Here is a 288,358-nt window from a genome sequence, read left to right as displayed (position 1 = left end):
AAAATTCTGAAATGCCAGCCAGCAATTCATTTTGGAGCTATAATTTCTGCCTGTGTTTTTTGGTTTTTAAAAAAAATCTTAATGGCCATTGGCATAAACATAGTGAGCATTTCTGCACCATAAGCAGTTGTAATTCTTCTGCCAATGATAGAGCTTCCAAAGGTTCACCCCCCCTATTGATGGCAACCCCAATTCTCAGTACCCTCGCCAAACTACAGCTCCCAGGATTTTGGGAGAGCCAGGACATTTAAATTGGTGTAAAACCAATATAAACATACACCTCCAGGCACTGGCAGAGGAAGAGGGAGCGGGGGAGAGCGCACTGCCCCTGGCACCATGATCCCGGTGGGGTGCCATCGCAGCTGGCTCCCCCCCCCCACACGCTGGGCGCCAGGCCCCTGCAGGTGGTGCACCACGCCCCCAGGACGCACACCTGCCACGCCTACGCCTGCTCTCCACCCCCAGTGCCGGAGCATGAAGCTCCCCCACTGCCTCCAGGGGGTGAAGTCAAACCACTGCGTTTTCAGCACTGAAGTGTCCTCCTTGGGGTGCAAGCCTGGGCAGTGTGTAGAGAGGTCCTAGGCTGCCCAGACGACAAGACCCCTCTCTCAGTCTCACTTATGTGGTCCAAAGCAAAGCAGAGCAATACGTTTGGCACCAGCTTGGCTGCAGGAGTTGACAGAAGGAGGCGTACAAGGCACCATCCAACCGTCTTGGGGACTCTACTCTGGATTTGTGTAAGGTTTACTCCTCAGCCTTTTCTTCTCCTAAATATATCCTGCAAGGCAGCAGAGGGTTAGTATAAGAGTTTTCCTTCTCCTAGACGGGCCACCTTCTCAGATGGACGAGTCCCACCTGTCCCTCATTTTCCTCTACGGCACATTCAGAAACCAAATTCTTGACCTTTGGGCCCACTATTAGTCTTGTCTGCTCAATCCGTCAGAGCCTGTCTTTGCATGCAAGGGAAGTGCCTGACTCACCAAGGGTTTGAGACCCATTGGCTACCCTTCACCTGCCAATCGAAGTTGTTTCCCAGGTTGTGGCCACTGTGGCATGCTGAAAGCTTCTAGGAGCCACAGGTCAGAGCTGAGTGCAGGGTGGGGACCAAAGGTGGACAAACTACCCCAGAAGCAGTGTGACATGTTCCCCACCAGAGGTACTACCCCTCCCCTAACACCCTACACACTCCCAAAACGAAGAGGCTTGCTGCAGTTTTGGTGCTGCTGCAATTTGTTCGTGCCAGCTGTTTTGAAAACAATTGCCTGTGTGCATAAGCAACCTCCGTCTTGAATTTTCTCAGAGAGAAGAGTCACTTGGTAGTGATGAATAATTCAAGCCACTCTACTACCAACCAACTTTGATAAGTATAACCCAGTGTCAGCCAGACCACTAAGGACTGATCTGGAATGTCAGCACCTAGTGGAATTCACTCGTTTTTATGCTGAAGCATTTGCTTGAACAAAACATTCCCCTGCTTGAGTTAACCAGTGTGTATGCTAGACGGAAATGCTAGACAACAAAAATTAGATTCTTGATGGAGTCCCCAGGAAGGGAGAAAAAGGGTACCAAAGCCCTTTGGATGTAGAGGGATGAGAGAGCAGCAGTGAACCAAGTTAAGCCTGCAGCCTCTACACTTGTTGGATTGCGAACAAGGGTCAGGGGGATGATCCCCCCCCCCTATTGTTAGCTTTAGAACATCATCTCAGGGTTGCCACCTTTTAACTTGGCAAATTATCATGCACTTCAGCAATGGAGCAAAATAGTGGGACATAAACAGACTCAGTTGATAATGCTGAATGAAATCTACCATTGATCTGACCTGCTATAAAGCAGCTTTAGAGGTTCCAGTTCCCTACTTCTTTCTCTCCGCAGAACCCTTTCTTATTTGGGTTCCCAATCAAGAGGAGACATGTGTGCTCACCCACACAGGCTTACAATCCAATCCCCCTTAATATCTTTGCACCAAACAGAGAAAGGTTGGGAGTGGCAGGGACACTGGGACATGCCCTCACGTGTCCCTGCCAAATAGGGGTTTTGAATTCAATGGTTCGGGTCCTTCTCCTGGTCTGGAGGGTGGGACCTGAAACAATGGATTCAAGTTATGAGAAACATCAGGAAGAACTTTCTGACAGTAAGAGCTGTTCAACAGTGGAACGGTCTCCCTCGGAGGTTGTGGACTCTCCATCTTTGGAGGTTTTTATGCAGAGATTGGATGCCCATCTGTCTTGCATGCTTCAGTTGAGATTCCTGCATTGCAGGAGTTTGGACTAAAGGACCATCGAGGTCTCTTCCAACTCTACCATGCTATGATTCTATGATTCCATTAGTGGTGCACACCTGTGCTCTGTTATGTGCAGTTGGAGCCAATAATTAGAGGTCCTTAGACCAGTCCCCTGAATTACACAGTTTGACCCACAGCGCAAAGCTCAACCCCCCCCCCCCGCCCCCAAAAAACTTCCCAATGTGCACCTGCACATCTGTGTTTCATTTGAAAGCCCTTTCTGTCAAACCTTCATTTTTCACTGGGGTGGAGAGGTTGTTTATGATAGCGCTCCATTTCCCCCTTCCTTTGCAGGGGCTCCTTTTAAATTTGCCCTCAGTTATATGTGGTCAGAAAGCACAAATAGAAAATGTTGCAGGAGCCATAGGTTATGGTGATTATTCATTAGTATTTTGCCATACATTAAGTACCCATCTGTGTCCTTTCCGCATTAATAGAAATCAACCAAAGGTACAGACCCACCCCCAAATCAATCCAAATCACATCCTTAATTTTTTTAAAAAGCACAAGACAGAGGTTTCCATGTAAGTATCATAACTTTATTTAATGTGATGGTGTGCTACATGCCACTGGTCAGGGGGTGTACAATAAAAATTGAGAGGTACTTAAGTCACATGCACTATATTGGCTTTTGTGCAATATGCAGCTGTGTACAATATGTAATTTAAATTAGTTATAATTGCCCTGGAAGTGGGTGGTGTTGGAAAGTAAAAAGAAGCTGTTTTGAAGTTGCTTGGTTAATGATCAAGCGTTACATAATTTTTATGTCTTTGCTTAGTTAGTCTCACTGCCCTTATCCCAGGGGTCTGCAAACTTTTTCAGCAGGGGGCTGGGCCTCTGTCCCTCAGACCTTGTGGGAGGCCAGACTATATTTTGGGGGGGAAATGAACAATTTTCGCCCACCCGCAGAGGCCTAAAGATGCTTTGCTTTACCTGTCCCAGTTGTCATTCCAATAGCTACAATTGGGCTTCTCCAGCCAGCCAGGCACCGTGGCGGGGTAGGAGGCTGTGCTGGCCGGCGAAGACAGAAGCAGTAGCCCCGGCAGAGGAGCCATGGATGGAGGTAGGGGAACTGGGGCGTCGTCGGAGCTTTTACCCACCACCTGCTGCTGCCCAAGAGGCACCACAGAGAAGAAGACGGAGCCGCCTGCCAACCCACAAGTGGCGGCCGCGGCTGCTAAGTTGTGGGTGAACATATCAGATGACACAGCGATTCTTCAAACAGCTCTTGTTTATTCACAGGCCAGAACAGAACTGATCTGAAGGGTTCAGCCAACCTGCTTATATAGAGCTCCACTACAATGCAACAGTAACAACTTTCTGTAACTATCCAATCACTGAACGTCACTTTCAATCCCTTATTTGCATATGTGGACCTGAGTGAAAACTATCTACAGTATCCCCCTGCTGGCCCAGGGTGAGAACTTCAGTACAAAACAGCGGCCACTGCAATAACCTACCTGAATGTCATGGGAGGAATGCAGGAGGGAGGCAGGCAGGCGGCAGTGGCGAAGAAAGCGTACAAGGAAGCGGCGCACGATTGCCAGGGTTCAAGCCTTTGTTTGCTATAGAATTGTGGATGAAAATATTATGGTTGCAATGAGGAGTAATAAGTGTAATACCTCTACATATCCAACTAATAAGTAAAGAGCTACTGAAAGATTTTTCTTGCATTGGTTTTACAGTAAAACACTAATTAGGAGACCATTTACGGAAATATTTTCTATTTGCACCCATGTCTTTATTTTACTGTCTAAACTAATAAATATTAAATGATGAAGCTGGTTGGTCTCGCTGAAAGTCTGGAATCCCTCACCCACCTTTTTCCATTTGTATGTAAAGTAAGTTCATTTTCAGTATTGACTTTTCCCCATTAAAAATAAAATGGTCCAATTCTCTTTGCCAAATTTTAAATTGTTTGTTGGAGATCCATCCTGTGTGAAAAAGAAAAGTTAACTTAGGCAACGTGTTCATTTTTACAGCAGCTATATGCACTGTTAAAGGCAGCTGCAATTTCCTTCAGCAATTGAGATCAGACCTTATCATGTTCCAAGCGTGTCTATAATTTGCAAGGAATAAATTATTTATGGTCCTTTCACTTTCACTTTTTAATTTTATCTTTTGAAAAAAGCAAGCTTTAGAAATTTGATGTGGTTAATTCCTACAAATTTCATGCACCTATGTGAAGAAACAAAGAATTATGACCTTCTTGGTTTCCCAGTGCAAGTCAATGGAAGGATCAAATATTTGGATTTCCAAATATTCACTGGGATTTTCTAGGCTGGAATCAGATCAGGTCTGAATTGATCCAAACTGAATTGGGGCCTGATCCAAAACACCAAATTGGGGGACGGGGGACTTACACAGCCCTAAAATTTGTATACTCCCAATTGTATCAGTTGCAAAGTAGCAAACTAGAATAGGTATGGTTTATGAAAATATGGCGCAATTTCATTCTCCTATTTACCCATGTAGCCTCTCTTTAGAAAATGGTCAACTGTACTGATTTGTGAGAATAGCTCATGGAGCCCATGCGATGAGAAGGTTGTGGAGAAAAGGTAGAAACAAACACTTTTGTATCTGCTATCAAGCATTTGAGTTCAAATTGTACTAAATTAGCTTCAGCAACATGGGCTTATTTATGGGAAGAAAATTCACATGCAAAATTTTCAAGATGAGTCAGTCAATTAAAAAAAATATCTCTAGGGTAACTAAGTATTACATGAATAAGAACTATGGGGAAAGACCTATGGAGTAACTGTCTCTGCATATGTTTCTCAGTAAAGCTGGAAAAGTGTATGTATATCCAGAGAATGTGAGTGGTCTGTGTGTGTGTGTGTGTGTGTGTGTGTGTGTGTGTGTTTATATCAAGACACTCAGACCTATCTAAGGCCCAAACGCGAACTGATGTTAATTGTGTGTAGATACAATTAATATGCATGTTTTAAAATATATAATTAGCAGTTGCAGTGCCAGCCAAGCATCAAAGAGACTTCAGAGTGTGGGGAGGGAAAGCAGTCCTTTCCCCCACACAGCCGACCCTACAAAAATGTTCCCAAACTGCTATAGTGAGGCTTCCCTCCCAATGCAAAAAAAGAGCAGCCAGTGAGGGGTTTCCAGCAAGTAACTGGTGTGGGCTCCCTAACAGGGGACATACCTGGATGGGGGCCTTTGAGCTGCTTCCCGCCCCCTCCCTGCCATCAAAAGAAAAGTTGCCAGCAATGTAAGATATAGTTTGACCCCAGTTTTTGGTGATGGATGAGCCAACAGTGGGACGAAAGGGAGACAAAGGTAGCAAACGAGAGAAGCAGAGACACAGAGGCAGCGTAAGGGGGAGCAGATGTCATGAGAGATGAATGCAAGTAGATGCAGCTATAAATGCAGAGAGGTAGGTACAACTATGTAGTTGCAGTAGCAGAAGCCACTACAACATCCCGATAACACAACACGGCTGCCCGTCCTCTCCTCCCCCTGTGGGGTCCTCTGCACCACACAAAGTAGCTCATGGTGGTTGGGAGAATCTCCCTGAACAGGACAGAGTGGGAGGACTGGGGAAGTCACTCCATCAGGCAAGCAATAATGGTTGCACTGAAAGAGCGATTTCCTCACTACTTTGAATTTCAGCCCTAGATTTTTTCCAAAGAATCCAGGGACACTTTTTTTAAAAAAGAGGGGGGGAAAGTTGTTATTTTTTTTAAAATTAAGAAGTACAGTGGTACCTCGGGTTAAGAACTTAATTCGTTCTGGAGGTCCGTTCTTAACCTGAAGCACCACTTTAGCTAATGGGGCCTCCTGCTGCTGCTGCCCAGCCAGAGCACGATTTCTGTTCTCATCCTGAAGCAAAGTTCTTAACCTGAAGCACTATTTCTGGGTTAGCGGAGTCTGTAGCCTGAAGCATATGTAACCTGAAGCGTCTGTAACCCGAGGTACCACTGTAATGTGTTCTCTTCTGTGGTCTCCTCTGTTGTGCAGCCTTCCTCAGGGCCCCTGCCTGCTCTCTTGGAGCACTAGCCACCGTGGAGTAGACTTGGATCGGGCCTGGGCTCGGCCACATGTCCTTGCCCTCCCGGTGCTCTCCTACCTCTCCTCCTCAGCAGCGGCACGGCAAAGTCGGGGCTCCCTCTTTTTTCTCTTTCCTCTTTCTCTCTCTTCCTTCTCCTTCTCCTCTCCTCCTTCTCCCTGCGTCGGCTCCAGGGTTTTTCCTGGCCCCAGAGTGCTGCTGGGTGGCTGGGTGCTCTCACTCCTGGCTCTATTTGGGTCATGGGGGGGTGTCAGCGGTTCCCCCAGTTGACGCACCAGACGTCCCGGGTTTCCCCTCTGCAGTGGCAGCGGCAGTCTCAGCAGCCCAGAGCCAGCCTCGTAGCACAGTTGACTCTGGGTGGCTTCAGGTGCTGCTCGCTGCTGTGGCGCCCACCATTTTGCCTCACCGAAAGTCCCCACATGATGCGTCTTGTGCCGTTGAACCAATCATGCAACATTCATTCCCTACTGATAAATCTACAACACTTAAAATATAAATCCGGGGACATTAAATGAAATCCGAGGACATTCTGGGGACGGATTTTGTCCAGGGACAGACTTGTAAATCTGGGGACTGTCCCCGGGAAACAGGGACGTCTGGTAACCATACCCTAGAAGTTTAGTCAGTTGCCAAATTGTATTCATTGAGCCTAACCTAGCAAAAAGAAGAGTGTCTGTCGAAGCACTCAAGAAAGTATAACCAATAAGCCAAACTATACATAGTGCTCTGAGTGATGCAGCCCATTCGAGAGAAACTAAGCAAACATGATATTTGTGATGTTTGGCGCAGAGTAAGAATTTGTGGGTCTGTAATTCCTTCTGCTCCTCTGCCTTCCAGGATGATTTATAAACCTTTCTACTCGTCAGTAGTTAACTGAAAGAATCCAGTTAGTTCTTGATGGTGGCAGGAGTAATTAAAAGTGTGATCAAATTCAGTGAAACAAACACACACATACACACACCAAACAAAAAAGGTCAGCCTCTTTAATAATGTCCCCTATGTACTTTCCTAGCAGGGAGTTTTTTGCTAATCTAATACCTGTTAATTCTCTTTCTAATTAGGACTATGACTCACCAGAGGCTGTTTTATACTTAATTTGTTGGGGTTTTATTATATGGCTCAACAGCCAGCCAGCCATTGTGTTCCTCATGTGATCGTGGCTAAGATCGTTCAGGCATTACTCGCACACTGAAGCCCTTAGAGAGAACGTGCCACTACAATTTGTGAGTCACCCGTTCCTGCTCTGCCTCGGCCTTGTCATGTGTGTGCCTGTCAGGATTCATCTCCATCTCCATTACCCCTGGGGCAAAAAGTCATATTTTGTTTCTGCTCACTTGTCTGATTTTTCGCAGATCTTATTCCCATCTTCAGAACCTTAAGCAAGTGCCATCTTCTGAGGATTTAAGGTGGAAATATAAAGTGCTGCCCAAATTTATCTCAAAACATCTCTTTGTACATAGGGATTATCCTTCATTTAACAGTTCCATGTTTTTGATTCAGAACAATGGTCAACGATAACCTAAGCCAAATACATGTAACTGTAATATCTGTTTCTTTTTTTTCTTCAGTTCATAACTGAAGCTCCTGCAATGAAGATGACTATAAGGAATCATAGGCGAGTGTCCAGTTTAGTTTTGAGGTGTATGTGGTAGCGGGATCAACAGTAATGCCATACTTTTCACCAACTGATGGAAAATGAGATTATGCATCAATTTTCCACTTTATTGTTGTTGTTTTTTGTTTAGTCGTGTCCAACTCTTCGTGACCCCCTGGACCAGAGCACGCCAGGGACTTCTGTCTTCCACTGCCTCCCACAGTTTGGTCAGACTCATGTTTGTAGCTTCGAGAACACTGTCCAACCATCTCGTCCTCTGTTGTCCCCTTCTCCGTGTGCCCTCCATCTTTCCCAACATCAGGGTCTTTTCCAGGGAGTCTTCTCTTCTCATGAGGTGGCCAAAATATTGGAGCCTCAGCTTCAGGATGTGTCCTTCCAGTGAGCACTCAGGGCTGATTTCCTTAAGAATGGATAGGTTTGATCTTCTTGCAGTCCATGGGACTCTCAAAAGTCTTCTCCAGCACCATAATTCAAAAGCATCAATTCTTCGGCAATCAGCCTTCTTTATGGTCCAGCTCTCACTTCCATACATCACTACCGGGAAAACCATAGCTTTAACTATACGAACCTTTGTTGGCAAGGTGATGTCTCTGCTTTTTAAGATGCTGTCTAGGTTTGTCGTTGCTTTTCTCCCAAGAAGCAGGCGTCTTTTAATGTCATGACTGCTGTCACCATCTGCCGTGATTTCCACTTTATACCTCCTCCCAATTTAGTCTTTAGAAAGTGTGTCAATCAACCTAGATCCAGTTTCATCACTTTCAAAGAAACCTAAACACCTTTCACGTGTAGCCCAAGTGGTGTGGCAGCTGACTCCTTATGGTGAAATTCTGCACATCTGCAAGCTTTCTGTGTGTGCATGGTTGGCATCCGTCTATCTCAGGAGACAATGGGGGAGTGTGCCTTCTGGGGTAAGGTCAAACCATTGAAGAGTTACAGCGTCTGCTGTGGCTGTAGAGACCGATAGGGGAGAGACGTGTTTTGTGGCTACATCAATGGGACTGGTATGCTGGCCTTATCCACAGGATCAACTCCTTTTCAGATACCCACATCAGTGCACCATTCTCCCACAGTCTAAAGGCATGGGAGATCATGCCACAAGGAAGCAGGATGAGGCCAGTTTACAGAAATCACAGGGTAAAACTGTTTTTGTAGCACAGATTGCAGGCAGTGCACTGTGGTGAACCATCTTCAGCTCCAACATTACTTGTTTTGGAGGAGGCGAACTCACCCACCTAAAGTGTTTTGTTTTCTTTAATTTAGGTTCAAAACTCTTACATATTTATCTAATCCTTTTGTCACTGCCAACCTCCATCTAAATACCATTTCAATTATAATATATGTGTCAGTTATAATACCAACCAGTAGCTATGGATAAATGTGGTACAAAACAGCACAGGGTTCACTTTAAAGTAAAACACAAATATACATTTTATTCTATAACTGAGAATGGTTACGTTCTAAACGGTTTCTTTAAGAAAACAGCTGATCCTGTGAGTAAGGCCTTTCCCACACGAGCCTACCCGGCTACTTTGGTTGGCAGAATTGGCACAACGATAGGTGCTGCATAATACCCATTCCAAATTTGCAAGACCTCAATCGTTTAGTGCGGCAGTTCCTACACTTCGGAACTCCCTGCCTGTTGAGATCAAGGAGACTGCTTCACTGGCTCTTACTTAAAACATTCTTGTTTAGACAAGCCTACCCAGATACTAAAATAGATTAAAATTGCCTCAACTTTCTAAGTATTTCAGCTTTTATATGTTTTAAAGTAGGGTTGTGAATCTTTCTTGATTATATCGTTGACTCTTTTTGTAAACCACTTTGAGATATTTTTTTTTACAATCAAGTGGTGTGTAAGTTTCATTAAATAAATAATGAAGCCAAAATCACACACCCATTTGCCTCATTAAATTCAACAAGCACCACTACACCGTCAGAGTTTAACCCCCCTCCTCCTCCCTGTCCTTCAGTGATTATTAAACATGTTGTTGTTGTTTAGTCGTTTAGTCGTGTCCGACTCTTCGTGACCCCCTGGACCAGAGCACGCCAGGCACTCCTGTCTACCACCGCCTCCCGCAGTGGATTATTAAGCATACCTTTTAAAATTATCTACTTTTTACTAGCCAGTTGGCGTATATGGTGTGTTGGGGGAGGAGTAGTACCTATGCTGCCTTGCGGGATATCTTTAGGAGAAGAAAAGGCCCAGGAGTAAACACTAAGAGGTCAGCAAACTTTTTCAGCAGGGGGCCGGTCCACTGTCCCTCAGACCTTGTTGAGGGCTGAACTAATTCCTATGCCCCACAAATAACCCAGAGATGCATTTTAATAAAAGCACACATTCTACTCATGTAAAAACAGCAGGCAGGCCCCACAAATAACCCAGAGGTGCATTTGAAATAAAAGGATACATTCTACTCATGTAAAACACACTGATTTCCAGACCGTCCATGGGCTGGATTTAGAAAGCGATTGGGCCGGATCTGGCCCCCGGGCCTTAGTTTCCCTACCCATGCACACCATCATCATAAACTTTACTGCACTAGCCAAAGGCCATGGCAAAGGGACAAAGGGAACAAAAAGAAAAGCAACAATAACCATAAAAACATCAGGCCTTGCTAATACAACAAACCACGGTCACATCTCCTAGAAGTTATTTGTTGCATACGATAGAATAGCAGGGGGTTCTCAGGTAGAATGTGCCAGCTTAAATGTCCGAATCACCTTTGCAACTGACCACCATTTTATCTAGTTCTTTTCTCCTGACGATCTTAGCTGCCAACGCATATAGTGCTACTTTATAAGTTACGAAGTCATCAGTCTCACTCAGCAGCCATTTCACCCTTTCCACCCTGTTCAAGTGTGTTCCATTCATGAGCAGGGGTTTTATAAAGTAAAGCCAACCTAGCAGTTCGAAAGCACGTCAAAGTGCAAGTAGATAAATAGGTACCACTCCAGTGGGAAGGTAAACGGCGTTTCTGTGTGCTGCTCTGGTTCGCCAGAAGCGGCTTAGTCATGCTGGCCACATGACCTGGAAGCTGTACGCCAGCTCCCTCAGTCAATAAAGCGAGATGAGCACCGCAACCCTAGAATCGGCCACGACTGGACCTAATGGTCAGGGGTCCCTTTACCTTTACCTGCAGCCAAGCTGGTGCCAAATGTACTGCTCTGCTTTCCTTTGGACCACATCTGTGAGGCTGAGAGAGGGGTCTTGTCACCTGGGCAGCCCAGGACCTCCAGGCCACTTCAGGGCTACTAACACAACAGTTTGACATCACACACATCCCGGTACACTCCATCGTCTCTTGAGACAGGTAGATGCCAGTAACAACAATATTGGCCAAATGCTGGGAAAAGCACCAATGTTTGCCCTTTGCTTAAAGTTGCTGATGTAAGTTAGATTGTCTCATTGCCTCTCCATCGCCTGCCACTGACTGCTTTGGCTTTCTCCATCGCTTGACAAAGAGAAGTGATCACTCCCATTTGCTCTCACAACAGTTGATTGGCGGCGGCTGCCTGACTGAAAACATCTGTCAAAACAAAAAAATTTTTTTCTTTCCAGTAGCACCTTAAAGACCAACTAAGTTAGTTCTTGGTATGAGCTTTCGTGTGCATGCACACGAAAGCTCATACCAAGAACTAACTTAGTTGGTCTTTAAGGTGCTACTGGAAAGAAAAAAAATTTTTTGTTTTGACTATGGCAGACCAACACGGCTACCTTTCTGTAACTGAAAACATCTGGTAACTTCCATGATGGATCCTGCAAGCAGCTGCAGCCTCACCAGCCAATGACTCAACACCACTAGGGGTAGCACTAGAGGAAATTGCAGGCAGCAAGCAGGTGAGTGTTCACTGATCGCCGGTTGAGCTCTGAACATGGAAGCAAACAGCAGCAGAAGCTGCTGTAGAAACAATGTGAAATGGGGAGGGAAGGAACTGGATTCATAAATATCTAAAACTAGCTGCGGGGCACCCAGGCTACACCAGGAACAATGCAGAAGGTGAAAAACCACAGGGATTTTTTTAAAAAAAGCCCTTAAAATGATGTCATTGACAAATATTGTGGGGGGGGGAGTTCCTGCAGACCACAGGAAGGAGGACTTCTGGGGGGAGGCTGTATGACCCACATAGTAGCTACCCCTGCTTTACAGGTAGATTCTAAAGATTCAGGAACCAGCAGACTGGTCGGCCACCTTAACCATTTTAGTACGTCTAATGGAAATGTGTACAGGCAGGGGTACCTTTACCTTGAGCGAGATGAGCACACAACCCTACGGACACGACTGGCCCGTACGGGCAGGGGTACCTTTACCTTAATGGAAATGTATGAGTATGTTGTAATCCCAGAAACCTAAACATGTCTTACCTAGAAAAAGAATTTCAGACTCCCCACTAGAGAGGACATAATGGCATAATTTGTGAATGGCTATTTTTCAGAAAACTAGATGCCTCTTCAGACTTTTAGCAGTTACAGGTCACAGAGGGCAACCCCAAACTTTGTCCATGTAAAACTCCCTTTGGGAGGTATCACTTTATGTCTTGCATCCCAAGAGCATCAGCCTCCCCTGTCTGAATCATGTATACAAGCACAATGATGAAGGGATGCATCAATGGACAAAAGTAATGTTTGGGGTTCTGCCTGAGCTAAATGTGGCCTAAGGATTTGGGAAGGTGTTAAGAAACGACAAGAGCTACAAATTTAAGGAAGGAAACCGTGCGTTCGGGGTGACTGAACTGACATTTCTGAGAGATGTGATCTCTGCTGTGAAAGGTTGCAAGTATTGAAATGATGTCCCAGCCCAGTCCAAGCAACTCTTGGGGATGGCTGATTATGTAAGGAAATTCATACCAAGCCTGTCATCCAGCACATAAATGGAGCTGGGAAGCACAGCAGACCAAGGTGTGGACTGTGTTGATTACGATTACCTTGTTAAAATTCTACCGTAGGCTGCTTAAAATTTCTTTAGAGGCTTTACAGAACCCTTCTCTAACCTGGTGCCCTCCAAGGCCTCACGTTATTCCTGCCCATTGACTATGCCGGCTGGCAATGATGGGAACTGCAGTTCAAAATATATGGAGGGCACCAGGTTGGGGAACACTGGCTCATAGCCTGGATTTGGTGCAGTGATTCTACAGAACTGTGGTCATCCCCGAAAAGCAGTGGCACACTGACAGAGGCACTGAAAGTGAAAAGGAGCCTCTTTGCCTGTCAGATAAATGACTTTATTCTGGGATCCAATGGATGATGATCAAGCGCCCAAAATACGAATTGGTCGTGTCTTGCATGCTGGGTAAATACATATGTGCTCATCCATGGTGGAGGGGCTGCCCATAAGTGCACCCTCCCTTTGTTGCAACCAGAAGGGACTTGTGCAGGCATAAGTAAATCATGCAGTAGAAACAATAAATTAGCCAAAGGTAGCCCAATATTTGTCTCCATCCATACAGACCCTGCTAGATGTTAAGAGTAGCAGCCTCAGGAGTGCAGAGAATGGCAGTTCAGGAGAGGCCTTTTTCTGTGTCGGCACTTACTGTAAATTGGGGGACTCACTCCCCACTGAGGGGCACCTAGAATCTTGGTTGTGGATCTTCTAGGGTATCCTCCTTGCTTTTGACAATTCAAGTATTTTTCTGGGATTCACATCTCTGTTTTGTTTAACTTATACTGTGCTTTTTTGGAATTGTTCTTGTTTTTAGTTTTATGATTATATTGAAACTTTATGGTGAAGGGCAGGGTAAGAATTTTTTTATTAAAAAAACAAAAATGTGTTCTGAAACATGAGGTACGGCTGCTGGTTAGTGCATAAGGTAAAAGGTAAAGGTACCCCTGCCCGTACGGGCCAGTCTTGCCAGACTCTAGGGTTGTGCGCTCATCTCACTCTAGAGGCCGGGAGCCAGCGCTGTCCGCAGACACTTCCGGGTCACGTGGCCAGCGTGACAAGCTGCATCTGGCGAGCCAGCGCAGCACACGGAAACGCCGTTTACCTTCCCGCTGGTAAGCGGTCCCTATTTATCTACTTGCACCCAGGGGTGCTTTCGAACTGCTAGGTTGGCAGGCGCTGGGACCGAACGACGGGAGCGCACCCCGCCACGGGGATTCGAACCGCCGACCTGACGATCGGCAAGTCCTAGGCGCTGAGGTTTTACCCACAGCGCCACCTGCGTCCCTTTAGTGCATATGTGTGTGCATATGTTAGTGCATATGTGTGGGTTAAAGAAGGTGCGAGAGTTTGCTAGGCTTTGTAGACAGATTAACAAAACAATACTTTCCCTGCCCGTAGGCCTGCAATCTAACAGTCATGATTCAGAAAGAAAAAGTTAGGTACCTATTTTTGAGGAAGCTCATCTTAATATACAGTACATATTAAATAGCTAATTGTTCATTTTTTGATGACAGCTAGAGTCACAGGGATTTGTTTTTGAAGAGATCTGAATAGAGCCAATATTTCTTTTTGGTCTTCCAAAGTTTAGGAACTCACTTTATTAGAAAAGTTTACCGACAAACTATGCATTTCCAGGGTACAGTGCCTGTTGTTGTTGTTAGGCCAATAAAAAAAAAAAACTAAATAGAAGTATACAGGAAAACAAGTAAATCTGGCCACTACTGTTTCATAAATTTGCATTTCATGCCCAGGACAGAATAGCTGTTGAGACAGAAGGTTCTGGGAGACGAGGAACCAAATTGCCTGCCTTCTCCTCCTCAGAGGTTTCTTCAGTCCCAATTTCTGGCCTGTCCAACTTGCCTTCTGGTCAGCATGAGGGAGAAACCGTGTGGGGACAGCATGTGCACTCTGGTGTCTCAACGTCCATCCTTAGGTGATACACACGGATTCTTTGGTTGGTGGAAAACAGGAATAAAAAGAACTAGGCCGTCTTTATTTTAACAAGGCTGGAGGTTAATTTTAGTGGTGCACTGAATTAAAGGGAGCCAAATTTGGCGAATTCTTCTTATCTAACAGCTGGAAGCCATGTTCCCTTGGAGATTAAAGTTCTTCCGTAGAAGAACCACATCCTTGAATCTAAGATTGCATAAACTCAGTAGAGTAGAGCATGAGACTCTTGATCTCAGAGTCGTGGATTGAGCCCCACGTTGGGCAAAAGATTCTTGCATTGCGCAGGTTGAACTTGATTAACCCTTGTGATCCCTCCCAACTCTACAATTCTATGATGTTATGAAACTGGTGTGCAGGTTTTCGAGTGCTTCAGAATTCTTCATCAGGCCAGGCGACAAAACATTTGCTGGCAGGAGAAGGGGAAAGACCAGTTGTTGATGAAGCCACGGAGTCTGCTCTTGAGGGCCGCAGCCTGAAATGAAAAAGAGAATGTCTGAAGCTTGGGTTTTCTGAAAGTAGCATTAAAATTTTGCATAAAAAATGTAAAAAATACAGGATAAATATTTGATGCCAGTGAATCTAGGATGCTTTCAGTTATGAACCAATGGTTTAGAAGAAATTCTAACACAAAAAAACACAGAGTTTGAACTTCATAGTAAAGCCTCATAGGAAAATGACTGTTTCTTCAGATACTGTTAAGCTTGATAGGCACAAAGTACTGAGAGGTACTCTGAGGAAAGCTGGCCTCAGAAAACTTGGAAGCCTTGACTGTAACTAAGGCTGTGTACCCAATCCTGTTTACTCTCTGGCTCCAGCGTGCTCCTGGAGTGTGTTACTCAGAGTAGTCCCACGGAAGTTAATGGTCTTAACCTGGTCATGTTCATTCATTTCATTGGGCCCAATCCAAGTAAAACTTGGTTGAAGACCACCCCAAAATCTGAAGGCAGCCCTCTTTAGGGAAGCTTTTAATATTTAACAGACTACTGTATTTTAATACTTTGCTGGAAGCCGCCCAAAGTGGCTGGGGAAAAACCATATTGTCAGAAAAGCATTGTTTAATGTCTGGATAAGATATAAGGACTTACTTGAAAATAAAACCCCAAGGTGGTTGTCACCAATGGAAGCGAAGGCTCAGAAAAAGCTCAATATGGAGGCCAAATGGCCGAAATATTGGGAAATATTGGAACAAGGAGACAAATTGAAATTGCAGAGTTTTGAGAAATTAAAAGATAAAGTGCGAGACTGGCTTCATTATTATCAAATAAGAGAGGCCTATAATTTGGATTAAAAAATTGGCTTCCAGGTGGAAAAATCAAAATTGGAAACAGAACTGTTAGAGCCCAAAACTAAGATACTTTCAAGAATGTATAACTTGCTGTTAAAATGGAATACGCAGGATGAAACGGTTAAATCTGCTATGATTAAATGGGCACAAGATATTGGTCGTAACATTATGTTTGCTGACTGGGAACAGTTGTGGACCACCGGTATGAAATTTACGGCATGTAATGCCTTAAGAGAGAATATTATGAAAATGATATACAGGTGGTACATGACACCAGTCAAGCTGGCAAAAATATATCATTTGCCCGATAATAAATGTTGGAAATGTAAAGAAAATGAAGGTACATTCTTTCACCTTTGGTGGACGTGCCCAAAGATTAAGGCTTTCTGGGAGATGATATATAATGAAATGAAAAAGGTATTTAAATATACCTTCCTGAAGAAACCAGAGGCCTTTCTCCTGGGCATAGTCGGCCAATTGGTGCCAAAGAAGGATAGAACTTTCTTCATGTATGCAACAACAGCAGCAAGAATACTCATTGCAAAGTATTGGAAGACACAAGATTTACCCACCCTGGAAGAGTGGCAGATGAAGGTGACGGATTATATGGAATTGGCGGAAATGACTGGCAGAATCCGAGACCTGGGAGAAGAGTTGGTGGAAGAAGACTGGAAGAAATTTAAATACTATCTTCAGAAATACTGTAAAATTAATGAATGTTAAAATGATGTTGGATTGAAAATAAGTGGCATTAGCAACAAAGTTAATAAGAATATGCAAAAATGAATTGATAATGGATGAAAATATAGACTTATAATATGTTAAGATACAGAGTTAAGATAAACGAAAGAGGGTAAGGATTTGCTGATTTGATTATTTAAATGGGAATACAAAAAGGGGAGGTGTGAGGAGGCCAAGAAAATAAGCTAATGAGTTCAAAGTTACAAAAAACGGATTTGTTTTTAATTCTTTGTTAACTATTTGTCTTTTGTATTTTGTATTTTTATTCCTCTTTTTTTGTTTTTTTATGTATTTTTTATGTTCTCTTTTTTGTATCTTTTTCTTTTTATATGACCTTTTTTCATTTTGTAAACTTATGTTTTTGCAAAACTTCAATAAATATCTTTTTTAAAAAAAACAAAGTGGCTGGGGAAACCCAGCCAGATGGGTGGGGGGGGTTATAAATAAATTATTATTATTATTATTATTATTATTATTATTATTATTATTAATTATTGGTGTGCATAACTAGCAGTCCTTCATCTAAAGCTGAATTTCCTCTTTTCCTGGGCAGCTGTGTTTATAGAATAGGCATTCACAACTGGCAGAGGCTTGATAACTTGCAGTTTTTTCAAGCCTCACTCGGGCAGTTAACCAATGTGGTGGCTCACATGATGGAGTGCTCCCTCATGAGAAAATAATCCCTAGACATAGACAACTAACATTTTAATTCTCTATGTACAATGAATTTGAGGTGGGGGGGGGGTTTCAATGCTTTTTTTCAGCAGGAACTTGCAGGAACTGAGCTCTGGCACCTCTCAGTTCAGGCGCCATTGCCATTATTAGAGAACAATGGAGGTGCTCATGGTGAGCTCTGGAACTTCTTTTTCTAGAAAAATAGCACTGGGGGTGTATGTACATTAATCCTGTAAACCTCCACTGCAGCCCTAATACATGTTTACCACTAGGTTTATTTAAGCTCTGGCAAAGCATACGGCATAGTGCAAGTTGATTGGTTTTCACATGTTGCCATACAATGCACCATCATCATGTCTTTGGAAGATTCAAAGTACCCATTATAGAGTATCTCTGCAACAACAGTAGTGCTATTCTTGTAGCAGAGATCCCATTCACTCCCTGCCCACCAGCAAGAATACAGTGGTACCTCGGGTTAAGAACTTAATTCGTTCTGGAGGTCCGTTCTTAGTTACCACTTTAGCTAATGGGGCCTCCTGCTGCCGCCTCACGATTTCTGTTCTCATCCTGAAGCAAAGTTCTTAACCCGAGGTACTATTTCTGGGTTAGCAGAGACTGTAACCTGAAGCATCTGTAACCTGAAGCGTCTGTAACCTGAGGTACCACTGTAGTGTCTATTTCCACAACCTGAAGAAGATAGAAAACATAGGTCCTAATCCTTGGGAATATCCATTTCCTACATCCCTCAATTAGGAGAACTGTCTATTTATTTCTAGCCTCTGCTTCCTGTTTCTTACCAAATTACTGACCCATAATATTACTTCTCTTATTCCATGACTGCTAAGCTTCCTCAGAGGTCGTTGTTAAATACTTTTTGAAAGTCTACGTATGCAATGTCAACTGGCTCACCTCTGTCTATATGCTTGTTGACACTCTCAGAGGAGTCCAAAAGGTTAGTGAGACGGGACTTATCCTTCCAGAAGCCAGGCTGCTTCTGCTTCAGCAAGACTTGTCTTTCTGCATGTGTGGTAATTCCATCTTTAATAATGCTTTTCCACTCAGCATAATGCCTTCTACTCATTACGAAACCATTACAGTGGTGTCTCGGGTTAAGTACTAAATTCGTTCCAGAGGTCTGTTCTTAACCTGAAACTGTTCTTAAACTGAAGCACCACTTTAGCTAATGGGGCCTCCTGCTGCCGCCGCGCCGCTGGAGCCCGATTTCTGTTCTTATCCTGAAGCAAAGTTCTTAACCTGAAGCACTATTTCTGGGTTAGCGGAGTCTGTAACCTGAAGCGTATGTAACCTGAAGCGTATGTAACCCAAGGTACCACTGTATTAGACATTAAAAGTGTTAAGTTGTGGGTGAACATATCAGATGACACAGCGATTCTTCAAACAGATCTTTATTTGTTAGCTGGAACAGAACTGAACAGCAAACAGCTCAACCGGCCTGCTTTTATAGGCAGCCGGCTGTCAACATTGTAGCAACAACAACACAGGGTTTCCCGCCTAAAATGACTGACATGGACCTGAGTGAAAACTATATACACGATACTCCTGGTGGCCAGGGTGAGGACTTCAATACATAACAAAAACATTTCCACTGAGTGTGGAATATGGAATCAGACCAACTAGCTGAGTGTGCCTCTGGCAGACAGCATTTTCTCATACAGAGAGGGGTGTTTCCCAAATCTGCTATCTGAGATATTATTATTTAGGTGGTCACTATTGCAGTACACTTTTGAGGTTTTGGTTTACACCATGGGTAGGCAAACTAAGGCCCGGGGGCCAGATACGGCCCAATCACCTTCTAAATCCGGCCCACGGACGGTCTGGGAATCAGCGTGTTTTTACATGAGTAGAATGTGTCCTTTTATTTAAAATGCATCTCTGGGTTATTTGTGGGGCATAGGAACTCGTTCATTTCCCCCCAAAAAATATAGTCCGGCCCACCCCATGGTCTGAGGGACAGTGGAAAAGCTGAAAAAGTCTGCTGACCCCTGATTTACACTTTTCTTTAGCAGATATTATTTTTCTGGTTATTTTAGTATGTGGGGCTTTTGTAAGTGTTCTCTTTCATTGGGAAGAGCTGTGACCCTTTTAAAATAATAATTGGGGGGCCATTTGCTTAGTATCTGAGCTGCGTCTCATGCCCTGTTTGTCATTTTGCACCACTTAGAACAAATCCCAGCTGGCGAGAATCCTAGTCCTGTGGACTGTGAGTCATGGATATTAAATAACCATCATATGAGCTGCTGTGTGCGGCTGGGGGTGGAGGGGCTGGAGAAAGGTATGTCACTGTAGTGTTGTACAGTATCTTATCACAGAACAGCTTGTAGAGAACAGATAATTAACATAAAGGCACAGCTCAGGTTTATTTTAGGCACAGCACGGAACAAGGATGCTTGGAACTGCCGAGAGAAACCAGTCTTAGTTTGGAGGAAAATTAGGGTATGCGGTCTCCCCAATGATCCGTGTGGCCATTTTCAATTTAACAAGCCGGGGCGTCATGCCCAAGAAATCTCTCTACAATAGCGGATATTTTACTGAGGACGGAATAAGCTAGTTTTCATGAGAGTGGCATTTTCTGAATGATGTTTGCATGTTGTTTTTAACAGCCTGAGTAGCTTGCTATTGCGCAGGATGTGTTGGACTATTGCACTTCACTTTCCCCCATGGAAATAGCTACACTGCACACCATCAAGTTATTGTATTTTATTCCTCATTTTGTGCGGTTTTGCAAGAAATTGGGAGTTTTTCTTTTCACTGTTGTAAGGCAGGGATAAGGGGAACTTGATCTGATCAATGGGCTGGATCCTTGCCTACTCAACCCTCATGGGTCAAGCTTGACAAGGCCACCCACCTGTAGATCATCTGGAGTCGCAGTGGTGTCACTAGAGCCTGATTTGGCTTGCAAGGGTCTTCAGAGTGTTCTACATGGCCCAACCATCTGCTGATGGTCAGGTCCTGCGATGCCCCTTGCTTCAGAAGACTTGACAGTTCAGAAGACTTGACAGTCATGCAGAGCAACACTTTGCAGGGTGCTTTGGGGTAAGCTGATCAACAGTGCCTGCAAGCCCCTTTCAGTCCTTATCTGCCCTGCACTTGGTGTGATATAACTCAGCAGGTACAGGTTATGTGATCCAGCTTGGCCGAAATAACCCTGTGGGCCAAATGGAGAGGCTCCGTAGGCCTAATCAGGCTCATGGGCTGCAGGAGAAGCCCCTCCCGCAGCTGGTGCCTCTCAAAAGCAGGCTTCTTCCCCTTGCTTGCTGATGGGAAGAAAGAAGCCTGGTTTTTGCAGGCACCAGGTATGCGAGGAGTTCTCCTTGGTGCTGCAGATGCTCCCTAAGCAAAGCCAGCCCTCACTGCTCATCCGCTAATAGATGGTGGAGGCAGATACCTTGCTCCAAACAAAGGAACAATTCAGAGCTCACTTTAAGCTCCCGATAGTTCCTTTGAAGCTATGTCTGTACCTGCCCCACACCTAAAGTCCTGTGGGTGGGGGGCATGGTTTGGAGGATTGGCCTCATGGGCAAAATTGATTTTTAGGTTGGGCTTTTTTGATAATTACATATATGCTGATTAGTCCCAATTTATCAGACTTAAGTTCAGGGCTTTTTTCAGCCAAAACACACCAGAACTCAGTTCCAACACCTCTCAGGTGGGCACCATTGCCATTATAAGAGAACAAGGGAGGCATTCGTGGCACCTCTTTTTCTATAAAAATACACTGGAAATGTTTCTATCCATTCCACCTTTCCCCTGAGGTTCTCAAGGTACCATTCATGGGTCTTCTTTTCCCCATGTTATTCTCACAAGAACACCATAAAGTGGCTTAAGCTGAGAAAGAGGGGACGTGCCCAAACCACACATCATGTTTCATAGAACCAAGTGGTGTTTTTAACCCTGGTCCCTCAGATCCTATTCCATTTAATATACAGGTAACTTGCATTTTTCGCAAGGGTTCAGTGGCAGGGGTTGTCTTGCCAAAGGCAAGGTGGTCCTTTTAAACTGAGATTCAGAAGCAATACAAAATACACAAGTGTGTGAGAAGATTAAATATTTTATTCTAAATCAGCAAGCAATGTATACGTACCAAGCAAGCCCTGCAATCTGCCACTTGGAAGCCCTCAAGAAGCGGCGAAATGACTCCCCCAGGTAGCCTCAGTTTGCAGGGCCCTGCGGCCCATCAGTCCATGCACAAGCTTAAAAGAAACTCTGCCCAAACCGTCCAATTCTGTAGACAACCTGTGTGGCTTCCAAGACTGGCTACATGTAGATCATCCACCAGCCACCCCCTCCCAATGCCTCACTTTCTCAAAACAATGTCCAGCATCAAAGAAGGTACCCAGCATTATCCTCCACAACTGAATAAGGCAGCTGGATGGGGGGGCTTCAGCAGGACATTAAAGACTGTTATCACATCATCAAAAAACTTAAGAAGAGCGAGGGAGGGGGAAGGAACAGAGGCAGGAAGGGTAACCGTGTCAGATCACTCGCTCCTCCATACGTTTTTGTCTTCCTGATGCATTTCCACACATATACACAGGTCCACACATATATGCAAAAACATGTAAAGCCGGGAACTCCCAGAACTGGCTCCCCTGCAAGGTGGAGAGCTGCTTACTGGGCTTGGGGAAGGTGGTGTGGGGGCTCTGCCAGGGGCCACAGTCCTCCCGCCGCCTTTCCAAAACCTAGTAAGCACTTGCCCAACTTTGGGAAGGAGGCCTGAGGGCTCCTAGGACTCTGCCAGAGCAGGGCAGGTTGACTTCTTCCATTTTCCACTTTCAAAAATGAGTGGTGCTGAAAAGTCGTAACATGACAGGAATTCAAAAGATATTTTGGTTAAATCGAAATAATTTAGTTTCGCTTGGTAAGTAAAATGTGTGTAGAGTTGCATAGAAATAGTTAAAAATGATTGCCAAGTCCTTGCAGTTATACTATTATGTTGTTATTTCTTATTATTATTTAGCATTACCTAACATTTTCAGAAGGGATGCGGGTGGCGCTGTGGGTTAAGTCTAGGACTTGCCGATCAGAAGGTCGGTGGTTCGAATCCCCGCGACGGGGTGAGCTCCCGTTGCTCAGTCCCTGCTCCTGCCAACCTAGCAGTTCGAAAGCACGTCAAAGTGCAAGTAGATAAATAGGTACCGCTCCGGCGGGAAGGTAAACGCCGTTTCCATGCGCTGCTCTGCTTTCGCCAGAAGCAGCCTTGTCATGCTGGCCACATGACCCGGAAGCTGTACGCCGGCTCCCTCGGCCAATAAAGTGAGATGAGCGCCACAACCCCAGAGTCGGCCACGACTGGACCTAATGGTCAAGGGTCCCTTTACCCTTTACCTTTTAACATTTTCAGAAGGTAAAATTAAAATTCTTGTTTTTTCAACAGCAGCTCAGTACTTCTTCACAGTGGCGTAGCGTGGGGGGGTGCAGGGGGGGCCGGCCGCACCGGGTGCAACATCTGGGGGTTAGGGTTAGGGGGCGCAAATCCACGGGTTAGGGGGCGCAAATTACTTGCCTTGCCCCGGGTGCTGACAACCCACGCTACACCACTGCTTCTTCATAAAATGTAGACTTACCAAGCTAAATGTTGTCCAATCACAAAAATAATAGCACCCAAAAACATATTTTTAAGACCACCCCCCTCACTGAAAAGAATTGCAGAAATTAATTATCACCTCCTAAATGACACGCCCTACTGCCAGAGCCCTCGTATCTTCTTCCAAAAGCTAAAGCCAGGTAAGCCCAGCTTTGCACAGGTGGGGGAGTCAATGAATGGTGGGTGGGTTTCCTCCCCTCTCTGTTTATTTGTTTATTTCTCCTTCCCACAACACAAAGCTGTGATCACAGAAGTAAAACAACAAAACAAGCGAGTTACCTGCACCTACACCTCATATTCTAGAAGGAAAAGGTAGAATTGAATAAGCTGGGAGAGGGAATAATTTTCTCTGGTGACCCTTGCCAGCAGTCCCTGTGGCACCTTTAAGGCCAACTAATTCAGGCTTCATGCTTATCAGGCGGCAATCCCCATTGAATTCAGCTAAATTCTATTTTTAAGTAGTGTATGCCACAGGGCCAACCCAATACATGTTGGCACCTGAGGAAAACTACAGAATGGCATTCCCACTCCCCACTAGGGAAAAAGATCTAAATCAGGAAAGGGGTGGGGTGGGGGTGGAATAAAGTTCTACATCTTCTGCCCCTGTGGATCCTGCCACCTTGTCTCCTGGGTGGCCCAGCCCTGTTGTGCAATGATCCCGTAATAGAAATTGTGACAGCAAGGGCACATTCTGAACCAAGGTAAGGCACCCTGGGGTTAAGTATTTCTAAGACTGCAGTGCTTAAGTGTCTACTGTTCCTTTGCAAAGGAGGAAGATAAGAAGGGAACGAGAAGCAACTGTGACAGCAGGGACCCATTTGAACCAAAGTAAGACTGTATTCAAATCTAAGTTAGATGCTAAGTATTTGTCAAAGTGCAATGCTTAAGTGTTCACAGTAACTTTACAAGGGAGGAGGATGAGGAGAAAGCCAAAACAACTTGGTTGACTCTCCGTGACCTCTTTGGCCGTGCCAGGTCTGGCAGCCACCAGCCATCACTGCATATAAAAACCGTTAGGAGAATTATAAGGTCCAAAGTATAAAATAAATGAATAAATGTACCAGGCAAACACATACATAAATATATAAACCACATGTCTGAAACAGTACAGGAAGAAAAGTTCTGAAACCATTTTGTCTCTCCCAAATTGACCTCAAATATTCCTCTGCAGTTTGGATGGAAATGGGAAAACCTGCCTTAAGGGCACATTTAAGATATGAATAGGGTGAGCCTGTGACCTGGACTCAACAATTAAGTATTTATCATCACAAAAGAATAGCCAGACTCTCCAGATAAACCCATCAACAGGTTTCCTGCCAGACAGAATTCTGCTGTAGACCACCCCTTCTGTGATGTATGTATGATGAATTGGGGGGTGGTCTTGGGCTGCAGGGTGGCAATTTCAAAAAGTCTATATAAGGCCGTGCGCACCGTTGTTCTGGGTTCCTCCACCCTCATGCATGTGGTGAGTGAGGACCCTGTTGCAACAGTTAATAAAGATCAGGCTTACTAGCTGCTTTGCTTCTCAATAGTCTCTGGTTGGTCTCTGATTTTCTCCTACCAACAGAGAACCTACAAAAGGACTCTGTATGGGCTCTTGGGTACCCCATAAGGGAAAAGGAGCAGTTATTTTCTTATAACAAAACACTTGGTTATTTTGCAGGGCTAACTTGACCCACACTTTCTCAACCATAGCCCCGCTCCCTACAGTATGGGTGTGACTTTTATCTGCATCAGCATTGACAAAGTAATTTTTAAAATGTTTTTCAAATGCATAAAACATGTATGAAATGGTCAGAGGCAGTAATGTTTCTGAATACCAATTGCTGGAAACTGCAGGAGGGGAGGCTGGGGCATCTGGTCCATCAGGCTCTTCTTAAAACCTTAAAATGTGAGTTGGAAAGATTATGAATTCCTCTCTTTGAGGCTACCTTTTGTTTCTGGATTGACAAGCTACAGCCACACAAAAATCCTGGATACCTGAATTGTTTTCTACAGGACAGCAATCACTTTTCCATCAGGGAAGACCAGCAGAAAAAGCTTAAAAACAAATCAGGAATGTCCTTCTCTAGAACTTAGAAAATGGGTGTTTTCCCTCTTGCCTTTTCTTTGTCTAACATTTGGCTAGAACTGTTTTCCATAGTGTTAATCATTGCTATGACTTCATTCATTGATTGAAAACATGGAAAGGTGAGAGCAGGCTAGTTTCCAACAAAACAAATGGGAATAGGACCTGCACATTTTGTCTCCTATCTCAGATTCTACAAGTGCTATGGGTTTTTTAAAAAAGAAAAGAAAGGAAGCTGGGAATCTTGAGATAGTGGCTCACCCAGTGCTGCAACTGCCCCCCTTGCCCTGTTCCAAGCTTGTGGGCACCATCATTCTTCTGACTTCTGTTTTCTCTTAATATTCTAATTCAAACTATCTATTGTTGCTTTTACACATGAAAATACTGCATATTGGTGCATGCCACCCAAATCTCTGAATGGTGCAAGATTGCAGAGGTTCCAGGCATTTACCCAGGGTTTGTGCTTTCAGGAGGGACACGGGTGGCGCTGTGGGTTAAACCACAGAGCCTAGGACTTGCCAATCAGAAGGTCGGCGGTTCGAATCCCCGTGACAGGGTGAGCTCCCGTTGCTTGGTCCCTGCTCCTGCCAACCTAGCAGTTCGTCAAAGTGCAAGTAGATAAGTAGGTACCACTCCTGCGGGAAGGTAAACGGTGTTTCCGTGCGCTGCTCTGGTTCACCAGAAGCGGCTTAGTCCTACTGGCTTAGTCCTACTGGCCACATGACCCGGAAGCTGTACGCCGGCTCTCTTGGCCAATAAAGCGAGATGAGCGCCGCAACCCCAGAGTCGGTCACGACTGGACCTAATGGTCAGGGGTCCCTTTACCTTTACCTTGTGCTGTCGGGAATGAGACACAGTGGGGTGACTTTATGATATATGGTTTATTTACACATATATATATACAACCTGAGCCTAGGATGGAGGTGTTCACGGCATTAACACAACAATAAGTCCTTTCTTCCCACATAGCTGCAACCTTGGATTCAAGCAGAAATTAAGCATTGCCATTTCTTTCTCCAGCTTGCTGCTTTACTTCTAAGTCGCATCACTGTCTTTTTCTGGCTACCAGTCAGTTGAGGGAAGGGGCTCCACACATCTGCAATCTCACACAGATCCACTTTCCTTTGTTTCACTTAATGGCCCATCGCCCAGGCGATCACCTGGATATTCTGCTCATTGTACTTCAGGCTCCAGCTTCCAGGACACTGATCTTAGGGTGTTAGAAAGTGCTCCCTTGATGTCTGGGCTTGGGTTCTTCCTCACAAGTCTGGCCCAGCTACTGCCCAGCAAATCCAGGGTTAAATTTATTAAAGTATTCAGTTTAAATTCAGATAAGCAGAAATTACAGATAAGCACTGGGGTTGTGCTGTAATAAAGAGGGTCAGTCTTTTTGCATCTGAAAAAGAAAATGATGCCAGACTAGATGCAAATTAGTCTCATTAGTCAACCAAAAAATAAAAAGATGATAAAGAAGCTGTTAAATGAAGACCTAACACGGGAAATGTAACCTTAAAAAAACCACAGAAAAATCTGGATAATTCCATAAGCAGGGAGGGTCATAGTGAGCTGCCAAGGGAGGCTACTGAATTACCTTTACTGCAGTTATTTAAGTCACCCATCTGGTAAGGGTAACATGAGGATAAAAAGGGCTTTGTTATGAATGGAAATGAACTGATCTAACTTACTTGTGGACCTTCCTACACCAAATGGTCTTTTGGGTTCAAATGCCTTGCACAAATTCAGTTATTTTTCACAACACTCATCTCTGCAATCACAAGGTAATGGTTTTGCTTGGAATAAGCCTATATCAGGCACCCATACAGATGGAGATACACTCACTAAAGAGGCAGAGAAAAGGGTCCTCCCCTTCTCAGCATGAGCTTGGGCCCTGCGTTTCTGTTGTGCTGAGGCAGCAGGAGACAAAGGGTTGATGTAGACAACCTTAGGAAGCCAGGGAGACTTGGGCAATGGTGGCAACTGGAGCAAGAAGAATGTGGGACACAGGCGCTCCTGATCGAAGCTGCAAAACCAACTGCCTGTGCCAGGAAGAAATTGCTTAAAGAGGCTGCCATGAGCTATAGGAGCCAGTTAAAAGAAGACCAAAATGCTTCTCTTGCTCCGCCTTGCCTCTTACCTGTTGTTGGCATCTGTCTGTCTCGAGAGGCAATGGAGCACGCCTCTGGGGCTGAAGTTAAACCACTGGAGAATCACAGCCCCTGCTGTGGCTGCAGAGACCGGCAACTTATAACTGCTGACTCCCGTGTTGTTTTTGCTGCATTAGCAACACCAGTGTGGTGTAGTGGTTAAGAGTGGTGGACTCATAATCTGGTGAACCGGGTTCGATTCCCCGCTCCTCCACATGCAGCTGCTGGGTGACCTTGGGCTAATTCCTGGGTCCTGCTTTACTGCGCTTGGTTGGCAGGCCTGTTGAGTCACACGCCGCACTGCTTTTGCAGGATACAGATCCTTCTGTAACTCTGCAGGTGGCGAGATTTCTGAATGCGGTTATCTCACACTCAAAAACCACCAAAAACCAACAACAACATCAAAACTAATCGAACTGTTATGATGAGAGTGCATGTCGGAGTTCGTCTTCAGTTTTCCTTTTCTGTGATCTGTCCCTTGGAGCTCTCCTGGCCCCAAGCTGTCACTTGGCTCTGCTCAATGACCCACCCTTGCATCGTGGTGTTCACCTCCTGTTGTCGGATATATCTGTTTTTATGTCCCTGTGTTTTTATGTTTGTACATATTTTATGGGCTAATAGCCGTAAATAAATAAATTGTAAATTGTAAATTGACCTTGGGCTAGTCACACTTCTCTGAAGTCTCTCAGCCCCACTCACCTCACAGAGTGTTTGTTGTGGGGGAGGAAGGGAAGGAGAATGTTAGCCGCTTTGAGACTCCTGAGGGGGAGTGAAAGGCGGGATATCAAATCCAAACTCTTCTTCTTCAAAGTGGCCTGGGCAGTGTGTATGGACATCCTGGGCTGCCCTGCCCCGGTATTCAAAAAGTGTCCTTATTATAATACAAATAAGGAATATTTCTGTCTGGAATGAATAAGGTCGCGCTCACCTGCAGAAAGGATGGTGGGATCTGAACTCAGTGCTCTTTTCCAGAGCCAAGAGAGCTTTTGTGGGAGCTGAAAATGTTGCATTGCAGAGCACTGAAAGCCCATTAGTATTGCAAGGGTCAGGTGGGGTCAGCAAAACCCATCTTGCTGCAAATGTGGTACTGTCTACAACATGCTTGGTTTTATACTCCAGGGTACCAGTCCAATCAGCAGATTTGTAACTGAACAGATTATTACGATGAAGCCACACAACTCCAGGCATCTCTCCTCCAAAGAAAACTCACCATGTGAAGGTTGTGCAGAATTTATTGCCGCTTTGGAAAAGGTAGAAACAAAACAATAAGAGGTTTTTTAAAAAAATTAAAAACTCCTGCCATATATTGCAAGGGGGGAAAGCAAACATTACCATTCGTTTTTCCCATAAACGCTACATAATGTAAGGGATGCAATCCTTAATTTTTTTGAGGAGGGACGGGGGCAATCCTCAGCTATTCATGCAAGTTTAGTAGCCCACTACCCATATGTTCAGGGACGCGGGTGGCACTGTGGTCTAAACCACAGAGCCTAGGGCTTGCCGATCGGAAGGTCGGTGGTTCGAATCCCCGCGATGGGGGGAGCTCCTGTTGTTCAGTCCCTGCTCCTGCCCACCTAGCAGTTCAAAAGCACATCAAAATGCAAGTAGATAAATAGGTACCGCTCCGTTGGGAAGGTAAACGCCGTTTCTATGTGCTGCTCTGGTTCGCCAGAAGTGGCTTAGTCATGCTGGCCACATGACCCGGAAGCTGTCTGCGGACAAACGCCGGCTCCCTCGGCCTATAGAGCAAGATGAGCGTGCAACCCGAGTCGTCCGCAACTGAACCTAATGGTCAGGGGTACCTTTACCTTACCCATATGTTCAAATATAAATGCCAATTCTTGACATCCTGTCCCACACTTTCAAAATCTCATCACACTCTGCATAACCAACAGACTGAAGCCAAGACAGGGCTGTACAGTTAGAGGCAAACTCCCTTCTCCATGGCTGGGATCTTAAGGGATAGGTTTAGCCCTCACCTCATCAGGTCTATGGTGCACCTTCCTTGGTCCTCCCATATAAGAGAAGAGCTGCCTGTTTACTCCTGTGGAGAAAAGTTAAAAGATGTGCTTCAGGGTGTGTTTGTGGGGAAGGGAAAACTAAATGGTTCTTTGCCCTGCTGATCCAGGCCATGTGGGCAGGATTGTACAGCAAGGCACACCCTCCACCTCCGAGGGCCTTGCAGAACACAAGCCCTCTCACCGCACATGAATACACATCAGCCATCTAGCATTTTTCCAGCATCCAAACCCCACCACCATGAAAAGCAAATCACAGAACTCTGCACAATACTTAGCTCATTAATCTAATCTTCTGCCCTCCCTTCCCATCAAGGGCACAATGAGAGGGGAACGCAGCTAAAGAGGCTCCATGTTTTCTCTGAATACTATCCTGTGATTTCGAATACTTTGTGCTAAATCTTGCTTACCATAATTGCATGAATAGCTACAATGAAATCAAGAGGCATAGTTGCATTGTGGTTTCATGTGGGTCAAACCCCTTTGAGAATAGCATTATTTGCTCTGTTTTAACAGTTCCTGGGCAACAGTGCAGAGGCTGAGGAGGCATGAGAAAATCACAGCAAATAAGAAAAATGTACTCAACCATACAATATTGCACAACAGAGATATAGTTTCAAGAAATGGGATGCTTTATTGCCTTCCTTATTTTAACACATTCACTTGTGCCTAGAAGTTGCGGGGTTTATCCATAAAATTTAAAGCAAAATAGGAAGCCTTGCCCCACAATGCGGCAGAAAGTAGGGTAAAAAAGATTTCCAAACTAATTTCCTTCTGCTTCCTCTGCTAGCATTGTTGAACTGTACCATGGTATTTTTTAAGGGACGCGGGTGGTACCGTGGTCTAAACTACAGAGCCAAGGGCTTGCCGATCGGAAGGTTGGTGGTTCAAATCCCTGCGACGGAGTGAGCTCCCTGCACGGTCCCTGCTCCTCCCCACCTAGCAGTTTGAAAGCAGCGGGAAGGTAAACGGTGTTTCCGTGCGCTGCTCTGGTTCGCCAGAAGCGGCTTAGTCATCCTGGCCACATGACCTGGAAGCTGTCTGCGGACAAACACCAGCTCCCTCGGCCAGTAAAGCGAGATGAGCGCGCAACCCCAGAGTTGTCCGTGACTGGACCTAACGGTCAGGGGTACCTTTACCATGGTATTTTATTCTTACATTCACCCTAAAATGAGTGGTGAGAGGTTCCAGGAAGTTCCAGCATGATCACTGGAGGCTAATGGGGGTTTCTGCAGTACAAGGTTTTGCTTAGTCCTGGATTTTCACAGAAGGCAGAGTCAGGCCCCTGTCTCTTTCAGATCCCGTTCCAACCTTGCCAGTCTATGGTTCTCTTTCACACTATAGGCACCACCTCTAGCCAGGGGAGGGGAGAAGCGAGACATGCTCCCTTCCAGAGGGATCTCCAGCCATTAGCTCTTTTGGGGCATCTTTTTAGCTATGCAAAGGCCCGTACTCCCAGGCAAGAGCCATCTCTTGGACTCAACTTGTCCAATTAGTCAGATCCCTTTATCAGTCTCTTTTTCTACAGCTGTGACATCATAGGGCTGGAGGGGACCCCAAGAGTCATTTAGTCATAACTACGATATGATGGCTACCTAGGTGCGTAATAAGAAAAAACCTATCCGAAATAGTTGCAGGTGCCTGCCTGTACCTTGGTAAAATTATAACTACAGTGATACCTCTGGATGTGAACGGGATCTGTTCCGGAGCCCCATTCGCATCCTGAGTAGAACGTAACACGCAACTGAGCGTCTGCGCATCTGCGCGTGCATGGGTCGCATTTTGCCGCTTCCGCGCATGCGTGTGATGTCATTTTGAGCGTCTGCGCATGCGCAAGCGGCGAAACCCGGAAGTAACGCATTCTGTTACTTCCGGGTCGCTGCAGAGAGTAACCTGAAAACGCTCAACCTGAAGCATATTTAACCCGAGGTATGACTGTATTAAAAACTAGCTCAGATTCTTGTGCTGCATTTTTTTTTTTAAAAAAAAGTCTCCCCCACCTCCTTCCAACTTGTTATTTGGAGGGTATTTCTTTGCAAAGTCTTTGCCCCTCTTCTGTGCAACTAGATGACAAAAAGAGAAGAAGCTAAAATAAGGAATGACACGTTGACCCTCCCACTCCAGAACTTTAAGGCAGAAGGGGGATTTTATTTCTTCCTAGAGGGTCCAACCCATTTTCCTTGATCCATACAAGTTAATGGGCACATGTGTTGACATTTCTCTCCTGGGGGTGGAAACAGAATCCAGTGCACTGGGATTCCATAATGGACTCTCCCAGTCCACACTGCCTGGGACAAATGTACAAATTGGATCAATGGAACCCACACAAGGCCAGATTCCTTGAACTGTGCCAGCATTTACCTCAGAGGTGCCACTCTTCTGAGTTTACAAAGGTACATCGAGATGCATGGGTGAGTGGCAAGCTAATGTGGCTTCTACACCACATGCATTGAAAGGAACATAGCAATGGCCCATGTTGATGGGGCTTGATGACACACCATCACTCTCAGGGAGATTTGACGGGGGGGGGATATGGCTGACCCCCGCCCCAAACGTCATAATGTACAGCCACCTCATAAAGTGGTACGAGTTGTAAATACTACTTTTAAAAAATAAAATCTCCCCTGTCCAATTCCATCCTGTTTTTCCATGAACTGTGCAGTGCAGGCAGTCTATTCAGCAGCCTTGTAGTTGTCCTAATAACCTGTGAACCTTCCTGAATATGGAGGGTAATCCATTAAATGTAGTTCAAGAAGGCCTCTTTTCTTGATTTCATCCCTTGAACCGTTTCCATGGAATACTCTCCATATTCAGAAAATTTTACAGGTTGCCAAACTGTCAGCTAATGCTGTAATGAATGGTTCTAATTACATTCAAGTAGCAGAGAGCATTGCCATTTTAATCAAATCTGATCCTAGCGAGCTATTTGGCAGAAGCACAAGAGAGAGCCCAAAGAAAGCACAGCCAAACTGTGAGTAACCTTTTTATTCTAAATTCTGCCTGTCAACAGACTGAATACTCAACAGCTTCGAGAAGGCTTGGTTTTGTTTTTGAAGTAAATTCTGTGGCTTCACCATAAAATTACCCTAAACTGCTCAAAAAAACTCAAATATTAAAGATTAACTGGCTAGGCCATTGCATCACAGAATCAGTCAGAACACTAATCTATCTTGTGTTGTGTCTTTCCTTAAGGTAGCTTGCCAAAATTTGTTCGGCTTGCGTACGGGGCAGGTCTGCTTTGCCCCATCAAGCCCAATGGAGCCCACCAGCTGCCCGTTGCAGCCAGTTACGGGTTTCTTAAATTGTATGCCTTTGCTGTCAGTGGCTATAAAAAGATAGCATAAATCAATCTTCTCACAAAAGGTAATTCTGGTGCATCATTTCCGCAGGCAGACAACAGTAGCAACATTCTTGTGGGTGGCCAGCTAATTACTTCTGAAAGCTTCCAAGAAAGAGGAACATGTTGACAATGACTGCTTTTTGTTCTCTGTTGTATTCAGTTCTCAGTATACGCAAATACTTAGATGGGGTGGTATCCAATGAAGTAGTTCTGGCTGTGTGGCGGAACCTCTGCTCCTTCTCTTCTCCTCATAAGCCCCCTAAATATGTTGTGGGTTTCTCCCCACACCAGAGCAGAACTGGGGAGGGCATGGGGGCCAAATGAGGAGAGGAAAGGATAGGAGAGGGCAATTGTTTTGGGAAAATTTCTGTTGAATCCTGTTAACTTTGAGTTTTGAGACATTAGCAGTACCTAGTCCTTAACAGCACCCCGTAGTTCAGGGGAAAGGGGGCAGGGCAAAGTTGGAAGAGGGCAGTAAGAATATGACGGGAAGTCACCATAAAGCTCTCTTTGATAAATATAGGTGCACTCAGTGGTGCAGAGTGACTTCCATCAGCTTCGGCTGGTGGTCCAGTAGCACCCCATCTGAACAGGGATGTCCTAACATCTGTGGCCTGTGCTCTGGTAACCTCTAGGTTAGATAACTACAATAGGTTATGTGTGGGGCTGCCTCTGAAGACAGTTTGGAAACATCAACAGCTGAGTTGCTCAGTTGGCCAAGACAAGTTGGGCATATAGCGCCGATCCTGGCCACATGGCACTGGCTGCCAATTAGTTTTAGGACCCAATTCAAAGTACTGGTCTAACCTATAAAGCCTTACATGACTGAGGACCTGAATACAGTGGTACCTCGGGTTACATATGCTTCAGGTTACATACGCTTCAGGTTACACACTCCACTAACCCAGAAATAGTGCTTCAGGTTAAGAACTTTGCTTCAGGATAAGAACAGAAATCGTGCTCCGGCGGCGCGGCGGCAGCAGGAGGCCCCATTAGCTAAAGGGGTGCTTCAGGTTAAGAACAGTTTCAGGTTAAGAACAGACCTCCGGAACGACTTAAGTACTTAACCTGAGGTACCACTGTACCTTAAGGACCACCTCTCCCCATACAATCCCATAGCTCAGTGCATGAGACTTCTAATCTCAGGGTCCTAGATCTGAGCCCCAGGTTGGGCAAAAGATTCCTGCCTTGCAGGGGGTTGGACTAGATGACCCTCGTGCTCCCTTCCATCTCTACAATTCCATGACCCTGCGCTTGTCCTGCAAACCCCTTCTCTGCGTCCCCCTCCCCGCATGCCCCCCCCAGGCACCTGCCACACACGCTGCTCCGCTAGAGTCCCTAAGACAGCCTCCTTCCAACAACTCCTGCAGCCAAACTGATGCCAAGCGTATTGCTCTGCTTTCCTTTGGACCAAGTCTTGTCATCTGGGCAGCCCAGGACCTCCATTCATTCTGCCCAGGCTTGTACTCTGGAAAGGTCCCTTTGGTGTTGCTGATGCAGCAAAACCAATGTGGGAGGCAGATGTTACAAGTCACTGGCCTCTGCATCCACATCAGGCCCTGTGATTCCCCAGCGGTTTGGCTTCACCCCTCAAGACAGACGGATGCCAACAAGAGGGGGGGAAGAGTGTCGACAGCGATACTGTCGCTGTCAGTCAAAGTAGGACTATTTTCTAGTATTTGAATTCAGTTTGTTCCAATTCAGAGCTAAAAAAAATTATTTTCCCTGGGAAAGGAGAAGGGCAAGGAGAAAACCACTTGCATCCGTGCTTTCTGAGCAAGCGGAAGTGTGGACAAGCCCATAGTAAACTGCCTTATAGCAGGCCATCCAATGTATCCACACCAGTGCTATTTTTCTAGAAAAAGAGGTGCTGGAACACATCATCAAGGCCTCCCTTGTTCTCTTATAAGGACAATGGAGCCCAGCTGAAAGGTGCCAGAACTGGTAAGTTCCATCTGAAAAAAGCCCTGATCCATTCAGCCCTGTAATATCTACTTCTACTCTGACTCTTTGGGGACGCAGGCAGAGGTCTTTTCTAGCCCTTCTACATCTTCTTGAACCTTTAAAAAAAAAATGAGATGGCTAGGTTTGAACCTGAAACCTTTGCAAACAAACACATGTTCTCATTCACTGAGCTACACTTACAACAGATGTGTATTCAAGCATGAGAAGAAAGAAGCAGGACAATGGGTGCTAATCTTATTCACTCACTCACCACAGTGAGTCAAGTTTGTACATGTAGTCTTCACAAACTGCTGCAATTCTGTCCCCTCTCCTGTGCATCCCCCATGCCAGTAATTGCCAGTATATGCATAAATGGAAAAGGTTTGTGTTATGTACTGAGTTGAATAGGATCCAAAATGCAGCAGTCTGATTGGTCCTAGAACAATGCAGCAGTATGATTGGTCTGCAGGAGCCACCCAATCCAGCTCCAGATTCAAGTGAATCCACAACCTGATTGGCCTACAGGAGAATTCAGCCCATTGTGTAAATAATGTATATAAAGCAGATACTTGAGGGGACATTCATTCCTCCTCACCACTATGAGCTGAATAAGGAGCATGAAATCCACTCTAGACTCAGATTATATTTCAGTTAGTGTGCCCCAAAATACAACTGGGAGAGCTGTCACCTTTGAGAAGCCGTAGCATCGTGGCTGAACCGATGTTTTGTTTTGGAATAAGACACTTTCAAGTGTCATGTGCCAGTGCCAGCACATGTGCGTAGTTCCACCTCAATTATAGCAAAATCTGCAGGGGGGGTGTGTTCTGTAATTATTTTTAGGGCGGGTAATATCTAACTGTTTGTTCGCCAAAGTGTCGAGAGTCTTCTGAAACTGAAGATTTTGGAGCAGCAATTTATGAGAGGTCAAATTGAAGCATATATCAGGAAGCTACCACTGCACTTGCAGAAATAAATAATCACATATTTATTTACTGAATAACCAACAACAAATTTTTGACAGCGTGCTGGCATACATCTGTGAAAAGCTTTCCCTAGAAATGCAGGTTACCATTATTAGATACATCGGAAAATATTTAATTCTATGGAATGTTTTTATGCAAATGACATATTAACGTGCGTAAAGATTGACTGTATTGTACCATATTAGGGAGCAACTTCACAGCTGACAAATATCTAATTTTAAGACAGCTGTTCGATAAAATAAGGATGAGTTGCATATGTGAAATGCAGGTTTGCCTAGGTGCAAGGGAGTGCGTGTGCTCTGAAATGCATTGTTTGCAAGCTGTTAGAGCAGCGGTTCTCAACCTGTGGGTCCCCAGATGTTGCTGGACTACAACTCCCATCATCCCTGAGCTCTGGCCTTGCTAGCTAGGGGTGATGGGAGTTGTAGCTCAACAACATCTGGGGACCCACAGGTTGAGAAAGGCTGTGTTAGAGGCTTTTCAACACAAAATGCAAAGCAATACCCTTAACCAGATGTGCTGTTTAACTTCTTTGCTACCATATTTGTAGGCCAGAGGGCAGGTCCTTCACATCAAGTCAACATGGTCCCTCCCAGCCCCTCTCTATGATTGGGTGGGAAGGAGTAATGTGATCTCACAAGGTTCCAGTTTCTGGAGCCCCAATGGCATTACTCTGTCTTCATGGGACAAAGGCTATGGAACATTAGCTTTTTTATTACCGTGTTAACATGAATAGTCCCTAAGGAACAAGAATTGATTTATTAGCCAAAAAACATGGCTATGAAATAGTAGCAGAATTCAGAAAACCAAAGTTCTGCAGAAGGCCCACCTAAATAAAATCATCTTCAAAGCCTGCCGAAAACCAAGCAACTCTTTTTGGAGTCTGCTCCAAATTCTGGACATTGCAGCCTAAAAGTCCTATCCTAGGTAGCTACTTACCATATATCAAACTATATGGCTGTTGAGGTTATAATGAGAGGCAGATGTGTGAATACACATCCAGATTCCTGAAAGGCTGAATGACAGTAATGAAATTACACCAGAGTACAATTTGAAAGGTAGGATGCCACCTAGCTAAGGGCCTTTTGTATTCAGGGAATACTTGCCTCCAGCCAAGTATTTTCAAATAATAGGCAGCCAGTGGGAAAACCTATCTGGACACAGGCTGCCTCAGCACAAGGTTTATACGGGCCTCAGACAGGAGAAGCAGCTGAAGAATTATGGACGGCATGGGAAGGTTGCAGGTATCAAAATATGAGAAAAGTCCATCTGGCAAAACAGTGCAAGAGTTTGGTTCTTAAAGGTGGGTTGCAGGATATACCAGCAAAAGAGACAGTAACATATTTAGGGGTTGTAATAAAAAAATTTGGGAACAACGGAGCTTGATTAAATTGTCAACAGTGATGAAGAATGGAATTAATTATCCAGAAGAATTAAATAAATGGAGTCAATTCACAGCATATGTAAAAAGAGAAGTGGGTTTTTCAGATATTGGTGTGAACAACTTCAAAAATTAATATTTTTAAAATGGTAATAGAATGAAATGTATGTGAGATTAACTTGTTCCATTATAAAATGACATTTTTGTCCTCTTTTATTATTGTATATTATAGTGTGTGTGTGTGTGTGTGTGTATACACATATATACATATACATATATATATATTTGTTAATGAAGTGTGGGTCTTAATACAGAAAAACATTATTTTATTTTTTATTATAACCACATATGCTCCAACATTTCTCTGATGAAAATAGAGACTTCCCATTCCATAATGATAATTTTACTATTTATACCCCACCCATCTGACAGGGTTGACCCAGCCACTCTGGGCAGCTTCCAACATATATTAAAACATAATAAAACATTAAACATTAAAAAAGCCACTTCCCTATACAGGATTGCTTTCAGACGGCTCGAGGGTCCCCTCCATCCCCTCCAATATTTCTCCAATGAAAATAGGGACATCCTAAGGAAAAGTGGGACATTCCGGGATCAAATCATAAACTGGGACTGTTTCTCTAAATCAGGGACATCCCTGGAAAATAAGGACACTAGGCGGGTCTGTAACTAAAGGACCCATCTTTTAACAGAGCCTGCCAGATAATCACAAGGTAAAAGCGCAAACATTTCCTGTGCTAGAATTGATCAAACTCAAAGCAAATATTCCAGTACCTTTGCTTCATTCCTGCTTCATCTGCTGCAACTCATCTGCTCACAACGGTTGACCTACAAAGACACTGAATTGGTAAGACCAATTTTATTCCACAATGCAGAGGCAACAGAAGAAGCCAGCTTAATTGGGAAGCTGCCTTCACTGTGGAAGTTTCAGGGCAAAACATGAGGAAAAAATAGTATCAAATAGGAGCTCATAACAGAACTAGATTTGCAAAATCATTCTGGGACACCAAATAACCACTGCTATTCTTCAGAATCTTGCATATATGTTTTTAGCAGCAGCCCCACAAACAGAGCAGAAATCCTTTTTGTTTTACTCCCCGACAGGCAGCCCTGTCAGTCCGTCCCTGAGTGACCATTTTATGTCTTACATGGTTACAGCAGTTAGTAACCTGCTTATTCAATAGTAAATGAGGCGCAGACTACAGCATGGCATCTAAATACTTGGATACAAATCGGTGCCAGTTTCCATTGTGGTATTTAACAACAAAAAAGCTGTTGTTCTTCACCATGTTTCCACCAAACGATTTTGTCTATATAGTGCTCCAAATATCTGACAAAAAGCTGACTTAGAGATTTTTAAAAATACCCTCTCCCACCCTGGTTTCAGATGGCCAGGATATGTTTCCTGAAATCCTAAAGAATCTCAAGGATTTAATTTTAGCCTGATAATATCTACTTTGGTGTAGCAGGTGGAGATAAGTTTGATATAAAGTTCCTATAGGTCATCAGTGAATGCAACACAAACGTGGAACCTGACATCTGAATTTGAAGTCTTGACATGATTAGACATAAGTTTTGTGGTTTGATGGGACTAACAGGGACACAATGTTTTGAATGAAAGTAAGGGGTGGGGGAACATCTTGGGATGTGCTTGAATACTTTGTACACAATCTTAATAAAAAAAAAGTCTGTTTTCCACAATTCAGGTGCATTCAGCTTGATCACGTGGAAGGTACATTTTGGGATATGTGGGGGTGGGGAGAGATGGGATGTAAATAGCTGTTCTCTGGTAAAGATCAGAATTTGGTTGTAATCCAGACTGTGGGAGGATAAAAATAGTATAAATGGGTCAATCCAAGAGAGGCCAGTTTATCCTTCTCCCCTCACAGGAGGCCCCATTGGTTTATCCCATTGGTCTAATCAAGAGATGGCTGATGGCTCTTCGACACCTACTCTGCTGTAACTACTACTACTGATGTTAAGATTACTTCGGCTGAGAATGTGCTCATCTTTCTGTTCTGTTTTGTATCAAATCTATCCTGTCATGTTAAAAGCCAGCTGTGTTGAAACCCACTGTTGCATGGCTTTATAGGTCCTTGGGAAGCCCTGGAAACACCCATTCCCCAATGTCCAGGGTCTTTCCTGTGAGTCCTGACTGGAGAAGACATTCATTGGCAACTGGCAAATAATTTAATTGATTTGACCAAAATCAGGGACCTGTTAAGAAGGTCCAGCCCCAAACTGAGGCGGACCTACCTACATTTTTAGTCCTTTATTTTTAGTTTATTTTTATTTTTAGTTTGACCAGCAGGCGACTGGGTGGTGCAGTGCTATGTGAGCAGAAGGATATCTGTGTTTTCCTGAAAAGGATGAGAGCACAGTGTGCAGCAGCTATCCAAAAGGCAAAATCCATGCTCGAAATCATTAGGAAAGGAAAATAAAATTGTCAATATCATAATGCTGCTGTACAAATTTATGATGTGACCACATACGGAATTCTGTGTACAGTTATGGTCACTTTGCCTCAAAAAGGATGTTGTAGAGTTGGAAAAGGTTTAGAAAAGGGAAACTAAAAAAATAAAGGGAGGTTTTGTTTTGCTTTTAGTCCATGGGAGTCTTGGTTTTAATAAAAGCCTAAATTTCATTGTATTTTATATGTTAATACATTGCTGTATGGCATATCTGAGGAAAAATAAGAACCCAATGAAAACTGAGCATTTTTGGTTCGTGCTGTTTTTTTCCTGGTATGCCAAAACATGTGAAACTTTCAGAATATAAAAATACAGGGTGCCAGATGTTAAAATGTGCTAATCTTTTATGAAGTGTTCATTTTCTGCCAGTAATCTAAAAACTTAAAATGAGTATGGTTATATTTAGCAGTGTTGGGATGTTTTAGCTGTGTTGGTCCCAGAGAAGAGACAAACAACTTCTGTTGCTGAGCTGCTACGAGATCTTCTTAGATCAAATGTTCTTTATTCGTTGCTCCCAGAAAATAAAAGGCACTACTCCATGGCTTGAATTATTTGCTTGCTTCCCAAAAGGATCAAAACCGCTCAACAGAATCCTGTGCATTTATTTATTTATTTATTTTGTTAGGGTGACCCATTCCTTCCATCAGGGGTGCAGACAAGAGAGTGCAGGTGGCACAGCTCAGAGAGGCTAAGCCATGGCCAAAGATTGTGCTCACATATAATGGGGAAAGGGTTGAACGCAGATAGATTCATCTGCTGAAAATTCTGTCAGCAGCACAGCTGTCCAACATATCAGATAGATTCCCATTATGAAAGGACTCGTAGACTTCAAGCTTCAACACAACTTTTATTTAAGCACATAAATGAGCAACAAGCAATCAAAAGTCATGTGACCATAAGGGATCCCAAGGGCTCAGAATACCCCCTCATAAGGGGGGGGGATGCAGGATCTTTTTCTAAATGTTGATATGGGGTGGGGGGTTCCCTAGGGAGGCAGGGTATAAATATTCTCACATACACCCCACCCTCCAAGCAGCAAGAGCTTTCAAGTGCATTCCTAAGGTTTGGTTTCCTTGGAATGAGATCCACGGGAGACATATGACATTTCTATGATAAAATATTGATTTATTATTTACAGTGGTACCTCAGTTTACAAACTTAATCCATTCCAGAAGTCCATTCTTAAACCAAAACCGTTCTTAAACTGAGGCACACTTTCCCCTATGAGGCCTCCCGCCACCGGTGCTCTTCCACCATTCGGATCTGTTCTCAGACCAAGGTAAATTTCTCAAACCAAGACACTACTTCCAGTTTTGCAGAGTTTGTAAACCAAATCATTCTTAAACCGGACTATTCTTAAACCAAGGAACCACTGTACATGTATAAGCAGGTTCAGCATAAGGTGAAAAGGCTCACAGAAATAGCATCCCAACTAATCTTACTGTAGACAATTCAACAATTTTGAATTCATGCAGAGAGCAAATCTGGCCTCTGTGTTTTTCCAGCACCAGCCACAGGAGAAGACTGGCTGAGTAATTCTCATTTATGCTGATCTTCAACCAGTGAAAGGAGGAGGGAAGCTGAACCCTGATTCCCAAATGGTTCTCTCCTCCCGCTTTGGCCAATCCATTCAGTGATACCTCCTTAGCAATAGCCAGGTTGTTGACCATTCTTCCAGAGCCACCTATATCGTCTAATACCAGTGTACTAGAAGAAGCAAAGATCACCAGTGTTGAAGCAATGATTCTTCAACATCGTTCGTTGGACTGGTCATGTTGTACGAATGCCTGATTATCATCTTCCAAAGCAACTACTCTATTCTGAACTTAGAAATGGAAAGCGTAATGCTGGTGGTCAACAAAAGCAGTTTAAAGACAAATCTTTAAAAATGTAGTATAAACACCAACAATTGAGAAACACTTGCCTGCAAGCGCTGCAATTGGAGAACAGCCTTTACCAAAGGTGTCATGGGCTTTGAAGACACTCAAACTCAGGACGCAAGGGAGAAACATGCTAAGAGGAAGGCACGCTTGGCAAATCCACACTGTGGTCAACTCCCACCTGGAAACCAATGTCCCCACTATGGAAGGACATGTGGCTCCAGAATTTGTCTCCACAGTCACTTACAGACTCATTGTTAAAACCGTGTTTATGGAAGACTCGGCTATGAGTGATCGCCAAAGAAGAAGACTCTTCCTCCAAGACTCTTAGCCTCTTAGACACTTTTGGCTAAAGATGTCAAAACTGAATTTGAATATATGAAGAATTACTCAGTTTGATTTATGAAAATTAAATTCAACCATTAAAAAACTGTTTGTTTGTGGAAATTACCATTCATTAAAAAAAACACCAGCATTGGAACATAACAGGAGTCATTACAAACTGGCAACAGTGATCAGGAAAACACCTGGGGAGAGAAGTAGGTTTTCAGTAAGTGACAGGATCACACCACCCTTGAGGCCTGCTGTATTGCAGAGGGTAGCTTATTCCATAACACAAGTACAAATCAACTAGTAAATTTGTGCCTGGGCTGTGCCATTCCAGACTGAAAGTAGGAGAAACACCAAGCTTGAATAAATTTCTATAAAAAGTACTCTGTACGGACAACCCCAGATGTCTGGGTAAAGAATTCAAACCTTGCCTTCTACTAGTTTTGGGTGTGCAAAGATTTATTTTCCTCTTGGGAAGCATTCAACTGTTTGAAGCTGTGCAATCCAGGAACCATTTTGCCAGCTCATCAGCTATTTATGTGAACAAGACAAAAAAAATGCAATCTTGTTTGGAAAAGTAGTTGGTATAATCGAATGTTCCATCATTGGTGGTTTTATGGACTGCTGCCATAGATACAGTTGCCCGAGCATTGCCAAAACTGTATTGAAACCTGCGCTGGTTGTTCTTATTGTAGGAAATGCCTTGGGTGTTTCAGTCGTTGAGGTTAACAAAATGGAAATCTTATTGAGTTATCTAAGATAATTGGCATGTTTTCAAGTACTAGCTCTGTTACAAGCACAGCAGATTTAAAGAGATAGAATTTATGGCTCTAGAAAAACAAAAGCTCTTTTGAAATGTTTGCAAAACTGAAGTGACTAATTAGCTGGTGGTCCTTTTTATTTAGCCGGGGTTATTTTAATGAAACTTATTTACTATAGGAGAACCTTTGTTCACCAAAACTTTAATTTAACTGGGCTTGGGGAGGATCTATAGAGACCGATAACCAAAGCATTTGAACTATTTTCAGAGAAGTTGAACATTGCCCTTGACCTGTGGCTGAGTATGGTCAGCTACACATTTAGCTATAGATTGTTTCCTTCTTAATACTACTCACCCCTGATGTGACTTGTGAAATTCTCCATGGCTTCAATTTCTAATGTAAACTAATATCTAGCTATTGAAACTGTTGGAAGCTTTCACGACAAGCAGAACCCATTTCCCTTAATTATTGAATATTTAAGGTGTATTCTCTAGGAGTCGGCTTGGAGAGAGTATATGCTCTATTAATGGAGGTTTATAGAGGCTTTTACCATTCCTATGGTAACCCAGTAGAAAGGCTGTTACCATGGGGACCAACCAAGCCTATATAAACCTTCAGTCTTCATTAGAGTATCTCTGAGAGTGAATGCTTTAACAGTTAGCATTCTGGAATGGCTAACAATAATCTCTGCTTTTGGGGAGAAACGATTCTCTCTTCCTGCTGGAGATGGATTTAACTTACCAGCTTTCCAAAGATAAAATCTTCTGCCATCTTTTTTTTTTTTTTTTTTTTATAATATATTTATTGAAGTTTTCAAATAAAGCATATATTAGATAAGCACAACTTATCATTGTCCATTTAACATCTCTCAATTGTTACATGGGACTCCCCCACACCTCCCGCATACACTTACATCATTATTAAATTAATTTCAAACAAATTATCATTTAACTCATCTTAATTAATAATCTTAATTTGGTTTGACATATAATTCAGCCTTAAATCTAATTTAATGGTAGACAATTGTCTGCACTGGCATCCAATTCAACACTCAACCAAATTACAATATTTTTGTAAATAAATCTTAAATTTCCTCCAGTCTTCTTCCATCCTTTCTTCTCCCTGGTCTCGAATTCTGCCGGTCATCTCGGCTAATTGCATATAGTCCATCAGTTGCATCTGCCATTCTTCCACAGTGGGTAGCTCCTGAGTTTTCCAATTCTTGGCAATTAATATTCTTGCTGCTGTTGTTGCGTACAAAAAGAATGTTCTGTCCTTTTTTAACACACTCTGGCCGACAATACCCAGGAGAAAGGCCTCTGGTTTCTTAGTAAAGGTGTATTTAAACACCTTTTTTAATTCATTATATATCTTCTCCCAAAAGGCCTTCACTCTAGGGCAGGTCCACCAGAGGTGAAAAAATGTTCCTTCATTTTCCTTACATTTCCAACATTTGCTATCAGACGAATGGTATATTTTAGCCAGTTTAACAGGGGTCATGTACCATCTATACATCATTTTCATCACATTTTCCTTCAACGCATTACATGCAGTGAAGTTCAGCCCAGAGGTCCACAACCTTTCCCAATCTTCAAACATAATATTATACCCAATATCCTGCGCCCATTTTATCATTGTTGATTTTACCATTTCGTCATGTGTGTTCCATTTCAGCAGCAAGTTATACATTCTTGAAAGTACCTTAGTCTTAGGTTCTAACAGTTCAGTTTCTAACTTTGACTTTTCCACTTGGAATCCTAACTTTTTGTCATTTTTAAACACTTCTTTAATCTGAGCATAGTGTAACCAGTCTCGCACTTTGTCTCTCATCTTTTCTAAACTCTGCAATTTCCAGTTGTCACCATCCTTTTCTATTATCTCCCAATATTTTGGCCAGTTGGCCTCCATATTGGCTCTTTTCCGAGCCTTAGCCTCCAGGGGTGACAGCCACCTCGGAGTTTTATTCTCCAGTAAGTCTTTATATTTTGTCCAGACATTAAAAACTGATTTTCTGACAATATGGTTCTTGAAGGCCTTATTTATCTTAGCTTTATCATACCATAAATATGCATGCCATCCAAACGCATTATTAAAACCTTCCAAATCCAAGACATCCGTATCTTCAAGAAGTAACCAATCTTTCAACCAGCAGAAAGCTGCAGCTTCATAATACAACTTTAAATCTGGCAGGGCAAAGCCCCCTCTTTCTTTCGCATCTGTTAATATTTTAAATTTGATTCTGGGCTTTTTGCCCTGCCAGACAAATTTAGAAATATCTTTCTGCCACTTCCGGAAACACTCTGTCTTGTCTACAATCTGCAGTGTCTGAAACAAAAATAACATTTTTGGCAATACATTCATCTTGATGGCAGCTATTCGGCCTAACAAAGAAAGTTTTAGTCTTGACCAACTATCCAAGTCTCTCTTAATCTCTGACCAACATTTTTCATAATTATCTTTAAATAAACTCAGATTTTTTGCTGTTATGTTTACCCCTAGGTATTTAACTTTTTTAACCACATTTAGTTCTGTCTCTTTCTGAAGCTGTTCCAACTCAATATCTGTCATGTTTTTCCCCAAAACTTTAGTTTTTTGCTTATTTAACTTAAATCCTGCCACTCGACCGAAGTTTTGAATCAGTTGTAGAACTCTTTTCAAACTAGACTCCGGCTCCTGTAATGTCAAAACTAGGTCATCTGCAAAAGCTTTAAGTTTATATTGTTTCGCTCCGACCTGAATCCCTTCCACCAACCGGTCCCCCCTAATCATATTCAGGAGCACTTCCAGAACCGAAATAAACAGTAATGGGGAAATCGGGCAGCCTTGTCGTGTACCTTTTTCAATTTTAAACTCTTCTGTAACCACATTGTTAACTATCAGTTTAGCCTTTTGTTCTGAATATATTGCCTCAATCCCGTTCTCAAACCCCCGTCCCACTCCCATTTCTTTTAAATTCCCCTTCATAAATTTCCATGATATGTTGTCAAAGGCTTTCTCCGCGTCTATAAAAATTAAAACTGCTTTAGTGTTTATGTTTGTTTGTAAAAGTTCCAATATGTCTATGATGTTCCTTGTGTTAGTAAACATATGTCTGCCCGGGAGAAAGCCTGCCTGGTCTTTATGGATTATCTCACTTAAAACTTTCTTAAATCTTCGTGCCAAAACATCTGCAAATATTTTGTAATCCACATTTAAAAGGGAGATGGGACGGTAATTCTTGAGTTGTGTCTTTTCAGTTTCTGACTTTGGAATCAATGTGATAAATGCTTCTTTCCACGATTCAGGCGCCTTCTTCCCCTCCATTATTTCATTACTGACCTCCAACAAAGGTTGTATCAAATAATCCTTCAATGTCTTATAGTAGTTAGAGGTCAGTCCATCTGGCCCTGGTGATTTGCCCTGTTTCAGACTCAGGATGGCCTGTTCAATCTCTTGTCGTGTTATTTTGCCATTTAAAATTGTTCTATTTTCTTCTGACAGCTTTGCTAATCCATTTCTCTCCAAAAATTGTGTAATCTCTATTTCATCTTGTGGCCCTTGAGTATATAACTTTTTAAAATACCTCTGGAAGCACTTTCTAATCTCTCCCGGGTTCTGAATGTTCCTTCCTTCAACCTCTAAGTTTGTTACTGTATTTAATCTTTGTCTCCTTTTCAACTGCCAAGCTAGCAGTTTCCCACATTTATTTGCCGATTCAAAAGTTTTTTGTTTCATTGTTTTAATCTTCCATTCTATTTCCTGATTTATCAGCTTGGAATATTGCGCCTGATAAAGTTTAATTTCTCTCAGAATCGGTTGGGACTTCGGGTTAGATCTTAACTTCTTCTCCAACTCTTTGATACTTTCCAGAATTTTATCTTTCTTTTCATTTTGCAGTCTTTTCTTTAAGGAATTCTGTTGAATCAAGAACCCTCTCATCACAGCTTTACTTGCATCCCAGATAGTTCTTTTTTCCACCGTAGTGTTCAAATTAATCTCAAAATAATCCTTTAAGGTTTTTTGGGCCTTCTTTACAATTCTTTGGTCTCTAAACAGGCCATCATTCATCTTCCATCTAAAGGAGCCGATTGGGATCAATGTCATATCCATTCTCAAGGCGTTATGGTCGGAGCATGTTTTGGGGCAGATTTCCACCTTCCTCACCTTAGGTGCCAGACTTCTAGTTATCCATATTTGGTCGATTCGTGTCCAAGTCAGTTGAGCTTCAGAAAAGAATGTTCCTTCTCTTCCCAGGGGGTTTCTAACTCTCCAGATGTCAACCCAGTCCATATTGTCAGTCATTTCAAAAAAGGTCTTAGGTAGTCTTCCCTCTTTAGTAATGTTCTGGTTCTGTGACTTATCCATATTTGTTGATACGACCCCGTTCATGTCCCCCATCATGATGACGTTGTTGTAATCCAGATAATCCAGCATGGTCTCGTGCAACTTCTTATAAAAATCCGATTTTCCTTCATTTGGAGCATAAATTCCTAATATCAAAATTTTTTCTCCTTGATACTGTACTTCTATTGCGAGGATTCTTCCACTTTCATCTTTAAAGAGAAATTTTGGTGAAAGGCTCTCTTTTGCATAGATCACTACACCTCTCTTTTTAACTGTATCCGATGATATAAATTCTTGACCAAGCCTTTTATTTATTAACACCTTTCTATGGAGCCTAATCACATGTGTTTCTTGTAAGCATATAATGTCCAATTGTTCCTTTTTTAAAATATGAAAAATTTTAGACCTTTTTTCGGGACTGTTACAGCCATTTATGTTCCAGCTCAAAAGCTGCAGAGACATCCTGGATAGGTCTGGTTATTCTTTCTGGGGTGGTACCTTGTTCTCCGGTCCTTGAGGATCCGAGGGGGCGGGCTCCTCTGGAAGTTCTGGCGCTGGCAATCCAAGTCCTTTGTGGAGGTCTTCTCCGTGTGCTCCCAAAAACTTGTCTCTATCTTCCACTGTTTTGATTTTGATCTTTCTCCCTCTGTAGGTAAAGGATAATCCTTGTGGAAACTCCCACCTGAAGATAATTGCGTTGCTTCTCAACAGTCTTGCCAATTCCGTGTAGTTAGATCTAAGGTCCAGCAACTGCTTAGGAATGTCCTTGTAGATTTCAATTCTCTTGCCCAAAATGTCTAGTGACTTTTCGTAGTGCAGGCCCAAAATCTTGTCCCTTTCCTCCTTTGATCTCAGTGTTATCAAACAATCTCTGGGCTTCTCTGTCCTTCTGACTCTGCCAAGCCTGAAAGCAGATACAATTTTAAAGTCTTTTTCCTCTAACTTCCAAAACTTGGCAAATTCCTTAGTTAGAAATTCAATAAAATTATCTTCTTCCACCTCTGGTATTGACCGTATCCTCAAGTTGGTCTCCCTGTTTCGCAGTTCTGTCATCAAAAAGTAAATCTGATGTTCTCCAACTTGTTTGCTGAGTGGTTTTACTTCTTTCTCAAGTTCTTCCAATCTTTGACTAGTATCTTCAGCCAGTTTACGATTTTCACCTACAGCCTCCTTTAATTCTCCAATAGACTGGGCATTCTGTGCAACTTGTCCAGTCAGCTTATTCAAGCTTTCTGTGTTCTGTTCAATTTTAGCTGTATGCAAATCAGCCTTCTTGTCCAGAGCCTCCAGTTTCTCCAAAATTTTCTCCAAGACAGAGCTACTTGTCCCTGAAGCCATATCTCCCAGGTGCAGCTCCTCTGTCTCACCCTCCCCTGCCTGTATTAGGGAGGCCGCCTCTATGTCTGGAGGCAAAGTGGAAGGCAAGGCCGGCACAGAAGATCTACGCTGTGAGGCTGCAGATAAAGTTAGAGTTGTTTGTTTAGTCCTTCCTCTTCTCCTTGCGCCACTCATTCCAAAGTTATCTGTAATCCAAGGTCAATCCAAGTTGTTCCCATGAGAAAGCAGAGTCCCAGATACAATAGTCAAACAGAGGCCGGGAAAGGGAAAGTAAAACAAAGTCACTGCTGTAAGTCCAAAATCCTCTAGAGGGAGCTTAATACGTCTTCAGGGAAAAGATCAAATCCAAGTTAAACTTATAAATTTAAATCCATGTCCATCGCCTCCACAATGTATTATTTTTAGCAGAGTAAAACTTAAAGCGAAACAGTGTTTCTTACAGTGCCTTGACTGCAACAGTTTCAAAGTATCCAGTTCCAACTCAGAATGTTTCAAAACCTGAATTCAATGTATCCAAAGTTGCAAACTGGTGCTCATCCAGGCAGCTCCAGCACCAGAGATTCTTATTTATTTTATAATCCACTGATGCCACAGAAGAAGGATATCAATGCACCCCGAATATAACCAGCAAAAGTCAATAGCTCAAAGTCTTTCACTCAGAAAACTGCTTTAACAGGGTGCCAGCATTTAGTTAACGCATAACTTTTTGTCTCCACTCCTCCTGCTCTTTGCTTAAAGTTCAGTATAGCGGGAGATGGGCTTCCTGCTTATCCTCACTCCGTTTTCAGCCAGATTTCAACTTTTTTAAAAAAGTTTTAAAAGTTTCATAAAGTTCTCAAAAAGTTTCAGAAAGTTGACAAAAGTTTCAAAAAGTTTTCAGTGTCCAAATTTACTCACGGGTTGTAGTTTCCAAAGTTCAGAAAAGTTGCAGGAAGAAAGGACAGCGCTGACCGGCAACAGCAACGCGGCTTCACTTCGCTGTTTGCGCAACGACCCACAGCGCCGCTACCCCCTCCGCGATCCGGAGCCCCTTACGGGGTCCCTTCAGCGTTTTGGGGGCTGCTTCTGGCGCCCGCCGGGTCCCGAGACCACAGGCTTCTGCCACCTGTGGTTTTCCTGAATGGGTCTCCGCTTCGCCGTAGCGGACGACCCGTTTACAGCGGAGCTCCCTTCTCCTTACTCGGAGAAGGCAGCCATTACCGGTCGCGCCGCCTCCGGAAGTCAATCTTCTGCCATCTTCATGCCAATTGTCCTAGAATGCAACTTCCAAAATTGCTGGATGCTGTAGGCCACATTACCACTGGCAAAATATGTTGCCCCTAAGCTACCCAAATGTTTCAAATAGATTCTGAATGTGAGGCCATTGACCAAAACATGTCCCTTTAAGATACAGGGCACTTCTAGGCTATCACTGTTTGCACATGGGATTCACACACATACTGGAAAATTCAGGTTCTGCCATTTAAATTGATTTGGAGCTCTTAAGCAACAAAAACCCTAGCCCCCAAATTTGACTTTTTTCTTTTTAGTAAGAAAAGTGATAGGGGGAAATGCACTGGAAATTTTGTTGTTGTTGTTGTTGTTGTTGTTGTTTAGTCGTTTAGTCGTGTCCGACTCTTCGTGACCCCCTGGACCAGAGCACGCCAGGCACTCCTGTCTTCCACTGCCTCCCGCAGCTTGGTCAAACTCATGCTGGTAGCTTCAAGAACACTGTCCAACCATCTCATCCTCGGTCGTCCCCTTCTCCTTGTGCCCTCCATCTTTCCCAACATCAGGGTCTTTTCCAGGGAGTCTTCTCTTCTCATGAGGTGGCCAAAGTATTGGAGCCTCAGCTTCAGGATCTGTCCTTCCAGTGAGCACTCAGGGCTGATTTCCTTCAGAATGGATAGGTTTGATCTTCTTGCAGTCCATGGGACTCTCAAGAGTCTCCTCCAGCACCATAATTCAAAAGCATCAATTCTTCGGCGATCAGCCTTCTTGATGGTCCAGCTCTCACTTCCATACATCACTAACTGGAAATTTACCTCCCCTCAAACAAATCAGAATGAATGCTGAATAAACACATCACCTGGAAGCAACCAAAGTAATAATATCTTCTTTCCAATGGGTTAGTCTTGGTTCCTGGTAAAGATTTGCCTTTGTATTGTTCCTTATTTGTGTTTTGGAGAGGCTTGGGGGGGGGTGCCTTGTAAAAAATGTGTTAGTGCTTAAAACGTTTATTTCACTCCTTAGCCCCTGCTCCCAAAACTTCAGCATATGCATGAAAGCTGTCATGCTTCAGGATTCAGACCACAGATAGATCCTGCATGCACATGACTACTAGGAATGAGCAAATCGGTCCATTCTGGTGTCTCTGAGTCTCATTTTCCCAATATTGAGTTTACTTCTCCACATTTTCACAGATGTTTGTCTGCTTTTTTTTTTCAAGTCCTCATGCAAATTAAAGCGCATTTCAGTATAAGTGACATTATCTGTTGCTACTGATCTCAGTGAGAAACTTTTGATACGCCCTTTGAGAAGCCCTTGCCATCTTTTTCACAACCTGTGTTTTACACACATCTGTTACTGTTTTGGGGAGCTAAAATGATGGCTTTGCTTTACGCTTTAAACAAGTTAATTCTTAAGTTGTTGTTTTTTTCTTGGCTTGGCTGGTGGTGCTAAAAATTAGCAGGGAAGAGTGCATAAGCTAATCTCCTAGCACACATCATTTTGAGTTTATGGATGGTTGAGATATATGGCCTGGAAGCATCTGGTGAAGGAGGAGTGGAACTAGTTCTGTGTTCTTACTTTTCTGGGTGAAGACATTTGTATTTCAAGATGATTCAATTAGGATGTCAGCAAAAATCTTTAATCTCATTAAGCAAAAGCCCCTTCGCTTCTTATTGGCTGCCTATTGGCAGTCTCTAAAGAAATGCCTTCTTCCCATCTTACTCTGCTGCAAGGGATATGTCAGAACAAATCTTGCAGTAACAAGTTGCATTAACTGCTTGATGTGGGCCTTCACATGAACGTCGAGTGGAGTTCTTTAATTAGTGTTTGAGACATGAAGTGATACAGTTCTCTTCAAAAACGATTATGCTTTGTTGACCTTTTAACATAAAACTCAAAAAAAAACCCCCAAACCTGTATCACTGGAAGCATCACCAAATCAATCACAGAAATATGCTCTGATCCGGCTAAGGGGACCCACACCAGTCTTCTGTGCACATGGCACTTGCTGGGGGCACAAGGGGGGTGGGCATGCAACTGCACATCCAACTGGTAAGGGTACTGTCTCTCCATGCTGTATTCCTGTGGACAGCATATGCATTCTGGTGTGCATCCCAGATTCCCAGCCCATGTTCTTCCATGCAAGTTGATGTGCCACCCCACTCATGTTCTTGTTCAATTAGTGTCACACTGAAGCCTTGTTTATGTGTAACCGATTGAACTGGGACTACAGAATGCTGAAAAGCATTTGCAGATAAATAGATAGATAGGATATTGCTCATGTCTTCTTTAAAAATTGTAACTCATTATTAACAAACAAACAAAAACCGCCTGGCAGTGCTCAGCAAATTGGCTCTTCATTATACAGACTATAGCATTTGAATAATTAAGACACTTCTGGACCAGCAGAAATAAGGTAAAAGAGAAAGTGCTTAACCCTAAATAAACAAAGGATTAAAATATTGGCTTATTAATATTTTTCATATTTTATTTTCAATTTAACAATTTAACATCCAAATTACTGTACTTACCGTATTTTTCGCTCTCTAGGACGCACTTTTTCCCCTCCAAAAATTAAGGGGAAATGTGTGTGCGTCCTATGGAGCAGATGCAGGCTCCTTGGCTTCAGCGAAAGCAACGCCTCCGGAGCGCAGCGGGAGCACTCCCTCCGCGCTCCAGAGGCTACGCGTTGCTTTCGCTGAAGCCTGGAGAGCAAGAGGGGTCGGTGCGCACCAATCCCTCTTGCTCTCCAGGCTTCAGGGATAGCCGCCTGAAGCCTTTGGAGTGTAGCGGGAAGTCGCACTGCGCTCCGAAGGCTTCGGGTTCCTTTTGCTGAAGCCAGAAGAGCAAGACTCTCCTGGCTTCAGCGAAAGGAACCCAAAGCCTTTGGAGCGCAGCGCAAGGTCCCGCTGTGCTCCAAAGGCTTCAGGTGGCTATCTTGTTCTCCCCCTCTAAAACAAGGTGCGTCCTATGGTCGGGTGCGTCCTATAGAGCAAAAAATATGGTACATTCATCCTTTCTAGACTTCCCCTCACCCCACCCCTGGTTTCCAGTTTCTCCCCTCTATTACATTACACATCTTTAGTTTTCCATGGCTTATTAATATTAATACAAACAAGTACTGTATTGCACATTGTACATATATATATATAGTAGCACATGCATCAAGCCTCATGTGTTACTATATACATTACATGATAGGCATACAATGTGCAGTGCTTGTTTGTATCCATATCAATAAGCCAATAATTCTCTGATAACAACAAGGATGAGAATAGCAATATCCCGGAGAAACGGTAATCTCCCTAAAACTGATCACTGGCTAAGAAAAGTGTGGGACATTGTGATGTAGGACTTTGCCTTAGTCCCTGTGTGGTTCAAGCTTTCTATAAGTGACTTGGACAAAGGGGTAGAGTGGCTGCTTATCAAATTTTCAGATGACCCAAATAGATAGCTAGTACCATGGTAGAACCAACACTCAAAATTATCTTGACAAGTTAGGACACTGAGTAAAACCCAACAAGCTGAAATTCAGCAGAGATAAATGAGAAGTCCTGTATGTATGTACAAGCAAAGTATAGGATGAGACCAGGCTTAGGAGCTGTGCATATGAAAATTGCTGTCCTATTGCTGTCCTAGCGATCATAAATACCAGTGAGAACCAGCAGGACTTTGCAAGAGGAGCCCATCTGTCAGGATACTTAGTCTAAGCTTGGGGGTAGGTACCCTACCCCCACCACAAGCCAGGATCAAATTCAGGGTACCCCCGTAAAGGGGTCCAGGGGCTGGCTTCTGTCTGAAAGCCTAGATGGGAGCCAAATAAGTAGCTATCTTATCTTTAAAAGACATCTGAAGGCAGCCCTGTTTAGGGAAGTTTTTAACATTTAATGCTGTACTGTTTTTAACACTCGATTGGAAGCCGCCCAGAGTGGCTGGGGAAACTCAGCCAGATGGGCGGGTTATAAATAAATAAATTAATAATAATAATAATAATAATAATAATAATAATAATAATTATCATCATCATTATTATTACGGGCCATAGAACCCCACAAGTGGCAGCCTGGCAGGATAGCCCTATAGATCTGTGTCTTGGGGGGAGTGTCCTTAACCCCCAGGATCAACCCTGACAGAGTATCAGCCAGCAACTGGGTTGGTTGATTCAGGGTACATACCCTGTTCCTGTGCCAAAGCCTACTTACATCTGTAATCAATAAAAAGTTGTGGCCATTTCGATCCAAAGACAGTGTCTTGACTTTCTTTGCTGCTCCTGCCACAGCTGCCTCCCAGTGGGGGGGCCTGCAAATACCAGTGAGAACCAGTATGGCTTTGGGAGGGCAGTCCATTTTTCAGTTCTCTCTCAGCACCACAAACCTTTTTATTTGTAAAGTGCTCTTCATCGTGGGAATGATCTTCTTCATCAAAATTTGCATACTGCCCTATGCCCATAGATCTCAGGGCAGTTTGCAACATAAAATCACAATATATGAAAACCAGAAAATATGTAATAAAAACAAAAGCATCAAGTCATATTTCAACATATAATAGGAATTACAATGCGAAGCAGCAACTACAATCATACCTGTTGCTCAGGCAAGGTTCCAGAATTTAAGTATTTGAAGGAAAGCCTCAGGACTGTACACATGACATGGAGGGGGAAAATGTACTACAAGACAGTTGGCAAATAAATGAATTTCCTTATCCTACATGTCCTAAATTCAAAATTGATTGGAGGAATTATGACAATTAAACATATGAACACAAATAGCTATGTGGATTCTAACCCACGTACTTGAGAGTAAGCCCCACGTAATTCAATAGGGCTGACACTGGGTAGCCCTATTGGCTAGGCCTGTGCTTTATGAGAATCTAGGGACAAGGATTTGGGGAAGGTACAATTTGCACCATAAGGCCGGTACAGTATTCAATAAAGCTGGCCAGCACTCTGAGGTTTGTGTAAATCACCCCACCCCATTCTGGCCACCAGAGCAGTCTTCTGATGAATGGGGGGGGGGGGAATAAATCATAGAATCATAGAATCATAGAATCATAGAGTTGGAAGAGACAACAAGGGCCATCGAGTCCAACCCCCTGCCAAGCAGGAAACACCATCAGAGCACTCCTGACATATGGTTGTCAAGCCTCTGCTTAAAGACCTCCAAAGAAGGAGACTCCACCACACTCCTTGGCAGCAAATTCCACTGTCAAACAGCTCTTACTGTCAGGAAGTTCTTCCTAATGTTTAGGTGGAATCTTCTTTCTTGTCGTTTGGATCCATTGCTCCGTGTCCGCTTCTCTGGAGCAGCAGAAAACAACCTTTCTCCCTCCTCTATGTGACATCCTTTTATATATTTGAACATGGCTATCATATCACCCCTTAACCTCCTCTTCTCCAGGCTAAACAGGCTAAATCCTCCTCCTCAGCTGATTTGCATGGATCAGCTGATAGGGAGGCTGTTGTGTACCACTTTGGGGCAAACTCACTGCTGAGATGCAGCCCCTGGAAGGTTGCAAATGGTGAATGCAGCTCCCAAGCCACCCCTGATCTAGATGGTCAGGCTGCCTTACTGTCTCCACATATTTATTATTTGTTTGTTTGTTTGTTTATTATTTGTTTGTTTCCCCTGATGGGACTCAAGTCAGCTTATTGATAAAGGTAAGAATCACGGGTGGCGCTGTGGTGTAAACCACAGAGCCTAGGGCTTGCCGATCAGAAGGTCGGCAGTTCGAATCCCTGCTATGGGGTGAGCTCCTGTTGCTCGGTCCCTGCTCCTGCCAACCTAGCAGTTTGAAAGCATGTCGAAGTGCAAGTAGATCAATAGGTACCACTCCGGCGGGAAGGTAAACGGCGTTTCTGTGCGCTGCTCTGGTTCGCCAGAAGCGGTTTAGTCATGCTGGCCACATGACCCGGGAAAACTGGCTGCAGACAAACGTCGGCTCCCTTGGCCAGTAAAGCGAGATGAGCGCCGCAACCCCAAAGTCATTCGTGACTGGACTTACTGTCAGGGGTCCTTTACCTTTACCTTTAAGAATCTCTACAGACAGACAAATCAATTATTAAAATACAATTAAACATCAATGGATTATATGTATATGTATATGTTTAAAACATACAAATAATTGTAATTAAACCAGCACAGCACCAGCCCTTTTATGAAAAGCAGTCAGATTCCAAATGCCTATTGAAACAGAGAGCTGACCTTTGATACCTGGTAGTCTGCCTGATCCCTTAATATTATGCAAATACAGAGGGCGTATCTCTCCCCCCCCCCTCATTATTACTCATTTTAGCAGGCTGTCAAATCATTAAGGGTTGTTGCTTTTTAAACCTACTAACTGTGTTGCTGACTAATTTTGATGCATTATATTTTTTATGGGCGTAGTGTTATGTTTGTGAAAAGAGAACTGCCAAAGAGCATTTCCTAATGGGCACTGAGAGGTAAAAAGTGCTTGATTAAACGAGTATTAATAGTTTTTGATGGCTGGGGTCTACTAGTTACTGCACACAGCATTCCTATTGGGGTGGAACTGGAGGGAACCAGCTCCCGCTTGGTTATCTCCCGCTTGGACTACTGCAATGCACTCTACGTGGGGCTACCTTTGAAGGTGACCCGGAAACTACAACTAATCCAGAATGCGGCAGCTAGACTGGTGACTGGGGGCGGCCGCCGAGACCATATAACACCGGTCTTGAAAGACCTACATTGGCTCCCAGTACGTTTCCCAGCACAATTCAAAGTGTTGGCGCTGACCTTTAAAGCCCTAAACGGCCTCGGCCCAGTATACCTGAAGGAGCGTCTCCACCCCCATCATTCTGCCCGGACGCTGAGGTCCAGCGCTGAGGGCCTTCTGGCGGTTCCCTCATTGCGAGAAGCAAAGCTACAGGGAAACAGGCAGAGGGCCTTCTCGGTAGTGGCGCCCGCCCTGTGGAACGCCCTTCCAGCAGATGTCAAAGCGATAAACAACTACCTGACATTCAGAAGACATCTTAAGGCAGCCCTGTTCAGGGAAGTTTTTAACGTGTGATATTTTATTGTATTTTTGGTTTTTATGGAAGCCGCCCAGAGTGGCTGGGGAGGCCCAGCCAGATGGGCGGGGTATAAATAATAAATTATTATTATTATTATTACTAGCAATTTGAATGCAGCCAGGAAAGGAGATGGGAGGTCAGAGTTTTGTCGCTAGCTGCAACCAAAATATTCAAGGGATTTGTTTTGTATACTTTTTGCTGGGGGGGGGGGCCTCCGATGCTGCTGTAAATAATAGTGTTATCCATCTGGGGGGGTATGCCTGCTCCAGCTTCACCATGACCCACCTGTAAATTTAAAAACAAACAGATTTTACTGTAACTACAACAAACCACTATAAAGACTCCAGTACTTCCCTCACAGAGAAATAATGGATACTCCCCAGACTTCCCATAGAAGGGTTGGAGACTGTTTTTCTTTAAGCTGCAGGGCCACATTCCCTTATACAGTGGTACCTCAGGTGAAGTACTTACCGTATTTTTCGTCCTATAGGGCGCACTGGCCCATAGGACGCACCTTGTTTTTGGGGGGGGAAATGAATAAAAAAAATTTATTTCCCCTCCCAGCCGCGGGGCTGGGGCAGGGGAAGCCTGAGCTTCCCCCGACCCCAACCCCCAGAACAGGCTGCTATCCGCAAGCCTTGTGAGCCCGGCGGCAACTCCCCCCGGGCTCACAAGGCTTGCAGATAGCTTCCTGAAGCCTGGAGAGCGAGAGGGGTCGGTGCGCACCTACGCCTCTCACTCTCCAGGCTTCAGCGAAAGCCTGCATTCGCTCCATAGGACGCACACACATTTCCCCTTCATTTTTGGAGGGGGAAAAGTGCATCCTATAGGGCGAAAAATACGGTAATTCATTCCGGAGGTCCGTTCTTAACCTGAAACTGTTCTTAACCTGAAGCACCACTTTAGCTAATGGGACCTCCCGCTGCCGCCGTGCCACAGGAGCCCGATTTCTGTTCTCATCCTGAAGCAAAGTTCTTAACCCGAGGTACTATTTCAGGGTTGGCGGAGTCTGTAACCTGAAGCGTCAGTAACCCGAGGTACCACTGTGGTGGGCAGGACCAGAGACAAAAGTGGGTGGAGTCAAGCAGGTGGATCTCACCTTTGTTCTGTAGGATGCATTCCAGCCACAAAGTCACATGTGCGCACATCTCTCAAGCAAGAGGCATTGTTCCACTTCAAGGACCAATTTCAGCCACACTGAAGCAACTGAGATGGAGTCAGAGCAGGCCCAGCAAAGGCGGTGGCCTCTGGGGAATCCTTGGGGACAAATAGGAAGGATCACAGGGGATGGAAGGACCGCAGTTATTTCCTGCTAGAAGCTTTATTCTGCTGGTGGAAGGGCTGACTTAGCTGTTCAGGCTCAAATCAGCTGCAAACAGCTGCTAACTATCAGTGGGTTTTCTTTTGCCTTCCTTTCTTGCCCTAGCAGCTTGATCCTCCTGCTGACACTGATCAGAAGATGTCTGTCAGAAGCAATAAACATAGTTTCTCAACCCTTCCTGAGCCATGCAGAGTGACGCTGAAGTAAGGACCTATTGTTGACTGATTTCTAAGGCTCACTGGGCTGCATTATGTTGTTTAGGAATTAATTTATAGGTTTAGATATCACACAAAAATAAAGTATGTAGGCAGTGAACATTGCACATCCTGCCAGGTACATAGTAATCACAACAAATGTTGTTAAAATGCGCTGCTTTGTAGCAAACCACAGTGCAATGTATGCTTGCAAAAGCACGTTTTACTGCACTCAGTGCTAGCTAGGCTGGTCAGGGTCCTGTACTTTTTACATAAAAAAGAAAAATAAAATTAGCCACAGCTAGGAATGGGGGAGAGCGGATTTGATTCTGCTTGCATTTAAAGGCAAGCCTATCTAACCCACACTTTGCAAAACAATATACAATCCAAAACCCAAATTTTGCAGTGCAGTCTCTAGCCAAGTAATGTGTACAAAAATGCAGATATTAGTTGGGAGGGGGCAGAATACAATTTATTTATTTTTTATGTAAGGGGAAATTGCTTTGCAAAGATGTGATGAGTATGCAAAATTGCATGCAAACGTGTATATTAGGAGAAATTCGGACTGGAATCTTGAGTGGTGTCCAGAGCGCTTTCTAGTCCTGTTACACTCGAAAAGTTTCCGTTAGTATGGCTTGAAGAGGTAGACAAGGTGCTGGGATCAGTCAGGGTGACCACTTGCACTCTGGACCCTGGACCCTCTTGGCTGATAAAAACTAGCAGGCAGAGGGCAGCTGGCTGGCCCAGGGAGGTGGTTAATGCCAATCTTCCCTTCTAGGGCAAAGTTCTTGAGCAGCCCAACCCAGGTTTGGAGGGACTTGCCTCCGATACACACAGGTGTGCCAGAGGCAACCCAGTGCAACCTAGAGATTCACACTGTTGCAGCAGAAGTTCTGAGGAAACAGAAGCCTTCAGACTCGCTCTTCCTTCCACAGCTCTTTTGTCTACTTCTTCCCCTCCTGATACATCTGGGGTCTGACTTGCGCCAAGCAGAATGTGGAGGGCTGTAAACAGATGCCCCAGGAAAGAACAGGGGAGCGAAGCCACAGCTACATACTTCGTCTCTGCTTTCTCATGTGTTTTAAAGCTACAAAGTGAATTGTAATGTCACCCCCTAGTCAAGGTAACCCATATGCAGCATAGTTCTACGTATCCATCGATTATGTCCCACAACTAGAGACAAGTGCCACATTCTGCCACATCATCTGGTGCAAGAAATCTGCCCACTGATGCCATTTGGCCCAGGGAAACCTGCAGTTTTATTCCTGCCTGTTAAGACATGAGTGACAGTATTATACCAAAGAAGAGATGTTATGGGCAGGTGCACTTGTGCTGACGTTCCAGGGAGGAAATGGCATAAAATTATTATTTAATATTTGACCTTATCTGATAGTTGACATGCAGTGGGAGATGCTATTTGATTGATTGATTGATTGATTGATTGCGCAATATTTTTTGGTTTTTAGGGACTTTTTATAATGTACCTCATAAATGTAATAAATAAATGAAAGCTACTACAATCAAATGCCGATTTTTGAGATAAAATTTAAAATTCTTTGTTTGAATTTCAAATGTGAAATTGCACATTGAATGGCAACATTTGAAACTTTCCGATACTGGCAAAGTTCCTATATTTGTTCAGTTCTACCTGGGAATTTCTTTTATCGGTGCAAAATTGTTTCATCTGTAAAATAAGGATGCCAAAGGCACAGGCTGCCTGAGGGGCATCTGCTATAACTAGAAGTCAGAGAGCCACTCACTCTTGGAAGAGGTGCAGCCTTGCTACTCTGGGGAATGGTTGATTTCTCTTATCAATGAACTTAAAAATCATTTTGTGAGCTGGAAAGCAGACTGTGGTGAAAGATTAATGTAATACACATTAATTGGTCATTGGACTCAAGGCTTTTTAAAAGTAGTGTTTAGATTGGAGATCAGCTTAGTAGCATTCAGGCATTCTTGATCTTTACCATTTTTTATTATTTGGAAACAAAATATAAGTTGAGAAAAAAATTTCTAATGATGAGGCTGAGTCACCCACTGTTCTTAAACAAACCAGCCTACTGAAACGGAGGTTCTTCATCTCCTCAGGAGGGTCTCTAGATCTTGATGGCTTGCGTTATGTTGCAGGTAATCTGAACCAAACTGGTTGCCAAAAATGAGGAAGCTAAAGACCAAAACACCACTCCAATATTTTAATGTCAGTAGATGGCAGTAAAATCCTTAGCACTCCCTACCAACTGTAGTCCAGTAGCTTAACTTGAAATGGTTTGCAAAACAAAACAAACCTGACTTATTTAATTCACACAAGCAATATCTTAATCATGAAAAAAGCCAAACAATTATAATGACAGGAACATTTCTAATAATCGGAGACTTCAAAGATGGCCTCCATTCTAATGCGACCTAGCACTGAACTTTGGTAAACTCATGTAAAAACGATTCTGCACATCAGCAAAATTCATCTTCTCTTGCTTACTACATTTGCTCCAAGCTTCAGTCTGTGGGATCCCCTATGGGACTGCACAAGCCGTCTTCATAAGCCAGTGCTCCAGATGGGACTTATTCAAAGGACCTTCTGATAGAACAAATGTTATGTCTTACGATCCCATGACCCCATTTGAAAACCTGTCCTGCTATGGAACCTCTTACAGCCATTGAGCTCTTCAAGACCTACATGGCCTGGCCTGACCCAGACTATGCATAAAATAACACCTCTTGCCAAGATTTCAGTCAGATTTCTACTAATAACTGGTACGAGTGCCACGGATAGGACCTTTATCTAACTAGACTCAAAAATTTGCATGCAAATAAGCTACGTCAACCCTAATCAATATCTGCAGTAGAAAACACTTAACTAATTGTACCGGAAAACCTGAAAAAAGTGAACAATGTACAATCAAGGTACAATGTCTAGGTGGCTTTCACACAAAGATGGGTGTTTTTTAATATATTTGATGGCTGAATCAGGACTACAGGAAGCCCTTGAACTGGTTAATGCTTCCAGTAGCATTGCACATATATTGGCATGACCATAAAGTAAGTGGCAAGAGGTCACTTTCCTTGGCAGATGCTGCTTCAGATGCTGTTATTACAAAGGCAACAACAGCAAGACAGACTTTGGGAGCGGATAGCTGTGGTGCAGGTGAATGTACAACCAGTGCAACCAGTGGCTTCAGTGAAGAATCAACCTTAGAACTATAGATAATGAGATGAAACAGCTTTACGGTATTAATATGGTGTCAAGTAGCATAAGCAGGGGCTATCCTTCACAGATGCACTGTTCAGATCTCAGCAAAGAATTGATACCACAAAGAAGTCTATGACTCATCCTCATACAGTTGGTCTGTGGCTGCTGTACATGGAAATGGTTGCTATTTTATGGAAATTCCTTACAGGTGAATCAACAGGAAGTTGGCATTGTGACGCTTTTAAGGCCACAACATCTTAGCCTCATTTCATGTCAGAGAAAGGGGCTTAAAGCCCGTTTGGGTCCCTGTCCTTGGATCTAAGAGCCACAACTCATCATGGGTGAGAGATGAAGATGGCCTAACTCTTCTTATAATGTTCCTTCATTGGTATTTCTTTCTGCTTCTTTTCCTCCCATTAAATCTTCCTCTGTTCATCCTTCCCACTTTCTTAGCATTCTCTGCTGCTTCTAAGTCAGAAATGGCCCTCCCACACCTCTCTCTTCATTTGTGTCCTCCTTCAGGGCACCTGGCCCTAATTCCAGGCAGGTGGCGAGGGCAGGGAGCCAGGCTGTCTTGGGATCTCTCCAGCAATCCTGACAGGTGTCTTCACTGGCAGTCTGTGCTAGCCATGGCCTTATACTCTGAAGCAACAAATGATGGCCTGTATTCAGATTCGGTCTACATCTATAGGCAGCAGATCTTGTTCATGAGAAGCAACAGCCAGATACACACATGCTGTTTTCACCTGGCCATTGCATTCACCAGACAGCTCAGCGCTTAACAAGGCTCTCTTCAGTTCTCTCAACTCAACATCTTTTTATGAGGAATCTGAAGAGCACTACTGGAGGTTTTACACCTGGGTAAGCTCCTAGCAGTGCCAACCTGTGCAGAAAGAAACAGAAGTTACAGCACCGAACAAGTATAGCACCACTTCCAGGCAGGAAGTAGATGGTGTAGACACTCATATTATCTGTGATTGTCTCCAGGATAGAAACTCATTCAGCAATTACCCATCTCTATGAAACAGCAAATGGACTGGTTGTTAGGTCAACAGTTACATTGTAAAGATGTTGGGAAGAATATTTTGAGGTCAATAGCTGGGGGGAAAGTACTTCACAATACACATTCAAGAGAGGAAATCAAGTTGCAGCTGTTACACTGTAACACTTACCGTAACTAATGCTGTGGAAGTAGGATCTGAGACCATACATACACATCTACAGTTACTTCTTCAACGTTTGGTTTTGGGAGCAAAGAGTATAAGTGAAGATATCTCACGAAACTTCAAATATCAGTTGTGTCAGAAACCATCATTACTTCCTGAGAAAGGCAAATGAGCCCGTCCTTGTTGAAGCTCTGTGGGCCATAATGGGCAGTGAAATTAGAGGAGAGTCCATCAAGTTTTCCTTGTTGTGGAAGTTTAGATGGTGGTCCACTTCTTAAAGACCGAATAAAATGCAGCCCTTCTGTGCAAAGGCAATTTGTGACATGTATGTGAATTATCTTTTTCGGAAGTGCCTCTGAGATGGTCGCAAGGTGTTGGCATGCAAGTGAGCTTCACAGGTAGCAAAGCTGTTCAAAGAAAGGAGGAGCATTTCCTTGCTAACAAGACCAACAACCAGGAGCTCATGGATAAACTAGGTACAAAATTGATGGACGGTGTTTGGATAGACAATGAAATGGTTTATGAGCAGAAAACTAGGGACGGGTAATTTCAGAAAACTGACCTGTTAAAGCAGTCGTGGCACCAGCCCTCCGGGGCTTGTTAGTGCATGTAGGTGCAAGTCTCAGAACAGCTGCAAGAACGGCCAGGGCAGCTGCAGAAAACAACAGGATCAGAGTGTCAAGTGGCCTGGTGTCAGCTACTGCAATTCGCCTGCTTTTTCTCACAGAAACCTCACCGACGAGGCATAACACAAATGAAATGTATTTGGATGCTGTATTGTATTTTGTGATATTTGTGATTTGATGGCAAATGTACACCAGTACATGTATCCTAGGTCTCTAAAATTACTGAAGGTGGAGAGTAACAGATGCATTTTGCTGATGTAGATAATATAGTGTGCATTTGCCAAAGTTCCGTGCTAGATCGCATTAGAATGACAGCCATCCATGCAATTTTGGGGATGTTCTTCTGATTATAACTTTGATTGTTGACATGTTCAATACACTGTTCATATGCATTAAATGACAGATATTTTTTTTCCTTTGCAATAAAGTTGACATTGGGCCCCAATTTTCAGTAGATATATTGGATTACAGAGAGAAGTTGCAAGAGAACCCCAAGCCGCACTCCGGTGCCTGTAAGGGCTGAATGATCAGACAAGGTTTCCTCACTTCTGCCTTGCTAAGAAAGCAGCAGGCAACAATCTGAAGAACAGTCGCTCCGTGCAGCTGGTTTTATGCTCCTTAGGAAAGCCTTCCAGCACCAATGTGTCTGTAAATTCAACATGACAGGAAATTTCTCTGTAGAAAAACATAGCCATTCCCACAGTGGAGGCCCTGTAGTGTTCGGCTTGTAGTACTGTCAAAAACACTCCTATCAGAGAACCATGAAAGAGGAAGAGCGTTCTGGTGCTGAAAAGTGCTAGGCTAAAACTTGGGAGGCCTTGCTGGTCTTGTCGCAGGTGAATCTCACCTTATGAAAACTCCCAGGGGCTGATGGCGAAGGAAAGTGGGCTGACAAATGACGGCTAATGACTGTGTTTGACTTCAGTTTTAAATGTAATCATAACAGCCATTCAGGACCAGTACTTCCCATATGCCTGTGTTACACCTGAAGAGTTGAAGAAAGCACCATTTATGGTGTCAGCACTGCTCTGGCCACATTCGTGCGCCCAAGCCATTCCTTGAAAGAGCAGTTATCAAGTGGTGGATGTGAAGAAAGGGAACCACCACTCAGACTTCCAAGGAACTGAACCATGCCATGGCTGATATTCCACACACAAAACCCTGTGAATGCCACTCCGGCCCTTTAGCAGGGGTGAAGTTGTCACTATACCACCCCACCCCAAACATTTCTCCAATCAAAATAGGGACTTCCCACACCCCCTTTCTTGGGAGAGGACACAAGCTTGTTGCTCCCAGACTTTGGAACTCCCTTCCTGCATTGTGTTTCTGCGTTGTAAATTTCCCTGTGATCATCAGATGAAGGGCAGTATATAAATTTAATAAATACATAAAATAATAATTCAACCCACCCACCCAATTCTGTCCCAGCAGAGCCCCACACATTGGATTTGCCAGGGACCTGCATAGGCTAGACTATCCTGATTGTGTCCCAATTGTGTTTTTGTATTATTCCAAACCTAGACCACCACCACCCCTCAGAATCAAGGAGAGCCAGGCAGGAGATCTTTTGCTTCTTTTGCGTATATATATTTCCCCCTTCTCTCCAAGCCTCTCAAGGCAGCATTCATGGTTTTCCATTTCCCCATGTCATCTTCACAACAAGCCTGTGAGGTAGGCTAGGCCGAGAGACAGTGACTTGCTCAAAGTCTCATGTTGAGCTTCATGGCTGAGTGGTAATTTTAGCCCTGCTCTCCCAGAGCCTAGTTCAGAAAATATCTCACCACTTTATTCCATACTCTGGAAAGACCTTAAAATGAATGAGCTGGAGGAAGGAAACAAACTTTTTTCATAGGTTTGGAAGTTTATGGAGCCACTGGTTAACAGTTATGTTTGGGACCTTTTCATTGTCCCCTGCTCCACCCAGTGCCTTTTTTCTGGGGGGACACATACCCCTAAACATTTTGTGAATCTAAGTCTGGTCTCATTGAGGGGCAGTATTTCAATATGAGAAGGAAAATGAGAGTACCCCTAAACATTTTTAAGGGGGGAAGCAGTGGCTCCACCTATGCAATCTCCTAGTTGCCCTACCAGCTGCCACTCACAACTTCCTATGTAATAGGCACTGAACCATATTTTAAACACTAAACACACACAATCCTGTTCTTTCCTCCCTTCCCCTTCTCTGCCGTGGCCCCCAAGGAGGCATCTAATTCCCTTTTCAACTAACCACTGTTTCTCTTTTTTTCCTGAACCAGGACAAACAATGGTTAGTTTAAACTACAATTTATCCCACAAGCCATGGCTTCATCTTGGCTTGTTTGGAATTGAAAGTTGGAAATGGAATCAGATTCTTCCAGTCTCCTCAGTCATGCCAGAGGAGGAGAACGGAGAGGTAGCAACTGTTCACACAACACAGAATTATAGTGAGGTCATTATGCACCATGCCATGTGAAATTCCACCCTCACACACAGTTCAATATTTGGAGGAAAAAGAAATCTGCATCCAGGCCCCCACAAAAAACCCATTACATTAATGTTAATGTACAGAGGTGGTTCTTAACTGTGTTTCTCCCAACAGCATATACATTTTTCAGACATCCTTGGTATGGTAACTTGGGTTTAAATTTCACTCACTGTGCTTCAGTCATAAGGAAATTTCCTGTGTTTCTGGGAGAAAGAGTTAAAATCAGGAACCAGCTCTGTACAATTTGAAGCTCACATGCTCTTCCCCTCAACCCTGCCTTTACTCGTTGCTTTTAGATAATCAGTATGTTTTGTTGAATAACCAGCATACTTCCTAACATAGCTGGAGAGAATTTCATAATAGAGTTCATTCATTATTATTAAAAACACACACATAACAGCAAAGCTTGTTTTCTTACATCATTTCAATGAGCATTTCAGAATTAAATGGCAATCATGAGACCGCCAGCCTACACATGAGGAAGTGGTTTCCTCAGGCTTGCCAGATTAAAGAGTGACATCACATTATCTTCGTCAGTACAGATTCCAGTTCTTCGATAACAGGCAAATATGGAAAATAGCTTCTTGTGTCATCATGTCGGGTTCTGCTTTCCACTCTCTCGTTTATTTTTTTTAAATGTACTTGCCCTAATCTCAAAACCTGACCTCCCTGGAAATACTGCAATGAGCAACTGACCAGGCCAAAGCTTGGGATATGAAACAAATGGTAGAAATGTTCTCAGTTCTCAGTGCTGGCTTCTGCCGCAGCTGGGAGGGGGAAAAAAATGAGTTGTGGGTTTCCTTTCTAGGGTTTTTTTTTTTTTAAAAAAAAGTTGTTTTTCCGATTCCTGTCAGACACTCCCACCCCCACACACATATACACACATAAGCCAAATGAACACAAATCGTGCTTTGCTCCTTTTGTATCAGTGGCTGCTTTCTCAATGGAGGTCAGTAGTTCTTGCCTACCATACAATAACTAGCAGGACAATCCATTATGAAATCTTAACTCACTGATATAGGAGTCAACTCCCAGGGGCCAAGGTCCCTTTGCCCCCCCCCCAACAAAAAAAACATTTGAAGGGGCTGGGGGAGCCCCAAAGTTGATGTGCATTGCCATTCAAATGGTGTGTGTGCACCATGTCATGTGATAGATTATGTGGGGGCAGGGCTTACCTGGGTCCCCCAATATTTTATTCAAGTTGGCACCCTTGCAAAGGCATTTGACTCATCCTTTTCAGTGATTTGGATCCTGAACCAAACTGAGCTAATCCAAGTGGTTCAGGCTTTTGGCAAATCAGACTGAGAGACTCCTATAAAAATAAAATAAACTTTACCCCCAAAAGTATATTGAGGCTGCACTGGATCAGCCCATCCAGAGTGATTTGGGGCTGTCTATTACTTCCCTTGATCTGGACAGTATACTTTTGTTGATATAGCCTAGAATAGCATTAGCCTCTTTTTTTGCTATTGCATCACCTTGTTGACTCATGTTAATACTCCCGTATTAAGAGCTCAGATTTCTCTTGCTTGTTTCCTATACTCTGTGCATTGGCACAGAGATGGAGGCAGAGAAGTGAGCCTTATTTACTGCCTCATTGCCATACACTAAACATGATGATATGGTTTCACTTGCCCTCAGTCAGGTTAAAAGCTCAGTTTTTGCCACTTGTGGTGTACCCAACCCTTAGTTCCTGGGCATATCAGTTGTGCAGGGCAGGTTCCACAGCACCAGACATCGTGCTCAGGGGTAACCATTTCAAGAGCCTGAAGGGTCTCACTGTTAAACGGTGAGATGGGGCTTCAAAGGGGTCATCTACTCTAGCTGCTGGGAAGAAAAAAACAGGGCACTTAAGAATCCATTGGGTTCCATTAGTTTCTGGGTGCAGACTATCTGAATCATTCCACCACCCCTGGAGGGGAGGATCAGAACTGCAAGTCCAAACTTCACCAGGACGGCAGGGTGTTATCCACCAGCACCCCCATCTTGAGAACACCCCTTCCTCTATCTGGAGCAAATCTTGTGTGCCAGATCAATGAAGTATGCACAAATGTAGCAGGGTTGTTAATCTTCAGTCTATTACATAATAGATGGTGAATATTTATCCTACGTGGCTCGAAGTATAAGTCTCTTAGCAACCACAAGGTCTGGTAGAGTCCTTTTTCATTCTCTCATAGTCAATTCCCATACAACAGGGATATAATTCAAAAGTACATGGACATCTGCAAACATCAAGAATTTATCCAGTGGAAAATTAATATTGTTATAGCTTTGCTGTAACAGGTGGTGGTGTTCAGTCTGGATGATAGTCATAGAGCCTGTATATGTGAGGTTAGTATCTATGAGGGGAAACCTGATGAACCAGCCAAGCCACTTGCTTTGTTAAGGTTGGCCACTTCAGTACTGCCCTTGGTTGGCCAGTTCAACACTCCCATTTACTTGCCCCTAAAGGTTGCCATACAGACAAATGGGTGGGCCTTTCCCCACTTCACCAGGTTGGATGCCATGTCATCTTAGGATGGAGAATAATAGGCCAAGGTCGGGGGAGGCTGCCCGTGAGAGAGTTTGACTGGTGCTGGAAGCCAAGGACAGAGGAGCATGTCTTGCTCTGTGCTATGATGGGGCCTTCCTGGAAACCAAATGCAGAGGCAAGTTCTGTTTTAATGCTTTGGGCCCCTCCATCCTATGCTCAGGTTGTATTTACCGGTATGTGTAAATAAAACCACATATCACAACGACACCACAGTCTCCATTGACCTTCATTCCAAGGAAACCGAACGCTGGGTCAACCCTCAGGACAGTAATACCTCAAGAACTGCATCTCCCCATATGAACTGACCTAGACCCTGCAATCTTCACTGGAGGCCTTCTCCATGTGTCTCCTCCATGAGAGGTCTGGAGGGTGGCAACATGAGAACGGGGCCTTTTCTGCAGTGGCTCCCTGCTTGTGGAATGCTCTCCCCAGGGAGGCTTGTTTGGCATCTTCCTTATACACCTTTAGGTGCCAGGTGAAAATATTCCTCTTCAACCAGGCTTTCGGCGGATTAACAGTCAAACACTTTTTTATTGTGTCTGGGGGGGTGGGGTATTGTGTTGTTGTTGTTTTGCTTTTGTTTCTGTTTTATTATTTATTTTGTGTTTTCCTTTTGTATTTTTATGCTGCGAACCACCCTGTGACCTTCGGATGAAGGGTGGTATACAAATATAATTAATCACAGGCATCCCTGGAGTCTCTCACTGCTCGGAAAGTGGGGTACGTGCAACAATATGGACAACTTCCAACCAAAAAGATGCTATCACTCGACAAGCACACATCATGGGCCCCAGCATTACACCTCCAGCATCTACCTGAATTAGAAAACAATAGCTTCTTGTAAGCATGCTGTGGAGTCCAGTGTACCCAAAATACTACTTTTTGCTGAATCAGCTTTAAATATTTTTTTACCATGATCAGCAGCATTCCTTGAGAAACCCATTTGCTGTTGTTTGCATTTTAAGCTTTCTGTGAAACGCAGTGGAAGAAATAGGGGTTTTATTTGCAGGGACCTGACATCATAATTTATAGGACACACTTACGTATTTGCAATGGGCAGAATTTACCAGAGCATGACACAGTTGCTTTGTTGAAGATCATGTGACGGATCTTTCCTGAATATGACAGAAACTCTGCTTTCCCATTGGATCAAAAGATCACACTGCTGTGGCAGACAGCTTGAATGTTTTGGTCTCAGACAAATGAGGAAGGCTGCTGGAGGGCCAAATGAAACCCAACATGACAGCTGCGTTAAGCAGCCTATAAGCATAAACGTTAATGCTGTTAGATAGAAAAGCATTGCAAGAGCTTTTTAAATATATATTTCTGGTACCTGTTTGGTTTTGCTTCCTCTCTATCAACCATGGGTCTTCTATTAACCATTTACCTTAAACGTTATGTTAAGAACAAAAAACTTTTTATTGCAAAACTCCTTTATTTCACAGTGATAAGCAGAAATAGTACAGTACATCGTTATACAACAAAGTTGTTCAGCTCTCAAGTATTAAATGCCCTCTCTACCAAAACCTATGCTAGGCATTTTACTGAAATGTCTTCATTCTAGTAAATAATAATGCCTTTAGCTGATATTAATAAGGTATGGTTGGAAATTATAACAAATTGTTATTAATCATAAATGCAAAACCAAGAAGATATGATTAATCCAGCTTGATTAACAGAGAGTACAAGGGTGTGATCTCAAGCATTGCACGAAGGGGCCAGCTATGGATTTGAGGGTGAGTCAGAGAAAGCTTTGATTCATCCCCCTTCAGAACGGCATTCCCTTTTTCAAATTGTCACTTTTTACTTCAGCAGAATGCATTCTGTTCAATTCTTTTCACTCCTTTCCCTGAGCCTTGGAGTGTTCACTGGCTCCCACAGCTTTCTCTGGAAGGCCACTTTAACATCTTATGCACAACGGAGACCCCACTGCAAACTTATCAGTTTATTATTCCTCTCTTTGTTTCTGTCCAATGGGAGCTCACGCTTTTAAAGACTCAAAAAGGTAGTTTTTCCATGTGTCCTAGGAAAGATTGCATATGAGTCCAAGAATCCTTGGCCTACTATTCTGATGAAATATTTATCATACTAAAAGTTCCCCTGTGGTTTAATAATATATTGCAATGTTTTCTTTCCATGAGCATTATGCATTACGTAGTGTGCAGCCCATTGAAGCTGCTTTGGCTGATAGGGCCATTTTGCACGTTGCCTTTTTAGATATATGTCTAAGAAGCTTTGTGCATACTATGGAAAGATATAAAGTGTAAATGTGCAATAAATGCTTGTGTCATACAATAATGAGCAGGGCTTCAGCTCCTGCTTTGAGTGCCCACGTTGTACCAATCCCAGGTTTGCCCCTGCATCTTGTGACAAATGGCCTGTAGATTTCACAGTGTCAAGTGTACCAAAATAAGGCACTCTGTACTAATTTTGCGTGGAATTGCTAAGCTAACCAAAATATGCAGGTTGTCCCTAAAAGTGGCCTCCACACCACATGCTTGAAGAGCAGTCAATCGAACGCAGTTTTTGGGTTTGTTTTTAGCAATCCGGGAAACTACAAACCAATTCGCTTAACGTTAAGCGCACGTAAACCAGGCCTCTTGCACACTGAGCATTTACTGTGGTGTTGCCATGCTTTTTTCACTTACTTTTGAAAAGGCAGCTCTACAATGTCATGAACGAAACATCCCCCTCTCATTTTGTGTGTGTGTGTGTTGAGTTTTATGTTTAAGAGCTCCAAAAATACAACTTTTTAAACTATCGAAGGAATGGCTGTGCAATTTCTCTACGTGCAGGTGACCTCTTGTGTTGCTGCTCACCTGACTCTGGCACACAGACTATTTCCGAGGCTGCTATACCCATTTGTTTTCCCTCTCCTCTGAGGGAATCAGCCCTTCTCTTTTTAAATACCAGTGCCTTCATATCTGTTTCTTTCTCTTTTCTTCCTAAATTGCAGTGCCACAAGAGTTGGGGAAGGAATCATGATCAGGAGCACAGTGCAGGGGGGAGGGTATATCTGACCCTTATCACACACACAGGTCTGTGACACACACAGCCCCCACCCCCTGCCGCCACCCAGCATTTGGAGTTAGGGAAATGGGGACCGTCTGCTTGGTTACAGACAGCTGGGAATGTGGACACAGTTTTCATTCCATTTTAAAGCAGGACAGCCACTATTTGTTGTTGTTTAGTCGTTTAGTCGTGTCCGACTCTTCGTGACCCCCTGGACAAGAGCACGCCAGGCACTTCTGTCTTCCACTGCCTCCCGCAGTTTGGTCAAACTCATGCTGGTAGCTTCAAGAACACTGTCCAACCATCTCGTCCTCTGTCGTCCCCTTCTCCTTGTGCCCTCCATCTTTCCCAACATCAGGGTCTTTTCCAGGGAGTCTTCTCTTCTCATGAGGTGGCCAAAGTATTGGAGCCTCAGCTTCACGATCTGTCCTTCCAGTGAGCACTCAGGGCTAATTTCCTTAAGAATGGATGCGTTTGATCTTCTTGCAGTCCATGGAACTCTCAAGAGTCTCCTCCAGCACCATAATTCAAAAGCATCAATTCTTCGGCGATCAGCCTTCTTTATGGTCCAGCTCTCACTTCCATACATCACTACTGGGAACACCATAGCTTTTACTATACGGACCTTTGTTGGCAAGGTGATGTCTCTACTTTTTAAGATGCTGTCTAGGTTTGTCATTGCTTTTCTCCCAAGAACAGCCGCTATTGGGTGCTGCTAAATAATCAACACCTGGAAGCATGCCCGGCACATGCATCTTGGGGGAGAGGCCTGACGTAACATTTACTCTAGTGTCAGGGCTGATACACAGATATATATTGCCCACAATTCCGCTGGCACTGCTACCACCATGTCTCTGTAGATAGAGATGGCAGTAGGAGCAAAGTTGTGGAAAGTGCTGCGCTTTGGCCGTGGTTAAGAGTTCCGCTTCTGCTGTTGGTGGATTTTAAACCGTTAAAAACCTCTTTTTGAGATGACAGTGACCCTAGAACCGCACACGTTACTCAAAGTCATTTGCAACCTTTTTGCAGAGACAATAGCAAACAAGGTGTGCCAAAGGCCGGACTGACGTGGTATAAGGGAAGCTTTCTCGGTTGCCATGGCAGATACTTCAAGAGAAATGTTGACCCAGCGTGCGGCAGCTGTGAAAAGGGCAAATAACTTGCTAGGGATTCTTAGGGAAGGGGCTGGAAATAAAACTGCCTTTAACTTTACACAAATGCCTGACGTGTCCACACTTGGAATAACATGGGTCACCATCTTCCCACCTCAGGAAGGATATCACAGAGCTGGAAAAGGTGCAGTCAAAAGGATCAAGGAACCAGGAGGCAGTCCCTACAAAGAAAGACGTCCAACATTTAAGAATGTTCAGTTCAGAAAAAAGAGCATCATAAAGATGTTTGTGGAATTGTGCAAGGTGTGGAAGAAGTGGATAGTGATAAGTTTTTTCTTCTCCATTTCTCATGATGCCAGAGTGGAGGTCACCCAGTAAAACTGATTAAGAGCCAATTTTAGGACAGAAAGAAGAAAATATACAGAACACCTAATTAATATATGGCACTCACTACCACACAGTAAAGGCTATTAGTCACAAGAGTTTAAAGAGGATTAGACAAACTCATGGATGAGGGGGATACCAATGGCTATTAATGGCCGTGGCTAAATGCCACCCCCAGGATTAGAGGCAATATAGCACTGAATTGTAGCTACCAGAGAATAGCAGTAGAAGTGACCCATTATCTTCAAGCTCCGACTGTCCACATTAGGTCACTTTCTGCTCCAAGACCACATTCCATGGAAGAGCAATGGAAACGCTCAGCTCAGCAGATTGTTCCTTGACAATCAAGCCACATAGGTTTGAATGTGCACGCAAACATATCACTGTGTCTTGATACAGTCATATCGCTGAATGTGTTTCAATAGTCATGCCTTCTCAAGAGCTTTAAAAAGTTGATGCGGCACCCACAGACACCGCTGTGCTGGCCAGCAGCACCCTACTTCCCCCATGAGAGGTCTCAGTAGATATCTCCTCAGAAATTCACAATTCACAATAGACTGCTCAGTTTCTGTTTGTACTGGCTCAGCCAGTACACTGAACACAGCACATTTCGCTGGCTGCCAGGACTGGACACTCACCCCATCCATTCTGAACTAGTAGCTAGTGCACCTTTTCTTCATTGGGGGAGGGGGGCGGCATGCCCAAACCATTTTCTGGCCCTGTCATTTTGTGTTAGGCCACACCTCCATGGCGGCCATGGCACCTTCTCCAAATGTGCTATTGGCTCAGAAAGATTGGCAACCCATGTTTTAAGACCTCACATCACAGCCAACCATTTGGCTCATTATTTCCAAAATACTATGGAAATTCCTGCGTAGATTCCTGCATGGCAGGGGGTTGGACTAGATGACCCCTGGGTCCCTCCCAACTCTAAGATTCCACAGCTCCACCATTTGTGCATTTGAATCATGCCTCTCCGTCCATGCACTTTCCCGGGCAGCCCCTGATAAACACTTGCCTGGTAAGATAAAATAAGACTTGTGGCAGCCGGCCTTTTTCTTTCCTTTCCGCTTTTGTGGAAATGAGGAATATGGTGAATAAAGCTTAGCATGAGCAAGGTTATTTTGATTACATATTTCCCTGTTGAGCTTGTAACTATTATTACCTAAATCAGTGCCAGTTTGAGGCAACTATAGTGCACAGACACAAAAAAAGCATTCTAAACAGCCCACAAAGGGAAACTATGTTTAGTGAGGAAAGCGAGAAGAGAGTTGCTTTAGACTGGTATGAGTAATGTTAAGAAACAGCTGGGAAGGAATATTAGGTAATCACACACACAAGCTGGAAACTGGGAACATCAGGCTAACATACTAGTATAATTTTGTATCCCCTCCCCTTCCCACGGATACAGCAAGGCAGAGGCCATGATGTAGTCGGGTCTTCAGATTTAGAAGCTATTGGGGAAAGCAGCGTGACTCATCGCTTTCTTTCGTAATTTTAACTCAGTCCTTCAACTGCAGTTCCTCCTAAAGACTGGAAGCAATGAGAAAGAATAAGAAATGGAGACAGACACAATACGCTTAGTGTGTAGTAGCGTGAAGCCTGTTTGAAAGCTCAATGTACATTTTTGTGTTGCTTTGTCTGAGGCCTGCAACAACAACAACAACTTTACATTCTTTCCATATTTCACAGAAAAGCAAAGCACAACAGTTCACCCTGATCAGTTCTTCCCCTGCCAACTACAGATGGGCAGAGCAACCCTGGAATGTGAAATCATGTAAAATGTTGACAGCAAGACAACAAATACGGTCATTTTTGAAAGGAAAGAAAGAGGCTGAATTCCCTTTCAGGATTTACTTGTAAACAAATTATGGGTCAGTATCTACCAGTGAGTACTCCCAGGCCAGCTGAATAGAAGGTGCCCAGGTGTCCTGTTCATTTCGATGACATTTGTACAGGAGTACTTTCTGGGAGACGGTGCTCATATGACATTGCAGGGGGTTGGGCTGGATGATCCTCAAAATCCCTTCCAACTCTACAATTCTATGAAACAGGCTTCCCCACCCGTCAGCTGCGCAGCTCAACAAGGCCCCTCCGCCCCTCCAGCTCACGTGAGCAGGGGGGGCAGCGGGGCTTGCTCAGCTGACGTGTATGGACACGGCATCAGCTGCTGCACGACCCTGCATGTCAGCTGTTAGGCGGGGAGGCTGAGCAGACTCAATAAAGCCCCACTCCACCTCCAGCTCATGAGGAGACCCTCCCCAGAGCCTGAAGAGGACACCCTCTTTGGGCTTTGGGGAGGGTCTCCTCATGAGCCAGGATTCTACAGGGTGCCCCCCACTTCCGGGTTCCACTTCCAGGTTCCTGGCACTGTCCGTGTGAGCAGTTGGGTGCAAACAGGAAGCTGTCTGTATAGTATCTGCTGAGATTTCTGTTTCTCAGTCTATAATGTGTGAGAATTAATGCACTTCATAATGAAGAGGTCTGCGGCGGTAAAAACAAAATGTACACACACTTTAAAAAGGAAGGTACACAAAGCCTATGGACAGCTCCCAGGTATCATAGTGAAAGATAGGACAGAGAGAGAGAGAATGGACTACAGTCAGATCTCGGGTTGAAGTAGCTTTGGGATGAATAGTTTCAGGTTGCGCTCCGCGGTGACCCGGAAGTAACGGAGCGCATTACTTCCGGGTTTCACCACTCACGCATGCACAGACGCTGAAAATGGTGGCGCGCGGAAGCGGCGAATCGCAACCCGCGCAGACATGGGTTGCATTCGCTTCAGGATGCAAACAGGGCTCCGGAACGGATCCTGTTCGCATCCAGAGGTACCACTGTATATCTTGTTCAAAATACAAATTCTGCTTTTTTTCTGCTTCCTGATCTAGATATACAATCCGTTAATAGGAAGAAGAAAATGTTTTAAATCCGTTCTTAAGGAAACAGAAACATATGAATGGGAGGGGTTGGGAATTTATTTGAAAATAGGGGTGGAGGGCATTCCTAATAAGGATGATTCTTCCCACTGGCTATGAGGGGCAGGATCTTCAGAAGTGTTCAGCTGCTGCCCTCCAGACTGACTGGCAAGAATGAAGACAATTTCTCGACCCCAAATCCAATGTCTGCAGAACCTGGCTGCCAACCCGATGAGAACAACAACTTCAAACCAGAGAAATAGCAAAGAAGGAGACCTGGTCCTAGACATAACAAAACTGGGCATACACCAGTACTCTAAATAATGTGTGCAATATGTAAGACAGCAGCAGACGTCCTACATCAGCAATCTCACTCCAGGAGAAAACACAGAGAAAGGAGCGGTACCCTCTGTCCCTATCTCCAAATAGAAATTCTCATTAAGTACAATTTCCATTTTTGCCAGATAGGGACAGAAGACATTCATCGTAGATATATATCAGAGGAGCCTCCTTCAGACCTGCTTGGGTTTCCTCTGCCTTCACTGACTGCAGCAGAAACCCTCTGGAGAAGCTTTCTGCCAAAGGCTCCATCAGCTGATGAAAGTAAATCTATTCAGCAGTGTTTTACAAAAGTGTGTGGCGAGGCCCAAGTGGATGCCCAGCAAATATCTATGATAGGAAAACTACACCTGCAAGCAGCTGCGGCAGCCGCTTCCCTGAAAAAGTGAGCAGTCATTCCAGAGGGAGCAGATTTGCACATCAAGAAATCGTGGCTGTGGACATATTTATGCCTTTGGAAGCCCCCGAAAATGCCACAAGGAGGGACTCTGATTTCCTAAATTTCACTGTTGGATCCAAATAAAACTGCAGGGCACGACTGACATCCAGTGAATGTCATATATGCTCTTGACAACAAGATGGAGGGGTTCAGAGGGAAGGCAAAACCACCTGGGCACAGAACTCTGGACGCAGATTTCACCTTGGGAATAAAATCAGGATCAGGGCAGAGGACAAGCTTATATTGATGGAATATGCAGGGTTTCGGGGGGTATGCTGTCTGAAGATAGCAGTTAGCAGTTACACAGCGCATTTCAGGTGTGCCACACTTATTACCACCATAAGTCTTACAACAGTCCTGTAAGAATCTAGTATTGCTATTCTCATACCTGAAATGGGGAGTGAAGGCAGGCAGAACAATGGATTGCTTAAGGCAACAGGATGGCTGCTTGAGGTGATATTTGAATCAGGAACTTCCCATTTCACACTTTTAGCAACTTATGCTCCATTAACTCTCTGAAAATATAGCACAGAAAGAAGGGGTGCTGGGTTCTGACAGCTAGCTAATTTACAGATCCTATCCATTCTTAAGGTTTGTTCCACATGGTACAAGCTACATGGAGAGGTAAGTAAATAAAAAATGAAACATACTGCTGTTGCTGAATTATTTTTAAATTGTCACATGAAGGGGAATCCTCCTTATTTGTTCTCCCAAAATATTACTATTTTGCCTCATTTTATAACTAGGTTTGCTCCTATATTAAAGTGCTTTAGAGAGGGCGTACATACAAGTCTGCCTGGCCACAAGAGGGTTAAAATATCCTTTCAAGTAAATATCCTATATAGCACCAGGTAAAAATCACACTTTTAAAGCTAACACAGTGGAACTAACCTATTCAGACACAACAAGTCTTCCTTAGGGGAATACGTCTCATTCCAGGGTTCATTCCTGGTTTCACATAGTGTGTCATGAATTTCTTGTTCAAAGAAATGTAAAACACATCCGTTTTCTGCTTTAGAGACAAACTGTAGTGCCAAATATCTTAATTTCAAAATGCAGTAGCTAAAAATAATTAAGCTTCATATAAATCCCAGTCACCTCTGTGCTATAATTTTAAATGTCCGCTTCAAACTCTTTCATTTTGTAAAGAATCTTGCTGGTCAATTGTTATTTTTAATATAACGTCCATCCATTCATATTATTGTTATTGCCAACTTGTACTGTGATTTTCACTAGCAAAAAAGCAAACAAAACTGACTAGTGAATACTAGCGGTCATTCATTCAGCCTGAATCCTCTGAAAATTGCAGATTTTGATAAAGTTGCAACTGGCTTTTTTAGCAGAAAAGAAGCAAGTGACTCACCCCAAGCCCTGGTTCCACACAAATACTCAAACCAGGAAGCCCAAAGAGCTCTCAAAGGTCCCAGTCCTCTTTGTTTTGTACTGAATGTAGAGCTCTGTGTTTTCAAGTTTGTTTATGACCATTTTACAAAACACGATTACATGAGAACAACTCAGGATGACAGAAATTGCAACCTGGGAACAAATTTATAACAGTGTAGTTTACTTCTAAGGAAACATAAAAAAGATTGAGGCATAAGTGGCTTACAACAAAGGTTTATTCTTAGCAGTTGGCTAAACTTGAAACCTGAGAATATCAGATTTTATTTATCAAACGTAAATTTCTGAGACCAGAGGGAGAAGACACCACACTCAGGGCCCCCTCCACCGTGCTGGAGTACAGGTCCGGCTGAGACCCCCCCCCCTCCATCTAACTACCAGTGCGGTTGGTAAAGGAGCAGCCCAGGGAGAAAAAGCCCAGGCAGCGTGTGCTTAAAAATGGACAATAACTTCCAGCCCATAGCTTCGCAATAAGCCAGCTGCCTCTGGGGTCACCAAAAGGTAATAGTGCTACTCCCCTTGGTAGCACTGTTGCAGGACCAGGCATCGGACTTCCCAGACCCCAACCCATATAAATAAGAGACCAATAAGACTGGGTTTTGGGTAAAAACAAGCCACCACTTTATTGAATACAGATGAAAGAGGTTTGGTTTGGGCAAGGGGCAATCGAAATACTTCCAGCCCGTCCACCGAAAGTGACGCGTGGTCAATCCAGGCGGGGGTTCCTAAGACTTACATCCAATAGGGTGACCCCCACAGGGACCGCCGTCTGGGGGAGTGCCTTTGGCCCTGGCCCCCCTGGGCACACGGACGTGTCCACTCTCCCCAGATCCCTTTAATAGGCTACCCCAGCATTTGGAGGGGCAGGCAGGGACTACAACCTGCCCTCTGTCCAAAACAAGGGATTGCCCCAGTGCTCAACCAGTTGTGACAAATTGCTATGAGATAGGCAAAACCACCAGGTCAGTGCCAATTAGCCCGGTGGGCAAATTCCTACCAGGCCCCGTAAAGAACAGCGACCACCGCAGCCACAGCAAAGTCATTGCCTATCAGCGTAAACCGGGGGTGGGGGGGACCCGGCGCAGGAACAAACAGGCTGTGCCCAGGTGTGGGCTGCTTAAATGGGCAGGGGGCGGATCTGAGGGAAGCCCACCGTCGGCTCTATTGGCTCCGCCCACATCCCAGCCTGCATCCCCATTCGCCAATGTAGAGGGCAAGCTAAAATCCATCTCCTGATAGGCAGCAGGGGCATGTGTCCACTCCACCTATCAGAATGGGCACTGCTGTTTGAATTCCACCATTGGGGAAAGCTGCTGCACCAAGAGAGATGAGCGGACTTGTATTCTATGAGGTTACTCAGGGCTGCATCCTCCCAGGGGCGAAGCCGCATGCTCCGCTACCGGGGGTGGAGAGTAGGCGGGGGTGTGGCTGGTGCCCGCGGGGGCATGGCGCGCCTCCTGGGGACGTGGCACCCCACCTGCGGGGGCATGGCGTGGCACACCGCTTGTGGGGGCATGGCACGCATCCCAGAGGTGTGGCACGCCACTCACGAGGGCGTGGCGAACCGGCCACAAGGTTGTGGCACCCAGCGTGCGGGGTGCGTGGCACGTGTCCAGGGGGGCCGCCACCCTACCAGAATAGTGGTGCCAGGGGTGGGCCGCTCGCTCTGTACTCCCATTCCTACCATAGCTATCAACCTTCCCTTTTTTTGCGGGAAATTCCCGTATTCCAGCGCCGTTTCCCGCTGCTATCCCGGATTGTTAGATACCCTGTAAACTGTCCCCGGGTCAGGAAAAGCTACTGATCCCTTATTTTCGAGGCTGCTGATCCCTTATTTTCTACTTTGTAACACTTTGTATATTTCTCCTTACAAAACTTCTTGTAGTCCTACTAGCGTAATTTGTTGATTACAGTTGCTCTTCAAATAATTCATATATTTCTTCCAATCTTCTGTAAATCTCTGGTCCTGCAGGTTTCAAATCCTTCCTGTCATTTTGTCCAATTCTGACAGCTATGGTTCCTGGGCAAGTGATTTCCCTCACCATTAACTCCATGCAGCTTCGTCTTCTCACCTCGTACAAGCTGCCTTTCCCTTTCCCAACCCCAGACCCGAAGCCGCTTCTCTCTCCTGCTCTGCAGTCCCACTCTGCGTCCGTGTTCCCCTTCACTCCCTGGTCCCTGCCACCTCCCTCCCCTTTTGTGCAGCCCCCCTGCACCCAAACCATCCCCGCAGTCACCTCCCACATCTTCCTCCTCCCGCACGTTGCACCTGCTAAGCACGCTTTTTTCACTTTCCGCACAGGTCTTAGTGAGTTTCTCCTTGCAGAAAGTTCCAAGCAGCTTACACCAAAATTGACACTGCCGCTTGCCCTGTGCTTCCTAGGCACGGGTCAGAAGTTTCTGCCTTGCCCCGCTCCTTTCCCAGGGAAAACCCGCTCTTTAGCTCTAAACCGGAACAAACAGCTTGGAGGAGTAGATAGCGAAGGCCTAAGGTAAAGGTAAAGGGACCCCTGACCATTAGGTCCAGTCGTGGCCAACTCTGGGGTTGCGGCGCTCATCTCGCTTTATTGGCCGAGGGAGCCGGCGTACAGCTTCCGGGTCATGTGGCCAGCATGATTAAGCCGCTTCTGGCGAACCAGAGCAGCGCATGGAAACACCGTTTACCTTCCCGCCAGAGCGGTACCTATTTATCTACTTGCACTTTGATGTGCTTTCGAACTGCTAGGTTGGCAGGAGCTGGGACCAGGCAATGGGAGCTCACCCCGTCGCAGGGATTCGAACCAGCGACCTTCTGATCGGCAAGCCCTAGGCTCTGTGGTTTAACCCACAGCGCCACCCGCGTCCCTAGCGAAGGCCTAGCAAGGCCCAAATTAACAAAATCCATCCCATCATTTCAGACTCAAGTTAGATTTGGAATCGGGGTCACTTTACTAGATGCAGACCACATAGGGTATCGGCACCGAATTACTGAGTCAAAACGGAATTTAAAACTGAAGCCTTTTACTGTTGCAAATAAAGGTGCTAAATTTAGCGCCTGTTCCCAGGACTCAGTTAAGCTCCTCTTAATATAATACGGTCACTGCTTTTCAGCTACGCAGAGCTATAAACAATGGCCAACAACTCTGCTTTTATTTAAAACTTGAAGGGGGTTATTATTTTAGCAAAGGCTTTAAGAAATCCTACCTATCAGAAAAATGCAGCTTGTGAGGGGAACTTCCTGTTTTCATATTTGGCTCCTGTTTCCCTCAGTTGCCGGTTATTAGGCAGTTAAATATGAAATGTATTTTTAGCTCACTTGTGCCTATTATACAATCCCTACCACAGCTTAAAGAGCTTACAAATTGAGAAAATGTAATTACCGTATCAAAGATAAAGACAAGGATATACTTAGTCCCTTTGAAACAGCCAGTTTGGTCGCTTTGGGCTGTTGTCTCTTTTTTTAAAGGGGAAGTAAATCAATTTTTAGATGGCTGAAAATACTCAACCATTCAGCCTAAAATAATATTTTATTTCAAAATGTTGTATCCAATTCAAAAAGGTTTCCCCTCCTACTAGCTAAAGCATTAATCAATTGATTAAACTTAGCTCTAATAAAATAGGGTTGATTTAACTAGTGAAAAGTTTTTTTGAATCAAGTACAAAATTCTGAAATAAAATGTTGTTTTTAGGCTGAATGGTTGAATATTTTCAAAACTATAAAATGGACAGATTAAGAAGAAAAGAAAGTGTAATTTCTTATGTGGCCTCTAGTTTACCTAGTAATTTATATATATGCACTGCATTTTCCACAAACCCAAAATTTGTACCCAAAGCAGTTTACAGAAAATAGATAGTCTACAGAAACAGAATTGTAATACATAATAAACTACAATTATCATATTCAGTTGTAGAATTATTAATTCAACCATTAACAATTCATTTTAAAAATATTAAAAAGTGAGCACAGGTTCACCATTATTGACCGTTTGGTCAATTAGCAACATTAGGTCAATTAGCAACCCATTTATGCGGCCACAACAGACCACAAGTTCTCCTCACAGTTCTGCATGTGAATTTTTTTATTAAAGTTATTCATAATGCAATAAGATATAGAAGACCAATCCAAATAAAACACAAAAGCAGCTACAAAAAACACAAATCGAACGTAGAATGCGGAGTCCTCTCTTAAAGGCAGTTCTTAAATTTCTGTGCCTCCCACCCAGTTCTCCTCTCAGTGCAGAAAGAAGCTTCCTCCTAAAGGTTCCCCGGGCCAGAAGTTGGGGCAAGGCAGGTGGAAAGAGCCATCCCCAAATAACAGATCTCTCACCTTGCAGCAGATTTCCAAGGAAGGTCCCTTATGCAATGCAGAATGAGTGTGTTTCAAAAGCATTTGCATTATTCCCCACACTGGGATTTCCTCATTCTCATGTGAGAGTCTGAGTAAAAAGTGGAGAAACTATGTGATTCTTATTCCCCACACCTTGTCCACGTCATCAGGAAATGACATTGCTATGATTACCTTCATCGTTAATTCACTGAGACTTAAATCACGGCATGAGTGGTATTTGGGATTCGCTGGGCACGGGGCAGCGCTTTAGGACAAGCTGGGGCTGTCCAAAAGGGATGAGCTCCACTTGAACCAAGATGGAACCAGACCAGAGGTGTTCACCTGCGGATCCTAGAAGCCTCTGAGCCATGACAGGGGACATATACTGGGAATGCAGCTGCTGCAAAACAGATGTTATGTCAGATACCATACCTACCCTGAAAACTGAAAATTCAGCATAGGATGATGACAGGTCATCATGCCCATCATGGGTCAATGACCTGTTTCCCCAGTCTTTATTTAATATTTTAATTAATTGAAATACCCACTTACCGGAAAAGATTAGCATATTAACAGCACACTCCTCTTGCCCCATGGGTGCAGTAACTGGGATCAGATGGCCTAGGTGCATCCTTGCATGCTAAGCAGTTTGGTCTGTGCTGAATTTATCTGGGGATGGTACATCCATACATGCAAACCATCAAGTGATGTTGCAGCCATCAAGTGATGAAATGCCATGTGTGAACCAGTCCTTTCCTTCCATTCATGTTGCAACAGTATGTTAGTAATTCCAGGAGTGGGGATATGGATATACTTGCTATTTGCTGAGATAAACTGAATAGACTGATTAGACTGTTAATTGTTAAATGTAAATCTCCCCCACCCCTTTCCCCAGCACGAATAAAATGACACATTTTAGACAGACTGTTCAGGCTCTTTCTTTTGCCAGTATACCCAGCAAACAGTCTTTTGGAAGAAGCTGAGTTTCTGTTGTATGAATCAGGCTTATCTCACTTTTAACCTGTTCCCATAATAACTGTATTTTGTAATATATCTACATGGAGGTGTGGAGAGAAAGCTGATGTTTTTTCCCCTGCAAGCATTTTTAAATAGCTATCAGCACTTAATATTGTGGATCATTGTACAATTGTGAGGCGATATGTTCTACTGTGGTTGTAGAAAGGCTATTCAACCCAATTTTGGCCTTTCATTTTAGAACAGAAAAGCTGCTTCCATGTGTTGTTCCTGCTAGACAGAATGGCTCTTTGTGACGCAATACGTCAGAAATATGTCATTCTTTGATGCAGACTTGAAGGGGTAGGCTGGAAGAACAGCTTTCATAGGAAATAGGAAAACAGTTTTGTTTATACAAGGAGCTATGCAATCTCTCTGGGACTTCAAGAACTGTAATGATGATAATCTACATAGTGTTCTACTATTCATTTTTGAATGATAATACTATACGTTTTTGAGAGAGAAGTTACCATTACTGCTCTCAATAGATACTAGTCTAAACCTGTGTGTGTTAAGTGGAATATAAATTGAGTGGTTAATGTGTATCACAGCCAGCCATTGTGCACATTCACCAGGCCTCATGGAGAACATACACATAATCCTTCAATGAAGAGGGAACTGTGTACATTTACCAGTCAATAGACATAAACTTGCCTTTGGGCAAAGTACACATCTCAGCTGAATTTGGTTTATTATCTGGCCCTTATAGATAATTCCCAACAGGCCTTGGGGAACATGCATATCCTGTTTTGTACACTCTGTGCACATACTCCAGTCAGTCTGCAGAGTCTCCAATAAACGTGCAGTGCAGTCACACCATGATGGGTTAGAATTTTGTTAATTCACCCAAACACTATTAAACTTCAGATGCATTATTTATCTTGCAAAGACTCATCTTGCTATCCCCCTATAACTGTCTTCCCTCTCAGTCTGCATTGACCATTCCACCTGGTCATTAATTTTGGAAGAGGTTATCCCGAAATTATATTTCCTTTGTTTGTCCTTTACATTCATTGTGTTGGTCATATAGGAATTACACTCAACTCATTTCTCTTCCTCTGTAACTCAGGAAACACGATCACGGATTTCTTTGCAGCCTGTACAGTGGACCCTCTAGTTACGTACCGCTCTGGATACGTAACTTTCAGGTTATGAATGCAGAAAACCCGAAAGTGTATACTTCCAGGTTTCACCGCGCACGCATGCGCAGAAGCGCTCGATCACACCGCGTGTGTGTACAGAAGCGGCGCCTCTGCCTAAGACTTTTGGGTTGTGGACGGACCCCTGGAACAAATTTAATTCATATCCGGAGGGTCTACTGTACCTGTTTAACCTTTTTTTGCAGTGGTTCCCCATTTGCCAAATGTTCTCCCCACAGACTCGCCTGAGGCCTTCATGATCTTTAGGCGCCAGGCAAAAATGTTCTTCAACCAGGCCTTGGGCTGATTAACAGTCTGTGTCCTTTAAAATGAGAGGGGGGGAGTTATTGGTGTGCATTATTGTTGTTCCTGTTTTTATTATGTATTTTTGTTGTTGTTTTTTTGTATTTTTATACTGTGAACCTAATATTGAAACATGGTAGCTAAACCATGTCACCCTGCAGCTCTGTCACCACAGCTAAGTAAGTCCACCAGGACCCACTGAGAGAGGATGGAACCCACATTCCCCGGGGCCTTCTCAAACCTGGTGCCAGCTCTGAATGAACTGTATCTACTATTTTAATGACTAATCACCTGGTTTGGAGCTACCCTTGATTCCTTTTGCTTTTACCTGCCTGAATAATTTGGTCTCATCAGGAAACCAAACCATCATACAGTTCACTACCTGCTCCGGATCATTTTTGAACAAGTTACAGGGGACTCCACTTCTTACATCCATCCATGGTGACAGCTGTCCACGGATGCCTACTCTCTGCTTCCTGTTCTTTAACCAAGCTATAAGGGTACAGAGGTATACCTCTTCTAATTCTATCACTGCTCCATTTACTGTGGGAGAGAGGCTTGTTATATTTATTATTATTCATCAATCCATTCACTCATTGCATTTATACTTCCACTCTTCAGCTGAAAAAGATCCCAAAGCAGCTTCTATCAACAAAAATAATGCAAGCCTTCAACTGAAAAGGCACAACACAAAAGGAAAGTGGGATGGGTAGGGAAGAGGAAACCAAGCAAACTCATGCACCTCTTTCATGGTGGCAAGGTGGTCGTGATGATTTTTACTATTTAATATATTGCTATTTATTTCTCAGGCTAACTGTTAGGATTCAGCGTTGCTCAGACTGATAACCTGAGGTCTCCTCAAATAAGGAGCAAGGGCAGCTGGAACCTCCAGCAGATCTCCGTACTACCAATGAACCCGAGGAGCTATCCCTGCCCCAGGACTGGAGGTCCTTACCCAGCTGCCTGGGTTCCTAGTCAGTTCTCCAACACCCAAGACCACCACCGGAACAGGAGCGCAAGCCAGGGAGGATCTTCAGAGTCACTGCCAAAGCACCTGGCTATCTGCCTGGGAAGAGGACATGCACAAGCACTTTCTGTGGATCAGGGCCTGAGAACTTCGTTGCTTAACTATCAGCTCTTATGACAGCTCCAATCTTCCGGATGTCAGGATGCAGACAATGGCCCAGAAAACATGTCATTTGTTTGGTTAAAAGGAGAAATCATAGAATCATAGAGTTGGAAGAGACCACGAGGGCCATCGAGTCCAACCCCCTGCCAAGCAGGAAACACCATCAGAGCACTCCTGACATATGGTTGTCAAGCCTCTGCTTAAAGACCTCCAAAGAAGGAGACTCCACCACACTCCTTGGCAGCAAATTCCACTGTCGAACAGCTCTTACTGTCAGGAAGTCCTTCCTAATGTTTAGGTGGAATCTTCTTTCTTGTAGTTTGAAGCCATTGCTCCGTGTCCGCTTCTCTGGAGCAGCAGAAAACAACCTTTCTCCCTCCTCTATGTGACATCCTTTTATATATTTGAACATGGGTATCATATCACCCCTTAACCTCCTCTTCTCCAGGCTAAACATGCCCAGCTCCCTGTGTTAGGTATAACGAAAAGGAGAATTTCCTGGACGCCAAGATCCAGGTTCGGAGCAAGTACTTTTAGGTGAGAGCCCCAGCAGAGATTTAAAATCACAATATATGCAGCATAGCAAAGTGTGGAAATATAGGCAGTTAGTACTTTAAAATATCCCCTTCTAAGTTGCTTCCAAAATTCCCCACTTTCCATAGCACAGAAAGAGACCACACGTTTGGTAAGTTAAAAACTGTTTACTTACAAACTCCTCAGAGGTCAGATTCATTTGCTTTCCATACAGCAGCAAAAAAAGACAGGCAGTTTAACTTGGATTAAAAAGTTGTAAGTTTCTAAATTATTTGTATAGAATCACAAAAATAGCTTGATTAAGCCACGCATCCAGTTTAGACCTCCTTACTAGTAGGGTTCATATGGTGGAAGTGAGAGAACAAAGAGTTTGGTAGCCGGTCCTCCCAAGGTGAGGGGCAGTGTCCTAGGTAAGCCTGGCAGGACAGCTTACTCTATGGTCTTAACCTCTTAGTGCATTCATTAGAGTTACGCATGTTGGTTATATGAGGCTGATTTATCCCACAAAACATTGGTATTAACAAACTGTGAACAGCAATAAACCAAGATGAGAGCTATCACTTTATTCCAATAATGTTTTACAAATTTTTTTGGAACTGCTGGTCCATTTTCTTCATGTCTTACACTACAAAAATCTTAACAATTGTTTTCCTCATTCAGAAAAAAACTGCCAAAACTTGCTCCAAGAATTAGGCAGACTACATAGTGATAAATCTTTGATGGCATAAACAATAAATGGAGCATAAACAATAAATGGATACCATGTTGTCATGAATAAATCATTTCCCCCCCAATCCCTTGCCTAATTTGATGTGCAGGTTTTTCAGCTAAAATAATGTTCCTTGCTCATTCGATCTACTGTTTAGTGAAAAGTTCCTCCCCATCTTTCCAATGCTTATCCACCTCCATCCTTGCTGCAGCCAAGAGCATCCTAATACATTCTTTGTGAAGTAGCTCCTTATTAAGTGATAACAAGGCTGGGCTCTCAACTTGAGCCCTATCATTTGTCCAGTTATTTCTGCAGTTACAGCGGTACCTCCGGTTACAAACTTAATTCGTTCCAGAGGTCCGTTCTTAAGCTGAAACCGTTCCTAACATGAGGTGCGCTTTCGCTAATGGGGCTTCCGTCGGTGCACGACTTCTGCTTGCACCCAGGGGCAAAGTTCACAACAAGGGGCATCTACTTCCGGGTTAGCGGAGCTTGTTACCCAAAGAATTCGTAAGGAGGACAGTACGTAACCCGAGGTTCCACTGTAGTCAAAAATAACCCTACCGATAGTCTTCCACAGCAGGACAGTGTTACTGCATGTAGGCCATGCATCCTCTTCAGGGATTTAGAGATAGAGAACTATATAATAGCTTGCTTTATTTATTTAATAAAAATATTTATTATACTGCTGTATCATAAAGATATACCACAGCCGTTCACAACAATATAAAAATATGAAACCAAACAATAAAATCATAAAAAGTTAAAAACACGTAGGTAGCCATCAAAAGAGCCATTTATCTTTCATTACTTTTTAAGAATAAGCAAAAAAAATCCCTTAGTCTTAACTAATTGCAAGAGCTTCATTCTTATACGTAAAGGTTAGAACATTCCTCTAATATATGTTTCAGGCCTAGCTGTGTTTGAGAGAAGAACCGCATTGTCCACATACATGAGTCTGGAGGCATCCTGGCTTCTGCAAATTTTCAGTTTATGACGTTCTGGAGAGTTAAATCAGGGAACAAGGGGAGCTAGACTACAACACTAATTCCTCTCGCAGTTGCAACAGAATTTGACAGAGGACCTCCCACACAACATCTGATTTCCATTCTACTTTCCAACTGTAATTGTTCCGTGAGATGAAACAGACTTTTATCAATTGATGCACTCTTTCGGTTGTTCTGCAACCATCCCCTAGGTGAGTGGTTTTCAACCAGTGTGCTGTGGCACCCTGGGGTGTCTTGAATGGTGGTCAGGCGCGCTGTGGGCAACACTGGCCTCTGTCCCTCTTTCCTTCCTTCCCTCCTCTGATGCCCTCTTGTGTCTCTGCCACCCAAAGGCTTGCACAGCTGTTTTTTTTGTAGCGGCCCAGGCTACAAGTTCTCCAGGCGAAAGCAGACTCTGGGTCTGGCCAGGGGAGCTGAGAGCTTTTTGCCGAGAGCCAGGTGGCCTCAGAGTAAGTAAGCAAGCGGGCAAAGATTCTTGAGGAAAGGGGAAAGGAGGCTGAGGGAACCCTCCACAAGGAAGGGTCTCCGCAAAAGAGGTGAGGGGTGGGCAGCTCGGCAGGCAAGGGTAGCTCCTGAGACTCAGAGCACGTTTCCCTCCAGGGGAGCCGCAGAAAGAACCCAGTTGGTCAGGGGAACTGTGGACTCAAAAAGGTTGACATCTTCTGCCTTGGGTTATCAAATCAAAGGCTGATTTGAGACCTACCATCACTATTATCACCATCAATTTATTAATCACTAATAGGGATGCGGGTGGCGCTGTAGTCTAAACCACTGAGCCTCTTGGCTTGCAGGTCAGAAGGCCGGCGGTTCGAATCCCCTCGACTGGGCGAGCTCCAGTCGCTCTGTCCCAGCTCCTGCCAACCTAGCAGTTTAAAAGCACACCAGTGCAAGTAGATAAACAGGTACTGCTGTGGCGGGAAGGTAAACGGCATTTCCGTGCACTCTGGTTTCCATCACGGTGTTTTGTTGCGGCAGAAGCGCTTTAGTCATGCTGGCCACATGATCTAGAAAGCTGTCTGTGGATAAACACCGTCTCCCTTGGCCTGAAAGCGAGATGAGTGCCGCAACCTCATAGTCACCTTTGACTTTACTTAACTATCCAAAGGTCCTTTACCTTTTACCTATACAACAGCTAGTAGTCATCAGAGTTAAGATGTGGGAATTCAAAACTTTCCAGCCTGTGGGTTGCATCCAACACGGCATGCACTAATTTCCACTCACACAATGAAGTTTCCTCTTCTCTCCTTTTACACCCTCAAAATCTTCCCCAGGTGATGGTCCAGCCCTCTGGAGGTGATTTTGAGGCTGCTAGGGAGAGGAGGGATGGGGAAAGTGTCACTCTGAAATCCTAAGTCTCCTGAGATAGCAGAACAGCAGAGATGGATATGACCCTCTGCCAGCATACATTAGAGCGAGAGAGTACAATTAAGCTTTGGCACAGGTAGGGTAGGACACCTGTGCAACTTCCTCACGTAACATCAGAGATTTCACTGGCTTGTTGGCAAAATTGTAGGAATGGGGTATTGCCTAGTAGCTGTATTCTGGGAACCTGCTAATATACCGGTACTAAAGGAATACAATGAATGTACTCCTCAATGGCTGCTATTACCTATAATTGTGGGTCCTAAGACTGACATTAAATTTAAAGAATTCCACATCTTTCTCAATGCTGCAGCCCATCCATCAACTGCCCAAATACGGAAAACCTCAACGAACTTGGACATTAACGTTGTGGCATAGAAATATATTGAAAACAGCAACTCTGGGCAAGATAACCCACCAACTGAGAACACTAAAAGGACTAAAGACACCTGATGCATTTTATGCCACAAGGCAAAGGTTTGTTCCTTAAACAAATCAAGGAAGGGCGGACCTTTCTCCAGCTTGCCTCCACATATGGGCTTCTTGACACAGAAATCTGAAAGTCTCCTTACTTTGTTGTTGATAGTGCTTTGGATTTATATACATGTAACTAACTCCCTATATAGCACAAAAAACATTTTGGACATTAATATGTGAAAATTTGGTATACATCCTGTTTTTTGCTTGTACACCTGGTCCCCGCTTCATGCTTCTTATGTTTTGCTATAGTTTATCTATATATAAAAGCAATAAAAATATTTTTTTCAATAAAAAATGGAATCCAGTTGCTGTGCATCTGTGATATCATTTTCCTTTCCCTCTCCCCATTCATCTCAAACTATTTCCATTTATCTCCTGTGATTTGCTTTCCCCACCTCCTTTCATACCTAACTTCTACCTGAACTGCAAACTGCAGGCTGAAGTTTGGGGTGTGAGAATCCTGCCTAGTGACAGCAAGCTTCTGTTGTCCCAGACTGGCCAGAAGTACTGCCTGGCAACAGTAGCCCCAACAAGTCCATTGATTTAACACTGGCCAACAAAGTGCCTTTTAAAGAAAAATTACAAACACAACTCATGGGTACAAGTACAACCAACTGACCTAAAACAATGACCCATTTCCCCAAAATTCATTGGATTGTATCCAATGTTAAACCTACTCAAAGCAGACCCACCGAAATTAATGACACGACTAACTGAGGTCCATTAATTTCCATACATCTACTCTTGAGCAGAACCTAACTAGATACACCCCAAAATAATTGGATAAATCTTTCTGGAAAATCCAACCCAACAAAGTCTACGGAAGAAAAATGCACAATACATGTCATTTAACGAATTCAAAATAACCCATTTCCTCTCTTTTCTACCCCAAGTTTGGCAGAAACCACCTTGATACTTACTGCTTCCACACTGCCGATCTGTTGAACCATCTTCAAACTACCCGACTCCCCTCCTGATTTCTCATTGTAATGGTGTGATGTAATTCAGTTGACTTCACTTGACTATGGCCCTATAATAAATAGGACGATAAAATAAACATTTCCTATTATTTAATATAATATGTTATATTTTATACTATTACCAAATAAGTGTTTTCTATTGGGTATGAGGACAACTGTTGGGACTGGAGAAAAGCTCTTCTGAAACAGCTTAGGCTGCTGACTCTGGCCTTGGGCTGTTTGACAAAACCTCTCATGGTAAGATGATGTCCTGTGTGCTGTTGCTTTTATTGCAGTGAACATAAGAAGCTCAGCTTCTGTGAGAGCTTTGAGCTGATGACAGCATGCAGTTCCCTGGAGAGATCTTTAATCTTCCCTAGCAACTGCCTTTGAGAAAGCAGCACTCGGGTTCTTCACTCGCTTTATCCTTAAAGTATGTTTGGCTCTGCCTTGAGTGCTTTGGTGAGCACATGCATGGGTGCTCAATTCATTCACAGAAGCACCAAAGAAAGGGTGAAACGAACTGCTTCGGGCTTTGTCTGCAGTGAGTGTTTTTGGCAAATCTTCCTCATTGTGCTAGTACTGAAAAATAGCTTCTCTGATGGAAGCAGCAGTTTAGATGTCATACCTTTGTGTGGACCACTTAATCTGGCTCTACTCCAGCACCACTTTTCTGCGGAGGAATTGCAGTGTGCAGACTTGGGGGTGGCGGTGGGGACAGAACACACAATTCCCCTGTCAGCAGTGTGTATTTTGTAAACAAGGGCTCTGGTTTCTGTCTGACCTTTATATTTAATTCTTACTTCACAACAGTGGTGCAACCTAATTTATTGAAGCCACCGCCCCCCCAAGACATTTTGCTGCCTGAGCAGCCACGCTGCACCATCTGATGACTAGAAGACCCCAGGATATCTTGCAACGTCACAGATGGTGCTAACATGAATCTCTTGGATCTCAAATGGGGACATCTGTAGAATTCTGAGGCAGGATATTTTAAAAGGTGGTCCCAGCATCTTCCTGCAAGGATCCCACCACCCTCTTTCACCCTGTGCATTTTTTGAGTCCATTGTTCACACTTTATTTATTTACATGCTGCTTACTTGCCAAAGTAGCTTCTAAGCAGTTGTCCGCTGAATCAGGCAGCGACCCATATACTTGACTGTCCCGTTTGAGAAAAAGCAATGAATCCAATATACAGACAACCAGTTCACAGAGGCTGCCTCCAACTTGCCTTTGAGTTGCTCTTCTGAAAAAGGAGTATTATCATGATAGAAACAAGAACAATTCCCTGTGTTTCAAGATTCTTCCAAGCGGCTCTCTGCGTTGACAACAGAAAGGGGGATGGCATAGTAAGAAGGGAAGGGAGGAGCAAGCTTCCTCTGCGAATTCCACCCAAAAAAAGGAGTTCTCAACCCCCTTCCATTTCTTGTGGGAAGAGGGAAACTGTCTGGGTCAAGGTGCTGTTCCAGTTACAGGCCTCCAAGTCAACCCAAGGCTTAAGCAGATCATTCCAGAGCAAGGATAATAAATGCTTACTCTGAAAAGAATCATAAGCGTTGGGTGTGCGGGAAATCCCACCCATTCATCAGAATCAATTTGTCAGAGTTTCCCACCCTGATTGTTCAAGCCACAGGAACAAGCGAGGACAAGAGCTTGCGCAGGACTGCCATCTTCAGTGAAGTAAACATATCCAAGAGGAAGAGGTTGAGTTTGGACCATGACTTAGTGTCTTTTTCAATTTTCCTTTAAAAATGGGTGGGGGCAGGGCAATTCAGGATAAAGGTCCACAACCCCCCCCCCTGATTTTTCTACATTGACATCCCAGGAATTGCGAAATTTAAAGAACAGATAGATACAGATGTTAGGGGATTATATTGATTAAGATTCGGATTTAGAGAAATTGTTATTATGACCACCCAGTGTTCCAACCTGATATAAGGTGTGCATAATCCTGAGGGGCCACTTTGAAGGACCTGGCACCAGGGCAGCCATCCCATCCATGAGCAGAATGGGGAGGCGATCTCGAGTCCCCCAGCCATAGCCTCTAATGGGAGGGTTCTCTCTTAATCATTGGGCCAAGGGTTCCAAAGAAAGAAGAAATAAGGGGAGGGCGAGGAGAGGGCAACCTCATCTGGTACCCCTACACCAAGTTATTGCTTCATAATCTGTGTCATTCATGAAGACTATAGTCTGTCAAGATGTACAGTTTGTCAGTAACCTGTTCCGATTTAAGCAGCTTCTTGCCGAACCCAGTTATAATAATGCGAGCAAGGAAGCAGACATTTAATCATGTTTGAAGAACTGATAATGAACATCACACAAAACCCCAGGGGTTTGTCTCTGAAATTTATAGAATACAGTATGGTTGAAAGAGAATCAAAAGATTGTGACAGCAAACAGGATTATCTGGGTGAGCTTGGGAATTGCTGGATCAGATGAGCAGGTGGGGGAAATATATTCATAGATGTAGATCATACGTGTGGGGTAATTAATAAAAGAATTGTCTGGATCCCTAGATCTAAAGCATGACACTAAACATGCTCTTCAGCAACAGACAGCCCCCAGCAGAGTCACAATCAGCAGCATATTGTTGGAATATAGCCTGTTAAACCTTTTAAACAACTCGTTCTGAGTCGCTACCAGAGCTTCCTCATTTCTACCCTCTTAGCACTGAACAGACCAGACACCTTAGGAAGTTTTAAAATGCTTTACTTACAAAGTTCCAAAAGTCAGGTTCATGCATTTATCCATGCAGCAGCATATAAACACAGGCAAAAATGTTGGGGTACAAAATATAGTGAAAGAGCTCTAAGCACATGGTCTGAACTAATAGCGGGCAAGTTCAGGCTCAGGCACAAACTTTATCTGAGTTCACATGGTGAAAGAGAATGACCAGTACAGTTTAGGCCTTTAAAGAAGACCATCAGCATTTTGAACTGGGCCCACAAACTGGTGACCAAAGCAGTTCTGTGTCATAGTCTCTGGATGGCAACCACCAACAGTTTTAGTGCTGAATTCTGAACATTTTTCAGAGATCAGAGAAACTGCATGGCAGTAATATGACCTTAAGGTTACCAAAGTGACCCAGTTTACCTTCAGCTACTTTCTCACAGAAATATCAGTATGCTGTAACCTCAGCTCAAGTATTAACAGCAGGAGGGCTTTATAATTAAAAGCTTCACTCATGCTCAAAACATAACTATCTTAAGCCTAAGTGTGTTTTCATGCGGCTTAGGAAACACCTCTCATATTTTGTTTGTGTGTGTGTGTATGAGAGAGAGAGAGAGAGAGAGAGAGAGAGAGAGAGAGAGAGAGAGGTCTGAAATCTTCTAATATTTGAGTTTGGACAGGAAAATAAATTTAGACTGTGAACTACTTTGCTTTATATTTTCATTAGGAGCTGTTTTACATTTGCAGTAGAAGGAGAAAAACTGCAAGCCCTAGAGGCTTTGTCCAGTAACAACTTACCTCTGCCTTTGGCAGATTCACAATTCCTGGACGGCCAGGACAACACCAACTTTGGTGAAGATGCAAGGGCCACTCTATGTATATTAGTCTTTCTGTTGAGGTGTATTTGTGGTTTGTTGGTTTTCGTTAACTTCCCACAAGACCTTGGTCAATGGGTAGTCTATAAACAGCACACACAAAAAAATTAAAGCTGATTTAACTCCCAAATGTGGAAATGTTGCTAGCGGTGCAATTATTTGAATGATTCTCCCTCCCCAGGGAAGCTAAACTGGCGCCCTCCTTGTTGGCCTTCTGCCAGCAGGTGAAGACTTTCTTGTTCCAACCGGCTTTGGGGAATTGATGGCTTTTAATGAAAGGGCTGGTGCTGTGCTGTTTTTATTGTGATTATCTGTATGGTTTGATGTATTTTGATCTATCTACATAATATATACTTTTAACTCTGACAATATTTAATTGTTTTTTTAATTATTGTTTTTTTCTTTGTTTTTAGCTCTTCTTACTTTTATCTATAAGCTGCCTGGAGTCCCTGTGAGGGAAAAAGGTCGGGTATAAATATATATATAATACTGCTACTATGACGACATTTCCTTTTACGGTATAACGCATCTAGTTGCGAGCCCATTCCTTGTCTTACCCCTGTTACATTTCCTCATTGTTTCTTGGGCTTAATTTGTGTCAGGGCTCAGCATGGATTTTCAGTATCAGCGCTCAGCCCTATAAAAGACAAAGTAAGTAAAAAGAAAAGAGGTGGTAATCAAGGCTGCAACATTTAATTAATTAATGATTTAGAGTAATCATTTAAAAAAAATCATTGACTCAAAAAGTGTCCCTGTTAAGGGAAATATAGATTTTGCAACACAACTATATATATAAAAACTGCAGGTGGCAAATACTGTCACAAAAGAGGCATTCTCATTCTACTCTCACACAGAAGGAATGCCTCTTAAGAAGACACATGCAGGCATCATCTAAAAACAAAGAGAACATGCTTCTTGGTTCAAAATGGCGCTGTGGGTTAAACCACAGAGCCTAGGACTTGTCGATCAGAAGGTTGGCAGTTCGAATCCCCGCGACGGGGTGAGCTCCCGTTGCTCAGTCCCAGCTCCTGCCAACCTAGCAGTTCAAAAGCATGTCAAACTGCAAGTAGATAAATAGGTACCGCTCCGGCGGGAAGGTAAACGGCGTTTCTGTGTGCTGCTCTGGTTCGCCAGAAGCGGCTTAGTCATGCTGGCCACATGACCCGGAAGCTGTACACCGGCTCCCACAGCCAGTAAAGCGAGACGAGCACCGCAACCCCAGAGTCGGTCACGACTGGACCTAATGGTCAGGGGTCCCCTTTACCTTTATATTTAGGTGACAGCTCCATTACAGTGTCTTTAATCAGACTGCAGTAATAGTTTTAATGAGAGAAACTGCAGTTGAAGCCTGCTCCATGTGCCCATTCTCTGTAGTTTCAGGATTCAGGGCGTTATTGCCAGTCAGTGTTCATACAGTAACGTGGACCACCTGTTTGCTTTTCTCTCCCATCAACTGGGCACTGATTTATCCTCCAGAAGTCATGCTTGCTTCGTAGAATAAAGTCAACTTACAGAACACACACATACACACCTGCAACAGTCCCTATCTGTGGTTTGTTTATGTTTTCTCTTGTGCGGAAAAGCCCAATTAGTTCCCTGATCTGATTACATTTTTAACAGTGGGCCTGTGCTGATCAGTGGGACAATGAAAGAAGGCTTTCTGCAGGTTTCTCAAGATTTGGCAGTTACCCAGGTATGAAGAAAAAAATTAACTGTAAGAGAGAGAGCGTCTACCAACCAAGGGCTGCAAATGTGCAAAGACTTTCCAGCTAGAAACTTGGGGGGGGGGGGCTGACGAAAGCTACAAGGGGCAGAATTTGGCCAGGGGGGCAGGTTATCCAGTTTTCTGAACCAGATTTAGAAAAAAACACAAACAAGGGAAAGTATTTGCACAAGAGCATTTTTTTTATTTTCTTCCTGCCCTCCATTAAAAAGGAACTTTCTTAGACAGCATGGAGAAGGAGGATATACCCCCAAACTCTCCAAAACAGTATAGTTAGAGGAATTTAACCACAGAGAAAGAGAAAACATTATTCAGAAGGAGTCTTGCAGAGCAACTTGCTATGCTGAAAACAGAAACCTCCTTATAAAGCACTAAAGTTCAGAGCCAATCACAGGGGGATTTCCTGCCCTTCCCCCTCCACCAAAGTTGTATGATGGGCTGGTACCCAAGTTAGGCACTCACACCTACCTAATGCCCAGGGGGCATGGGGGTGTTTGAACTGCCCCTGCCCCCCTGCACAGGACAACTCAGGTTAGGCCACCCCACCCTTATTGCAGTCCCAGTTCCCTTCGCTCACTCATCACATTGAAGGAGAACGGGCCCCTCCCACGTGACTTCTCCTAGCCCTCCAACTTGCCTTTCATTCAGAGTGTGGCTGGCAATCAGCGACAGAAGTTGTGTGGAATGGTCTCTCTTCTGGGCCTGCAGGAAAGATAGCTGAAGATTAATCCCCACAAACCAAGGAACCTTCCAGCAATGGCACCCCTGGAGGAAACGAACACTTTGCATTTACTGCAGCTACTATGATGTCCAGCAGTAGAGGGCAGCATGGAGTCACTGGCCCCGGAGCCACCAAGGAACAAATGCGGGGGGGGGGGGGAGGGAGTGTGTGTGGTGTACCCATCTGGAAAATGGCAACAATATTCCATTTGACATGGTGATAAAAAAAAGAACCACCACCACCACCCCAAAAAAAACCCACCACAAAGAATTACAGCTTTTGCTCCACTGGCTCATGGAACTTATCTGGTCATCTGTCTGATCAGGAGATTGCTTTTAAATAAATGAAAGAAAAGCATGCCTGCATCTGCGGAAAGCCTTACACCACCACAGTGAGGAACTGCATGAGCAAACAGGGGAAGCCACCCATTTGCAACTTTTATCAGCTGCAAGGGGTCTCAAAAGCAAACATCCCTGCTGGAATCTTACGGAATGTAACCAAGATTCCTGTGATGCATATGCACTTATGCTTATGGACTGCAGCAACCCCAGTGCAACTGGACCCTACATTTTTAAATGCATACATGTGCATATCTCACTATTAGCATGTTAAAGGTGTATTCACACGTTTTGCTTTTCTCCTCCAGGGCTGTCAGTACCAGGATATGGGAAGACTGTTTGTTTTGCAGCAAGGACCGGAGAAAAACCATTCAGTCACTTACAACAAGTAAACAAGTCCCACTGAACTCGTGGGGACTTACTTTCAAGTAAATACCGCATAGAATGCTGCCCTAGAGCTACAATCCTGTACACACTTACCTGAGAGCAAATCCAACAGAAGTCAGTGGGGCTTACTTCCGAGTAAACACAGGTAGGGTCGGGCTGCAATTCTACGGGTATTTATTAAGGAGCCAATCCCCTGTGGCTTCAGGGAGGCTTTCTTCTGCGCGCACGTGCACGGCACATCCTCACGTCCGCACCCGCGTCTCCACCGATCGCGGATCAGCCGTTCCAGCGCTGCACCCAGGCGCGCCCGAGCAAGTGCCCGGAGGGGGCCGGAGGTTGTTCGGTCCCGCTCCAGCTTTCTGGACTCGGCGGCGGCGTGGCCGGGCTGCAAGTCCCTTTTCCTTGGCGAGAGGGCAGCGGCCCCCTCCGGGCAACGAGCGGCACCAAGCCTCGCGGCTCCGGGCGGAGTCCCCGCCCCGGCAGGGAGATCCCCGTCCGCTCGCCATTGCGTCAGGCTGGCCCGGGGCAGCCCCGGCGTCTCCGCCCTCCCCCGCCCGCGCGGGGAATCCCTGCTCCGGCTCTCGCCCCGGGGGCAGAGGCTCCGGCTCGCATTTTCCTCTCCCCGCCCCGGAAAAGCGGCGGCGGCGGCGGCGCCGCGCTATAAATACTTCCCGCCCGCGCTATCTTTGGCTGGCCCGGCCGCGCGGCGCTCCCGAAATAGCTCTCCCTTGCGCGCGGGCGGAGCAGCAGCCGGGCGCCCGCCGCCTCGGGACCCGCCCGGCGCGCCCCCGGCCCTGCCGCGCGCAACCGGCTCCGCGGGGGCTAAATTTAGCCTGGCCGCTTGCGTCAATCACGCGCCTTCCTCTGCGTCAAGCCTCCTCGGCCCCGCCCCGCCTGGCCGGGAGCCCGCCGCGTCCGGGGCTGGGATTGGGCGCGGGGTCACGAGGGCCGGGGCCGCGCGCTGACGTCCCCGCGCCCATTGGCTCCCGGACGGGGCTCCCTCGCTGGACGGGGCGGGGGGGGCCGGGGCGAGGGCTGCGCGCTGGCCGGTTCCCTTTCCGCGACGGAGCTGCTTTGCGCGGAAGGGAGCTGCCCCCGGTCGGAGAAACAGGTGCGCACGGAAGTGCCCGGGCAGAGGCGCGCAGCCTGGTCCTGTGCAAGGTGGCCGGGGGAACAATCCCATTCACACGTTCCAGCAACGAGACTTAACCCGTCTAAACAATGGCCGGGGGGGGAGGGGGAGTCCCGCAGACCAAGTATTCTCGCGCGCAAAGGGGTCTTTCCAGCGCCTCTCCCCTTCCTCGCCTCGGGTCCACACTCTCTCCCGCAACCTGCAGGAATACTTTCCTGGGAGAGGAAGGCGCGTGTGGACGCGTGTGCCAGGCTCGAGTCTCTTCCGGGTTGACGCCAGCTTTCCTGCTCCTCCGCAGCAACAGGGCAGCAGCGGAGCAAAAGGGAAAGTGCCCGTCCTCCTTTCACCTGGCCGGGCATTCCGGATGCTCTCCGCCGCCTCGCTCGCTTCGCGTAGAAGTCCGCGCCTCCTTCTCCGCGTTCCTGTCACCGGGACCGTGAGAGTTGGCGAGGCGGCCAGGGCCACGGTGGCCTGAGCAGAAGCAAAGGCAAGGTGCCCGGCGCAAGAAAGAAGAACCGCTCTGTCCATCAGCTGGACGTGGCAGCAAAAATGATGGGGCGGCTAAAGGGGCCCCAGTGAATATTGCTGGAGCCCGGAAGGTCGCCCAGCAATTGAGGGAGCTCCTCCACCACGTTCTTGCGCTTCCGCTATCTATATCTAGACAGTACCTGGCCCTGCATACCTGAAGGAGCGTCCGCACCCCCGTCATTCAGCCCGGACACGGAGGTCCAGCTCCAGGGCCTTGTGGCGGCCCCCTGCATGCCAGAAGTGAAGCTACAGGGCACCAGGCAGAGGGCCTTCTCGGTAGTGGCCCCCTCCCTGTGCAACGCCCTCCCGTCAGATGTCAAAGAGCTAAATGCCTACACAACTTTTAGAAGAAGGCAGCCTTATAGTGTTTTAAATATTTTGTTGATGTCAGATGGGCAGGTACAAACAATAAAATTTATTATTATTATTACACTTGGAAGTGCAATAACGAGCGCTCCCCCCCGTGCAAAATATACACATATACACACGTCAGGGGATATAAAATATTGGGGGACTTAGGTAAGCCCCACCCCACAACCACAAGGCGCGCGCACATATTTGAATTGCAATGCAATTCCTTTGAGTACGGTGTGGCCCTCTTAAATATGACACAAACATGCACACCATATTAAAAAATCTATATGTATAATATTTCGGAGCCACAGATCTCGATGGTGCGTCTCTGAGTGTACATACAGGAGCCGATCTCGTTCTGGCACTTCCAGCCAGCCCCTGTTTTCCACGTCCTCGGACCCCCTGAGCGCCGTCGCCCCGCCAAGACGGCTCCGGCTTGGCCCCGCGCCGCGCGCCCCTTCTCGGCCCGCCTCTCTCCTCCTCGGGGCTCCTCCGGCCCGAGAGCCGGGTCGCCCGCACACGTGTGTGCGCGTCCCCACGCCGCGCGGGGGGGGCGGGGGGCGGGGGTCAGGCGCGTCAGGCTCCCATGGCGTCACGATTGACGTCTCGCATTCCAGCCGCTGTATGAAGAGGCCGCTAGGGCTCCTCTCGCATAAATGACGCGCGGCGCGCAGGGAGAGCGGCGAGAGGGAGAGGTGGCGCGCGCGCTGCGGAGCCCGAGCCGGAGCCGGAGCCGCCTTCGCCGCCGACCGACGCGGACGGGCTGGGAGCGGCTGGCCCCGGCGGCCTTTCCGAGCCCGAGGCGCCTCGCGCCGCCGCCCCCGCCGCGCCCGCTCCGCGCTCCGCCGGCTGGCCCGCGCCCCATGCCTCGGGGCGGCGCATCCCCCCCGGACTGCCGCTTCGCCCGAGCCGCCGGCTCCCTGCCCGCCCGCCGCGCCTCACCACAGCGCCCACCTGCTGCGGCTTCTCGGGGAACCGGGCGCGGGACAAACTGCATGTAAAGACGGAACCGCCACAGCGCCCCAGTACGTAGGCGAGGCGCGGCGCCCCGGCACTTGCGCAAAGTTTGGGGGCTTGGCTTCTCGCTCCGCGCGGCGCCCGCCGCTCCCGCCGCCGGCTGCTTGGCGTTGTCATGGGGATGGCGGGCGGGCCGGAGGGCGGCGACCTGTCCTGGTCGGGGCAGCGGAGCTTCCCGGCGGGGGGCGGGCGGGCAGGAGGCGCGGGGCGCGGGGAGAGGCAGGCTGGAGTGGCGCGCGGGGAGCGGCGGCACTTTTCGGCCGGCGAGGAAGCGGGTCGCTCCCTTCTCGGCTCGGCTCGGCGGGTCCCTCCGGTTTGGCGGGGGCTCTGCGATGGCGGGGAAGCAGGCCAGCTTCTGAAGTGAAGCGGAGAGACCCTCTTTCAACCCGGGCGGCGGGCTGCTCGGGACCAGGCATCCTGCACGTGCCCCATCGGAAGCAGGTTGTTGGGCGGGTCCCGCGCTGCGGCCAGGCCGGCGGCAGGCGTCGCCCCGGGCTCTCTGGGGGCGAGGCGGACTTGCCCCGGGGCGGAGGCGGGGGTCACCCTGCAGAGTGCCCCTCGCCCGGGGCGCGGCGATGCCCAGCCCCTTCGGGGAAGAGCGGGGCGAGGCGGGATGGACGCTGCTGGGGGCAGGAGGCGGGTGCCGGGCGAAGAAGGGGCTTTTCTAATGCACGGTGTCTAACTTGAAAGTAAGAAGGATGGCGGGTTTTTTGGAGGAGCGTCCAGGCGGAGGACTCGCCAGCAGCCCCCCATCGGGGACTCCGGAGGAAGGGTTTCCACAGGTGGGACTGGAGTCGCTTCGCTTTTAAAAAGGCGTGCCGGAGGGCTGCCACTTGGATTTAGCGCTCTGGGCGGACCGACTCCTGGTTCTCCTGCCGTGTTCAAGTCCTTTGAGACCCCGTCGGACAGTCATTTGGTGGGAGGGCGGGGGCTCAGCAAACTCCTGGGATTTTCTTCGCTTCCTCCTTGCGAAGTTTGCTTTCTCCTCGCCGGCCCATCCTTCTCCCTGGCTAACCGGGAAAGAGGGAAGGGGGCTGGCAGCCCCCTCTCCTGTTTAGCTTGCCAAGGGTGCCAGCCCGTCCCTTGCCCACTTAGGAACCCGGGGGGGCGGGCTGGGGGCAGGATGGTCCAGGGTGCTTGGGGGACGCCGGTACTTCGCGTCCTTGGGAGGAAAGTAGGGGCGCCGCGGGCTTGAGAGGCGAGAGTCTCCAGGGGGCGCGGGACTTTGAGACGTCGAGCCGGGGCAGCCCAGCCGGCCCCTCCAGCCCTGATCCTCAGCTGATGGGTGGGCAGCCTGAGCCAAGGAGCTGGGTGGGTCCCCTAAGGCGTCTCTGGTGCTGAGAAGGTGGAAGCCAGATGTCCCTGGGTCGGGGGAGCTGCTGGCGGTGGGATCGGGCCGGCCCGGGCCCGGGGCGGTTCAGGGGGTCCGATGTGACTCCTCCGGGCGCGAGCGGGAAGAGCTGTGTGCCCGGCTGCGCGAAGTTCGGTTTGAACTTGGTTGAAAGTTGGTGCCTGCGCGCCCAGCGGAAGGGGAGCCAAGCGCGGCTCTTCTGGGGAAGAGAGCCCTCCGCCCCCTCGACGGGGTTGTCGGGGCAGAATGGACCTTCTCCGGCCACAGCAGGGAGGCCGCTTCGTGCCCGCGCATGGGCATCCCCGAGGGCACGATGCCGCCCTAGAAGGGCGCCCCTCCTCCAGGAGACCAGAGCAAAGGTTGCGCCCCTCTCGCCTTCGCCCAGCGGCGCTTTGCTTTGGCCCCTGGCGCGGGAGGGCCAGGCGTCGGGGAAGCCCCTGTCTCGACACACGCCCCCCTCCCAGGCCGACTCCCCTCGAGGGGCGGCAGGGGCGCGCTTGGACCCTGGACTTTCCGACCCCCGAGGCCAGAAATTGGGTCGGGTGTGGCTGCGTCCAGAGCAGCCTGGGCTGCAAGATCCGGGGAGCCTTGCGGCAGCAGGTTTCGAGCTGGCATTTCGCGTGAATAAAAGCGCATCGGGTAGAGACGGGGGTGGCCGATGCTGCGGACTGGATGTCCCCCTCGAGGGCTCCCCGGACTTGCCTGGGCGGCAGGCGTCCGCCTCTCCCCAGACCCCTTCCTCCGGCCCCGGGATCCTGCCCGCCGCCCCCGCCGACTCCCTTGTCTCCGTCTTGCAGAGTCCAGGTCGGAAGAGCCCTCTCCGGGGAGCCCCCGCCAGCCCGACGCCGACCAGCCAGCGCCGCCCCCGCCCGCCGCCCAGCCCGCCGCCCAGCCCGCTGTCCGCACCATTCGGCCAGCAAGTCCCCGTCCAGGTAAGGGCGCCCAGCCCGGCCGGGGCCTCCCCGGAGCCCGCTTCCCCTTTCCAGCGCGGCTCCTCCGCGCGCCCAAATGTCAAGCGGCGACCTTTGCTTTCTTGGGGAAAGCGCCTCTCTCCCGGAACGAAGGGGGCTTTCCTGCCCGAGGCATGGGTGTCGCTCAGGGGCTTCTCGTCTGGGTGCAGTCTTGGTCTGGAGGTGAAAGAGGGCGTTTTCCAAAAGAAAGGAAAGGAAACTTGGAGAGAGGTCTCTGAGCCTCCTCTAATATATGCTGTATAGAAAAATTAGATGCGCAGCACACAATTTAAAGTCGAGAGTTTTCTTTGGAGTAGTTTTCAGTCAGAAAGAAGGTAGGACGCTCCTGGGTGCATCTTTTATTGGCAGTTAAGCCTCGCTTTTTTTGCAGTGGCGCTTACTCCCTTAGTAAGTGTTTAGGTTTGCAGCCTGAGTTCTCTTTCTTTGCAAATCCCAGTAGTTAAAATCTGCAAAACATATTTTACTATAAACATGAATGTTAAATCTTAAATAACTGTTTATAGGGCAACTTTCCTTAAAGTGGGGCAACAGTAAAACTGCCAGAACATTTGCAAAGCTAAGCAGAGCCTGGTATGTTTTGTACTTACATTGTACAAATTTACTACTTACATTGTAAATTTATTTATGGATTTTAATGGAAAAATTGAAATGAAAGCAAGAAGTTGCTTTACAAATTAAGAAAGAGGAGCTGCTATTTAAATGGGGGAGGCCATTATGAGAATTGTGGATGTGTTTGGTTCCTTTACATTTATTTTGAAATAAACAAGAAGCCTAAATCTCCTGTCATGCATAATAAATATGCAACATACAGTATGTTCTTCTCTTTTACCAAAGGGTCTCTTTTAGTCCTCAAAAACTAATACTAAAACTTGATGATTTAATGTTTTATTGCATGTTTTAATCTTTTTCACAGTTTCAGTTTCATTAAAGTATCAATGAAAATAACACAAAATAAAATGGTATATTTATTATATTTTATTCAGATTCTTATATGGGCATTTACAGTGCTATCATAGCATTGTTGCTGGTGTTAAAGCTAGTTTGATTTACCTTCACAATAACAAGCTTCAAATTATAAAAATATCAATATGCAGATCCAACAGCAATAACCATTTATCTCTGGTATATGTTCTTCCTTTCTATACCACTGACAAACATTTTCATTTTTCTCTCTTTTTGTAATGTCTTGATATTTTGATTTCTCCCCTGCCCCCTCCCAGCTTGGGTATTAGGACCTAATTGTTCAGAGCCTATTAGTTCTTCTTTTGCTTCTTGATTGATATATTAAAAATAACTGAAATTTAAACAGTCAAGGGGTTGGGGAGCTGAATTCTGTCGTTATATCATTGGAAAACGCTGAGTAACTCTGCTCACTTGATCCAGCTGCCTGAAAGCCAGTGTTAACTTTTGCACATTATGGGATGTGCAATTCCCACATTCATTCGAGGGGCTTCCACAAATGTGAGGAACTCCTTATGTGGAAAACCTTTCAGGCTGCAACGCTATATCCAGTTACTTTGGAGTAAGTCCCATTGGACTTGTGTATCTTTCATTGCCTGAAACTGAACTGAGAGATAGCACACTAGTCATATGCATGTCTCTTTTTCGTGTGCCCCGCACAGAAGTATTTTCCAAGTAGAAAATTTGTTTCATTTTGAAGCATTTCCAAGGCAGAAAATGTGTTTTAGTTGGACTTGCAATAAAGTAACACAAGGAACAAGTACTGATGAGAAAACTTGGGAGTTCAGCCATTGCTAATGGACCCTTTCCTCTTTGCCCTTGCAGATATGCCCTGCGTGCAGGCCCAGTACAGCCCTTCGCCCCCTGGCTCAAGTTATGCAGCTCAGACCTTCACCTATGGCTCGGAGTACAACCCCGAGATCATGAACCCGGACTACACCAAGCTGACCATGGAGATGAGCGGGGCTGAGATCAGTGCCACTGCCACCACCTCTCTGCCCAGCTTCAGCACTTTTATGGAGGGCTATGCTGGGAATTATGAGCTCAAGCCCTCCTGCTTATACCAAATGCAGTCCTCTTCGCCCTCCTCTTCCGCAAGCCACAGGCCCCTCGTCAAGATGGAAGACAGTCGGATGCATGGCTACCACCCTTCCTTGCCTCCCTCTGCTGATGAAGGCATGGCTGTGAACACCTCCATGTACTTCAAGCAGTCCCCGCCCTCCACGCCCACCACCCCCGGGTTCCCCCCACACCAGGCCCCCTGGGACGAGCCACCGCCGCCCCCTCTTCCACCAGCACAGACCTGCATGGCCCCTGGCCACCTGATGAGCGCTGCCCCCATGAAAACGGGGCCCGGCCGCTTCCCACTCTTCCACTTCAAGCATTCGCCGCCCCACACGCCACCTGCTGGCGCCCACATGTGCTACGACGCCACTGCCTTGAGCCTGCCCATGGGATCGGATAGACCCCCCGCCGGCCAAGCCGCCATGGAAAACCACCCGTACGGGCTCCCGTTGTCCAAGAGAGCAGCTGCCTTAGCCTTCTCGCCGCTGGGTCTCAATGCAGCCGCTTCCAGTCTTCTGGGGGAGAGCAGCGGTAGCAGCAGTGGTCTTCCCTCTCCACCCAGCAGAAGCTCTTCGTCAGGGGAGGGCACTTGCGCCGTGTGCGGGGACAATGCTGCCTGCCAGCACTATGGCGTGCGGACATGCGAGGGCTGCAAAGGCTTCTTCAAGGTAAGAACCGCAATGTGAGCCCTCCGCTCTCCCCTCCCCTTCAGCCAGTAGCAGTGTAATCCAATACACACGGGGCCTGCTATCCCAATGCTCGTTGTGCAAAAATTCACTTATCTGAGCACGAGGATTTAGTACCCAAACCTCATTATACATAATGCAGATTCTGATATTCGAAGAGTCAGACCTGTGTGTGGTGCTGTAAACAGATAAGCAGCCTTAAACAAGTCTCCTTTTTGTGTTTTTCTGGGTTGCGGCACCCATTTCTCCAGAAACCCTGGTTGTAGGAGGGAGGGAGATTTGACAACTAAGAAAACTCCCCCCCCCCTTCCTTGCAAGGATTTAGAGGGGTTTCCCAGGTCTTTTCCTCATTTTGGAGTCAAAATTCTGTGGTCAGGAATGCATTCGAAGTCATGACTCGTTATGCAGATATTCGCCTAGCAGACAATTTCCTGAGAACAAGTTGTGTTTGGAGAGCAGGATCTGTGTGTACATGTTTAGGTAAAAGTAAGTCCCATTGTGTTAAGGAGGGTTTAAGGATTGCTACATGTGTTTAGGATTGCAGCCTTATTTGTGAGGAGGCCCCATTGAAAACAATGGTACTTCTAAGTGGATGTGGATTAAAAGCTGCACATTTCAATGGAACAAGTTTGGTTACTTTCCATGGGTCTTGGTTGCAACCAGTTTTCGCTGAATATTGTGTCTGCTCTTAAGCTTTTACATTGTTCATTTAAAAAAAAAATTGCCCTACCTGATTTTTCCGGGAAAATGCAAGATAGCTAACAAATCAGTAATGGAACAATATGAAAGTAAGATTCAAATAATCCCCAAATTAAAGTCAACCACAGAATCAAAATATCAGAAAACTAAAAGCGCATTTGATGATTCCAAAACAGCCATTGAATAAATACAAAATTAAGCCAGCAAATTATTTAATTATAAAGCCAGGGGCCTTTTCACCAATCACCTAAAGCGGTATAATGACAGGACCGCCGAATCTCACCCAGCAGTGTGGACACAACAGCAGAGAAAGCTCACTGACACCAGTCTTTCCTCCCAGTGCGGAGAGATCTGAAGTAAGGCCTCAGGTGGTAGTTGGAGCATGACGGAGAAACAACACGTGGAATTAGGCAGCCCTTACAGTCCTCGGGTCCCAAACCGCTCAGGGCTCTAAAGGTTAACACCAGTGCCTGACACCAGTGCCCTGCTGAAAGCGACCTATGGAGCAGCCTGGCCAACCACGGAGAATGTGCCTTCACAGTGCAATCCTATTCTTGACTTGAAATTAAGTCCCAGGTGATTTCTAAGACAATATTTCAGATATATATTGAAAATTCACTCTCACATAAATGCGTTATACAAATATATCTATATGTTTATTATATGCATTTTATATATTTTATTATACACCACCTTTGTTTCGTGTATAATAAAGTATGTTGGTTGACTTGTTCTGCAAATCATGTTCAGCATGTGAGGTGAACGGGTAAAGGATTGTACCTCAATGTAGGGAAACAGGCAAATACATCTAAGAGTTTTCTCTTCAAATTCACTAAGCCAAGTGGCCTTAGGCTGAGAAAACTCCACCTCTCTCAGGCTCAGTTTCAGGGTCAAAACACAGACTTGTATTTTCTAATAGGACTGAGAAGAGACGTGCTCTCAAAACGTTAAATAAATGTGATATATATGAAACAAATTGTGTGTGCTATACACAGTTGTTTCACATATCTTGTTTCCATAAATATGTTGGTTGACTTGTTTTTCAGACTATGTTGTGTATTTGAGGGTGTACAAGGTTGCTTTAGCTCTTGATACTGAAACGTCAGCCTGCCCTGTTTCTCCTTGGGGTCAAGGGACACATGTTGCCAGAGAGTTCTCTTCTGCATGTCCATTGAGAGGAAGAGGCGGGTGTAATTTCCTGCTCATTTCAGTAGGACATGCCCAAAGAAATTGGCCATGCCTTGAGCTCCAAACTTCCTAGAGCCTGTATCAACTGAAGGGATCAATTGCTTTCCTATTGCCTTTGTTGGAAACATGTTTTATATTATGGTCACTACTTAGTGATAATATATTTGCAGCATATTTATCAGGCTTTTGCTGTTAAAGCCCTAATTTTGGCCTGCACTAAACCACAGAAATCTTCCCTTAGACAGTTGAAACTTGGTCCCTTTATAGCAAGAATTTCCCACCCCCAGTATATAATGTGCAAGTTATAGTATAGCAAAGTCACCTACTAGGTTTTAAAAATATGCTGTTATATAAAGACAAGCACATAGCAATCCTTCATATGTTTATTCAGATGTCAGTGCTATCTAGTGGGCCTTCCTTCCAGACAGGATTGCAGCCTTCACTGTTTTTCAGCTCTTGGTTAAAGTAATAAGTAATATTATTAGAAGGAAATAAATACCCCTTTCATTTTACTTTAGATGTCTGAATACATTACAGTATCTGTTTTCCTCACATTTAACAAAACCCAAGTTTAATCTTAATACTTGAGGTTTGTGTGTTTTTTATGACCCACCTTGCATTTATGGCTGAAAGTTGCTTAAATTTTTTTTTATATTGTATTTCAATGCTGCAACCCTTCCTGGGATCTTAGAGCGAAGGGCAGGCAAGAAACAAAAGAATGAAAAAATAGTAAAATAATTCCATGCAAACATTATTTAACCATAGACAGTTAACTCCTTAAAAAAAACCATATATATGAGAAAAGGACTTCAGCTTAACGCTTCCATTCAAATAAATTTGACTGAAAAGTACCTAACTTTGGTTGAATCATGCCCCCTATTTTTTAAATTTTGTTGTGAGCCCATGGTAATACTTGTATAATTTAACTTACAGATTTATATATTGTACATTTGCTTCTCTTTGTGTTTTATATATTCTTTGTTTATGGCAATGATGAATTAAACCAGTTATTTTGATATCTAATAATTGAAGTAGTGAGATAAATCTAAGCCAGTTATCTTGATAGCAAGAGAGATCAATCTTCAGGTAATTTTGATTCTATTTTAATAAGGTCAGTAATAATCAAGGGAATGAACCAAGTAAAAATTGTTCTCAGAGGAATATTAAAAGCCCAGATAATACATTCCCCAAAGGTATGATGCGATGACCTGGTAATTTCAGATATGATTTTATCATTTAGGAGTTGGCTGTCTCCTGAGCCCAGCTTCTGAACCACCGTCGATTTTCATTGTCAGTAGCTAACACTAATAAAATTGTTTTTCCTGGAGGCTAGTGTGTTAGGAAATTAATTTTATTTAATTATGTGAATTGCACTGTCACTTTTCACACTGTAATTAAAATGCAACTTGTCAGGTCCCGGCTCACTCTTTCTTGCATTGTATCTTCCTAGAGGACAGTTCAGAAAAATGCAAAATATGTTTGCCTGGCTAATAAAAATTGCCCGGTGGATAAGCGCCGTCGAAACAGATGTCAATACTGCCGATTTCAGAAGTGTCTCAGTGTCGGCATGGTAAAAGAAGGTAAGAGTTTGCTATTATTAGCCTGCACATCATACTACAAAACGGCTTGAGTGCAAAAGGAGGGACCCTAAAGGAATTGTGATTTTTAAAAATAACAGTGAATGTCTTTGTTTTTACACGTTGCGTAACAATGACTTTACAACAGATGTTGGGTCTCTTAACATGGATTGTTCAGAGGTTCTTTAGATATGGGAGCAGGAAAGTAGAACTTTTAAAAGGAAGGTTTTCCACACCAATTATTTAGTCTGCTCTCCTTGCTGTTTTACTTAGTGCTTGTTTCATTGAGTCTTGTCTCCCTCTATTTGAGAAGCCCACTCCTATACATAGCCTAGTTAGAAAAAAGCCCTGCTATGCTGAATGGGGCTTAATGCATTCCACCCTCATCAAATTCATGTAAATACTGCCACTTTCCTTTTCTCAAAATTATTAGGTACTTTATAGACATGAAACAAGCAGATAATATCCATTTTGCTATCATAATTGATAATAGTGTTTCAGGGCTGCAAGCCTTTTTATCCATTAAATATAGAGATTTATCAGTAGAAGTTTTAATAGATTGATGTTGGGGCTAATTTGAAATGGTGAGGTCACATTTTAATCAATGTGATTTGGGTTTTGTTTTTTTTAAATGCTATGTTTAGTTTTGGTGTTTTCCTGTAAAAGGACATTTCCAAGAAAATATGTTATTTGTTTTGTTGATTAGAAAATAAACTATATCCCCCACACGAAGGAATTGCTGAGAGCACCTTATGACTTAAATGCAACAACAAAATACAAATGAGCAAAACTAAAAAACGGCAGCAGAAGCACAAAGGGTGCTTAAGTCATACTCCAAGAAGACCCAGTGAAATCAGTAGACTGACTTAAAAGTTAGTCATGGCTAACTTTAAGGCCACTGACACAGTTGCTGACAGGCAATATATCCACAGAATCAAAAGCTTTTTTAAAAAAAGTTACCAGTTGTCAGCAGAATGACAAATAAAGAGGCAGAATAACCGAACCCCTTGGGGCAGAGAGTTCCACAGACGGGGCACCGCCACAGAAAAAGCCCTTTCATGTGTTTCCACCAAAGGCAATGGCAATTTAAAATTTGGCTTTCCTCCACTTATGTGTGGAAGCTATTTTTAACTCCCATCGGTATCTAAAATAATTACACTGAGGGTTGAATGTTATGTGTATTATCAGTTGAAAAGCAAATAATTTGTCAGAGCCACTGGCTCGAGCGTCAGACTAGGACCTGGTAGTTCCCTATCCAACCATTAAGATCCCCGATCTTGGCCAGTCACAATCTCTCGCCATAGCCTACCTTTCAGGGCTGCTGTGAGGAAAAAATGGCGGAGAATCATGTACACCATGTCAGGCTCCTTGGGGGAAAGGAGTAAAATAAAGAAGCTTAATATGCAGGACTTTGTCTTCTCAGAAGTAAGCCCAATTGGGTTCAGTGGCATTTACTCAGGAAGTGTGTGGCTGCAGCCCTGTGCACACTTAATTGGGAGTAAGTCTCATTGAAATCAATGGGACTAACTTCTAAGTAGACGTATCAAAAATAACTCTGTAAAACTGTTTAATTGTTGACAGTCTTGTTTTATCTAAAATCATTAATACAGACTGAGATAAATACTTCAAGAGAAGTGAATTGCCATCTAGTTCATGTTTTCAGTCAGTTACAAGATGTGTTTGTCAATATTATATTTCATTTTATCTTTAGTGCTAATTACAAATGTAAAGGTATTTGTTTTTCGCAGTGCTGTGGTTTATGCATGACAATCAAGCATGTACAAATTTAAATCATGCAAGACTCATAAAATGCCGGTAATCTCCGTCCCCTATAAATGTTACAGAATAGACAGGATAGTGCTCTAGTGAATACTGACTATTGGTAAAATAAGTGTTGTTGTTTTACATAATCTCCATTTGTGTAACTGCTGTGAACTAAAACTGCATGTTTAAGGAAGGGAGATCGATAGACAGCTTTCTTGTCTGCTTTGATTTCCCTCGTATTAATTAGGCAAAAAGCTGGCCGTGTAATGTTCACGTGTATCTTGTTGGAATTTGCCTCTGAAGACTGATGGTGTGTGTTTTTTGTTTTCTCTCCTCCTTGATCAGTTGTCCGTACCGACAGTTTGAAAGGGAGAAGAGGCCGACTGCCTTCCAAACCAAAGAGCCCTTTGCAGCAAGAGCTTCCTCAGCCCTCGCCACCTTCTCCTCCAGTCAGTATGATGAATGCTCTTGTGCAAGCGTTATCCGATTCCGCACCCAGAGAGCTTGATTATTCCAGAGTAGGTTTTGTGCTTTTCTATATAGAATTAGCTTTTTTGATGACCAATGGCTTTTAGCAAATATATTTGGCCAGCTGATACATAGGATTCTTTATCAACTGTTGTGTTTTAATGTATGAAATACCGGTAAATACTGGATGCAGGTAGAACAAGTGGGTGGTTTCTGGCCGCAGTAATGGGTGCTTTGTGACGGTACAGCATTTTGCCAGAAGTTGTCTGTAGTTGCAGCAATGCTGCAGAATGGTTTCATTTTATTCCTGAAATTGGTCAGGGCTTCATGCAGGATTCTGTAATATAGAGAGTAGAAAGTAACAAAAGAAACCCCATTTAATTTAAATGATTTGTGAATCATAAGTGTGTTTCAGTCCAGTCATTTGCATCTTTACTTGGAAGTAAGTCCCCTTAAATCCAATTAGTAACTGTGGTTAGAACCAAGCAGTAAGAAAGACTGGAATTTTCCTGTGGTTTCTCATGTACATCAGCCAGCACTTTTGGACCCAATCTTCCACCATTTCAAAATTTCCATATACAGTAAGCCCGCAGCTTAGGCACATTTAACTTGTGTGCATTCAGCTTTATGCACTTGGCCAAATTTAAAAAAAATTAATTAATAAGAATAAAAATAAAAGAATTAGAAAGGGGGCGAGTGGCACCCAGGTGAAAAGACTTTAGCAATCGCACCCACATCCAATGTGTTTTGACTATATGTGATTTTGGCTTTAGGCACCATGCCCAGAATTTAACCCCTGTGTAAGTTGTGGGCTTCCTGTATCTTAAGTGAAAGCGAGACTCTGATCTCAGGAATATGCTTTTTTTCTGAAGTGAAAAGCCATCACCTCGAAATGAAAAGATAGCCCACCGCTTGACAAATCCCTAGTCATAAATCTTATCATAATTTTATGCTTTCATTTGGCGTGTTTCATTTGGGATGGTTTGCAATCTGGAGCATTAAAGTTGGTTATTTGCACAAATAATAGTTAAAGCTGCCTTGGGGATGGAGATCGGGACCCAGAACCTAAACATGTTTCCCAATTAACTTAATCAGTGGGGCCTACTTCCAAGTAATTTTGGGGGATTGGAGAATAATTTTTTTTTGTATTTTACTCACGATGGTTAGTATCCGCTGCTTTTGTGTAGTTCTAATGCATGAGATTTTTTTGGTGGAGCATCTATTTACACAGAAGTAGTTTGAGAGTGAGCACTTAAGATTTCAGCTGGATTTCATGAGTCCTATTGCAGAATGCAACTCTTGTTGAGAAGCGTGTGTAAACATGCTGATTATGTTTTAATTGACAGTATTTTGTTCCAAAATCATATTGCTGACCAGCATTTTAGATTTACCTGGGTACATAAACTTTGAGCAGTCAGCACAGCTTAGCAAAATTTTGTTAAATAAAATTCATTTAATATTAACTATTGATTAGTCTTAACTTTTGGCTAAATATGTTTGCCCAGTTTTTCCACATGCCTTATGTAGGGCTGGTTCATCTTTATTAAATACTTTGCAGAATCAATGTGGACACACAACAGTAGTTTCATGACCAGCCAGTATTTTGAGCCAGAGTCATCCTAGATAACTTGAATTGATGATCCTTAGATGCTATACAGTTATGCTTGAATTCATTTTGACTTGCTGCTAATGTTTTAGGGCTGGTATTAGCTTACCCAACCCATAGCAACAGTATATTTAGAAACTGGCTTTCAAAAAGCGGTCACTAGGAGGAAACCCTTTCAAGGGCATCAGGCCTCATTCGGGTCTCCCACCTGTTTTTACACTGTTCCAACTCCATTTCAGACATGAGCTGTGTCAAGGCGACGAGAATCTATCGTTAAACCATTTTTTATTCAGACAAAACTCTGGTTGAGTTCAGTGAGAATTCTGCCCCATGCAGTGACTCTGGGAGATCATAAATTAACAAGGAGAGCTTGCCTAGCGCTAAACACAGGGTTTCAAACCTTGTGTTACCTTCATAAGACTAGAGTCAAAATGACAGCATTTGCAGGGGACCACCGGCAGGAGGGAAGCACTGAGCTCCTTCTCAACCTGCTCATTCTATCCTGCAAATGCCCCCTGGGCAATATATACCCCCACAGTCAGGCTTGAAAACCAAAAGTGAGTCCCAGCTGGAGGTTTGTTTAGTTAGGTATTTTTATACTGCCCTTTACCGCAACAGTCACAGGACAGTGTGCAGCAAACTGCATCGCACTGAACTGGAACTGGAGGGAAAGCTTGTGACCAAGGACCACAAAATATGATTAACATAACTCAGCCTTTTGGGAGTGAATTCCTTCCCCTTCCTTTTAAAACAACAAACTTAAAATATACTTTTGGATTATTAAGGATATCAAATCAAGCAAACATAGACAGCTTAAAGTTTCATTAGTAATGTGGCAGATGAGAAAGGCACAACCCTCCCAATTTAGTAGGAAATAAATTCAGAAGTTTTACATTTAGATTTCTGATGTTTACATTTCTGATGTTTACATTGGTGACATAAAGGTAAAGGTAAAGGGACCCCTGACCATTAGGTCCAGTCGTGGCTGGCTCTGGGGTTGTGGCGCTCATCTCGATTTACTGGCCGAGGGAGCCGGCTAGCATGACTAAGCCGCTTCTGGCAGTGCTCGGGAACGCCGTTTACCTTCCTGCCAGAGTGGTACCTATTTATCTAATTGCACTTTGACGCGCTTTCGAACTGCTAGGTTGGGAGGAGCAGGGACCGAGCAACGGGAGCTCACCCCATCGTGGGGAATCGAACCACCAACCTTTTGATCGGCAAGCCCAAGCGGCAGTGTTTAACCCACAGTGCCAATATGCTAGCTTGGGCCACATTTGTTTTTTTTTAAAAAAAAAATTCATCAGTTTCTCTCTCCCTGATAAACAGTTGGCAACCTTTTAACCCCCCTTCCTTTTATATACAATTAATAAAATTCCTGCAACACATTTCTACACCAGATATACTCTCAATCAATACACAATCTCCACTAAAGTTTCCGAGCACCACCTGCCGTTTACTGGAGTGGTTGGTGCATTCAGCCTAGGGGCTTACACCATGGTAGACAGCAGGAGCTGGATGGGCCTCTGAACCCCCAGAATCTTTGGGGATCTGCACTGTTAAGCCTCTTTGCTGGTAATACTCTTTAGGGAGACTAAGCATCCCGGTGCTTAGAACAAAAAACAATAACTTTGCTGCGTTTCCACATCAGATTGCCTTCAGTTCACAAGAATTCAGTTGTGCTTCTTTCTTTCTCGTGGCACTATTTTTATTGGTTAGGGAAGACAAAAGATATTAGCAGGGCTGCCAGGTTGCAACTTGCAAACCAGAGATCACACCTTTTACCATTAATGCATTTGAGTTCTTGCCACCCATCCCCTTGCTTCCCAGATCTCATTAGTCACCCTCTTCCCCCTACCCCCCATCTGCTGTAGCGGGCAGGGACTGAGGTTCTGCAAATTGCAGCAGAAAGGCGAAGAGGAGCTATGGGACCTGGGAAGGATGCGGCAAGAGAGTAACAGCAGCACTAATCTCTGCCACTGCACATGTGCATTTAGGTTTCAAGTTCAACCTGCAAAGAAGCTGTGCTGATAACAAGTATCACTTTTATCTGCTTAGAAAATATATCTTTTTAGGCAAGCAATTTATTATGGTCACAGGCCAGTAAAATTCATTACAAAGAGGCGCAACATCTAGTAACAAATACAGCCAACAAGTTTTTTTTTTTCATAAAAAAGGCATCATGGTTGGGGGAGAACCCGGCAACCCTCTTGGAGACACAAGAGGATACATACATTTCAGTACGTTTCTTTTGTAGCACCCCCCTCCCCAGCCACTTAATTTTTTACACTCGCTAATTACAATACATATCCAGCTGTCATCCTGGCATACAAACTTACAGGTCGTTTATATATTCCCTGCTTAACCGTGGAGTTCTAAAATGGAGGGGGAATGTAAACATGAAGGCCACTTAACCAACTTGTCCAGCAGAAGTCCAACTCCCATCAGCACCAGCCATGGTGGTCATTGGTCAGGGATTGTGGGAGTTGTAGTCCAGTGATTTCTGGAGGGCTTCAGGCTCCCCATCTCTAATTAAGTATTCAAGTCCCTGTTTGTAGATCTATCAAATGGGAATGCTGACATGTTTGTCAAGAAATATTATTTGCGCGTCGAGGTCCCCAAGACACCCCCCAAAGAAAAACACAATTGACACTTAATTTTTGTTTAAGGTTTTTGGCATAATTTTGGCCACAACTTTATTCAAATTACAGCAATGTAATGGGAATGCTAACATGTTTGTCAAGAAATATTATTTGTGAAAAGTTGTTTTTAAAACTTTCAGACAAAAATATATTGTCAAGCAGAAATCTGAAGCGGGCCTTTGCCCCTAAATATGGCAGTAATTAGTTGTGCAGCCCTGCCCTTCAATAATGTTTCAGGTCATTCCAGTTTTCTTTTAACTTCCCTTGACATTCGTACAAAAGTTTCACCTGAGTGGAACCCTCCAGATTTCTCCCTGAATTTCACTTTAGATTAACTTCTCTGGCAACTCTGTCGGTGCACAGTATAGCTTGGCCTCGCAGTTGTATATCCTGTAGCTGTAGTAGAACATGCTTTTAAAAGGCGGAGATGAAGAATTAGGAGATAGTGGAAGATGATGGGAACTGATCTGCAAGCAATTGAAGGAAATGGGATGTGGGGGCATCATTCTTCTAAGTTGGGGTGGCCCTTCTGTGGCTTTCCTTGACGTTCCTGGACTCCTAGCTCCCCTTGGCACTGGCTGCTGCAGTTGGGATCAGGAAAACATTCCCACAACCCACAAAGTAATTGATCCTACAAATTTAGAGACAAGAACTTGAGATGGAGTTTTAGGCAAAGCAAAACCCAGGTAACACACAATGTGCATTTCCACCTCAACGTTTTAGCATTAGTATGCATTTGCTCAAACATCACTTTCATATTGTTATAAAAGAGCATGTCTGATGGCCCTTTTGAGCAATGCGAATGCAGAGCCAGACTGCCCATGAGGCAAGGTGAGGCGACTGCCTTAGATGGCAGGATCCACAGGGGCAGCAGATCTGGTCTCCAAAGACCAGATCACCCACTGCAGCACCACAGCAGCTGCAGCATGCTCCTTGGAGGGCAAACCCACCCACCCCTGTTCTTGATGAAGATCTTCACTCCCCTTTTCTTCCCTGGTGAGGAGAGTGCCATTCTGTGGTTTACTTCAGGTGCCAAAATGTCTTGGGGCCAGCCCTGTCAAGTGTTTAATGGAAAAAATCATGTTCTAGATTAGTTTCTTGGAGTACTATACTACCAGTCATTCTGTGGGATAGATTAGTTTGAGCCAATAGTCCAGAGTCACCCAGTACGCTTTATGGGCATGCAGGGGTGTTAAACCCAGATCTCCCTTGCCTTTCCAAATCTCTACTTTTAAGAACTGGAGTTTGCTTTCCCCTTCTCCCTCCCACTCCCTTTTCCTTACACGTTGTATCTTTTTAGATTGTGAGCAGGAGGGCAGGAACTGCCGCAACTGCTCCAGGAGCCTTTTTGGCTAAAGGGTGAGGTACAAATGTATAAGTAAATAATACATAAAGTCCACGCCAGCTCTCATAACCATTTTAGTTTCAGAGAGACTGTAATGGAAGCAAAGCAGGCTGATTAAAGGATGCTTTTGATTGATACAACTCTCATGTAAGAGTCAGGAAGCCCTGAGGCATGGTTTAGGAGTTGAGGTGCTTATGAATTGTCATATTCACTGTGTCTGTGTAGAATAAGCATTCAGAGCTACACATATGAAAACAAAGCACACCTGACAATTTGTATAAAATCTGCTTTTGCTTGGCAGAAAAGAGGTTAAGAAGAATACTGTGATATTTCTCAAAAACATATTTCCCCTTTTCTCTTTTCAAAAATAATTTTCATTCTAGTACTGTTCCACTGAGCAGACTTCCACAGGTACAGATGCAGAACATGTGCAACAATTCTATAATCTTCTCACTGCCTCCATTGACATATCCAGGGTCTGGGCCGAAAAAATCCCAGGATTTACAGACCTCCCAAAGGAAGATCAAACTCTACTCATAGAATCAGCGTTTTTGGAGCTCTTTGTATTGAGAATGTCCATCAGGTAAATCTGAGGTTCATTTTGTCGAGAAGTCATGACTTATTAATATTTTAAAATATAACTGTGACGTCATTAACTCTGTTGTTTCTAAAACTATAATAGCTGTGCAAATTGAGCTCTGTCTGGCAGGATCTCTGGGCTGACATGTGTCAGTCAGACTTGTTTACTTGGTCAAGGGCTTAATTCGCGTGCCAAGTAAATTATGAGTCAAGAAAAGATTCCCCTGGATAATTGGAATTCTTGATCCCTTCTCTGCGTGTGGTTTTTCTTTTCTTGGCATGACTTTGTAAAAGTTGGTTTGATTGTGCAGAGGTGGGTAAAGGAAAGTTGAGTGCAAACGTGATAGAAGTGTCCCATAAACATTTACTGCAAGCATGACTGAAGGACTCCCATTAAAACAGAAACAAACCCTTCTCCCTCCATACGCAAAATCAGACGCCCAGGAGAAGGGTTCTTGCATGTTTTTTCAGGGATTTGCAACTCAGCCGAAATGAGATTACTATGTGACCGGCTGTTTTTGTAGACCTGCCCCAAAGCTTTAGTCTTGCCAATCCATTTTATTCAGACTTCTTTCCAAGTAAACATGTGCTAGTGTGCGAATGATGTGCTGTTAACAATGGCACATGCCACTCTAACAACGTTCATAACGTGTGTCTTTTTACATTCAAGATCTGACACTGCTGAAGATAAATTTGTTTTCTGCAATGGACTTGTGCTTCATAGACTTCAGTGCCTTCGTGGATTTGGGGAGTGGCTCGACTCAATTAAAGACTTTTCCTTAAATTTGCAGAGCCTCAACCTTGACATCCCAGCCTTAGCATGCTTAGCAGCTATAAGTATGATGACAGGTAAGAACACTTTCAATTTAAAAAAAACTCTTGAGTTAAAAAAAATATCTCTGCAAATATTTTTTAGAGATAATAAGGTGTTTCAGTAAGTGCCCATCCACTTTTACAATATTCTAAAAAGATATGTCATTCTTAAAAAGGTAAAGGGACCCCTGACCTTTAGGTCCAGTCATGGCCGACTCTGGGGTTGCAGCGCTCATCTCGCTTTATTGGCCGAGGGAGCCACCATACAGATTCCGGGTCATGTGGCCAGCATGACTAAGCCGCTTCTGGCGAACCAGAGCAGCGCACAGAAAAGCCGTTTCCCTTCCCGCTGGAGCGGTACCTAATTATCTACTTGCATTTGACGTGCTTTCAAACTGCTAGGTTGGCAGGAGCTGGGACCGAGCAACAGGAGCTCACCCCGGCGCAGGGATTCAAACCGCCGACCTTCTGATCGGCAAGTCCTAGGCTCTGTGGTTTAACCCACAGCGCCACCCGCGTCCCATGTCAATCTTAAATGCTTGCAAAGGCTAGACTGACAAGAGTTGCAATAGTGAATTATTCCAGTTCATAAAGCCCTTACTGCTATGTTTTCCATGAGATCATTTTCTCTGTGATATTTCACTTGCCGAAAAATTGCATTACACGTTCTCAGTCCTGTAAGTTTCCCATTTCTGACATCATTTATTCGTTAACTGATGCTTCTTTGTGTTCAGTCAGGGGCAAATCATAGGCTGCAGTAAATATTTCATTGGAGAAAGGGCCTTCTTGCTAAGAATTTGTGTTCAGTCCTGATCAAAGTTAGTCTGCCTAAATTCCTGTGAAATCAATGATACGTTGGAATAAGTCCTGGATTTCAGCTCTACTGATCTTGGGCCAAATCCTGCCACTTTCATTTGGAATTGTGTAGCAGGCAAGAAATGCGTAACACAGCAACACTCCCTGCAGAAGAGTTTTATTGCCCAGCAGGCGCTGGGAGGCCATTTCCCGTGGCGCATGGCTTGTGGGTGAGCCACTCCTCTTTAGGGGGAGTGCGTTCAAGACTCCTAACCCAAATCAGACCATGAGCCCACTAACAGGTCCACCTTGTATGGATAAAGCTTCAGCCTGTTGTATCCCTTGCAACAGATGAAGCAGAGACCCAAGCTTTCCACTGTCTCCTTGGGGGTGCACGGAAGCAATCCTAGCATCAGAATCTTGATGCCTCCACTGCCCAAATCTCTAAGTGAGATTTTGTCTGTGGCTTCATATAGAACAAGGGTCCTGCTTCTAGGTCTTACTCTCCAGGAACAAGCAAAGCCCCTAGGTTCCCAAAACCATTTGCAGAAGAATAAACCACAGAGCCTAGAGCCTAGGGCTTGCCGATCAGAAGGTTGGCAGTTTGAATCCCCGCGATGGGGTGAGCTCTCATTGCTTGGTCCCTGTTCCTGCCAAACTAGCAGTTCGAAAGCACATCAAAGTGCCAGTAGATAAATAGGTACCGCTCCAGTGGGAAGGTAAATGGCGTTTTCATGCGCTGCTCTGGTTTGCCAGAAGCGGCTTAGTCATGCTGGCCACATGACCCGGAAGCTGTACGCCGGCTCCCTCGGCCAGTAAAGCGAGATGAGCGCCGCGACCCCAGAGTCGTCCGTGACTGGACCTAACAGTCAGGGGTCCCTTTACCTTTACTGTGGTATGAAAAGCTGCAGAGGGGTCCAGCAGAAGCAACAGGATTGAAGTTTCCCCCTGGAATGACTCCCAGGGCAAGGGAGGCTGTCCTTTTCTGGCCCGAGGGCTAGGCCACATGGGCTGCCAGCCACCCTTCCATGCCAGCAGTGGGGGTGGCCATTGCAGACGCGCACATGCACTTTACATGCAGCACACACACTTCATCAGACATGCAGCTTCTCAGAACTCTCTCTCTCTCTCAGACAAGGACTTCTTGGCAGGTCACCTCCAGCCTCATGGGCCACTGGCTTACTGTCCCTCTAAAAGAAAACGTGGTAAAGCGTGTTCTCCATAATAGAGAGCACGTGTTGCGGTGGGGGCCAAAAAGGCCACCCCACCGTTGTTGGGCAAATTGGCCACATGCTGTGATTGGGCAAGGAGTGTTGCTGGGGAGAATGTTATGTTGCTAAAGTGTAGGAGAGGTCAGAGGTCTTCAATACTGGGCTCGCAGCCTGGGGCCTTCTTTTGGGCTGCGTGCACCGGATCACCCGCCCACCCTCCCTGAAAAGGGGGGGGGGCTTCGTTGTCCTCTGACCTTGCTATGCCTGTCATGGGGTTGCCTGCTTTTGGGGCAGGGGCCTGGTAGGAATTTTGTCCATTTGGCTGATTGGCTGTTGCCATTTGGTTTTTGCCTACTGTGTAGCAAATCGTCACAACTTGTAAGGTTGCGGTTAGGCATTGGTTCAAATTGGTTGGTGGAGGGGTAAGTGCCTACCCCTCCAATGGTGGTGCAGAAAGGGAATTCCGTTAAAGGAATCCAGGGGCTTGCCATTCTTTTCGTCCTTGTCCCTGGCATCGGACTTGGGCCATGTAAGCCACCAGGAACATGAGGGTGAGAAGTGAGGGACTGAGGCCCAGCTTCATTTTCTCCCCAAAATTTGTTTCCCGCACTGGCTTCCGCTGGAATCCAGAAGTCACTTCTGTCCCTGGGCAAGGACAGATAGTCGTAACCAATGCCTAAGCAACCACTCACGTGTGTGTATTTAAATAAAGTTGTGGCCAAATTCATGCCAAAAACCTTAAACAAAAATTGATGTGTGAAGTGTGAGTTATTGGGGTAGCCTGGGGGACCTCGATGCGCAACTTTTTCTTCCAAGGCAATATGGTACAGAGTACCAATTAGCAGGAGAGAGAAAGCAACAGTCAAGGAGGGCTACCTCTCCAGTAGATGGGCCTCCTGGAAGCTTCTCTGGAAAACCTTATAAAGGCCTAGAAGGACCTTCTTATGTTTTCCATATCTGTTTCCACCTACCGTTTGTCACAAGTTTGGTGGAAGGTGGAGTATAGTGAAAGCTTTTCTTAAGATTCAGGGTTTTCTAATATAGCACTTTACACAACGCAATAAAATCTTTTTTTCCCAGCCCTGAAATATCTGGCTTGGAGATTGCTTTCTCTCCAGCCCTTTTTACAGGTAAATAAGCTGCAAAAAGTAGAAGATAATCAAAATAGCAAAGCTTGGTTGAGGTGCTTTTCATTTCTTAAAAGAGTGTCTGAATTCCTGATGGAATTCCAGGCCTAGCACTGATGGAGCTCACAGTGGATATTGATCTCCACTTGAATTCACTGAATAAATAATGGTTGCCATAGTTATAGAGTATTCACAACTGGTAGGGAAGCTGGGAGATCTCCAAAACACCTTCTGTGACAGTTCTGCCATCCAATCCTCCAATGAAACTATGGCACTAAAATTATGTATACATCATCTAGATCCCTTTCTCTTCACCTGTGGCCGCATAAACATTTTGGTCTCTTAACTGGAGAAGGCATTTTTTAAAGACATTAGTGGTGTTTTAAAACCAAACTAGTGCATGTCTCTAACTGCCACACCTCACCCTGACATTCACATCTCAGTACTGTAGTTACTATGTAATGTGGTTAGTAATGAGCAGCCTTTTAGTATAAATAAGAGGAGCTGACAAATTGATCATAAAACATGGGTGCTCACTTGCGTTCTCTCCTGTTGCTTTGCAGAACGACATGGCTTAAAAGAACCAAAGAAAGTGCATGAGCTATGCAACAAGATCATGAGCAGCTTTAAAGATCACTTGGCCTTCAGCTGCCAAAGCAAAGGACAACTTTTTGAGCCTGTGGAGTCCAAAGTGCTTGGGGTCCTTGCTGACTTGCGCTCCCTCTGCACCCTCGGACTCCAGCGGATCTTTTACCTGAAATTGGAAGATTTGGTGCCGCCTCCTTCCATTATTGACAAACTGTTTCTGGATACCTTACCATTCTGAGGTTCAAATTACCCTCGTGAAGGGCAACTGTCTACCAGAGCAGGCAAAAAAAGACTGAAAACTTAATGCTAACAATGCTGCTCTCATTTAACCGGCGGAAAAAGCAATTCCAGCCCTGAGCATTGGACTTCGCCTAATGAATTTCCTTGCAAGCTGCCTAAAATGTATCTACAGGTCTGGAGCTAGGAAACTGGAGAGAGGGAGCGTTGAGTGCAGTTTTTGTTTTTTAATCACTAATATGGCACTTTTGAACGATGCTACCCCAGCAGGAAAAAATCTATTGCATAGCACCTCATCTTAAGTGGTGAGCAGAAAATTGTAGATGCTGTGTGTTTGAAAATAGTAGTGTTTGAAAACAGTAACAATGGCAAATTGTTCAGGCAGGTAGTATGTCTTTTATAGTTTATACCTTTAGCATACTTCCTGTACCAAGGGCACATTAACCTGGCACAAATGAAAAATTCTCTCTCTTTTTTTCTAATGTTGATTCATGTTTCGTATCGATCAGATATAGCAAAATGACAACGGCTGTTAACTCCCATGGTCAAGTGCAATTTTTAAAGTCTTGTTTGTTAATTATAATTTATTTTAATATAAAAAGTAAATGGAAATAGCAAGAGTGGGGGGGGCATAGTTTTTACATGCACTAACTTCCATGATAAAGTTTCCCAAACTTTGAATCCATGTAACATGACTTACTAACATGCCAATATGGGAGGGGGGAGGGAGGAAAGGCAGGAAGGAGCAATTTGTGATGAGGCCACATTCTTACGAAGTAAGTCACGATGCATAGCAACCGAAAGGGTCAGCACCATGCATAGTTACAGTTTAGAACTGAATTTAGCAAATTGATTAGTAAGGATACAAGACAGTTTGGAAGAAGAACAAGTCTTGTAAAAAATAGTCTGAATGTAAATGCTAGAATGGGTTTAGTGGGCTGCATTTTAAACATTCCGTGTATGTACTCCCTATTTTGTATGTTTATACTGTTGATGCTATATTAATATGAAACTATTTGTTGCATAGTGTCTTTATTTGTATAAATATTTGCATGCATAATATATTGTAAAACTTCGCCTGTATTTATTGCAATGACTGCCCGCTCCTGGGAGCCACGTTACACAGATCAACGAAATAGTGCGTTCACACTGATTCAGTTGAGTGTGGGTAGTTCACACACACATATATGTGCGCATTTCTATTAACCAGCTGTATATAAAATTCATCCTTCCACAAGTAAACTTTATCTTACTGTTTTATTTGCAGTGACGTTTAAGGCAGTACAATTTAGCACTTTGATATTAAAAATTTTGCTCATGTTTGGTAACATAAATAATATTTAAATATTTTAGTTCTTTACAAAAAAAAGATTATATGCACTGTATTAAGTTAAGATTGGTCATTTTGCTAAAAAGAAGAAGAAAAGAAAACATTTTGAATGTCAATTTCATGCCCCAGTATCTTTTTTTGTTAATGGTCTACAGTAATTTTGTATTTTTTAAAAAAACTGTATAGAAATTAAATTATACAATCAAACAGATGCCAAATTAACTGCCTAATAGATGCATTGGACAACTTAGATATCAAGTTATTATCCCACTTTTAAAAAGGCTGGTATTTTATCATTATATTTGGGTGTGCTTTTGGGGGGAAACATATTAATCTCAAGATTGGTAATGGTATCAACAGGAAAAGTTATATTATAAGTTATATTTTCAGTTTTCCTTCAGATATTTTAAAAATTAATGCTTTTTTAGTATTGACTTCATGGGCAAACAGAATAGCATGATTAAATATCTGAGGAAACAGCTTTTTATTGCAGGTAAATTTTACTTGTTGAACTGTAAAGCAATTGTATTTTGATTTTGAATTCATGCACCCAATCAGAAGAGAATTTAAAAGGCATGCTAAAGTGTTTGCCACATGTGCAAAATATATAACTCACTAGAGGTAATAAGAACCTCTGACAGTAATTTAATTTTTCACTTTCATTCTCTTTCTGGAGACACACAAACCACAGTTCTCATTTGGCAGTAAATGGGATATGAAGGGTTGGTTTTTTTATAATAATAGGCAAACAAAGTTTATTAGAAAGAATATGCTTTTGTAGTTGTAAGAATTTTTTTAGTTAATATATTTTCAATATTCAAATAAAATGCAAACATTTTTGAAAGTTTGTGGTACAGAATTAGTTCAAAACACTTCTCAGAATCCCTTCTCCATTCAGTTAATTTCTGAGATGTCCAAATTTCCGGGGCTCAGAGACAGTGATGATAACTCATCCATGGCATAATAAATATTCCCACAGTTAAATTTCCTGTGATCATTGTGTTTCACTTCCATAGATTTTTTTTTGGGGGGGGGGACTTCATCTTTGTTACCTATGGATAATTATTTTTTTAAGTTGATCAGTTTGTTCATACAGGATAGTCACTGACAAATCTCAAGAGTGAAAAACGAAACAAAATGCAAAGCCAGTTCTGCTACTCCTTTTCTTAGAAACTTCTCAGTGTGAACATGCCTTGTTTCATATACTAAAATCAGGAATATTACAGCTGTTAATGGATAGTGCCTTGTTTTTATTTCTATTTCAGATAACAGAGTGCTTCAGAAGTTTTCTGTTCCTCTAACAGCAATGCTTCTGTTTTGTGAATGTGTTAACCTGTAGGGTTGAAAGAAATGCTCTTCTACATATCCAGTGTAAATTAAAATGATTAAATTGAATTAACTTTTCCCCCAGAGGCCCTATTTGTATTGAATTTTGCTGAATTATGATGTGATTTTTTATCTCTTAGATCTGCTGTGGTTTAAAACCTGGGAGCAAGCTTAGAACACTGAAAAATTAGCAGGAACTTGGTTTGCGTATCTTGAGAAATAAATCATTGCATTGAAAAGCACAGCCTCTCGATGACCTTACTATTCAGTATAGAGGAAATATATGCAATGTGGGGGCTTTCATTTTTTATTTTACTGACTTGGTTTTTTCTGCTATCATAAGTCCTGCCAGAGGAGTGGGGGAAGCATAAGTACAGTTTGTGTTTTTTAGACCACCACTTCAACAGTTTAATGTCCATAACGCACACATTATTTTTGTGCATCCATAAGAATGCATGATCTTTGACCAGGACATGAGAAACAGTTGTTTCTACTGATTTCTACCACACCCAACCAGCAGAATGTGTGTTAATATAAGCTTTCTCATTATTAATTCATTTATTTAAAGTGAATTAAGAATTAGAAAGCTTATATTAATACACATATTTAAAATCAAAACATGATTTCCAAAAGTATTTAAAAATGTACAGCCCACTTTCCTTTTGAAATGTGCTATGGGGAATGCCTCATGATTTGACTTACTTATTTTGTGCAGTGCTAAAATTGTTTATATGCGAGTAACTTTCCACAGTTCTGCCACATTGGACCTGCCCAAGAATATTCTGATTACTCACTACTTGTAATAACTAACCTGGGGGGGGGGGTGGATATCACCTGTTTGTGCAAAGGGCTGCAAACCCAAGAAAAATAAAAAAGAATCTCAGGATGCTATGAAGATGGAGGATGAGCCTTGCTTCTAATCTTAACCCAAGCAAAGACTGGGACATTACTAAAAAAAATACCTCAAACCTCTCCCTTGCCCCAGATACTGGAGTCAGTGGGCCTGAATGTCATTTACATCAGACTGTAGTGACATCGAAAGTGACATACACAAGACTGATGTCAAATGCTAATAATATAATTGACAGTTTGGGATGTACCAGATTTTTCATAGCCCTTAAGCAGTCTTAGATTTCCATTTACCATTGCAATTTAAACTTAGATGGCTTCACTTCACTTTTAACACAGGAGTATTACTATAAAAGGGACACGGGTGGCGCTGTGGGTTAAACCACAGAGCCTAGGACTTGCCGATCAAAAGGCTGGCGGTTCGAATCCCTGCGACGGGGTGAGCTCCCATTGCTCGGTCCCTGCTCCTGCCAACCTAGCAGTTCGAAAGCACGTCAAAGTGCAAGTAGATAAATAGGTACCGCTCCGGTGGGAAGGTAAACGGCGTTTCCGTGTGCTGCTCTGGTTCGCCAGAAGCAGCTTAGTCATGCTGGCCGCATGACCCGGAAGCTGTACGCCGGCTCCCTCGGCCAATAAAGCGAGATGAGCGCTGAAACCCCAGAGTTGGCCACGACTGGACCTAATGGTCAGGGGTCCCTTTACCTTTTTATTACTATAAAAATGAGCCAAAGCTTGCAGGATGCGCCAGAGGAGTTGTGCCTGCTGAGTTTAAGCAGCCTGTTTACAAAAATGTCCCTTTTCAGTCACTTTCACTGCTGTATAGCGTCACAATCAGAATATGGGTTTGTCTGAACCAGCATTGCATCGCGATAGTCTAATGCTAAAAGTCCTCCATCAACTATCGGGCAGTGAGTCAAACTAATCCGGCAACAGTGACACCTATGCCCATTTCTTCCTCCTGCAGGCAGAGAAAGAGAGAGAGTGAAGCCCTTTTCCGGTTTGTAAGCAAGAACAGGGTGGTGCACCTGAAGGTGGAAGCTCCCAGGTGAGAGCTGGAAGAAGCCACTCCTTTCTGTGTGAGACAAGGGGTAAGAGCTACCTTTGAGAGAGTAGTAGTAGTAGTAAGAGCTACCTTTGAGAGAGTAGTAGTTGTAGTAGTAGTAAATAATAATAATATTTTATTTATATCCCGCCCTCCCCAGCCGTAGCCGGTCTCAGCGCGGCTAACAACAATAAAAGTAACACAGCATTCTAAAATCAATTCATTCTAAAATCAATTCAAAATCAAATTAACGGCAACCACTGGGCTAGAGTTCTGTGAGGATCGCCAAAGGAGGGAGTCAGGCTGTGTCCTGGCCAAAGGCCTGGTGGAACAGCTCTGTCTTGCAGGCCCTGCAGAAATATGTCAAGTCCTGCAGGGCCCTAGTCTCTTGGGACAGAGCGTTCCACCAGATTGGGGCCACGGCCAAAAAGGCCCTGGCTCTGGTTGAGGCCAGCCTAACCTCCCTGTGGCCCGGGATCTCCAAGATGTTTCTATTTGCAGACCGTAAGGTCCTCCGTGCGACATACCAGGAGAGGTGGTCCTGTAGGTACGAGGGTCCTAGGCTGTTTAGGGCTTTAAAGGTTAAAACCAGCACCTTAAACCTGATCCTGTACTCCACCCAGAGCCAGTGCAGCTGGTATAGCACCGGGTGAATGTGACCCCACAGCGAGGACCCCGTAAAGAAGACTTTGCATTTTCCTTTCTCTGTTTTTGTTTTTATTTAGATGAGTTTCCTTTACCTTGCTGTATCATGAAAAAGCTTTAATGAAACCTTATGGGAAGAAAGAACAGTGGGGTGGACAAACAAGCCAGCTCTAGCACTGTGACTAATCTTAAGTGTAGATGCAAGCAAACCAAATTATACCAACATTGTCTCCCATTTGACGTCTGCCGGTTATTTACCTTTCAGCTTGTAGTCAACCTGTAGATAAATATTATCTTTAATAACCAAATATACTGAACAGAAGTCCTTCTACACATACACTTTGGGCGGCGTGGGTCTAGCCTTCTGCAGAAGCTTGTTTCTTGGTTACCTCCAACCTACCAGTTTAATACTTGAACTTTCTCTTGTCGCCAGGCATTCTCTCCCTTCCCACAACACATGCAGAACATCACGACAAAATTCTTTGTGTAAAAACTCCAGCATGTCTTGGAATTTTGGCTGTGACCCCAGGCTTTCAAAGCTCAAAAAATATCAAGCAGAGGATGTGGCTGGGCCCTCAAAAAGTGAAGAATATGAGAACAAAACAGAGTCATTAAATACAATGCCAGCTGCTGCTGCTGCTTGTTTAGGCATCTCTTATTATTAAACCGCTCTAGTAGCAACTGGTGTGCTGCATTTGTTGCCTCAATAGTTCACAGGCATTGGATAAAGTCATTCCAAGCAGCCTAAGAGCAGAAAGCTAACAAGGAAAAAGGAACTTGGGCCAATGCGGTTGCGGTCCTTAAACACACGTCTCCCTGAGCAAGTGGAATTGAATTCGGTGGAATTTACTGCTGGTTTCTCGTGTACATAGAATGAAAATGCATAGCAGTTTCCAGAACTTTCCCCAAAACTTCTTCATTTCAATTTCACTTGCCTGTGACATACCCTTCATGTACTTCAGGTTCGAAGAAACCTTTAAAAGTGTGCTTTACTTGGGAAAATCATTCTTAATTTTATACAGGGCTTTTTTTTTTTTTTTTTTTTTTGCTGGAACTCTGTTCTGGCTCTTTTCAGGTGGGCACCATTGCCACTGTAAAACTACATGGGAGGCATTCCTGACGTGTTCCGGCATCTCTTTTTCTAGAAAAATAGCATTGCTTTTATAAATTAATTTAGAAGGCATCATAGAACAGAAGAGGCTCGGGTTGAAGTTCAGCCATGATTTTATTTCCTTTATTTATGTACACTCTCAGACACAAGCCCCTACAAGGCACCCTCCTGTTCTCCCCCCACCCAGAGTCTTCTGCCCACTGTACAACTCAGCTCTTCACTTGCTACATTAATGGGACTCAGCCCTGTGCCTGGGACACAAAATAGGGTTGTCCTCTGTCTCACTAAGCCCCAGGCTATTGCATTAAGGCAGAACTGGAACATCGTGGGCTATTTGGGTGCGGGGCAAAGAGCGTTTCTTAAACTTAATATATAGATGATACGGCTGTTATGACAGAGATAGGACAGTGCCAAGTCTTAAAATTAATTCTGAGAATTAATTTATTAGTGCAGTCCCTAAACTAACAACAACTCAAGCAATGGTGTTGCCAAGATGTCCCGGGATGTTTAAATATTTGGGCTTCTACATCCCAAAGCAAAAGGCAATGGCTTTGAGGTTTATTTCTTATTACAATCAAACAGTATATAAATTTTATGAAATAAACATACATTAAATTGATACCTTGATGAGTGCAAAGAATTAGAATGGATTCAAAAATATGGTTCAGGGGTGGGGCAGAAATCTCTTCTGGGGAGAATTTTCTCAGCACGTATGAGTCTGATGTTTCACGAGCTCCTTAAGCCTTTTCCCAGCACTGCTAAAGAAGTCTGCTCAGCCCCTTAGGTGGGTGCTGTTGCAGGCCAGTGGGCTTCTTCATGAAGGGCCTGGGTAAACCAGGGGTCATTTTTGTCACTTTTGTGATGAAAAGGTAAAGGTAAAGGTACCCCTGACCATTAGGTCCAGTGGCGGACGACTCTGGGGTTGCAGCGCTCATCTCACTCTATAGGCTGAGGGAGCCGGTGTACAGCTTCCGGGTCATGTGGCCAGCGTGACTAAGCCGCTTCTGGCGAGCAGCTCATGGAAACACCATTTACCTTCCCGCTGGAGCGGTACCTATTTATCTACTTGCACTTTGACGTGCTTTCGAACTGATAGGTTGGCAGGAGCAGGGACCGAGCAACGGGAGTTCACCCTGTCGTGGGGATTCGAACCACCGACCTACTGACCGGCAAGTCCTAGGCTCTGTGGTTTAACCCACAGCACCACCCGCGTCCCTGTGATGAAGTGTACCTGCAGCAATTCCAGTGTCCTACAGGTGCAAAACATGGCAACATTTGTGCAACCGAAGAACTGCTCACCCTTGCATTCAGCACAAATAACATTAGACATACTGGTTTTATCAGACAATCCAGACACAGCCGTTCTGCAGCTTTGAGTGAGCCCCTTTCCTAGGAATGCATTATGGCTAGAGCTATCAGCAGTAACCATAACCCCACAGACAACTTCCTCTACTGTGATTTGCAAGGCTCACATGTTCTGTGGGAACTTCTTGCCACGTAGCATATGGGGAACTGAGGAATTGAGAGTTAATTATTCACTTTCAGAAAAGTGAGTCTTCTGCTGGTTGTGCTGGTACAGGTTGATGAGCAAGAAATTTTAAAGCTTGCCAAAGGAGGCTTTTGAGACTTGGGCAGTTGAGGAGGATGAGAGTGCAGGAATACACATCAGCCCAAATGAAAGATGAAAGAAATCACAGCAGTAGCACTGTGAGGGGTAAACTACAGTTCCCAGCATGCTTTGGGAAAAGCTATGTGCTTTAAATGTGATTCAGATATGTGGTGTGGATGTGACCATAAGGGATTTGCGGTTCTGTAATCACATCAACTCAAATAGAAGGTGAAGAAATGGAGGCAGTGAGAGATTTTACTTTCTTGGGCTCCATGATCACTGCAGATGGTGACAGCAGCCACGAAATTAAAAGATGCCTGCTTCTTGGGAGAAAAGCAATGACAAACCTAGACAGCATCTTAAAAAGCAGAGACATCACCTTGTCAACAAAGGTCCGTATAGTAAAAGCTATGGTTTTCCCAGTAGTGATGTATGGAAGTGAGAGCTGGACCATAAAGAAGGCTGATCGCCGAAGAATTGATGCTTTTGAATTATGGTGCTGGAGGAGACTCTTGAGAGACCCATGGACTGCAAGAAGATCAAACCTCTCCATTCTCAAGGAAATTAGCCCTGAGTGCTCACTGGAAGGACAGATCCTGAAGCTGAGGCTCCAAGACTTTGGCCACCTCAGGAGAAGAGAAGACTCCCTGGAAAAGACCCTGATGTTGAGAAAGATGGAGGGCACAAGGAGAAGGGGACGACAGAGGACGAGATGGTTGGACAGTGTTTTTGAAGCTACCAGCATGTGTTTGACCAAACTGCGTGAGGCAGTGGAAGACAGAAGTGCCAGGCGTGCTCTGGTCCATGGGGTCACGAAGAGTCGGACACGACTAAATGACTAAACAACAACAATCACATCAACTGCACTATGTTCTGCGCTCAGCTTGCCCAGCTTCTCCTCCAGCCTGTGTTAAAGGAGCCTCCCCAGCTGCACTATGTTCCAAAAGAATCTAACATACAAATGCAGGCTACCCGCCCTCTTATGTGTTTTGAAAAAATGTTGCTGATGTCACTATCCTGCAGTAAGGTGCTGGTCAGAACTGGGCTTAAAAGTAAGCAGAGAAACAATTGGAAGACTATTTGGATATCCAGGCCTGCCCAGTCACTCTCTGCTTTGGGACAGATGGTACAGAACTCCCCTATAACTCTCACACATAACAATAGGGTCACCCCCAGATTTGTGGGTCTGGCCAGCAGACTTTTGGTATGGGGATTCAGCAGGAAATTTATTAAAGAATCAACTGACTTCATTTGTTTGAAGGTTCTAATATTGACATTAAATCTAAGAAGTTACTCACCTTTCATTATGGAAGCATGTTTGTCCATTACATAAAAATGGACATTACTTTGTGGCATTAGACTGCATGGAACATAAGCGTTGCTTAACACACCAAGTGTGAGTAAGAAGAACAGAGAAATCTGATACAACCTTATTGACTGTTCAGACCACTCTGTTTTGGATGACTCCTTTCTGTCAGTCAAAAGGGTTTGTGACTTGTACATCTTTGGGGGGAGGGATAGATTTCAAATAACAGCAGATCCAATGAGCTCCCTCTGTGTAACTGAAGATGGAAAATATGAAGAATTGGTTGTAAGTCACATTGTTATAATTTACACTTATCAGTATTATGTCCAAAGGTTTCTTTTTTACACAGTTGTGTAGTTTTCACTAAAAACAAAAAGCTTTAAAAATATATTTTCTAAAACTTGTTATGTGAATGTTAAGATTCATGTTGGGGGTTACGATTGTTTGCTTATGACTGACTGTCAATTTGTTGAGAACAAATTAGAAATAGCTTAAAATCACAGGAAAGCATTTGATGTGTCCCATGATACCCACGTTGATATGATGTTAAACTACAGGCTGGGTGTTATGACTGTTTTCTTTGCCTTGCACCGCATGCATGGTCCACCGTCTCCGGTTACTTTATGTAATAAAGGCTTTGTATGAAAGTGATCCTATGAGCCTGCCAATGTGACGTCACAATTGGTACTGAAACGTAGGAGAAAAATTATGGCAGTTGGTTGTTGTTTTGTCTGCATCTTGAGTGCTTTGTGGGGGGAAATGTATTACAAATGGGCTGCCAGCTCAATTTTGAGTAGGTCCTATTCTAACAGGGAGAAAGAGCTCCAATTTATTCATGTGAACTGCTTGCAAAAAAGGAAAAGAATTCTGAGCTCAATCAAAGTAGCTCACAAATAGTAAGATCAATCCACTCATTCTTAGGAATGAGGATCCATTTCGTGACGCTTTGTGTAGAGGAGGCTAAATTTATGTGTTAATATATTCACAAATGAATAATTCAGCCAGTTTGGATAACACCCATGCTGAGATTGCTTACAGCTTCCTCCCTGTTTCTAACACTGTCTGTCAATTATAATGCATGGATGACCCACCAGGACATCTCTCTCCCCCCTGCACCAGGGTAAATACCGATCCTCAGCAGTCACAGCTTTCACCCATATCTAGCAGTGGCAACACTCTGAAAAAAATAATGATCTTTCAGTTCTCAGAACAACTCTGCAGTAGGACTACCATCAGTATGGGGCTCTAATCTGTACTCCACAGATAAACTAAACCAACAATTAGAGACATCCCAAATTCTCCAGTCCACGGGATTAAGTCCTACATATTAAATGGAAGCTAAGACTGTTCAATGGGACACGGGTGGCGCTGTGGGTTAAACCACAGAGCCTAGGGCTTGCTTGCCGATCAGAAGGTTGGCGGTTCGAATCCCCGTGACGGGGTGAGCTCCCGTTGCTCAGTCCCTGCTCCTGCCAACCTAGCAGTTCGAAAGCACGTCATAGTTGATGTGCAAGTAGATAAATAGGTACCGCTCCGGCGGGAAGGTAAACGGCGTTTCCGTGCGCTGCTCTGGTTTGCCAGAAGCGGCTTAGTCATGCTGGCCACATGACCCAGAAGCTGTTTGCGGACAAACGCCAGCTCCCTCGGCCTATAAAGCGAGATGAGCGCGCAACCCCAGAGTGGGCCACGACTGGACCTAATGGTCAGGGGTCCCTTTACCCTTTACCTTTTAAGACTGTTAAATGATCTTTAAACGGATGCCTTCCAGTATAACAGAGGGTTTTTAACAACAACTTTCTGTTTGAAATACATATGTCAGAAAGAAAATGTAGCACGGGCTATACTGAGCTTTGTCTTCATAGTTACCATCCACTAGCCAAATCATGTATCCAACAGGTACATAAAGCATTCTCACAAGATTCCCTGGTTTAAAAGGTCCAAAAACGACCAGCCAGAATGAACAAATGCTTTTATTTCCCAAAGCCACTAACTTTCACTGAGTGCATGTCCCAGCCAGGAACACAGTTCACACGGGTCAAGTAGAGTGGCACTTTGGCAACATGTCTAAAATACTAGGATTATAAAAATGAAGAGGTAGTCAGGAAACGAAACAAAAATCTCCACTGTGAAAATCTGTAACTGGGGTAGAGCACCGCAGAAAGGCAATAGTGATGACATGTACACCAATTTTCAGAACCAAAGAGAACTGATGTGCGTTGTGCAGACATCATATGGCATCTGCACACAGTTACATGCCCACTTTGCTACAATTGTGTTTACTGGCTGAACACCCCTCCATTTTTCAATATGTTGGCAGGTTATACAAAATAAATTATTCTACAAGTTGGAAATGAGGGGAATGCTAGCTTCTCCAATCCACACACTTCCTTTGCAGACCATCTGATATTTTATATTCAGGAGAGATAAAGTCAGTTTCAGAGCAGGGAAGAATAAGAGAGCTCACCAGGAAAGGTAAGCCAATTTTGAGCTACTTTTGACTCTCCCAAAAGTTAACTGAATAGCTGAATGCTGAAAACTAGACACTGGAGTGTGGTAGTTAGGCAAAGGAATGCTGAATAAAAGTACCAACGTCTAATTTTATTAGCACTCATCTTTAAAATTTATTTTTCTGCCTTGTGGTCAGAGTCACAATATTCAAGGTGGCAAATGAGGACATTTATCAGAAAATATATTTTGCAGCATGGGAGTGTTTGCATGGAGCAAAGTTTGAAAACTCAGGCCTTTCTCAAGGGTGGAAGCAGTCAAAAGGGTGGAAGGAGTCTACCTCTCTTTCAAATCAGAACCAGTGAAGGCGGTGAAGGTCCTGTGTGAGTGTCTGGAGGCGGTCGGAGGACGGATGGCGGCTAACAGATTGAGGTTGAATCCTGACAAGACAGAAGTACTGTTTTTGGGGGACAGGAGGCGGGCGGGTGTGGAGGACTCCCTGGTCCTGAATAGGATAACTGTGCCCCTGAAGGACCAGGTGCGCAGCCTGGGAGACATTTTGGACTCGCAGCTGTCCATGGAGGCGCAGGTAAACTCTGTGTCCAGGGCAGCTGTTTATCAGCTCCATCTGGTACGCAGGCTGAGACCCTCCCTGCCCGCAGACTGTCTCGCCAGAGTGGTGCATGCTCTGCTTATCTCCCGCTTGGACTACTGCAATGCACTCTACGTGGGGCTACCTTTGAAGGTGACCAGGAAACTACAACTAATCCAGAATGCAGCATGTTATGTACTGAGTTGAATAGGATCCAAACTGCAGCAGTCTGATTTGTCCTAGAACAATAGGATCCAAAAGGCAGCAGTCTGATTGGTCCTAGAATAATAGGATTCAGAATGCAGCAGTCTGATTGGTCCTAGAACAATGCAGCAGTATGATTGGTTGGCAGGAACCACCCAATCATGCTCCAGATAGAAGTGAATCCACAACTTGATTGGCTTACAGTAGAATTCCGGAATTAGCCAATCATGTGCAGCCCATTGTGTAAATAATGTATATAAAGCAGATACTTTGAGGGGACTTTCATTCATTCATTCCTCCTCACCACTATGAGCTGAATAAAGAGCATGAAATCACTTTGCGACTCTGAGTATATTTCACAGCAGCTAGACTGGTGACTGGGAGTGGCTGCCGAGACCATATAACACCGGTCTTGAAAGACCTACATTGGCTCACAGTATGTTTCTGGGCACAATTCAAAGTGTTGGTGCTGACCTTTAAAGCCTTCAACAGCCTTGCTCCAGTATACTTGAAGGAGCATCTCTACCCCCCATTGTTCCGCCTGGACACTTAGGTCCAGCGCCGAGGGCCTTCTGGCGGTTCCCTCACTGCGAGAAGCCAGGTAGCAGGGAACCAGGCAGAGGGCCTTCTCGGTAGTGGCACCTGCCCTGTGGAACACCCTCCCACCAGATGTCAAAGAGAAAAACAACTACCAGACTTTTAGAAGACATCTGAAGGCAGCCCTGTTTAGGGAAGCTTTTAATGTTTAATAAGTTATTGTATTTTAGTGTTCTGTTGGAAGCCACCCAGGGTGGCTGGGGAAACCCAGCCAGATGGGCGTGGTATAAATAATAAATTATTATTATTATTATTATTATTATTATTATTATTAAAGCAGTAGCTCTCAAATCTGTTGATTTACTTCTGCTACTTCCTTCGCTGTTACTCTCACCTTCTTTTACAATTTTGATTTCCCACCCCCCTCACAAAGTGCAGTCCTCCTTTACCCTTTAAAAACAGGAGGATAGGGGAATGGTGGTGCAGTATATTCTTTTGTCAACAAGTTCAAATCTAGAGCAATGCTACCAACTGGTGTGGTTTTTTTTTAAGCAAAAGGATATTGAAGAGACAGAATGAAAGCTCCATTTGCAGTAAAGAGACACAGACATATACCAGAAATGGGGATTTCATTCACTGTTTCCAATACCCCTTTGCTAAGAAAAGCACCTGTCAGCAGAGCTGCTCTAGATTTGATATTGAATTGCAGCAGGATGCTATTTACACTTTGATAGGTTTTGAAAGTGAGGAAGAATGAATATTTAAAAGCTATATAAAAAAAAACGTTTTTAATAAATCTTTAGAAAAGCAGACATACATATATGTGCTTCAACATTTTAATGCAAAAATTCTCTTTGACCACTTACTATACGATGGAAAAATTATTCACAGGCAAAGAAGAAATAATCTTTCCCGAGTTTGATTCTTAAAAAAGATTACAAGTTTTTCTGAAGTCAGAGCAAACCATGACAGAATTTTTAAATAGAAGGTAAAATAAAATGTAACAAAGTAAAAATAATAGTGTGAATATTTTCCATCTATTTAGTTGTCACATACGTCAAGCCATTATGCAATTCAAGCCCTTCAAGCCTCTTCTTTAGTTGAGATATGTGCTGTTCAAGATTCATACCAGTGCATTCAAGGATCCAGTTCGTTTATAATAAGAATCTTGAACTGCAAAAGCCCTATGGCACTCCAGCCAACCAACACTGTCCAGCCTGCATTTAACCATCTTGCTAACGTGACTATCCTAAGAGAAGTCCAATGCCAGGAGCAGAAGGGAAAGCTCTCTCTCTCTCTCTCTCTCTCTCTCTCTCTCTCTCTCTCTCTCTCCTGTTTGACAAAGAAAATACAGACTCTCTAGTGAGATTAAAGGGATGCTGAGAGAAGGATCTAAGAATAAATATTGCAAAGGAGCTATAGAATGCACCGTGGCATAAAAAGCCATATCCAAGTGTCAGCTAGGATAAAAGAACATACCTGAATGGTCCTTCACCACTGGCCTTAGACACCTAAAACGTTAAATCTGAGTGATGGCACAAGGGCCATGGGGGGAAGATTACAAGGCTAGACTTCTTCTACAAACTTTATTGGAGAAAGTATTTGTGGAATGTGACAAAATTGTTCTCCCATTCAAACAAGAAAGCATCCTTCTTTATGTTAACTCTGTTGAAAAGGTTGATGGACAAAGCACAGTATTACCATACAAAGAAGTTTTGTTTTTTTAATATTCATAGCGGGAAGCCACATTGTTGCAGAGAACTAGAAGGTAGAAGAATGGGCAAGGATACACAAATGGAAAAGGAACCAAACAAAATGACGCATCATGACAATGGAGAGTATGACAATGACTCTCTTTCCCAACGGGTACAGACACTGTCTTTTTCTCACAGTGCAGTCGGGAGTGGGCTGAAATGAACATGAAAACGTAAACATATTTTGATATGGAAAACAATTATCCACCTGAACAGACACTGTAGAACTGGTGTACTTTGTGTTGTCGTTGCTACTGCTGTTTTGTAAAAATTAAATCAAAGGGTTTATGAAAAAAGAGAGAGCTCTGCTACTTTCCTGCTTAAGCATCAAAACGAACGCACTTCAAAGGCTAATTTGGTTGTTTCTGGTTTTCCCTCTATAGATGGCACCAAAGAAAATAAAACAATGACAGAATATGGTTAAACTATTTATTTGGAAAAGGCTTGGCAAACACTGGCCTAGAGTAAAGTGGCAGCTGATTGGAGAGTCCCAATCTGCAATGTGTTGCAAATGGGGAAGGTTTATGCAACTAATTATGATGGTAGCAAACAATGGCTAGAGTCAGAATGGGTTATTAGCCCTACAGCTGAAATCCCATTAATTTCAGAGGGATAAACACCTTCGCCTGGATTGGGGTGAAGTCTATTAGTGGCTTGAATCAGGGATGGGAACCTGTGGCCCGCCAGATGTTGTTGACTGACAACTTCCATTAGCCCTAGTGAGCATAAACAATGGTCAGGGATGATAGGAGATGTAGTCCGGCAGCTTATGGAGGAACGAAGGTTCACCACCCCAGCTGCAAATAGTTGTATTATTTTTGTGAGGGTTAAATGACTGGGTTGAGTAAAAGGCACAGAATTGAAGCTTCATGTTGGTTCTTCTTAAAAGCCTGTTTCCCTCCACATTTTAACTTGAAAGAATTGAATTATACATTAAACTGGAATGTGTTCATGAGTGCTCACCCACCTGATAGCAGCAGCATATAATAAATAGTTCTGTCCACGGAAACAAGAAATAGACTAGTTCTTTGTTTTAATTAAATAGAAGTCTGGGACACTTGATAAATTATACGACATGTACAATGTGTTTGCTGTAAGCTGTTTAAATGTTTACCGATGAGCTAGTGTTCTGTTTGTTTGCAAAGAAATCAGATTAATTATTTTACTACCAAATGTTCTCTACAACACACTTTGCTCGGAAAATTAGATGCTGTAAAAATACATTAGGAATTCTTAAGTAAATATTGATCTAAGGTTTCTGCCACAGGTTTTAGACAAATATATGCACAGCCACTCTATGTATAATCCACGTGCAAATTAGACATTTTTATGAATTTTCAGTTTACATATAATAATTACTTTTATTGTAGTTTTGACCATCATTGAAAGTGCAAATAAAAGGATAGATATAAATGCAATTCTCTTGTTTCCAGTAAAACGAATAGGAGATTAGAAGGCTTTTATTGTGGGGCCCTAATTCAAGCTCCCCATAGAGAAGAATGCTGTAGCCGAGAGAGGCAAAATGTCTGGCACTTGGGCTGGATTGTGGCGAACCAGCAACAAATGCTCAGCCCAAACTACCTTACCTTAAGTGCTGTTTTGAGGTTCCACCTGCTTGCATGTCTCGTTCGCATGGTGCTACGTGGTCACTGAGGGGGCTGTGGGCGCCACAACTGTGGGATCCACATTGGGTTTCCAGGGCTCCAGTGATAGCACCAGCCTTCTGGATTTTTGTTTGGTTTGACATGGCAGGATCCCACATTTAGGCACACTTCCTGGCCACTGACAAGACCCCACTGGTCATGCAATGTGTGATTCCCTCTGCACCTGTTTAAACTTACGATACTGGGCAAGTACGCTGCTTCTGTGTGTGTGTGTGTGTGTGTGTGTGTGTGTATCTGCCAGGCGGCAATCCTATATACAGTGACTCCTGCAATGTGCCACTAGAATCGCATTGTACAGTGGTACCTCTGGTTACGTACTTAATTCGTTCCGGAGGTCTGTTCTTAACCTGAAACTGTTCTTAACCTGAAGCACCACTTTAGCTAATGGGGCCTCCCGCTGCTGCCACGCCGCTGGTGCGAGATTTCTGTTCTCATCCTGAAGCAAAGTTCTTAACCCGAGGTAATATTTCTGGGTTAGCGGAGTCTGTAACCTGAAGCGTATGTAACCTGAAGCGTATGTAACCTGAGGTACCACTGTACAGTAATGGCTTAGTCCTGGTCCTTTACACTGCTGAAGAATGGGGGTTGGCTTCTAGGGCAGTGCCTTCTCGATTACGTTGCCTCATTCACAGAACCAGTCTTTCTGCTGACATGACCCCCCCCCCCAATTAATCCAGCACATCTGTTTTTCTGTGTTGAAGGCTCTACTTTTTAATTTCAGCCATTGGGCAGGATCTAGTTTATTCCTTCACATTTGTTGCTTATATTGGTAAAATTGTTTTGTATCAAAATCCCTGCACATAGCTCTAATCAGCAGTTGCAGTTTGTGATTTGGCAGAGCAGAGCAGGCCTCCTTTGCTATTTGCCTGTATTAAATCTGGTAGACTGCATCAAGGATGGAAGTTGGACCTGTATGGACCTGGAGAGGCAATGAGAGCGCCTCCATGAGCGCAGCTGCCCCCGCCCCAATCAAGTAAAACAATAGAAATGCTTAACTAATTGACCAATCACGTCAATTTTGCCCCCCGCCAACAAAAATCCTGGTTATGCCCATGGCCTCCATTATACTAACTCAGGTAGTGAATGTTCAGGTAAGCAATGCTGCAACATCTGACAAATCTCTTCATTACTTTCTGCTTTCACTGTATATCTTTGGCTTCCCTTATCACATAAGGTTAAACAGCCTTAAGCCAGAGATGGTCACAAAATTTCAGTGGCTTGAGGCGTCCACCTGAAAAGCCCATCTTTGTTTTCATTTTGGTGTTAAAAGCTGCTACCAGACAGCTCAGAAGTTGGGGCTTCTCTGGTGTCTCCCATCCCACTCCCAAGGGACCTCTCTATGTTGCAATGGGTGATTCTCAGACTCCTCCCAGTACTTGCCGCTGCTGGAACTGTGGCCCCTTCCTGATACTATCCTTATACGCAAAGGCTCCTTTTTATTCCATTTTATTTCCCTGCAACAGGATGGCTTGGGGTAAACTCTGTCACTCTGCATCCCAAAAGGCTCTGAGACAGTCCTCCTAAAGTTGCAACAGATCTTTCTCCTGTCTGATTCTCTTGCCCCTCTCGAAATGGCCACTTACCCTGCTCTGGGGTGGCTTCCCCTCACACCACTGGGGGGATGAGAAAGGGTTTCCATGGAGGCCAGCCATAGGATCCTCTCCCAGCTGGTTGCTATGGATGGAGGAATAACCAGCTAACATCAAATTTGAAGTGCCCAGTCAGGGAAAGGGGTGGAGGCCAAGCCTGGGCAGATGATTTGATGGTGGAAGTTTCCACTCCAGTCCACCACTTGGAAATAAAAGCAGCTGCATTTGAGTTTGGGAGTGCAGTTGACTGAAGAGGAACCTGTTCACCCTCCCTTGATGTTGTTGTCTCACCTGCCTGCTCATCTTGCTTACCTTCTTGAGCACCTTGTGTATTGACCTTGCTATAGTTAATTAATGGTTGCCATATGCAGAGTCAGGGAGGAATTTGCCTGCAGACTAATTGGGCCCATTTGAAAGTTTTGTCATCCACATAGCAAATGTCACAGCCTTTGGCGGAAAAGGCATTGGGTGGAATCTTAGTCCATTAAAGGTTTTGGGGTGAAATGGTGTATCACCCTAACCTATAGCAAGTGGTGGTATGATAATTCTCCTCAGAGCAAAACTATTGAACTGTAGGGACCACAAGGTTTCCCTGCTCAAGGGTAGGGGCCCGGAAGGATTTTATTGTTTCTAGATGTTTCCACATGCTTCAATGTTCAGAGTCCATATGTATTACTGGACAGAGACCATAAAGAGTAGCATGATCTGCTTAGATCTCAAATATCTCCTCTGGTCAGGGCCGGCCCTCTGAAGCAGAGTGAGGCAGCTGCCTCAGGCAGCAGATGCTGAGGTACAGTGAGGGGACAGAGCCGTGAGTGCCATGTGGTCTGCCTTTTACTGCCTACACTAGCCTGCTGGCCTCAAGTGCAGTGGAAGACACTGTCCTATCAACAGTAGTGGAGCAAGATTCAACTACCAGTCCAATTGCCTTCTGCATGTGCCTCAGGGTGGGACACCATCTTCTCCTTTGCCTCAGGCAGCAAAATGTATTGAGCCAGCCCCGCCTCTGATAGTCTACCTTGTATTTGGAGAGCTCTTTTGAAGACACAGGCACCAAAAAACACACACAACACAGAGCATAGGCACCGACTCCTAGGCACCCCCCCCCCATGTTCGAAGGGTGTTTGGCTGCTCCCTCTGGCACCATGTCACATAGGGCCTCCTCAGCCATCAGGAGAAGCTTCCCTTCCCTTGCTACAGACTCAGACATCTCAGGTTGTTCTCTCTACTCTGAAATTTGGGCAACATTCTAGATGCCTCTCTTTATGATGCAGGATGTGTCCTGCCGGGGAAATCCAAACAAGTATTTGTCTGCTGTGATGAGTCTCCATACAGAGCACGCCCATCTATTCACATAATAGTAGAACCGTCAATAATGCAGTCCGTCCATTGTTTTCTTTAACTTTTAGCAATCCTTTATGCAACAGTTCTCTGTTTATCACCTAATAGTTAAATTCCACACTCTATATAATTTTGTGCTTCCAGTACGGCTTATCAGAAGCTATTAATGAACTGCCATTAAGGCTGCATGGCTGCAGAGTGTACCAGCTGAAAGCGGCTGTGGGGTCCCTGATTACAGACATTAAAATGGTGTGTATTGGCTTACTGCCGCTTCCCAGCAGGGAACCTCACTCGTAATTCCTTTGCATCTAGTCTCAGCAGGAGAAGATTGACAGGATTGAAAACCATGTCAACAGTGCTGCTGTGAATGTTGAAGAGGGAACCAAAAACTTGAGGAAGGCTGGGCTCCGCTCCTGCTGGCGAATCAATGGCACTCTGCCTCCCAGCAATCTTCTATATTAACCCAATTGATCCGCAGTCTTTACTGCGAAGGAACCAGCAATTAAGGAAATAAGGAAAAAATGACCCATAGGTAGTAGGGGGAGCGAGGGAGATCAATCTATCTCATAATGTCCTGTCACATCCAAATTGCCAGAAAATAACTTCTCTTGCCTAAAGCCTTGTGGCGAGACTGCTCTGTTTCTCTTTCTAATGAAACAGCGGCAAAACCCAGGGAAGGGTTAAAGAACCGGCCCACCATGAGCAAAAAGAACAGACATATCAAGGCCCAAATAGTCAATATGGGACTGGCTGCAACCCTGATGCTTAAATGGAAGAAAGCCGCACTAGGAACAGCAGGATTTACTTCCAAAGAAATGGGCTGAAGTTTAGGGAGGGCTTTTGCATACTTTCCCCAAGACAGATCAAATAACAGCAAAATGCAACCGGCAAACCTACTGGCAAAAAAGTCTCCACTGTACCCGCTCGTCTTTAACGTGCATAAGCTTTTCCTGCTGCACAGGACCTTGATAAACGTTTGAAATAACTTTTACTGAAGTAAAAGGTATAGGCAAAGGGACCCCTGACCATTAGGTCCAGTAGCAGACGACTCTGGGGTTGTGGCACTCATCTCACTTTACTGGCCGAGGGAGCTTCCAGGTCATGTGGCCAGCATGACTAAGCCACTTCTGGAGAACCAGAGCAGCACACGGAAACACCGTTTACCTTCCCGCCGGAGTGGTACCTATTTATCTACTTGCACTTTGATGTGCTTTCAAACTGCTAGGTTGGCAGGAGCAGGGACTGAGCAATGGGAGCTCACCCCGTCGCAGGGATTCGAACCGCCAAAGTAGGCAGCTGTTAAAATGGCATGATAGGGCAATAGCATTAGATTAGTAATTCCCAAACTGTTTTTCAGGGCACACTAGTGCAATTGAATATAACTTGCTAATATCATATGCCATTATAAATACACTTAGTAACTCATGGAATAGACTCATTTGGAAGGTGACAGACTCTCCTTCTTGGCAGGTTTTTAAGCAGAGGATGGATGGCCATCTGTTACAGATGCTTCAGTTGAGATTCCTGCATCACAGGGGGTTGGACTAGATGACCCTGGGTTCCTTTCAAATGCCACAATTCTATGATTCTATGAGGCTCCTGGAATCCAAAGCCTCCTTTAATGTGTTGCCTGCTACATCTCTGCGTGTCTTCCCATTGCCACCTTACCTCATCCACTCAGTGCCTGCTGAGGATGGGTAATTCTGCCCAAAGGGTTGGTGTTTTTAATCACTCCTAATTCAGAGGCACAGCAGAATTATCCACCTCCAGAGGCCCATTGTATGTGTACGTCACTGCTCAGATTTGCCTCCTTCAAACAAGAAGTAGACCTAAACAGTCAATAGTGCAGGGACAGAGGGGTCCTTCTGTTGGCAGGTAATTCTCACCTCTAAAAATTACTTTTCCAGGTTCAACGGTGAAGCATACCTTGCTGTTAACCAAGGGTTGGGAAACAATGAGCTGGATCTGAAGGAGTGTATCCATTAACACAAGGCCCTTTGATCCAGTGGACCAGGGCAAATGAGTTGCGGCTCTTCTCTGATTTCCCTCCATATTCTTCTGCTACTCCCTACACCAGGCATGTCCAAAGTCCATTTTGGGGGCCTAATCAATCTGGCCCGCCGGTTCATTTAACCCAGTCCCCACGGTAGTATATGTCCTGGGGTAAAATCCTAAAAAAGGCATAGCAACTTCAATCCTAAAAAAAGCTCAATAACTTTGGTCGACCCTCATGCATGTTCACTTCATCAAATCTGGCCCTCTTTGAAAAATGTTTGGGCACCCCTGCCCTACACTATTGCAGAGGAATGCAGGGTGAATAGGCAAACATTGCCTCCTTCCTCTTCCTCTGCTAACACATTTAGACCAGTTGGGCTACCATCTTGTAGAAGGCAACAGTGACGACCTACATCTGAAAATCCACATCTCAAGCAAGACAGGTAATAAATGTTAATGCTCTCTTTCATACCAAAGTTACGGTGACCACTTTCCTTAAGAACCAAGAGGTATAACAATAAAGAGGTATGACAATAAAGCTCAACAGCTGATAAAATGTCCAAAAATGCACAGATGAGCAAGCAGCATGTGGCTTAGTTTAAGAATCAAGTTGGCACCTCGAGGAGAACTGAACAATGCTCAAGGATTTTGGGGGTTTTCAGAGTGCCCAGTTGTTCCATCCCCTTTTGCAGGAGCAGGGAGATTGGGAGAGAGGGATGCAGGCTCTCTCATGGCCTTGAAAGGCCCCCTGGGCTTCTCCTCCTTCCTGGCAGCACCACTGTTGGCAGGACCTTTCAATCAGTCTGGCAAGGAAAGGCTTGTTGGGCCCCTTCTTTGGGAGATGTTTCCTACACCAGTGCTTTGCCCAGAGGTTGCGCTTGTGCAGCCAGCAGCAGCAGACCCTCCAACATTTATCCCATGAAAATAGGGATGTCCCATTCCATAATGATATTTTTACTATTTATACCCCATGCATCTTACTGTGTTGCCCCAACCATTCTGAGTAGCTTCCAACATATATAAAAACATAAAACATTAAACATTTAAAAAACTTCCCCTTCAGACGGCTCGGGGGTCAGATAACTCCATACCCTCCAACATTTCTCCAATGAAAATAAGGACGTCCTAAGAAAAAGTGGGACATTCCGGGTTCAAATGGGAAATTGGGACGGCTTCTCTAAATCAGGGACGTCCCTGATTTAGAGGGACATTTGGAAGGTCTGCAGCAGAAGGCTGAGACTTTGCAGAACTGAGACCGGGGTCCCACTCAAGGTCAGCTGTTAGTGGGACTTAGAATCATAGAATCATAGAATCATAGAATCATAGAATCATAGAGTTGGAAGAGACCACAAGGGCCATCGAGTCCAACCCCCTGCCAAGCAGGAAACACCATCAGAGCACTCCTGACATATGGTTGTCAAGCCTCTGCTTAAAGACCTCCAAAGAAGGAGACTCCACCACACTCCTTGGCAGCAAATTCCACTGTCGAACAGCTCTTACTGTCAGGAAGTTCTTCCTAATGTTTAGGTGGAATCTTCTTTCTTGTAGTTTGGATCCATTGCTCCGTGTCCGCTTCTCTGGAGCAGCAGAAAACAACCTTTGTCCCTCCTCTATGTGACATCCTTTTATATATTTGAACATGGCTATCATATCACCCCTTAACCTCCTCTTCTCCAGGCTAAACATGCCCAGCTCCCTTAGCCGTTCCTCAGAAGGCATCGTTTCCAGGCCTTTGACCATTTTGGTTGCCCTCCTCTGGACACGTTCCAGTTTGTCAATGTCCTTCTTGAACTGTGGTGCCCAGAACTGGACACAGTACTCCAGGTGAGGTCTGACCAGAGCAGAATACAGTGGCACTATTACTTCCCTTGATCTAGATGCTATACTCCTATTGATGCAGCCCAGAATTGCATTGGCTTTTTTAGCTGCCGCGTCACACTGTTGGCTCATGTCAAGTTTGTGGTCAACCAAGACTCCTAGATCCTTTTCACATGTACTGCTCTCAAGCCAGGTGTCACCCATCTTGTATTTGTGCCTCTCATTTTTTTTGCCCAAGTGCAATACTTTACATTTCTCCCTGTTAAAATTCATCTTGTTTGTTTTGGCCCAGTTCTCTAATCTGTCAAGGTCGTTTTGAAGTGTGATCCTGTCCTCTGGGGTGTTAGCCACCCCTCCCAGTTTGGTGTCATCTGCAAATTTGATCAGGATGCCCTTGAGTCCATCATCCAAGTCGTTGACAAAGATGTTGAATAAGACCGGGCCCAAGACAGAACCCTGCGGCACCCCACTAGTCACTCTTCTCCAGGATGAAGAGGAACCATTGATGAGCACCCTTTGGGTTCGGTCAGTCAGCCAGTTACAAATCCACTGAGTGGTAGCATAGTCAAGACCGCATTTTACCAGCTTCTTTACAAGAATATCATGGGGCACCTTGTCAAATGCCTTGCTGAAATCAAGGTAGGCTACATCCACTGCGTTCCCTTCATCTACCAGGCTTGTAATTCTGTCAAAAAACGAGATCAGGTTAGTCTGACATGACTTATTTTTCAGAAATCCATGCTGACTATTGGTGATCACAGCATTCCTTTCTAGGTGCTCACAGACTGTTTGCTTAATGATCTGCTCCAGAATCTTCCCTGGTATTGATGTCAGACTGACTGGGCGGTAATTATTTGGGTCCTCTCTTTTCCCCTTTTTGAAAATAGGGACAACATTTGCCCTCCTCCAGTCTGCCGGGACTTCGCCTGTTCTCCAGGAATTCTCAAAGATGACTGCCAGTGGTTCTGAAATCACATCTGCCAGTTCTTTTAATACTCTTGGATGCAGTTCATCTGGCCCTGGAGACTTGAATACATCTAGACTAGCCAAGTATTCTTGTACTATCTCCTTAGTTATTCTGGGCTGTGTTTCCTCTGCTGAATCATTTGCTCCAAATTCTTCAGGTCGGGCATTGTTTTCTTTATCGGAGAAGACTGAGGCAAAGAAGGCATTGAGGAGTTCAGCCCTCAACTTGTTTATGTCTTGCTTGATACATAAGGAATATTAATATTGGTTTTACTGCAAGGATGTTTATGGATTCTTTAGAGGAAAATAAAGGGGTTTCAACATTTTTGGAGGTTTACTCACATGTAACCAATTTTTTAAAAAGAGATTTGCAACTTCCCCAAACCTCTGCCCCGTTTGAACTGGCAGAGTTCTCACCACAATAAGCTTTGACCCACTCCCAATCCTGCACCCACAGCTCTTCTATTAGGCGCCATATAATTGCAACTCATGACCAAATCTCATGGCTCTGCAGGTAATAGCCACTCAATAAATGCCTAGCATGTGGATGCAATGAATAGACACAAATTGATGAGGAATAGGTACAGAGGTCAGGTGCGCTAAGATACTGATGAGTGTGATGAAGAGAGATTTTATTTTATTTTAAATATTTATATACCTCCTTTATTCCGTAAGGGACGTGGGTAGCGCTGTGGTGAGCTCCCGTTCCTCAGTCCCAGCTCCAGCCAACCTAGCAGTTCGAAAGCACATCAAAGGGCAAATAGATAAATAGGTACTGCTCTAGTGGGAAGGTAAACGGCGTTTCTGTGCGCTGCTCTGGTTCGCTAGAAGTGGCTTAGTCATGCTGGCCACATGACCAGCTGTACAAGATGAGTGCAAGATGAGTGCCGCAACCCTACAGTTGTCCGCGACTGGACCTAATGGTCAGGGGTCCCTTTATGTTTACCTTTATCCTGTAAGGATTTTAGGACAGTGTACTAATATACATCACAAAGGTGTAATTTGGTATCCACCTGTGTACCAAACTAGGATTCTTTTTGTCCAGAAAGCTTATTTTCTGATCATACAAGCTTACAGTTAAATATATTTAAATAATATTAGTTAAAAATATGATGTTTAATTAATTGCTTAGGGAAATGTTGATGTTAACAAACACTAGCATGAGATCTTTATTTTGGTGGGGAAATCGGTATTATTTTGAGTAGTAGCATTTTGATGCAAACAATAGACAAACATCATGTTTTTCATATTTTTATAGTTTTATATGAACATCATGTTGCATTTCTATTAAAAACTTACTTTAAAAAGATGGAGTAGGCCCCATTCCATATACAAATGTACATATGCTTTGCATTACATAGCAATACTGTATAAGGACTCTTGTTCTCATTACAGAGTGTTTGGAATAGAGGCCCTTTGACAAGTTCCAGTAGGACATTTCAAATGAAATTTACTCCTGGGTTTGAAGATCTAAGAAATGTGTTGCAAATTAAATTTATTGTCAATCATAATATTAATGGCAGAGATAGACCAAACGCCTACATTCCTGCCCCCTCCTCACCCATTTCCCATTGTCTTCCCCAGAAACCTCAGATAGATCACAACCAAATTGTGGTGGTCCAAAGTCCTTCACTTTGCCAACTGTACAACTTTTACTTCAAAAGCAGGAAAAATATAATATTTTTTAGAGGGCTTTAATGCTTTTCCAGGTTGGTCTTTTTTTTCAATTTTTTTACATGACACTTCAAGTCAACATATATTTTGGAAAGTTTTTGTCTGCTGTTCACTTGGACACCTCTTAATATCTCATAACTAAACTTTGCATGATGGTTCTCAAGGTGCAGGTTTTCATCTGGCTAACATCTGATGACTTTTTCAATCCATATAATAAACTGAACCTTTCAAAACCTCACCAATTTTTTGTTTTCTTACAATCCCTGAGCAATGCCAGAGATGAGACTGCTAGTCTGTTATAAAGTGGGTCTTGTGAAGATCAGGAACCCGGGCAGGAATTTTAAAGTGTTAAACTGGTGAGTTGGTAAGTAATAATTGGCACATTGTTATGCAACTTAAATAAAACCCTTCGACCATTTTATGTGTAACATTTTAATATTTCATTATAGGGTTTGAGAGACTTACCTATAGGTGCGACCCTTTCCTATAACCATGAAATTTGGACCAAAAAACTGAGGCATATTGGTATGTTTATGTTGGACAATTAAAACAAAGGCAATTTATCTTATGTAAAGTACTGTATTTTATTTACAAGTGCCATTTTATTTAAAATTACGTTCCATGTAAATTTGCCACAGCTTTGGCTTTTTAACGGCCCTTGCTATTCCATAATGTCCACCAGGTTATCAAAATTTTAACAGGTACTAGTATACGTTCTTAACCGTGACTCTCCCTCCCCTCCCCCTCTCACACTGTGTGTGTGTAATTCACTAATCTGTAAGGTTTATGTAGGCACCAATTATCTGGGGAATATTTTCAAGCCCCACGTGGGAGGTGCATTGCTATAGGTGCCTGCTTTTAACAGGATTCCCAGCAAAATACAAGCTGGCAGCTCTTCCTGCGGCATGTGCGCTTATTGGTAGAATAGCGAGGTGCCCCATTTGGACTTCTAGCAGGTTTCAAAGTGCCAAGAACTGCAGCTGCTTCACAGGTCTAAAACCAATGCAGAAAAAGAGAACAAAGAATGATCAAGGAACTCTCCACCAGCTGCCCCAAATAGAAGATGCAACGGAAAGCTCCACAGTTTTTACCCAATTACATTACCCAACCTGCTACATTACCACAATCCCTTGCACTTAAGTTGGGCGTGAGCCTTAGGGCTCTTCCTGTTAGGGAAGCAGATTGGGTAGCCCTGAAAGGTGCTCTTGAATTAAAACAAATTATTATTACTATTTTATTTATTTTATTTCTATACCGCCCTATACCCGAACGTATTCTAAAAAAACCCCAAAGAATTACACTTTTCAGCATAGAGCAATGGTGAGGTAAAGGTAAACAGAATATCTGTGCACTCTGAAGAAGAAGAGGAGGAGTTTGGATTTGATATCCCGCTTTATCACTACCCTAAGGAGTCTCATAGCGGCTAACATTCTCCTTTCCCTTCCTCCCCCACAACAAACACTCTGTGAGGTGAGCGAGGCTGAGAGACTTCAGAGAAGTGTGACCAGCCCAAGGTCACCCAGCAGCTGCATGTGGAGGAGCGGAGACGCGAACCCAGTTCACCAGATTACGAATCTACCGCTCTTAACCACTACACCACACTGGCTCTGGTTTCCGTCACGATGTCCCGTTGCCCCAGAAGCAGTTTAATCATGCTGGCCACATGACCTGGAAAGCAGACCAACGCTGGCTCCCTCGGCCTGAAAGCGAGATGAGCACTGCACCCCCTATTCGCCTTTGACTGGACTTAAACATCCAGGGGTCCTTTACCTTTTTACGTTTACCTTTAATGGTAATAAAGGAGAGGCAGTACTACCTAATCACCTCATTTTAATGCATGGATCAGTATTTAATATTCACAAAGAAGTATTTCCATGGAGAAAATTAAGAGCTGCCAACACATCCCTGTAATATTATTTTAGGAGTACAAGGGGCCTGGTGCCCAAATATCTCATTGTGTTACACTTGTCATTGGTTCTCCTAAACTTCTCTACGGGTAGATACCAGCAAGAGTCACATGCCAGATATGTCACTGTCTCGGCTTTAATTCATACATAGATGTCCATTTTATCTCTATCGTTATTGAGTTTTCTGGGAAACTGTAGAACCTAAACACAATGAAGGATTGAATAAAAACCAGCTTTTAACACTGGGAAACAACAGGCTGGTCTTTACATCATAGTAACTAACTGGTTGGCGATGACATTTGCTTCTGTCCCCAAGGAGTTTGGTGACCATATATTATATGCAACTTACTGAACTGAGTACAAAACTCCTTTTGGTGGGCACATTTTAATCAGTGTGGGATTTCTTCATGACAGTAAAACTAACTTGTTGTAAATATTTTATAAAATTAAAGCAATGGTTTTTAAGAAAGAAGTGTGGATTTTGTTTTGTTTTGTTTGTTTGTTTTTGCAATTAATCAATGTAAGGTAAGTGATCCTACCTAGAAGCATTTATTTCCTAAAGAGCTGAATAACCAGCCTCTTGAAGTCATAGGCCTCACTCAGGCAGCCAGCTGGAGGCAGGCAAAGGGAGAGCAGCACAATTTGCACTCCACAGATCACTTTGTCACACAAAGCTTCATGTTACACAATGACTGTACAGTATGCTGTACAACAATGCCCAATCTTCACAGCCTTTCCCATTTAAAAAGTAGAGAGGAGCACTCTAATTAGACAATTAATGATAGAGAGGTCACCATATATCCCATTAATATATGCAACCAACTCCCATATATTTGAGGGCATACATGCCAGCAAATTGTGTAGAAACTGCTGAAACATTCACTTTGGAAGGAAATAGTTGAGCTTCCTGTGTTTGTTGTCTTCACTTGATTAAGGAGCAAAATACATTATTATGGGCTTCAGAGTCAGGTAAAGGTACGGACAGAGTTTCTTCAGTAATTTCCTCTGGATGAAACATCTAGTAAAACTCTTACAGTGGATATTGATCTAGGAGGCACTTTGCCATTTGGGCAGTCCTTAATTCATTTCTAGTCAGAGGGAGGCAAGCACATGGGCGCTCCATTGATTGCAGTGCTAGAGTTAAGCATGTGCTATTAAAATCAATGAGATCTTAAAGTGCTTAACTGTGGCTGGATTGTGCTCCAAGTGCACTCCGTAAGGCCAGGAATTGACATGTCCAAGTGTCCAGGTTCCTCTGTAGTACTAGTACTCACTACCTGGGGCAAAACCAACCATATTAGACAGGCATCTCTTTGCATCACTAAACTTAGAATACAACCAATCTTCATAGAATGGTTGGGGCATGTCTGACAATGCAATTAGGGTTGACTAAGAAATGTGGTTTAAGAAAACAGTGAAAGCAGCCACTGCTAATCTGCTTCTAGCTCCTGTTGCTCGGTCCCTGCTCCTGCCAACCTAGCAGTTTGAAAGCACGTCAAAGTGCAAGTAGATAAATAGGTACCGCTCTGGTGGGAAGGTAAACAACGTTTCCGTGCGCTGCTCTGGTTCGCCAGAAACTGCATAGTCATGCTGGCCACATGACCCGGAAGCTGTACACCGGCTCCCTCTGCCAATAAAGCGAGATGAGCGCCGCAACCCCGGAGTCAGCCAACGCTGGACCTAATGGTCAGGGGTCCCTTTACCTTTACCTAAGAAATGTGGTTTAAGAAAACAGTGAAAGAAGCCACTGCTAATCTGCTTCTAACCAAGGCAGCAGATGGCCTAGACTTCTTTTTCCTCCATCCCATCTTTTAAAAGGATGCTTAAAGGAATAATTAAATCACCCTGAAAGAATAGTAAGTCTGACTAAACAAAGTTCTTACCATTCCTCTAGATGATCTTTGGGCTTTGGCAAGCCTGGGGGCCATCCAATGAAACTAAATGGTGGGAGATTTAGGACAGACAAAAGTACTTCTCCACACAGTACATAGTTGCCAACTTATCGAGTGCCTTATAAGAGGACGTGACAAATTAATGGGTGGAAATGCCATTTTACTTTAATACTTGTATGCTATTTTCTCAAGAGGAAATGAGATCAAACTAGCTCATATCAACAAGGCTATCAAGCTGCTACTCAACTCATGGCTGTTATGATGACTCTATGCTGCTTCCAGGAACAGAGGCAGTAGGCCTCTGAATTGTGGCAATATTAGCAAGAAGAGCAAGAGAGGGCTACTGTGCTGATGTCCTGCTTTTGCTTCTTTGGGGCGGGGGGGACTGGTCTCATAGGCACCCAGTTAGCCACTGTGGGAAAGAGGATGCTGGAAAGCTAAGCCTTTCTTCTGAACAAGCAAAAGTTGGTAAGAATGTTGGGTGTTTTGCCTGATCTGGTATAGTTGCTTGCCAAAGGTTGTGCACATATGAAAAACCACCACTACAAACAAGAATCCCTTTAGCGTGATTCTACCATTGTTTAACAGTAGTTTCTACAATTTACTGTAAGCACAGGCAGGTGACCCCATATTTACTCTCAGTTTTCAATTAGATCAGCCATTGTTTAAAGATGTGATAGGTTGCTTGAAATGCGAGTCAAATGTAAGGCTGACTTTGCACAAAGTGAAGTTTTGCAACCAGTGCCTCCACCCACTGCATCTTTACACAAGCCCCCCCCCCCCCATTACATGGTGGCAGCACCCTTTGGGACTGCATTAATGTATCACCCCCCAACCCAAGGAGCGATATCAGTTCACAGATAGATTGCCTCTATGTGAGGACCCCACCGAGTCTGAAACAACATATGCAATGATCCGTGTCTCAAGCTGTCTTTTCTCCATATGTACCACAGATCTGTACAACTAATTTTTGAGTTCCTCCAAAATCCTTTAACTGAATATTAAGCAAAATTGTTCATTTGTATTTCAGTTAGCGATGAGCAACAATCTACATGCTGCCTTTCCACTCAAGTCAGCGAAGCCCGAGGCTCTTAATCTCAGGGTTATAGGTTTGACCCCCACTTTGGGCAAAAGATTCCTGAACTGCAGGGAGTTGGGCTGAGGTGACCCCCATGGTCCCTTCCAACTCTACCAATTCTATAATTCTATGGAGCTCCAGGTGATAGACTCTTCCCAAACTATTAATGGTAGCAGTGAAGTTCAAAGCCAAAGCCCATTCCTCCTTCAGACTGTACTACTTTGAGATGCATCTGAGGATTATTCAACAACCCACCCATAGCAAAATTCCCCTGTGGATGGGAAGGTAGCATGTCAGAAAGACAGGTTCTAGTGAAAACTGCTCCCTAGTGTACTAGCTTTCTATGCAGAGCATTTTTTATGCTGGAGACCACTTGAACTGTATGTTCTTCCACACCTCACACTGTGCCCTAGAAAAGACCTGTCACAATCTTTTTCTGAATGTGTGAAATTCCAAACTGTTCAGTCACGTCTACCAATCAATCTGGATAGCAATTAAAACTATTGCTATGGAAATTAGATCTTAAAAGGCAGCTATCAAACAAATTGTACTGAAATGGATTGTCACGAAAGTAGTAGCTGTTGAACGGGTTCAGGCATTATGCTTTTTATAAACCAGTATTAAATTTATATGCCATCCTTCACTCGAGGACCACAGGGCAGTTTACAGAAAAGTTATCAGATAAAAATAATGGTACGAAAATGTTGATATGCCAACAGTAAGCAGCACTCAGGCAAGTTCTTTCTTTCACTAGCTTAAAGTGTCAGAAGATCTGGAATACTTTAACACATCTTTGTCCTTGTAAATACTTTCTAAATACTTACAAAGCATAACTATTATAGGTACACTTCTCAAAATTTATCATCTTTCTGTTTTTTTTTATTTTATTTTAAAGCAGTTATCCCATAGCTGATTTCTTTTTTTCCAGCATCTCTTTCACAGTGGCTGAGTTTGTAAGAGGGCCGATGAATGTTTCTCCATTGTCTTCCCACTCCTTTAAACACACGCACACACAAAGGAACCACAACACTAATTATGTAAAATTGTAATTTATTTCCCTCCCAAGTATCCAGAATAGCCCATCAATAAACAAATTAACAAAATGATGTTCATGTGGAAGTAAAGGATAAGGCGGTCAGATTACACCAAAGGAAACCTAGAAGTCCTGTTAATGGGATAGTGCAAGTTAACAGCATGTTGCTGGCCATGTCAACACCTTCATTTGGATTTTAAAAAAAGTTTTACTTAACCATTTGATGAAATAAGAACTTTGGAAAGATGCTGTCCAAAATGACACTAACGTATTTACAAACCGCAGGGAGCAAAGAAAAAAAAAAGATTAAAAATAAAAACACAGAGAATTTATGAAAATATAGGTTTCCTATTTCCACCCCACAGGAGTCACGGCTGCTGTTTTGAAAGGCTTATGAGATGGTTTCGAGCTTTCAGAGTTCATCTTTTTCCCGCAATAAGGTGTATCTATGTCCACTGGGTGCTAGCTTCTGGAATGAACTTTCAGGTGGGCTGCTTACTATGTCTTGAAGTGGCTGGAAAGAACAAAATCACAGATATACTATAAAGAAGATATGGACTAGGAGTCACTAACCATTTTGGACCCATTTGAAAATTTGATGATGTCATGGGCACTGTCACAGAATGGTTGCCATCAGTCACATACCCATTTCCCAAAAGGGAAGCTGGCAAGACTGAAAAAAAAACAACTTGCTCAGCAAAATGAGGACAAGGCAGAGGTGGAGTCTGAACTCCAAAACTCAACACCACTCTTTCGAATCCACAAGTTCTCTGCTCCAACAGAGCACCCATTTCATAGAAAGCTCATCTCTCCTGCCCACGGTCAATATTTTTTTCCTTCCTTGGATCACCCCCCCCCCAAAACACATTCAAGCGTCTTCAGGAAACGACACCCATGCACACCCTCTCTCCCCACCCCAAGTCACCCTTCTAAACACAACCTTTACCACTGGCCCTCTTATTCTGAAGCAAATGTTTGTTTAGTTTGGATAGCTCTGATTTTGGTATTGTCCTCTGCTGTATAACTGGATTGACTGCTGGCATTTTATTACAGTTATGTCCTGCCTTTCTTCCATCTTGGAACTCAAGGTTGTGTACATCTGGTATCCAGGCAGTCATCCATCCAGACACTGACTAGATGCAGAACTACTTAGCTGCAATAAGATGAAAGCCTCACCTGCCTTCAGACTAGCCCTATGTGTTTGTGGAGAAGGGGAGTTGCTCTGGGGGAGTCAGCCACAGAAGCTGTCTCAGGTAGCAGGAAGGTATGGTGGGGGGTTGTCAGCCAGACTATTACTGAGTGAAGTATGCTAATAGGGTTGTTGTTGTTTTTAACTCCAGTTCATCCAGGTCCTCCCAGGCAACAGGTCATGCCAGTGTTAGAAACTGAGATATGAAAGCTAGGAGCTAAATGGCACCTTAAACCTGGTTATGGGCACAACAACAGACCATCTAGGCGCCCTTTTAAAATATAATAATAATAATACAAAGCTGAAAATGAATGAACTGCAGCTAAAAATATTATGTTCATTTTTCACATGGTCAAGTCTTTCCCCTGCCCACCCCCCTGCCACTATTCTTAAGAGTGTCTCTTTTCCAGTCATCAGAGTGGAAGCTGGAAGTGGGAAGGCAGAAAAAGGTCTTCCTTTTCTTCCATTCTGCACTTTTAATCTGAAATCTTAAGCACAGTACTGTGCCCAGAGCTCAGAAACTGCTCACGCTAATGGAACTCCCTGTTGCAATTGTTGGGATGCGACCGGAAACAGGGGCAATTGGCAGGCCCCCAGCTGGCTCCAGCCCACTATAGAACCTACTCCATGGTGGCCAAGAGTTCTCTTCCCACCATCACTGCATCTACACAGAATGGTCCAGAGGAACCACTGCAGGAGATCAAAGTTCCCTGTGGAGGCAATTCCCTGGGGACAACTTGCTGTAACTCTTGCTGTAACTCTTTTGCAATACACTTTGTACACTTTGTAGACAAAATCCTTGCATTTGGATGCCCTGTTTTGATGGATTTGGTTCTACTTGAATTCTACCTTTGCCCTAGACCAGGGATGTTCAACTTACAAGAGACTGCGATCTACTCCTACTATAAAAAAACTGGCAGTGATCTACCCATTGGATTGACAAAAGTTGTTGAGCTTTTCTTATTATTATTATTATTATTATTATTATTATTGGGGGGATTGACTGTGATCTACCACGGACCCCCCGCGATCGACCAGTCGATCACGACCAACCTGTTGGGACATCCCTGCCCTAGACCTTTACCCATCCTGGCCAAAGCTGACACACAGGGAGTGTGAGTTGCTGCAGTGGTAATGCCACGCTTCAGCAGAGAACAATACTATCAGGAGCCTCAAGCAGATGGTAGATCAATCTATTTAAAAATCTTGCTGGACCCAATGATGTTAAGAGAACCCCTTTCACAAGGTGACCATGTGTGTGAGGGCCTTCTCTGTGATGGCTCACTGTCTCTGGAACTGTCTCCTCCTGGGAAATTTTTATGGCTCCCTTCACTGTGCTTAGGGCAGTTAGAACACTATCAAGGCTTTCTTAGCCTTCCTAGGTATTTTGGGGACACTGAGTGTTGACTGTTGTATGTTTATATTGTTTTACTGTTTTTCTGATCCCCTTAGGAAGAAAGAGTAGTTTAAATAAATAGTGTGTGTGTACAGGATTAAAAATTACTAGGTTTTAATGACAATTACTTATATTCAATATATAAATTTAAGTTCAGTTTTGATGTGGTAAAGATCAATATTCCCACCCCACCCCGCCGCAAATGGCAAATAATTCCTCCTGAACCACACAGTCTTCCCATGGAGAACAGAATGCTCATGCTTGCTTTAATACTGCCAATTTCAGACCTCGCCCAGGAGGGCAGGACTAAAGTGCTTGCTCTTACCTGACCAGGTGCTACATCAGTTGGATCTGGGCCATGGTGAAATTCCCTGTGCAGTTTCCCAGAGTGCAAATCTAGTACAAATTGCTTGAGTTTACCTGGAGTACTGAAACAACAAAGACAAAAAAATCCACACAAATAAAAATGATAAAGTTGAACAAAATCCAGAAGGCTCACGACACCTTTGTTCTGGGGTCTGGGAAGAGGCACTCTGCCTTTCTATGATGTAATCAAACCTAAGGCTGCTCACAATACAATATGATTGCCTTCTGGAATAAAAAAATATTTCTAAGAGCATGTTTAAATGCTGGCAAAGAGAATACAAGTACCAAGCAAGTTCATATGGAATTCACTGAGCACTGCAGTATTGCTGGTTTATACCTGTTCTACTTTTGGTCCATTATCCACCTTTCCTCCTTTTCCTAGCAATCTAATTTTCTTTTCCCAGTCTCACTTTATTCTTTTTCTTTTTTTGCCTATGTAATCTGTATTTTCTATGCTAATAAAAAGGATGGGAGGCTTGCATTTAGGGTGGACTTACAAAAGACAATCATCCTGTCCCTTTGAAAAAAGCACTTAGCCTTTCATACAAAAACTGTGTTCGAAAATAGCTAAATCCTAAACAAAATCTAAAATAAAAAATGTATGATTATATTTCATATGTCCAAGGTTTTTTTTTTAAAGTCAATAATACTGGCTTGAGAGCTAGACTAGGGCCTGGGGCAAGCTACTCCAATAGCTCTTTTTTCTTCCTTGCTCCTGAGGACACAGCAAGCATTTATTCCCTTCATTAATTCCCACAGAGCTGGCCAACCCAATAACTTCATTGTATGTTCCCTTCAGCCCCCTGCTTACTACAATACAGCAGAGAACAGCAGGTGCCAAATGCACAGTTCACAAATACAAATGACTGTCAGGTAGCTGTATTGACAAAAATGCCTTTGAAAGCTTCTCCAGTGCTTGAGTAATTGCATAGACACCAGAGATGAACACTGATGGCGTATCAGCTCAAATTTCTTCAGAGATCATCTACTGTTTCCCCACATCAAAGACTGCTTGAATACAGCAACCAGTGTTCTGTATGTTGTCAGTGTCTTGACGCTGAAGATTAGGGGCTTAAGCCAGTAGTATGTTAAGTGCTAAATACAGAAATCTAGGAAACACAGTAGTATAACACTGCAATATGAAGAGAGCCCAAACCAGGAGGCTCAAAACATTTGTCTCTATCATGACAATATACAAGATAAGGGCAGGGCTAACAACCCTCTACTTCCCTTGCTACTGGTCCTGCAAATGAATTGCACCCTCTTGGTCCATGGGGGAGAGGCACCCCATCATGGTTCAAGTCAGAGGGTGAGACTTCCTAAGAACGTAAGACTAGCCTTCTGGAACAGGCCAGTGGCCCATGCGGTCCAGAATCCTGCTCTCACAGTGCGCACCCAAGGAGCAGAACATGAGCACACAAGCATTTCTCTGCTCCTGTATCTGGAAGCATTGCTGCCTCCAACGGTAAAGGCAGAGCATAGCCATCCAACTAACAGCCATTGGTAGCCCTCTCCTCTTCCATGAATTTGCCTAATTCTATTTTAAATCCATCCAAGTTGGTTGCCATCCCTGTCTCCTGGGGGAGCAAATTCCACAGTATGCCTATGTGTTCCGTGAAGAAATCCTTTCTTTTACCTGTACCAAATCTTTCCACATTCAGCTTCACTGTGAGTTCTCGTGTTACCAGAAAGGGATAACTTTTCTCTACCCACTTTCCCTATGCCATGCATACTTTTATAGACTTCTATCATGCTATGTCTTGTCTCTAAAATAAAAAATCCCAAACACAGCAACCTTTCTTCAGGGGGGAGTTGCTCTATCCCCTTGATCGTCTTCGCAACCCTTTTCTGAACCTTTTCCAACAACAATATCCCTTTTGAGGTGAGGCAACTAGAACTGTGCACAGTGCTCCAATGGTGGTTGCACCATAGATTTGGGTAATGGCATCACTGTGAGAGGCAACCTCTGGGACGTATCCCTCCAGTTATTTATATTTGTTTTCTTCTTCAAAAGCATCTGATCATCAACTCCCTGCCTATGCTACTTTGAGAATTTACCGTGTGCTCCTTTCAGAACAATCCATTTCCTTTTCCTTAAAAAAACGGTCAGAATCCAAAGGCCCTTGTTTTTCAGAATCCAAAAGCCCCTCCTTCCTATTGTAGCACTTTATGTTGCCCAAAGCCGCAACACAGGGGGACCAGGTGGAGCAGAATCCAGCAGTGCAGAGAAACTACAGCAGGAAGGGGGAAACGGCATGCATGATAGCTGTGTGAACACCCACAGGGGGCTCTCTAAAATCCAGCACATTTTAGCATTCAATTATTGTACTGGGGATGAGGGGCCTTGAATGCTGATTGCATTTTGTGTTGTTCTAATACATCCAAACCCAGAGTGGCTGGTGGGACTGGGGTAAGCATTTATTTTTACACGCTGCTACATAATATGAAAAAGGCATTGGTTGTCCACCCTCTCCTTCTCCCCACACGAGCCCCTTCCCTCTTTTCAAGGCTGGACGGCCAAGAGAAAAGAAATCATCTACTCACGCCACATCGCTGAAGTCTGGGAAGACATACATGTGCCTAAAACTGTCAATAGCAATAACAGGACAGTCTGCTGGAGTCTTCTGAATGTGGAGGAGTGGATGTCTGAACTTGTCACAATCAGCATGTAAAAAGTTTATCGTACCTTGAAATTCAGAAGCAAACTTTAGTTTGTTTTTTTAAAATGTAAGTCACAACAAACAACAGTATATTTAATAGGTCTTTAGATAATGACTGGTAGAAATATGCCCACGTGTTGGTAGACATATTTCCATGTGACATCCACAACAGACCAATTATAAAAGAACTCTTTTTATAACATCCATTTATTAACCTTGCGCCACCACAAAGGTGATGAATTTTCTACATAAGCAGAAACCATATAAAGTGTAGATAATCAACATGAAACTACTGCACACATATTATACTTGCATAAATGCACTGGGAGGCCATGGAATACAGCTGGAAGTGTCTGCAAAGTATGTAAACAGCCATTTTTTGCAATCAGTTGTAGAAATAATTACACATGTCCCATGCAACTCCATTCTCAATTTGGGATGAAGCATGGTGAAGAAATGTTCCCTAATATAGATTTCTATGTGAGCTTTCTTTATCCTAAGCAAGGACTCATCAGAAACATTTTTTCAATTGCTTTCCTTCTAGCCTTTTCCTTACCTCCTCCATTTCAAGCTCAGTTCTTTTTTTTCCTTTTTTAAAAAAAGGTCTTGTCAATTTAGACTGTGAATCCAGTGTTAGTCAGATTAAGAGTTGGCCAAGTAACTTAAGTAACTGAAGTCCATTGATTTAAGTTGATCTACTGCAAGTGTGAGTTAGATATCACCTTGCAGTGATATCAGTAGGCTCATCCCATGTCCCATTTCATCAGCTTCCACCACTTTTCAACACCTTCACACATACACCCTTTTTACAGCCTCAGGTGTTGCTTAAAGTAGCTCCATTCCCCACATCCCCGTTTTGACTCAAACCCTGGCAAGTCAGCTACCACCAATAGCAGCACGTTACAGGTGCTCTGAACATGAGGCACGAATTTTAAAGATCCCCAAGCCCATTCTCAAAAATGCAAAGGACAGCCCTATGCTGCTGAGGACATAACCCTAATCATATATGTGAGCTACAAAGTTTGCAGAGGATGCTGCACAGGGAAATGTTATGTCCTGGACTTGGATCTTGCTTGTGGGCTTCCCATAGGCATCTGGCTGGCCATGGATGAGACTCTGGTATGATCCAGAAAGGCTCTTCTTTTGTCTTTATATTCTTATAGACCCTTAGCCCGTTTATGTGGAAGTTGACCGACTGTAGTCTACTGACTTGAGTGGTTGTAACATAAACCTGCCACTGTGGGTACTGATGAAGATAGGATGTAGAACAAGACTGGAGAGCCTTTGGCCCTCTAGATGCTGTTGGACTCCAACAACCTCACTCAGCATAGCCAAGGATTAGGAATGATGGGAGCTGTTGTCCAACAACTTCTGGAGGGTGACAGGTTACCCTGCCCCATTCTAGAGGATCTCTTTCACTCACAGCAAAAAAAAATAAATTCTGATTTGTCAATTAATACTGTTTTCTGGATTCAAAGGCAACACACACAAACGGAATTAAATGCAAAGTGCAAGGCAACAACACACACCTACCCTTTTCACTTATTAACTGGCGTGCAACTTCCTGCTGGAACTTCTCTAGACTTTCTGTGTCATCTTTCATATGAAAGAGTATAAGAAAAGGAAGACCCTCTTCTGTCAATTCCTATGTGGAGAGAGAAGAATTGGCAAAGAGTGATTTCCGTTTTCTACCACTTTTTCCTTACATTTTCAGCTGAATCTGCAGGACTTCCATGTTTATCAACTCTTGGCATATTATGTAAAGGAGTATTCAAATTAGAGTGGACAGAGCTTTCAAGGTACAAAACACAACTATTCAGATGAGCCTGCAACACTTCAAATAAATCTTTGTTTTAACATGGGAACAGTCTCCAAAACAAAAAAAAGGCCGAACATTTTCATGAGCTGGGAGTTCAGATACTTCTAATGGGGAAACTGAAATACCAAGTGTAAGCCAGAATGAGGTTTTATCAGGTTCATGGTATATACATTTGGCCAACTAAGGAAAGCCATCAATGGTTAAAAACAGAGGAGTAAAATTTTACTTGTTCCAGTAGTTAAAAGATATATTTGGAACAGCATAAAAGCAATGTTGAGCAACTGATTCAAAACCCCAGGAGACAGCAAAAAGCACACATTGGCTGATATGTCAGGATGCTTTTTACTAACATATTTACCAAACTCAGGCATGTCTAGATAGGTGCGAACTCCTTGAAGAAGTAACCCATGTTAGGGTAAGGGAGCTTAGGTTTTGGCCTCAAGCTGGATTCAGGTGCTCTCCCTGCTCTGCATGCTAACCACCTCAGTCCTAAATTATTCCAGGTGTTCTTTCCATTCCAGCAGGACAACATCACATGGGATGAGCGCCTACCAGCCACACAGCAAACCAACAGCTCTAATGTCTTGCTTCGTTCACTGGGCATATTTTTATATATAGCTCAAGCTACGTTTTCTGGTTCCCTCTTCCTACCTATCTCTATTGTCTGAGGCTTAGCAGCCTGGCATTGGCAGCAGCAGCCAAGGCAGCGATGCGCAGCTTGTGCGGCACATGGGCAAGTACATATGGGGTGTGGCAACACTGCCTGCCTGCTCACACCTTGAGTTTGATGCTGCAGCTGGGGCTGGGCTGGTGTGTTTATATGGACACATGCTCCACTGCACAGGGAGTGAGGATCTTGGCAGCAGGTAGGAGCAGCCAACTGATTTATTTATTTCTGAGCATAGTCATGCATGAGTCGATGCACATAAATGGGGGGGGGGAGGGCATGACACCTGTACCTAATAGCTTGTTTTTCTCCTCAGTTCCTGTATACTCTTATACTAGATCACCACACTAACACATTTACTTATGCTGCAACCAAGAAAACACAACAAAAATCTGCAGAACCACAGTGGCGGAGTTGGCCGCTCAGGTGCCGTGCGTGACGCGCACGCCCTGCAGCCAGGGGTGGGGGCGGGGGGCGCTGCATGGAGCCTCTCTGCCACCTCCCCCTCAGCTGTAGGGTGGCTGAGGGAGAGGCGGAGGGCAGATGCAGGTCCCACGCTGCTGTTTTAGGCAGCGTGGAGCCTGCAGACGCGCAAGCCACCACGTCGCTCCCAGGAGAGGCACATGGCTCGGGCACGCTGCAGACCCTGTGGTAAGTGCCAGCCCCCGTGGTGTGGCGCCCAGTGCCAGCTGCATTTCGTTATGTTTGTTGACTGAACTAAAAAGATTCGTGAGCCCATTAAAAAAAACAAACTCATATTTTTCTTATTTTGTCACCCCCCCATCAGTGATGACACCCAGGGCAGCCCGCACCCCCATTCCTTCGCCATTGCATAACCATATGGGTAGGGTATGTAGTATATACTATTCAAATACAAGCCATCATTCTGTACAAACAACATTTGCTCTAACTTAAGTTAGAGTTTGGGAACTCTAACTTAACTTGAGTTTGGGAATTTATAGCTAAAAACATGATATCATAAAGTAAATAAAGAGCATTTGACAAGTGGTTTTTTGAGACCCAAACATGTTTATCACAATTTCTCACTTAAATATCTAGAAAGACTGAAGAATCAGATACTCCTTACCTCTCCATTCTCAAATGTAATTTCACGAACAAGTGGAACACATTTATCTTGAGTCCATGCATAAGCCAAGTCAAAATTGGTCATAGAGCCCAAGTAAACCATATCTGGAGCATTTTCCTGTTAAAAGGGGATTGTTGTTTTGTCAAATCACCAGCAGGGAAAAAACAAGAACACTGTACACCATTAAAATATACATATTGTAGTGTTCTGTGATGGAGATGTCGTAGAGCACAGAACCCTGTGGCAAGCTCCTTCTACCCCTGGCCATAGAGTCTAGGCAGCAGTATGTTGCAAGGTTCCTCTCACCCTGCTTGCCAGCAGCCGCCAACAGCATCAAGCAGGGGGCATGGGAAAGCACAGCATGATACTGCAAGATCACATGGAGAGAACACCTAGACACTACACCTAGGAGGGGGTAAGTTCTCAATAGGATGCTGTTTTCAAAAGCATCTCTGAGACTTGGGAAAGCTTGGCTCTTTAAAAAGGTGCCAGGCATAGATGACTGATCTGGACCATCAATAGTACCATGACCAATAATACAGTGTTTACTACTAAGATTTTCTAACTCTCTACAGAATTAAAAACGTATGTATTTTCATGACATTCCGTTCCAAGGGACACCCCCACCCTGCCCAAGGCAGCTATGGAGGTGTACACTAGTTCTGAAATGCTACATCAAAGTTTCAGATCCAGAAGTGCTATAAGGAAGAAAATGGTTACATCTTTTGTTAAATTTAAGGAGTCAGATTTGTGAATGATCTGTTCTGCAATACACTCTATTATATGGTTTTTTTAAAAATGGCTTCAAAATGTGGAGCTTGTAGCTAATATGCCAAAGGTTTGTCACACATCCAAGCTTTCTTTTTTTACTGAGGAATTCCAGAATCACTACACAATCTTCCTCTTTGGAAGTTTCAACTGTTAGATTTCTAAAACACCTAGACAATCAATAACTATTTACCGTATTTTTTGCACCATAACACTCACTTTTTTCCTTCTAGAAAGTAAGGGGAAATGTCTGTGCGTGTTATGGAGGGAATGCCTATGGGTGGCATGCCTACGGATTTCCCTCCTCTAAAAACTATGTGCGTGTTATGGTCGGGTGCGTGTTATAGAGCGAAAAATACGGTATCTCATTTATCTAAACATTTATACAACAGCTTCCAATCAAAACAAAGCAGTTTATAGTATTAAAAACTAGCACAATAAAACAGTAAAATACTAAACAAACACCATTACCATAGAATTTGCAACAGAGCTAGAACTAAAAACTAGTGCTCAGGAATGTGTGGATGAATAGGTGTGTTGCAAGCAACTTGTGGAACACCATTACCAGAGGTGCCTACCATATATTTGGTGTCGTATCTATGTGCATATTGTTGGGCGAGTAGATATTAATTGCCTGTTTCAATCTTGGGCATCTCCACAATCAGGTGGTAAAAAATCCCAAACACCTCTAGCTGAATTCACTAGAAAACTGCAACTTTAACATGCTCCAATTGGCAGGAAGCACCAAATCTAATATGAGGACTACATGATTTGGGCTAGCTACTTTATCAAATATAAGGATAAGGGATAGAAAAATATTTAAACTCACCCCAGGTGGCTTATAGATCACGTTGTCCCCACTAAATCGTTCTGGTTTGGAAACAGACCTAAGACAGGTAGTTACAATTTATCTTCTTATTAAGGTTAAGTACACTCAAGGTTAAGTACACTTACAAAATACAGGGCAAGGAGCAGATTTACAGTTAGTATCCCAGTCTCTACTGCAAACCAAGCCAGATAGTTTTTCCCCATGGCAGAGTATGAGCAGATTACAAAAACGGGGCATGGGGTAGCTTCTTTGAGGAGATAGTACCTTCAAATTCAGATTTTGGAAGCAAGTGTCCCTAGTTTTTAAGATTCCTGTCAGCAGGATTTCTGGAGGGATGCTAGAGAAATATATCTTATAGAATCATATATTCATTGATGTGTGGTCTCAGTGGATTAATGCTACTCTTCTGCATTTAATACAGTAGTATTTGAGCTACCCAAATATATCATTGTATTTTTTTTAACAACAACAACAACAATCTTACCCAAATGCAGCAAGGAAGACACAGTCATCATGCAAAATATTTGCTACTCTTTCAAAAGTCTTGTAATTATCAGAGTCTTTGTGTTCAAAGTATCCAATAATATTTCTTTTACTGTGCTGTAACAAAAAACACATGAGGCATTATAACTCGAATTTTCATTTAACCTTCAGTCCTTGAGCCAGGGGGGGAAATGATTCCAATTTGTGACCAAATGGAGTGTCAGAATACGCTAAAGGTTTATGAATATATAATGAATACAAAGTCCCTCTTTGTTGCAAAATGGATTACTTGTTTAAAGTTAGCATATCTGACATCCGATTACATTATCAAGAAAGCCATAAAAAATAAGCCATTAAGGGCTGGTTTGCATGTTAAGTCATAGGTTCACTGCTTTTTGCACATGCTAGAAGAAACCTGAGAAAATCACACCTCTCTCCCTTGCTTTGCTAGGCAGCCAGAAGGATTCGACTTCCTTTTCAAAGGATGCTAGTTTAGCATTAAGTATGAACCAAATATTGTGAGTCAAAAAACCCTTAAATTAAGTCAATTTAAACAAGGCAACTCCGAACCATGGGTTATGAAGCTGACTTCTTTAACTAACCACAGTTGGTTTAATTCAGAGTTCATTTGACTTGTCCATGTTGAGCCAGGATTCTTAACAGAGTGGAGCACACAGAGTGGATAACAGTCAACCATTGTTTAGCGTTACATACAAATGTGGCTTAATACCACAAATATAGAGCATTTGTGTAACAGTTGTCACTAGCTATGAAACAGGCAGAACTTCCTAAGTGGGGAACATGCATTTCCCAAGTTATACATTGTCATTTAACATACTGAAATGAAAGGGAGACAGACAGACAGACAGACAGAGCGGGGGGCAGGCGGCACTCACATCTAGAGACTTAATTTCTTCCAAGCTGAGTATTTCTCGAATAGGATTACTTTTCTGTTGTCGGATATAATCTGCTATGGCTGTCACCGATCTTTGACCCCGATATTCTCTCTTCATCATCATTCCATTCCGGAACAATTTTAGAGTTGGATATTTGCTTATCCTGTACCTTTGAGCTATGTCCGCTGAAAAAATAATTAAAAGACATTTGAAAATATGCAATTTTAAATGTATAGAGTTAGTATTCTTTAACCAATAATGCTGCTATCCCCTTCTTTTAAATATCATGAGAGAAGTAATTAAAGTTTATTCTTTTAAAACCACAAGCTTCCAGAATATGGGTCAGTCAGAATCCCAACTTTTTCTATGTATGGTTGCTTTTAACTAATGGGGTATTTCAGACCCCAAATACCAATGTGTGTAGTTGGGACCTTGTACTATAAATAACCCTTAATATTGTACTATAAACAGTAATCCTTAACAAAATGCCTTGTTTTGACATGTAGTCACTGTCAGAAACATGGGAAGGGTTTAACCCCAATGCTAGACCAGTAATTCAAGTGTAGGAAGGTTATTTTTTCCCAATATGGACTTCAGATGTCCAGTCAGTCCAGTGTTGTTGAGGTAATAAGTACAGTACACACATTAAGGAATCTGATCAGAATTTGCTTCTTAGCAAACAAGCACCTTTTAAAACACTTTTAACACAAACTTGCCCTTGTTCAAGAACCTCATACTATTAATTGGGTTTTGACTGCAGTAATTTAGCACTTAACCTAATTTAACCAATTAGCTAAATTAGCTGTTAATCACCTACATTTTAAGAGGCTGACATACCTAATTTCAGTTACCTTTAATTTTCTTTAAACCTTCTCTTAAGGTAATTTTGTATATGTAGGTGGTTTTTTTAAATACTTCTTGTGATTATGGCAGTAAAAATCCCAGAGAAATATGAATCAGACAGTTAAACTCAAAATAGGAAAGAGAATTGAAAATTGGACTCAAGTGCTATTCAAGACAGAGGGGACTAGAGATGTTAGACGTTTACAAAAGGAGTTAACCTATTTCTAACATGAGGTAAGGTTCACCCAAATGGCTGCCCTGTACATACTCCAGATGTGTATTACTGTCTAGTGCTGCAGTGATAGCTGTTTCCCTCAAAAGATGGAATCTGACACTTGTAGGTTACTTCCATTATAAAGATGGATCCAAGAGGGGCCTCCAAGTACCAAAAGTAAATCTCATTGAGGGGACCAAGTTTCATTGGTTCAGACACAATGGCGGCTCCTTTGAATAAGTGTTTGACAAAAGGGTGCCCTGCAAAGGGGCTGTCAATGTTGGTATGGAGAACTCTTTCTGCTGCCAACAGCTGCCTTTTTAGTGTGTGTGTGTGTGTGTGTGTGTGTGTGTGTGTGTGTGTGAGAAACCCTGACCCAATCCATCTTGCATGATTCTAAATATATGAGGTACCTCTACAGCAATGGGGGTGACTGTCTGACACCTACACTTTACAGCAAACAAACCCTGTCCAAGTTATGGACAGTTATGGAAGATCTGTGGATGTCTACATTATATGAAGCACCTACTCAGATGGGCTCAATTCCAAGAGGTGCTCCTGTTCAATATCCACAGGCAAAGTCGTAACCAGTTAGATTGTGGGTGGAGGAATAGAGAACAAGGTAAGAAGATCCAATCACTTAGGAATTCTTCAACCTGGACTGAAGTTGATCAACTCTGAAAACCACAGGCATCTGAGGACCAGAGCCTGATAGCCTTATACTTTGCATAAAGTCCATGCAATCAGTGGCAGGGGAGGGAATACACATGTGTTCTCTCTATACACATTTTCTGCTTCCGTATCTTGAGATGAACTGTGGTATCTTGTTGGTGCACAATAGAAGACCGATATTCCTCCTTGTCTCAACATCATATGTCTATCTGACTTCATGGACAAAAGAGGGAATGTGTGAGGATGTGCTTGGTCAATATGGAACCTATATTAAAGAATACTATGGAAATGCCACTGGTTTTGATGCCAGTATTAAAGCTATGGATCTCCCATAGCTTTAACATGTAGCTTTAATACAATTTAACAGTGAAATTTTTATGACGTCAGTACAGTGGACGCTTGGGTTGCGAACGTGATCCGTGTAGGAGGCACGTTCACAACCTGCAGTGCTGCGTCTGCACACGCGCGGGTCGCGATCCGGTACTTCTGCGCATGCGCGGGCACCAAAACCCAGAAGTAACCTGTTCTGGAACTTCTGGGTTTCGGCGTGTCCGTAACCCAAAAATGCGCAACCTGAAGGTCTGTAACCCGAGGTATGACTGTAGTGTCTTTAAGCCAACAACCCATCCTCTTAAACCAGAAAAGCAAACGTTTGTGGACATGCTGGGGAATACCTAAAAAGAATTGTCACACCATGTTCCATGTCAGAGAAGTTGCCGATAAACTCATTGGGAAAACAGCACAACAATTGGCAAACAGCTGGTATATGGTGGTCACTGCTCAAGATACAGGTGCACTGGCCCTTCTTCTATCAGGCCATTTCCCTCAAACTACACCACCTGTCCTACACCTTGATGCCAAACAACTGGAAGCCTTAAAATGTGCTCCCATTTGTTTCTTGGCAACCTGATGACAGGTAGCCCACTAGGGACTACAGTGCAGCCAATTTCAATCCAAAGTGGGGCCTGCACTTAGTGCAAATATTCTTTGCACTGCTGACTATATATGCAGAGGAAGATGCTTTGTGTTGTTGAACTGAATTCAATTTGGGCCATTCCCACAAAGGGGGGGATTACTTTTTGCTTATATGACATCAGGGTCATTTTGGCACCAGGTGACTGAGAGGTGGCCAGCCTTGCTTATTTGTCAAAATGGCCTATGAGGGCCATTTGGCCAGCTTTGGATCCAGACTTCCAGCTGAAAAGGGTTCCCCACTCTTTTTCTCCACCTGCATCCCTTGGACATGTGAGACATTATCCGCTACCTCTGCATGGATGCAGTCAATGCTGGTGCCTGTGCTTCCTTTGGGCCATCTGCCCTTGCAAAGGTAGCAAGAGGCATTGTAGTGAACACGGACCTGAACACTGCCAAGGCTAATAACCTGAGTGAAACTCAGGAGCAAAACAACCAATTCTGCTCCCCTGTAGAAGGCAGAACAAGTTATTCCAGATTTTAGAAATAATTTAAACCATCATATTCTGCTGGGATGTGAACAGCCAATTAAAATAGCTTGTGACAAGAAAGGTTAAAACCATCTGAAACAAAAATTGCAGCTGAAGTACAGCGCCATACCAACGGATAGTTTGTAAAGTAAGCTTGCAAGATCAATGGAGGATGAATCCAAATATCCCATGGCAAGAACAGTAGGCAGTTCTGAATACATTCGCCTGGTCTTCAGCCTCCTACCCACCTACCCGCTTCAGGGGGCTTCAGAGTAGCCATGTTCAGATAGTAAATAACAGCTTCTTAAACCTCATTCATGTTTCCCCCCCTTGCAGCTTCCTCTCCTACTCCCACTCTGTGCTTCATCCTGCTTCATTAAGCCAACATTTCCTCTTATAGCTAAGTCAAGCAACTCTGGTTCAATGTTATCCTGGTCTGCTAACCAACATTAAAACAGAGCTCCTCAGTTTGAATATTATCAGGAAACAACAGATTAATGCAAACTAGGATTGCTGCAACAAAGCCAGCAAACAATTTGATGAGGGACATTTATGGTATATGAAGTTATGGACAAACATCTGAAGCATTTTCCTAAACTGTATACAGACTACCAAAACCACCATCTAGAGACAGTAGGGTTAGCCTACCATCAGCAGTGCCTTTGGAAATTATCTTTCAGAAAAGTATAAAAAATGCAAAGACATGAAATGCTGTTTGAACTAATTCACAAGTCAAACAGTGAACATCTTAAATAATTTCATTAAACCTTGACATGTGATACAAGTGGAGTCAACACAATTATAGCTACTACAATATACTTCTAAAATTGAAAACATAAAAGTGCAAACAATGTTATGATTTTTATTCATCAACAACATGTGTTGTTCATCAAAGTACTTGTTGCTGACTTCCAAAAGATTCCTACCTGAAACTGGTATAGCTGGCACACTGAATAATTTGAAACATATAATGGGGGGAGGGGGGATCTACAGGTGTACATTTAGCAAATCCCATTACATGTGTGCATGAGCTTGCATATCCGGCGCCGGGGTGCCCCCCTGGCAACTCCAAAACAGGAGAGGGAGTGGTGGAAAATGTCCTCTGCCTCCCCCACCGCCCCGATCCCCGGTGTGGTGGCAGCGATCAAGTAGGAAAACGTGCTGGTGGACATACTCTCTGGCACTGGGGCGCCCGAGAAGGCATCCTGGGAAGGCTGCACACCGCCTTTTGCCAGGAAGCAGGAGGAGGACAACGACTGGGAGCAGGGCCGTCTTTAGCAGATGCAGAGGCTTGGGAGGGAAGCTGCGTGCAGCGTTCCTCCTAAGCCTCTGCAGGGATAGCTCGCCTCCTGCGGAGGCTTGGGACGAAAGCTGCATGCCCGCCAGCCACAGTTGGCAGGGCGCAGCTGGTGGGCGCGCAGGGAAAGGGGAGGCTGCCGGCAAAGCCGTGCAGCTCCCCCACTCCCTAGGGTGCCCCTGAGAGGCCGGCACCCTGGCGCAACGAACCACTAAGACCAATGGGAAAGACAGCTCTGACAGTTTCAAGCAGACACCTGCAACTTTCTGCTACCAGCAACCAGATCATATTAATTCAGGAAAGGAAGCACTTTATTTGGTAGGCTGCTCTTGATTGTTCAATCACTGTTAAGAGACTCCTTTCATTATATCTGCAGCATGCCATAATAACAACAACAACAATAATAATAATAGGGCATTATTTTCTTTTCCAACCCTTTCCCACAGTATTACAACAAAACTCCACGATCATGTTAACCAAAAATTAAATTGTATTTAATTTCCAGGCAGCCTCACCAATTAAATCTGGACCCTTCCAATCAACCACAGTCTCAGCACCCAATCTTCTACACTACCCGCTTTTTTGTTCTTTTAAGAAGCATGGTAAAACAGAAAAGCACTAATGCCTTCAGAATTTTAAGAATTGAATCTACACATCCTCCCAACAGAACATCTTTATATTGGTTGTGAGGGCAAGTAAAATGACATTTTGTCGTTAGGTATCAAACATTGTGCAGGACATCAATAATTCTTTTTAATTTGCTGGGCCTCAAAGACTGGAAGGATGGAGCTGCTAGGGCCCACAGTAGGCTTAAGCACCAGTGCACAAACAGAAGATAGATTTGAGAGCCTGACCACTGTGAATGCAGTTAAGAATGTGAAAGCAGCTACTTCTGCTTCCTACAGAGACTGCAGTTTCACAAGGGGAATGCTATTTGCATTGCAAATGATGCCTCTGCCCAATTAACACCACTAAAAGCCAATGTATACTATACACTCAGAAACCAAAGGTGTTGAGTTTTATTATTAAAAAGTTCATGTCTACTATTAAGGGGAAAGAATACTTAATTCAGAATCTTTATAGTATGTGATGCTATACAGTAAACACAGAAGGTGACATGAGACAGTTTAAATGGCAGCTCATTATATGGCTCAATTTGCTGTTCTGTGGCTGGGTCAACCATACCCATTACTGGCGTAATCAGGCATAACGAACTGTACCCATTATGATGCACGGAGAGTAACACTCATGTGTATTGGAGGACAGATGGGTTTTTTAAAAATCTAAGTTAAGGGTTTAAAAAAATATATCCTGATTTAAAGGGAAGCCAAACAGAAACCAAACATGTTCAAACCAACACCTGAAGGCTTGGATTGCAAGATACCTTAAATTCATGTTATGTTTCCTGCCCCCTTCTTCCTGCTGCAGTAATCTGTGATGCCCAAAAATGTCTCCCTAGAAGGAAGATGCTGGGCGTAGAATGAAATGGGACATTTTGCTTCAATGAACCTCCTTGAATAGAATCCATTTATCTTAGCATCCAAGCCATTGTCTTTTAAACGTGAATCATGACTGTGTATCAAACACTGGGTTAGGGCTGCTTTTCTATGCAAAAGAGAACCAGACCCCTTCGTGCTGAAAAAGCACCTCACAAGTAAAAGAGATTTCTGTATATTTCTTTCCAATTTTAGATTAGGGAAGGTATACACAGACCTACTTTTCCCAATACCACAAACCCCTGCATTTTATTTTATTATATTTTCTTAAAAACATATTTGCAAGAGAATGCAATTTCAAGCCTGGGGAAACTGTGTTGAATAATGCAGGTTATGGGCAGCCTTTACATACAAGGTTTGTAGAAATTCCTCTCTTTTGAAGTATATTTATAATTCGTTTTACTAGATATCCTTTTTAAACCACTGCAAAAGCTTGTACTTGCTCTAAAGAGGTTTCAAGACTTGAATTTGCACAACAAGACATTTAAAATGGTAACAGCTGAATGAAAAAGGATTACTCACAGTGCTGATCACAATCTACTCTGGCAAACACAACTTGATTCTTATCTGGGAAATCCTCTTTAATGACATTAGAAGCTTCCTCAAAAATAGGATGCAGCATTTGACTAAAACGACACCTGTTGAAAGGGAGAATACAAAAAAAAGGTCCAATTACTGAAAATAAAATATCTGGAGATTCCATATATAGCACCATTTGAAGGAGTAATTCTACTGTGGATTGTCATTCCCACCCACATGGAGGGGAGCAAGTGGGGGAGCCCAAGGCAGTTTCTAGTTCTAAGGGTCTAATCCTGTGAAGTACCACCTGGCCATGCTGATAGGCTACATTAGACACAAATAAAATATATCTAGTAGAAGTTTAAAAGCAAATTGAGAAAATATTTTGTTTGTTTTGCAAATTAAATATAATAAATTTAACATTGTCTAATTTCTGTTTTGAGTCTTACAACTGCAGAAGTTTGAAAGTACTGTCTTGGTATAACTGTCCAATGGAAGAAATACTTACCAATCAGCATAAAAATTCACTAAAGCAACATCTGCATTGTCTAAAGGAAAGAATGACATTTTATTGTTAAATGTTGCGACAGCAGAAAACCAAGGCCTAGCTAGGCACACACACACAAAAAATCAATCTTGACATTACAGCTCCCAGAATTGCAATATGGAGAATTTGAGCAAATATGAATTCAAAGTTTGAGCTAGCTTTAGTTACAAAACCTGAATTACTAGGCAAACGTTCCTCCCCATTTATTCTCTCTTTCTTCTGGAATGTGTTGCTCTATGCTGTAAAGGTACGTACATTTGGACACCAGTTGTCAGTGGCCTTGTAAATTAATGTAAGAACCTTGAACCTGTCCTGGTAAAATTAGCATTACACAGTCACACTTTTCACACACAAAACCAAACTTATAATTGGGAAGTAAGGGTTGCAATTATGGATACTGATGAGAAAGTGAACCCCAATAAACTCAGTGCTGAATATACTGTATGTGCCTAGGACTGCAGTGTAACTTTGATTTTACTTTTAGATTTGCGTTATAAAGCTTCTCCAGTGTTATTGAGTTCCCAAGATAAAAGCAGTTTTTTAGCAATTTTTATCTGTCACTGTTGTGCTCAATTTAGGATTATTAAATTAGCTCTCTTTAGGTGTCATCCTGTCCTATACTGTACTAACCAACAAAAGTACACATGCACAGAACAAACTAAAACTGAAAATAAAGAAATACTTAAAGCAATTCAGTGTTCTCCCCAGTCTACTTATGACTCTGAATGCTGGCAGGACACATACCAAAAATGAATTCAACAATATATTGCTTGAGAAAAGCAAATGTATTTGTAAAAAAAACCACAGGGCAAAGGTTTCCATACTTACTTAAAGTATCATCTATATTCCCACCATCGAGGCTTGTTATTTCACTTCTTGCTGGATTAAAAAACCAGGACACCTGCAAAAGTACACACGTTTTAATAAATAATCTGACATTTATCCATCTCATTCTTGCTTGGTCAAATCCTCCTCCTTGTATTATAATGAAGGGAGCTCCATGCATTAAAAGAACAGGGCAGGTCATGTAGGTGACTCTCACATATTCAGCATGAACATCTACATGATACTGTAGGGGTTCCAGCCCAGGTAGAGGTCCACATGTGTACGGTTCTTTGCTGCAAAACATCCACACTGCTGCTTCAACGTGTACAGTGAGCTCAGGAAATACGAAACACAATCCAAGTTTCCACAGTGTTGATGGCACAACAGAAGTCCATCCTAATATCCAGGAAAAGGAGCAAATATGCAAGGGCAAAATGCTAAGTCTGGCAATTCATTTATGTATTTTAAAAGACTTGCCAGGCTTTACTTTAGAAATAAATCTTAAAGTTAAGCGAAATATCGCCACATATATGTCTGGAGATGTTTGTTACTCTTTTCTGGTTTAATGTAACTAAAATAGTGGGGCCTTTAGCATTTTGAAGTTTGCTGCCCAGGGCTCATTTGGGAGGAAGGGTGGGATAAAATTTTAATGAATAAATATATTAATAAAGAACATAAATATATAAGTTACAAAAAAGGGGGGAACTGTAGTAAACCATGGAAAATATAAGGGTGGAAATAGGAGATACACAGATATGGTCAAAATAGGTATTATGCTAATTCAATAAAATTAAAACATGCCCAAAAGCATAAAGGTAAAGGGACCCCTGACCATTAGGTTCTGTTGCAGATGACTCTGGGGTTGCGGCGCTCATCTCGCTTTACTGGCCGAGGAAGCTGACGTACAGCTTCCGGGTCACGTGGCCAGCATGACTGAGCCGCTTCTGGCAAACCAGAGAAGTGCACTGAAACACCGTTTACCTTCTCACTGGAGCGGTACCTATTTATCCACTTGCACTTTGATGTGCTTTCCAACTGCTAGGTTGGCAGGAGCAGGGACCGAGCAACAGGAGCTCACCCCATTGCAGGGATTCGAACTGCCGACCTTCTGATTGGCAAGCCCTAGGCTCTGTGGTTTAACCCACAATGCCACCCACGTCCCTTCCCAAAAGCATAGGATTACTTTAAATATTTTGCTGGATCTACCTAATGAAAGAAAAAGGAAACGGAAACACAAGAGGAGAAGCTTTTTTTAAGGTCAAGAAGCTATCATTTCCAATAAAGCAAATGCCAAAACTATGTATTAAAACATTTTGGTTAAGAATGAAATGAAAAGTTTTGGAATTTCCTACATTAAACCCACCCACCCACGCCTGGCACAGAATGAAAATTGCAGAAATTCAGCAAAACTACTGAGACGATTAAAAAAACCCCAATAAGTTATTTGTATTTTTTTCAACAATACAGTTCTTCAGACATCAATAATAACAATACATTATAATCACTGACCTCCCTTCCACCCTTCCATGGTTTCCTCCAAATATTGATTGCTGCTGCATATTATAATCCATCCATAGCTTCTTTTTCTCATTTTAATCTTGATATCCCTTTTACTGCTGAATTTACTCTAAGCCTACTAGCAATTTAAGTGAAAGGGAAATTTAAGTACAGTACTGTAGAGGACAGATAACTAATTTATGGTGCAAGGTATTAACTGCAGCTTGCAGTCTGAACAAGATTTATTAGAAAAACTAAAAAGACATACTGCTGAAATACAGAAATGGGGAAGTGTGCTTAATTAAGGTTAAACGAGACATCAAATTCATCTGATAATCAAAGGTTAATGCAGTGGGCATACAGAACAATTCTGCAGTATCACAAATGTCTCTATGTCCTGAATACTGGAACAATTTAAACTTTTGTTCTGCAATAACCAATGACATTTCTCTTTACCTAAAAAATGCATTTCTTTTGATAGTCAAGGCAATACAAATTATTAGGTTTCCTTTCATTAAGCAGGCCAAATTGCTAAATATATTTCAGTAGTTTTCATTAGCAGATCCTAGCTAGAACTTTGTTTGTGGTTTAGCCTTGACTAAACAGGATTACAACACTTTCTCTTGAATTAGCTCTTTTCTGCAAAAAAAAAAAAATGGTAATTCTGCTACATGCTTAACAAGGTGCACATAAAATCCTACACAAACTAGTTTATTTTCTTTCTCTCTCCAGTTCAAATAACTGAAGCAGCTAGTAGTATAAACATTTCATGATCAGCAATAATGTGAAGCAACACTTGCAATATAAAAAAATACACAAGAGCAGCAATAAAATGCTAGAGAAGCTATAGTCGAAGAGAGAAATCTAAGTAGCAAGAAAACCCAAGGCTTGCTGGAAAAGTATATAATCTGACTTCACATGGCAGAGGATTCCACATCATGGGTACCACCACAGAAAAAGCCCTCTGAGCCCACTACAGAAAAACCATCAACTGCACCTCAGAAATTAGTGGCATGCAAAAAAAGCGTCTCCTAAGATGGACAGACAGACTCAGGTTATCCCTTGAAATAACTTTGCCCCAAGGTCCAGGCTGTATACTTGGAAACTATACCCCCTCTGAAGAGGTGGGGGACCCATTAGGATGGTCCACCCTCGCGGGCAGATGGATTCAATTGGTTTCCAGACGGCTCTGAGGGAATTTCCAACTGATATGATATGGTGCGACTTTTGAAGCCCTGGGCAACCCCTGGAACACCTGAATGACTCAGGCTGTTGACATGATCGCCCCTGAACACTCTCTCCCATTTTGTGGAGCCCATTTGGCTCCTTGGTATCAGGGTTCGAAATCAGCAGGGCGCCAGGTGCATTTTACGCCTAAAGATTCTCAATTTGTGAGCACCTCAAAAGGTCTGGGTGCCATTTTTTGCGCCTGGCTAACATTCAAAGATTACCGAAATGTATGTGCTTTGAAGCCTCGAAGTATGAGGATAGACAATATATTAAGGAGTTTAACAATAATGAGTAACAGTGCTAAGCAGTGTTGCCAATAGATCTCCCCTAACCCCTTTATCATGTTTTTTCACTTCCACAGATGGGCATGTGTAGCAGTATTAAAGTATACCATTGGCTTATGTAGTTCTATGGTATTGTTTAGCTACCTGTCCCTAGACTCATGATCTTAAATAACACCAGCTGAATGGAATTGCTTGTAATTTTAATATTTCATTTGTAGTAAACCACTTAGAAGTTCAATACATCAAGTGATATACAAATTTGGTTAAATAAAGAAGATCAGTACTGAAAACATAACCCTGGGCTCCTTCAATCATTTGGGCAGTCAGGTACTACCTGCTAGAAGCTCTGTGGAGAAAGAGTCTGGTGGGCATGGGACTTGGTCCTGACCTCCCTGTATTACAAAAGTTAAGCTTTTAAGTACTATATGAACATTGATAGACATATAACCTGACATGACTATGTACATACACAAGGGATCTGGGGCTATCTAAGGTGAACATCTTTAAATCAATAAGCTCGAATACAGTGGTGTTGCAGAAACTCTCATACCATGAAATCGTTACTCCTAAGCCTCTCTTAAATGCCATTTACATACATTTCCAGCACAGTTCTCTCAATTAGCCCTAAATAGTAACCCAACCTCCTGTCAGGAAAGCTTAATGAGCAAAGGTGTTGCTGAAGTGAAAAGGGCTACTAGACACAAAATTAGAAATTACAACATATCCAAAATGGGGTCAGAAACCTTTTTACAATTGACTGTATTATGTACATCAGGGCAAACCAAAGTTGATCAGCAGAATAAGGTGATGACAGAAAATAAAAAAGGTAAGTCTTCAAAAGTAGGCTGCTGAACAGCTGTAAGGCATGGGTGACGGTATTAGAATTTCAAGTGGCGAAGCAGTGCTGAGGAAGCTCTATCCACCCATTCACATCTCATGGGCTTCAAGACTAGAAGTAAGCCCAGGTAAGAGAAAAGTTACAAGGGTGGGTGGGCCAGAGGAAAGGTTCAGCACTTTTCATTTTGAAAATTGCTCTCACACTTCACTAGGGCTGAGCGATGTCTGGCTTCCTACATCATGATATATCACCAGCTAAACATTGTGATATTTTGATACGTATCACAATGTCTGAAATAAGGATGTAAGGTGAACAGGGCAAAGTCCTGAAAACTGTTACTGTACTCCTTAGGAGTCTAAAACGGATACATTTTTACTTAACTATAACATATTGTTACAACTGTTGGCTTGTATTAAAAAACAACAGTTAAGGATCTGGGCAAAGGTAGCATCAGACTGAAGCCACAGAATTAGAAGACATATTTATTCCATTCTTGTACTCCAATTCCTTGCAGCCTATCAGATACAGAGGCTCAGTGTGCATGTCACAGTTAACAGTTTAACATGAATGTGCTGAACTGAGCTGTTTTGCTCTACCCTGAGGATTAAAAGATCCCCGGCTTACTGTTTTGGAATCAAGGACTGTGCTTTGTCTTGCTCCAAACCAACGGTTAGTGCTGTTTGAAGCAAAACCACAGTTCCCAGTTTAGACACAATGCTAAATTAGGGATCATGGTTTGTTTTCCCCACAATAGCAAGGATGAACAAAGTGGGTGAGATCAGGTTGTGCACACTACATCACTATACAGTTTACCATGATGTGTGAATGCTGTTATGGTTGTCTCAAGAATCCACATGAACAGGAAGAATCAGTCCACAAATCTATCGCTTCCCTAAGAAGTCTCCATGTCAATTTTCTTCCCTTCAGCAATGTTCCCTGGTTTCACCTTTTGTACATCACTCAGACTTTCATCAGGCAGTGTGTCAAGGATTCCACTGAATGTTTGGGTTAAACCAGCCCTTGAATATACACAAATAGCATAAACCTTTGTAAGTTAGCATGCTTTTTGCTACTATTAAATATGCTCCTTTAAGTACCACAGCAGTCCTAGAACAGTGAGCTAATTTCCACAATCACATTTTATAAGTAGACTCCTATCTCTTTGATCTCTGTACACAAAAATTTCTACCAGTAACTGCTGAGTGGAAACTGGTAACTGAAATAAGAACAGGGAAGTACTCACATTATTAAAAACATACTTATTAGCACAAAGCAACATGTACCCATTTAAATATACAAATACTGCTCAAAATACCATGAGCTCAATTTATGATATCCTTTAAGCATCACTTAAAACACCATCCAAAACCAAAACTACCTAGTTGCTTCTGTCTTATTCAGTACTTGCAGATATCAAAACTCACACAGCAAGTTTGTATCAGTTTATATAAACACACAATATGTTTATATTGGGCTTTAAAAATAACGCTGAATACTAGCATTTTTTCTAACTCTGGAATACTAGAATGGAGCATACTATTTGATGCTAGTACCAGGATTTTTATTTTTTCCCAGCTATGCTAATACAACAGTATACAAGTATATTCTAAATGTACTTTGATCTGATCAACATGGATGTCATCAATAAAAACAAGCTCTTAATTATTTTGTTCCCTATTCTTCTAGCATCTATAATTTTTGCTTTCTCCATAAGTTCACTATTTGATTGTTCTCCTTACCCTCTCAGATACCCCCAATTCATCATTTTTCCTAAGTGTATCCCACATGAAACATAATCCATACACTAATGAAATTAATACAGGAACAGCCTTCCAAAACCAGAGCCATGTACCATAAAATCCATAATTTGTTTTTAATCATCAGGTGACGGCACAGCTCAAGAGACGGCAGAAAACACACAGTAATAACTCAATTAAAGGCTCACTCAATATTTAAATGGAATCTTAATCTGCATCATTTGCTCAACAGCTTTCAAAGCATTGAGCTGGTTCACACATCACATTTGATCACAGTTTAAAAAACCCCAACAGCATTTAATGTGAATATGCAGAATGCTGGTGCACACTACTGAAAAGTTATTGCTGTGATTCTTCCCCATATATGCCTCACAACAAGCCAGAGTCTGGTTTATCATGACATACAAGCCTGCCATAACAAGACAGACTCTGGTTTGTTTTGCGGCACCCAGAAAGGACCATAATGAAAACTTCATTTAAACCACACTTCGTTTCATTTTCAGGTTTGATTTAATTTGAAATGCAAACTGGGCCATTTGCTCACTAGCCACTTGCCTGTCATATAATTATTCCCCTGGCATCCAGATACAAAAGCTGCAAGAAGTTGCCTTGATGTGTGCGGAGTTTGAAATTAGCAGGACTCCAGCACATTTTGTGCCTGAAGATTCTCCATTTGTGAGCACCTCTAAAAGTCTGGGTGCCATTTTTTGTGCCTGGCTTACACTCAAGGATTATTGAAATGTATGTGCTTTGAAGCCTCAAAGTATATGTTAAGGATAGAGTACGTATATCCTTAACAAGTATATGTTAACAATAAAGAGTAGAGTATAGTGGTAACAATAAAGAGATTAGTATAAGTGGAAGAACACTGGTCCCAGGATTAGTCTCCAGCATCTACAGATAAACATGGAAAGATCCCTTGACTGAAAATCTGGGGTCCCACTGCCAATCAGTGTGGATAATACTAAGCTAGGTGAATCAGTGGTCAATGACTTGGTATAAGACAGCTTCTTATGTTACTATCTTTGGGGATATTTCTGCAACTACAGAAGCTGGTTAATACAACTCAGTCCCACCATACCTTGGTCTCTATTGCAAAGATTTTGTAGTCAAAGTTCTGTTAACCATATGACTAAGAAATGGAACTTGAGAAATACAATTTGGTCTTTTTCAACTACAAAAGACTGGCAAGCACAATTTGTTCTGGTTCACATATAACATTAAACCATGCACTATGTGCGTGAGCCAAACTGGCCCGAGTGAAGCCTCCAACTTCTGTGCTCTCCCCTACTCTTTTCCTATGCAGCTGGAAAAAGGACTTTCCTAGAGTTCATGTTCACTTCCAAATAATTCTGGCTTCAAATGACGTAAGACTCGCAGAACGTAGTCTGAAATCTTCTAGACAGTTTCTAAACAAGCCAACTTCAAACCATGGGTTATTGAAGATGGCTCATTAGCTAACTCTTGCAGTCACTTCCAACTCTACAATTCTATGAGTCTATGGTTTGTACATGCTAAGCTATGATTCTCTGAAAGGGAAACTAAATGCTAGCAAAGCCCTTTAATATGGCGATGTGAGATAAGGGGGAAGGGGTGTGGCACATTCCAATGTGGTTTAGTGTTAAGTGCAAACCAGATATCAAAATCTCTTGGCCAGTTCTTGTTTCCTCTGGCAACACTGTTTATGGTTTTGCTTGATTCAGCAGCTGTTTTTTTATGCTCAAGAAAGGAAAGCATTTTGAGTCAGACCCAAACTTGATAGGATTGTGGCCCGATTTGAAACAAGCCAAGTCTTTTTGAAAAGGGCGGATTCATATTCCATCCCACCCACCCCCTTCAGCATTTAAGTGCTACTTATCTCTCTGCTTGTTCATGAGAAATAATAAAATTAGATGGCTTAGTTTTGGTTGAGTAAGAATGACAGAAACAGCACCGGTCAATTTTTACAGGATTCTCCTGTTGTACTAATCTGATGAATACCTGTGATGAAAATCAAAGCTGCTTCAACACTTTGTTCCTTCAGCATTATGTCTGATAAAAACCTATCTTCCATTTAGACAAGGTAAACAATACATAGACACACAAGGCTGTTTTGCCCTTTAAACTTGTCTGACAGGAACCAAAGAGACAACCTTCCCAATTTATGCCACCTAAAACTACTTTCATGGGCTAAGGAATGAGTAAGTTCTGAACTTACAATGAAACCTATTTGTTTGGGTGTTAACTTTCCCCTTGTCAATCAAATCACTTGCTGCATGTCTTCAAAGTGGATAGCTTAAGGTACCCTGGTTGCCACTGCCAAATCACTCTGCATGAAGTAAGGATGCTGCTGCCTGATGAAAGTCACAGTGAGATAAGGTGTTAGAGAAAGAATCAGTTAGAAAATTACTGTTTTCTTTTTAATTCACTTTCTGATATCTCCTTTTTCTTGCTTTACTTTAATAAACAACCTTGAATTACAAACCTTAAGTTAAAAGACCATACTTGATTGCAGGACTGTAGACCCATGTCTAAGGCAGCATTCAAAATTTGCCAGGCACATTTTGCACCTGGCTATTGGCCACTTGTGACCAAGATGCCCAGGCGCCAGAATAGCACCAGACATCTCCACCATCTGGAGGTGTATGCCTGGGAATCCTTGGATCTAGCCTGTTTTCACACACTAACAACACATCCTGTAGAATTCGATCCAGTATATTTTATCTGCACAATCAGAACAAATTTCAGGAACCAAAAACTTTTATTGAAAAATATGACTTTCAAGCCATCTGGCCCCCAAACAGCAACTAGACATTCCTTTTTGATGACCGTAGCCCTGGTTTAAGGAGGCATTTGGTGCCTAGCTTATATATCTGAGTTTTTAACACCTGTCTCAGGTGCTCTGTGTAAATACTACTCGGTTTAAGAAAAATGAAGGTGATTCAGCATTAAGATACTGTAAATATAGATTGTCCACATGTCCAGATTTAGGAAACTCAACAAGGTAGTATCATTTATAAATTACACAAAGCACATTGCAACCACAGGAAATAAAAGAGTGAGTAGTTAATGCCATTCTAACTACTTTTTTTCCCCCTGGTGCAACCACAGCTGTGATCCTAAGCATACTTGCCCAGAGGTAACCAATTGGATTTCTAAGCATGCATGTTTGAACCAGACTATAAGAGAAGCAGTCATGATAAATTGTTTTAAAACTTCTTATGAGCAACTGCAATTTCCATAAATTAATATAGCTCTGTGTGCTCCTAGTAAGGGAATCAAACCTAAGGGCCATCAACTCTCACTCCTATCCCTATCCCTTCACAAGCCAACCATCACATTATGCTCTTAAAGCGGTTCCCAAATGTTTCACTGAAAGAAGCAATAACAGAATTCTTGGTTTGTTCATGTCACAGTCCAAGTTCATCTAACCTTAAAGAAAGAGGTACAGAAAAAGCTATCATTATAAAAGGCCAAAAAAGAGTCCGATATATGGATATTGCAGATCTATTTCAAGAAGCTGAACTCTGTAGATCCATGCACCAGACTAAAATTTGATTTTCACTGATGTGATGAAGTCCCCCAACTGTAGCTGTTCCCTACATCCCAGCCAACTCTATACTTGCATCTTTCGTACAGGGATGTCACAGTAGAATTACCTCTCAGACAAAGAATGATCAAAAGGGTCAATGAGGGACACAAGGAAGCAGGAAGGAGTTGTTATCAAATAATCTTTTCAGACAGTTAAAATTGTTCATTTTAAGCACAGAATAGTAATAATTCTAAATTTATCCAACTCTGCATCACACACAAACCAATTCCTGCCAGAACAGACTGAGCACCATTGTTCTTCGGGAGTTATAAAGTTTAAATCCCTGTAACAGAAAGCACTCTCCAGGGCCAGTTCACCCATGAGGTAAGGTGATCTCTCAGCTGGCAGCATCCCCAGGGGCAGCAGATCCCAATCTTTATTCCCTCCATGTTCCTGATGTAGATCTTCCCTAACCCCTTCTTCCTTGGAGAAGGGTGGGGCACCATTTTGTGGTTTGCCTCAGGTGCCAAAATGTCTTGGGCCGACCTTAGCCATCCCCACTCCACAGATGTGGAAGTAATCCTTACTTCTCGAGTCTGGAGGAAATTAGATGGTGGCATTTTGCACCCTAGACATCACTTAACACTGCCTTGGTATTTTAATAACACCTCAGAGCAAAACAGCTTTGACCAAAACATTCAAGCAGCATCATTTATTTTATGCACTAGTTAAGTGATACAGAACAGTGGCAGGCAGGCAGAAACACACACACACAAACCACCTGTGGTTTCCAGCAGCTAGCATTCAGAAGCATTGCTGGCTCCAACTGTGGATGGAAAAGTATGGCCACCATGGCTAGTAGCCCTTGATAGACCTCTTCTCCTCCACAAATTCTTCTCCACAAAGTCATCCAAGTTGGTGTCATCACTGCCTCCTGTCGGAGCAAGTTCCACAGGCTGACACAGCCTGACTTTCACACTTCAAACTGGACTTGGGTCTGGGGGGGAGATGTGTCTGAAACAAGTCTCCCCCCCTCCAACCCCGGTCTTTCTCGGCTGCAACTCCTAGCTGGGACCCCCGTTCCTTGAGAAGTTGTGAAGTCTGAGTCCCTATAACGGACAGCCACCTACACCCTGCAGGTGCAGAAGTGGCCCTTCCGAGTCTGGAGGGCATTAGACGGTGGCAACTTTGCAGACCAAGGCCTCGCACAACGCCTGCTTGGGCTCTTAAACCACATCTCGGACCAAACAGGCATCCAAGCAACGCAACTCATTTCGGGCCATAGTTACGCGATACAGAGAGAGGAGACCCACAAAGGCACAATAAAATACACTTCAGCGTGGTTGCCTCCAGCTGTGTAAGCCCATCCTGCAGTCACCGTGGCTCGTCTTCCCCATACCCTCTTCTGAAGCCCCCCCCCGGGGCCCCCCGGGAGAGAGTTCCGCAGCTGGGCTTCTCCGATGGGTCTGGGGAGCCCGGAGCGAGGCGCCTTCCTTCCCCTCAGCTCGCCGGGCCGAGCACCGCGCCCCCACGCCGGCTGCCGGCCCGATTCCGGGTCGAGGAGCCCGCAGCCTATCAGGCTGAGCCACACCAGCGCTAGCGGCCGCCCCACCCCGACCCGCTTTCACAGGGATACCGGGCGAGCCGGGAGGACCCGCAGCCCGGCGCCCCCCCCCCCAGAACACCCCCACCCCCGTATCTCCGCCTCAGGCAGCTCTGCCCCCCTGCCGCCACCCGCCCTCCTTCCTCCTCCCCTCAGCTCACCAGAAAGAGGAGGAGGCGGCGGCGGCCCCCGGGCTCGGGGAAGATGGCGGCAGCTCTCATGGCGGGGGGGGGGGCGTGAGGCGGTGGGTGGCTCGGTCTCCCTGCCGCTCCGGCTCTGTGGCTCTCTTTCCCCCCGGCCTCCAGGGGAAGTGCGCGGCGGGCGGGCGGGCGGGCGCCGACACGGAGAGGAGGAAGACGAGGAGGTCGGCTCTCGCTCTGCGCCGCCTCCCCTTCCTCCCGCCCGCCCCCTTTCCCCTCACGCGAACCGACGCCCAGTTCCGGGTTCGAAGGCACGCCGGGAAACGTCCCCCGAGTTAGCGGCGGCGGCGGCGGCAGGCCCGGCCCGGCGCGCTGGGGCGAGCGCCCTCTCTGGCCGCCAGGCGGAGCGGCAGGGCCCGAGGGCCCGGCTGACGAGCGGCTCCTTTCGGGCCGGGCGGGTCCGTTGCCTTCCCGTGAGGCGGTGGGAAGGGGTGGCCTTGGCTGGCGAAAGGGCCGCTGGGGGGGAGGGGAGGGGTGTCTTCCGCGAGGAGAGGAGCTTGTGAAGCAGCTTGTGAGGTAGGTGACACGGGGAGGAGAGCGAACGTGTGCACGCAGCCGGGGGCGCGTGTGGCGCTGTCCTGGGCGCCTTCTTTGGGGTCGCTGTGAAATAAGGACCACCAGGAGCCAGCGCGTTACGAAGCGTGCAGATTTCCTCTTGCTCTGTCGCTATTTTGTCCTCAGAAAAGCTCTTGGCAAGCGGCTTCCACCCGCTCGCTCCCTTCGCAACACAACAACCCTGCGAAGTAGGTCGTTTGGCCGAGAGGCGCCGGTGGGCCTTCGCCGCTTCTCTCCTTCTGCACGGGCTGCGCCTCCGCCCTGGGGCTCGTGGGCGGCGGGTCTTGCGGGGGCTTCGCGGGGAGCAAGAGCCCATCGTCGTCTGGCTGGGAGGGAGGGAGACGGGCTTGCGCTTCCCGGCAGCGGGACCAGCCTTGCCAGGAGATAAAGTGAGAGAGGGCTGCCTCAAGCAGCAGGTTTGGGCGCCAGATTTCAGGCGGCTTCGTTCCTCACAAAACTGTGTGGATTTTCCGCCTCAGGTGCCCAAACTCATCTTGGATGTGCCCTGTGAGTTTCAGGGCCCCCCAGGGATTTTAACCCAGGTCCCAACCAGCCCAATCTGGCACTTGCCACCTGGGCCCTCAGACTTGTGGGCTCCGGCCAGTGTGGGTGGGAACATTACCGCTTGTTCTTGTGCAAGCATATCTGCTGGGATTTACCCCCTTCTTGCACCAAAGGATGAACCCCTGCAAGCCTACAGACTCCTCTTCTCCCCAGAACATTTTTTGTACATTGTGGACCGCTTTGAAGTACCTTGCTTTATAGGAAATGCTGCTATTCTCAACCACGGGGCAGGCAAGGAAGGGATCTTAAGATTCCCTGAAAATGTTTGGTTTTTAAAGGTTGAAATTCTCCGGGGTGACACTTGGGTACTAAAGGAGAAAAATATAAATTGAGTTTATTCCAGTGGTTCCCAACTCCCCCCAGCCTTGCGCCACTTGAAAATTCCTGAGGGCCTGGGCAGACCACTTAATGATTTTTCAACTTCTTGTAAACCATTGCAATGTGCTAGATGCTGTATGATTTCTCACTGCTTTTATTTTTTACGTATTGTATGTATTGCATTACAATCTGAATTCAATATATAAGGGATAAAAGAAAGCAGTATAAATATTTAATGTGACAAATGTGCATCACACTCTGTCATTCTGGCTCCTACTCCTTCCAAGCACACTGTAGTGGTTAGAGTGTCAGGCTGGGACATGGGAAACCAGGGTTCAAATCCCCACTTGAGTATGAAATTCACTGGATAGTCTTGGGCCAGTCACTACCTAGCCTATCTCATGGATTGTTAGTGGGATTAAATGCAGAGGGGGGAATCCTGTGCACCACCATTAACTCCTTGGAGAAAAAGGTGGGATATAAATGCGATAAATAAATAAGTTGTTTCCTCTGTCCATAACTATCCCACTGTCTATCCCACTCACTTTTGAGGTTGACTGCCCGGGTGTTCAAACATGTAATGCACCATCTCTGACCTATCTGACACTGGAGTGGAAGTTTAATAGAATGGAGGGTCTCAAAAGGGAAGAGGAGACACTTGGCATACTAAAAGTGTAGAAAGAACCTTCTAATTGTTATCTACTTGTCTGGATAGCTCATCTCCTAGTTCAGACAAAAGCTACTTTTAAATCTCCCCAGAAATGAGAATGAGAACTGTGCATACAGGTGAAACTCAAAAAATTAGAATATCATGGAAAAGTTCATTTATTTCAGTAATTCAACTTAAAAGGGTGAAACTACTATATGAGATAGACTCATGACATGCAAAGCAAGATATGTCAAGCCTTTATTTGTTATAATTGTGATGATTGTGGTACAGCTGATGAAAACCCCAAATTAACAATCTCAGAAAATTAGAATATTGTGAAAAGGTGCAGTAGCTATTCCATCCATAACACTTGCAATGGGTTCCTGAGCCTTTAAATGGTCTCTCAGCCTGGTTCAGGAGGAAGCACAATCATGGGGAAGGCTGCTGACCTGACAGTTGCGCAGAATGCCAAGATTGAGACCCTGCATAAGGAGGGAAAGCCTCAAAAGGTAATTGCAGAAGAAGTTGGATGTTCCCAAAGTGCTGTATCAAAGCACATTAATGGAAAGTTATGCGGAAGGGAAAAGTGTGGAAGCAAAAGTTGCACAAGCAGCAGGGATGACCGCAGCCTGGAGAGGAATGTCAGGAAAAGACTTTTAAATGTGTTGGGGATTTTCACAAGGAGTGGACTGAGGCTGGAGTTAGTGCATCAAGAGCCACCACACACAGAAGGATCCTGGAGATGGGCTTCAAATGTCGTATTCCTCTTGTCAAGCCGCTCCTGAACAAGAAATGACGTCAGAAGCGTCTTACCTGGGCTAAAGAAAAAAAGAACTGGTCTGTTGCTCAGTGGTCCCAAGTCATCTTTTCTGATGAGAGCAACTTTTGCATCTCATTTGGAAGCCAAGAGTCTGGAGGAAGAATGGGGAGGCACACAATGCCAGATGCTTGAAGTTCAGTGTGAAGTTTCCACAGTCTGTGTTGATTTGGGGAGCCATGTCATCAGCTGGTGTTGGTCCACTGTGCTTCATTAAGTGCAGGGTCAAGGCAGCCGTCTACCAGGAGATTTTGGAGCACTTCATGCTTCCTTCCACAGACGAGCTTTATGGGGATGCTGACTTCATTTTCCAGCAGGACTTGGCAGCTGCCCACACTGCCAAAAGTACCAAAACCTGGTTCAATGCCCATGGGATTACTGTGCTTGATTGGCCAGCAAACTCACCTGACCTGAACCCCATAGAGAATCTATGGGGCATTGCCAAGAGAAAGATGAGAGACATGAGACTGAGCAATGCAGAAGAGCTGAAGGCTGCTATTGAAGCATCCTGGACTTCCATAACACCTCAGCAGTGCCACAGGCTGATGGCATCCATGCCACGCCACATTGAGGCAGTAATTGATGCAAAAGTGGCCCAAACCAAGTCCTGAGTACATATGCATGCTTCTACTTCTCAGAGGTCCAATATTGCTCTATTTGCAATCCTTGTTTTGCTGATTTCATTTAATATTCTAATTTTCTGAGATTGTTAATTTGGGGTTTTCATCAGTTGTACGCCATAATCATCACAATTATAACAAATAAAGGCTTGACATATCTCGGTTTGCATGTCATGAGTCTATCTCATATAGTAGTTTCACCTTTTACGTTGAATTACTGAAATAAATGAACTTTTCCATGATATTCTAATTTTTTGAGTTTCACCTGTAGAACTCAATGGAGAAATCCAAGATTTTACTGTAGCTAGGAATGAGCAGGAGTTTATCTGATAGGTTAACCAGATGCAAAAGGAGGCATGGTTCTTTCAGCAGAACTAGTTGTAGAGAAGAGGAAGTTTCAGCAGCCTCTGTTATACACAGCTCCTGAAGATGCATTTGAACACCCCAGCAGGGACCGAGCAACGGGAGCTCACCCCGTCATCGGGATTCAACTCGAATAAATAACGGTGTGTGAATGAGCATCACATGAAGTTGGGTTGAGTGGCCAGGTGGGAAAAAGGGCAGGACTACTTCATTTTTAATAGTTGTGTAGAAGTGAACATTTCAGCTGGTGCAGCTTTCAGGTGTAGTTGTTAATCTTGCAGGAGCCCTGCCCATTTTTTTCGCATCTGGCCACCCTACATGAGGTCCATTAAGAGAGTTAGTGCTATTGAGTTTTCACAAGTAAAGTTGCCAGGTTACATTGTAGAAATTTGCCCTGTCCATTAAAACCTCTGAGCAAGTGAAGATTCGGTTTTCTTCCCTATTTTTCTTAGCTTTGGCTGATAATTGAGTGTAATAAATAAAGGGTCACAAATTATAATTTATTTGTTTAGGTCCGTTTATTTGCTTTAGGTTACAATGGATCCATATGGTAGCTTGCGAAAGTTTAATAGTATGATAGAACAATTTTTAAATGATAAAATCAAAATGCAGACTGACAGTCAACCAATGAAGTCATTGTAAGACAACAACAATGATTAACATTAAATTTCTCATTCACTTTTGCCGCAATCCAAAAGACTCTGGCAGTTGTACCTACTGTACCCCAAGCTGTGTGGAAACACACAAACTAGGAAGAGCATAATGTGTGGGCGGGCTTATATAGGAGAAATTGGCCCTTAAAGTATCCTGCTCCCAGAGCATTTAAGACTTTAAGAATCAAAACACACTTTGCATTGGGCTTGGAAACAAAATGGAAGTGAAGTTGTCACAAAACTTAGACAGTAATGCTTCAGAAAGCCTGTCCTGTTGAAAAGCTGTTAATAGATCTGCTTGTGTGTATTCTCATATACACATGTGTTTATGAAACTGACCCTTAGATAACCTTTAATCTGGAGATGATAATCACATTGCAGTGGTTATTGCACTAGTTTACTACTAATCAAGAAATGCCAATATTGTCTTGCTTGCTTGAAGGAATTGGCAAGAACTGATGAATACAAAATAAAATCTTTATTTACACAGTGTTTATTGTTTACACAAAATGGTGGACAGGAAGGAGAAATGGGCTTGTGTTATGAAGTATCAGCACAGAAATATAAAATAGCAAGGTGACTAGTTGTTGAAAACTACATAGGCTATCCAAGTCTGTGTTGCATGGACAATAAACTTAAAATAAGTCCTAATGCAGAGATAGACATAGATGGAGGTGGATAGTGTGCCTTACATAGAGAGGAGATGGGTGCTAGGGAACCAGAATCCCCCCTCCCATTTCCCCATTTGAGATAGCTCAAAGCACAATTGCCAAAGGCCAGCCCATGAGCTTCACGAATAAGAAATAATTTTATATAGGTGTCCCAAATCCATTTCTGTGCTCACCGTCTCAAATTCTCATTGCATCTAATAGCTACAGTGCTCTTTGTTGCTGGCTCTGCTGAAACATTGCTTAAACTTCCTTATTTCCCCCAAGTTTATTATTTAATATCTATTAATGTTGATCCATGATTAGTCATGTGGTTGTATGAGACTTCTAATCATTTTCCCATCTCCCTATGGTGACAAAATTGTCTGCCTAAGCGTTAGTCTTTCCACTGTAGCATATTGCCATGTAGCAGCATCTTTTTGAATCAGGTTTGCCATGAATATAAATCATTTATTTTTCTCTTCCTCACAGAATTGAATGTGCAAATTTAATGCCTCTTGTTGGTCCTAAATGTTCAGTATGGGAGTTCAAATTAACTCCCAAGTATGTCGAAACAAAGTGGGCTTGTGGGACAAATTAAGTAGTTTGCATTAAAATAATAGCAGAGGTTCTTGATTGATAACTACATAGCTGTGAAGTGAATCCATTGCTATGTAAAGCTTGTATAGAAGAGTCAAGCTTTGAAAATCTAAAATGAAAAATGAAAATAAGTAATTAAAGTATGAAAATATGTTGAGTGTTGCATCAATAAAACTGCATTCTTTTTTGCACAAAGTTATAGTAACCGTCATCATTATCATAGTGATAATAATAATGTTTTTATGCAATGCAGGTTTAACATCTGAACTCTCACAGAAGAGTATGAATGTTTCTGAGGCTTGGCTGCTCAGTGGCTCCTCACTAGCATCTCAGGTTCACGCCGCTGCTGTTAATGGACATAAGAGTGCTCTTCTAAAACAGATAGCAGGTAAAAATGTTCCCCCTGTCTTTTCAGAGTCAAAGTTTTATTAAACTTTAAAATCTTTACATATATATTCCAGATTCCAAATTTGTTATGCATTTATCTTTGACTTTCTCCTCATGTTGTTTTTAATCCCATCCCTGTCTTTTTATGTAATTTCAAATCCATTAGAAGCAACAGAATATTTAAGTTGCAGTTCTATTTATAGCTTTTTCTTGGTTCTGTGGCTTAGGAAGATCCCCTGCCCAGCCCACCAGAGAACAGATTGGTAGGCTTCTGCCAACTCTCTCTTCCTCTTTCCATTCTTGTGTGTAACACTCTAAAGCAGTGTTTCCCAAAGTGGGCAGTACTGCGCCTTGGGGGACACTGGAACAATCCAGGGGGTGGTAGTAGCCTTGGGTGCAATTGGGGGGCATTGGGATAAAAATAAGGGGATGGTAGAAGCATAAAGATAGAAGAGAAGAACATTTTGAAGAACTGTTCTTACATGTTTCATCTGCTGTGTAATGACACTTACCGTCAGGTCGGCGCCGTTGCAGGATGGCAGCAATGCTTCTCCTGGATCTGGCGGTTGTGTGTTTTTCCCAGGCTTGAGTGAACCCTTTTGGGGTTCACCCAGGCTTGGGAAGTGTTATCTGTAATTTGTTATTTTAATATTATTCTTTGTTATCATCATTTTCTCTGTGTAATGCGGATGTTACTATGGTTGTTTTAATAAATGATTTTATAAATCATTTATTAATAAATGAGAGGAGTTCCCTACCAGGACAGACTTTGCTCGTGTGCTCAAGACATCGATTCCATAAAACATATTTTGTTGCATTGTGCAAAATATGAGCAAGCCAGGATTGAACTGATACTACCCTTGCTGGTACCTTTCCCGGGAAAATCAGAGGCTCACTATGTCAGGTTCCTATTGGAAGACCAGACAAATGCTAGAACATTAGCAGTGGCAAAGTTTTTATCGGTGGTTGCAAGAACAAATGATCCCTATATTCTGAACAAAATGCTTGTTTAACCTGGAGGTAGACTGTATGAATGGTGTATTGCTTTGTAATGATTTGTTGGGTCTCTGGACCGTAATAAAGATTGATGATGAAATGATTTTATAATTTCAAGCTTCAAGGTGTCTTATTTACAGCAACGTCTTTCTTTACTATGTCTTAGGACATAGGTAGAAATCTAGATACATCAAAGAATGCAAATTTGTTGGTGCATCTTTCTGTTTATTTGCGTAAAGAAGGTCGATTTCCAGGGGGGCACGGAGTATTTTTTCCCCCTGAAAAGAGGGCAGTAGGCCAAAGTCTGGGAACCTCTGCTCTAAAGTCAGGGTGTGTGTATGCATGGAATTACTTTCAGTTGCTTTCCATAATACTAGCATGGTGGTTTTTCTTCGAAATTAGTTCATAAAAAATGCTTTTGTTTTTTGACCGGTGGAAGCTTGTCCAGTAGAGAGAAAGGGACAATGTCAGCCTGGCCTCAGCCAGTTTCTCCTACTTTACAACCAGTCCAAGGAGCGGCACTGCCTGTCAGCTTCTTCCTGCTAGTCCTTATGTTGCCCTTGTGGTACTCAGCAGGGATGAAGATAGGGACAAAACTAGAATTAATTGACTCTTCCTGCCATTTGCTGTAGCTCTACCTACTGCTGGTCATGCTGCCTTCCACCATACTAGCCTCAATGAGACCAGCCATTACTGTTTCTGCACATTTTTGGCTTTAGTTCAGCTGACTGCTGGCATGCAGCCCTCAATGTACTAACCACAATGGGGCCCTCAAAACACGAATACTTGGACAAAGGACATTGTTGCCAGAGGAGCCTAAAGATTGTCAAGTAAAATAAAAGACTTAATGGTTCGATCAAAGATTTTAGAAGAATCGAACAAAAAAACACAAAAAGAGATGAAGGAACAAAGGAAGGAGACAGATAGGATAAAAGAGGAACTTGGAGAATTGAATAGGAACCAAGATCAAGTTTTGGATAATTTAGCGATGATGGAAATGAAACAAAAACAGTTAAATTTAAAGTTCAGAGGAGTAGGAGAAGAAACTAATGAGAACATCAAAGAAATAATGATTAAAGAATTAGCGAAATGGTTAGAACTGAAGGAAGAAGAGATTGCATATATGATAGAAAATGCTTTTAGAATAAAAATAAGGTCTAAACAAGTAAAATCCAAAAAAGTCCCGGGAGACTGCTTAGTTATATTTAATTCGATAGAGAGGAGAAATACAATCTTAAGAGAAAGCTATCAAAAGAAACTAATAATTGAAGGCAGACCAATTATTATCTTTAAAGAAATACCAACCAGACTCCTACGCAAAAGAGAGGGATACAAACAGTTAGTAAGCGTTCTAAAAAAGAACTTGATACAACACAGATGGGAATTCCCTGAAGGGATTTCCTTTTTCTATAAAGATAAAAGATTTAAGATCACTGAAAGCCAGGAAGTGGGTAAATTCCTACATAGATATGAAAAAGATCTTGGGAAAGTGGAGGAGAGATATGGAGGGAGAAATGGTGATTTACAAGAGAGAAGAAGAAGAAGAGAGAAGGGAGGAGAACAGGAGGATAAGGGAAGGGAAAGAGGAGAGGAGGAAGAAGAAGGAGAAGAGGGAGTAGTGGAAGAGGAAGTGGAAAAAGAGGAAGAGGAAACAGAAAACAAAACCACTCTGATATAAATTAATTATTTGGACATCGGGAAGTAAATATAACAATGAATCTGAAAATTTTGTCATAGAATGTGAATGGTGTGAATGAGAAAACCAAGAGGAATAAAATTGTGAATGTTTTGAAAAGAAAGAACCTTGATTTAATCTGTATGCAGGAGACATATGTGACCAAAAAGCATAAACACATTTTGATAAATAAAAAACGGGGAGTTGAATTCATAAATTCCATTGCAGAAAAAAAAGAGGAGTAGTAACATATGTCAATGAAAAATGGGAACCTAAATTGATTTATAAAGATGATGAAGGAAGGATATTGGGGGTGCAAATTAATTTCCAGGGTGAAAAACTTAATGTGATAAATATATATGCCCCGAATTCGAACAAATTGGAATTCTTTAAGAAATTAGAGCAAGTATTATTAGAGTTAGAGTGTAACAGGACGATATTACTGGGAGACTTCAACGGAGTACCGGTACCAGAAATTGACAGACAAACAGAAAAGAAAAAGCGTAATCAAGGGAAGCTGCCAAGATCCTTTAATAATTTAGAATAAAATCTAGATTTAATAGACATCTGGAGACACAAACATCCAACAGAGAAGCAATTCACCTTTTTCTCAGAAACACACAAAAGCTGGGGTAGAATTGACCAAATCTGGATCTCAAGAGAACTTACTTTAAGAACTTCAGAATGTGAAATCCAACCGAGAACTCTCTCTGATCATAATTCGATAATGTTGGAAATAAAAGGTGTATCACAGGGGGGGGGTTCAGATGGAGAATGAATGAATACCTATTGGAGAGTGAAGAAGTTATTGAAAAGGCTAAAGCCACTTTAAAAGACTATTTCGATTTGAACCTTAATACAGAATCAAGCATAGAGGTAGTCTGGGATGCTAGCAAGGCAGTCTTAAGAGGCTTCTTTATCCAGCAAAATAGCTATGAGGAAAATAAGGGAACAAAAGAAAGAAGAAATTCTCAGTCAACTAAGAGAATGTGAGAAAAAATTAATAACAAATCCGAAAGATGAACAAAACATACAAATAATAAAAATATTACAAACACAATATTCAATGCTGACAAATCAAGAAATCAAATGGAAAATTAAGTTAATGAAGCAAAAATATTTCGAATCAGCTAATAAAACAGGTAAACTACTAGCTTGGCAATTGTGAAGAAGGCAAAAACAAAATGTGATAAATAAGATAAAAATAGGGGAGCAACTGATAGAAGATCCAAAAGGAATAAAGGAAAATTTCCTCAAATTTTATGAGAAATTGTATAAAAAGGAAGACGAAGATTTAAACCAAATAGAAAAATATTTAGAAGACTGCAGCGGGAAGACCATAACAGAGGAAGAAAGACTTCAACTAAACAAACCTATAAAAATAGAAGAGATCCAGAATGCGATAAGAAAAATGAAACTAGGGAAGGCCCCGGGACCGGATGGACTGTCTGCAAAATACTACAAAGTATTAGAAAATCAACTAACGCCAGTGCTATGTGATATCATGAATAAAATATTAGGGGGAGGAAAGATACCAGAGTCATGGAAAGAGGCTCACATCACGATGATCCCTAAACCGGACACGGATAAATTAAACATCAAAAACTACAGGCCTATATCATTATTAAATAATGACTACAAAATCTTCGCAGAGGTAATGGCAAACAGACTTAAAAAGTGTTTAGTAAATCTAATTCATAAAGATCAAGCAGGATTCCTCCCAAACAGGTTTCTTAAAGATAATGTAAGGCATACTATAAACATCATTGAATATCTGGAGTGTAAGAATGAGATACCTGCGGCGCTGATTTTTATCGATGCGGAGAAGGCATTCGACAATGTCTCATGGTCGTTCCTATTAAAAAGTATGGAAAAGGCAGGGATAGAGGGCGAATTCATGAAAGGAATAAAGGCAGTATATTCGAGTCAGTCTGCCAAATTGATCATAAATAACAACTTAACAAATCCATTTAGAATTGAAAAAGGAACAAGACAGGGCTGCCCTCTTTCCCCGCTTTTGTTCATCATAGTATTAGAGGTTATCGCGAGCAAAATAAGAGCAACACCAGAGATTCGAGGGATTAAAGTAGGAACGAAAGAATATAAATTAAAAGCTTACGCAGACGATTTGATGCTATCCCTAGAAGAGCCACAGAAAAGTGTCAGCAAGGCGCTGGAAATATTAGAAGAATACGGCAAACTATCCGGTTTTAAACTGAATAAATTAAAGACAAAAATGATGACTAAGAATCTGGGAAAGGATGAAAGAGAAAAATTAGAGATACAGAATGGAATCAAGGTGGCTAAAAAAATAAAATATCTGGGAATTTGGCTAACTACAAAAAATATAAATTTAATTCAAGATAACTACTTGACAACATGGAAGGAAATTAAAAAAGATCTAGATATATGGAATAGAGTTAAACTTTCGTGGATGGGAAGGATGGCGGCAATAAAAATGAACGTACTCCCAAAAATGTTTTTCCTGTTCCAAAACATACCAGTGATCAAAGGCTCCAAAATGTTCAAGGATTGGCAGAAAACCCTTTCGAAGTTTATATGGCAAGGGAAAAGACCGAGAATCAGATTTAAATTGCTCGCAGATCGAAAAGAAAGAGGGGGATTCTCGGTCCCAAATCTGAAACTATATTTCGAGGCCGCCTGCCTTTGCTGGATCGAAGAGTGGATAACTTTGGAAAATACTGACTTATTAGACCTAGAAGGGTTCAACAATAGGTTCGGCTGGCACGCCTACTTGTGGTTAAATAAAGAAAAGGTACATAAAGGGTTTTCAAGCCACATCATTAGAGGACCACTATATGAAGTTTGGGAGAAAAATAAAAAACTCCTAGAATGGAAAACACCCTGGTGGTTATCGCCAATGGATATTTTAATAACTAAGAAAACAAATATGGAAGGAGAAAGATTAACCTACGAAGACCTACTGATAAGATCAGAAAGCGGCTGGAAATTGAGAACATATGAGGATCTGAAAGAAAAATTAACAGGCTGGCTACAATATCATCAAATAAATGCAATGTGGATGGAAGATAAAAAAGTAGGGATGAGTGAAAAAAAATCCAAATTTCAGATAGAAATAATTGAAGGTAAAACCAAGTTATTATCCAAAATGTATTATATATTATTGGAATGGGACACCAAAGATGAAGAAATAAAGGAGGTTATGACAAAATGGGCAATGGACTTGGGATATAATATAGAATACGAAAAATGGTCGAAATTATGGAACAATGGAATAAAATTTACGGCAAGTGTTACCCGTAGAGAAAATCTGGAGAGGATGATATATAGGTGGTACATCACACCAGCAAAATTAGGAAAAATGTACAAAACAGGAAATAAGGCCTGCTGGAAGTGTAAAATCAAAGAAGGCAATTTCTACCATATGTGGTGGACTTGCGAGGAAATGAAGAAATTTTGGGATTTGATTTATAATGAGTTAAAAAAAATATTTAAATATACTTTCCCTAAAAGACCAGAGGCCTTTTTACTAGGTATAATTGGGGATGAAATTAAAAAGGAAGATAAGATTTTATTCCAATATTCGACAGCAGCGGCCAGAATACTAATTGCACAAAATTGGAAAAGTACAAATATACCAACGGTTAGGGATTGGCAAACAAGATTATTTGAATATGTTGAATTAGCAAAAATGACGCAAAAAATTAGAAACCAAAAAAATACAAAGTTTATTAGTGATTGGAATAAATTTATGGTATACATTGAAGGAAACTATAGAAATCTAAAAGCTATAGCAGGTCTGTTATAAAACTTACTGTCAGAGCTGCCCAAGGTCCCAGCTCACAAAGGACCAACGCTGCTTCGTTGTTAAGTACAAAAGTCTTTATTGAAGTTCAGTTTCACTTCCAGAGCCGCAGCGCGCAGCTCTACGTCTCAACTGTCAGACCGCTGATGATCCCTCTGAATCTCCTCCCCCCGTACACCAGTTTAAGACCCTCGCCTTGCTCCACCTTTTCCGCTGCTCTTTCCTCCTCTGGGTCCGCCTGCCCGCCGGGGTCTCGCCCTTTCTAGCCTCTTCTGACGCTGATTCCCCTGAGCCTTCTCCCTCCCTCCGGCGGGCTTTAGGAGCTGGTTCCCCATCCGGGTCTCCTGCTGTCCCCCGCGCCTGCACATTTGAACTTGGCGCGCGCGCCCAGCCAGCAGCTTTCCTCCTGACCGTTTCACTGCTGCTGTCACTGCTTCCCCCTTCGGGGGGGCTAGCTGCAACTGACCTCCCCTCCATTCCCCCACTCTCCGATGGAGGCGTGGTCAGCCCTGACTCACCTCCTCTTCCCGCTGGAGGGGACGCTGGCCCTGACACATGTGACTCTTCCCCCCCACTACGCTCTGGTGGGGAAACTGGTCCTGATCCCCCACTGCTGCTTTGGGGTTCCCCTCGGGCTCCTTGTTTCTGGTGCGTCCCCCCTGGGACCCCCCCTTGCTCTGACCATCGGCGCCCCCTTCTGGGAATCTTCTGATTCGCTGGAGAAGCTCATGGAATCTCTCGGGCCACTGTCATACTCCCCTACGCTGCCCTCGGATTCTTCCCCTTCGCTCTCCAATTCCTCTCTCCCCAGTGCTCCTGCTCCTGATTCCCTGACACTTACGATGCGCAAACCATCAATAATTATTAGCTGCAGAAAATGGAAAATTTCCTTTCATCAAGAAGCCCAAAATCGGGAGGGAAGGAGGTCAACAGGGGTGTAGAAGAAAGATCTAAATATCTAATTATATAAAGTTTTAAAGAATAAGATATAGAATTGTAACAGAGATTGTTGCTTTCTGGTGTTAGATGTGGATATTTTTTTTTCTTTTCTTCTTGTTCTCCCTTTTTCTTTTTGAAATTGTTGTCTTGTCTTTTGTGTTCTTTTTTGTTTTCTTTTTTTCTTTTTTGTTCTTTCTTTCTTTGATGTTGTAACTGAAACTCAATAAAAAGAATTTTTTTAAAAAAAAGATTGGTAGCCTAAACTAGAAATACCTTACCAATCTAAGAAACCTGCTTTGATTGTAATGGTGAGGTGCGTATCCTGTTTCCTTATTAACAATAGAAGCTGTAGAGAAGCTTTTGTTCAGGTAGGGAGAGATACTTCCAAAAGCATAAATACTGATTTTGTGTGCATGCACACTTCTTCAGATACCTTCAGATACGTATCTGAAGAAGTGTGCATCTTATACCAAGAACAAACTTAGTTGGTCTCTAAGGTGCTACTGGACAATTTATTTATTTATTTATTCATTTATATTTCAGTAATGATGTCATTTACTAATTGCATTGTGCTTTCCCCCAAATACTGAAAGTACTTCACGTGCATCATTTCAGTAGTCTTTTTGATGTAGATCTGTTTTTACTTAGCTAAAAAAGCTCCTAGAATGGCTTACAGATCACTAAAGGGGGGGCTTATATTTTTGCCCATAATATAGATAGTTCACAGGGCTGAGAGCTAAACTGCAATCCTACATGCCATGGTTGGAGAACCGAATTTAGCTGGTGGGCCAGATCCAAAGCTCGCTCACCCCTGCAGACCACTTTGACACAGGGGCAACTCCTCCCACCTGCCAGTCACATGGATTCAACTACAAAGGAAGAGTCTTCTTTTGCAGGCAGCGTTTATTCATGCTGCGCCTATATGAAGGAAGATTGTTCTTTCCTATCTATGGTTGCAATTCCAGCAGCAGATGTGAACGAATGATTGAACTCTCCTTCCTTGGAGGTTTTTAAACACAGGTTGAGTGGCCATCTGCAGTGGATGCTGTAGTTGAGATTCCAGCATTGCAGGATTTTGGAATAGATGACCCTCACTTTGTTGTTGTTGTTGTTTAGTCGTTTAGTTGTGTCCGACTCTTCGTGACCCCATGGACCACAGCACGCCAGGCACTCCTGTCTTCCACTTCCTCCCGCAGTTTGCTCAAACTCATGCTGGTAGCTTTGAGAACACTGTCCAACCATCTCGTTCTCTGTCACCCCCTTTTCCTTGTGCCCTCAATCTTTCCCAACATCAGGATTCCCTTCATGGATCACTGTCTTGTCGTGGCGAAGGAGCTTGAATAACTCAGAGAAGCTATGAGCTATGCCATGCAGGGCCACCCAACATGAACAGGTCATAGTGGAGAGTTTTGATCAAACCTGGAGCAGGAACCAGCAAGCCACTCCAGTATCCCGGCCAAGAAAACTCCATGTACAAAGACAACAGGATGACCCTCACAGTCCCTTCCAATTCTACAGTTCTTTCAATCTATGATTGGGAATCTTTTTGGTTTCGTCCTGCAGGGTTTGAAGTAAACCATGCCACAGGCTAATTGGGAGGCCTCTGCTATACACATTTACCTGAAGCAAGTCTCATTGAATTCAGTAAGAATTACTTCTGCATAGATATACATAGGTAAAGGTAAAGGGAGCCCTGACCATTAGGTCCAGTCTTGGATGACTCTGGGGTTGCAGCGCTCATCTCGCTTTACTAGCCAAGGGAGCCGGTGTACAGCTTCTGCGTCATGTGGCCAGCATGACTAAGCTGCTTCTGGCAAACCAGAGCAATGCACGGAAACACCGTTTACCTTCCCGCCAGAGTGGTACCTATTTATCTACTTGTACTTTGACATGCTTTCAAACTGCTAGGTTGGCAGGAGCAGGGACTGAGCAACGGGAGCTCACCCCGTTGCGGGGATTCAAACCGCCAACCTTCTGATCGGCAAGCCCAAGCTCTTGCAAGTTTCAAGTTTCATTCGTTATGTTGCACATTTAGGAATCCTGCCACCTCAGTAGTGCAGAGCTCATGGACCTGTTGCTTCAGGTCTTACGTTTGCAGCCTGAGAAGTCAACCAATTTAATACACAACTTGCATTATTTGTAGCCAAATAAATAGTGTAAGATAGTACTTGAAATGATCTATGCCTTAAATCCTAAGTTGCTCCTCTATTCACTAATAATAATATTTTCCAGCTGAATCAATAAGTATTTGAGAGGAGTGTCTATTTTGAATCGTTTTAATTTTGTTTTAAATTGATCTTCTCTTTTTGCTGTTTTTAATTGTTCATCACCATGAGGTGATTGCTAAACTAAGGATTAATTAAGGCTCAATTAAGATGATTAATAAATTGAGGGTAATAATAGGGGGTGGGCGATCTCTGCCAATTCCCCCCTTCATCTGCAACCCCTGTATCATGTCCCATAACTATCACATAGGTTCTCCAACTCCAGGAATGTCTTCTTTGGGCATGTAGAAGGGCTAGCAATAGAAGTCAGAAGAGGGAAATCTATTATGTTTACAGAAGGAATGGTAGGATTCAAGCCAAGGTGATTATTTTTTAAGTTTCCATCCTGTGCTAGATTGTACGATACGTTCTTCAATAACTTCTTGTGACCAAGACCATGAAGTACACTGTTTTTAAATTTCTCTTTTTTGAACTAATTGGATCTTGGGGGGGGAATATATTCTGCTCTTTATTTTTGCCCCTTCTGTTCAACTCTATAAAAGTTATAACCGCCCCCCCCCACTAAAGATCAGTTTGTACAGTCAGCAGGATAAATTGATAAAAGTTTTTTCTAAATAATACCTGTTCATAAAAAAACCTTCCCTGCACATATAAGATTAAAATGGAGTGGAACGTTGGTTCCCAAACACTTCCGTTGTCATACATTTCGGTTCTTGAATGCCAAAAACTGGAAGTAAATGCTTCCATTTTCGAATGCTTTTCGGAACCCGAACATGTGACGCAGCTTCCACTGAGTGCAAGAAGCTCTTGTAACCAATGGGATGCAGCGCCTCAGTTTTTGAACGTTTCAGAACCAAACGGGCTTCCAGAACAGATTTCATTTGAGGATCAAGGAACCGCTGTATTAGTGAGAAAGGTTCCACCTAGCCTTCCCCCATTGTGTTTCCTTTTTTAAAAAAATTCAGGGTCCCCTATCCTCCCTTCCTTGCAGCACATTTAGACATGTAATCCTCACTTTGAAGCAGATTAGCCCAGAAAAAGCTTTACCACTTGACAATGATAAATGTAGCCGGTCCTATTTTGTGTTGTCTATCTTTCATTCTATCCTTTTGTGTTGTCTGTCCCTCATTTCGCACGCTAGCAAGGTTATGCTTAAAATTCTACAAGGAAGGCTCAAGCAGTATGTGGACCGAGAACTCCCAGAAGTGCAAGCTGGATTTAGAAGAGGCAGAGGAACCAGAGACCAAATTGCAAACATGCGCTGGATTATGGAGAAAGCTAGAGAGTTCCAGAAAGACATCTACTTTTGCTTCATTGACTATGCAAAAGCCTTTGACTGTGTCAACCACAGCAAACTAGGGCAAGTTCTTAAAGAAATGGGAGTGCCTGATCACCTCATCTGTCTCCTGAGAAATCTCTATGTGGGACAAGAAACTACAGTTAGAACTGGATATGGAACAACTGATTGGTTCAAAATTGGGAAAGGAGTACGACAAGGCTGTATATTGTCTCCCTGCTTATTTAACTTATATGCAGAATTCATCATGCGAAAGGCTGGGCTGGATGAATCCCTAGCCGGAATTAAGATCACCGGAAGAAATATCAACAACCTCAGATATGCAGATGACACAACCTTGATGGCAGAAAGTGAGGAGGAATTAAAGAACCTTTTATTGAGGGTGAAAGAGGAGAGCGCAAAATATGGTCTGAAGTTCAACATCAAAAAAACGAAGATCATGGCCACTGGTCCCATCACCTCCTGGCAAATAGAAGGGGAAGTAATGGAGGCAGTGAGAGATTTTACTTTCTTGGGCTCCATGATCACTGCAGATGGTGACAGCAACCACGAAATTAAAAGACGCCTGCTTCTTGGGAGAAAAGCAATGACAAACCTAGACAGCATCTTAAAAAGCAGAGACATCACCTTGCCAACAAAGGTCCATATAGTAAAAGCTATGGTTTTCCCAGTAGTGATGTATGGAAGTGAGAGCTGGACCATAAAGAAGGCTGATCGCCGAAGAATTGATGCTTTTGAATTATGGTGCTAGAGGAGACTCTTGAGAGTCCCATGGACTGCAAGGAGATCAAACCTCTCCATTCTTAAGGAAATCAGCCCTGAGTGCTCACTGGAAGGACAGATCGCGAAGCTGAGGCTCCAAGACTTTGGCCACCTCATGAGAAGAGAAGACTCCCTGGAAAAGAGAAGGGGACGACAGAGGACGAGATGGTTGGACAGTGTTCTCGAAGCTACCAGCATGAGTTTGACAAAACTGTGGGAGGCAGTGGAAGACAGAAGTGCCTGGCGTGCTCCGGTCCATGGGGTCACGAAGAGTCGGACACGACTAAACGACTAAACAACAACAACAATCCTTCATGATTTCAAAACCTAGTACAGATTTATCTGTTTGCATTTTTAATAGTGCAGCTACATTGAAATATGCCAATTTATAGTTACTCATTTATGAATTCCCCCTCTATGGGCAGATATGAGCAGATGATAATCGTTATCTTCATGTTCAGCTTTACCTGCTGATTTCTCCTGTTAACGAAAGGTACAGGAGAATTCCATGTTGTGTTCGTCTGTTTTTCTAGTCTGCTGGCCACCCTAGCAACAAACGAGGCCATTGTTATAATAATTCTGCGGTATCAAATATTGAATAAGTGTTCATAAATGCACAAGGTAAACATGAATACATAAGTATATAAACCACATATCTGAAATAGCACACAAGAGCAATCTAGAAGCCATTTTTACTCTCCCAAAGTGACTTCAAATGTTCCACTTCAGTAGGAGGAAATGGGGAAAGCTTTCCAATTGTCTTTTCACTTGCAAATCTCATTAACAAAACCTGGAATCTAGGGGGTTTACCCCCTTCCTGCAAATCTAGTCTGGCAGGTTTCTGTTAAGTTGAGCAAACTGTTAATAGGTGTAAATTTGTGAAAGAGATTCAGGAACTAAAGTATTTACTATCTGAAAGGAATGACCAGTCTGCCTAGGTAATGCAATCAGTGACCACCGATCAGGGGGCCTCCCACAGAAATTTCAGAGTGTTGCTTCTCTCCTGTCTCCTAGTATTTCTGTGACAGACCACCTCCTTCTGTAATGTAAGCGAGATATGTCAAGCCTTTATTTGTTATAATTGTGATGATTATGGCGTACAGCTGATGAAAACCCCAAATAAACAATCTCAGAAAATTAGAATATTGTGAAAAGGTGGAGTAGCTATTCAATCCATAACACCTGCAATGGGTTCAGTAGGAAGCACAATCATAGGGAAGGCTGCTGACCTGACAGTTGTGCAGAAAGCCATCATTGAGATCCTCCAGAAGGAGGGAAAGCCTCCAAAGGTAATTGCAGAAAATGTTGGATGTTCCCAAAGTGCTGTATTGAAACACATTAATGGAAAGTTAGGCGGAAGGGAAAAGTGTGGAAGAAAAAGGTGCACAAGCAGCAGGGATAACCAAAGCCTGGAGAGGAATGTCAGGAAAAGACTTTTCAAACGTGCTGGGGATCTTCACAAGGAGTGAACTGAGGCTGGAGTTAGTGCATCAGGAGCCACCGCACACACAAGGATCCTGGAGATGGGCTTCAAATGTCGTATTCCTCTTGTCAAGCCGATCCTGAACAAGAAACAACGTCAGAAGCGTCTTACCTGAACTAAATAAAAAAAGAACTGGTTGCTCAGTGGTCCCAAGTCCTCTTTTCTGATGAGAGAAACTTTGCATCTAATTTGGAAACCAAGGACCCAGAGTCTGGAGGAAGAATGGGGAGGCACACAATGCCAGATGCTTGAAGTCCAGGGTGAAGTTTCCACAGTCTGTGTTGATTTGGGGAGCCATGGTCTTGGTCCACTGTGCTTCATTAAGTCCAGGGTCAACCCAGCCATCTACCAGGAGATTTTGGAGCACTTCATGCTTCCTTCCGCAGACGAGCTTTATGGGGATGCTGACTTCATTTTCCAGCATGACTTGGCAGCTGCCCACACTGCCAAAAGTACCAAAACCTGGTTCAATGCCCATGGGATTACTGTGCTTGATTGGCCAGCAAACTCACCTGACCTGAACCCCATAGAGAATCTATGGGGCATTGCCAAGAGAAAGATGAGAGACATGAGACTGAGCAATGCAGAAGAGCTGAAGGCTGCTATTGAAGCATCCTGGACTTCCATAACACCTCAGCAGTGCCACAGGCTGATGGCATCCACGCCACGCCGCATTGAGGCAGTAATTGATGCAAAAGTGGCCCAAACCAAGTCCTGAGTACATATGCATGCTTCTACTTCTCAGAGGGCCAATATTGCTCTATTTGCAATCCTTGTTTTGCTGATTTCATTTAATATTCTAATTTTCTGAGATTGTTAATTTGGTGTTTTCATCAGCTGTATGCCATAATCATCACAATTATAACAAATAAAGGCTTGACATATCTTGCTTTGCATGTCATGAGTCTATCTCATATATTAGTTTCACCTTTTAAGTTCAATTACTGAAATAAATGAATTTTTCCACAATATTCTAATTTTTTGAGTTTCACCTGTATGAATTATGCTTTTTGGGTGACCTTGGGCTAAGGGGTGGGCAATTTCAAAAGTCTTTAAATGTTCCTGCACACTTTGTTCTTGCTCTCTCTTACCTCCTTGCGAGGGGGGGGGAAGGAACTCTGTTGCAACAGAAAAATAAAGGTTTGCCTTGCTTTCACTGCATTCTGCCGCCATCCAGTCATCTCTGACGGATCATAGACTTAGAGGACAGTTCCTTTGGGAAGTTGGGCAGCAAAAGCCAACCACCCCTATTTTCTATATCACCATAACCATATATTTCCCTCTTAAAATAGCTTGTGTGCTCTCTTTTCAGTTATACAGAAAACTAACATGCATTGCTCAGGAATTCTCAGAAGCCAGCAACAACCCTTATTGATAATCAGTGTAGCTTTGAAAGGTTGAGTTGTCATTGGTATCTAAATGTAGATAAAACCCTCTCTTGGTTCCACCACTTTCACAGGCATGCTTGGTGGGGACACGGGAAAGGTCCTTCTCGGAGGCTGCTCCCAGACTTTGGAACTCCCTCTCTAGAGAAGCCAGACTGGCTCCTTCCTTGTCCTTCTTGTTCCAACAGGCTTTTGGGAACAGCCTGCTTTTAATGAAAGGGCTGGTGCTGTGCTGTTTTTATAGCATATGTATAAATGTGTGTGTGTGTGTGTGTGTGTGTGTGTGTAGATATATATATATAAAAAATTCTATCAATATTTGATTGTTTTTTAATGGTGCTTTTTTCTGTATTTTTAGTCCCTGTCAGGGAAAAAGGTGTATAAAACAACTACTACTACTATCCTTGTCCATATTTATATTTTGCAGTTTTTAAAAGACTGTTTGACATTTTCTTTAAAAATGTCATCCAGGATAGAAAAAATCTGATCCCTGACCTCAGGAAACATATCAAATTTGTTTAAGAGATCTTAAGCGTTGCCCAAATGTATAAGAAACCAGAGAAACTTTTTTCTACCCAAAATATACAATAGATGTACATATTTAATAAAACTTATGTAGAGCCAGCACTGCAATTCACTTTGTTGTTCTTATAGGTAATCCTGATCTGAAGGACAAAGAGGACCAGTTTGGGAGAACTCCACTAATGTACTGTGTGTTGGCGGATAGGCTAGACTGTGCTGAGGCTTTGTTGAAGACAGGAATAGATGTAAATAAAGTCGACCTTAACCAGAGAACAGCTCTCCATCTTGCTGCACAAAAGGTAACAATACAATCTCACATGCCTACTCAGAAGTAAGTTTCGTTGGGTTCACTGGGGCTTATTCCCGGGTAACTGTGTATATAGGATTGCAGTCTAAATGATGTTCCAAGACCAGATTCCAAAGAAATGTGTAACTAGCACTGTAAATCCAAAATAATTGTGAATGTCCCTTTCTCAAATACAGTGGTACCTCGGGTTAAGAACTTAATTCGTTCTGGAGGTCTGTTCTTAACCTGAAACTGTTCTTAACCTGAAGCACCACTTTAGCTAATGGGGACTCCGGCTCTGCCGTGCGATTTCTGTTCTCATCCTGAAGCAAAGTTCTAAACCCGAGGTAATATTTCTGGGTTAGCGGAGTCTGTAACCTGAAGCGTATGTAACCCGAGGTACCACTGTAGTAGCCTTCCTGTCTACCACGCCATGCCATATGGCAAACTACTTTTTAAATTTACCGTATTTTTCGCTCTATAGGACGCACTTTTTCCCCTCCAAAAATGAAGGGGAAATGTGTGTGCGTCCTATGGAGCGAATGCAGGCTTTTGCTGAAGCCTGGAGAGCAAGAGGGGTCGGTGCGCACTGACTCCTCTCGCTCTCCAGGCTTCAGGGATAGCCGCCTGAAGCCTTTGGAGCGCAGCGGGAACTCGGGCTGCGCTCCAAAGGCTTCGGGTTCCTTTTGCTGAAGCAGGGAGAGCTGCGTCTTGAAGTCTGCGGGGTCTGTGCAGCTTGCCCTGAGGCAGCTTGGCCGGCTGGGTGGGCTGAGGGAACTCCTTGGCTATGCAGATGAAGTGCGGCATCACCGCCTGGTAGCTCGAGCAAATGCCCATCAGCTCCGCGGGCTTGGCGGTGGTGGCAGCCATCAAAAGAGAAAAGCAGCAAAAAAGGGAATGCCGAGAAAGAGCGTGCGCGCCAGAAAACCAGCACCCCGAAGAGCGCCTCACGCTTGGATCTCACTTTCTGCTGCTGCTTATTCTTCGCTGCCTTGAGGCGTTTCTCTCTAATGTGAGGGAGACCCGGGCGAAAAAGGCGGGAAAGCCGCCGGAGGTGGGGCGAGAGGGTGGCTTCTGCCGCTTCGCAGCCGAAAAAGTGCGCTTGGGAGGAGGGTAAATCCTGCTCGTGGTGGCGACTGGCAGAAAGAAGCGCGCGCTCCGCTGTTGTCCCCGCGCCATGCTCTCTCTCTTGCCTGACAACGACGTAGACGTGCGCTCCCACTGCCCCTGTCCCTTGCCGCCGCGGGGGGATTGCTCTTGCAAGGAACGGCAGAAAGCCCCGCCAGCACCCACCGCAGAAACGGCTGGGGGAGGGAGCGAGGGAACCCGGAAGGCGAGGCGGAGGTGGGGGGAGGGAGACGAGGGACGCGCCAAAACACATCACCCCTGCCTGCTGGGGGAGGGAGGTTCCTGGAGAAGAAGCGCCCCCTTTTTTGCAGGCGGAGGCGGCAAAGGCAGACGGGAAAGCAGACGCGGAATAGGCGCGATGGGATCTCCCAACTTTCTTTCTTTTTTTTTTAACTTTGAAGCAGCCACAGGGGAAGCATAGAATCATAGAAGTCCGACTTCGATCATAGAATTGTAGAGTTGGAAGGGGTCCCAAGGGTCATCTAGTCCAACCCACTGCAATGCTAGGGGATTTTATTAGCAGCGTTTATGGGGGGGGGGTTTAAGCGTGTGAGTGTGGATTTAAATCCTGCTCCCCACATGGTCTGTTTCCTTCCTCTTTGCAGCCCCAAATTCTGGCTGCTGTTACCCCACCTGCCCTGGGGACGATTTTCACACACAAACACAACTTAAGAGGGCAAAAAGATCAGTGCAGACATACATCGTGTCGCTTGCAAAGCAGCGTTTGGTTTTGTCAACCCGATTTGGAATGAAGATGTCTTTGGGATGGTTGGTCTGGGGCTCCATTGCTTCAGCCCCCCTAACCCTAGCCTTGTGCTGCAAAACGGATCCCCACATCAATTTTCTTGATTCCCCCCCCCCCCAAAAAAAAAACCAGGTGTGCCCTATGGTCCGGTGCACCCTATGGAGCGAAAAATACGGTAAGTAGGATTTTTTAAAGTATTTTGGATATGTCGGGGTAGTCTGCTGTTCAAAGTGGAAGACCTATCAAATTTCACAAGTCTGTGAATTCACACAAAGTTGTTCTTTGTATCCAGATGTTTAGCTGACAATGTCACTAGCAGAGAAATCGGATCTTAGTTTTAAATACTTTATTTCCAGAATTGCAAAGAATCTGCTACATACTCAGGAGTTCAATAATGCTAAAAATATCACTAATTGTTTACTTAAAAGCATGTGTGCATTAAGCATTACACTCGTGACTAAAAATATAAACGCAAGATGTAAGTGCTTCAGGATTAAGATATTTCATATGATGGCTCTGGTAAATGTACATTTAAATAAAGAGAAAAATGCATTTGGTAACACCTTGAGATAAATTTTTAGAAGTGTTTTATTATAAAATGACATGCTGTTTCATGAAATGTGAAGTTGGAGCTTGGGAAGATAAGGAAAAAATTCAGTTGAACGCTGATGACATCTGATGGGAGGGCGTTCCGCAGGGCGGGTGCCACTACCAAGAAGGCCCTCTGTCTGGTTCCCTGTAACCTCACTTCTCGCAGTGAGGGAACTGCCAGAAGGCCCTCAGAGCTGGACCTCAGTGTCCGGGTTGAACGATGGGGGTGGAGACGCTTCTTCAGGTATACTGGGCCAAGGCTGTTTAGGGCTTTAAAGGTCAGCACCAACACTTTGAATTGCGCTTGGAGACGTACTGGGAGTCAATATAGGGCTTTCAGGACTGGTGTTATATGGTCTCGGTGGCCACCCCCAGTCACCAGTCTAGCTGCCGCATTCTGGATTAGTTGTAGTTTCCGGGTCACCTTCAAAGGTAGCTCCACATAGAGTGCATTACAGTAGTCCAAGCGAGAGATAACTCGAGCATGCACCACTCTGGCGAGACAGTCTGTGGTCATATAGGGTCTCAGCCTGCATACCAGATGGAGCTGGTAAACAGCTGCTCCGGACACAGAATTGACCTGCGCCTCTATGGACAGCTGTGAGTCCAAAATGACTCCCAGGCTGAGCACCTGGTCCTTTAGGGGCACAGTTACACCATTCAGAGCCAGGGAGTTCCCCACCCTTGCCCACTCCCTGTCTCCCAAAAATAGTACAGTGGGACCTCCGGTTGTGAATCCCGAGGTTTCTGCAACCGGGGGGTCTGCTTCTGCGCATGCACGGAGCACGGTAGAGCGCTTCTGCGAATGCGCACGGGTCAAAACACTTCCGGGTTTGCCGCTTTCGCAACCCGAAGTTTACGTAAGCCAAGGGTAACATAAGCCGCAGTGCTACTGTACTTCTGTCTTGTTAGGATTCAGTCTCAATCCATCCTCCAACTGCCTCCAGACACTCAAACAGGTCATTCACTGCCTTCACTGGTTCTGATTTAAAAGAGAGGTAGAGCTGGGTATCATCTGCATACTGATGAACACTCAGCCCAAACCCTGTTGCCATGTAGAAATGCAACAGGTTAAATTGCCAAATTGCGTATAGCCTACCTTTGACCTTTGTTTCACATACCCCACACTCCTTTCTAGAGGTAAAAGTGTCACTTAAAAGTGTAAATAAAGATTACCGAAAGACATACACATACAGAATTTTTTTGAAAAGTTCAGTCCAGGACAAAAAAAGAAAGATTGATTATGAAGGACACTGTAGCCTATGCAAGTGAGTTGAGGATTACTTTTTTAGAGCAACATTGCTGTTTTTTTAATGTTTTAATTTATCCTTTGGAAGTCCAGGTACATATTTCCCATGTATTCTAAGAAGAGCCCAATAATCTGTGCTTACGCTGTTAAGCAAATTTTGAAGGAAAGATTTGGAGTGGAAAAACCAATTTCCAGCTCAACCTGGTTTTTATAATTAGGAATTAATTTGCATGGCATTCAAATTAGGATACCAGACTGGGCTAGAATATGGCAAACCTACACTCAATCACCTTTTCTATTTATTCAAAGCAGCTGTTTGGGAGGTAGTTTTAATCCATCTTCCGATCAAAGTTGCTATCAGCCCCACTTGGGTGGAGGGAGAGACATAGAGGGACCATACAGGCTCATGTGGTCATTCATTTATCGCATTTGTTTTCTTTTTTAAAGGAAACTTTTAAAAAGTGCTTATGTTTGGTGGGGAGGTTTCTCAGTGACATCACAGAGTGGGGAAGCTTTTACTAGCGAGCTTATTTTCAAAGGTGTAGAGCGACAGTTGACCCTGGAGAGAAAAATATATGTTTGGCTTGATCATAGGGAGCAGGGCCGGCTCAAGATATTTTGGCACCTGAGGCAAACCACAAAGTGATGCCATCGCCCTGCCAGGGAAGATCTGCATCGGGAAGAAGGGTGGGAGGAGATAAGAAGCACCTTCCATTTGCCAAGAACCCGCTGTAGAGGTGGCATTGGGGGGGTTGCTGAGGAAGTGGCATATCTGGCCTCCACGGAGTACACTGCAGCCATTGCTGTTCCGGTGGCGGTGGCAGCAGCGGTTGATGCATTCCTTGGAGGTCAGATCTGCTGCCCCTGCAGATCCTGCCATCTGAGGTGGTTGCCTCACTTTTTCTCACGGGTGTGCCAGCCCTGATAGTGAGGGCATTTCCAGTCTCCACTGTTTTTTGTCTTCTTCCATGCCTAGAAAGAAATGAATCCTTCCCCCTGTTGAGTCACTTCTTTCTTTTTGTACTCAGAAAGTGCTAGTTCAGAAAAGTACCATATTTTTCGCTCTATAGGACGCACCCGACCATAGGACGCACCTTGTTTTAGAGGGGGAGAACAAGAAAAAAAATTCTCCCCCTCTCTGCTCAGCACCCCTTCAGCGAAGCGGCAGGAGAAACGGAGCGCTGCGCAGCTCTCCCTCTCTGCTGAAGCCAGGAGAGTCTTGCTCTCCTGGCTTCAGCAAAAGGAACCCGAAGCCTTCGGAGCGCAGTGTGAGTTCCCACTGCGTTCTGGAGGCTTCAGGCAGCTATCCCTGAAGCCTGAAAAGCGAGAGGAGTCAGTGCGCACCGACCCCTCTCGCTCTCCAGGCTTCAGCGAAAGCAACGCAAAGCCTCCGGAGCATGGAGGGAGCGCTCCCTCTGCGCCTCAGAGGCTTCACGTTGCTATCGCTGAAGTCAAGGAGCCTGCATTTGCTCCATAGGACGCACACACATTTCCCCTTAATTTTTGGAGGCAAGAAAGTGTGTCCTATGGAGCGAAAAATATGGTATTTCTTGAGCTATATCCCACGCCTGCCTTCTCCTGCAGCTCTGCAGCAACCTACCCTCACTCTCCCACCATCCCTACATTATCTATTGAATGCACCCTGGTGGTGATTTTTTGTTCAGTATAGTACCAACTCAGGTTTTTTTTCTTAAATACAGTGGTGCCCCGCAAGACGAACGCCTCGCAAGACGAAAAACCCGCTAGACGAAAGGGTTTTCCGTTTTTCGATGCGCTTCGCAAGACGAATTTCCCTATGGGCTTCCTTCGCAAGACGAAAGCCCATAGGGAAATCTCCAGGACAGCGGGGAAGCGCAGCGCGTCTTCCCCACTGTCCTCGGACCTCCTCCGAAGGCTGACGGTGGGGCGGAGAGACCTCCTCCCGCCGCCAGCCTTCGGAAGGCTCCTCCGAAGGCTGGCGGTGGGGCGGAGAGACCTCCTCCCCTCGCCAGCCTTTGGAAGGCTGCTCCGAAGGCTGGCGGTGGGGCGGAGAGACCTTCTCCCCGCGCCAGCCTTCGGAAGGCTCCTCCGAAGGCTGGCGGTGGGGCGGAGAGACCTTCTCCCCGCGACAGCCTTCGGAAGGCTCCTCCGAAGGCTGGCGGTGGGGCGGAGAGACCTTCTCCCCATGCCAGCCTTTGGATGGCTGTCCTGAAGACTTGCGGTGGGAGGAGGGTTTTCCTTCCCACCGCCAACATTCAGAATGCTGTTCTGAATGTTGGCGGTGGGGAGGAAAAACCCTCCTCCCACCGCAAGCCCCGGGAACAGAGGAGAAGCGCTGCGCGCCTTCCCCTCTGTTCCCGTACCTGTCCTGAAGGCTTGCGGTGGGGAGAAAAGCCCTTCTCCCCACCGCCAGCCTGGCAAGCGGTCTCCATAGGAACGCATTAATTGATTTTCAATGCATTCCTATGGGAAACCGTGCTTCGCAAGACGAAAAACTCGCAAGAAGAAAAAACTTGCGGAACGAATTAATTTCGTCTTGCGAGGCACCACTGTAACTTAGAATTCATAATTGGTCAGTTTTAAGTTTGGTCTCTGGGGCTATATGTGCCCGTTTAGAGTATAAGTGGGGAAGAAAAATGCAGGATATTAAGAGCCTTAAGTGTTGACTGAGCCCAGTCAATGGCAAACAGTTTGTGAAACTGATACCAGAAGCCATTTGTGATGGGGCATAAGGGTCTGATGTTTAAGGAAAAAGAAAAAGCCAGAAAATCATACTAGATATGCTCAAACACTTGGATGTGTCAAAAGTAACTCTTTGAAGTCTAAACATTATAAACATAAGTATTGCTGAGGAGGAAGCAGCAGCTAAAACATTTTAAATCGCTGATTTCTTGAGTAAAATATTCAAAAAAAGAAATTAGGGCTGGAATCCTATAGACCTGCAAATACGTCCCATTGAACCCAGGGCACTTACTTCTTAGTAGACACTGTATAGGATTACTCTATAGGAGCACAGTATGAGAACCCTAGAATAGTCAAGCTTTCTTTGTCATTTATTGTGACAGGTTAAATTTATCATGTCATTCTTAATACATAAATCCTTCTTCTCGGGCTTTAAGAAAACATTTCTGACACAAATTTTACTGTGCAGCTATAAAGTGTCACAAATATTTCTTTTTATAAATAGTTTTGCACCGTCTTTAATGAAAACTCCGTTTTATATTCCTAAAAATCCTGCTCTTAACAGAAAATTACAAGTCTGGGAAGTTAATTTCACCAGTTCCCGCTTGAGCTGTTTATGAAGGGCATCAGTGCAACCTAGTGGAGAACCAGGACATCAGCATTTGCATGTCTCGAATGTTTGTATTGACAAATGGGTAGTCTGCTATTGACATCTGTGTCCCCTGGCAATACTTCCATTCCAGCTTACCCTTGCTGGTCAAATGCCTTAATTGTTCTGGCCTTTAATTCAGTCAAAGTTGGAGCACAATTGGAAGAGAGAAAAGAAGGAGCAGGTCTAGCAGAGCGTCAAGCTTGAGTTGTGAAACTACTGGCAACGATCAACCTGTCATAATGTTATGATTTGTTCATTTTTATACCATTTATTAGCCTTTACTTGTTGTGCCATTTGGCCTCCAGGGCAGATAAAGTGCTGTCTAATTTGGGAGGTTTGCTTCTGTCAGAGTGGCCTCCACAGAGAAGGTGTTAGCTGCAGTGACAAATAATCAATAGCTGTCGTTGTCATGAAGAACGTGAGTAGTTGGGCCTTTCATCTGGAGGATTAGAGGTCTAATTGGATTGAGAATAGGGAGGGTGGGCTGTTGTATAACCCTGTCAGCTATGTGAAGCTGTCAGATGTCAACCTTATTCATACTGAAAAGAAGGTGGATGGTTGGTCTTTCACAGCTTGCAGAGTGAAGTCATACAGAAGCTTTTGAAAATGTAATAGATGGGGGAAGTAAAATAGGTTAATGTATGCTTTGACCTCTTTTTTGTTGTTGTTTAATTATACGTCCATGTAGTTAATGAACCTGTGTAACTTGAAATGATACTCTCTTTTTTGGTAGGAAACTCTGCTGGTAACATAATACAAGTTCTGGCTGATTATTTATATCTTAAGTAAAAGCAATTTTAACTACTCAGATGGAGGTTATATAAATTTGAAAGTTTTCAACTTGAAAGATATTAAAACCAACCATAAAGGAAGGAGATGTTTCAGAAAGAACTACAATATTTCTGTAAATAATAATTATTTGAAGAGATCTCAGCAGTAATAATGCATGCCCAGAACTTCAGTGTGCTCCTATGAAACACATATAGAATTCACCATTGCATCATTTTGGTAGTTGAAACATTTCTGTATGTTTCTTTTTTTACCCATTTGATATTCTTTGAAGAAAGATTTCTTATGGTTTTCATGGAATTCAGTCAGGCGATATTCCATTAAGAAAGGTATATTTTTAAAATCAGCTTTTCCATTTAAAAGGTATTAAGAAGTCTCCCCTCAATATACTTTTTCAATTTTTATTTGCCTTTACCAAGTCCATTTTGTTGAAAATTATCGGCTGACAATAGAGACCTAGTACAAGGTGTGGTACAATCCTCCTGGAATATAGCACTGAAATTAAAAAACCTAAGTAATGTCTGTTAATTTTAGTGGATGTATTCTGAGTAGGACTATCATTAGATACAACCCTAACAGAAGATCAGTGCAGTGTTTCATTACAATTGTTGCACGATCATGAAGCCTTAATGCAAACTATTGCCTGACAAAACCCACACAGTTGTTTTGAGGGGGGGAGACCATTTAAATATAAAGGTAAAAGGTAAAGGACCCCCAGACAATTAAGTCCAGTCAAAGGCGACTATAGGGTGTGGCGCTCATCTCGCTTCAGGCCGAGGGAGCCGGCATATGTCCACAGACAGCTTTCCGGGTCATGTGGCCAGTATGACTAAATCGCTTCTGGCGCGACGGAAGCCAGAGCACACGGAAACAGCGTTTACCTTCCTGCCACAGTGGTACATATTTATCTAACTTGCACTGGTATGCTTTCAAACTACTAGGTTGGCAGAAGCTGGGACAGAGCTCACCCCATCACTGGAATTCGAACCATTGACCTTCCAGTCAGCAAGCCCAAGAGGCTCAGTGGTTTAGACCACAGCGCCACCCACTCCCTTTTAAAATATATTTCCATTTAAAGGCAGATTTTGAAGGTCTTGCCTGTATGTCAGTTTAAGAACTTTAGCAGCACCATCTTCAAAAGTTTTCAAGTGGCTCAAAGGATTTTGTCACCCCAGATAAATAAGTATTATATATGTACATGTGCACACAGCTGCCCAAGATAGTCCCTGGTACTACAGGTGTTGGGAGACCCAAGCTATGCACAGATGATGAAGGTTCATGCTCTGGACATTTCCTTTTGTAGCCATCTTCTAAGGCGGTGGTTCTCAACCTGTGTGTCCCCAGGTGTTGTTGGACTACAACTCCCATCATCCCTGAGCTCTGGCCTTGCTAGCTAGGGGTGATGGGAGTTGTAGTTCAACATCTGGGGACCCACAGGTTGAGGAAGGGAAGGATTGAACACCTTCCTATACCCTCCATGTTTCTCATTTGGAGATGTCTTCTGAATTTCCACTTGCTTAACAAAGAAAACATACCATTGGGAATTCTGTGCTTATTGGCAGCATGTAGCCTTGCCCTGCATTCAGGGAATTTCCTTAGTTAATCTAATTGCAGAAGGTTCCCTACAGATTCTGTAACCAGTGGACAATAATGTTCTAAAGTAATGACATCTTAAAACATTCGTTTTTAAGGGCCCTCCTAATGCATGAAAATTAATGTTAAAGTCATATGTCAATGGTTTAATTCCCTTGTCCAAAATATTATATCAATAAAAATGAAACCTGCCTGTTTTCTCTACTCTGGGAGTCTTCTAAGCCACTACTGTCACCAAGAGCTGTACTTCTGAAATATAGTATACCACTATTGAGTCATTGTCTTGTAAAATTTTTGAATCTCCTTCTGATATTTATAGTGCTACCCTGTACCTGTGCATGTTTGAAAAATAGATTATCTTGTTAGAGTCATTGTGTTTACTTGAAAGGTTTCAGAGCCAGTAGTGCTAGAACTACTCCTGTTATTTCTTTGATCCTGTTGCATGCAGTCCTCCTCTTGGAGATGAATTCCTCTGACTGTCCCTTAGCTAAAACTGAACTGGCTCTTGGTACTTGAATATCGGTAGAAAAACTTTCTGGCTGCATGCTAAAATAACACAACTGGGAAAATATTTTTATTAGCTTATACAGTTTACTAGCTCTGTCAAAACTGGGCATCTGCCCCATCAGGAGACAGCTTCTACTTAAGATATTTTTGCAACAAACAACTCTTTTGAATGCACCTATAATCCATAGATTCCCATTCTGGAATCTCCACAAAATTCTCCAAGCACTACAAAAGTTGTCACCCTTTAAACCCCTCATATTGGCTTCACTCCAGATTCTTTCTTTAAAAGTGGTTTTCCTAGCAGCCATCTCCACCACAGAATGCAGTGATCTCTCTGTCGAAGTCTACCGTTCCATTTTTCACAGTGCTTAAGTAATTTTTCACCCAGACTTAATCTTTATCCGCAAGGTCTTCTGTATGGCTTAATAAATGATCTTACCTTTGCCTCAAACCATCCCACTCTATGAAGTGGGCTTGGACATCAAAGAGGATCTACATCTACATCTCCCACGCTCAGGTCATTAAACAAACTGCGACTGTTTGTCTCCATTCACTTCTCTACCATGAGGAAGAAAGTATGTAATTCTTTTCTATCCATATGGATCAAGACTTACATTGGCAATCCACTTAGTCACTCCGATACACTTCACAGCACACTCCACTGAATAAGCTGCTTCTATCATGAGAACTGTAGGTCACATGGGCCACAGAAAAAACATTCGTAGACTTATATGCCTTGGAAGAAGCCACTTTTGGGAAATGAGTGCTCCAGTATATCCTCCCTAGTTTACCGCATAGCTACCTAAATCACTAAGCTATATATAAGCTAATTATTTTGGCATAGGGACAAGTATTGTCAGTGCTCCAAAGTGTATAAAGATCATTGCTGCTTGGAAAACCTCCAGTATATATGTTGAGCCCAGTGATACTGAGTGATAAGCTCAGAAGCTATTGCCATAGCAAAAAATATGATGTGTATTTACTACTGCAACAAAATGGTCTTGAGTTGTCCCTCTCTTTGGGTCAGCCTTGTAATAAGCCCATGTATGATACTAGCTCGAAATAATTCTGAATCAGATTTCAATAGAAGCTACTGTAGGTGTTTTTGTGTAAGTGGATGTGTTTTTTATCTTGTGTCTTAAATTCATGCAAGATTAATTGTTTTTAGACGCTTCTGCCTGAACTGATCTAAAAGAGTAGTGGAGGAAACCTACTAAAACCACTATTAACAGCACCTAAAATGACTTGGAAATGAAAACATTTTATGCGTTATGTTAGAGAATTGAACTGAAAGCAGTCAGTTGTTTCCTATAAATTTCAGCACAGGCTTTTGAACAACAAGCAGAACAAGGAAAGCTTGCAGCAGTTGTGCTCAGTGATCTCAAAAGTCAAAGGTTCAGTTTAAAGAGGAAAAGTACACGGAGAAGTGGCCTCTTTCCTCTCCTTTTTACTGTGCTTGTACATGTACCCTTTCACGGTGCACCACTTGATAGTTCAGCTTATTCCTATGGAAACTAACTGAACAAAGCTAAGGTTTCAGTGGGCATTTGTAGAAGAAATGTTGTAACATTTCAGCCATAGAGCAGCTAAGCATGCTGCCTTGCTTTCAGTGAAACCACAGTTGATCACCAGAATGGGTTCCAAGTCGCAGATGTTCTTGGCTGGTTTGCTGCCTAGGTTGCTTTGCCAGACGGACAAACTCTTTAAACTTGGAAAGTGACTAATAAAATTGCCTTTCAGCTGAGCTTTCTTTTGTATGCTGAGAGTTCTGTCTTTGGTGTCCTGGATGGTGAAGGTGACATTGCCAAAAGGGCACTTTCCATAAGATTTACCGCAGGTCCACTGTTAAGATGGGTGGTGCCGCTGCCATCCTTGACTTGAAAAGGATTAGCCACACATGGAATGCTTTCACTAAGCAGCAATTTATGTTAAAGAAGGTGCTTTACAATTCTACTAGTTATCTAATTCAATCATATTCACTATTTAATTGACATGTGACATCACTGATTTCGTTTATAAGGTCCTATATTCTATCAGCCTTATAAAAAGCCATAGTGTTTGTTATATCAGTTCTGTCAAGGGAAAAAGCATTGGCCTCCTAAAATCCTACAGTAACAGAGAAGATGCTGGCAACTTGTCACTCACTTCTAAACATACTTAGTTTGTGGTGGATTTAAACATGCACCTTCAGTGACCTGCGCTGTGGCTTTCACTAAACTCTAAGCATAAAGGTGGGGAAATGAGATCATTTTCAGGAACAACCACACCAATAATATGCTATCAATAAGTAACTACAGGGTAAGTTTTCAGTTGTATTCAGAAGTAAGCACCAATATCTGCGCCAGAACAGCAGTATACGGATTTGAAAAATAATTTCTTTGAAATAAACCGATCACCAGAAATGACATTTATCCTGTAGCATTTGTTTCTGTGCGTGAAGGGTGAGGGTTGTACTGTGCAAATGAAACCAGAAAACGTTTGTAGTAATGTGTGACTCTAAGTCAACAGTTGTTGGTTATACACATTTTCAGGCAGATGCCCATTGAATTAGATGGCTTTCCAATATGGAATTTTCATTGGAAGCACTATCATCTCTATCCACGCATTCACACATGACGTGTCAGTGGAAATCCATCCGATACAACAAATGCCTTAGAGTGGCTTTAGTCAGGCCCTGGGGAACATGAGGACCCTGTTGTAACTGGGGCAGGTTTCCCAGAGGAATTTGCCTGGAGGAGAAGCTGTCTCAAACTCCAGTTTCAGGGGCTCTGGCTATCCAGATTGATGGTCTGTTTGAGGCTTGGTATGTTCATTTATTTATTATTGCGTTTATACCCCACTTTTCCTCCAAGGAGCTGAAGGTGATGTATATGGTTTCCACCCTTCCCATCGACCCTGTTTGTGACTCACCCAATGTCACCCATTAAACTTCATGAACGCATGGGGATTTGTATCCTGGACCCCCAGGTCCTGCTCCGATACTCTGATGATGATGATGATGATAATTTTAACAATCATAATAATTAATTTATACCCTACCCATCTGGCTGGGTTTCCCCAGCCACTCTGGGCAGCTCCCAATTGAATTTTAAAAACATGATAAAACATCAAACACTAAAAACTTCCCTAAACAGGGCTGCCTTCAAATGTCTTATAAAAGTCAGGTAGTTGTTTATTTCCTTGACATCTGATGGGAGGGCGTTCCACAGGGCGGGCACCACTACCAAGAAGGCCCTCTGCCTGGTTCCCTGTAGCTTGGCTTCTCGCAGTGAGGGAACCACCAGAGGGCTCTCAGAGCTGGACCTCAGTGTCTGGGCTGGACGATGGGGGTGGAGGCGCTCCTTCGGGTATACTGGGCCGAGGCCATTTAGGGCTTTAAAGGTCAGCACCAACACTTTGATTGGTGCTCGGAAACGTACTGGGAGCCAGTGTAGATCTTCCATAGTATATTATTAGTGTAGATAATATTTGGGAAATATATCTACACTTAGTTACTTAGGCACTGAATTACTTTGTTACTTAGGTAATTCCCAAGATGTTATATTGGACTGAACAAGAACAATTCAGTCTTCTTTCCTGTTCTTTCCATTATTGTTAAAAATATAATTACTATTTTATTAATTCCACTGAGTGTATTTAAAAACCAGTAAATTAATTTTGTAATTCCTATCATGCTTATTCAAAAGTTAAACTGAAATCAGTGGGAATACTTCCACATGAATATAAATCTACAATCCTTTTTCAATATCTAAGGAAACTCACATTCTCCCCCAAAGCAACATTGACAGTTGTCTAGCTGATGCCTTTTGACTTGAAGGGTAAAATAATTCCAGTCCCCTGCTTAAGATAATACCCTATTATAATCTCCTCACTGCATGATTCTCCTTGAAGGAAGAACTGATAGACAGATTCGATTTTTAATTCCACTTTTTCTCTTTATATTATCCATCTATTTATTTATCTGTCATTTTCTTAACAAAAATATTCAACAAGAAAACTCTTATTTCAAAGTATGGAAACATTTTGTTTTGATGAGGCTCCATAATTTTGGAAACTTGTGCTAAAAATAATAATAGAAAGCAAAGAACATCTCTTAATTTAAATGATAATGAATTTGCATCTATCAAGTTAATGTTTTATGTTTGGTTTGATTTTAGTAATGACATTAGAAAAGAGTTTCTTTGCTTTAAAAATATTTTAATTAATTACAGAATTTATCATTTCATCTTTAATTCAGAAAATTGCTTCATTCTGGTAATATTTATTCAATTTATCCAAATTCCTGTAGCTAGATTTAATTTCAAAGCAAGTAGTATCCCTCTCAATAGAACATTTTTAGGAGAACACATATATGGTTAATAAATCTAATTACCACCAGATGATTTCCTAGATTTTAACATGTGGTAAAGTATTTCTGGGTAAGGCTTCCCAATTCAAATAATTTCCTCTGGAGTACTTTCTCAAGATGCAGTATATATTTTGAAAAACCTTCTATTTTGAGTACTGCTTGGCTGGCACTCCTGCCCGAAGGCTTTCTGCAAGTGTGCTACCTGTGGGGAGAAACAGTAGTAGTTGCTTACTTCTCTGTATTCAGCATCAAGTCTCTTAAAAGTATATCCCAGAGTAAGATGGTACTGGAAGCACGTCCTACTAAGCGATAGTTAACATTCACTGTGGTTTCTATGTTTATGAATTTTTATCTGAATGAATGAACTCCCCATTGATAAAAAAAATCTTAAGAAATTACTGATGTGGGAAAAGTTTAAAACACTTATCTCTAGTCGACCAGGTGGCTCAAAATCCCCACCACCACCTTTTTCAATGGATGAAATGTAAACTTTGTGCAAGCCATTCAACACTCAGGACAAAGCTATAAGAAAGAATTAGACAGATAACTTGTTAAAAAACTAACAATAATCTAAAAACTGTGTTACTCCAGATCCTGGCTGATTAGGAGAAAGTAATGACAACCTACTACTTTGACTTGGGGTTGCCTGTAGTACATATGAAAAGGATCTAGAGGGTCTTAGTAGACCATAAGCTGAACATCAGACAACAGTGTGATGCAGCAGCAAAAAAAAAAAAGCTAATGCTATTCTAGGCTTCATCAACAGAAGTATAGTGTCCAGATCAAGGGAAGTAACAGTGCCACTCTGTTCTGCCTTGGTCAGACCACACCTGGAGTACTGTGTCCAATTCTGGGTGCCATAATTTAAGAAGGATATTGACAGGCTGGAATGTGCACAGAGGGCTACCAAGATGATCAAGAGTCTTGAGGCCAAGCGTTGGGGAAAATGGTTGAGGGAGTTTGGTGTGTTTAGCTTGGAGACAGGCGGGACGCGGATGGCACTGTGGTCTAAACCACTGAGCCTAGGGCTTGCTAATCAGAAGGTCGGCGGTTCAAATCCCTGCGACGGGGTGAGCTCCTGTTGCTCGGTTCCAGCTCCTGCCAACCTAGCAGTTCGAAAGCACATCAAAGTTCAAGTAGATAAATAGGTACCGCTCTGGCGGGAAGGTAAACGGCGTTTCCGTGCGCTGCTCTGGTCCGCCAGAAGCGGCTTAGTCATGCTGGCCACATGACCCGGAAAAACTGTCTGCGGACAAACATCAGCTCCCTCCGCCAGTAAAGCGAGATGAGCACCACAACCCCAGAGTCATTCACGACTGGACTTAACTGTCAGCGGTCCTTTACCTTTACCTTTTTAGCCTGGAGACAAGAAGACTGAGAGGAGATATATGATAGCCACCTTAAAATATCTAAAGTGGTGTCACGTGGAAGCTTGTTTTCTGCTGTTCCAGAGGGTAGGACTCGAACAAATGGATTCAAGTTACAAGGATGGAGATCCTGACTAAACAGTAGGAAGAACTTTCTAACAGTAAGAAGTGTTAGACAATGGAATAGACTCCCTCAGAAGCTTGAGGACTCCTTCATTGAGGATTTTAAGGAGAGGTTGGATGGCCATCTGTCATGGGTGCTTTTGTTGATATTTCTGCATTGCAAGCGGTTGGACCAGAATGACCCTCAGGGTAACCTTCCAACTCTACAATCCTATGATTCTAGTCACATGTCCACAGGACTATAAACTATATATTGCCATTACCTCTAATGATTGCTTTTCAAAATTATTACATGTTGGTTTCATAACGCTTTTTATTCATTGAAATTAACTTTATTCTTCCCCTTCCTCGTTACATTGCTTAGGGAAATTATCGCTTTATGAAGCTTTTACTTGCTCGTAGAGCAAACTGGATGAAGAAGGATTTGGAAGAAATCACTCCGTTACACTTAGCTACACGGCACAAGAGTCCTAAGTGCTTGGCTTTGTTGCTTAAATACATGGCACCAGGAGAGGTAGATACACAGGACAAAAACAAGGTAAAATCAGACTTGTAACTTTTACTGTTGCTGAAACCTCCAGCTCCTCTTAATGGTCTCTGTGTCATCTGACCAGAACAAACATTGGAACTTTCTTTACTGCCAGGGAACTGGTACTTGTGCCCCTCCCCAAATCAGCTGCACATGCTATGAAAGGTAGAGACTTAGCATTCACTTCCCTGCGGGATCAGCATTTCAGTTAGCCATCAGTTTTCAACTCACTCCATCAGACTACTGATTCAGGATTGTCACTTTGAATCAACTCTCTTTTTCATTGTACCAAGTAATGCATAGTGGATATCGTTTTGTATCCCACTTTCTCATGTCACTGTGTGCTTGGAATAAATCCTGAACTCCCCTCTGTGTTTTATGTACAGCATACTTGAGATCATTTCTGTGCAGTTGGTCACATCCAGAGACTAAACAGAAGTAAACCCAGGGCCTCTGATAAACCAGCATTCCCTCACTTTCAACTGTCCTCAGTCTCCATAATTTGTAAATTGTTCATTTTACATGGTTTCTGAAGTTCACAAAAGCAGAATGTTTATTTCATTTTACTGTGCATCTCTTCTAATTACCCCCAGCAAACTGCTCTTCACTGGAGTGCCTATTATAATAATCCAGAGCATGTGAAACTTCTGATCAAACATGATTCTAATATTGGAATCCCAGATATTGAAGGCAAAATTCCACTTCACTGGGCTGCTAACCACAAGGATCCAAGTGCAGTTCATACTGTTAAGTGCATTTTGGTAAGGATTTCTTTTCAAATAAATACCTATCTGATCTGATGTACCTTTTTTTTTTAGTGGCAGTTGTATGTGGGCACCACAAAGAATACTTGGAATCGTTTTAGGGCTTAGAGTTGTAAGGGTTGTCTCTGTCACAAGAGACACTCTAACGTCCTTTTGAATGCCTCCCAACTTCACTTATTAACATGGATTCACACTGGTGCTGCTAGATTTGAGAGAGTCCTGGGCAAGGTGCCTCTTCTTTAAGTCCATTGCCATCCCTCCCACCCCAGGTCAAATTGAAGCCTGGCCAGCAAGCACCTCCCTAACATAATTTTGGGTTTAAATGTCTTGAGTACGTGCAGCTTTAATGTAACCTCTTAATTGTAAAACCATCCTCTCTTAGCTGCTACAATCTCTTAATGCTAATCGCACCTTATCTACCTGGCACTTTTGCAACTAGGATGCTGCTCCAACTGAATCTCTGCTGAACTGGCAAGACTACGAAGGACGAACTCCCCTTCACTTTGCAGTTGCTGATGGGAATGTAGCTGTTGCTGATCTGTTGACCTCCTATGAAGGCTGCAATGTCACCTCTTACGATAATTTATTTCGAACTCCCTTGCACTGGGCAGCTTTACTGGGTAAATACTGAACGACTAAATTTCTAAATTTCTTCTTGGGCATATGTATCAATTTTGTGGAACTCGAATTTCCTAAATTGGAGCTTGAAACATTGAAGAAGTTTGACTGGTGTGAAAGAGGGTGAAACAGGAACATAAAGGCTGCTTTATCCTGACTATTGGTCCAGCTAGCTCAGTATTGTTGACACACTTTGGCTGGCAGCGGCTCTCCAGTTATCAGTCTTTCCCAGTTATAGCTGAAGATACTACGGATTGAGATTCAGACCTTCTCCATGCAAAGCAGAGACTGTACCACTGATCTACAGCCCTCCCCATAACATGCAGCGCAACTTGGCTAAGGAGAATCTTGAGGTTGATTAAGATGCACACAGATACGGTTGCTTGTCAGATTTGTACGGTTCTAGATTTAGCAGTCATATTGCTGATCTCTCTTTCAGTGGAGGAAATAAGCAGATAACATGTTGTCGAACAGCCCAAATTTGCCGGCTTTGCTCGGCTTTTTGTAACTTCCTACTTCCTACTTATTTGTATCAATGCTGCATTTTACAGAGCTCCATAACTAAAATAGGTAGGTCCCTGCACTGATGCACATGCGCTGGTGGAAACAGAGATAACAACATCCTCATAGGATGAGGGAAGAAATCTGGAGCACATAGAGTGATCTAAGTAATATGTGTTCTGCTCTCTCTTTTAGGTCATGCGCAGATTGTCCACCTTCTTTTGGAAAGAAACAAGTTTGGGACCATCCCATCTGACAGTCAAGGGGCAACACCTTTACACTATGCAGCACAGAGTAACTTTGCTGTACGTGAAACAAACAGGTTATGTTGAAATATCTCTGATTTGTATCGTGGGAGGCTGGAGCCAATGGGGTGATGCAGGCAGGAGCAATGCTTTGTGGGAAATGGGCACCTTCACCTCAGTTTTTTCTCCTACCTGACGCAGCAGAGCGTTGTCCTTGGCTCTCCTGCTTCAGATAAGCCTCGACCCCTGCTGTTGGATTTACTTGTTTATTTTGTTTATTTTTTCCATTAAACCTAGTTTTTCTGCCCTGGCTTTTGACTGTAGCTGAGGCATTTTTTGGCCGCCGCTTGCAGGGTGCAGTCTAGCTTCCCGCTCACCGCCTCCATTTCTAACTCGGTCACCTCCATTGCTGGGGTCGCCTATCTTTATTTTCTACAAACTTCTTGTATGACAATTTCTTCCACTGTCACCTCAGCATCAGGCGAAGCAGCTCCTTCCTGCCTGGCATCCCCGCCCTCCCCTCTCCAGCCCTCTCCGATTGCATTTCTCTCAAACGGCACAGGAGTGAGTGGCAAGAGGCTCTTCTCCCCATTCAGTACGTTTTTGACAGCGATGGAGTTTGTGGCTTGGCAGTAGTATACCACAATCTCCCAGTTTGCTGCTGTGGCAACTGAGAACATGGCGGTTGAGTTCATCCACTCCCTGCACAGCAGGCCTGAATAGTTTTAGCCCTTTAAGGGACAGCTGCATTGCTTCTGCCATTCCTCTCCTGGTTCATGGAGTGACAAACGGAGAGGGATTGTGAGCCTGTTGTTCCTCCTCCTAATTAACCGGGTGGCAACGGAATTAAGTGTATTGAGTTTCCCTTTCTCTGTGTGTGTGCCTATCTCTTTCAGTTAGATTCGGAAATGGAGGACGATTGGAGTGAGGGTTCAACCCATGAGGAACCCATATCTGTGAGGCTATTTCAAGAGGCCAGCGCCCCCATTCTGAAGCGCAAAATAATGCATGCCCTTGAGTTAACTTCTCAGTCAGATAAAGCTACATCTTCTAAGCCAGAGAGTGATGTGTCTTTGTTAACTGACAGTCACTCCTCTTCCAATTTTATGCTAGCTCCTTCTATTTTGAAGGCTGTAACCAAGGCTGAGCTTGACGCTCCTATGCGTTCTAAAAAGAATACTATCTTGGCAGACAAGTTATATTCTTTAGACCCTGAGTATTTGGCCTATATTAAAACCCTATCTGTAGATAGACCGGTACTAAATCTTTTCTCTCGGAATCTGGTTCCCCATAAGGGGGACGCCCAACTCCGTGACATCACAGACAAAAGACTTGAGTGGTAGTGACTTGTTATGGTATGTCTCACCCCATTGTTTCCAGCACCCCACAATACAAATAGAACAATTGGTCTTACCTGGTGGAGATTTGGGAGTGGGATGCTGGAACCAATGGGCCCCACCCTGGGGTGCTCTACACTGCACTGATGGAGGTTTATGGCCTGTCAGTTCTTTATTTTCCTTACTCACAGATACCTAACACTGTTTCTTTCGCTTCATTGAGCCGAGAGAGAGAGGGAAATAGGCAGGGAATTTTATTCTTTCAGGACTCGGTCGATACTTGCTGCTTGGTGAATCCGAAAAGGTGAGAGGAACAAGCCTACTTTCCGCAAAGCTTTGCTCCTGCCCGCATCACCCCATTGGCTCCAGCATCCCACTCCCAAATCTCCACTTCAGGTAGCACCAATTGTTCTTTTTCAAGTCCTGTCATTAATTGGCCTGACTTCTGGTGAAAACACTTATACTAAGGTGTGTTGGCAGTGGATAAAAGAACATTGTTAAGAAAATGGAGATTTGGGCGATGCTTATATTCTTATGGTGTGCACACACTTCTTTTGTCGCATTGTTACCTTTGATCAAACAAGCTTTGCCATGTTTTTGAAACAATATGGAAACCTGTTTTCCTTAGGCAAAGTGGAATAAATGTTTACAACAAAAGATAGCAACTCTGCTTTCCAGGTGCTAACTTTTTGAAATAAAAAGCTATTGTCAAATTCCAACTAAGCCAACTAATTACAGTTGCTCAGAGCAGACCCACTGAAATGGGCGAACCCAAGTCCGTTAAGTTGCCCGCCAGGGCACCCTCCCCACAGGATTCTGCCGCCTGAGGCAGGCTGCTTCCCTCTGTCTCAGGGCCAGGCTGGCCCTGGATTGGGAGAAACTGAGGAATAAATATACATCATGAAATATATCATGTTTTGGTATCCACCCTAAAACTGTCAAGGTCTGATTAAGAAAAGGATCAACCATCTGGTATTGCTGAGAGCCTGAGGGGGAAAATGTAGGTCTTTTACTCCATGATTAAAGAGAAGGTTTGGTGTATCGGATACAGTGTGGGAAGCATGAAACTTTGGCTCAGCTTAAATAACGCTTTTTACCTTTTTGATTAAGGGCTTGTATAGCCTTAACCGTTTGTTCTGTTGCCTTTTGGCAGCGAAGGAAGACAGCAGTATTGTGAACATATGTCAAAAGCCAAGAAGTTTGTATGCACATCTACTTTGTTGTGCCAGGGAAGTAGTATCTAGGACAGGTCTTGGTCTTTGAAAAGAGAGAGAGGATGAGAGAAGGGAGAGAAGTTTATCTGCATCTTCTCCCATCAAGGCGTAGCTTACCAGGGGTCCAGTCCCAACTGTCTTTCAGTAAAACATGATGACTTCATTGCATATTAACAAGTAAGGGTTTGTTGCATGCCATACAGTGCAACAAAATGAAACACCTCGGAATCTGTTCACACAATATTTTACTTGTACATGTGAACAGTCCTGACCATTCTCGGGCACGTGTCCTACAGACAAACATAAATGTGTACAAGGTGATTATGGAGATGGCTGGCAGCAGTTCCCATCACGTGGTTTATGTGGTACGTTTGTCCATCTAAGTTATAGCTGAGGATGCTTTTTCATGTACAGAACAATATTGTGCGAACCAGTCCTCAGGGAGCTTTAAAAATAAAGTTTGAGGAAATTGTGAAAATATCTAAATTCAATAAACAGAACGAATGCTGCTGTGGATACATTTGTCATCATGGAGGCTGCATTATACACTTGTATGAATTTTGTGTCATACTCAGCAGTGAAGTACAATAATGGAAGCCTAACAAATTATTTAAAAGGCTTGGTAGTCTTTTTAAAAATTGAGAAAGAGAGGCTAATTTGACTGAAATCCACAACCCACTATTTCGCTTTATTAGGAATACTAAACAATTAGGGTTGTTGTTTTTTAAAAAAAGGAGTGAAGCCTAATAGGCTTAAATAGTGTTGAAGACTCAGAATCCCCCAATGCTCTTTTAATGGCAATATTTCCAACCCGTTGTGAAACTTGTGGTGTTTCCTTCAAAGGAAGAATGAAGTTTTCTTGCTTAAGCAAAAAATCTTTGCTATGATGTGACAATAGTTTGATTTGTGAACCCTAGAGCCATATATTATTTTCATTTCAATACCATCCTTATTCAGAGAAGATTTGTGGTCTAGGAAACCGTGGAAGCATTTTTGAAGCATCCTTCTGTGAAAGATGATTCAGATCTTGAGGGAAGAACATCTTTTATGTGGGCTGCTGGGAAAGGCAGCAACGATGTCATCCAGACAATGCTGAATTTAAAATTGGACATTGATATCAACATGGCAGACAAATACGGTGGCACAGGTAAGAAAACTAACATACTTTTGAAGTTCTTATAAACTTCATAGGTGTTTTGAACACACATGTATGCAATATGAATTCTAGATTCTCTAAGGATGCATTGTACAAGTATTGTACAATGAGCAAAAGATTGTACTGAGCAAAACTGTTTTGGAAACTGATAGAAGTTTCAAATGCAGTCCATTTTCCTAATGGTACTGAGGAGATGGGGAAAGATTTTTGCATTCAAGCCTTTGGACACAGCTAAGGCAGCTCTTCAGAACCTGGTCTGAAAATTCAAAAAATGTGATGATAAATGGAGATAAAGTTTACTAACTAAACTATGACTGGTTGATATATAGAATCATTGGATATACAACATGAACATGGGCATAAACTTTTGGATGGCCATAAATCTTTTTTATAGAATAAGTATAATATAGATATGATTAAAGGAATGTTAAACATGATGGTGATATTAGGGATGAAACTTTCTGAATCAAAGAATACCCCCAGACCATGGGCTTTCTCCAGAGGAACTGCCGTCTAGAGCAGGATGCACACCAAATTCCTGGACACAGACACTGCTGACCAATAACGCTATCCTCTTTTTAGGATTGAGCTTCAGTTTGTTGGTTATTAGTACTGCCTCCAGAAAGCAGTTTAGAATTGATACAACTTCATCTGGTTCAGATAGAATAGAAAAGTAGAGCTGGGTGTCACCTGCATTTTGATGACACCGGGTTCCAAATCTCTAGCTAAGCAAATCCAGTGGCTTCACAGAGAACATTATCAGATGCTTGTATTTGACATCTCACTAGAACCTGCACTATGTGTAGTGTCAAAATCGTGTCTTGTCCTCAAAATGCCTTGCAAATTTGTCACAGCAGGCATCAGGTTTGTGATAGCTCCTAGCTGTGACTCAAAAGTCAGCAGCTCCCTCAAAATTCTTGAAAGCTCTGCTGACCTGCTGAGGAGTAATGGGATATTCTTATGACATTTGGAACCCAAGAGTCAGTTGGTTAGGAGAGAGAGAGAGAGAGAGAGAGAGAGAGAGAGTGTTTTGTTTCAGTTAGTGTATTTGTTATAGTAGTTCTGTGTATGTTTGCTGAGTGAGGGAAGTATGACAGTGTAAGGCAATTGTATCTGCATACTTTATTGAACAGATAATTTCCTATGCTTATGTATTTAGTTATTCTTGAAAGTCAATAAAAAATTTTTTTTAAAGCTGCTGGACAGTTGCTCAATGGCACAATATTGGTAGCAAAGTGAGCCACCTTTGCTGCCATCACTGTCACATGGTAGATTCAATTATGTTCTCTTTTCTGTGTTTGGTCGGTCTTGGTGTGAGCTTGCACTCCATCTGTCATCCAACTGCTTCGTAGTTCAAAGTTCCACAGAAAACCACTGAACTTTGGACTTCACACCACTGGAGAGGGTGCCCTGGAGCTGTCATGGCTCTTTCCGTCTCACCATTCTATTGAGACCATAGCTTCAACAGGAGCACCAGCAATGTCAGATTCCACAAGTCTTCCACCAGAGCATAACAACTAGTCCTCTACCTCTGCAAGGCGAACAGTCACTTCCTGTCCACGTTTGACCAGAAAGTAATCTGATAACTCCCCCTGCAACTGGAAAACAACTAGCCCACTCTAAAAACACAGCAAGGGTATGCCTCATGATGTATTGAGACAGACCAATGGCTGTCATGGCTTCATGAAATCCTGAGCTGGCCCTACTAAGGCAACCACAGAATAAATATTGAAGTTCCCCAGAACTACAATCTGGGGGCACTCCAACACCACATCTGTGATCACCTTTACAAGGTCACACAGTGCAGAAGGATGGACGTTACACCAGCAGAATCACTGTTCTGTCTCTGTCTCTCTCTTTCCTTTTAGCAGTAACAACTTTTCAAAGCTGGTACCTAAGCAAATTGGCTTTCTGGCAAGGAAGATGGAACTCCTGTGGATGATGGCAGCTCTACTGCCACTGTTCTCTTGACCCTCCAACCTGTCTTTGTACCTGAGCCGATACAGAGAGCCAGTGTGGTGTAATGGTTAAGAGCAGTGGACTTGTAATCTGGTGAACCGGGTTCGCGTCCCCGCTCCTCCACATGCAGCTGCTGGGTGACCTTGGGCCAGTCACACTTCTCTGAAGTCTCTCAGCCCCACTCACCTCACAGAGTGTTTGTTGTGGGGGAGGAAGGGAAAGGAGAATGTGAGCCGCTTTGAGACTCCTTAGGGTAGTGATAAAGCGGGATATCAAATCCAAACTCTTCTTCTTCTTCTTCTTCTTCTTCTACAGCTAGGTTAACCCAGGTCAGCCCAGTGTGTCCATGCCTTAGTAATGCATTCCAGATAAGTCGCCTCATTCACAGTTGCCATGATTGTGATTAGGCCATTTCCATGGGTGTCAGTCCATGAGGTAGGTAGGTGGACTATATCACCATCTGATGTATGAAGGCAGGAAATGCAAATAGTGCCTTCATCCAGGATAGATCTCTTAGTCTTTGCTTCACATGCTATTTTCTCTTATGGTGCATCTTGCATTTCCTGTGAACGCAAGGGATTGACCCTTTTTCTCCTTGTAGATTCAAGAATGAAGGCAGCTAAATACTGGAAACTTCCTAGAGCCCTCACTAAATTGGGATGACATGAAAGAAAATGACAAGTGTCACTAGTGGAGAAACTTGCCCACCAGAGCAGACTTTTCATACATTTATCAAATCAATATTTATTCACAAATATTTGGTTGCTGTTGTTTAATCATTTAGTCGTGTCCGACTCTTCGTGACCTCATGGACCAGAGCACGCCAGGCACTCCTGTCTTCCACTGCCTCCCGCACTTTGGTCAAACTCATGCTGGTAGCTTTGAGAACACTGTCCAACCATCTCGTCCTCTGTCATCCCCTTCTCCTTGTGCCCTCAATCTTTCCCAACATCAGGGTCTTTTCCAGGGAGTCTTCAGCTTCAGGATCTGTCCTTCCAGTGAGCACTCAGGGCTGATTTCCTTAAGAATGGATAGGCTTGATCTTCTTGCAGTCCATGGGACTCTCAAGAGTCTCCTCCAGCACCATAATTCAAAAGCAGCAATTCTTCGGCGATCAGCCTTCTTTATGGCCCAGCTCTCACTTCCATACATCACTACAGTGGTACCTCGGGTTACATACGCTTCAGGTTACATTCGCTTCAGGTTACAGACTCCGCTAACCCAGAAATAGTACCTCGGGTTAAGAACTTTGCTTCAGGATGAGAACAGAAATCGTGCTCCAGCAGCGCAGCAGCAGCGGGAGGCCCCATTAGCTAAAATGGTGCTTCAGGTTAAGAACAGTTTCAGGTTAAGAACGGACCTCCGGAACGAATTAAGTACTTAACCTGAGGTACCACTGTACTGGGAAAACCATAGCTTTAACTATACGGACCTTTGTCAGCAAGGTAATGTCTCTGCTTTTTAAGATGCTGTCTAGGTTTGTCATCGCCTTTCTCCCAAGGAGCAGGCGTCTTTTAATTTCGTGACTGCTGTCACCATCTGCAGTGATCATGGAACCCAAAAGTAAAATCTCTCACTGCCTCCATTTCTTCCCCTTCTATTTGCCAGGAGGTAATGGGACCAGTGGCCATGATCTTAGTTTTTTTGATGTTGAGCTTCAGACCATATTTTGCGCTCTCCTCTTTATATTATTAATTAATATAATAATTAATATTAATATTTGGTACTCATCAATTATTTTTCTCAATCAACAGTTGGCTATACAAGGACCACCTTGTATGCACAGCAAGCTCTAGAATGTTTGCTTTTAAATATTTTACATGTATGTGCTGAAGTACACCAATGGAAGGTCCCACATTGTTGGTAATCATTAACTTTTGACCTGTTGGTACTTGATTTATGCTCCCCTCTCCCAAAAATGATGATGATCTGTCTGTAAAAGAAATAAAAACCATTTAACAAGTGCAGAACCCTCCACTTGCTGACACTTATTTTCACTTAGCTATTCTTCTCAAATGCTTTCCTCCTCAGCCAAGCTCTCTTACTGGAATGGACCTCAACTAAAATAAAAGTGTTTGGGTAGTGGCAAGCCGCAGGTGCAGCAGTTCTGCACTCCTACCCAACCCTTGCTGTTAAAATTAGACACTCTCTCTCTCTCTCTCTCTCTCTCTCTCGGGGAAGTTTTACTGTTTAACCACACAGAATTTCCATAATCATGTCTCATTTGGCCATTTTAAATTTGGAAGAATTTAAAGTATATAATATCCAGCTAAAGTATATAATATCCAGCTGCACATGTTTCCAAAAGGATCTGTGATACGGATGCTAAGAAATTAGTTGAACCCAGATCTACCATTGCATTTGAGTCCATTCAATTCAAGTTTTAATAGAATTGCAAGACATTTGTTATTGTCTAGCAAAATGATACCAAGGGAAAAGAATGTCGATTAGTATCGTAGGAGCAGCACAGGGGCAGCTTTATAACTTTGCCGTCACTATATACAATGGAGAGGGATCTAAGTGTTGGTGGAACAAAGGTTTCATTGTGACCAGCTGGCCAAAGAATCTCTTCAGTCACTGTGACTCCCTTCAAGAAAAATGAGCTTACTAGGAAATACTGAACAGAGGCTTGGAAGCAAGTTGCCTGCGTCAGAATGAATGATGGAGGGGGAGAAACCAGGCCTTGCTGACATAGCTGCTCCTTTATTTAAATGTATTGTTGCAAACATCTCATGCATCAACCAGTTGAGTAGTTTACTGCCTTGTGCTCCACAAGTGTAGTGCTGAAAAACAGGATCTGGAATGTACAGTAGGGTCAGACCATGCAGCCAAGTTCCTGCAGCAGGTGGCATTTTTGCCAGACTTCTTTTTTCTAAACAGCCAGTAACCTGATTAGATTCTTTTCACCAATGTAGCTTAAACTGTTTCATCAGCTAGTGCAATTTATTTAGTGATAGTATTAAGAACGCATAAGCTGTATGGATAGGTTAGAAAATAGGTGGAAGATGAGTGTAAATCCCCCTTCTTGCCATAGTGTTTAAGTTTTGTTACATTCACAATTCTAATTGCTCTCCTCTAATTTTTACATGCCCTGTTTTTTGTCCATCTTTCAGCATTACATGCTGCTGCCCTTTCTGGCCATGTCAGCACCGTGCAATTGCTGCTAAAACACGATGCCCAGGTAGATGCTGCTGATGTCATGAAGCACACTCCCCTATTCCGTGCCTGTGAGATGGGACATAAAGAAGTGATACAGACTCTCATTAAAGGTCAGCTGTGACACATTTATAGACTTGTTCATAGAAACACTGCTGTCTTCAGTTTTTGAAATGAAATAAACAGTAATGACAGACAAGAAGAAAGTGAATCCCCAGTTGGCACAGGAAGAGAGTTGAAAGAAGGTATTTATCATGCATCTACATTGAAAGATCAGGGCAGAAAATTATATCTTCCACCAAAATACTTCCTAAAGCTACGTTTGAGGTAAATTTGGATTATGCTGATCCTTTAGATTGATAACATTAGCTTAATGTGGAAGAAGTTGCCTCTGAGTTTTTCATTGGCTGTTTGAACAGTATTTATATGTCATGTTTTAAAACTAACTGAGAGGGACAGTTTGTCATTGAGCCTAAACTTCACATTTGACCCAAAGCTAGTTTTGGAATTTGTTTCTGAAAAACTCCCTCTCTCCATTAACTCCCATAAATAATATTGGAATTGGCTTCCAGCCAGGGATTTTTGGTTAGGCAATCTTTAATTCTAAAACTTTTCCTGGTCTTTGTCTAATGGGGCAGAAATATGCAAATCTTCTGTCATTGTGTAAGGTGTAGTGTTGCCTTTTTGGAGCCTACAGGCAAAGCTCTGTATACTAAAAGAAATTGACAGTCATATACAATCAAAATTCTTCACCAAGAAAAACTGAATTTTATATAAATCAAGGAAATATGGATAGTTTAGCTTATTTTGTAGTTGTTACTATTTACCTAGTTTATATTGATTTTTCTAATCATGGAGAAGAAGAGGAGCTATGAAGCCTCAGCCTCTGGAAATCTCATTCATCTACTCGGCTGGCTCTGAAATTTCAGCAGGTATTGCCCATATACTTTCAAGAATAGCTTCCAAGCCCATGTAGGCTAGAAGCATGTCTGTGTTTTCACTGGTAAGACCAGTGTTTTCAGGAAGCTGAATTCTGTGGCTAGTTCTGCCTTTTGTGTTGCTGTGGAATTGTGGCACTCCTTTTAGATTGTTTCTTGTGTTTTGTACAGTTTTATAAGCTGCTGCTAGAATCGGGCGTCATACAGCGTTGGATAATCAAAATATCTATTATTGTTGCAGGAGGAGCAAGAGTTGATTTGGTTGACCAAGATGGCCACTCTCCCTTGCACTGGGCAGCTCTGGGAGGAAACCCTGATGTTTGCCAGATATTGATAGAAAATAAAATAAATCCAAATGTACAGGATTATGCAGGTAGAACCCCATTGCAGTGTGCTGCCTACGGAGGCTACATTAATTGCATGGTGGTGCTGTTGGAGAATAATGCAGATCCAAATATTCAAGATAATGAGGTACATGTCTCCTTTTTTGTGCCTGTGTAATATGAGATCAAAATGGTGCCATTGAATCTTACTTTTTCTCACCACTGTTAGAGATAACTTGTCTTTGCGTTGTTACCAAAATGTGAATATGACCAAAGATGGTGTCCCCTTGGGGGATCCCTGTCCCCATCTCATACTGTAACATCGCATGATGGACTTGCCACGTGAACTGAGGCAACCCCCTCGGGAATTTTCCTAGTCAGCACCACCAGTGACTTGGGATGAGAATGATAAGGATGCCTCACATTACGTGCAAATGGTAGTGGAAAACGCAAATGGAATGAGTGCCATACAGTGACCAGGGGCAGTTTCATTTAATTGTGCCAGTAATTTCCCCTAGTTGCTGCAGCCACAGTATAGGCAGGGCTGGCCCACCCATGAGGCAGGCTGAGGCAGCCATCTCAGGCAGCAGAAGCCCAAGAGGCAACAACCCCCCCCACCACCACCATTGGCCCCCTACCCACCCCACTGGCAGAGAAGTGGCAGCAGTGGTGATTTCTGGTGAGATCATGTGCACTCCATGAAATCTTATGAGATCTCACCTGAACCTGCCATCATTGCACTGCCTTTAATAATAAGTAGGAGAAGGACTTGTGGGTTTTTAAAAAACAATTTAGACGAGTTAAGAATTATATTCAGTTTTTAATTAGTTACATAGTTTAATTTTAAAGACGGCATCTGATGAAGAGCATCTGAGCTCAGCACACCAGGATCTGATGGTTTCTGCTAGAAGATCATTGATACCCTCTTGCACATAATTCAGTTTGCAGTTAATATAATCCTTTGAAATTAGCACCAGCAGTTCTCATTGTCTGTTGGGAGAGAGATCAGGAAAATGTTTTCTTTTAATCCTCCCCAGCTTCTCAGCAGCTTTTGATACCCTCAACCATCGTATTCTTCTGGAGTGGTTGTCCAGTTGTCCATTTTGTGATACGCCTCAGGTGGCTGGCCCTGGTTTTATATATATTCAAAATAGTATGATTTGAATGTTCGCTATAGTGCTGACATACCAACAGATCATTTTTATATTTGCACTGAAGTTTCAGAATGTAAAGCAATTATTTTACATACTTTTCATCTGCCCTACTGATTATAGGGAAGGACAGCATTACATTGGTTGTGCAACAATGGTTACCTTGATGCTATTAAGTTGTTGCTGGGATTTGGTGCTTTTCCTAACCATATGGAGAACAACGAAGAAAGGTATTGAATAATTTGTCTACTATCTTTATGTTCCATCTTCTTGTTTGTTGAATGCAAGGTGGTATAGCATTGCAGATTAGGAATCCACTGGTTTGAATTTTGTCCCTCATGATTTTTTAAAAAAATGTTTCTTCTTCCATTGGAGAAGAGAATTCCATTGGAGAATGAATGGGAGATAAAATGGAGGGAGGTACCTGGATAGGAGTGAGGCTCAACTTTTCTCCAATTTGGGGGTCTATTGGGGAACCAGAATTGTCTTGGGTCCTTCAGATCCTTGCTGTTTCCCTGATAAGGGGTGGGTTTTTAGGTGAGAACTATATTTGCACAAATGATGTAAAGCATCCCAATATGACGATTAACAGCCTGATTCTTAGATTTTAAAGTCACATTATGCAAGTTGAGATTCCGTGAGTAACCTTTCATATGCAAAATACTCTCCTGGAAGCAATGTGATGAATGATAAAAAGAGGGCTAAGCAGACCTGTACTGTGATAAAATTAATTGACCACATTTTAGATTGGAACTTTAAAAACTATTGATTGAACTAGTTAGCTGTAATATTTAAAAACAGATATAAATGTTTATAGATGTTGTTTTTCAGAAGAGGCCATTCCAAGACTCATCTTGGATCTTGACATTCAAATCTCTGTGCTCTCTTCTTTGTCTTATAATTTCTATTGACATTTCAGTTTGAGACACTCTAATCTGACTATCAGCCAATCACCATGTGGCAAGTCCAATTTGGTTGGCTTTGTCTCTTTTCTTCTGTATTTTCCTGTATTGTGTCCTCCCTGGTTACCATCAGGAAGAACTTTAATTTGACCATCTTGTGCACTGACACTAACGGTTCAAATTGATGTATCATGTATGGATTGGTTTTGTCTGTAGCAGGTAACTTTAAGCTTGTAGACCTTTGCCTTGCATGACTGTTGTGCATCCTGTTTGTATAAATGTGTGGAATGGGTACTGGCTATTGTCAAGACAAGTGGACTTGTGCAAAATGTGTGCAGGAAACAGCTTTTATTGAGTAAGCTTTAAAATAAATGTAAATGTATATAAATATTACATATATATTCAGCCCAGCAGGAAAATACTATGGAGTGCTTTTGTTGAAGACCCCAGTCATAACACACACACACACACCCCACATTCCATAGCCAATGATTCCTCATTGGGGAGTTGGTTTGTTTTCTAATTGTACAATTTAACAGTCAAATAACACAAGTCCTTATCCCAAACTACTGTTTATACAGAAGGCGATAAACAGTTCAAGTTAACCAGAATGTTTTATAATGTGAGGGAAGTCCTCTATTTTCATTTTTCTCCCTGTACGTGATAAAGCTGTTCCATTCAGTTCTAAAGGAGTCTTGTGCTTTCAGACCTTGAGTCAATTTTATGTTATTATTTTATTTTTCCACATGTACTATTTGCCGTCCTTTATTGTACCAATTTGTCATAGAAGATTCCTGAATTGCACAGGGTTGGACTAGATGATTCTTGGTCCCTTCCAACTGTACAATTCTGTTAATCTAATTTCTTCCAGTATCTTGTTATTATAAGCTTGGCTGCTAGTAGAAGAGAATTCATTAAAGGTTTAAACTGTAATTTAATGCTGTCTCCATGAAAAGGATTGAGGAAAGCCAGCTGGATATTTAGATACATTTTGTCCAGTAAGTGCTTTTAATTGGACCAATACTTCCTCCCGGAACTGAGCCACTTTTCCATGTGTCCACTACATATGTTGATTAGAACCTAACGTTTCACACCCTCTCCAACATTTTAGTGATGAGGAGGGGCTAATATGGGCTACCCATACCAGTGTGAGATGCCATTTTTGCATTATTTCAAGTACTGCCCCTCTCATCAAGGCCAGGACTGATTTCACAGAAAATTTCCTCCACATTGACGTCCACATCTCTTCATTGATAGTCATCTGTCCATCACCTTCCCACATCCACCTTAAACCATCTAATATAGAAACACTAAGCTACTTTTCAGGGCTTACGTGACCCATGCTTTCTCAACCACAATACTTCTCCTGCAATTCAAATGGTGGATTTTATTTGCATTTGTAAAGCAATTGTATTTTAATGTTTACATACTTGAGGAAAAAACACAAGATTTTTTTTCAAGAAAAGGAGCCTGCTACGACCTTTTGCTTTTTGGTGGACACGCTACTTGCACATTACATTAAAATCCTGGATTTCTTAAGTGTTTTCTCTTGGCAATATTCTCATCTCCATAAGAAAAGCAATAATAAGTTCAAAATTAGCCATGAAATCCTGTCAAAATGAGCCAGTCTTTCTCCTTTATCTGAATCCAGAGAAATCGCTAGAGAGACATGCACCAAAACAGACCCCAAAACAGCTTCCCTACCAATCAGGAAGTACCGTATTTTTCGCTCTATAAGACAACAAGAGAAAACAAGGAAATTGCAACACCAGTTGCCCTCCTTCCTTGTTTTGTCAGCGAATCATTTCCCCTGCTCTTCACCTCAGAAGTGCAAGCAACATCAGATCAGCATAGTTAATCATATAATACTACAATATTCCGAATCCAACAAAGCAGAGGCGCTGATGTACTGTTTGAGAAATTGTTTTTTGTTTCCTTTTGTTAATTACAATATTTCCTTGTCCTGTGGTTCAAGTATGCACTAATGTTTTATTACTTTTAGGTACACGCCTCTTGATTATGCCTTGCTGGGAGCTCATCATGAAGTAATTCAGTTCATGTTGGAGCACAGTGCGCTATCCATAGCTGCCATACAGGACATTGCAGCTGTAAAAATCCAGGCCGTCTATAAAGGATACAAAGTTAGGAAAGCTTTCCAAGATAGGAAAAATCTTTTAATGAAGCACGAACAGCTGAGGAAGGATGCCGCTGCCAAGTAAGTGGTGCACATGTGCAAAAAAACCCCAACAAATAACCTCTTTAAAATGAAGTAATCCCTGAAAATCTGCTCTTTCTGCTGTTGCTTTTTCCTGTAGGTTTTCTCCCTTTGGCCCCTGATTCATTACTTTAAAACAGGGGTCAGCAAACTTTTTCAGCAGGGGTCCGGTCCCCCGTCCCTCAGGCCTTGTGGGGGGCCAGACTGTATTTTGGGGGGGAAAAATGAACGAATTCCTATGCCCCACAAATAACCCAGAGATGCATTTTAAATAAAAGGGCACATTCTACTCATGTAAAAACATGCTGATTCCTGGACCGTCCGTGGGCCAGATTTAGAAGGCGATTGGGCCGGATCCAGCCCCCAGGCCTTAGTTTCCCTACCCATGCTTTAAAAGGATAGGGATAAGGAAGAGACAACAAGAAGCAAGTTAAAAGCTACAGCAGCAAATAATGAGATGGTTTAAAAGGAATGCCTCTGTAGAATTAGTGGAATAGAACACTAGGAGTGCCAGAAAGCTTTAGGAATGGGGAGTAAAATAATATTAACAAACTAATAAATAACATCAACTCCACCTGTAGATATGAACTTTTGAAATAACTGCACCTATGTATGTTAACTTACACATTTTATTAATTTTAATAATAAGTATTTTTACTCATTATTTTCCTTCACTCTGACTTTAGGTTGTTTTGTTATCTGTAATATTGGATTGTGGACATTAGGCATATTCCCACATTTTCTTTTGCCACGAGGTGACTTTTGAACCAGTGGAGATCCACACAAATAGATCCATCTTTATGTTTTGGCTTCCCTAGCACCAATGTACAGTGGTGCCTCCCAAGAAGAAATTAATTCGTTCTGCAAGTTTTTTCTTCTTGCGAGTTTTTCGTCTTGCGAAGCACGGTTTCCCATAGTAATGCATTGAAAATCAATTAATGCGTTCCTATGGAGACCGCTTGCCAGGCTGGCGGTGCAGAGAAGGGCTTTTCTCCCCACCGCAAGCCTTCAGGACAGGTACGGGAACAGAGGGGAAGGCGCGCAGCTCTTCTCCTCTGTTCCCGGGGCTTGCGGTGGGAGGAGGGTTTTTCCTCCCCACCGCCAACATTCAGAACAGCATTCTGAATGTTGGCGGTGGGAAGGAAAACCCTCCTCCCACCGCAAGTCTTCAGGACAGCCTTCCGAAGGCTGGCGGCGGGAGGAGGTCTCTCCGCCCCACCGCCAGCCTTCGGAGCAGCCTTCCAAAGGCTGCCGGTGGGGCGGAGAGACCTCCTCCCGCCGCCAGCCTTCGGAGCAGCCTTCCGAAGGCTGGCAGTGGGGCGGAGAGACCTCCTCCCGCCGCCAGCCTTCGGAGCAGCCTTCCAAAGGCTGTCGGCGGGAGGTCGTCTCTCCGCCCCACCGCCAGCCTTCGGAGGAGGTCCGAGGACAGTGGGGAAGACGCGCTGCGCTTCCCCACTGTCCTGGAGATTTCCCTATGGGCTTTCATCTTGCGAAGGAAGCCCATAGGGAAATTCGTTTTGCGAAGCGCCTCCAAAACGGAAAACCCTTTCGTCTAGCGGGTTTTTCGTCTAGCGGGTTTTTCGTCTTGCGAGGCGTTCGTCTTGCGGGGAACCACTGTACTAGGCAAGGACAGCAACAATAAAGGAACGTTTGCTGGGAATAATGCATCTGAATTCAGTGAAGCTGTTGAGTTAGAATTCTTTAGCAGATTTTGATACTGTTGTAATGTGACTCACTAGTCACTAGGAGTGACCCAGTACAGAAACTATTTTTTCCACTTTGGATATTTACAGTAGCCTTCCATGAGTTTCAGGGTTCAGGTCTGAAGCAGAGAGGCGGTTCTCCACACAATTTAGAACTTTGCAGAGTCAGGCTTCTCACTCATCCAGTGCTCCTTCAGGGGTACAGGAGGCTCTCCAGACCTTTGCCCTGAATCCTATATTCTGAAGGCAATATTCTCCCGCTCATCCTTCCATAGTTACACATGAGCAAACAGAATGCCCAAATAGGCCTATAATCTTGTTCCAGTTTAGCAGCAGGGGCCTCTAGCCCTGGGAATGCGTCATGCCCAGTCTGTTTGGGTATATTATTTAATGATGACCTGCACAGTAATGTGACGTACCTACTACAGTAGTACCTCGGGTTACATACGCTTCAGGTTGCATATGCTTCAGGTTACAGACTCCGCTAACCCAGAAATAGTACCTCGGGTTAAGAACTTTGCTTCAGGATGAGAAGAGAAATCGTGCTCCGGCGGTGCAGCAGCAGCAGGCGGCCCCATTAGCTAAAGTGGTGCTTCAGGTTAAGAACAGTTTCAGGTTAAGAATGGTCCTCCAGAACGAATTAAGTACTTAAGCCGAGGTACCACTGTACAGCTATTTATTGCATCGAGCCTACTTGATCATTCCCCCGCACAAACCAGGCGATGATTGCTTGGTTGTGTGTACATATGTACATGAGGGTGGGGGTATGGAGAGAGAGAGAGAGAGAGAGAGAGAGAGAGAGAGAGAGAGAGAATGAATATCACAAACACACCTCGACTGAGGCTACTGTTTTCCTATTTCATGCTTCTGTTAAGAGGCTCTAGCTCACAAAAGCTTGTAGCAAAATACTAATTATTTGTGGGCTTTAAGAAGCCACGTGACTCTTCGTTGTGTTGAATTGCTGTGTTAGCCAGCCTGCCAGATGGACTCTGGAGTGACAAGGCTAAGGCTTCTACTGCCGCTGAATGTACCTTGCTTGTCTTGTTTCCTTTATGGAATGATGAGGGGAGCCCTCGTCTGTGTGCCTCTTTGAAAGAGAAGGAAATAATTGTGCTGTGAATAGCAAGGCCTAATTTATCAGATCAAAATGGCAGACACATCTATACTGGGTACGAGACAGACACCCATATGCTTTCTGTTTGGTGATACTATTATTTGAGAATGAGCCACTTCTGTCAGTGCCAAAGGCTGACTGCTGAAGTGCCTCAGCTTGCCCAGAGTACAGTCTGTGGCTCCGTCAGCAGCTCTTCATGCACCCAGATTCAATCAGCTGCTTGATAAGATAGCAATGACAGATAAAATTCAGGCTTTTCCTTGACACCTTGTACTGACTTCACCTCTTGCTGTTACTTGTGAATCACAACAACCGATAAAGGCATGCCACATAACTAGCCTGTCATTTATCAGCAGTCTACAACCCAGGTTGCAGCATTAAAAGTTTAAAATATCAGGGCTACATGTCCATTTTATAGTCTAGCTGCAGGTAGTTTTTTTGGTCATGGTGCATAATTTATTTATTTAATGAAATTAAAATATTTATATGTGAGCATCTTGATGTAGGGTGAAATACAAAAAAACAATAGCATCAAATATACAATATAGTAAAAACTGGAATACAATCAAGTCATCAAAATTTACTTAAGAACTGCAAATTATGTACATTTTGCCTGAAGCGGGGGGGGGGGGGGACACGTGTTCCAGAATGTGAGTGCTACCAGAGAAAAGGCCCTTTTCCTGGTTATTACCACCCCACAAACTGTCCCCACAGAAAGATAATGACTCCATCCACAATAGGCAAAGTGCCTAATTCCCAGACACAGGAACCACCCACCCACAAGATTCACCTTCTGTTTCCTGGCTCCGATCCAGCCCACCAGTAGAATACTGGTCCAGAACCTGCATTAACACACCTGACTCAGATGATGCAGAGAACAAGGGGAATACAGGTGATGCTGCCCTCCCAAGTTTCCTCACGACTGTCTCGTATAGTAGAAGTTAAATAGCACTGAGAACAAGATGGCACCTCGTGGCACCCGAAAGCACAGTCACCCAATGTTACAAAATCTCTGAAGCTGATGGTGAGAACCAAAGGGGGCTCATCTTTTCCATCCAGCTTCCTGCAGCAGTATTGAACTGAGAACAGAGGAGCAATCCTGCACCTTCTCTCTCCTTTTCCAGGCTTCTTTTTAAAAAGGAAACATCTCTTTGTTTTCCCGCATTGCTCCTGGCCTTTCATAATTTTCTTACCGGTTAGGGGGGCAAGTCGGGACAGGGAAGGTAAGACGTGTAAGGCCCTTTAGTTTTTTCCTTGTAATTCAATAGTGTGTTATAATTTTCATGCTAAACTACTTTACGCTTGGATTACTGCAATGCGCTCTACGTGGGGCTACCTTTGAAGGTGACTCGGAAACTACAACTAATCCAGAATGCGGCAGCTAGACTGGTGACTGGGGGCGGCCGCCGAGACCATATAACACCGGTCTTGAAAGACCTACATTGGCTCCCAGTATGTTTCCGAGCACAATTCAAAGTGTTGGTGCTGACCTTTAAAGCCCTAAACGGCCTCGGTCCAGTATACCTGAAGGAGCGTCTCCACCCCCATCATTCTGCCCGGACGCTGAGGTCCAGCTCTGAGGGCCTTCTGGCGGTTCCCTCATTGCGAGAAGCAAAGCTACAGGGAACCAGGCAGAGGGCCTTCTCGGTAGTGGCGCCCGCCCTGTGGAACGCCCTTCCAGCAGATGTCAAAGTGATAAACAACTACCTGACATTCAGAAGACATCTTAAGGCAGCCCTGTTCAGGGAAGTTTTTAACGTGTGATATTTTACTGTATTTTTGGTTTCTATGGAAGCCGCCCAGAGTGGCTGGGGAGGCCCAGCCAGATGGGCGGGGTATAAATAATAAATTATTATTATTATTATTATTATTATTACAGGGTTGTTCATCCACTAGAGGAAAAGTGCGGTACAAGAGGGATTCTTGTTTGTTCGTTGTAAATTCTCATGTTTCCAGGAGTGCCTTTCATTTTAATACTGTGCTTCAGACAGTTTTAATGAGCAGTATAAACTATTGCTTATAGGAAACGTGAGGAGGAAAACAGAAGAAAAGCCACAGAGCTGCAGAAAGAGATGCGGAACTCCAGGTCCAGCAAGGGCCAGGTTCAGCAGCAGTTCACTTCTGAGACAGAGAAGAGTCCCTTGAGACTTCAGGCGGCGCAAGCCTGCACCCAGCAAGGGGACGATGCCCTTGGTAAAAGGCCTCCCTCTGGCAGCCTGTGTCAAACCCAAACAGGGAAAGTCAAGAGAAACTCAGCCACAGTCTTGCCAACCAAAGTGACTAGCAAGAACAAATATCACTCCGAAGAGCTGTTTGGCGAAGATCAAAAAAAGGAAATGGGTTTGTAATCTCAGTGTTGTTGTTGTCATCATTATTTATTAAATTTATATATTTGATTTGTTTCATTATATTTCTATGCTGCTTTTCATTCAAATCAATCCCAAAGCGGCTTACAAGCAATAAATAACAATAGCATGATAGAACGTAATAGAACATCACACGTACAGCATAAATCATATAGAATAATTAACAAATCATCATATACTGCCCTTCTTCTGAAGATTATAGGGTGGTTTACAGTATAAAAACACAAAATCCATAATATAACACCACCAACAAACAACACATGCCCCAGACACATTAAGAAGGCCATAGATAATCAGCCAAAGGGGGAAGAGGAATGTTTTTGCCTGGTGCCTAAAGATATGCACGGAAGGTGCCTGCTGAGCCTCCCTGGGGAGAGCTGTCCACAAGTGGGGAGCCACCACAAAAAGGCCCGTTCCCATGTTGCCATCCTCTGGGCCTCCCATTGATAAGGGCTGGTTGCCATTGAGTAAGGGATGGGCAGTCTAAGAGCAGCTCAGTCACTGTCTGGCCAATGAGTTTTTGAGGCTCAGGATTAGGGTAGACTCATGGGTGTAGCCCGGATTTGTTAGGGGACGCAGGCTTTGTGTTGGGGGGGGGGGAGAGAACATCAGTTAAGTATTTTTATTGATTTACTTGATTTAGGGGGGACTGCTGACCCCAGCCCCCCTTGGCTATGCCCATGGGCAGAGTCAACTGCTTTATAGGACCAGCTGAAAAATGATTGGGCTGTTGTGTCACCTGACCAGTGCAATGCCATCCCCTGGTCTTTTGCAGCGCTTGTGTTGCAGCACAGCAGAGAGCAGGCCAACAGCTCCCCACTCCAACAAGGTGCCTGGCAAGAGCTCAGGGTGTCATGGGTGGCTAGTCTCCAGTTTCAAGACTTCCATTTCATTGCTTTGCTACCTTAATATCAAAAGGGTGAAATTCACTCCTGGCATCTCCAGAAGAATGGATTTCCTTTTCATAATTTTGTGAGCTTCCCTTGCCAAGGATGTTCCTTTATTGGGGGTGATACAAGCCAGGGGGTGATTTTTGACCTGGAAACTTTGTATGTATATGCTCAATAACTGCCATAACAATTATATAATTGTTTAATTAATTATATAATTAATGAAACTATAATTACATTTCATAATTTTATAGAAAAAAGAGAATATGTGATTGCATGGATAAGTTCTGTATTGAATAGTTTTGATAATGCACTTCGTTCCATGAACTATTAGATCTGCAGGTAACATTATCAATGAGCATGAATTAAATTCTTAGCAGAAAGCTGTACATAAAACAGTTTTAACCTTTCGAATGCTTTGTTCTCTAACTTCCATGGTCTTTTTATTTTAGTTAGTTATGAAACATTTAAACAATGTTTTAATTGTAAAACTGGGTCCCCTACCTTGACTTCCAAAAATGATTCCCCTTGAATACAATTAAGCTTTTACATTTATCCTAACTGTATTGTGTCTCAGTATTCGTCAATCTGACTAACTGCTTTTAGGAAATTAGAATTATTTAAATTATTATTTATCTTTGTCTCCCAAGAAGTATCCAGGGAAAACAGCAAATGCAAGACTGTCTGCGCCCCTTCCCGTTCCAGTAGAGAAAATGATGGGCATCAAGTTGTATCTGCTAGCTCAAGCAAGAATGGTAAAAAGCACAAGGAGCCTACTGTGAGAGCAAATGCCACCTTCACACATGCCAGGAAAAGGCACGACTCTAGTGCTAAAGCTGCCTCTTCTGGGGAAAGATCAGAAAATCCAAATCAGTCATTAAACAACAGTATAGATCATTGTGAAGAAACAGGAGTTTGGGTTCAGAATAGTAAATGCACTGATGGAAGCACAAGGAATTCAAGACACTCTGAGATGGCCCTTAAAGGCACCCCACAGCAGCAGAAGGCAAAAAGCAAAGATGATGAGAAATGGTCCCGAGCTGGGTTCAGCAGACCTGGGAGTGCCAAAGTGAGAGGCGTGAATATCAGAAAGGACCTTTCAAGTGCTGCTGTTGCACAAACCAGTAAGGTGGCAAATAACAAAGTCTGTCCTTTGCTGGTCAATGATGCAAGGACTGCAAAGCTAACACCCAGCAGACGGGCACTGGACAATGGCCATGAAGACAGTGCAAAACCCAGCAGGCAAGCTCTAACGGCACCCAGGAATTCAGAACATCAGTTGCACTTTCTTCATTGCAAGAGCCCACCTACCGAACCTGTCCCCTCAGAGGTCTTGAAGCAAGTAATTGAGAAGGAAAGGGCAAGAAAGGAGCTCTTCCAGAAGAAGAACTGTGCTGCTGAAATAATTCAACGGGCTTGGAGAAGGTACTCATTTATTTTGCTTTATTACAAATATTTTTGACCCTTCATCAGTATAGATACAGAGAGGGATGCAGAACACAAAATGAAGGCAACAACCAAAACGTAAAATAAAGAGTACACACTAAAATACACCATCAAACAAAGAAAGCAGAAAAAGCAACAGAGAATGTTGAACAATATCCAGCTTACAAAACTCAAAATGAGGGGACACTTGGCTATTTCTTCTTGTTTAGCTGATTTCATTTTAATTACCACTTCTCATTTCATCAAGTCCTATACAGTTGTGGCTATACTTGAAGTTCTGGCATTCTTTGATCAACATGAAGCCAAGCTTGCAGTTGATGTATCAAAGGCAGTGGACGGAGGCCTATTCAGTAGAAAAACAAGCCGCCATGCTGGATGCATTAGTCCGTCTCTTTTCATCCTCTAGCCACTTCATGTATTAAAAGGACTTGTCAGTGAAGGATGCATGACTCAAATATCCTCTTTCCATGTTTTCAGATATCATATGAAAGGGGAACGTGCATCTAATATGTTTTTGAGACAGGACTTGCCCTTGCAAGAAGCCATGCTGGCTTTTGCTTCAGCAAGACTTGGTCTTCTATATGCTTGGTTATTTTATGTTTAACAATACTTTCCACCAGTTTTGCCAGAACAGATGTTGAGCTATATGGCCTATAATTTCCAGGATCCACCTCTTTGATATATTGACTACTTTCTAGCCCTCAGGTATGGAGGAACTAATCTGGGGATTAGTTACATATTTTTGTTAGAATGTCAGCAATTTCATATTTGAGTTCTTAAAGAACTTTCAGGTGGATGCTGTCCAGCTCCATTGATTTGTCAGTTTTAATTTTGTCTGTTATGCCTAAAACTTCCCTCATCACAATCGTCTGCCTAAGTTCTTAAGACTTGCCTCCTGCAAGTTAGTTCAGGCACTGGGATCTGTCCAATATCTTCTGTTGTCTCTCTGTTGCTGGTTGGCTGCAGCCATTTTAGAAGAAGCCAGGGCAGGAGTAGAGAGATAAACGTTCCCATGGGGAATAAATGGAAATTGCTAGCTTGTTACGCAAACGCTTGCCTAACAAATGATTTCCTGGGAGTGCGTTGTGCTCAGAACGAGGGATCTGTCTGTATGCTCATGAACTGGGGGTGACAGACCAAGAGCAAGACCTTGGGGACACAGTAGGTAGCGCAGTGAAGATGTAGACCCATGAAAAAGGCAAATTCCATGCTTTCCGTTAGGAAAGCATCTGAAACTAAATCTGTTATCATACAATTTGGTGGTGCAACTGCATTTGGAATACTGTGTACAGTTCTGGTCATCTCGCCTAAAAATAATAATTGTAGAGTTGGAAAAGGTTCAGTAGAGGGAAACCAAAATGATCCAAGGGGATGGAGCGACTCCCCTATGAAGAAAAGTTGCAGCGTTTGGGAATTGTTCGTTTAGAGAAAAGGTAAAAGCAGGCCTTTGCAGGGTAGCCAAGTACAGTCATACCTCGTGTTGCGTTAGGTTCATGTGGCGTCTTTTCGGCTTGCAAACACGGCAAACCACGTTTGTATACTTCCAGGTTTCGCCACGCATGTGTGCGCAGAAGCGTTCTGCGCGCTTCACACATGAGCAGAAGCGGCGCTGTAGTTATGGACTTTTCGGGGTGCAAACGGCACCCCGGAACAGACTGAGTCCGTAACTAGAGGTACCACTGCACACTTGCCTTGGGCCTCGGAGGACTAAGCTGGCCCGGGGGGGGGGGGCAGAGGCCAGCAGTTTGAGGCAGCAATACTTCCAAAGACCAGCTGCTGGAAGCCACAGGAGAGGAGAGGGCATGGGGGTTGAATTCTCCCTATGGAGATCTGTTAGGCCACTGTGAGAATAGTCTCATGTCCTTAAGGTGACATTGTGGCATGCTGGCTAACCTAGAAGCAGCTAAGTTCATTCCTTGCAATCCAAACACGGGCCTATCAATAGATGAAACACACAGTTAATGTCTAAGTTCATGGTTTTTTCCTTCAAACTTCCTAGTCCCTGTTCTTTGCTGCCCTTGGTAATAATTTAATTGTAGCAAAGCAGATATAAAATGCATGCAAAGCGAACACCAGGTCACAGAAAACAGGTATCAACATTATTTTACCACATCCCATCATAAATACAAAATTAATGGGTGCTATAGATCCAGATCTTCACAAATCTCTGTGTTGTCCAGTCCTTATTATTCGTCTTTGCCTTTCCTCTGAGCTCAACAACTACCAAAATAAACTGAACTTCATGAGCAATGTTTCCATGCAGGAGATTTAGCTCTTTTCATTCCAATCCACAACGCAAGCAGGGGTTGCCAGTTAGCTACAGTAGACATGTTGTGGTATAACAACTGAGTAAGGTGGCATGTATTTCTATTACTACACATAATTTGCAGAGATTTATGAGCATCAACAAAATCGAAATAATACTATTTTAATAAAAATAATGCAAATCATGTTTTGGCACTTTTAAAGACTAACAGGCTTCCTATGACACAAATGTGGTTCAAAACCTGAATCACCCAATAGATTGTAGATCAAAGGTCTGGGAGAAGAGCACAGCATGGACACCCCCCAAAAAAGACCCTCAGGAGGTGGGACCTGCTAGGCTGTTAGTCTGGTTGAGTTTTCCCCCTTTCTGGATTGGCGGTTCTTCGTAATTAAGACAAAACATAAATACGTGCCTGGCAAGCTTAAAGTTTGATGTTAGGTATATCAAATTAATGGATCTTAGTATTTAACTCAGACCTTCTTTTGCTGAAGAAACCTCTTTATCCCACAAAAGTGATCCAATTAAGGGGGAATTTTGTTTTCCCAGTTAATAATGAAGTGAAGAGGTTTATGGGAAACTTTAGGGTTGATATGAGGACACTTAAAAATGAGCATTCCTCTCTTTCTTTTCTTCTTCCAGCTACCAGTTAAGGCGACAGTTTCTTCAGCTTTTTAGTGTCAAGCGGCTGTGCAAGGACAATGAAGACAAGTGGCAACAAGAAACAGCTGCCTTTTGCATTGAGGTTGCTTGGAGCAAGCAGCTGAACCAAACCCCTTTGAAATCAATTTCCTCCAGCAAAAACCTTAAGTCCACGAACAAAAGCAACTCAGGTTTAAACTCTACACAGAAGCCATCCACCTTGAAGCAGATATACGGTAGGAAAGCATTTTCTTGGGTACTTATTTTGAGGAGTTAAGGATTGCATTTGTTTGTGTCATATTCTCCAATTAAAAATGTTGGAACATAATGCAACTCCAGCACCATCAGAAATGGATATATTTGTCCTGCAGATGTACACTATCTGAATATATTTGAAACAGAGCTGGGAATCCACTGCCCACAGACTTCCCACAGCTCACAGGAACCTCCTGCTCTTCACCCTGGCCATTTCCTGAGAAGTAATTAGGCTTAAAAAAAAAAAAAAAACAAAGCCTCCATTGGTGCCAGTGGAAGCTTTTTAAAAACCTAACTGGAGTTCAGGGTGTTGGGAAGGTTTTTTTGAGAAATTAACTCTTCCCTGCCTCACACACTGAGACCCCCAACAACATAAAAACCCAAGCACCATTTAAGCTGTTCTGTCTTCCTGTTCAGGTGGCATTCTCAGAGGGCATTGCAGCGGGTCTTAAAAGTAAGGGTGGCAACAAAAGGTTAAATGAGCATGCTAGCAGTTGTATTTACACTGTTCAGTTTTGTTATGTCCCCCTCTCTAAAGCTGAACAATAACTACAGTAGAACAAAGAGTGAAAAATGTAGAAATACAAGCACAAATGTTCATACTTGATTTGAAAACTTGTTCTTAAAGGGCGCTCTCAAGAGGGAAGAGTGTATCATCCAGTGAGACCTCCTTCTTCGAAATACAAGCTTTCTGAACTACAGATACTATCAGGTACCGCTTGTTGGCCTAAAAATCAAAATTGGTTGATAGCTGGTGTATCCTAAATTAAATGTGATATATTTGGTTTAGAATCAGAATGGGCCAAACGACACCAGAAACAACTTCATTCCTTCGGTTTTATTGATCAGATTCATTCACTAGATTAGGGGGTGGACTTGTACTTTATTTATTTCTTGCCACAAAAGTGTGTAGATTTTGGATTAAACCAACAATCGGGAAACCTTCCTCAACAAAAGTCGGTCAATTGATTATTTGGAATTGGGATGAACATTTCTTAACAATATGCTGTAGATGGCTGCAAATTACAGTGGTATTGTTCCTTCTTATTAAATTGTAGTGTAGGGTATTAATTCATTTTGATGACGCTGAAATGTTGATCTCCCTTCTAGTTTTCACCCTCCCAGTTAACTTGCTGTGACTGGAGGCCTTTGTAATCTCAGAAAGGTTCTTTGTTGTGCCCTCCTGAATATAGCTTGGGGAGTTATCTAGACTTTTCACCTGCCAACTTTCACACAGCCATCTATGCAAGACCTTAAAACTTCCTCAAATGTTAATTCATCTTGTGCCCCCCCCCCGTCTCCCCCGTGAGTTTTCCATACAGTCCAATTGTAGGCCTTGCAATTTCTCGATGCATTTGCTTTTTCATAACTTGGTGATGAATAAGACAGTGATAGGGATTTTGCCCAGTCTGTTCAGAACAGTACTTTCATTCACCAGATGGTGACTCAGGAAACTTTTGCCCTGTCTAAAGTTGACGGTACATTTTCCTTTAAGCATGAGGTTTTTCAAAGAAGTTCAGAACTGTCAGCAACCAGAGCTATATAGGGTGTATCTGACACGTTTCTAGAGCGAATTTGATTCTACTTGATATGTGTCACAGAAGTATCTAAAAGGTAAACCAGCATTGCCTTTAAAAGTAAGGCATCTTGTTGAGAAGTGGAAGAATTCAGTTGGTGTGTTAACTGCCAAAGGCAGGGGATAGGTAACAATAAAAATCCAGCTTAATTTTCTTTTAAACTTCTGCTAAGCTTAATTTGGAACATGCTTTCAAAGCCCAGACCTTGCACACTTAGTGCGAGAATCTTTAAAAGGTAACTCAAGGTTCATAAGAATGTAATAAAAATTTACACATTTTTGACCTATAATAGAATATATTGCAACTTGGCTATACTTAGCTTTAAACATTGAAAAAATATGGTTGTGTTTGTTGCATTTCCAATACCTGTATACAGCACTTCTTACTGGGCAAAGGAGTAGTGACTCCTCAAGTGATAAAAAATTTCAAGGTGCAGTATAACTAATAGTGGTAAACAGTACTATTTTTCTAGAAAAAGGGGTGCTTGAACTCACCATGAATGCCTCCCTTGTTCTCTTATAATGGCAATGGCACCACCTTAGAGGTGCTGGAACTGGGTTTCAGCTGAAAAAAAGCCCTAGTGGTAAATAAATGTTTTAAATAAAACTTTGCAGATGAGTATTATAATGGTAGTGTTTGAACACGATAGGCTAACCTAAAGAGCAAGCAGAAATAAATGTAGGTTCCTCAAGAATGGTTTAATGGTTTTTGGTTGGATGAGGCAGCTTTAAGTAGCTCTGTCTGGTGCTCAATACAAGTTTATTAATGAGAGAACTGTCGAGTATTTTCACTCCTCGTTGGCCAAACATACTAATTTGTAGTTGCTTTGCAGAAAATGGATTGCAGTACCTTTGCCTGGTGGAAAACAAAAGGAAATTTAGACCATTTTCATCCAGTATGAAACCTACAACAACAGTAAAAATGAAGCACACCAGATCAAGGCATGAAAGCAAGACTGACCTATAGCATAAGAGGAGAACCTATCAATTATATATGGACATATTAAAATTACCTTTAATAGTATTTTCATCATTGTATTCACATAAGTGATCATAAGCAGTTCCAGATTCTGAAACTTCCACTCTCGAAAAAACAGTAAAATCCATTAAACTTTACATTATTGAAAACTTTCTGCTTACCAAGTGAACTAGCGACAACTAGAATGCTCCCACTGTCACCATATAAATAAAATGAAAAAAACACACAACCAATTTTCTCAAGGTTTGAGTAGAATTCCTTTTTTTAATCAGTAATATACAAGGCCCAAAAGGTTCACATCAGCCTGGCAGCTGAAGTCAATGATTTGCTCCTTCCTTCCTTCCAAGAGAAGCAGATCTGAACCAACAGTACGCAAGACTCCTTGCTCAAAAGTAGTTACAAGTCAGCAGTTCCACGCTGACAGATGAAGTCATTATCTTTTGTCAAACCACTGCATTCGCCAAAATATCCAACAGGTTTTGCAGCTCTCTGCTAGTTTGGACAACTCTGGCTTGAACTTTGTGAACGATGAAAATGAGCAAGGATGGCAAAATCTCAGGTTAATAATAAAAAGATAGTTAAGACAATCCTCAGTTTTATAAGAAAAATAATATGCAAAAGGATTTTTTTTTACTACATACATTAAGAATAATGTGTTACAAAACTTGCCTGGGGCGGGAGTTGGGAGGCCACCCAATGAAACTGGCATTTCTCCACAATCTCTTCATTCACTCTAGCCAACGTAGTGTTCACTCTCCTCCAGAAGCAGCTTTTAAAATGCGCTATATCCCTTAAGGGGTAGAGCAAGAACCTTCTTGCACAGTTCTCTCCTGGCCTCTGCATTAGCAGCATCCCCGTGAAAGTTCCTCCCTTGCATGCTTATGGGGCAGCTGCTATTTGCACTGGGAAGAAATCCCCCTTTGCAGCAGCTTCAGACAAGGGATTTTCCTCAGGATCACGGCAGGAGGGATCCTTCCAGGCCTGCTGCAATTTCAGAAGTTGTCAGTCTTACCAGCAGACACTTTCCACCTTTGAAACGCAAAGACACGTTTTACATCATGTATACTTTGGCCCTTAGTGATGGCAGCAAGCTGCTTTTGAATTTTTGGTACAAATACAGGAAAAGTAGCTTTTTACATGAAAAAGTCTTTTTAATGAAATGTAACTTCAATTTCCACAGAAAATTGACATTTTGCACTGAGACCCGCAATCAAATGCAGTTGTTCTCTTTAATATACTGTGTCAGCTGCACCAGATCCTGGGGGATGTGTGGCTAAGTATATATTGTAATAGTAATGGAGGTCTGTCAGCCACTGGTCTTGAGCTTCACCACTCTTCAATACCTAGAATCAGAAAATAGAGTTACTGCTTAGAATTTTTCAACATACCCTTGCTTCTGACTTTTTAAAATAAATAAATATAGTTTTATTGATTTCCTATATATAACCATCACAAAGAGAGAAAAGGATACAACAACAAAATCCCCCTTGCCTTCCTCTTGGACAGATCAATCTAGTTAAGTTTGCCAGAGTCCCAATCTGTGATTTCGGTAGTTGCCATTCTTCAGGACTATCAGTAAAGTATTTTATAAAAGGATGCCATATTTCAACAAAATCGTCTACATCTTTTGTATTATTTAATGCATGTAATCTTTGTTAATTTTTCTGATACAGCAACAGCCCATACATTCTGTTTCCAATGAGAGGTAAGGTAAAAGGGTAAAGAACCCCTGGATGGTTAAGTCCAGTCAAAGGTGACTACGGGGTATGGCGCTCATTTCGCTTCAGGTCAAGGGAGCTGGTGTTTGTCCACAGAAAGCTTTCCAGGTCATGTGGCCGGCATGATTAAACCACTTCTGGTGCAGCGGGACACTATGATGAGTGCCAGAGCACATAGAAACACTATTTACCTTCCCGCCGCCACAGTACCTATTTATCTACTTGCACTGGTGTGCTTTCGAACTGCTAGGATGGCAGGAGCTGGGACAGAGCAACGGGAGCTCACTCTGTAGTGGGGATTCGAACTGCCGATCTTCTGATTGGCGAGCCCAAGAGGCTCAGTGGTTTAGACCACAGTATCCCTCCAATGAGAGATACACAGATGTTCCAATCCTTTCCAATACTGTGCCTATAGTAGGCGTGCCACTACTAAAAGTAATTAGTTCTTTATAACAAAGGTCAGATTGCCCTTCTCTAAAAATAGTTAACAATCCCAAACTTGGGGTGCATTCCAAATGGTGACCCATAATAAAGTTTATTCCTGTAAACACCCTCTGCCAGAAGGGCTTTATGTGAAATGTGGTACCTATACTATTGCAGTCTCTCCAGCTCAATGGTGGGATAGTTTTGCGACTGACTTTCAAGCGTCTTCTGAATACATTTTTTAAGCCAAAAAGCCTGTGCAGCCACTTAACATTTCTTGCTCAGCCAGTCATTCTAATGGTTATTTTGAATAGTTTTTATGGTGTTTTATTGTACTTGTATACATTATTGTAAACTACCCTGAAATTCTGTATTAGTTCTGTACAAGTTGGCAGTATATATTTTTATAAATATCACAATTTCATTGGTTTAGATGCTTTTCATGAACTAGTGTTTGTTATGGAGAAAACAGCATCGCCATATTTATTTTCTCAAACACAACTTGGAACTCCCATCTCTGAAAATATAAACACTGGGTACAACTTTTCAGGCTTCTCTCATGAAGTAGGCAGGTCAGGGAAGAGAAAGGATTACAGTTATGTAAGAATGTAAGCAGAGTCGGGCTAGATCAGGCCTTTGGCCCTTCTGGTCCAGCATCCTGTTTCACAGCGGCCAACCAGATGCGTCTGGGAAACCAGCAGGCAAAATAGGAGCACAAGAGCAACACTTGCCCCTTCTTCCATGGTTTCCAGCAACACAGTAAATTGGAATTAGATAAATTAGGCTCTTTCCTGGTATGCTGTGAAGAATCATTTAGGCTAATCAGCAGCTGCATTTAGTAAATTAAAAGAAAATGCTTTTATAAAGCAACAATGTTTCCAAATTGTATCATTGTACTTGGACACTTCCCTAATTATCCCTTCAGGTGTTAATAATGCAAACCATGTCGAAGGTACCAGGCTCTGCTTATTAAAGGAGAAATAACATTCCACCACTTTTGGTTGCTATTGACCCAAAGCTAATGATTTCATGGAGACAGGTTCACACACATATAGAAGTAACGACCAGCATCTGTTCATTCTAATAGTTCACTCCTTTTATTTTCAAACAGGATATATTGTATTTGAAACAATGGAAGGGCTAGCACTGGGATAGAATTCCCTTGAGATATGGGGGGGACCCTGCCTTTTAAAGCAAGTCCCCTTCAAAGCAGCAAGGACTATGAGCTGCATATGCACCCTGCTTGTATCCTGCAAGGAGACATTGGCAGCAAAGCCCTCACCCACTGCAACTGGGAGCTGCAAGGACAGCTGCTTGCTCAGCCTAGAGGCCCAGTGGAGCAGGGAGATGTGCCTGGAGAATGCACACGCCCCTCAGGTGTGCCTTTCTCAATCTCATCCCTGTTTCTCAACAGGGGGGCCACCCCTTTACAGTCTGAAGCAGCCTTCCCCCAACATGTTATCCAGGCATTTTGGAAACAATCCCCACCAACCCGAAGACAGCAACGATGGCCAGGAGAGGAAAGGAAAATTAGTCTTGGCTCTCAGAGGGCCCATTGCTCTTCGCTTGCAAATAGACGCAGGTCTGCTTCAAGGTGTGTGCGTCAGGCCAAGGTAAGTTAAACAGCCATCAGGGACGCTGAAAACTAGCCTGAGCGAGTAGCGTTTGAGAATGAGTGCCTACCGTGATATCTTTGACAATCTGTTTCACCAGAAGTTCATTGGTCACCATATGACTTCGAAGCTGTCCGTGTTGCATTAGCAAGCGGAGGAGCTGGGCAAGGACAGGCAGCTCCTCCGGGCAGACTCTGCTCACTTGGAGACTCTGCAACATCAGCCTCAATACGCGAGGCAAGGCGGTGAGCACGGAAATGCAGCAACTCCACAATGCGTCCCTGCAGAGGAAGAAAGCACAGCCAGAGAGTCTATAAGGGAAACCAAGGGCAGAGGAGTTATTTAAGCTCAAATTAACTTTCTCAGTCCACCTCTCTGAAGAACAGAAATGAGTACTGTAGACTATAGTTTCTAGGAAGAAAATGGCACGCAAGATAAAATGACAAAAACTGGAACACTAAAGTTACTTGCAAACCATTTCCACCAATTTGTCACCAGTTATAGTTAAAAAAATATTTCTAAAATACTTATTAATATTTAACTACATAGAGTCAATTATACAGTCAACTGTGAATATATTGTGCAAGAAAGAATGGATTATCAAATTAAAACTGCCTGATATCTAACATGCACACAGGAGCTGTGACCCAGTTCAAGATTCCGGTGCTGCAAGTTACAGTAAGATTACTACCATTTGGACAAAGGGTAGTCAATCAAAGAAATCCCAATTGCAGAGGTAACCATTCCTGTCTGATTTACCTCTCGCTTACTTTAAAATAAGTTTTGTTTTGTTTTTAAAAAGCACATTGTTTCAGAAGAGCTTACTGGGAATAACATTCTAGAGGGATAGAAGAGAATTAAGAGAATTAAAGCAACTAGTGTCTTAGAATGTTGATATTCAAAATCCAGCCCCGTTTTGGCTCCATGGGCCAGATCCTCACCAAGATCTATTCTCATGTGGCTTCTCACCTGTTGTCACAACAATCGCTTTGAAGTGCCAAAGTTAGTACTTCACAGCGCTGCACAAAGCCAATCCAGCAGACTTTGGCTCTCCCGCATACAGTGGTACCTCGGGTTAAGTACTTAATTCGTTCCAGAGGTCCGTACTTAACCTGAAACTGTTCTTAACCTGAAGCACCACTTTAGCTAATGGGGCCTCCTGCTGCTGCCGCCCAGCCGGAGCACGATTTCTGTTCTCATCCTGAAGCAAAGTTCTTAACCTGAAGCACTATTTCTGGGTTAGCGGAATCTGTAACCTGAAGTGTATGTAACCTGAAGCATATGTAACCCGAGGTACCACTGTATAAGCTCAAGGGCGGCAGAACCAAAGCTTACTTTCTGCAGGCGTTGGGTGGGGGAAAGGAGTTTTCTGCAGGGGAACCCCTTTATACACCATGACTTGGAGTGCACTTTAAGGCTCCCATGTGTGCACCAGCACCCACATCCCTACCTGCTCCACAGCTGACATATAGCATCAGATGTGGGGCAGGGGGCAGTGTTTGGGGGACATGGCCTTGCAGGCAAAATTTGGACTCCCAGTGGGCAAGCTACAGCATGCGAACTCATCGTAAGGAGCCTGGAAAACTAAATAAGGCAACAGTCTAAATCCCAAAGATTCATGTGATTGCTGGCAGTATACAGCTGACTTATTCCTCATTGTGGTGCGATGAAATGGAAGTCCATCAACCTTATAAAAAAACTTGCACAGGTAGACTGATATTTTATTCCTCAAGTAAAACAAGCAAATTTCATATGCTAAAGTGCTTTTTACAAATGCCAATATTTGAGAAGTACTCAAATTAAAAGCTTACCTCTTCTGCAGGTGTTCTGTATCTTCTCTCTCTATTGTTAAGAGGAGATAAAGGAGACTGTAACACAAAGACGCTAGGAACTTTGCAAGGTTTTCATTAAGCAAGCACGCTTGATCCAAGAGCTTACTAATGGCACACAAAACAGATCCAGCAGCACTGTCAGGTATTACAGTCAACCCTGCCTAGGAGACAAAACAAATAAATTACCTTTCACACAGACACTCATTTCTGCCGTAGCTGTGCTTGCGCCTGTGTCTAAGAACAATTCTAAAAATAACTTCATTTCCCCCTCAATCTGTTACATTTTACAACCTGCCCTTCCTTTCCTTTGAGGATTGAGCACATTAATCCCATGAATTGGCATCTTATTTATTTAGCAACAGCCAAGTAAAACACCTTCCATACTACCTTGTACTTAAGCTCACGGCTTAAGCTCACGTCACAGATTTAAAATACAGCGGAAGAATATTACTATGTGGGTAGGATGAGCAAGAGGCCAGTTTCTGCACACCCCCTGCATACTCTAGCCCAGGCATCCCCAAACTCAGCCCTCCAGCTGTTTTGGGACTACAATTCCCATCATCCCTGACCACTGGTCCTGTTGGCTAGGGAAGATGGGAGCTGCAGTCCCAAAACAGCTGGAGGGCCGAGTTTGGGGATGCCTGCTCTAGCCTCTGTCCAGACAGACAAGAAATGTATTCTCCGGGTCCACAGACACATTGCAGCCAGGCCAAAGCATTTGAAGTGCACAGAAGGGCCAGAGAGGAGACTGGCTTGGCAACAGTTCCAAGGCTCTCTCTAGGCAGATAGGCCTAGAAAGCCACGCTTGGGCAGAGGCTGAGAGGGTCCCCACTCACGTTCTGTGCCTTAGGAGTCAGGTTCAGCAGCAGAGGCATGACAAAGAAATCAGGACCTCAAGCTTCATGTCCATTCTGTTGCTATGGATTCATGGCAAAGTTTTTCACAAAACACTCGTCTAGAGTGGCAGTCCTAATGAAGTGAAATATAGTTCATGAAGGGTTCTGTTATCATTGTCTTTCAGTCTGACTTTGGTAGATGGATTTAATTTTTTTTTGTTGGGAGAAAGTATGAACCAGGTTGTCTTTAAACTTGCTAACTTTAAATAATTAATACTCTGGTTCACTTTTTCCTCTTCCCTCCCCATTCCTTTTTTTTGTGTGTGTTCCATTTTTTAGAATTTAAACCTGAGATCAGGAACTGTCTTGCTTTTATTGATCTGTAATCCTTGCAGAGCCTTTTCAGCTGAAAAGTTGGGAGCCAATTAATGCTTGATTCTGGTGCAGCTCTGAAGAGCATATCTCACCAACTACGCTGTCCCTCCAGGTCACCCTGCCAGAATGGGGCTGGGAGGTACTGTAGCAAGTCATTCCTGGAACAGAGTCATTCCTGAAACGAAGGATCCAGCAGGTTGCGATGGGAGACTGCTGCTCTGAACCATGGCCCCTAAACTTAGGGAGTGCTGCCATAGTGAGTTTTGTCTTCCATGCTTTCTAACATCTACATGAAACTGTTGGGTGAGGTCATCCATAGATTTGGTCTGAAGTGTAATGGGTTTCTAGTAATGCACTGAATGCCCTGAATCAATGTTTGGAGACAGTAAAGGATGGGATGTGGACAAACAATCCAGTGAAAAGAAAAGCAGTCCACCTGGAAGCAGTTGACTCAGAGACAGCTGTACAGCCTGCTCTGGGTGGGTTTGAACCACTTCTTAAGAATGCAGCTTTTATTGCTTTCTGTGACCCCGTGCTGCTCCTGATAGCAGAAGTGGCCAGGGTCAGGTTACCTGTAATGCTAAACCCACCACTTCATCCTCTGATTCGAATTACACCTTCCCACATGTGACCTGCAACTTGTGAATGCATACTGAAGTGTCATGTGCCTTGCTTTGAAGGCATTCATTTGTGGATGTCTATAAATGAATTTTCACATCGAATTGGACACAGGTCATCTGCGGGAAACCCTCTCTTTCTGGGGTATCCAATAAATAACACCCTAAGTTTGGCTCTTGCCCATGAAACAGAAGTTCTTCATGCATATCGCCACAGATGAGGGGGACTGATTCTTACTTTTAGAGAAAACAAGTTGTAGATAAATTACTGATGTGCCAAAACTGTTACTTGTTTTAAAACACAAGAAAAAGAAAATGTTTAAACTAAGTGTGGCATACTTCTTGATTATTTCTGTAGGGAAGATTAAGGCAGTTAACAAATAGTTTACAGTTCACTGGAGTTAAATAATGTTAGCTAACACAAAAAATATTATGTAAAAGTGACGGCAAATGTTACATTGGTCAGTACAGAATTACCTGGTACTGTTCTATTTTCACTAGTAATTGATTCATTTTAAAGCTCTAAAATGCCCCCATTTATCTCAAGGATAACGTCTTTGTACATATTCCTTCCTGTCCACTCATCAACATCAGAGGTGTTGCGCCAGCCAGCTGGTGGGCATGAAGGGAAAGGCCTTTTTGTTGCTCTAGCAAAGGAAGCCCCTTCTCCCCAATGCCTCCATTACTGCTCATGGCCTGTGGCTGTTGCTGGTTTCTAATGATGGCCAACTGATAGTTAAAAAAATCCTTGTCGTCATTTGTTCCATTTTTATGACAGTTTGCTGTTGGTCATTTTGAATTTTCCATAAAGAAACATGGAATATAACATTTTTAAACACAGTATGAAGACTTTCATGATTGTGATGAAATGTTTCTGCAACCGCTTATGAACAGGAAAACTACTATATACTGTTCACAGACTAAGACATGAATAGTGAGTATAACTGCAAGGCCAGAAATGAGCCTAGCAAGCACATCTGCAAATACCGAACTCTTTTTATTGGCCACAGTTTCAATCACAAACGATAATTAAATAAAACCAACATAGAATATATTCAAAATTACCACCTACCAGGTATTTGCAAATGCCATTTTGTACAATATCTATGCACTGGCTTCTTGAAGGTATAGTAGACAGGCACTGCGTCACCACCTGTTACAACAGCAACAATATTAATGCCAATATTCACTGTACATCTACATCTTTGTTTCTACGAAGTCATAGTGGATACATGGTCAAAAGTGACATATTCCAGAATTCTAAAAGCTGCATTTAATCATTTCATATAGGTTAAAACCAGGCATAGGCAAACTCGGCCCTCCAGACGTTTTGGGACTACAATTCCCATCATCCCTGACCACTGGTACTGTTAGCTAGGGGTCATGGGAGTTGTAGTCCCAAAACATCTGGAGAGCAGAGTTTGCCTATGCCTAGGTTAAATCAGTGACCCTCGGCCAGTTACCATCTCTCAGCCTAACCTACTTCACAGGGTCGTTATGAGGCTAAAAATGGTGAGGAGGCACAAACACTATGCTTTGAACTCCTCGGAAGAAAGGTGGGATGTAAAAGCAAAAACAAACAAGGAAGTCAAGTCCTGCAGGGCTTCCATTTCCTGCTCACACTACAAGACACTCAAATATGACAAACTGAATCAGACACACGGGTGCCTTTTTAACAATTAGTGGTTTTAGAATCCTCCTCACCATCTGAAAGCACCACCAGTGACTCACAGTGAAGGCCAAGGGTTGCCTCCGTCACCCAGGAAGGGACATGTGGCTTGATTACTTCCCCCGTTCTCTTCCCCTTGTTGACTCCCTCCAGTCCAGTTCTGTGGCTGAGCCTGTGGCAGAAGAAGGCTCTCAACACCAGGTTCAGACAGGGCAAGATAGCAGGGAAAGGAGGAAGGAACATCAACCGGGACAAAGAAATCTGTGTGGGCCTAACTGAGCTATGTGGATATGGGCAGCCACCATGGATAGTATCCAAGGTATGGTAGTGGATGCCATCACGCACCACACAAGAGCAACTAGAGCTCTGTTATTTGTTTGTTACGGACGCACAAGCTGCATGTGCTCCTGGATGGAAACAGGGATTGGTTAAAATCAAAGAAAGTACCTGTTGCAGTACTATCCTCCTGAAGGCCACTTCAACCAAGGTATGCATGTCTATTCTTTACCAGGCACACCTGGCAAATGTACTTGTACCTGGCAGATCTCTGTGATGGAAGCATTATTGGAGAAAGTGGGAGATGTAGCGGCTGGGACAGTGTGCAAAAGTATGTGCTGAGCTTCATAGAGCAAAGCTATGCAAGCTTTAATCCACCTTGTCACAGCTGCTTGAACTGGGAGAAGAGCCAACAGGGGACAGGATGGAGGAAGCAATCAAGTCACATGTCCCTGCCTTGTGCAAATGGGAGACGAACAACCCAGGAATGGATGCGTCACATAGGCAAAGGAAAGAAGAATTCAAACATGCCTTAAACGCTATATTTTGAAATGCTAACGGAACAGAGGTAAAGGATAACATCTTTTTCTGTTTTCTGAGGTCAGAACTCTGAAACATTTTGTGCACTGAACGGTGAGTGCTACAGTGAAAATTAAGTGACATAAATAGACAATTCCTTAGAAACCTTATCTTGCAATCTGGAAAGGCAACAAACCTGTAGACATGAAGCCTCGAGGGATAAAGCACTGACAACAGAAGGATCAAATTGCTCTCTGGCTACAGTCAATATTGAGACTACAGATCCAATGCTAATGAAGACTCCCTGCCTGTAATTGGAAAACAACCTCGCTCTCCACTCATAACCCAACTGCCATTTATGCTGACACTTAAAACATTTACTCATCTTACTACCTTCCTTCTGATTCAGAAAATCCCAAAACAGTCCAGGCGTGTGCTCAAACAAATTATATGGACAATTAGTGCCCTGTGGTTCTTAAAAAATAGGTTGCAACTGTTGCCACAGCTCTTTTTTCCATATCCTTGAGTATCTACAAAGTGAATTAATATAACCATAAATGTTTCCGCTCATTCTCTTTGACTCAGCTCACTGAGCATCTAATGCAGGCTTCCCTAACCTGGTGCTTTCCATATGTTTTGAACTCCAACCACCTCTAATTACTGGCCATGCTGACCAGAGGTGCAGTCCAAAACATCTGGATGGCATCAGGTTGAGGAAGCCTGATTTAACCATATAAACCACCCCGGAATATGTGATCATCCTCGGAGGCCCTTCTTCGAGTGTCTCCTCCATGAGAGGTCGGGAGGGTGGCAACATGAGAAAGAGCCTTTTCGGTAGTGGCTCCCCATTTGTGGAATGCTCTCCCCAGGAAAGTTTGTCTGGCGCCTGTGATAGGAATTTTGAGGTCTTAGATATATGTTAAATGTTCATGAGCATACCAACCAAGCACATACATAGATCAGCACAGGAAGACCGACCTGGAACCATTTTGATTCCCAAACTGTCCCAATATTTTCTCTGCAAGGTCAAAGGAAAATGGAAAAGCCTCCCCACTGCCTTTTCCTTCACAAATCCTGTCTTAAGGGTATGTCTGTGTTTGAATAGGGTGTGAGCCTGTGATCTGGGCCCAGGAACTAAGTATTTATCATTACAAAAGACTAGCCAGGCTCCCCAGGCAATCCAAGCAAGTAACCTGCCAGACAGGAGATAAACAACGACAGGAGAAAAACAACATTCAAATTTCTGTTTTAGACCGCTTTTTTGTGGTGTAGGTATGATGTATCCGAGGGGTGGTCTTAGGTTACACCCCTTCTGTGATGTATGTATGATGTTTCTGTGGGTGGTCTTGATCTACAGGGTGGCAATTTCAAAAGTCTTTATAAGGCCTTGCGCCCCATTTTTCTGGTCCTCCTCCTCTCCTGCATGTGGCGAGTGAGGACCCTGTTGCAACAGATCAATAAAGATCAGGCTTACTAGCTGCTTTGCTTCTCAGTATTCTCTGGTTGGCCTCTGTTATTCTCTCCTACCAATAGGGAACCTATGTAAGGACTCTATATGGGGCTCTTGGATACCCCATAAGGGAAAAGGGCAATTTTTGTTTACAACATGCCTTTATTATACATCTTTAGGTGCTAGATGAAAATCTTCCTCTTCATCCAGGCCCGGGGCTTATTAATATTTTATGGCCTTTTAAATGTGTTTGTGGGAGGGGGCATTATTGTTTTGCTGTGCTTTTATTCTAACTATTTATTTGTGCTTTTATGCTGTATTTTTATCTTGTGAGCCACCCTGAGATCTTAGGATGAAGGGCAGTATATAAATTTAATAAATAAATTTAATGAATTGGTTTGCAGGCAGAAGCCTCCATGACAAGCATTGATAGTGCTGGATGCTTCTGTCTCTTCTCTAGTCATTGATTAGGGAAAGTTTTTGTATCAAAAGTGTTCATAATGCAGTTATAAGGCAAAAGCTGCTATGCTAAAGTAAGTCCAAGCAGCAATATAAACTCCTTTTTACAAAAACTACTTCTAATATTGGCTTTCTCCACATTTTAGTTCACATCAAACAAAACACATTTTTGTGGGTGTTGAGCTCATTTTATCCATTCAAAAACTGGCCAATGAAGATTCCGTCCCAAATGAAATAATCACACTATCATTTAGATTATTTTTTTAAAAATATGGATATTGACAATTAAAACAGTAGGACCAGCGAAAGACTCACAACTCTCTTTGTCTAAAAGAACTCTCCTGAATATTCCCAAACCACGCAGTACAGTGGTACCTCAGGTTAAGTACTTAATTCGTTCCGGAGGTCTGTACTTAACCTGAAACTGTTCTTAACCTGAAGCACCACTTTAGCTAATGGGGTCTCCTGCTGCTGCCGCACCGCCGGAGCATGATTTCTGTTCTCATCCTGAAGCAAAGTTCTTAACCCGAGGTAATATTTCTGGGTTAGCGGAGTCTGTAACCTGAAGCGTATGTAACCTGAGGTACCACTGTTATAAAATTAAATGCCTGGCTAGTCTCGACTTGCTCAAATGAAGAATGCTGTAATATTGTAATGACAATATTTTAAAACTTAATCTGCCCCAAATGAGCCTGTATTTCCCACTGTCATCTTAAACAACATGGCCTTATATGCAACTTTTATATTTCCCCCTATATTAAACTTTCCCCCCAAATGTTATTCTTTTGGCTTTTATTCATTGACTCAAGAGTATCTTCCCTTCTGGACCTCATGTGCTTAGCCAAGCCACTGCTAAAAAGCATCTTCTGAAAGCTCAAAGCTCTGGTTACAATGCCCAGAGTATTTCAGATACACAGAGATAACTGTTCAGGGGATTGTGGATTGCTTGAAAACACAAATAACATCACATAAAAGCATTGCTATTTTTATTCTGAAAGAACATACAAAGTAAAATTTGCACCACTGTGTCTAAGGGATCCAGCCAGACAGCATTACAATCTTCCTACAACTGGTTGGCAATGTCTCACGTGAGCAGTTCTAAAAACGCAAAGAACTGCTTGATTCGGACCAAATATTTTTATTTACTTCTGTTTCCATAAATATCCTGCAGGCTCAATGGATTGATACAGCTTCAAGAAAGCTATATGTAACTTTGCTCCACACAAAGGTGCATCTTTGTGATAACTTACCATTGTAACTTCTTTTGCTGTTACACATACTGACTGTGTCACTGTGCCCTGTCACTTTTATTTTCAGTCTTTATTCAGCAAAAATTTCAATTAAAGTAATTTCTTACCAAATATCCCGCAGATCACGTACGTAAAGTCCATGAATCACCTAAGCTTACATTCCAGGTGGCAAAGACTCCAAAATATGGAGAGTTACACTGTAGTGTAATCAACGCCTTAATGTGTTTGTAAAGTACACTTATTTTCATTTCCTACTTCAAAAAGGAAACATGAAATAGGCTGTTTTTCACCTTGCTCCTCAAACTGACCACAACAGCAAAGCAAAAGCAATGTTGTCTAAGCTGTGGGAAGATAGCGATGCTGGCAGTGCAAATTCAAGACAAGGCCCATTCCCCATTCTGAATCCAATGCCAGCTTTCTAACAGAAGAGTCACCTCTAAGCACAATTCAACAGTATGCACTTCTGCTCAGAAGGCAGGGCCAGAAGATGGGACAACGCTTCCTGGGGAACAGTCAAGAAAGATGGAACTCTCGCTCAGCTACTGGACAACGACTGTGCAAAATCAAAACTAGGGTCCTATGAGTTTGAGCCCAGAACTAGCAGCACCACAGGAGCATCAAGTGAATCCACCCTCAAGGACAGAAGAAGGAGGAGGAGGAGGACTTTGGACTTGATATCCCTCTTTATCACTACCCGAAGGAGTCTCAAAGCGGCTAACATTCTCCTTTCCCTTCCTCCCCCACAACAAACACTCTGTGAGGCTGAGAGACTTCAGAGAAGTGTGACTGGCCCAAGGTCACCCAGCAGCTGCAGGTGGAGGAGCGGAGATGCGAACCCGGTTCCCCAGATTACGAGTCCACCGCTCTTAACCACTACACCACACTGGCTCTCTTGCCGAGTTCCTAGGGGACACCAATGGCCAGCAAACCTTTCAATTCACCCTGTGAAGAGGGCGTGCAGCCACCATTATCTTGCAGAAAAAAGGAAAGACTCTAGCTGGGCTGTCTATGCCTGCTATTGAGGAACCACTTATTCCGAGGCTGATCTTAGGCTTTAGTGAGACTGTAATGAAACCACCAATATTCAGCTTTAGCCACTACATTGGCATCCTTTTTCTCTCACGAGCAACGTAGTCAGGGAATAACAAATAGATTTTTTTACTCCCTATAGAACATTTATCACCAATACTGAGCCTACAGACATGCCAGCCTAGGATATTTTAACTCTGAATTCTCTGTGTGGACGGTCTTACCTCTGTCATTGCCCAGTGATATGAAAACTGATCCAGATCTGTCAAGTAGATCTGGACCGCGGAGAGCTGTGTTTGGCTTATGTGTGGCCTCCCTCTGATGCTCTGCAGGTTAGTCAGCTCTTCTCGGGAGAAGCCTGGAAAAAGTTGACAGAGAAGCCCATTAGGAGCAGACCCCAGAGGGAATTACCATTCTGCTATTTTCCATCTAGAATAAAAAATACTGGTTAACAACTCATTAAAAACATTTTATCCCACAGTTCATATTTGTGAAGTATAAAGGGAAATATACAAGACCTGCGGTCAAAATCAGAACGATACTTAAACATGCAAACAAACAAATCTTCAAACAGGAAAGTATGCTAGCAGTATTACACCCTGGACACGATCCAAGTTAAGCACTTACAGTCTCCGTTAGTTTCCATGAGACAGCATTAAGTATGTGCTTACAGTCGCATAGATTTCCATGGGATAATTTAGTAAATAATTAGCTTTAGCCAATCCTTAGAATGACTGGGATAACTACTGCTTAAGTTCTTGCTGGTAGCTTGTGCCAGGCAAGTAGAATTGTTGTTCCACATCCCACTTCTTGAGCAGCTGAGCTTCCCATGCTTTGAAGCATTCTTGTTTCAAAAGCAGTTCATCATTTGGCTGCTGCTTAGGAAGAGCTTTGTAGGGTTTATGGGACGAGTTTCATGTGGGAAACCTCTGAGGGCCTGGGTGTTATTAAAAACTAGGGGAAATTACTTAACTGAGCCAACTATTCATTACTAATGCTCAGGTTTAATGACTCACTCTCACGTTTTGCCATTTTAAAGACAAGTCTGGTCTCACTATGAAACTCTGCGAGTCTTAGCCACAACTAATCAGAAGAAAATACTGCTGAATTCAACCAGACTTCTTAACAATCAGGTTTTAATAGTGAATTAAGCTGAAATAGAAACAATACCAGTGGTAGACAAACGTAAACCTTCAAACAGATCTGATGCTAACCTCTATCAGTGGTTTAGGGGTTTTTTTTTAAGTGTTTTGTATTTGAAGCTTTATATAAAAATATTGTGATTGTGTTGTGGCTGCAAGTTAATATTTGTATTGCAGATTATGAAGGTCTGAAGCAAGCCAGGGAACAGTGTGATTAAGAGGAAGATATTAATAATATTGGCATACAAGGGTGTGAGAAGAATTACTTGGGCAGTACAGGATTTTGGACACACAAGAAAGAGGATCAAACTTTTATACAACTGCAAGACTGGTGTACAGAACCATACTGGTGGCAATTATTTGGGAAGTTCTGGAATACTGCTGAGCTTAGTTATAGTTCTAGAATCCTGCTGAAACAGTGGACTCACCACTATTACACAATAGAAACTTTACTGGGAGGTAATTGGGAGAACAGAGCAAAAGGATACCCGCCAGGTCTTGTGGAAATAAAACATCTCAAAAGGTGTTAAAACAGAAAACAATGCCAGGCAGCTCCAGTGGTGCCCACAGAGAAACTCCCCAGTGAAAAAATGAAGGCAACTGAAATCTGACAGCAGGTAGGTGAATAAAGCAGTCACAGGGTGCTTGATCACTCCTAATAATCGCTTCTTAAATTCTCGCTTTTATGTTGATGATTAGCCATTGTTTCTATAAGGCATTACAGGATGTTTGCCTTCAATCTACTTAACGCAACATTTTTCCTAAATGAAATTCAACAAAATTATGCTGAAATTAAAAAAAAAAAATTCACAGATTACCTGTAAGAGTTGAAAACAAGAAGCTGAAGTAATCCAGATCAGTCACTGAGTTGCCTTGCACTGGGTACTTCCATCCCACAAAAGAGGATCTATTTAATTTTTTAAAAAGGAAGGGTTATTAGGATACATGAAAATTCAAGTCCGAATGAGATGCGATGGTAGGGGAGAGGTAGAACCGTTCCACACATGCCTGTCATCTCACAGCCCTTTTCCCTCACCCAACTGCTAAATATCCAAAATATGCCTGGCTCAGGTGGTGGAACACTGCAGAGATAAGCAGGAAATCAGGTCTTGTAACCTTTTTCAGGTGTTTACTAGGTTTTGTTTTCTACAAAATGAAAGTAAAAATCTAAGCCGGAAGGAATGCAAAAAGCGAGCAAGGGATATTTATATGAATACAATGTTTTCAAAGCATCCAACCCATTCTTAATAACCGCATTTTGTAAAAGTGATTTTGAAGCATAAATAAGGGTTAATGACAATTATATGCATTCTTGAATGAAACGTGAACATCTGAGCCTTCATTGTATGACTGTGAACCTGCCAAATGGGGAGAAAAAGGTGAAATCGTGTTGGCAGTCATTCAAAAATTTCTTTAAAAGTCAGGAGCGTAAACGAGCTCAAAATATTTTTCTAAATTATACTAAATCTACACCACAGTATATGGACTCTTCTTGATCAAGAAGGAACTAAAAGGTATGCCAAAACCAGCATCTAAAGAGAAAGTTATGAAAATACACAGGTCCCACTATCCAACACTCGTTCTGCAAAAATCCACTTATTCAAACACGAGGCATTAGTACCCATTAGAATTTGCTATACACACTGCAGAATCAAATATTCATAGAGTTGGACAATTGAGCAGTACTAAAAACAAATAGAGAGCCTTACTTTTTTGTGTTTTGCTGTTCTGTGGCAGCCATTTCACCGGAAACCCAGGTGGGGCCAAAATTCCATGGCCAAGACCTCATTAGAAATTTCCCCATAGAAATCGATGGAAACCATTGACTGGTTATGTGAACGCTTGCCTACCAAACTATTTCCTAAGAACGCAGGAAATGTGTTTGGATAGCAAGACCTTCATGCAAAATATTGCCAAGAGTCCACTGGCTCATCTCAAGGAACTGCAGATTGTGTCTGAAGACAATATTTAATAAAGGTGGCGCTGTGGGTTAAACCACAGAGCCTAGGGCTTGCCGATCAGAAGGTCGCAGTTCGAATCCCCACCACGGGGTGAGCTCCCGTTGCTCGGTCCCTGCTCCTGCCCACCTAGCAGTTCGAAAGCACGTCAAAGTGCAAGTAGATAAATAGGTACCACTCCGGCGGGAAGGTAAACGGTGTTTCCGTGTGCTGCTCTGGTTCGCTAGAAGCAGCTTAGTCATGCTGGCCACATGACTGGAAGCTGTACGCCGGCTCCCTCAGCCAGTAAAGCGAGAAGAGCGCCGCAACCCCAGAGTCGGTCACGACTGGACCTAATGGTCAGGGGTCCCTTTACCTTTATGCCACCTACTGCTTGCTAACACTTGCTAACACCAACATGCTCAACCACAGCTGCATTTAGACATTGGCTAATCTGTTCTGCTTTCAACTAGCTTCTTCTGATGAAGCAAAATCATGAATTTTATCCAACACCTAGTTCAAACCTCATCCATGACCCTTTGTAAGGCTAATAATCACATTCAGCAATGTGATTATGACTTCAAAATCATCCTAAAAGGTGTCACTTCTTACTCTACAATAGAGATTATATCAATGTCAGTGAAATACTGTTTCATTAACTATGAGCTGCAATGTATCATGTTTCTGCTGCAATGCTAGGTAAATATGTGGTGTGTCAAATGTTCAAATTGCCTGCATAAAGATAAAATACAAACTTTTCCACAGATCTCCTCACTAACTGCTTGGATCCACTTGAATAAAGTATCAAGATTATAATTTTGACACTTACACTGCCTAAACTTAATTCTAAACAAGTATTTTGTACATAGCAATGTTAAAAACCCAATGGCAATAGAAGCTACGCAGTAGAAGAATCTGTTATTCTATTTCAAATTGCTTAAAAAGCATGTAAAATATGAAGGATGAGGTTTAGAATACGAGTAATATACATCTCCATTCAACCAGTCTGTTTACACAGAAGACACACAGCGCCATCTAGTGACAATGTTAACTAACCTCCATCTGCTGAAAAGGATTGGAACGATGTGCCCGAATATACTGTTCCCTTGTTAATTATGCTGTTTTAAATGTGCATTTTATATTTTACTTCCTTCGGTAATGTTTTCTTTTGAAATGTTTAAGATTTTGTTGTTGTCAACTTTGCTGCGTTAAATAGGCAGTCTGTAGCTGACCTCCTTTGTAATGTTTTGAAATCTTCAAGATAATATTTTACTTTCCTGTTAATTATGTTGCTTTGAATGTATAATTTACATTTGACTTTATTCAGCAATGGTTTATTCTGGATTGTTTTATTTGATATTTTAATGGGTTGTAAGTCACTTTTGTAATTTTTTCCTAAACATTTAAAGTGGTATAGAAATGAAATGAAATGAACAACAATAATAGCAGCTCCCGTAGAACCAACCCCTGCTGAAAACAGGGGCTGCATCTGATGGCCAATTTAAACAGTGGCAAATGCAAGACTTGCAAGTTAGGCTCAATGGGGAGCAGCCCCTCCCCACTGTGCCCAATGCCAGCCCTGCTGCTTTCCAGTGGGTGCAGATTCACCTGAATAGATGACCTGCCAAAAATGGCCTGTGGAAGAATGACCAATGTTGGATCCGATTTGATGGATGAAAGTGGTTCTCCCCCTTCAGTATATATAGCTTAGACAGGGGTCAGCAAATTTTTTTCAGCAGGGGGCTGGTCCACTGTCCCTCAGACCTTGTCGGGGGCAGGACCATATTTTGAAAAAATAGTAATAAACAAATTCCTATGCCCCACAAATAACCCAGAGATGCATTTTAAATAAAAGCACACGTTCTACTCATGTAAAAACACGCTGATTCCTGGACAGTCCGCAGGCCAGATTGAGAAGGCGATTGGGCCGGATCCGGCCCCGGGCCTTAGTTTGCCTACCCACGGCTTAAAATACCAGTAGCAGCAATTTTACTTCCTTTGTGTGAAGAGCCAGTGAACTTTCCATCTTTGAAAACCTCATTATTTCACCAAACAAAATGAGGGCCAAATAAAAATACCACTTTTTATTATGTTTTATGAAGAACAGTATGACAATTCTTTCTTCCAAACATGTCTTTAATCAGCGGCTATCTTATTCCTACAATGTATTTGTAAAAGAAAAATAACCAGATGTTCCAGAGGAATGTACTGACCCAAGACCATTAAGGTGCTTCTGTTGTTTTCTACCTGGGAGAGGTCAGCTCTGTGCACAGAAATGAATCTACAAGGAGGTTTTCAGGCCACTTCCTCTGGAACATTCAAATAATAGTATAGTATAGTCTGAAAGTATAGAAGGCCACTATCCTCCTGAAGCTAAGAAGGTCCAGGTATGGTCAGTGCCTGCGGGAATGGGAGAACCACATGTCTGTCACCTTGGATTCCATGGTGAAGAAATGCAGGGTGGAGATGTAATGAAATCACAGAAAGCAACCGCTAAGCTCTACCACGGGAAAACATTGTGGTGTGGTTTCTTTTATTTCAAATACTTATAATTCACTTTTCACCAAATGGTCTCAGGGCAGGAACAATGAAGTTAAGGTAAAAAACTGTGCATATTCCTCCAAGGTACTAACCACAATGATCTGAGTCTATTTTAACTGTAAACATATCTGGCTCCTGAAGAGGACTCAATGTTGAAACGTGTTTGCTCTTTCATTATTAACATTCATATTTATATGTTTCAATGGGGATTTGGCCTCTATAAACCCTATAAAACTGCAGTTTAATCATTTTTATATTTTGTTAATAACATTTCATTTTGTAATGTATTATTTGAAAAAACAGATTGCTACAGTAACTCCTTTTTTTTAGAAACAGTATTTTGTCAGAGATAAGATCTTATTTTAAGCCTTCTAGGGTAGGGAATGCAAGTTTATTAAAACCACAATTAACAATATTTCAAAAGTAAAGCAGGCAACACAGAATCCATAACCAATCCAAGTAAAAAACGTTTTCAATCAGCAACTCCCCCCCCCCCTCAAAAGTATGGGTAAAGACACGATGCCTGAATGACGGGCGCCCTTGGGACAGATTAACAACTAGCCTAAACCCACAGCAAAATTGCCAGCTTGCAAGATCTCCATGGGAGGGAGGGAACACTCCTGTCATCATTCCTCGGGAGCTTGCAAGAGGAGGAGTAATAGCATTTAGGCACAGTCAATGCTGTCCGTCACAACAGATTGCCTTTAAGAGCATGCCATTTTGCTGTGAGGCACATAGCAGCAGCACGACTGTCAAAGTGCCCGTGGTGTATCTTTCCTTTCGCTGGGACAACAAGAGCCTGCTCCTTATATCATTTCCTCTCCAACTTCTTTTCCCCACAATGAACCTCCATCCCTATTTTTCAACTGCATTTCAGTGTTTGAATATATCCCCCCTCTAATTCGCTTCTTCCTTCCTTATGCAACTGACCCGTTTCATCTATTTTCCTGATGCTTCACTGTCGTCTCCTCCATTTCCCATCCACAGCGGCTCCCCTCTTTCCCTCACAATTGTTTCCCCACATCCTTACTTCATGTGCACGCACCTTCAAAATTACATTGACAAATTATGGTTTGAGAAGATGCAACACTAAGCTTCTCCTTCAATATTCAAATTTGCTCATGAAACAACTAAACTGGATAGGTTGCTTACCTCATACGCACTATCCCGATAAGAGTAGTCGATAACTTTACTGACAGTTTTCCCATAATGCAGCAGCGACTGAGAGACGAAAGCAGATTGCCTGGTAAATGTGGCAGAAAATAGACCAGCTGGACTAAACGTTGTTGTGATTCTTCTGGCAAAATAGCGACAGCACCATCTAGTGGATCTGGAAAAAAAGAATCAACAGCTAACATCATCTGAAAACCTCAAAATGGGGTGCTTTTTCAGCTGGCAGAAGTTTCTTCGCTCCACTCTAAACTACTGTAAAGGAGAAACTGGTTGCATTACCACAAGAGCCACATCAGGAAATTGCAGAGCATGAGCAGGTTGAAATGTCACCTGCAGTGGGGAAAGCGGGTGGGCTGTGTAACTGCACGGGGGCCACTCAAGAGAACCACAGCTACCGCTAGGCAATCCTACCCACTTCTTCATGGTGTGTGCCATCCCACACACAAAGAGCCAGGGCCGGTGGTACCAAGGCAGTAACAGATTCAGCATTGTCCACCCCAAGGAAGTTATTTCCTCGAGCCCAGATTCCTATCACACAAGGTCCAATCAACGTGTCAGGCTGCATAGTTCAGGGACAGAGATTCCTCTCAGAAAGCTATGGGGAAATGTGATGGCGGTTGGCACTGGGAAGCAGGTGACAGAAACTAGGAGGAAAAAGACTGAGTGGGCAGCAGTAGTCCCTTGGGGGGCCTTGATAAGAGATGAAAAGACCAGTCACAATGGCACCCACTGGAAACAGAACAGAATGAAAATGAACACCAATGTACAAGTCAGGAGAGCAGTTGAGAGAGAAAGGAATGGAGGGGAGGGGAGGTTCTGCTTGATGCTCCCACTGCAGATTTCAAAAAGGACCTGAGAGAAGCAGGAGCCCTTCTGAGTGTGTACATGGGGCTGGGGTGAGGCGTAGGGTCCCACCAGAACTCGTCCACTTAGCTCTAGGAAGTTCTGGATGTTGCTTGTGCACAGAGCCCAGGAAGAAGGCACACCAGCTAAAAATGAATGATGCCAAAGAACTATTCAATTTTCTTCAAAGAACAACTCAATTATGTAGGTTCATTCGTCACCCCAGATCCAGCCAGCATCTTCAAATGGAGAGTGAAAAGCACATGTTTCTTCCTTTGCACCTAACCAATCCTTCACTTGAAACAAATTTATCAAATTCTTGCTCAATTTCCAGAATTTTTTCCATGATACAATTGAGAGATGGTTACAAGATTCCAATTGACAAGTGTGAAATCAGGAAATCTGAGGGGCATTTAACACGGTGTAACTAAAGCCACCAGAGACCTGAAGCTGGATCACACCAAAGGCCCATGTAGTTGAGCACAACAGCACACTAAGGGCATTAAAATATGGCTGTTTTCTTTTCAATCCTTTTCCTAATGATTTCTAGCATGGAATCCACCTTTTCCACAGCTATCACACATTGGGATAGAGCAAAATTGATTTTAAAAAAGAAACTACTTTTTTGTAAGCAGCTTTGGAAGGGCTTTGCCTGGGAAAGTACATATAATTTCTTTAAATAATGAAATATATATGTGGATAGCATTTTCTCCAGATTTCTTCTTTCCACAAAACTAATTTGGCACATGTACTTCTCACTTCCAAAGAACACTACAGCTCCTGTGATGGCTTACCATAATATGAAGGAAGCAGCCTATTATTATGAGAAGAGAAACCAAAAAATACTCATCATCTGGGATTCCTCAGAAACAAAGAGTCTTTATTTCCTATTGCTAATTTAATGAGGTACCGTAAATTCGAGGAGCAGCAGCTTGCAAACTTTGCAGGATTTCTTTGTTTGCCCGGGATGCAGCCGAATAAATAGTACCAATCAACTGGTCCGAAAGCTCGGCGTTTCTCAAACCAAGAAGAACAAGTTGTTGAGGTAGACCAGCCAGCCAACGAGTTAATACTTTGCTCCTGCTTCTAGTATGTGCAAGGGAGAAAAAGGCAAGGGGAAGGTAATACGTGTTAGAATATCGTTTCAGAGAATGGGAAACTTGGTTTTGAAGAGGAGGAACCCCTCCACCCCAATTCATCAGCCCATTTTCACATGGCAAATTTTGGCAGGGATTTCCTCAATGGAAGAGAGTGTCAAACTGTTTCTCAAGGTACTCACTGACAGTTTCCCTCTGTGGTTTTTAATTGTACAATGTGTTTTTACTGTGGCCTAAGTTGATTTATTGCATTTATTTATTGCATGATGGCAGCCCCCACTCTTTCTCCCCCAAGTGTCTCTGGAATGATGCTGAATTGCAGGACAATTTTGTTTTATGGACATTTGGGGTGCTGGGGGGGGCAGGCAGTAGTAGCTGATGGCCAGTTGCTACCATGAGGGATCCTGCCCCCCTTGAGACAACACAAGTACGATATAAAGGAAACGAAAAAGCAAAACCCATTGCCAGTCTACTGCCACTTGCAAACAGTAAGAAGCACCTGGAAACACAGAGAACCACCATCTCCTCTCAAGCTAGAAGGTTCAAAAAAAGAACTTGCTCTAATTAAGTACATATGATTTACACATTTCCATAAGTGTTCAAGGCTGATCATATCATATATAAACAAACAAAATTACAATTCAAGCCTTCAGCATACCTTTATTTTTAGTATTCCCACCCAATTCCTATCCCTACTTCTGGAGTGTTCTGTTCTGCACTGCCACACTTTCGACCCAGTCAGCTGCCGGAAATCATTTATTAACGCTACGCAGGCACCCACATTATACTGTTTCAGACACCTGCTTTTTATTTTTAAAAATTAGCAAGCTTATCCAGACATATAATTTAGTTATGTACAGTCATACCTCCGTTTATGTAACCCTCTGGTTACGTAAACTTCGGGATGCGCGCATGGCAAACTTGGAAGTATTTCACTGGGTTTCACCGCACATGCATGCGCAGAAGCGGTCCTCAGGTTGCGGAAACCTCAGTATCTGACCGGATCGGGATCGGAACAGATCCCGTCCGCAACCAGAAGTACCACTGTATACCTATTTTTAAATTCCGCTGATTTCATTTGTGTTATCATTGATACTTGTTTTATGTATGCCACCTTAGGGATTTTTTGATTTAAGCCATTTATATTTTTTCTAAACAACAAAATTTTCTGAAGATCATCAGAACATGTGGCTCCTGGAGAAGCAGTCTGTGTAAACAGAACAGGTAGGAGGAAGGAAAGATCTGCATGGGGCTGGGAGAACACCCTACAAGTTGAGCATCAACAGAGAATGGGAGAAGAACCTTCCTGCATGAGAGCAGAAAGGAGATGCTCTCGTCCGGAAGTGGGTTGGCCAAGCTTTCTTTGGGAGCAATGTCAGGGAAGGCATTGGGCATCCATTCCCCACGTCTGCCAGGAGGATACCAAGTCCTTCTTCCTCCACAGGGCCACGCTTCCAGAGAACGGTCTCCATCGCCAGCACACAAGCTGATGGACACAGAGCAAAACTCCAGGGGCCCCCCAGGTACGCTGCTGCATCCCCCCCTCCATTCTCCCAGCATGAGTGAATAATGTGAGTGCATGTGAGAGCATGAGTGAATAAACATGGTACACATGTTTTTTGAAAGGAAAAACAAGTGTAACCTCTTTTGTCCCAGTTTGGTGGGATTTTATTCAATACACAAGCCTCTCAAGAAATCTGGGTTAAGCAACATCTAAATCATTGAATTTTTTTCTTGATGTAATACAGAGCCTTTATGTACAGAAATACAGGTTTTTTTTACTTCTGTAGATGTTTTAAGTCGTGTGCACCACGCTTACTTGTGGACACTCTCCACTTACTTGTTCCTATCTTATTAATAATACTAATAATAATTTTTATTTATACCCAGCCCTCCCCGGCCAGAGCTGGGCTCAGGGTGGCTAACACCAATAAAATTTCAGTAAAAACATAGTAAGGAAAAAAAATTAAAATGCAGGTTAAAATGCAATTTAAAATACAGCCTCATTTTAAAAGTCAAAACCATAAGGGGAGGGAAACCATTTTTCTTGTGAATGTAACTTTCTTCTTCCTATTATTTATTAAATTTATGTAAAGCCCTTCATCCGAGGTAAACAGGGCAGTTTACAATATAAACATCCATGCCAGCCTTGGTTTGGTTTAGTTTTTATGTGTTTGTCTGATAAAGTCCTATTCTGTTATTTGGGTTATATGGACAAATTTTTTATTTAAAAAAAATCAAGATAAAGCCTAGTTTATGCTTTAGGAAATTGAACTGAAAGCTGAAATGAAAAATAATAATAATTGTTACCTGTTCGTATGAAGGTTCAACTCTTCCTTCTGATAAACTCTGCTAAAAAAATTCAAAAGCAATGTACGAATAGGGAAAGAAAGGTTTCTTTGCTGGTAAAGAGTATACACGGCTTTCATTAGCGTCTCTGCTGCCACTAAGAGGGAAGACAAATGAAAAATGATGTTTTACCTCCTCTCCATTCTTTGGAACAAGTATTCAGCAATTTCTTGCACCAAACCACACATCTAAAATGGGTAACTATGAAACTATAGCAAAGGCCAGTGTGGCATCAGATGCAATTGTGTGGATGTTATTGTATATTCATGCTAGAGTGTCTTGACATCTCAATCATAGCTGTCAGTGTTTCCCTTTTTTTAAGGGAAATTCCCTTATTCCGAATAGGATTCCTCGCAAGAAAAGGGAAAAGTTGACAGCTATGATCTCAATGCACAAATACACCCCCACCCCAGCACATATATATGTAATTTATTAGTCCTTTTCTTTTTGCCATGGCAACTCAAAGAGATTCCCACTCTTAAATACCACATTTTTCTATGTGAAAACCTAGAGTGCTACTAAAAGAAATTAATCATGAAAATGAGACTACTTCCGAATGGCGCACATTACATTCTCTTGTCTTGAAGATAAAAAAAGAGTGCCATTGCTGTCTCCCCAACTTGGGGTATGTGAGGAGAGGGAGAGAGAAAGAGTTCACCAGAGCCCTTACATCAAGGACTAATCTCCTGGCACACATGCAGGTCTCCCCATCATAAGCTTTCACTATGAAAATGTACTGTTTTTAACATCTCCACCTCTCTCTCTCTGTGTGTGTGTGTCTGGGAAAATACCTATTCGCATTCAATCTCAAATGTGCTAGCCTTCCACCCCTTCTACATAAAAATCCTTTAATCAGTACCACCGCTACCTCGTCTGCCAGCTCCCACTCCAGGTCTGAGAAACCTCTTCTCCACAGCAAGCATCACAAACGCCCACAATCCTTTCATGCCAGTTTGCCCTCTAAAACCCTCCTTACGTGCAAAAAGAGTGTATGCCTTATCCATCATATCTTACTCCAAGTTCCCTCGTCTGCCACCACAAATTTACGTATCTACAGTATGCAAGTATTCCTGTACCACAATATGTGTACAAAAACATATAAAAACCTTTGAAAACAGAATTACACTGACTGGTTAGTGAAAAGACTTCAAGCAGCTGCCGAAAAGGCCTGTTGGCATAAAAGTGTATAGTCTTCCACTTCTTGCCAGCAAATGTTGGCAAACTGAAAATTTGATCATTTGCAGTTCACCTTCCTCAATACAGTTTGCTACTCTGAGCAGCTGAGTTTCTAGCTAGGGAGGGGGAGGGAAGAAGATAGTGCTGGTCTGTATGTCAGCTCCTTTGCCCCCAAGATTTCAATATGGTTCAGTAATTTCTGTGGAATATGGAAGGGAAGCTGACAGGACATCAAATAACAGATCTGGGCTTCTAACAGTCCCAGATTATACATTATGATTTTATTATTGCCTTTCTATCCCACCTGTGGGTTAAACCACAGAGCCTAGGACTTGCCGATCAGAAGGTCAGCAGTTCGAATCCCCACAACGGGGTGAGCTCCTGTTGCTCGGTCCCTGCTCCTGCCAACCTAGCAGTTCAAAAGCATGTCAAAGTGGAAGTAGATAAATAGGTACTGCTCCAGCGGGAAGGTAAACGGCGTTTCTGTGCACTGCTCTGGTTCGCCAGAAGCGGCTTAGTCATGCTGGCCACATGACCCGGAAGCTGTACGCCGGCTCCCTCGGCCAATAAAGCGAGATGAGCGCCACAACTCCAGAGTTGGCCACAACTGGACCTAATGGTCAGGGGTCCCTTTACCTTTATCCCACCTTTCCTAGGCAAAGTATCATATTTCAGCCTGATGCCCTGAATTTACACACGGGGGAAATCTTATTTCAATAAATGCCGAAGTATGTGAACCATGAAATAAAATCTGAATTTCTCTATATAGACTAGTGAAACATATATTAGCTACCAGGTTTATGTTATTTAAAAAGTTACTTTACACATCACTTTTTGCACTCTGGAAACATGACCATATACTTTACACTTGCAGATTGCTTCAACTATCAAAAATTCATGCATTATTGCTTTTTTATGCATGCATTTTAGAAGGGCAAAGTAGCAAACAAAACACATGTTGAAAAATAAGGGGGGAACGAGTTGCACTCGCCCTGGTTCTACAAGGCACCGGGGTGAAACCACCTCAGCGGCAATTTCAGCGTGGGGCCAAGGCCAACATAGCTTATTTCTCCCTCCATGTGCCGGCGGTGGAGGGACTCAGGAGCGGTGGTTGTTTCACTTGTGATACACCACCAGGTGAAGGTGCCATCATGCTCCGGCCCTCAAACAAGTCCTGGGTGATGTATTTGATACATCACCCAGGCCTAATTTCATTATAAGAATGTCATAGCTGTGTCAGTCTTGCATATCTCAAACTTACAAAATTTGCCTTGTCTTCCAATTCTAAGCTTACAATAAAATCCATTGCTGGTAACTTCCTTATTGAACATCATGAGAGGGAAAAAATCTAAACATTTCTAAAATCTAGTACCTATAAGCATATTCAAATGGAGAATCTATCATTGTAAAATGATGCATGCAACCATTTTTTTCTGCTGCTAACTCCTGTATTAATCTAAGGCACAAAACTGCTCTAATTCACTTCTGGATTGTCTCACTGAAGGGAAGAAATGCAAATAGCCTAGAAAAATGCCACATATTGGTAAATGCATAGACAAAGACTGTACACTCAGTGGGCCTTACCTTTGTTGATTTGTATCTGTAGAAGTCTCCAAGTCACTTTGAGCAATTTATTCAATTGCTTACTGTTTAACTTACAGCCATTGTGAAGGGGGAGCTTACAACCATCGTGGAGAGTCTCTATCACAAACTTTCTAATCATATCTAGCCAATGAGAATCCATTTGCAGTGTTGAAGCACTCGCCAATGAGACCATGATTTCGCATAAGGTTAAATTCAACATGAGATGATCAATGTTCGACGACGTCATACAATACTTGTTGCTAAATGAAAGACAGAGAAGTGTTTATGAAAACTGGCACAAAGCTATTCAATAGTGAAGAATTCTACTGGGGCCCATTACTCTATAGATATTTCAAATAAGAACGCATATACTCCAAAGTGTTAAAAGTTTCAACAGGTTCCACTGCAACATGAAAACAGAAGAGTAAGCTCCTGAATTTCTCCTGGTGGCAATGCCAAAAAGCAGGAGGAAACCTTGCAAACCCAAGGTTCACTGGGGACTATTCCTGGAAAACTAGAATTTAGCACATATTTGAATAAACGCCAGTATAAGAGAAAAGTGCTGGTTGCATATATCAGTCTTTCATCCATATAGGACAAGCACAATGGAGTACACATGTTAGTTAGTTAGTTGGCTTATGCAATACCATACATCTAAACACACTAAAAAAAAAGAACTCAATCAAATTTATTGTCTGAAAATATCCTCTTATGAACAAAACTGCATTATGCATTACTTATGAAGGAATTACTGTTACTCTGAGTTAACAACAACAAAAATTCCTTACAGTGAGGATTGGGGGGGGGGGGAGAGAAAAATGCCTGTCGATCAACCAACTGCTGAGCTTTCTCCATTGCTACTCCAGGATTTTTCTATGGTTGTGAAAATTTAAGAACTCGGATCACAACCTACTGATTATCTGAAAAGGGATCCACTCAACTCTGACTCTCCTGGTCTTATAAGCAATACCTTTTCAAGGGCTCTTTCTTTCGGTGCTTGCTTGTTTCTTGGAAAGAGTAAGGAAAACGAGACATGAAATGGTGCTTGAAATCATTCAGGTAATTTGCTCGAAGCCACACTTCCTGTAAGAAAGGCACCACACATTAATAATTTTCTCCAACTGCGAAGAGTTTTAAGGAAAGGTATACAAATAGAAAGATCATAAGGGTCTAATTTATGGATTCTTTCCAGACTTGATTAGGTAAGAGGACAAGGATGCAAATAACATATCAGTTCAGCAACTTCCGTTTCTTACCATTTCATCCAGATCTTCATTTTGCTTTACAAGCTTCCACAACAGGTATATGATACCAAGTACTTGCTCCATTAGCTGCTGAGATCCAGGTTCCAGAAGATTTCCAAGAATGGGAGTCGCAAGTTGTGCAGGCGATGCTTCAATCCAACAATTAAGCAGCAATGGAATTATAATTTGAATGAATCGTTTTAAATTTTCAGGAGATGACAGGCCATTTTCAACACTGCCTGTCATACTTACCAAAGACCTAGAACAAAGGCCAAAACATTCTTTACAAAACTACTGCACAGAAAGAAATGTATTTACAGTTATAATTCTACACGCAGAGACCCAGAATAAGCCCTGTTTGACACAGTAAGACTTATTTTGAAGTAGTATACACCCGGCTGTATGAGCCTGTATGAAAGCTGGTCAGGAGAACAGCCTTACTCATTTATACAAAATGATGTCAATTTGGAGGAGACCATGTACAGGTTATTTACAGTTATAATTGTGCTATTATTCTTACATTGCTCCATGAAAGTGAGTGATTCATGAGAAACATGTATAGGCAGTAGCTAATGAAAACCCAGCCTCCTCAATTACACTCATTTGGGTGCAGAAAGGGGGGAGCCACACCCCTTGATGCACAAGCGTAACTTGTGGAGCACCCATATGAATGGCAGCCCAAGTCTGCAGTCTTCTCAAAAGAGGCTCTGCACAAAACCCACATGTGTGACTGCACAGCATTACTGCAATTAGCCTCACTATATTGTCATGGTCAGCAGCAGCCTGCTCACTACATTTCACATCAGTGACAAAGCATGAACCTTCAAACATGTGATAAGCACACTATTTCTTACCTTAGCCTGAAGGATGAATGCATTCTGAGTTGTGGGCCACCATTTTCATACAACTGGATGTGCTGCTGGCCACCGGCATATTCCTGCCAATTAACATGCAAGGAGTTTCTTGGTACTTGTGGGTTGTCATTTGGCTCTTGTAGCCCTTCGCTGTCAGTTTCTAATTCACTGGATCCTTCCACCAGCACCTGAAGGAACTTTCGGAGCCTGACCAACACATTAAGCCTCCATTGCTGTGAAGTTACCCTACGATTAGGATTAACAGACAGCATCCAGCATATTTTCTCCTTATTTTTCAGTTGTTTTGACAGTTGTTGATGAGAAATAAGTTCTACAAAGTTATTCAGCAACACACTACTGCGATCCGTCAGGAGAGTAGGGTATTCCTCCAACAGAATGTCCAATACCTTCAAAGAATCCTCCTGAATTCCTTCACTGATATGAGTCATGGCACTAGAAAGATGTGCACTAAGCAATGGGAAAAATGGAGAGATGTGTTCAGCTCGTATTTTGGGAGCCAAGAACTTAAGGAGGCAGATTGCTGCTGCTCGCACAGCAGAATCTTTGTCTGTAAACACAGCTGCCAGCTCGCTTAGTATATTTGAAAGGTGTGCATCAATGATGAATGGATACTGGGACAGCAGATCTTTGAGTCCAAAAAGGGCACTTTGTTTAATTCCTGCACTATAGTGGTTCATTTGTGAAAGCAGATCCTAGAAGAAATACAGAGTTGGTAATTGCCTGAAAAACTATTTACATCACAAACTTATAACTATTACATTTGTGGTTGAAAGGTTTTATACACTTCCAAAGCAAGAAATAAAAGCAACCTTCACACCAGCACAGCAAAAACAAAGCATTACAACGTTAAGAAACCACCAGCCCCTTCTTTTGCACAACTGGGGGGAATAAGCTCACATATTTCAGTTAATTGTACCTATTTCTGCACAGGCTTAGGCTGCATACATCAAAACAAACATTTCTCAGAGGCGGAGCTAAATGTCACCTTTGCTGTTTAATCAATGTTTAGAAATTACTGGAATTCAAGCAGGAGACATAAATCTGCATTTACGTAAATGACAGAGTGTTTATACTTTAAAATGCAAAGCAATCAATGAAAATCCAAGGCAATAATAATAATAATAAATTTTATTTATATCCCGCCCTCCCCAGCCGAAGCTGGGCTCAGGGCGGCTAACAACTTTATAGGTCTTCAGTACACAATCAGAATATAAATAAAATCCAACCCAGTTGCTTGGAAATCTTATCATAGTAGAACAATTAAAAATAAAACTAATGAACATTAGTCAAACACAGAGCAGACCTACTGAAATCCATGGATGCAAGTACTGTTAAGTTCATTGGTTTCAGTGGGTCTATTTGGAGTAGGACTTTGTTCAGCAGCGGGGACCTCTGACTTGTGGTCCTAATCAGACCTATTGGCCTTGCCATTTGGTCTGCAAGCCCATGTTGGCCAAGCCATGCCCACTTGCCCTGCGCTGTACACCAAATAGGCACCACCTATTAGTTGACTGGCAACACCTGCAAAGTCCTGTGCAAAGCACCATGCCCTGGACTTTGAAAATCCTGACAATCAGCTGATCATCATCACTTATGAAGCCCTGTGCCTAGCGCTCTGCAACCGCTGATAATCAGCTGATTATCAACAATGGTCCCAAGGGTCATTCAAATAACCAGGAGTCTTGATAGACTAGACCTGGAAGATGGACATAATACAAAGTACCTGAGAATCGCAATGAATTTCAGGGGAGAGCATACTCATGGTGCTACCTTGGGCAAATCAACTCTTATGGAACTCCCCTCTTCTAAAGGCACTGAAGGCTTCATCACTGTTGGAACTTTGCCACATGATGAAGACACTTTGTGACAGAAAGCAGTATTTAAAAGCATCTATCTTGTAACAATAAAGCTCATGAGATGGAGATGTTGAACACCACTGATATAGCTTTGGGTTAAGGAAGCTCACCTCATGACAACAAAGACACAGTAAGAGATTATTAGCTGAGGTTGTAAGGTATTCAGCAAGGGTCCTTGTAACTCTGATTTCAGCTTAACAATAATGCTAAAAATAAAAAGATTAGGTATTTTGAAATTTATTGTCTTCTCCAACTTATCTACGTAGCTGTCCAGATTCCTAGATACGATGTTTTGGCATCTCCAGTAGTATGTTAATCCTTGACAAAAGCTCACACTATATCAAAATTAGTCTCACAGATGCTAATGAACTCAAAAGTGCAACAATAGTTGGTGGCATATAAATTCGCATTTCACTGTACCTTTATGTTAAGCTTTCTATTATTTGTCGGAAGCACTCCATCCTCTCTAAGCTGCTCGGACAGATGTATGGCTCTTGTTTTGAAGTTTGTATCTGTTGCATTTTCTAGTCTAGGCTTCTTTTTTCCAACTTTTAGCTTCACCTTGTGAAAATCTTCTTGATGTTTCCTTTTCTTTGTCATTTTGAAGCCACTGTAGAAAAATATAGACAGTTGAACAAGTATGTTTAAGGGGGGAAAGTTCCTGCAACTAAACTGAGCAAACTATTACTCAGACTCAGTTTCTGAAATCAAAGTCAATTTCTGGTTTTCTTCAGGGTCCGCAACATAATCCAAAAAGAAACTGCAAAGTGTACACCCTTATGCTCTACTCCCTAATGCTAGTCACCTGAAAATCTAGAAAAGATTGCCTTCTTCATGGCACTGCAGCTTACCTGATGAAGTTTCTCTTGAGTTCAAGATGAAGTTACGATAAATCCAACTCTGAAAATTCAGAGTGTAAGGTACTGTGATGGACGGCAAAAGAAATTCTGTGCATCTCCACATACAAAGGGTTCACAACATCAATATCAACGTAGCCTAGCACCTTCACATTTAAAAAAAGAGGTATTAACAGTTGAAGGCTTTTACATGCATCCCCCCACTGAAGCGAGGGTTATGTTCCAGGCCCCTGCGTGCATAACTGAAATTGCATAAAGTGCGGAGCACCCTTTAAATGCTCTCTGCAATCCATACAAAAAAAAGACTGCATTCAAAAATATCCACAACTAGAATTGAACCTCCATCAGGAGGCTGGAGGACATGCGGGAAAGTGGCGGCTGCTACTACTGCACTACCCTGCACATCAGCTGTTAAAACGGAGAGGCTGAGCAGCTAGTCTCTTCGGGGCTTCCTCTGCCCTTACTGATACCCTCTTTGGGCTCCGGGGAAGGTCTCCCTGCAAGCCACAGGGACTTTCCAGCTCTCTCCTACCATTTCTGGGTTTGAACTGAATTTTTTTATTATTTCCTAACGACTGCCCATGAGACGATGCCTGTATTAGTGAACAGTATTGAATGCAAACTGGGAACTTTTTGGTTCAAAACCCCGGAGCCAAAATCACTCCCTCAAGAGTTAAGCTGCAAATCTGTAATTAGGCTGCTTGTTTCAGACCACAGGAGGAAGGTCACATAAGCAAAAACTCAACCAGATAAAAACAGAAATTATCAGCATTCAGGAAGTTAAGGTGCCTGGAGGAAGGGTTTTAGACTAACCTTCAACCTGACACACCGGTTTTCCATATAAAGGAAACCTTTTTGGATAACTAGAGTGCATGGCTGTTTCAAAGATAAAATAGGGAGGCATATTCTAGCCCCAACTATCAGCCATATTTCTTAGAGCCATTGGGAGGTTACACCCCTGCATCTCAGGAACAACTCCACCATAATCAACCTAACCCCACCATATCAACCAATGAAGCAACTGCTGCAGGAAGCTTGCCTTCCCACCTCCCTGCCAGAACATTGGGACCCAATGGCCAGTTGGCCTGGGACTGGGAAGCAGAAGGGGAACGCCACACATTGACATTGGCCCAGATGGGCCAAAAGCATCACTTCTGTGCATGCAAAAACCACCAGCAAGGAAAGACCTGCCTGGCAGGAACTTTCACATAAAGGCTTATTTAGAACTCATCACTTTGTTCTGGGCATTGCAAAAACTTTTTTTTACCATTTTTGTCCTCACTTCCGTGTGTGTGTGTGTGTGTGTGTGTGTGAAGCTTGCAAGCCTGAGGACAGGGTCTGTCCCTTATTAAGGGAGGTGAATAAATCAGATAAAGGTACAAAGAGGCAGAAAATAAAAGAGATAATGATTTGAAACTTGGGGGGGGGGAGAGAAGTCCAGGGGTTGGGAACCTCTTAAAAGATATTGTTTTGTATTTTGGAATGAATGCAGTATGTAAACAAAAACTTTCTAAAATTAGATAGATAGCTAGATAGATATGGGACACGGGTGGCATTGTGGGTTAAACCACAGAGCCTAGGACTTGCCGATCAGAAGGTCGGCAGTTCAAATCCCCACAACGGGGTGAGCTCCTGTTGCTTGGGCCCTGTTCCTGCCAACTTAGCAGTTCGAAAGCACGTCAAAGTGCAAGTAGATAAGTAGGTACCACTCCGGTGGGAAGGTAAACGGCGTTTCTGTGCGCTGCTCTGGTTCACCAGAAGCGGCTTAGTCATGCTGGCCACATGACCCAGAAGCTGTACGCCGGCTCCCTCGGCCAATAAAGCGAGATGAGCACCACAACCCCAGAGTCGGTCACAACTGGACCTAATGGTCAGGGGTCCCTTTACCTTTATTTATATGTGTGTGTGTGATGCCCTCGCGTCTCAGGGCTCTCCCCTAAGCATGATTATCATCAGGGTAATTATCATCATCATCATTATTATTATTATTATTACTACTACTACTACTATTTCCATACCGTCCTTCCATTTGAGCATCACAGGACAAAGATTTACAATAGTATCAAACAAACAAAACACCCCCCCTCCGCGCGTCGGTTTAGGAGGCCATAGATGGTTTAATTAGCCAAAAGTGACTTGGCTTTCGGAACGACCACTTTTGCCGTTAAGGGCGAAGAGCCACAGCCCGGCGGGCAGCGTCCCAGGTAGGGCTGGAGAAGGGACTCCCGCCTAAAACCCGGAGAGCCGCCGCCGCCGCTGCCAGCCAGTGCAGACAGTACTGAGCCGGAGGGAAGCATTGTCCCGACGCGGCGTGAGGCGGATTCCTCGCGTCTCTGGCGGGCCTCCTGGGGGGAGGGGCTGTCACGGACCGGAGTGACCAACGGAAAAGAAAGCAGCGGGGGCGGCGCCGGCGCAGTGGAAGAAATAAAGCCCGCTTCTCCGCCCGCCCCACTTACCAACCTCCTGCACGCGCGGCCGGCAGCGACGGAAACGCGCTCGGGGAGTCCTTCCGGGTCACGAGGAGCCACGGTTTCCAGAAGCCGCCCGCCCGCCCAATCAGCAGGGCGGCTGAGTGGAGCACGTGACCCCAGCAGCTGCGTAGTCCACCTGGAATCCTCCTCCGGAGAGGGAGGCGGAGCGCTGACTGGGGAAAGCGCGTGAGGGGGAGCGAGGATTCGCGCCTGGCGCCGCCTTCAGGAGCGGAGGTGGAACAGCAGCCTGACAGGGACTCGAGGCATCTTGCAGATAAAAATGAGAGCAGCTAAAAGCAAATACGTATACAGTGGTACCTCAGGTTACAGACGCTTCAGGTTACAAACTCCACTAACCCAGAAATAGTGCTTCAGGTTAAGAACTTTGCTTCAGGATGAAAACAGAAATCGTGCTCCGGCGGCAGCAGGGGGAGGCCCCATTAGCTAAAGTGGTGCTTCAGGTTAAGAACAGTTTCAGGTTAAGAATGGACCTCCGGAACGAATTAAGTACTTAACCCGAGGTACCACTGTGCCTGCACTGTACATATATATTTTAAGAAAAAATAAAACATAGAATTAAAACATTGTGCGCGCACACACAGAGTATCATTAAAACCAGGGGTCAGCAAGGTTTATCTTGCCTGGGCCGGATTGGTCCTGCACCGATCCCACTGTGGGCCGGATTGCACACGAACATGAGCGTGCCCATGATTTTCGGCGTCTGTGCCTGCACAGACAAAAGTGAGTCCCCGTGCTGCGCTGGTTTAGCGCAGTGCAAGAGCAGGCAGCTCGGTTCAGGGGTGGCTTGTGAGCCGGTCAAACAACCTCCGCAGGCCGCTTCCGGCCCATGGGCCTTAGGTTGCCTACCCAATTGTTGTTGTCGTTTAGTCGTGTCTGCCTCTTCGTGACCCCCTGGACCAGAGCACGCCAGGCACGTCTGTCTTCCACTGCCTCCCGCAGTATGGTCAAACTCATGCTGGTAGCTTTGAGAACACTGTCCAACCATCTCATCCTCTGTCGTCCCCTTCTCCTTGTGCCCTCCATCTTTCCCAACATCAGGGTCTTTTCCAGGGGGTCTTCTCTTCTCATGAGGTGGCCAAAGTATTGGAGCCTCAGCTTCAGGATCTGTCCTTCCAGTGAGCACTCAGGGCTGATTTCCTTCAGAATAGATAGGTTTGATCTTCTTGCAGTGGAAGACAGGAGTGCCTGGCATGCTCTGGTCCATAGGGTCACGAAG

General features: G+C 43.3%; 4 protein-coding genes and 2 long non-coding RNA genes across 18 annotated transcripts in view; 4 read left to right on the top strand and 2 right to left on the bottom strand.

The window, feature by feature from the left end:
- Window positions 1-89,237, top strand: part of LOC310748177 — a 121,263-nt gene extending 32,026 nt beyond the window's left edge. The window contains exons 2-3 of the long non-coding RNA XR_014541164.1: window positions 84,959-85,384; window positions 85,755-89,237. This is a non-coding gene — a long non-coding RNA (uncharacterized lncRNA). The remainder of the gene's footprint in view (window positions 1-84,958; window positions 85,385-85,754) is intronic.
- A 10,428-nt stretch (window positions 89,238-99,665) lies between these two features.
- On the top strand, window positions 99,666-124,638 carry NR4A3 (nuclear receptor subfamily 4 group A member 3). Of its 5 annotated transcripts, none has more exons than XM_083582972.1 (8): window positions 99,666-100,082; window positions 102,223-102,357; window positions 104,182-105,089; window positions 108,445-108,574; window positions 110,681-110,853; window positions 116,777-116,976; window positions 117,643-117,821; window positions 121,482-124,638. In XM_083582972.1, the coding sequence occupies exons 3-8, from the start codon at window positions 104,184-104,186 to the stop codon at window positions 121,742-121,744; spliced, it is 1,851 nt and encodes a 616-aa protein (XP_083439098.1). In that variant the 5' UTR covers window positions 99,666-100,082; window positions 102,223-102,357; window positions 104,182-104,183; the 3' UTR covers window positions 121,745-124,638. The 5 variants fall into 5 exon arrangements, with proteins under 5 accessions (XP_083439098.1, XP_083439099.1, XP_083439100.1 ...); XM_083582974.1 differs by having other exon boundaries at window positions 99,745-100,082; window positions 117,764-117,821; XM_083582973.1 differs by lacking the exon at window positions 102,223-102,357 and having other exon boundaries at window positions 99,727-100,082.
- A 7,078-nt stretch (window positions 124,639-131,716) lies between these two features.
- On the top strand, window positions 131,717-136,597 carry LOC310748218. The gene is made up of 3 exons (XR_014541214.1): window positions 131,717-131,857; window positions 133,357-133,433; window positions 136,476-136,597. It is a non-coding gene; the product is annotated as an uncharacterized lncRNA (long non-coding RNA).
- Window positions 136,598-153,450: 16,853 nt separating this feature from the next.
- ERP44 (endoplasmic reticulum protein 44) lies at window positions 153,451-184,516 on the bottom strand. Its single transcript, XM_083583363.1, has 12 exons — window positions 184,347-184,516; window positions 173,469-173,541; window positions 172,602-172,641; window positions 172,097-172,212; window positions 165,611-165,795; window positions 164,716-164,831; window positions 164,232-164,289; window positions 162,635-162,751; window positions 160,595-160,706; window positions 158,946-159,087; window positions 156,361-156,463; window positions 153,451-153,964 (listed from the first exon to the last, which is right to left on the bottom strand). The coding sequence occupies exons 1-12, from the start codon at window positions 184,404-184,406 to the stop codon at window positions 153,863-153,865; spliced, it is 1,224 nt and encodes a 407-aa protein (XP_083439489.1). The 5' UTR covers window positions 184,407-184,516; the 3' UTR covers window positions 153,451-153,862.
- A 116-nt stretch (window positions 184,517-184,632) lies between these two features.
- Window positions 184,633-252,059, top strand: INVS (inversin; the record flags this gene model as incomplete). 3 transcript variants are annotated; one of them, XM_083582509.1, is made up of 17 exons in its annotated part: window positions 184,633-184,901; window positions 190,425-190,559; window positions 205,762-205,928; window positions 222,033-222,206; window positions 222,791-222,958; window positions 223,401-223,581; window positions 224,276-224,385; window positions 227,852-228,023; window positions 233,105-233,260; window positions 234,327-234,556; window positions 235,683-235,789; window positions 238,464-238,676; window positions 243,517-243,833; window positions 245,400-246,174; window positions 249,101-249,336; window positions 249,984-250,067; window positions 251,765-252,059. In XM_083582509.1, 16 exons carry the CDS (start codon window positions 190,454-190,456, stop codon window positions 251,896-251,898), a joined length of 3,330 nt encoding a protein of 1,109 aa, XP_083438635.1. In that variant the 3' UTR covers window positions 251,899-252,059. The 3 variants fall into 3 exon arrangements, with proteins under 3 accessions (XP_083438635.1, XP_083438636.1, XP_083438634.1); XM_083582510.1 differs by having other exon boundaries at window positions 184,658-184,901; window positions 245,403-246,174; XM_083582508.1 differs by lacking the exon at window positions 184,633-184,901 and having other exon boundaries at window positions 190,406-190,559.
- A 95-nt stretch (window positions 252,060-252,154) lies between these two features.
- On the bottom strand, window positions 252,155-287,214 carry TEX10 (testis expressed 10). Of its 7 annotated transcripts, none has more exons than XM_083582637.1 (16): window positions 287,107-287,157; window positions 284,645-284,716; window positions 284,214-284,403; window positions 281,917-282,629; window positions 281,075-281,321; window positions 280,789-280,901; window positions 279,819-280,078; window positions 277,020-277,155; window positions 274,523-274,698; window positions 272,749-272,926; window positions 267,937-268,025; window positions 266,201-266,334; window positions 260,397-260,477; window positions 257,476-257,657; window positions 255,735-255,945; window positions 252,155-253,253 (listed from the first exon to the last, which is right to left on the bottom strand). In XM_083582637.1, exons 3-16 carry the CDS (start codon window positions 284,391-284,393, stop codon window positions 253,140-253,142), a joined length of 2,814 nt encoding a protein of 937 aa, XP_083438763.1. In that variant the 5' UTR covers window positions 284,394-284,403; window positions 284,645-284,716; window positions 287,107-287,157; the 3' UTR covers window positions 252,155-253,139. The 7 variants fall into 7 exon arrangements, 6 of the variants coding, with proteins under 6 accessions (XP_083438763.1, XP_083438764.1, XP_083438765.1 ...); XM_083582638.1 differs by having other exon boundaries at window positions 287,111-287,142; XM_083582639.1 differs by having other exon boundaries at window positions 286,669-287,114.
- Between the last annotated feature and the right edge of the window lie 1,144 nt (window positions 287,215-288,358).

Source organism: Podarcis filfolensis (assembly GCF_964270895.1).
Source record: "Podarcis filfolensis genome assembly, chromosome: 13".
NCBI lineage: Eukaryota > Metazoa > Chordata > Lepidosauria > Squamata > Lacertidae > Podarcis > Podarcis filfolensis.
The sequence above is the reverse complement of the archived record's forward strand: the minus strand, read 5'-3'. Positions and strand labels throughout refer to the sequence as shown.

Excerpts from the sequence above, each read along its gene's own strand:
- TEX10 (XM_083582634.1), bottom strand. The coding sequence starts at position 284,393 with ATGACAAAGAAAAGGAAACATCAAGAAGATTTTCACAAGGTGAAGCTA. Across the intron at positions 281,322-281,916 it reads CATTCATCCTTCAGGCTAAG|GTCTTTGGTAAGTATGACAG; the intron begins GTAAGAAATAGT and ends CCTTTGTTCTAG. Across the intron at positions 255,946-257,475 it reads ACAGAACACCTGCAGAAGAG|GGACGCATTGTGGAGTTGCT; the intron begins GTAAGCTTTTAA and ends CTTCCTCTGCAG.
- NR4A3 (XM_083582971.1), top strand. The coding sequence starts at position 104,154 with ATGGACCCTTTCCTCTTTGCCCTTGCAGATATGCCCTGCGTGCAGGCC. Across the intron at positions 105,090-108,444 it reads GCTGCAAAGGCTTCTTCAAG|AGGACAGTTCAGAAAAATGC; the intron begins GTAAGAACCGCA and ends GTATCTTCCTAG. Across the intron at positions 117,822-121,481 it reads AGCTATAAGTATGATGACAG|AACGACATGGCTTAAAAGAA; the intron begins GTAAGAACACTT and ends GTTGCTTTGCAG.
- ERP44 (XM_083583363.1), bottom strand. The coding sequence starts at position 184,406 with ATGAGAGCTGCCGCCATCTTCCCCGAGCCCGGGGGCCGCCGCCGCCTC. Across the intron at positions 159,088-160,594 it reads CCAGTTAATAAGTGAAAAGG|GTACGATAAACTTTTTACAT; the intron begins GTAGGTGTGTGT and ends CTGAATTTCAAG. Across the intron at positions 153,965-156,360 it reads CTGATGTAGCACCTGGTCAG|CCACTTCAAGACATAGTAAG; the intron begins GTAAGAGCAAGC and ends TGTTCTTTCCAG.